This window comes from Phyllopteryx taeniolatus, chromosome 19 (genome assembly GCF_024500385.1).
Source record: "Phyllopteryx taeniolatus isolate TA_2022b chromosome 19, UOR_Ptae_1.2, whole genome shotgun sequence".
NCBI classification, from domain to species: Eukaryota; Metazoa; Chordata; class Actinopteri; order Syngnathiformes; family Syngnathidae; genus Phyllopteryx; species Phyllopteryx taeniolatus.
This window is the reverse complement of record NC_084520.1, coordinates 14,528-302,885: the sequence shown is the minus strand read 5'-3', so window position 1 is coordinate 302,885 and position 288,358 is coordinate 14,528. Positions and strand designations below refer to the sequence as shown.

At 43.5% G+C, this 288,358-nt stretch overlaps 3 protein-coding genes and 2 long non-coding RNA genes across 19 annotated transcripts; 3 read left to right on the top strand and 2 right to left on the bottom strand.

Annotated features, from left to right (window-relative positions):
• Window positions 1–48,958: 48,958 nt before the first annotated feature.
• tmem94 (transmembrane protein 94) lies at window positions 48,959–142,132 on the top strand. 6 transcript variants are annotated; one of them, XM_061756467.1, is made up of 33 exons: window positions 48,959–49,105; window positions 56,000–56,139; window positions 56,197–56,270; window positions 59,058–59,177; window positions 64,019–64,146; window positions 67,055–67,191; window positions 70,403–70,608; window positions 76,139–76,287; window positions 84,771–84,873; window positions 84,983–85,069; window positions 85,316–85,432; window positions 88,334–88,390; window positions 92,915–93,019; window positions 95,051–95,224; window positions 96,016–96,234; window positions 96,430–96,742; window positions 96,865–97,038; window positions 97,408–97,510; window positions 99,614–99,822; window positions 101,523–101,704; window positions 110,597–110,729; window positions 110,831–110,949; window positions 111,146–111,245; window positions 117,010–117,118; window positions 117,453–117,642; window positions 118,300–118,377; window positions 118,457–118,542; window positions 118,628–118,709; window positions 121,447–121,610; window positions 121,971–122,065; window positions 124,688–124,781; window positions 134,067–134,237; window positions 136,227–142,132. In XM_061756467.1, exons 3-33 carry the CDS (start codon window positions 56,247–56,249, stop codon window positions 136,297–136,299), a joined length of 4,101 nt encoding a protein of 1,366 aa, XP_061612451.1. In that variant the 5' UTR covers window positions 48,959–49,105; window positions 56,000–56,139; window positions 56,197–56,246; the 3' UTR covers window positions 136,300–142,132. The 6 variants fall into 6 exon arrangements, with proteins under 6 accessions (XP_061612451.1, XP_061612452.1, XP_061612453.1 ...); XM_061756468.1 differs by having other exon boundaries at window positions 56,000–56,270; window positions 110,834–110,949; XM_061756469.1 differs by lacking the exon at window positions 124,688–124,781 and having other exon boundaries at window positions 56,000–56,270.
• Window positions 142,133–143,273: 1,141 nt separating this feature from the next.
• On the bottom strand, window positions 143,274–235,850 carry myo15b (myosin XVB). 7 transcript variants are annotated; one of them, XM_061756462.1, is made up of 44 exons: window positions 235,707–235,850; window positions 233,334–233,393; window positions 233,196–233,253; window positions 232,999–233,123; window positions 226,070–226,165; window positions 225,760–225,995; window positions 217,249–217,418; window positions 216,355–216,427; window positions 216,059–216,238; window positions 215,859–215,968; window positions 215,575–215,636; window positions 214,597–214,681; window positions 213,495–213,527; window positions 211,303–211,383; window positions 209,229–209,309; window positions 209,046–209,143; window positions 208,776–208,940; window positions 207,010–207,088; window positions 206,748–206,849; window positions 200,229–200,370; window positions 194,272–194,365; window positions 193,957–194,203; window positions 192,003–192,109; window positions 191,516–191,575; window positions 191,307–191,382; window positions 189,705–189,820; window positions 187,722–187,837; window positions 186,991–187,132; window positions 186,759–186,870; window positions 181,429–181,837; window positions 175,670–175,733; window positions 175,522–175,594; window positions 175,374–175,450; window positions 175,227–175,303; window positions 171,740–171,870; window positions 168,348–168,442; window positions 168,161–168,238; window positions 160,845–160,941; window positions 160,214–160,362; window positions 153,648–153,778; window positions 150,802–150,935; window positions 150,591–150,724; window positions 149,507–149,647; window positions 143,274–143,957 (listed from the first exon to the last, which is right to left on the bottom strand). In XM_061756462.1, exons 2-44 carry the CDS (start codon window positions 233,334–233,336, stop codon window positions 143,883–143,885), a joined length of 4,914 nt encoding a protein of 1,637 aa, XP_061612446.1. In that variant the 5' UTR covers window positions 233,337–233,393; window positions 235,707–235,850; the 3' UTR covers window positions 143,274–143,882. The 7 variants fall into 7 exon arrangements, 6 of the variants coding, with proteins under 6 accessions (XP_061612446.1, XP_061612444.1, XP_061612445.1 ...); XM_061756460.1 differs by lacking the exon at window positions 235,707–235,850 and adding an exon at window positions 235,049–235,131; XM_061756461.1 differs by lacking the exon at window positions 235,707–235,850 and adding an exon at window positions 233,484–233,570.
• LOC133469426 (uncharacterized) lies at window positions 187,721–190,992 on the top strand. The gene is made up of 2 exons (XR_009785705.1): window positions 187,721–187,856; window positions 190,801–190,992. It is a non-coding gene; the product is annotated as an uncharacterized LOC133469426 (long non-coding RNA).
• Window positions 235,851–244,172: 8,322 nt separating the features above from the next.
• LOC133469542 (uncharacterized) lies at window positions 244,173–264,418 on the bottom strand. 4 transcript variants are annotated; one of them, XR_009785728.1, is made up of 9 exons: window positions 264,298–264,418; window positions 259,648–259,933; window positions 257,879–258,115; window positions 251,293–251,486; window positions 249,612–251,204; window positions 246,930–247,053; window positions 246,090–246,215; window positions 245,881–245,979; window positions 244,173–244,339 (listed from the first exon to the last, which is right to left on the bottom strand). XR_009785728.1 is itself a non-coding variant. In XM_061756747.1 (4 exons), the coding sequence occupies exons 1-4, from the start codon at window positions 247,131–247,133 to the stop codon at window positions 244,210–244,212; spliced, it is 549 nt and encodes a 182-aa protein (XP_061612731.1). In that variant the 5' UTR covers window positions 247,134–248,042; the 3' UTR covers window positions 244,173–244,209. The 4 variants fall into 4 exon arrangements, 1 of the variants encoding a protein (XP_061612731.1); XR_009785726.1 differs by lacking the exon at window positions 264,298–264,418 and adding an exon at window positions 260,512–260,777; XR_009785727.1 differs by lacking the exons at window positions 244,173–244,339; window positions 245,881–245,979; window positions 246,090–246,215; window positions 246,930–247,053; window positions 264,298–264,418 and adding exons at window positions 248,162–248,557; window positions 260,512–260,777.
• Window positions 264,419–265,368: 950 nt separating this feature from the next.
• On the top strand, window positions 265,369–266,491 carry LOC133469005 (uncharacterized). Its single transcript, XR_009785600.1, has 3 exons — window positions 265,369–265,920; window positions 265,999–266,112; window positions 266,185–266,491. It is a non-coding gene; the product is annotated as an uncharacterized LOC133469005 (long non-coding RNA).
• The last annotated feature ends 21,867 nt before the right edge of the window (window positions 266,492–288,358 follow it).

Sequence of the window (288,358 nt, the reverse complement as noted above, 5' to 3'; positions counted from 1 at the left end):
AAAAGGAAGCACTTTGACAGCTACGAAATAAAACCATGGATACGTGTTTTCGTGAGAATTTCCAGATGGGATATTTTACTCACTCAGCTATCTTTTTTTTTTTCTTCCATCTTCCTGTTACACGCAACAAGTAACTTTCAGCTCAAAGTAGGTCAAGACAGCTTGTTAGACTTTGACTGGCTCTCCTCTGTTCTTCTCCTATGCTGGATCCTGAATCAATTCAGTGCATGAAATTCTGCACAAGAAATGTTCACGATCGGGGCTTGTTTAAACTAAATAATGAAGTGTTCCATCAAGAAGTCGACAGTCTATGTGTATGGCTATGATATACTGCTCAGTGAATGGCAATGTCTTTCTGTCTCCAAAGTGTTCTCGGTCAATTGACTTGTCTGTTGTCGTAGTCGAGCGGCTCCAACTACCGGAGACAAATTCCTTGTGTGTTTTTGGACATACTCGGCAAATAAAGAGGATTCTGATTCTGATACCTACAGCGAAACCCCACATATTTGGGCCATTTTCATACAATTTGATCAATAACGGTAAAGACGGGACACACTCAATTTTTAAAATCAATTCTTTTTTACTGATATGAGTATTTGAATTCTCAGCAGTTGTTGTCCATCGAAAGGGTCACAACCGTTTCTTAAAAAACAAATATTCCTAAGTCCTATTTTTCCAACTGTTAGGTGTTCGAAATGAAATTGGCTGGCTAGCAGTTCAGGGTGTACCCCGCCTCCCGGCCAAAGTCAGCTGGCATAGGCACCAGCAAACCCTGATGAGCCTAATGGGGACAAACAGTTCAGAAAACCGATGGCAGATTTCTTTGTCGCCATCTAAGGAACTATGTTGAACTGAGGGGAGCTGCTTCACTTAGTCAGGCCATAAAAAAGTGCTTCTCCACCATCTTGTGGAATCTGAAGGCAAATCCAAACCTTTTTGGGTGGGTGCCAATGAGCTTTTTTTTGTTCCCTGGCTCAGTTCCGATGTGTGATTCTCTATGATCAAGAACATGCGATTGCTATTTTACATTGCATCAGGGTGCATCCAAAGCTGGCCAAGCCCCCCCCCCAAATGTTCTTTGCTTCATTATTTATGAACATTATTTTTTTTTAATAAAGGGAAGAGTATAAAAGACCACAGATACCCAAAAAACTGTTTTTGCATATTTATTACCTCACTGCAGCGGACATTTTTTTTCTTGGAAAAACAAACCAAAACATGTTGATCAGAGTTTTCACTCATGAAATTTGTAATGTGATGTGAGACTTTGCCATTTCTTTGAGATTTATGGAGGAGTGGAGCAGTAAAAGTGGAGCACAGGTGTGAGCAGGTGGGCTGGAGGTGTTTAAGCGGCCCCTCTCGGGCCTCATTCATCTCTTTATGTCACGTCCAGCTGTGGCGCTCCGATACTCCCTCGTTGTCATTCTGGCGGGATGTCTGGCAGCAGATATGCTCCGCTCTTAGACTGATGATACAACTCCTGCATATGTTTGAATATTTTCATTTGATGCAATTTATGGAGAAACTCAGATACGCATGGCCTCGGTGCTTTCACGGCATGCTGGCTAATCCTCAAGCACGAGTCTGCTCGTGGGAGGCTAACCAGTTGCCGATGGTAACCTGTTGGGCTTGGCAGAAAGCTGCACTTCAGGAGGTCCGGTGCGCTTAAAAACATTTCTTTGTCCTGAGTTATCTTTGTGAGTGTAGCGCAATTCAGGCTTTTTGTCTTTTTTCTTTTGAAGGCCTGACTTGACTTGACAGGATGTCTTGCGCTGATGATGCCCAAGCGAAAGGTTGTGTTGCCTTGAGTTGTGAATAAAAGCTTGCATTGCGGAATGCGCCTTGCCATTAAATTGAACCCCTCCGTACACAATATAACAAGAGTGAAAGCATGGAACTCCAGATACACAATAGCAGCACGAAAGACGAGGGCAAAAGTCGCAAACAAATTCACTGCACTGCACGTAGTTACAAGACAAAAATAGCATGTTTCGGCGTAAGCTGTACTGTATTTTAAAGAAGGTTTTAAGATGTTTGAAATGCCGTTAAAGTCTTTGGGATCATGCTATCAGGTACCGTATATTTCTAGTTTAAACTATTAATACAGGCAATCACAATGCCTTTTATGGGAGCATCAATTGATTGTGGAAATTCACTATTCAAGGTCGGGCTTGTTCCCTTCCCCTGGGAATAGCTGGGATCTATAGTAATCTATTTAAACCGTCACCTTCACAAATCCTTTTCTGATTGGAAGGCGATCTTGTATGTTGTTTAAGTGCAAATAGAAGCCTAACACTGTTCATATTAAGATGTAAAAACAATTCAACTCCTCTCAATCGTTCTCTCAACTACTGTAACTAATGATGACTGTTCTTCAAAAAGGATATGCTTTGACCTCCTGTCCTGCAACCTTTTCAGCAAATGGTTGGGCCAATTCTGAAATGTATCACTTCAGCTTCAGGGCATTCCAGTCCTACTGTTTTTTGTTTGTTAGCTGGCTGCATTTTGCTTCATGAAGGATGATGTATTATGATGATAAACGGAGGAGCCTGCGATTGGCTGGCGACCAGTTCAGGGTGTACCCCGGCACGCCCGCGACCCTAGTGAGGAGAAGCTGCACAGAAAATGGACGGATGGACCGATTATTCTTTCTTTGCCTGTGACCCACCCCTCCATTATGCATAATAATTGTATTTTGTGCTTGCGAGTACACACAAAAAAGGGATCCGTTTGTTGGTGGTGGTTATACAGCGAGGGAGAAGGAGACAGAGTATGAGTGAGTCAAGGAGAGAGGCAAGTACCAAGTGGAGCTCAGTGTCTGCTACACGTTGCACCTAAACAATAGAGAAGCTCGATCCACAGAGAAAACAGCAACTGATTACTGCAGTGGAGGGAAACTGGGCAATTATCCCTGGAGTGCAGGTATCCCTGACTTCAGCCCTCAAGTAGCATACCTCCCCTGTGCTGCCACGACGGTCTCGGAGCTTCACTTGTCAAAGAGCGTGTAGGATTCATACTAAAAGTGTATGGACGCACAAATGTAAAAAATAGACCTATCAAAACATGCGTCAACATACCTCACCTTGGTAAGTCACAGTCCACTTAGAAAAGTGTGCATGTGGATACCGCCCGCCGCACACCTAAATTCAACCAAAGCACCACAAGAATAGAAATGAGCCATGCTGCTGTTCCATGCTATGTGTGAAGGAAACGAGCAAAACAGAAAGAAACAAAAGTATTTGCTCTAACGCCGAAATCGAGGTGTGAATCAGCCAGGTGGAGGCAAGCAAAGGCATATTGTTCGGTGGCCTCGGCAGCGCAGTGGCAACTGATGTAGTGAATATCGAGGTTTCCAGAGGGAGAACAGTAGAGGACACTTTAAAAAAGCGTACAGATGTAGACGAAGAGTTTAGCTTGGCACCTTCAACAATTCACAAGGCTGTGACGTGCAAAACATGCTCTGACACCGCGAGAAACTGCCAGATTTCCCAGAGGAAATTTTCCCAGCTATGCTGCAAAATCAAATTATCAAGCCCAAAACTTAATTCCCTCCTCATCCATGTTTGTTTTTCTCTTATTACGGGGCTGATTATTATTGATGACTTTTTTCCAATCTCTGCTAACGTGGAGATACCATCATGGAGCCACTCGAAGATTTCATCGCCGGATCTTTCGAACGCTTCATCATGCAAGCTAGCGGAGCCCACCACGACGAAAAGACGGAAGGCTAACTCGTCTACTAGCACTGAAGGTTTACAACTTTGCTTTCCCGACGCCCATATTCAAGTCCTCTCCTCCGTTGACAAGAAGCTATCACTTCTAGATGAAGGAGCTCAAAACCATCTTGGAGTTGACGCACCAACAAGTCAGAGAGCTAAAAGAAGCACGCGGGATAACCTCATCTTTTCCGACATTTCCAAAAGTATACCTGATAATCCAGAGGCTCAAGTACAAAACTTCATGTCGACAGCGCTGAAAATCCCCAAGGAGACACTCGCTAGGAGGACAGCGAGCAGGGAGTCTTCCCCGTCCAATCATCGCCAATTTCGAACATTTCCATCAGGAAGTGTTTCTAAAGTCAAAAGGACGGGAGCTGAAGGCTACACAGTTTGGGATGAATCAACGAGCGACGCAAACTCCCTCTAATGAAGAATTACCAGCAACGAGTTGTGGACAAGCTACATGTAGACGGTCAACTGTTCATGGATTCCAAAGGCACCCCTTGGCTCTTCTAAAAGGTGAGTATTCCTTTCAAGTATGCTCTGACATTTGGTATATTGTGTAGAAAACACAATTAGTAGTAATTCTTTTTTGGGGGGGGGAAGGGAATTGCGCACGTCCTATTGCACCCTCCACTCACTGACATGGGCCATTTCCCTTGTTTCCGTTTGACTTCTTTATGGCAACCCCCCACCCCGACCCACCCCACACTCGTCGAATGCTCACTCCCCCCTCCCGGCACACGCCGTCCGCAAATGTATTCGCATGATACTTGTGCTTGTATGTTTAACTCGTGATGTATTCGCTTGTCTTCGCTTCGCTTCCGTGTTTTCTCGGCTGAACTCATGTACAACGCGTTCAATACCTCAATACATAATACCTCCTCACGCAAATTCATATTACCAGCCACACAGTAAGTCAATTCCTATTAGACATATCATATTTCTGAGAGTTCTCTCTCTTTCCCACACACACGTATAGATGATAAATGACCTTCCGGTCCTTTTCAGCTAGCTATGACAGCAGACAGCAAGGAGTCTCAATACTCATTGATAATAGACGACTTTTTACACTAAACGGCACAATAATTGACGCAGAAGGCTGATAAGTAATTGTTCATTCAACTCGATTTAACAAATTATACACATTAGTTAATGTATATGCCTCTAATATTGATGATCCGACTTTTATTCAGTTTTTTCACATCTGACCAATTTGTCAGCTACTTCAACAATGATTATAGGTGGGCGACTTTAATATACAGGGTGATTGAAAAGTAACTCCCTATTTTAAAATACTTGTAATTGATTCATATGTTGTAATATTTCTCTCAATTCTTTTGTGTATGTTCCATAATTAAAGGAGCAAGCCGCCCTTCCCACGGGAGTTCCTTGTGAAATCGGTTCATGCGGTTCCCAGGCGGCTTGAGAAAGCGGTGGCTAATGCTGGCGCCCGTATCCAATTTGAAATAAAACTCCATGCAATGAACTTTCTTCTCACGTCTCATTTCTTGTAAGAATTCGAGTTCGGAAATAAAACAATAAACCTAACAAAGAAAACACACTAATTACATGTGTCCAAGATTCAAATAGCAAATTTACTCAATCGCCACAGGATCAGCTATAAATAAAATGACACTGAAACTTTTGTCAATAACCTAAAGCATCCTCAATTTCGATGCCCCATGAACCCTTGCAGAGTTCCATAAGGCCTAAAACGATATGCCAACAGGTAGCGCTTCAGGCAATCATGGCTTTTCCTCGGAGTTCTAGAAGCATTTCTGGTGTATACCAGAACCACTATTTTTCAGAATGGTGATAGAGATACAAGATAAAGGCCTATTTAGCAGCCATATAAATACAGCCGCAATAAAATTACGACTGAAACCAGTGTTTTGGCAAATCTTTTTCTGACAGAATAAGTGAGGAAGCAATCTCGTGTTTGTGGGTTTTTCTTACAAAAAGAAAGAAAAGTCTTTGCAAAGAGAGGAAAAGGTATTTAGACACTACACAAGCAATTGGTCAAAATCAATACTACTCCCTATAACGACTAACTCATGGAATCCTGCGGACCAAAATCCAAACTTTCCTATTCTGACAGGGAATATCAAATATCTAGGCATTAATATCTCAGCAAAACTTAGAGTTAAATAATTAAAATCACCTACCTCTACTGGAAAATAAAAAAACGTTGGAACAGTCTACCTATCTCACTTTTATGGCGTATAGCTACAGTAAAAATGAAAACGTTACCACAAATGAACTGTTTATTTTCAACAATCCCATTTAAAGCCACATTAAAGTGGTTCCAAATGCTAGACTCGGCCATTTTTAAGTTTTACTCTCAAAATAAGTAAAGTAGAATCAGCCGAGCTACCCTTCAGAAAGGTAAAGCCCAAGGCGGACTTGACGCACCCAACTTCAAACGCTATTACTTAGCTAGCCAAATACAGTACCTCATTAAATGCTTACATCCAAATGTTGAACAACAATCTTGGCTGGAACTAAAACAGATAGACTGCAATAGCAAAAGTCTCAAATGCCACAATTGTTTGAAGAATCCGATGATTGCTGCCAATTTATCATCTTGGTAGAAGAGTCTAGAAACCACGCAATCTCAGTTAGCACCATATCTGGTACAATCCCGATTTTGAAATGAACAAAAAAAAAACTTTACTGCCACACATGGGAACAATGTGGAATTGACCGCCTACATCACTTATTCCAAAATAAAGTATTCTTTTTCCAAGAATTTCAAATCAGATACTATAAAGTTAGAACAACAATCCTAAAAAGATTTTCAACAGACGCAAATACTTTAGAACTACTTGTTTTTAATCAGAAAATAGTAGAACTACTTCCACAAAACAAAACAAAAAACTCCTTTCAAAAATATACAAATGAATCTCAAGTCCAAATTGAATACACTTACCAGTCGCAAAATGGGGGAAAATACCTCTCAGTGTCTACTGACATTGATTACTGGGTCAGTAGAAACACATTTTCAACGACAAAAACAAAACAAAACAAAACAGTAATTTACAGCTACTCCACTTCAAAGTACTCCATAGATCACACGTTACGCAATATAGTATGTACAAAATGGGCTACTTAAAATCAAACATATGCACTCATGGTACTGAAGATGCTTATTTGCATGCTCTTCGGAATTGTATACCCGTACAGCACTTCTGGTCACGAGTTACACAGAAACTTTCCTTAGTTTTGAACTGTAGGATTCCGATTTCTCCTAATCTTTGTCTGTTGGCTGATTTCAAAGGTATAGAGCTTCCAAATAAAAATGCGCAACCAATACCTGTAATTCTACCTTCCGCTAAAAAAACAATACTGCTAAACAGGAAAAATAAACGAGCTAGCAACATTAACCAATGGCAAAATCTTGTCATAGTGTATATAACATAATATATACGGTGTAGGGGGTGGGGGGCGGTGGTCCGGTGCCTGTGCCCCACCCTTTGGGACTGGTCGGGGCGCTTCGGTCGGGTCGATCTCCCTGGGTCCGGGGGGGGGTCCCCCTGGTTGGGATCCCTGCTGGAGGGGCTCGCTGACTCGGTCCCCCCTTGTGTTGGGGGGGCTCACCCTTCCTCGATGTGCCGGCTCAGCAACTCCATACACCAGTTGACTAACATGCAAGTGATATGGTGTTCATTCACTAATAGGTTTGATAGACACGCTATAGGCTTTAATTACTCGTGCTGGGACCACTAACAACAACACAGGTTATACTAACATATCAACTCACAGGTTCTTACAGGCGTTTAGACACTAAAAAAAAGAATCCCACCGCACTACTCGTCAGTAGCACTGCCTTGCTCATTTTCCCACATCCTGTCCTGCCCTTTTCTATCCTCTCTTATCTTGTTCTCTTGGTTAGTTATTGCGTGTCCTTACCGGGAGTGTCTCCCCCCCATCTACAAATTAGTGTTGTAATGTTACTTGTGTTCATATATCTAGACTGTCTCACCATTCTTCTCCTGTGGTTCGCACCCCTAGTCCCCTTGTCCACTCTATCCCTCTGTCTGTCCCCTAAAACCCTTTTCTGTCCAGCGGCAATTTCAATAAACATCAGAATAATATTTTTTATTTTATTTTAAATAAGCAGAGAGTGTATTTCAAACTCCCCTGTTGCACAGCAAAACTGTTCCAACACAAAGGCATAAAGATGCACCATTCTGCAAGGCCATGCAGCTGAACAGGACTACCTTGTTCTGTTAACTTTAACAACTAACTAACTAAATAAATAAAAATAAAAATAATGATAAAAAAGCGGTCTGACTTGAAAGTAGATGCCCAAAAATAAATATGAAATTGCACAGTGCGGGGACGGCGCGGGGCCGTCTCTCAAATGTTCAGCACGTAGATCCAAGCGCAAGACTCTGGGGAATGTAAATTGGCTAATTAGCCAGTCATCATCATGGGCCAGAAAATCTTCATGGTCCCTGAACGCTCGCTCCCTTCTAATTCTTGAAACTCTTCCATGTACGACATCTTGTTGTAATGCCAAGAGAGCCATCGTGTTACATTACGCACAGATGTCAATGCAGCACTCATAAGCTTATACGGCAGTAAGACTGATTGGTTCACACCTTGACATTATGACCACTTCAATCGGATCCATCTCAATCAATCCAGCAATCAATAATTTTTTTTTTATCCCCATGGGCAATATGTATGAGGAGCCGCATCCTTTAAAAGGGGCAGCAAAGACATCTACAAGCTAAAATGGTACACAAAGTGCAAAATCTGTTTCGAATCTATAATTACGTTTGATATGAAGTGGAACTGGACGTGTGAGAGGCATCGTTACAACAGTCAGGCCTCAATTCACCACCTTACCATCTGTGTCATCATCATCATCATTTTTGACATGTACAGACAGGTATTCTACATTGCATATCTGTGTGCCGAGCTGTCAGATGTTTACTGTACTGTATTTTTAAGGGTGCAGCAACGTTTGAAGATGTTTGTAAGCCTTTGAAATGCAATGAAGTGTTTTGTGATCATAGCAGTGATAGCCAGTCAACAGAGAGCGCTAGGGCGTCGCCCCTCCATTGGCGGTGGTCACCATGTTACTTTCCTTGAAGACCAAAATATTGAATAAAATAATGAAATTAAAATGTTTCTAAATGTTTTTACATATCATTTTAGGTGAGCAGGATAAATTGTGTATAGTTAATGATGAGTAAAATTGTTCAGTGTATCTCTGTTGTCTGATTTCAAGATGCACTTCGGGTCTGGGTATATATACACACACAGTACAGTGGTAGTAGTATATACACCGTATATATACATAATAAACATGTATGTGTATACATACATAAATTCATCAACAATTTACACACATATCCATCCATTATCTGAGGCTTGCGGGAGCGCCGGAGCCTATCCCAGCTATCGTCGGGCAGGAGGCGGGGTACACCCTGAACTGGTTGCCAGCCAATCGCAGGGCACATACAAACAAACAACCATTCGCACCTACGGGCAATTTCGAGTTGTCACTTAACCTACCGCGCATGTTTTTGGGATGTGGGAGGACACCGGAGTGCACGGAGAAGACCCACGCAGGCACAGGGAGAACATGCAAACTCCACACAGGCGGGGCCGGGGATTCAACGCCGGACCTCAGAACTGTGAGGCAGACGGTCTAAGCAGTCGTCCACCGCGCCGCTACACACATATCATACACAGAGAAACATACGGCAACACATCTCAAACCGAAATGATAACAGGAAAAACAAGTTTGTCCTGGCCGATATGTCGAACACGTCAGATATGCCAAGTCAGATCACGTCCTTGCCTTCCCCTTCCCGCTTGTTTGACATAACCTTATGGCTGTAATCAGCTAAAAGGTGTCTGTGTCCAGTCAGCACTTTTTCATTGCACATGGGGATTTCCTCTACATCCTGTATATGTTCAGTGCATTCTGCTCATCATAAATACACAACCGCTATTATGGGCCATGAGACTATATAGCTGAGATACCAAATGGAGCGAGGACAGCAGGCATTCCATCATATTTCTCTTGGTTTCCATGCAAGTCATTGTGAGGAAAGAGGACTTTGAATCCGTACACAATGGCTGAATGGGCATGAGCGTTGAGGTTGTTGATTTTTAGCACACAATCAAAAGAAACAAAAATTCTTCTCCCCGTGGGCTTTAGTATGACGAGGGATGACATCCGAGCTCCAGCTGCTTCATGCTGCTCTCAATAGAAACCATCTCTTGCTTTGTGGCGCTGGGACAAGGACTGCAGGCAAGAGTGACTTTTGGGATTATTGGGATTCTTTAAACTTTTACAGGAACTCAGCAAAAAAGTCGAGTTTGCAGTTTGGAGTTGAACACATAACCATTGTAAACTGTTTGTCATACTTCCTTTAAGATTTTGGGGTGTGTTTTGGATTGCATTGCATGAATTCCATTATCAATTATATGACGCAATCATGCCAACCTTTTGTTCATACAAGTCAAGCAAATTGGACTTTAGCTGTCAAGTGTTACCAAGTACCTTTGAAGTTGTTGTGTATGGATGTATCCTAAATGATTTGTTTGGGGTTTTTTTGGCGCTTGTGTATTCTACTGATTGCTGCTGATGCAAAACAATGACATCACTGACATACATCATTATTTAGAGCATAATAAAAGTCACATTTTCCGTGCAATTCGCCTTTGGCCATAATACCTTCTCATTTCTTACATGGTTGTTATGGTTGCTAAATATGGTCTCATCCCTGCTGGACAAGCTACCTGCTTCCGTGCGGTCATCCAGAATACTGCGGCTTTGGTTTCTGAGTGCATATGAAGAAAAGATGGACACAAATGTATTTTGGACGGACACATATTTTTGGAAGTCATTTAAGAGGAGTCTGAAATTGCAGTTGTGCGTTTAATGCTATCGATGAAATTCTGCATGGATCTCCAGTAGAATGTGATTTTTGTTGGCTTTTGTCACACGTATTGGCCTGCTATTGAACACATCTGCTGTAGAGTTTTTAGTTTTTAGCGTATGCCATCTGGATGTGTCAAGGTCACCCGCGGATTACGATTATGGTTGGAAAAACGACTTCCTCTGCCTACACTGGGGGAAATATGCTATTTAGTGTCTGACAAGACGTTGGAAGGGGCTTGTGCCTGCTGTGTTGTATCAAATCAATGGAAGTGATCTGAGATGAGTTGACAAGGGCTTGAAATTCAGGCTACGCACTTGAAGCAATTCCTCTTTGCTACATAGCGTACACTCAACATTTAACCCCCGGTGGTTGATGAGGCAAATAATGCAAGACTACATTTGAGACAAAAGATACATTTTAAACATTTCCCACGTGTCTTAATAACATGTCTGTTAGATGCTTTTGTTGAAATAGAGCATATATGTCAAACTCAAATTTGGCCCACGATGTAATTATATTTGGCCCGCAAGACCATATCAAATGTTGATTAGAGCTGGACCGCCAGTATATAGCACATGCGCCACTAATATTACAAATCCCAGAATGCTTTGCTATCCCATCAGGCCCATCAGTCTAGACCGGCAAGCGCCCCTTCCCTTTCTGTTGCAGTCGTTAGCAACTATGCTACCAGTCTCCTCGAGCAAATTGACACTTCCCCTTCCCAACAATGGCCAAACGAAAGAAAACGGTAAACTTCCAAGACAGGTGGGAGGCAGATTGTCTGTTCACTAAAGTCAAAGACAGACCTGTTTGTCGTGTGCGGAGCAACGTGGCTGTAACAAAGAATATAACATCGTTGAATTCATTATTTTTTTGAATGCCCTTTATCAACTCTTAGGCAGGGACTGTTAATTGTTTGAAGTTTGGATTTTTATTGAAGGACATTCTCATTTTTTGGGGTTGTTTTGTTGTTGGCCTATGAAAAAAGATTTACATTAAAAAAAGGTATGTTTTTGGGGTGTGGGAGGAAACCCACGCAGGCACGGGGAGAACATGCAAACTCCACACAAGATTGAACCCAGGTTCTCAGAACTGTGAGGCAGACGCTCTAACCAGTCACCCACCGTGCCGCCAGAGTAACCTAAGGATCGAGAATTATGGTTTATATACTTTACACACCCTATTTTTGCATTGAGCCTGTTTTTAGGGGCCAGTCCTGCTTCATGCAAATGAGCCAGCCCTCAGCCCTATGTAGACTACCGAGCTAATGGCGTCCGTTAGCAGGACGACTGAGGGCGGAGTCTGACTGTTGCGACGAGAATGGCTTTGTGAGCTTCCTCTCGTCAGTAAGTGCGCGTAAGTGTAATAGCTTATTTCTCCTGTGAGTGGATGCGTTCTTAATTCAATTTGTACAAGCAGAGCCGCACAGTGTGGAAAAGAAGCAAATGCCGGAAAACTTGTGGAGTCACTTCATACACGACACTGTGTCAATGTGGTACATGGACACATTACCACTCATAACCCCCGCCCTTGTTTTTAAGGCTTATTCAAACAACGTATTCAACATTTGCATTATATTACAAAATGCCGATTCATTAAAAACTATGTCTTTGTGGGTAGATATTGTCAAGTAAACATTTGGACATCTAATATATTTTATCAGGTGTTCAAAAGTCAGGCCTCATGTGAAAAGCGAAAATTCTACATTTTCGAAACATCTTCAGTTGCTGCTTGTTTGTGGGTCATTTTTGTCAGTGTGAAAAGAGGCATAACTGTTAGAATTTCTGCATACAAATATTATTGTCGTTAAAAAAAAAATCAATCTACAGCATCTCTCTGTATATTGGCCTTTATTATACAGTTCCAGTTTCCCGAATCGACGCTGGGAAAAGACTCAAAGATGACCTCGATTTAGAATATTAGGGGCATATTGGTTCAAATGTAACTCAAGTCACATCGCTTCAAAAAATATCATTGAAGTCTGATTGAACGCAGCCTGCTTTTCCTAACTGGGCTCTGGTTAGCTACATATCAAAGGGATACAGGGAAGAGTTGAAGAGTGCAAAGTTCCAACACAAGAGTAGTAACTCTGAAGATGACCTTAGTCCATCAATATTAGGCTCATTACGTTAAACTTGCAGGGAACTACTTCTTCTTCTTTAAACGTCAAAAGAAAGGTCATGCTGTGGTGGAAGCGCAACTGAAGTCATCATCACCCCCAAAAAAAGGGACTCGACACGCCTATGGTTTGGAGCTAAACATTTTGGAGGCAATGGGAGGGGGGCTGCTGTAGTTTTTTCTTGCTCAAATATAACATTTCTGTCATGACCCGTGCCCTGCAGTTCCTCCTTGGGGCATGGGTGGCGCGTCTCTCTCTCTCTCTCTCTCTCTCTCTCTCTCTCTCTCTCGCTCTCCCTCGCTCTCTACCAGCAATCAGCATCACCTGCGCCGCACACCTGTCTTCAATCTGCTCTGATTACGACCCGCATTTAACGCCTGTCAAGCCCAGCAAGCTTTCGCCTGAGAATTGACATTTGTCTGTGACTCGCCGGCCGACTCTCGTACTTCCAGGTTTCTTGCGGTATGACGGTAACTTTCCTACGACCCGCTCCTGTACTTACGCGATTGTGTTCTCTCCCGTCTCCAGCGTTCCTCCCGTGTCTTCCTCACCTCTCTGCCTGCTCCAGCCTCGCCACCAAGCCACTCCGCCTGCTCACGTTCTCGCTGCGCGCTCACTCCTTGCCCTGCCGGTCCACATCCCGTCTTGGATATCCTTACCCTGTGCCAACTTGCAATATCCATCCGTCCATTTTCTACCGCTTATCCGAGGTCGGGTCGCGGGGGCAGTAGCTTGAGCAGGGACGCCCAGACTTCCCTCTCCGCAGCCACTTCATCCATCTCTTCCGGAGGGATCCCGAGGCGTTCCCAGGCCAGCCGAAGGACGTAGTCTTGCCAGCGTGTCCTGTGTCGACCCTGGGGTCTCCTCCCGGTGGGACATACCCGGAACACCTCACCAGGGAGGCGTCCGGGAGGCATCCGAATCAGATGCCCCGGCCACCTCATCTGGCTCCTCTTGATGTGGAGGAGCAGCGGCTCTACTCTGAGATCCTCCCGGATAACCGAGCGTCACACCCTATCTCTAAGGGAGAGCCCGGACACCCTGCGGAGGAAACTCATTTCGGTCGCTTGTATCCGGGATCTTGTTCTTTCGGTCACGACCCACGGCTCGTGACCATAGGTGAGGGTAGGAACGTAGATCGACCGGTAAATTGAGAGCTTTGCCTTTCAGCTCTTTCTTTACCACAACGGACCAATACAAAGTCCGCATCACTGCAGAAGCTCCACCGATCCGCCTGTCGATTTCCCGTTCCATTCTTCCCTCACTCGTGAACAAGACCCCAAGATACTTGACCTCCTCCATTTGGGGCAGGATCTCATCCCCGTTCCACGCGGAGTCAACGTCCCCCGCTTCCCCCGAGACGTGGGTGAAGTTCTGCCGGAGGTGGGAGTTGAAACTCCTTCTGACAGGGGATTCTGCCAGACGTTCCCAGACGTTCCCAGCAGACCCTCACAATACGTTTGGGCCTGCCAGGTCGGACTGGCATCTTCCCCCACAATGGGAGCCAACTCACCACCAGGTGGTGATCAGTTGACAGCTCAGCCCCTCTCTTCACCCGAGTGTCCAACACATGCGGCCGCAAGTCAGATGACACGACCATAAAGTCGATCATCGAACTGCGACCTAGGGTGGCCTGGTGCCAAGTGCACGTGTGGACACCATGGTGTTCTTTATGGACAATCCGTGATGAGCACAGAAGTCCAATAACAGAACACCGCTCGGGTTCTGATCAGTGGGGGCCGTTCCTCCCAATCACATCCTTCCAGGTCTCACTGTCATTGCCGAACGATGGAGTCCCCAGCAGGAGCGCTCTCCAGCACCCCCTCCAAGGACTCCAAAAAGGGTGAGTACTCTGAACTGCTGTTTGGTGCATAGGCACAAACAACAGTCAGGACCCGTGCCACCACCCGAAGGTGGAGGGAGGCTACCCTCTCGTCCACAGGCGCCGAGCCGGGGGGCAATAAGTATACCCACACCTCCTCGTCGCCTCTCACCGTGGGCAGCTCCAGAGTGGAAGCGAGTCCAACCCCTCTTGAGAGGACTGGTACCAGAGCCCAAACCGCGTGTGGAGGCGAGCCCGACTATATCTAGTCGGAACTTCTCGACCTCACACACCTGCTCGGGCTCCTTCCCACCCAGAAAGGTGACATTGGCCCATGGGAAGGGGGACCCACGTTACTCTTTCGAGCTGTGCCCCATGGGTGCTTTGTCTGGTCCTTCACCTAGGACCTGTTTGTCATGGGTGAGCCTGCCAGGGGCATAAAGCCCCAGACAACTAAGCTCCTAGGAACCTCTACCACGATATGGTGATGGCTCAGGGAGGGGTTTTAAAATCCATTCCATTTTCAACACCGCTTATCCTGGTCAGGGTCGCGGGGCCCTGGAGCCTATCCCAGCTGACTTCGGGCGAAAGGCGGATACACCCCGAACTGGTCGCCAGTCAGTCGCAGGGCACATAGAGACACGGACAACCATTCGCACTCACATTCACATCGTCACTGAGTGGGAACTGAACCAACGCTGCCTGCACCAAAGTCAGGCGAGTGTACCGCTACACCATCAGTGACGGGTTTTAAAATGTAATCGTCAAATATTTGTTTAAGTAATTTTGAAAAACATCCTTCTACAACTATACTTACCACTTACATTGTAAGTTACGCATTAAAGTTAGAAACGTGGGCAACAGCATATTCCAGCACACAAGTAAGTTATACAAATCTTCCAGTCGAAGCAGACAAAAATATGTTCTTCAATTTCGGTGGCGTGTCTGGCACTAATGCATTGACGTTCACGGTCCCCCCGTAGGTCGGGAACTTTTGACAGGAACATGAATGAGAATAATGTCAACCAATTCCTGTCAGACATGGAAGAAGACACTGCAATAATCCTGGGAGTTCAACAAAGGTTTCTTAAATTACATCATAAAAAAAAAGAAAGAAAGAAATATAGTGCTGTCATTTTGACTTTGACCTTCAGGTGATATGGTGTTGAATGCCTCAGGTGGCAAAAGCAGGGCAACTCCCTTTGGAGAACATGGTTGGTCCGACTGACATGTCACCTGTCACAGCATTGCACTGGCAGTGTGCAGAGATTATAATGTTTATTTTTGGTACCTCTGGAGTAGAATGTGTTCTTGAATTTAGTCTCGATGATACTGTTGCTTCAGGCATGCGTAGGAAAAATATGGATCCCTGTTGTTCAAAGTATGTATTGTGACGCTGGTCAACTTTCAATTACGGTGTGTTCCCATTAGAATCAATTAGAATTGAACTAAGACATCGTACACTTTTAAGTAACAATCCAACATTCTTAACTAATATCATGTAAGTTAGTCACTATTAATAATAAGGCCGTGACTCAATAACGTAGAAGGCTCGTCGCCTTCATATACGCACAGCTCTCCTTGTGGCGTACATTTCCCTCTTCTCTCCTCCTTTGTCTTTAATAGTTACAATGACCTCGTAGTACCTGCTTTGCAAGTGGAAAAGTGAAAATGTTGAGTTAACACACACACACACACACACATACGGGCCAAATTCTAATCACAGTGAGCAAATACCCCATTCTAGGATGTCTCCAAAAGATTATCCTCCTCAATCAGCTCGGAAAACGTTCGAAAGAGACAATCGTAAATATTAAACGTCAAACAATATGTTGGATTGGTCATTTTTTGTACTACGACACGTTTGGTTTGGGGGAGGAGACTCTTGATTGTCGGTGATTGAGATGTGGTGTGCTTTGTTGGTCATCTCAATTACACCCCGCACCATACTCAAGTTTTTGATCGTTTTGCTTGTACACTGTTTTGGAAGTGGAGCTCTGGACGTTAAGCTAGAAGACGACACATGTTTGTTTTCTCTGTGTAACCGCAATCAGCCATTTAAAAATGTTTACAATGTAGTTATATGTGCTGAGTGCTAAGAAGTTAGAAAACAATGAAAAAAGTGACTGTCATAACAACAATCTCTACACACGGAAATGGTCCACTGACATTGAGAAATGGGCAAGTGAGAATAGAGCTCAACATTCTATTTAATTCATGAATTCATTCTGTGACTTGTCCATCCATCCATCCATTTTCCACAAACTTCACACAGGCGAGGCTGGATTTGAACCCCGATCCTCAGAACTGTGAACTGCGACTATAAATTGCTGAATATATAAATGTGTTGACATGGAAAACATTGTCCATGTTAAGATTTGGTGCCCAGTCAACATGCTTCTCGCCACACAAGGGGAAGGGGTTTTTCCCGAACATGGAAACGTTTCGAAACTTAATGAACAGTACTGATATTCAATCGCTGTCTTTTCGTTGACAAATGTTCTGTCTTTTCGCCCTGATTCCAATTTGGCAGCAGTAAATGCTGAAATCAGACTTTGTCCCTCCCACCTGGATTGTTGCAGCCAAACACTGCAAAGTAGTCCACCATTATTTGACGTTGGCTATCAATAAAGGTTCTCTCTGCGCACCCAGAACATAACGTGTCGACCTCCAACATGCCTGACGGAAAAACTAAGGCGCCGTAAGAGCAAACATGCTGATTGTTTTCTTCATCACGTGAGGGATCCCTCACATTTAAAAAAAATAAATCAGTAGGCTATATGCCTGTATGTGTCCCCGCTTTAGCCATATTGCACTCAACAGTCTGGACAGAGAGGTGTGTATTCTATGCAACGGTGACAGAAAACAGAGGAGAAGGAGGACATACTGTATATGGTTTTCATAGGACAGCTACGATAAGCATTTCGACTTGTTCCTGTCCGACCTACTCTTCTGGCACACTATGAACTTCCTGACTTTGTGCCCACTTTAGAATACCGTTGTGACCTTTGGCCTTGTGACCGTGAGAAGTCTGAGGCGGTGATCAGCTGCCGAGGAAATGGCCCCGTGTCAAGGAGACAGAATTTCGGCATCAATGGCTGTTGACAGCTCATTCATCACGACCGAGTTATATGTTCCACTGAATAGAGCACATTCTCCGCCGGCCAAGACCGTGTCTGGCTCACTTCATTAAAAATGGGAACACAGTAAACAACTTCAATGGCTTCTCCCCCTCGTAGTGTTAAGTTCATTTTTGAAATCGACTTCTTCCTTTTGAGGACATGCTTTGATGACTCTTTTTGTTCCAACGATTTGTTTTCATCACAGCAGAGAATGTGAGTGTGGTTGTGTGTGAATGTGATCATGCTTTCTTGTCTGTGGCGAACAAGACGGAAGGTTGAATCTTCAGCTGTCTGTTTTGTTTAGGAAGGTTTCTTCAGCTAAAATTTAGCAAGACATACAGTAGTAGCTCTATTGCGGACGTGAAAAGAATGTCTTATATTCTCATAGAGTATAGAAACGGTGCTTCGGTGCTTGCTTTATAAGCTTCTTAAGTCAATACCTTCATTCCAGTCCCCTCTGTAGCCACCGGTATACTTTCAAATAATCAATTCTTGGATAATCTCCAATCTAGACTTTCCTCGTAGGCTCTTTTAAGCATTTAAAAGGTGTTTTGTTGACTTCAATTTACTCTCTTTCCCGATCATTTTTGACCTTTCTAAATTGTTTGACACAATACATCAGTACATCAGTTCCTTCTTTACTCTGTACCCACCCAATTTGCAGAAAGAAAATAATTGGTATAGTTTTTATTGACACTCGTGTTGTCGAAGGAGTACCACAGCAAACTGTCTCGGGGCCTTTAACTACTGTATTTCCTCAACTAATGGCCGGGGGCATTTACTTATTCAACTGCAGAAAGTACCAGACCTTTATTAGAGGGATTTATTTTTACAGATGCATTTTTGTGATGATATTTAATATAAACTGTATATGTTTACAATGACTAGTCCAGAGTGTATGTGAGAAATGAAAGAAAATATATCAGTGGGTGGATTCCAGCTGTGAGGTGTGTGTGTGTTCATGTGCTGATTGTGTGTCGATTCCAGTCAGTTCTTTAATTTTCTCGAAATACTGCACAATCTTTAGCTTGTCATGATATTTATTATACTGCACTGTTTTCATTTACCCAGTCAGTTTGTTTATGTTGCCGCACTGACTGGTATATTGCTTCACACTGATGTCACACTTGTATATTCACACTCGGCTGCGAACTGCTCCAGTGAGAGTTGGAGGTCACGGCTTGATGAAGCCAACAGAACCACATCATCTGCAAAAAGCAGAGATGCAATACTGAGGCCACCAAACCGGACCCCTGCTACGCCTCGGCTGCACCTAGAAATTCTGTCCATAAAAGTTATGAACAGAATCGGTGACAGAGGCCAGCCTTGGTGGAGTCCAACCCTCGCCGGAAACGAGTCCGACTTACTGCCGGATATGCGGACCAAACTCTGACTCCGGTCGTACAGGGACCGAACAGCCCGTATCAGGGGGTTCGATACCCCACACTCCCGAAGCACCCCCCACAGGACTCCCCGAGGGACACGGTCGAACGCCTTCTCCAAGTCCACAAAAGACATGTAGACTGGTTGGGTGAACTGCCATGCACCCTCGAGGACCCTGTCAAGGGTGTAGAGCTGGTCCACTGTTCCACGGCCAGGATGAAAACCACACTGCTCCTCCAGAATCTGAGATTCGACTTCCCGACGAACCCTCCTCTCCAGCACCCCTGAATAGACCTTACCAGGGAAGCAGAGGAGTGTGATGCCCCTGTAGTTGGAACACACCTCTCCGGTCCCCCTTCTTAAAAAGGGGGACCACCACCCCAGTCTGTCAATCCAGAGGCACTGTCCCCGATGTCCATGCGATGTTGCAGAGGCGTGTCGACCCAGACAACCCTACAACATCCAGAGCCTTGAGGAACTCCGGGCGAATCTCATCCACCCCCGGGGCCTTGCCACCGAGGAGCTTTTTAACCACCTCGGTGACCTCGACCCCAGAGATAGGAGAGCCCGCCTCAGAGAACCCAGACTCTGCTCCCTCATGGGAAGGCGTGTCGGTGGAATTGAGAAGGTCTTCGAAGTATTCTCCCCACTGGCTCACAACGTCCCGAGTCGAGGTCAGCAGCGCCCCATCCCCACGAAACACCGCGTTGATGGTGCACTGCTTCCCCCTCCTGAGACGCCGGATGGTGGACCAGAATTTCCTCGAAGCCGTCCGGAAGTCTTTCTCCATGGCCTCACCGAACTCCTCTCATGCCCGAGTTTTTGCTTCAGCGACCACCAAAGCTGCACCCTCCGCACCCCGGTCACCAGCTTTTCCAGCTCCTTCCCTCAGGTAGGCGCTACCGATCAATGCAAAATAGAACTAGTAGACATTCCAACAGCTTCTTCCCTCTTGCGATCAACTTCTTAAACAGCTAACCTATAATTCCATTACAACATGCTGGCAATTTTTTGACTTGAGTTCGTTGTCACATTTCTGTGGGGCCAATTATACATTACTCGTGCACTCACTGTAGTTGTCTCGCCATGCTGCACTATTTGCATATACTGGCTACTCATGCCAGAGTAGCATCTGCTCCATTGCACACTGTTTGAGGAGTATCTGTAACATTTGCACAACCAACATTGTCCCAGTTGATCGTACTACTCGTCACTTTAAACCGCATCCACTCCTTGAAGTCTCAGCGCCCTTTGCACAATGGTCATTGCACTGGACTATTGCAATATTAGTCATTCGAACTGCTCGAAGTGCTAGAGGACTCTGCATCTTTTTGCACAATTGTCAAAAAAAAAAGAAAAAAAATGTAACGGCCTTACCAGATAACTAGCAACCCTTTACTGCTCAGTGACTGTTTTTTTTTTTTGTCAATGTCTTTCTGTCTGTGTTCTGTAAATTGTGTTCTGTTGTCGTACTAGAGCGGCTCCAACTACCGGAGACAAATTCCTTGTGTGTTTTTGGACACACTTGGCAAATAAAGATGATTCTGATTGTGATTCTGATTCCGGTTGGCCAGCCGGTACCCATCAGCTGCCTCAGGAGTCCCATAGGCCAAAAAGGCCCGAAAGGACTACTCCTTCAGCTTGACGGCATCCCTTTCGGGAATAGCCGCCACGACAGGCACCAACCACCTTATGGCCACAGCTCCGGTCGGCCGCCTCAGCAATGGAGGCGTGGAACATGATCCACTCGGACTCGATGTTCCCCACCGCCCCCAGAACATGAGCAAAGTTCTGTCGGAGGTGGGAGCTGAACTCACCACCAGGTGGTGATCAGTTGACAGCTCCGCCTCGCTCTTTACCCGAGTGTCCAAGACATGCGGCCGTAAGTACGATGACACGACCACAAAGTCGATCATCGAACTGCGACCTAGGGTGTCCTGGTGCCAAGTGCACGTGTGGACACCCTTATGCTTGAACATGGTGTTCTTTATGGAGAATCCGTGGTGAGCACAGAAGTCCAATAACAGAACACCGCTCGGGTTCTGATCGGGGGGGGCGTTCCTCCCAATCACGCCCTTCCAGGTCTCACAGTCATTGCCCACGTGAGCATTGAAGTCCCCCAGCAGAACGATGGAGTCCCCAGCGGGAGCGCTCTCCAGCACCCCCTCCAAGGACTCCAAAAAGGGTGGGTACTCTGAACTGCTGTTTGGTGCATAGGCACAAACGACAGTCAGGACCCGTCCCCCCACCCGAAGGCGGAGGGAGGATACCCTCTCGTCCACCGGAGTGAACCCCAACGTACAGGCGCCGAACCGGGGAGCAATAAGTATACCCACACCTGCTCAGCTCCTCTCACCGTGGGCAACTCCAGAATGGAAGAGAGTCCAACCCCTCTCGAGAGCACTGGTACCAGAGCCCAAGCTGTGCGTGGAGGCGAGTCCGACTATATCTAGTCGGAACTTCTCGACCTCTCAAACCAGCTCGGGCTCCTTCCCTGCCAGAGAGGTGACATTCCACGTCCCTAGAGCCAGCTTCTGTAGCCGGGGATCAGATCGCCAAGGTGCCCGCACAGCTCGCAGTGCACCCGACCCCTATGGCCTCTCCCACAGGTGGTGAGCCCATGGGAAGGGGGACCCATGTTACCCTTTCGGGCTGTGCCCAGCCGTGCCCCATGGGCGCTCACCTTCGAGCCCCACCTTCAGGCCTGGCTCCAGAGGGGGGCCCCGGTGACCCGCGTCCGGGCGAGGGAAACCTGAATCCATTAATTGTATTCGTCATGGGGTTTTTTGTGTAAAATCACTGAAAGAAATTATACAACTAAATGAATGGGGTTAGGAATGTGCTAATAATTTTACAATATAACTGGGAATGAAAAGAAATGATTTTAACTTGAAATCTATAAACTGCTGAATGCTACTATGCATTTATCCAGGTTGACGTTATACAATCATGCTAAAAAATATTGGCATCAGCCATGACTGTATAATAAGACATTTTTGCTGACTGTCTGACACAAAATCATTATTTCTATTTTCTAAATTCCAGAATAGTGAAATAAGGATTTTTTTTTTAGACAAATATATAAAATAGACAATACAGTCATGCTAAAAAAGATTGGCACCCCTGGGGTGCCAATCTTTTCCAGCATATATTGTCTTTTTTTCCAATATCGTACAGCCCTACTATGGTCTGTATAGTCATTTGAAAACTGGGTCAGATGTGGTCTAAAATCAACAGCTTGAGACATGTAAAACCAAAAAGTAGCGTAACCCATGTTCAAATGTCAGGTTTTTGTGAGATTAATACTAGAATAAATAAATATATCATATATAGCAAATCATTTCTAAAACCTTTTCCACCGTTAATGTGACCTACTCTAGAACTTGTACAACTTGATTGAAAGTGAAAAAGAAATCTTTTAGAGCTGGGAAATAAAAGTCAACAGCTGAGTTAACAAGTGTGCACACCCTCTTACTGTATAACTGGGCATGTGGCTGTTTTCAGAATTAACTAATCACATTCAAACTACTGTTAAATGGGGGTCAGCACACACCTGCCACGATTTAAAGTGCCTCTGATTGACCCCAAATAAAGTTCAAATGTTCTAGTAGGCTTTTCCATCACAAGCCATGGTCAGCAGAGAGTTTCCATCGCATCAGCGTGATCAAACTGTTCAAATGAATCAGTAGAAGGGTAGATAAGAATTTCCAAGGCACTAAATATACCATAGTACACAGGGAAGACCGTCATCATAAAAGACAGAAAATATGGCACAAAAGTGACTGTCACGTATGGGGAGTAGCTGGACCCAAGAGCAGGCGGAGGCAGATGTAGAACGATGAACAGTTATGGAGGTGGTCCTGCATGTGTTGGCAGGCGGCTGGCTTGGTGGCAGGAATGGCGTGGGTCAGGAACACACGGGAGCACTGAGAACGAGTAGACACAAGAGTTAACAAGGGAACGAGGAGTTAAGTGGCTCACTTGAGTAAGGCGGGCCGTGGCACCGCTAGGAGAGGCTGCAATACTTTGACGAGGATTTCCGGGAACAGGCAGGCTTATATACACCGGTGGTGATGAGGCTGATTGGAGACACGGTTGTTGAAAACTGAGAGGGGTAGAGAGGGAGGGTGGACCACAAAGCACCCTTCCGGCTCCAATAATGGAACTGCAGGGCAGTATATGACAGTGACATTACCAAGAACTGGACAGCCCGCCACAATTTATGAAAAGATGAGAAGAAAACTGCCAAGAGGCCGACAGAAACACTGAAAGAGTTTTATACGACCAAGAAAAACAAAGTTTCAGCTGAATTTCATTTGGGGTTAACCAGAGGCAATTTAAATGAACCCAGCCGCATCCGTAGATATCGGAGGGTTCGCTGATTTTTACTTCCCCTCTTTATTCAACTTCATTCATTTCAATTGTTGTGTTACAGGTTGACGGTTACGTAAATGGTGGGAAATGATTTGAAATGAATTCATAATACAAAAAGCTGGCATTTGAACAGTGGCGTGTCGATATTTAATATCCACTGTAAATCTGTTTGGACATATCGAGTCTGTTTCAACGCTGTCTGTGATCCTGGCGGTTTCCAGCACAAAATATCCTTTCAGGACACCATTTCAATCAATAATGGGACTATAGCTTCATATGATATACACATAATCCATATTAATACATACAGTATATGTACAGTGTTGACTTATAGCATATTGTTGATTTCTTATTTGGAAACCTATAAAGTGAAATGACTTGTTAAACCTGCTGACTTTGACTTGTTTTGGTTCACTTCCATATTCTGGAAGATGAGCTTGACGATGAAAGCGACCCAAGTAGCGTCCACTGGTTCGACGGTGCAGTTTTCTATGTTATAAATGATAGACTTTAAAAAAAAAACAACAACAACAATTATTACATTTGTGTTTGAAATCATGAATTGTTACATGGTGTGTAATACCAAATATTCCAGTGATATTTGATATGACATATATAAGACAAGGCCTTCTCTGTTACCATTCACTCGTGCTTAAGTATTCTGTTGAGTGTGCTGACGAGGAACAGCTTACAGGTGCTTTTCAAAAGGTGGAAACGTTGTTATCAATACACTTTTCCGATGTGGACGCGTACGAACAACTTTCCATGCAGCACTAAAATAAAAGCTACGAAGGAAATAGATATGGAGTTCCTTCATGAGGGAAAAGGGTTACTTCAGGTGATGGAGGAACAATACAAAACTCAACCACTGTCTTTGACCTACTTATCATGACAAATAACGAAAACAAGCCTCTGGTCGTGGAGAATAAAAGTGTGGAATTTTCAAGTCGACATTTTAGTCACACTTGACAACCATTCCCTGCTGTCTCAATAACACGAGTGTGACAGGCTTTTGTCAACCTACCCCAAGGATGAAGAATTCTCGCGCAATTATTTGCAAGGATTTTCTCTGATTATTGCGGCTTCTTCCCAAATAGCTGGAATGACACAATGTGCATTCTTGTGTCCAAAGTATCCAACGGGTCTCCCCCAGTGCCAGTGTGGAAGTCATACGATGGCCACATTTTGGCAGCCTGTCTTGTTTTCTCTGGGAAATTGAACAAATCAAGCTTTGGCTCGTGCTCCACCATAGCGGTTCCACTGAATCTGGATTCTTCCCCGCGGGGCGTGCGCAATGCCCCGCGCATATGCCTCCCGAAATGTCATTGCATTTAAACATTGGGATTGTTTTGTCATTGTGATGTATGTTGTGGATTCGACATTCAAGAGCCTGAACATTTGAGACCCTGTCAGACTATGCGAGTTCGAGACATGGCTTCAAGGTTTAATAACGATGGAGGATTTTCCTGAATCGTCTTTCTATTTTTCATCTTGCACCTTCTCTTCTGTGTCCGACCTAGCAGTGAGCTTCGAATTGCTTTTGACTATTTCATGGAGAAGAAAGTGCCCTGCAGTGTTGTTTGCCGTCTGACTGACACCGCTCAGTTTTATCCCACCAGACAAAGCAATCTGTCTTTGATTTGTTTCTTTTTGCTTGTCTCATCTTTTCTATGTTTTGTCTGTTCACCAGCTCATCATTGTTGTTTGTGCCCTTTGACAAACTGAGCAGGCTAAGCCATCGTAGCCATCCTAATCTCTGGTAATGGAAGAAAATTGGTTTCATCCCTTCCTTACTCTTCGTCCCCTACTGACCTCCAAGGAAGCTTAACACATTTTAATGAATGCAGAGGTACAAATACATAAAAAGGTCCTTGAAATGCCGTATCAAATTGCCATCTGCTCTCTGCTGGTTTCATGCCTTATAGAATTCAATGAGCTTTCCCTCACCAGATGCAACAACTGTTCTCATTTGGACTAAATCGACCGACATAATTGTTTTTCTCTACACAAGAATCATTTTGTCAAATAAGAAGCCTAAAATAGGGTGGAATTGATCAAGGGGAAAAGAACATAGCAGAATCATGGATCATTACGAGGCAGGGGCATTGAATCATGTCAGAATCATAATTCGATGTAAGGGTAACTGGCTCTTGTATTCACTGCCTTCTTCATGTTTGTTTTGCTATGTCGCTTTAAAAAGAAAACGGCAACCAATTGAGATACCTCCAAATGAGTTTGGTTTGGTTTATGACGCTGTTTCATCAGCGCATGCAAGAGCAGATAGACAATCTCATGATGATTGCAATGCCCAAATCACTGCAAATTGCACTCACGAGGTGGTGGTCAAACAGTGACTGTATAAATGTCGCTGTGTGATCCGGCGCTCGAGATGAGGAGAGTGCGCCCAATGGCGCCGCCAAATTGCAGCCTATCTGGGAGTTGAACGGAACCTCAGCGTCCGGTCCGCCCGACCTTCAAATTCAGCAATTCGCACTCATCAGCCAGCAAACAAATGACCACTGAGCTGCTGCTGCTGCTGTGTGCGTGTTTGTGTTAACTTGCAGTCAGTAAAGACGGTCGTAACATGATCTTCTTTTCGTGAAATAATCGGAATGACTAATCTGAAACGGTTACCAATGAAATAAAAGGTAAATTTACCTTCAAATAAAAAAATATATATATCGTAGGAATTTGTCTTCCAGTCATGTCAGATTTGGAAGGTGTAAGTACATTAGTTGCACATTATAAGAAGGAGGGACTTGTAGGGCTTACTAAGAACAGACTGAGATTTGTGAGGCTTAACTGCAAATCTGTTAGTTTGATCTCATATTCCATTGTTGCGTGAGGACTTCAACACTCAATCTCTGCAAAATCCTTTCTTTTTGATTGGAATCATTAGGAGTCGTGATAAAGGTTTGACTTCAAATAGCCTCGTGTCGTTGTAGTTTTGTGTCTGTGGTGTCGCTTTGCACCGTGAAACATAGAAACATAGTGCCCTGTCATGGAATTCACATCAAAGTAAAACCTTCTCCTCATTCTCACGTACACAGACATTTTCAAAAACGCTATTTATTTTTTTTTTTACCACAGGTCGACTTTTCAAAGACGCTACAGCCGTGGGCTGCAAGGCAATTTTAGCCAATCAGCAGCCACCGAATGAGGGTGGCCTATAACAATGGGCAATGGACAATGAAGACTCATGTGTCTCACTGATAGCGAATTTGAAGTTAAAATTGAGCAATGACAACCGCTGGTTTCAAAAACAGCGATGTTACAGTTATGTCTGCCAGCTCATGATGGTACCACCCCCACCCCTTGCGTTGGCGTGTGTGTGTGGTGGGAGAGAGACAGACTGTGATGGGTTTCCATGAGGACATATATATATATTTATATACGCTCCCTCCGTAGTCCATTGCTGGCTTCTATTCACATTGCACGAGACTCAACTGCGCCTATTCCACTTGAATATGAATACGTTTTGGCCAAATTAACTGTCATATCATTGACGGAGAAATTATTTCTTTTTACAAATTCACAGTTCGGCAAAATTCAGGACGACTCGCTTACAGACACATTTTTGGAAAAAGGGAGCTCACAGAAGATTTACCTGCTTGTTTCATGCCACTTTTTCCATACAGTAATCCCTCGCTATATTGTGGTTCAGTGCATCATTCATAAGTACATTCACAAATACCAACCGAGCCCGACATATGGCTAATGCAAACACTTGGAACAATATGGACAGAAACAAATGCAAGTAAAGAGCAACATTGAGCTTGATTTTCTCCAACTATAGTACGCAAGTTAAAAAGAGCACCACAAAGAATTCTGGGCAGCAGCAGGATCTTCCGGCCCTACTTCCCATGATGCTTTGTGCTGTGGAGCACAGTGGCTAATGCTTTAGCTTTATCATATCATTCAGGCAGAGCACGCTCCCCTATATAGGCACGAGCGTGTGTAGCGTGCGCTGATATCGCCGCCTCTCTGAAGTATCATTGGATGCAAGATCGACATACAGTGCACACGACAGAGCCACATTATATGAGTTGTCTTGCGGAGATTCCGAGACGCTGGATTAGCCTTGGATATACTTTTTCCTCTTTGATTTGAATTGTGACGCCAATCTGCAGTGGGTTCTTGTGTTACTTTGTTCTCGACAACAACAACAACAACAACAACACAATTGAAACCCTTCTCCACATTTTCCAACGTCAACATCTGGGATGTTTATTTTTCTCTCATCTCTTCCGCTCTTCGACATGAGTGACACTTTTCCTCACTATCGATAGCGGGCACCTGACAGGCGCCATGAAAGTCAGCTGGTCGGACACTGTTGAAGAGGGAAGTGAATCGTTTATCCCAGCATCTGTGCCATGTCGCTCATTCGTTCGAAGACCCACTCATCTTCCTCATCTCCCCCCCCCCCCCCCCATCTGCCTTTCACCCTCCACCACCTCACATCCATCAAGAAGAACTTTGGATTAATCGAACATCAGGCTCAATTTCGATCTTTCGTGCTTCAAAGTGTGTGGCACTTTTTGTGAGTTGATATTCAAATTCTTTCTGGTTGAATGTACATTTTGGACAGGTATACAGTTTAGCTCAGGGTCTTCAGCATACGTTCAATGTATTTTCCAACTTTTAAAATGAAAGCTGGATATTTACTCATGTCGATTCTGCAAGCACAAAGCATCAATTATTATTGATTCAATTTCATTTTATTTGGGGTTTCATTATATTATATTACACAGCTCTCTGGCTCAGAGTTTTCTCAATGTTCTTAGCATTAAATAGCCCATCCATCCATTTTCTGAGCCGCTTCTCCTCATTAGGAGCCTATCCCAGCTGTCATCGGGCAGGAGGCGGGGTCCACCCTGAACTGGTTGCTAGCCAATCGCAGGGCACATAGGAACAAACAAACAACCATCCGCACTCACATTCACACCTACGGGCAATTTAGAGTTTTCAATGAACGTGCATGTTTTTTTGGGGGATGTGGGAGGAAACCGGAGTGCCCGGAGAAAACCCACGCAGGCACGGGGAGAACATGCAAACTCCACACAGGCGGGGCCGGGGATTGAACCCGGGTCCTCAGTACTGTGAGGCTGACGCTCTAACCAGTCGGCCACCGTGCCGCCTGCATTAAATAACCTTTTTTCTAAATCGCAATATATACAGTCCCTGTCACTATCTGTGTGGACACTGGCTTGGTTGGATTTACGTGTTTGGTTCTAATTTAGTGTATATGTCCATTTTTTTAAAGGTTTTGGTGGGTGACCGGTCAACCTCTAAACCCAAAGTCAGCTGGGATAGGCTCCAGCTCACCCGCGGCCCTACAGAGGACAAGCGCTATTATACAAAGGTAGAGGGATTTGTGGAAGCTTTTTTTCTTTCTCCCTTTTGCGTGGTTTCATTCGAGTGTGCCGTTATTTGTCACCAATCACTGGTTGACAATAGTGATATGTGTCAGTTTAAGCACATGGGCTTTGTTTTCATTCCGCGGTACGCTGAGATCTGAAGGGGATTATTCACTGTGCGACAGACCAGAAGACAGACCTAAAGCAAAAGACTAACAGTCTGTCACCGGTTGGGAAAGGTTGCGGGAGCACTTAACCCATCCTGACAGTGACTGAGATGGCTGCTGGGAGTCACGGCATGGCCTTGGTGGCCTTAGCTGTTGTGGAGTAAATAGGACATTACCACCAGTCTCCCTCCTTGTGATTCTGACATGATGGTCAGCCTTGGCCCAATGGTTAAGATCATCGCGTGCCACCGTGGGGACCTCAGTTCAAAACCCCAACCGGACCATGCCCCAACATTTCCTGGACTCACGGCTGTGGTGTCCCTGAGACACCGATACCCCAAACTGCTGCCCCCCTGCTCCGGTGTGCTCCACCAGCAAGTGTGTTTGTTCACTGTGATGGATAAAATGCCGAGAACAAATGTTGTGTGCGTGCGTGTTCATGACAATGAAGATGATTGTTCTTCTTCTATCAAGACCTTCCAATGTCATAATTTCAAATGTCAAGGTGCCCTCCGGGCGCTGTAACCCTCTAGTTCCTGCAGAAAGCCCAATACTCCAAACCTCATGATGAGTTCACATGCAATAATATTGTACACATCAAACAGTTCAAGGTTTTATTGCAATGCCTCAGGATAGACAATAGTTTTTGTGATCTTATCCTCTGCCAGTGTACACAAATCGTTAGATCTGCCCAACCCTTGAGCAACCAACAGAAAACTGACCATGAGAAAAACCTGGAGAACGCAAATCCAACCCAGCAACTTTCAAAGACCGACCTTGTGACTTGTTGATACTCATTGCAAAACAAATTGAACTGCTAAATCATTCTAAAATGGTATTCGGGGTAGAAATGCTGTCTCACCTTGAGAAGGACCTGTGATTTTAGGAGCTTCGAGCTCCACGTGAGGCAACATCTTCTACATACTTAAAGATCAAAGATTTTCTCCGCTGTCTGAAGCGAGTTCGACATTACAAATAACAATCTGTTCTCAGTTGACTTCCCTCAATAAATAAAGGTTACATTTTATTTTTTTTTTAATTACATTTGACTCAAGTTTCAGAGATTCACCTAAAACCTTAATGTAGAAATTGTTTCAATTTAGATTGTAATATGCGTGCATAAACTCTTACAAACGTTATACTAAAAGTGAGTATAGTGACTGATAATGGAGGTGAAACTAACGTTCGTCTTTCATCCTCTGGAATGCAACCTTGGATGACTTGAAAGGGGCCTCCAAATCAAATGTATTATTCATATTCTTATTATTATGAGAATCTGGAAAGTACAAATACGGTGATGGACAATCATAACATGCGATATTATGTAATTCATTTATTTAGGTTTTTCTCATCATGTGTGTAATGTTAATGTTTCAAACAACAAACCTTTCAATTGCCTTTTTCAAATGATCTCCAACAGCAGTTTAAAAATATTTGTTGCACGCCTTCACATTACCGTATTAACATTTGATATCCTGTCCATCTTTTTGATGTCATACATTTTTATATTGAATTGCTGTTCTATTTTGTAGTTATCCCAGACCGCATCTTCCCTTAAGGCACTGAAGTTACACTCGTTTTTAAGAAGTCCCTCCTTCTTCTTGTTTTTCTCACAACAACAGGAAAACAAACACACTTTTGAAACCACAATCACTCAATAGCTTTGCCAGCAACTCTTCTGCCTGTCTTTTCGCGACCCTGTTTGCTATCTTCATTTTGTCCAAGCGCTGCTTTTAGTTCTTTTGGAGTTGAATCACTGTGGTCAGGCTCCGTTGACCACTCTCATTGCCACATTTGCCATAACAACATCATTGGAAATGAATACACAATCAGAAGTGAGAGAGCAGCAAAAGTGGTCTGAAGTCACAGTGAAAAGAGATTAGCCCTAAATTCACTGAAAGCGTATATTGTTGTGTGTGAGACATTCTCTATTCTTTGGAGGAAGTTTGCAGCGAAACTTCGAATAAGTTCGAATAATTTCCGGTGCTTTCTGAAATGATGCTGTGAACCATGCTGATCCCTCACAATGAAGCCAATTGTTCCATGAATGTCTCTCAGTTGTTTCCATTTCTCAGCCCGGTGATTAATAGCTAAAGAGCAGCGTCCGTCACGACGGGAGTCGAACTCGGCTTTTCTTCTTGGCTACTCTTGCGGCCGAGGCCTTAATGAGCCTTGTCTACTGGCAGCTTTGGTGCTTCTGTTTACTCATCTTCTGCTACATCCTCGTGCACAAGGGAACTAATCCGCACACCATGTCACCCATGTGTGGGAAAATTAGAACAGTGGGGGGGGGGAAATAACGAATGAGCGCTATCGAGCTCTGTTAATGTGACTGACATTAGGGAAGTGGAGAAGATGCATTTTCAGTTTCTGAGGAGCTCTTGTATGGAGCAGGTCTCTTACTCTGGCTCGAATGAGCTAACCAAAAGGTTACAACATTGGACATTTGCTTTTTCATGTGGATGATATAAAAGCATTGAAGTAGAAATCTCTTGCTTCTGCTCAAAACTGTTCTTTGTTTTTTTTAGTAGCAGATCAGGCAGCACACTGGAATAGTGGTTACTGCCTCATACTCAATAGATTCTGGGTTCAAATCTCAGCTCAGGGAGTTTGCAATTTTCCCAGGGCTTGCGTCGGCTTTCGACAGGTCCTCCAGCTTTGTCCCACATCCCGATTGATTTGAATTAAAGAAGTTCATTGGAAAGTCTAAATTGTCCACAGGTGTCAATGTGAGTGTTTGTCATTGACTCTTGTCTCCATGAAATGGAGACAAGAGTCAATGAGGAAAGGACCTTTCATTTCCAACCTCTCGGGTGATCCCCTCAACTCCTCGATGGAATCACTACTTTGAGGAACTAACATAGACTGAGGATCGAGGACTTGAGAATCAGCCCGAGGGTTTCAAAAGGCAGCATGGTGCTACACGGCACCCGGACTGCCAGAAAATGCGAAGAATAGTCGTAGGAATAGTAGGAGTAGTGGTCATGAAAAATGATGTAGGACATTGGAAACCGCAGTGGAACCTGAGAGATGAGCGTTTTAACGGTTTAGAGTCAACGGCAATAGGAAGATTTGTCATGGCTGCGTTCTTCAATTGTTTTTCTTTGGGTTGCAGTGTCTGGGTGAGCAATAGTGGGCGGCGACATCGGTGATGCACCTGTCGCGAATTTTAAACAGCAGGCTTTTTAGGCGCCGCCGTGACAGGGTGCGGGCGTCGGAACATTCTCTCGTTTATGTCCATGTAGCTCTGTCTGGATACTATACTATACTATACTATACTATACTATGCTATATATTATACTATACCGCCGCCTGGCAGTAAGCTCGTCAAGAGTCGCTTAGGGTGCGCGTTGTTGATTTTTTATTTCGGGAATCTCGTTCGTTTTCGGTGACACCCGCCACCCGGCATCTTAGTTTACTCAACGAGAAATTTTGTTCACCACACGGCCCTTTTGTCGTGTCTCCTTGTGTTATTTGTTTTTTGACACTCTTGGGTCGTGCATGTCTATTTGGTTATGCTTGCGTGCTCCTTTTGTTGAAATAAAATGGTTTTTGGACATCTTGTAACGGGCACGGCGGGCGACTGGTTAGAGCGTCTGCCTCGTGATTCAATCCCCGGCCCCGCCTGTGTGGAGTTTGCATGTTCTCCCCGTGCCTGCGTGGGTTTTCTCCGGGCACTCCGCTTTCCTCCCACATCCCCCAAAAACATGCATGGGAGGTCGGTTGACAACTCTAAATTGCCCGTAGGTGTGAATGTGAGTGCGAATGGTTGTTTGTTTCTATGTGCCCTGCGATTGGCTAGCAACCAGTTCAGGGTGTACCCCCCCTCCTGCCCGATGACAGATGGGATAGGCTGCAGCACGCCCGTGACCCGCGTGAGGAGAAGCGCGACAGAAAATGGATGGATGGATGGATGGATGGATGGACATCTTGTCTAGAGTCTATTTTTGGTATCTGCTATTTATGGCACAGCCATCCGTGACAAGATTGGATGGTGTTCACAAAGGTCTTTAAAAGGATTTTTAACTGGGGAGTGACAGGTAAAAATCCAATGTAGTATGTGGAAACTAGGGAAGAATGACGAATTATATTTAAAAAGGAAGCGGTTGTTGGAGACATGCGGAGCCAGAATGTTGGGGAAACCAGGTAAGATTAACAACATCAATAATGAGGCCTGACATTTATACTTCACAGTCGACTGAACAATCTGAGCCAGAGCTTGCTTTAAGACAGCTGCGTGGGAGCAGGTGTGCAGGTGGAAAACACACACACACGGGGAATAAGGCAAACTGAGGACAAACAAGGGACAGGAAGAAGTAACAAGGGAGGAATTGATCAAATCCGAACAATCGAAGGTTGAAATAAAACTCAATGTGACTAAACATTAAGCTAACCAAACGTTAGACATACCAGATAGAGAGTATTATTTAAAAAAACAGGTCTATATTTATCTTTTTTATTTGCTTTTGAGATTTAGTAAATATTTTTTATCTCTGCATTTTGTTGGTCTTGTCACAGGTACTGCTTTTGTACCCTTGGAATTTAAAGTTTGGGCTATTTCAAATTGCAGCATGCAGGGACTAATTCAAGTAACTCGTCAACACTTTGTAACTAAGCTGCCACCGCTTGCATTTGCCTGACTCGGCTTGGATGCGGGTGGATTAGAAAAATAGATTTTTCCCCCCGGGACAACAAAATGGGAAAACCTCCGTGATTGATTGCAGCAAAATATAGCCACTTTCTGGCTTGAACGGTCTGTCACACACAAATCAAGTCTTTTTTTCAAGCCCGGAATAGGAAAGCCACTCAACAAATATTGGGCCTGGAAAACAACGACGACGACAAATCAACAACATCAAAAGAAAACCGGAGTGGGATACGGTTGTCTGTTCATAAGGGAACTCTGCTGGGGTTGTTATCTTTCCCAGAAAATGCATCTTAAAGATAGCCAACAGAATATGGATACAAACAAACAGTACTGTAAATGTCATGGTGAATAAAAGTGATCAAGTCAAAGAAGCAACATGGGAAATGATGAAAACATTTCTGATGACATTAACACTGACAGGCAGCTAAAACAAGATTTACCGGCAGGAATAATCTGTCATCATCATCTGCTGAGATGATCAAGTACTGTGTAGTGAAGTAATCCAATTTGTCTTCAATAAAAAAGAATGCCCCACTTGTGAGATTACTATAGTATAATATTAAAAAGTGGGGGGGGAAAAAACAAAACAAAAAACTACACCACATGGACAATGTCATAATAATTCAGGAAAGATGAAGGTAGAAAAAAATAATAAACTAACACAACACAAAAAGAAAATCCCTATTTAGTAGGATTCAATTCTTCAATTTTTGTTTTTTGTCAGAGGCTATATATAGAGGGATCTTTCATTTGAGGCATAATAATAATGTTCTTAACTTTCTTCAATTTGAGCTGTCTTTGCTCAAAAGGGTGCTTCTACTAAATACTGAGCAAAGGGTCTGAATACTTATGGCTGTGTAATATTGCAGTTTTTCTCTTTTAATAAATGTGCAAAAATGTCAAAAATTATGTTTTTTTTCTGTGAATATGTATTAAGGGGGTCTGAATACTTTCCGCACCCACTGTATACTACTACTATACTACTACAGTGAGTGCAAGAGTAATGTATAATTGTCCCAACAGAAATGTGACAACAAACTCAAGACAAAAAAAATAAATTTGCAGCATGTTGCAATGGAATTGTAGATTAGCTGTTGAAGAAGTTGATCGCAAGAGGGAAGAAGCTGTCGGAATGTCTGCTAGTTCTAGTTTGCATTGAACGGTAGCGCCTACCTGAGGGAAGGAGCCGGAAGAGCTGGTGACCGGGATGTGGAGTGTCCGAGAGGATTTTGCACACTCTTGTCTTAGTTCTGGCAGCGTGCAAGTCATCAAGGCCGGTTAGGGGGGTACCAACAATTTTTTCTGCAGTTTTGATTGTCCGTTGCAGTCGGAGTTTGTCCTTTTTTGTAGCAGCACCAAACCAGATTGCGATGGAAGAACACAGGACCGATTCGATGACCGCTGTGTAGAACTGCCTCGACAGCTCCTGTGGCAGGCCGTACTTCCTCAGAAGCCGCAGGAAGTACAGCCTCTGCTGGGCCTTTTTGAGAACGGAGTTGATGTTGATCTCCCAGTTCAGGTCCTGAGAGACTGTAATTCCCAGGAACCAGAAGGTCTCAACGGTTGACACAATGCAGCGTGAGGGGCAGCTGTGGCGAGGGATGCCTCGCTCCAGGTTCAGCTCCAGGTTGTGTCGGCCGCACCACACCACATAATTTTATGGCTGCAACACGTTCCAAAAAAGCTGGGACAGGGTCATGTCAGTGGAATTCTTTCCCATTCTTGCTTGATGTTACAGCTTCAGCTGTCCAACAGTCCGGGGTCTCCGTTGCCATATTTTACGCTTCATAACGCGCCACACATTTTCAATGGGAGACAGCTCTGGACTGCAGGCAGGCAAGTCTAGTACGCGCACTTTTTTACTACGAAGCCACGCTGTTGTAACACGTGCAGAATGCGGTTTGGCATTGTCTTTCTGAAATAAGCAGAGGCCTCCATGAAAAAGACGTTGCTTGGATGGCAGCGTATGTTTCTCCGAAACCTGTATGTACCTTTCAGCATTAATGGTGCCTTCACAGATGTGTAAGTTACCCATGCCATTGGCACTAACACAGCCCCATACCATAACAGATGCTGGCGTTTGAACTTTGCGTCCATAACAGTCCGGATGGATCTTTTCCTCTTTGGCCCGGAGGACACGACGTCCACAATTCCCCAAAACAATTTGAAATGTGGACTCGTCGGACCACAGACCACTTTTCCACTTTGCATCGGTCCATCTTAGATGAGCTCGGGCCCAGAGAAGCCGGCGGCGTTTCTAGGTGTTGTTGATAAATGGCTTTTGCTTTGCATAGTCGAGTTTCAAGTTGCACTTCCGGATGTAGCGCCGAACTGTCTTTACTGACATTGGTTTTCTGAAGTGTTCCTGGGCCCATGTGGTGATATGCTTTACACATTGATGTCGGTTTTTGATGCAGTGCCGCCTGAGGGATCGAAGGTCACGGGTATTCGATGTTGGGTTTTCGGCCTTGCCGATTACATGCAATCTCCAGATTCTCTGAACCTTTTGATGATGTTATGGACCGTAGATGATGAAATCGCTAAATTCCTTGCAATTGTACGTTGAGGAACATTGTCTTTAAACTGTTCGACTATTTTCTCACGCACTTGTTCACAAATAGGTGAACCTCGCCCCATCTTTGCTTGTGAATGACTGAGCAATTCAGGGCAGCTCCTTTTCTAGCCAATCATGGCACCCACCTGTTCTCAATGAGCCTGTTCACCTGTGGGATGTTCCAAACAGGTGTTTGATGAGGATTCCTCAACTTTCTCAGTCTTTTTTGCCACCTGTCCCAGCTTTTTTGGAACGTGTTGCAGCCATCAAATTCTAAGTGAATGATTATTTGCTAAAAACAATAAAGTTCATCAGTTTGAACATAAAATATCTTGTCTTTTTAGTGTATTCATTTAAAAATAGGTTGAACATGATTTGCAAATCATTGTATTCTGTTTTTATTTATGTTAAATACAACGTCCCAACTTCATTGGAATTGGGGAGAGAAGACTAAGAGAGACAAAGAGACTTTATTGTGGATAAGACAACCTCAAGGACATTTGAATTGAGTTCCACTATATTGCGTCTGAAAGTCCAATTGGTAATTTGTTGTCAACATAATTAAAGGAGACCCAGATACAGTGTGGCCTCGATAGCCAATTCAAAAACAGGTACTTGAGCAGAAAATAAATACAACAAATAAATTCCTACCACGTATATGTCTGACAAGGATTTTGCATCCAATATTCAAGTTATAGTGTCTAGACATGATTGGGGGAAAAAAAATAAAGGCAGACAAAAGTACGAAAAAGTAGATCCAAACAAATTTCAAACTTGTTTAGTTTCACCCTTGATGACTGGCCATGTACTCCGAAGACCCAACTATGTCTATACGAGGCATTAAAAAGTACATTTTGCATTTTTCCCCTAAAAAGAAAGTCTCTGTGAAAACCTCTTTCACAATGAGCTGTTCCTTTAAATATCATCATTCTGATACACGTTTACATGGTTTCCATCTGTTGAAAGAATCCGATTCTTGCAGGTAGTAGTAGTCGTTTTTGTGACGTTTTCCGGCAAGCATTATTTGTCTTTCCAGTTCCACAGAGTATTTTTGACTTGATCAGTTCTGCAATGGATGGATTCGATATCCATTATTTTCTTCCTCCTCTCTGGAACATGAGCTTACTGCACTGTACAATGCTTGCGATATGGTCGGGGATAACGACAATAAATGGTAACGACATAGGACTGCATTTTTTATACTACTGAGAAGGACGCCATGTATAACAAATTGTAAAAACAAATTACAGTTTGTAACTTAAATTAATAGTCATGTCGTATTGATTCATATCAATGTTAGGACTTTTTATCTTGCAAAGTCGAAAGGGAATACCATTAAAACCGATAGCAGACCATGTGATCATGTCACTTGGTCAACCCAAATCAACAAAACTTGTTTTGTTGGCTGAAACATTTCGATATTATAGCTTTAGTGTAAATAGGGAATACATATACAATACGTTTGATGTATAATAAAGCAGCCTCCGCACATACTGTGATGCACAAACTCCATAAATATTTTCTGTTGTGATGAGCTCTGCAGTACATGCACATCTGTAAGGAAACCTGTTGTGCTTTTCATTGCCACAACACAATATTAATGTTAGTGAAATACTAAGATGGAATAATACACACATAGAAATTGACAAATGTTTGTGCTGAACTCATGCGTCCAAATGTACATTTTCTGTGTCAGTTCATACAAAGGAGAAGTGTCGGTTAATGAATACATTGATTTCTCATCGACATAAGCCGTGACTAACTGGAGTTCACGTGATGAGTTCTCATTACGTTTAATATCGCCATACAGGGACAGGACTCAGAATGAGCCGGTGTTCAGGCACTCAGTAGGTAGTGAGTGCATTGAGAGTCAGTTGAGAGTTTTGGGATTAAAAACAAAACAATGGCAAATGAATGAATGGCCCATTCTGTAGTCGAACCTCTGCAAGCCGCTCTTTGTCTCTCTGCCTCCGGCACAATGTGGACTGATTTCATTTGCCCCATTTATCCTGGTGCGACGTTATTGAAAGGATAATTGAGGAGACACATCCATCCATTCATTTTCTCCTGACCAGGGTCGCGGGTGTGCCGGAGCCGATCCCAGCTATCTTTGGGCGAGAGGCGGGGTACACCCTGAGCTAGTCGCAAGCCAATCGCAGGGCACATAGAAACAAACAACCATTCACACCAACGGGCAATTTCGAGTCTTCAATCAACCTAGCACGCGTGTTTTTGGGATGTGGGAGGAAACCGGAGTGCCCGGAGAAACATGCAAACTCCACACAGGCGGGACCGGGATTTGAACCCGGGTCCTCAGATCTGTCAGGCAGATGTGCTACGAGGAGACACATACTGCATAAAGATAAAACATTCCAAGGACAGGAAATTAATTTATTTTGTATCATCAGAAAGCACAGACCTTATACAGTTTCAACAGACTAGCTGCCAATGTTGAAACAATTTGTTTTCAGTATAGTTTTGTTACATAGAGGAATTTCGGTTTCCCCATTGTATACGACGACAAGGGAGTGAAAACTCCTTACCGACATTTTACTTTCTGGAAGCGTTGCTTGAAACATGTCCCGTACTTTTAAACAAACTTCTTCTGTGTTCGTATCCTGATCCAAACGTTTGCTGGACACGACATTCGAGCAACTCACGCAAAACACCAATTGTCTATTTAGAACGCTGTAGAACACACCTATCGTGCCACTTAAGATAAACGCAAGAAAATAACCCGTGTAGTGGGAGCATTTATTGCTCAATATGTGCAGCCCTTTTTGGCAGTTGAAGATGTGTGGTTTAGTCTCTTAAAGGGAGAGGTGGGAGTAAGTCACAGATGTGCAAGTCTCAAGTCATAACCTTCAAGTCTCAAGCATGTCCCAAGTCGCTGTGGGAAAAAAATCAAGCAAGTCGAGTCAAGCCATTACTTGGATTAAGCAAGTCGCAAGTCAAGTCATACAATCTCGCTGCAGATTTGAAAAGGACACTTTCACACCCCACACCCATCCGGACGCACCTCAAAGTTCATCTTTTGTTCGTGGATGGTAAAGAAGTCAGAGGTGTGATTGTGGTCAGAGGTGTGATTGTGGTCGGGGGTGCGTCCGGATGGGTGTGGGGTGTGAAAAGTGTCCTTTTCAAATCTGCAGTAGAAGGTATTCAAGTCGTTGGCTAGTGTGCTATTGTTCTCAGCTTGGGGGGATCGTCGCTTGTAATTAGTCAGCGATTGGAATGCATGCCAGACTGATTTAGAGTCGTTAGCGCTAAACTGTTTTTCCAACTTTGCTGCATAGTTCCTCTTTGCAATGTTAAGTTCTTTCGTCAGCAGGTTTCTAGCGCGATTATACAGGGCACTGTCCGCTTTCTGATATGCGTCCTCCTTAGCTTGGCGAAGCTGCTTAAGTTTGGCAGTGAACCACGGCTTGTTGTTGTTGAAAGTGCGAAATGATTTTGTTGGTACACAAACCTCTTCACAGAAAACTGATATAGGATGTAACAGTGTCCGTATATTCATCCCGGCTGCCAGCTGAATTTTCAAAGACACTCCAGTCTGTGCAGTCTAAACAGCTTTGAAGTTCCATCTTGGCTTCATTGGTCCACTTTTTCACTGTTTTCACTGTAGGCTTTGCGCTTTTAAGTTCTTGCCTGTATGTCGGTATTAAGTGAATTAAGCAGTGATCAGACGAGCCCAGGGCTGCACGAGGTATACCACGGTATGCGTTTTTTACCGTAGTATAGCAGTGGTCTAAAATGTTATTTTCCCTGGTCGGACAGTCGATGTGCTGTTTGTATTTAGGGAGATCGTGGTTGAGTTTAGCTTTGTTAAAGTCCCCGAGAATAATAAGGGGTGAGTCCGGGTGTTTTTTTTCAATTTCGTTGACTTGTTCGGCGAGCGTTAGTAGTGCGGCGTTCGTGTTAGCTTGAGGCGAAATATAGACGCCAGCGAGAATGAATGATGCGAACTCACGAGGCGAGTAGAATGGCTTACAGTTCAAAAACAGCGACTCCAAATGCGGGCAGCAGTGTGTGCTGAGTTCCGTGACGTCCGTACACCATTTTTTGTTGATAGAGAAGCATATCCCGCCGCCTTTTGTTTTCCCTCGGTGAAGATGGAAACCCGGAAGCATGACGGCGCCATCGGGTACAGCCTCATAAAGCCAAGTCTCCGTAAAGCACATGGCGGCGGAACGTCCGAAGTCTTTACTGGTCTTTAACAGAAGATGAAACTCGTCCATTTTGTTGGGTAGGGAGCGTACATTCGCGAGGTGGATCGACGGGAACACCAAACTGTATCCTCTCTTGCGGAGTTTCACCTGGATACAGATTGGGCTCATTTGCTGTTCGACCAAGGATAAATGTTTGTTTTAATATTTCATGAACTCTGCAGAAATATTCCGGATGCATGCCTTTATGTCTGTTTCAGTGTGTCAACTTTCTGAGCAACTGTGAGATTTTGAGGATTGTGTGTCTTGATGTGACTCCAAACAGCATGAAATGTGATTTCATAAGCAGTTGATTTGAAAAAAAAACCTATAAACATTCTATGTGCTTGACCTGTGAGTAAAGAGATGACCAAATTGAGGTTATTTTATATTAATATATGATTTTAAACCCATTTTATCATATTTGTAGACCAGATTCAAGATGATGGGTGTGGTCTTCTCCGTCCCTCTTCGGCACACCCCTGGGGTACTTAACCCTGGCGCTTGTGTGTTTTGGCTCCTTTCTTGGCTTGGTGGCATCTGGCCAGCCACGGACTGGCTTCGGCCACCCCTCCCCCCTTGCCCTTTCTTTGTTCAGGCACACGGCTCGGTAACAGCGGGCCTTGGATATAGAGACCCGGCTTCCCAGCCCCTCCGTGGGCCACCGCTGGGCAATCAGAGCAGCTGCTACTAAGGTACCAGGTCCACTTCCAGCTAAGGGTGATCGCTCTGAAATTGCCAGCGAGCCACAAGACAGGCAGGATGAGAGACGGACATACTCTCCCAAGGAGGTGGGACGAACAACCATTTTGTTTTGCTTTATTTTTCTACATCTTTTTCTTCTGCAACCAATTCTGTCACCTTGCTTGCTGAGCCACTTCCAGAGAGAGACTACCATCCAAGATCTTGAGCCTGCGGTCGTGAGTAGACACGGCAACTTTTGCCAGACTACAATATTAGCACCTAATAATTTGGGGGAAATTACTAGCTTCAGACAAAATCTCAACTTTGTCCTCTCTCTCTCTCTCCCGTCCGCACTGGGCGCAGTAAACGCTCACGTTTCCAACTTTAGTCCAACACATTATGTTCTAATTCCCTTTTCGTAGGCCTATTTTTCTTTGTTTTACCATTACTAGTGTTATTTTCTTTCTTTAGTTAGACCCCTTACTGTGTTTCCCTCGAGATCCCTTGTAGATGTCATTAAATGTACCATAAAATTCCACTCTTAGTTCTATTTTGTGTGTGTTCTGAGTTTAAGTAAGCCTCTGTCATCTAGAACTCAAAATTTCACAAAGTGTAGCAACCTTCAGATTACAAGACTGATAAAAAGGTTTCTCGTCACTTTCCCTAAATTGTATCCACATAAAAAGTGCTGCCCCTTTGATGGGTAAAATTAGTTTGATTTGAACAATTAAACTTAAAATTACGGTAAACCGGAAGTAACGCAAGCGTCGCTTCTGGATTATTCATTTCTCCTAAATTAATAACATTTTTATTCGACTAATACGCACTACATCACATTCGGTGAAAATTGCAAATTTGCTCTCTCCTGAGTGTGAAGGGACTCCAAAATGGCACACCACGTAAGCGAGTAGATGCAATATTTTAAACATACTGTATATATTTTTAATAAATGCTTTGTAGATTTAAGTAGACCGCAACTGAGAAAGCAGATATGCACATTTAAAATTGGAGTTACTGTATACTGCCGTCCTACAGGTCCACAATTGGGTCTAATGGTGGCCACACCTTTTATACCAACAGCAGCCACAGCTTCAATGGTATTTTCTATAGCTTGGGTTGTTGCGTCTTGCATAAGAATTACTGCTTAAGGAACTGTTCTTATTTGTATACTGTGGCAGGAAATAGTCATTTAGAAGGTCCACATATTCTGCAGAGGGGTAAAGGGGTCCACCATTTCACTACACATTATGGCAGCTCCAAAAATCCCTCTGTTGCAGCCTTTTTGATAAATGGTGGCCACGCACCAACCATCTGAACCATCCAAAGTAGCACGGCATGCAGTCATCCCACAGTCAGGACAAACCCATTTGGTTTGAGTCAAACACAAAGTTTTGAACAGTACTATCATGATATTTCTGCAATTGGTGGTGACTAGTGCTAGGGAAGAATGAGTGGCAATTTGGATTCACTCGAAAATAGTATCCACTTGGAAATAACGAATACCGAGTCATGTTTTTTTATTCAGATCAAAACGAGTCAGCATAAAATATTTCTGACTTTATTCAATGCTGCCCACGGGTGCCGTCATTTTTACTTTGACTTACTTTTACATCACTTCTGCGCATGTACGCATAGTAGCTTCACCAAAATCTCCATAAAATTTGCTTAAAAACAAAAATAAAAAAAAACAAGCTCTCCGCTGAAGGAGGCTTGCTTTTAGCCTCGCTCTCCAATGAGCTGCATGGATACCATGGAAGCGGAAAAGGAACCATCGCTGGAGAAGGCAACCGCAGCTTGGCGGCAGATTTAATGGGAGAAAGTTGATCCAAAACAGCAAGAAGCTCGAGCGGCTTGGTAGCCACCAGGCTAAGTAGTAGCAGGCTCGCCGGAAAGACGGCAGCTTGGTTTGATCCATGAAGAATTACGGAACGGACAACGAGCGCAAGACAAACCCGGCCGGGATTCTAGCTGCGGCCGAGGTGTGGCGAGGGATCCTCGTTAAAGTAAGCCCTATTAAAGTAAAAGAAAAAAAAAAAAAAACTTTCTGTACGGAGACGCAGCAGCTGTAACGCGTCAAGTCAATACGTGCCAGCTCACTCTCTTACCGCTTCAATAGATTGGATTGGAGTTTTCATTTATTAGTCTGTTATTTTGGAATAGCACAAAGAGTAAGAAATCGATTGTGATTCGCTCGTCATTTGTCACTCTCAATATATACGAATAGAGATTGAGGATTTAGCGAGCAGTCCAAGGTATCCTCCCGCCCAAATTGAGCTGGGATACGGTGGGCTCCAGCTCACCCGCAACCCAAATGAGCTTTATTAAAAGCTTTATTCAAAATAATGGGATTTTTTTTTTGTAAATATGCCCAGTGATTCTTTTTATTCTTTCCTTTTTTTCCTTGAAGGCATTGGCATCTATTCAGCCAAAAGACAGCAACAATGTTGCTCCGTTGGTGCCACCAGTCAGAAGGCCTGTTTTCTGGCTAGCATATAGGAGCAAATGTCCAATATCCAGTGTCTAACATGTTATGATCAGCCCGGGGGGGAAAGGCACGCGTGCACATTCGTGCTGACACACCCACGTGCACTGTGCTATCTTTGATACATCATCACTTTCATAGTCCTAGTAGCTATCCAGAGATTAAGTAATTCCACCCCGGGGGGAAATATGCTTATTCATGCTCCCCACCCCCCTTCAGCAAAAACTAACATCATCGTCACTTTCAGTGGCAATCTTTAACCTTTTAGCCACTTTAAGACGCTTACGGAAAGATAATCACGCCTCCTCTTTCAGTGAAAAAGTGAAAAAGTCTTTCATTAAAGTGCACCCCTGTGCTCCTCTCCACCAACTACTGTGTGCATATTTACAGAGTCATTGCATCTATTTGGGGGGGGGGGGGGGGGGGCAATTAAGATGTGTGTTTTGCTTCTAATTGTAATTGCTGCAATTAAAGCCAGAGGCTCTTTGGCTTCAGTAAACTCCCAGTCAGTCTGTCAGTGGCATTCTATTTGTTAACTTTCTCAACAAATTGCTCATTGCTAGGGTGTCTAATTTAGGCATCGTCAAGTATAGGTAATTGAAATGTCAAAATAAAGGGCACGGGGGGAAATTGATATGTATTTACTATTTCTTTTTGCTTATGCTCTGCAGCAATTGCATAGGTTCTTTCAAAGCGGTTTGAATTTCACACAAAAGCCAAGAAGTCCAACACTGCCCCCTCCAGTTCATAGGAGACTTGATTTGTCTGCACGCAACTTGGACTTTCAGTGCATTTCATTTCAGTTGCTTATCTTGCGCAACAAGCGGAAAACAAGAGAAAGAATATACGCATATATATATATATATATATGCACTGATATAACATCAGACATTTCATTTTACAATACAGTTTTTCATAGAGAATGCTCAGACCATATCTGACAGAGCCTGATGACCCTACATGTGAAATATATTCAGATAAAGAGTCAAATCTACAACAAGCACATAGAATGTTCCCAAGTTTACATATGATGATCACCTGAGTCTACCCAATGCTGTGCATGGAGAAATTAGTCTTTTTCAAAGTTAAAAGGTTTTTTAGGGTTGCAACTACTGATTATGTTTACAATCTATGATTCTACCGATTACCCCATCGATTAACTTAAAAAAGATTTTGCATGATTGAACTGCAATAGGAAATGATGCATAATATGCGGATTGACCAATCAATCACTGCACCTCGAGTTAGTTTAGCATGATATACTGTATATTGAGAGTGTTGATATAACTCTTCTTATACCATGTAAATGATCTGCATAACCCTGATGCAGACGTTGCATCTAAATGATACAATTTGATTCATTTGTTGCACATTTCTATATCAACCGGTTAGAGCGTCTGCCTCACAGTTCTGAGGACCGGGGTTCAATCCCCGGCCCCGCCTGTGTGGAGTTTGCATGTTCTCCCCGTGCCTGCGTGGCTTTTCTCCGGGCGCTCCGGTTTCCTCCCACATCCCCAAAACATGCGTGCTAGGTTCATTGAAAACTGAATTGACAACTCTAAATTGCCCGTAGGTGTGAATGTGAGTGCGAAATGGTTGTTTGTTTGTATGTGCCCTGCGATTGGCTGGCAACCAGTTCAGCGTGTAACCCCGCCTCCTGCCCGATGTTAGCCGGGATAGGCTCCAGCGCGCCCGCGACCCTCGTGAGGAGAAGCGGCTCAGAAAATGGATGGATGGATGGATGGATTTCTATATCCTGCAAAAATGTGAAGAATTGAGTCTAAATTTGATGGTAAAGAATACTTCAAATTAGACTTTACACCGATCTGATCGGCCTGATCGGTATCAGCCGATAATTAGCATTTTATGCTGATCGGCTGGCTTTAATGTCATAATTTGCCGATCCGCTCCGCAAAAGACATTTACTCTGCGTCGCCATCGTGCAGAGTATATTTGAAACCAAACGCTTGTTTATTTTGAGCCTTGTCGCGTGTATTTTGTAAATATCTGACCACCAATAAAGTTATTTTTAAAAAAACATGTCAGCGGTGACGGACAGACAACACGTTTGAGACAGACAACACGTAAAGCCTGGATCAAATTTGCTCTTGCGGACGACTCCAATAAAATATTGCATTCCGATACCACCGCTTCCCGTTTTTTACGATCACTGGGCTTCATCTTGTCAACTCAAACGTGACTGAATACACTCGTTATCATGGCGACGACAACAATACTGGATCGTGCTGTGTGTTTATAAGAACAAAATGGGGAAAAACTTGCTGGTGCTCGGGAGAGGACGTTCATTTAAGGCTTGCTTGAGGTACGTTCACGTACTTTGAATACGATAGCGCTTGCAAGCAGGCAACAAACCGAGCAGGCATTGTGTCGAACTATGCTCTAAAGCAGGGCTGTCAAACTCAAATTCACGGTGGGCGAAAATCAAAAATTGGGACAACGACACAGGCCAAACTCAATATTTAATGAAAGATCACTGTGATTTTCTTGTTTCCCTTTTCTGCGGAAATGTAGCGTGAAAGTTTATCATTGACCACAAACTTAAATTTTGCTTAAACACTGAATCTGGAATAAACAGGATGAGAGAAGTAAATCATTACATTATCTACAACAATGAAATATTAAATATGAGTGTTGCATGGGGCTGTAGTGCTACACCCTGTGAGGGAAGGACAGGACAAGATAGAACAGGACAAGGACAGGAGAAGAAACATGCAGGACAAGGGTCGTGGCATTCATTATGTGAATTATAAAAGTCTACAGGACGAGAGGATAAGTGAGGGGATACACAAGCGATTTGCATATTCATGAGTTATTTGTCACAGTAAGTCCGTGACCCCACACCCAAGTGAAAGAGTCCTAGGGGTGTGTGTCTGCGGATACCATTTTACATGCACAACGACTGACAGAGGTGTCCTGTAATTGCTGTGGCCGCACCGCGGCAGCTGGGGACCCCACCCAATCAATCGAGGGGCGGGATCGGTCCCAGGGGTCAACCTGAGAGCAGCCCGGCGGACGGAACACGTCCCACACCGAGGGACCCAGGGCGCCTCGACAACTGGCCACCCAGAGGGGGCCGCAGTGACCCAATGCCACCCCCCCCCAGCCAAACCCCCCACCCCACCCACTGCCCCATACGCCCCACCACCCCCAGGAGACCAAGACTCCCCCAACTCGCAGGGCCCGCAATGCAGCCAGTCCCCGCCCAGCCCGAGGGCGGGAGAGTGTCCCTCGTTTGTTGTAAAGGAGGGGGGCTAGGGGCACCCCACAAGGGAACGATAATGGGATAAGGGGGGGGGGGGGGGTCAGCCCCAACACCAAGCAGTTATCCACCCCGGGGAGCCCGGCCTCAGGAGCACCGCCATCCAAGTAATTGACACCCACCTCCCCCACTGTTACTATGACTGTCAGGTCCCCGACTGGCAGTCATTGGCCCTACCCCGTATCAGTGCCCCCACCCCGAGTGGTGTGGTGCATTAAAATCTGGAGAGGTTTGATTACTTTATTGTTACATTTAAAAGTAATTAAGTAATATTTTTCCCCAACCATTTTAGTCACATTTAAGCCCAGAATATGATCTCTGTGACAAAAGTATTTTGCGACAACAGTAACAGCAACAGCAACAGTATCTTGTGTGTTGTCATTAGCCTCGATGCAGATCAGTTATTATGAATTGAATGTGTTCAATGTATCTTGAAGGGGAAGAATTCACAGTTGTGCAGAAATGTCAATCAAAAAAGACACTTCACTATCTGAGTCACAACAGAGTAATAGACCGATTCGTTGACGCTTACGCCCACCAAGTAGCTAACGATTGCATCTGTTAATTTGATTTTGAATACAGTGTTAACTCCTTGAAGGGAAATTCTTTTGTTCATTGAAAATCATGGGCTTGGCTGACTTTGAGACAACACAGTGACCTTTTTGGATACAGTTTTGCATACACTGAAACATATTTTTTTCTTTTTTGTGGTTAATGATGTAAACATACTTCCCGTGTTTGTGTACTGAATTAAAAAACATACTGAAATAACACTACACGTTGTTTTTTGTCAATGTCTTTATGTCTCCAAAGTGTTCTGTAAATTGACTGTCTGTTGTCGTACTAGAGCGGCTCCAACTACCGGAGACAAATTCCTTGTGTGTTTTGGACATACTTGGCAAATAAAGATGATTCGGATTCGGATTCTGAACAGTGACTTTGAACTTTTACCCAGGATTTTATTTTAAAAAATGTTTATTAAAAAAACCCAAAAACATTTAAAAGCAATTTCTCAGACTTCATGAGCTGTTTGTGAAATTTTGTGCTTGCGCACGACATTCGCTCACATCGTGTACATCTCCTGGGGGCTAAGCCCCACCCATGCATAAAACCTAGTGATGCCCCTGGCATAGGTTTTGTGAATGACGAGGGGATGCGACATGTTCAGCCTTTGCGTAAGGGATAACGTGCATTGTTTGAGAAACAGTTCAAAATCTGATTGGTTAGACCATTTCAACGGTGTGTTTGTGGGTGTGAGTGTGTTTGACTTGGTTGATGCCAGCACTTGGGATTCTGAAGGCTTGAGCAGATTACATTTCGGCTTCTCCTATACATACTCGCGCGGGCGGCGACCGCATATACATATGCAGGGTGACTGAAAAGTAACTCCCTAAGTTTAAGTACTAAAAAAAATTTTTTTTTTTATCGTCGTAGCGTCAACTTGAGCATGTCGTCCTTTAATGGTCCTCCACCATCGTCGCACTTGAACAACAGCTCTCCAAACTTCGTCACGCTAGCTGGGCACGTTCCTGTAGGGTAAGACGTCCAGCCATTTTTGTAGGGCTGAGAGAGATTTTTCTCGATCTGAAAAGAAAACAAGAACACAGATTTAATTCCCATACATCATGGAACATACACAAAAAAAAGGTAGAAAAATATTACAACATATGAATAAATTATAAGTATTTTAAAATAGGCAGTTACTTTCCAATCACCCGGTATATACTTTATATTGTAATATTATAAATAATCCTTTAATTAAGTTGTAATTGCAGGTCAGTGCTTTTGATCATGTTGAGGCCAGCAGAGAAGGCTCTGAAGGCCCTCATGGCGCAGCACTGCAGGAGACATATTTAACATAAAGGGGAATTTGGAGATAAATGAATGAACAGCACGATTAGATGGAAGACTTTTTTGGAATTGAATTTTTATTTGGTTTCATGAAAGAGGAAATGTTTCGATTCAGAATGGAAGCCAAAGCAATAATCAAAACAGATTTGTGGGTTGGGGGAATGAGTGTTATACACTCTTGTACCGTAGACGGCGGTATGCACGTAAACGTTGTTTGCAATCCGCCTAAAAAAGAAAGAGAAGGAGAAGAACAACAAAGTGTCGAAGAAGAAGAAGAAGCATCCAATCAAACGAAAGAGTGCGACGTTATCCAATCAGACACAAGCAGCAGCCGAAAGCTATGCAACATGGCGCACTAAAGATGGCTACTGCACCCTATGTGATGATGGACGCCTGACAAGGAGCTACTTCTAAAATAACATTACTTCGACGGGTAAGCTAAAGAACTGCTATGGTTGATCGAAAACGACGATGCTATTGCTATTAATGCCATCGCGTACTCTTCCGGTAGAACTAATCCAGTCCAGTCCAGTACAGTATAGGCTTGGAATCGTGTCGACACGGTGCGTTGCTTCATGACTTATCTGCTACTTCGGGGGCTAGGGGCAGACTACTGTTATCCATTGCGAACGTAAACAAGGCTGTGTAGTCGCGGAGTGAACGCTGTTCAAATGGGGAGGGGGAATTAAAGGGGAAAACTAGACCACGAAGGCACCGAATGGGCTTCAGTAATACCAACACCTGTACACACGAACCGGCCATGACAGATAATTACCCACATGCACTCTCTTGAACTGGCCCCAGTTACACAGCTTTGCTTGGAGGCTCGGGGAGAGCTAGCCAAGATCCTCAACCTCAGCATCCCACTCTCCCCCAGTATAGCCTTAACTTGGGCTATACTCCTCCCTATAAGCCCCCCAAACATTTTCAAACATAACAATGAATGAAAATATCTTTCTTGGAGTAGTAATTGATGCAAAGCTCTGTTGAAAGTCACACATGGATGATAAATATTGGAAAGTAATAGGGATCCCTCTACCAAACTAAGGATGTCCTGAATAAGTAATCATTCATTCATTCATTTTCCATACCGCTTATCTTCGCTCGGGTGATGTTATCTTTGGGCAAGAGGCGGGGTACACTGAACTGGTCGCCGGCCAATCACAGGGCACATACAAACAAGCAACCATTCCCACTCACATTCATACCCACGGACAATTTAGAGTCCTCAATTAGCCTACCATGCATGTTTTTGGGATGTGGGAGGAAACCGGAGTACCCGGAGAAAACCCACGCAGGCATGGGGTGAACGTGCAAACTCCACACATGCGAACCCCGGTCCCCAAAACTGTGAGGCAGATGTGCTAACCAGTCCTCCATCATTATACATAATATATTGCCCATTGTTACTGCTATACCTGGCCTGAACTGAACTGTGGTGAAGCCAGCCTTCACTCAAAAAGAAAAAGGCAAGCCAGCTGGCACTGTGGAGCACTGGGATGGTTTAGTGTCCTCCAGGACTGGACTGGTCTTGAGATACCGAAAGGATTATTTTTAATTTTTAGTCTTTGAAATCAGTGGTCAAAATATGCCAATTTCAGGGGACTTTTATTTTGAAATACAACACCAGTATTGGATGGGAACTCTTTTGGTGGAAACCTGGGATGGTGTAGTGTCCTCCAAGACTGGACTGGTCTTGAGATACCGAAAGGATTATTTTTAATTTTTAGTCTTTGAAATCAGTGGTCAAAATATGCCAATTTCAGGGGACTTTTATTTTGAAATACAACACCAGTATTGGATGGGAACTCTTTTGGTGGAAACCTGGGATGGTGTAGTGTCCTCCAGGATTGGACTGGTCTTGAGATACCGAAAGGATTATTTTTAATGAGTCTTTGAAATCAGTGGTCAAAATATGCCAATTTCAGGGGACTTTTATTTTGAAATACAACACCAGTATTGGATGGGAACTCTTTTGGTGGAAGACTGGACTGATGTTGCAAAGCAAAGCAGGAGCAAATTTATTTACAGTGGGTACGGAAAGTATTCAGACCCCTTTAAATTTTTCACTCTTTGTTATATGGCAGCCATTTGCTAAAATCATTTAAATTCTTATTTTCCCCTCATTAATGTGCACACAGCACCCCATATTGACAGAAAAAAACTGAATTGTTGAAATTTTTGCAGATTTATTAAAAAAGAAAAAAACACAAGTATTCAGACCCTTTGCTCAGTATTTAGTAGAAGCACCCTTTTGAGCGAATCCAGCCATGAGTCTTTTTGGGAATGTTTTTCACACCTGGGTTTGGGGATCCTCTGCCATTCCTCCTTGCAGATCCTCTCCAGTTCTGTCAGGTTGGATGGTGAACGTTGGTGAGCAGCCATTTTCAGGTCTCTCCAGAGATGCTCAATTGGGTTTTAGTCAGGGCTCTGGCCGGGCCATTCAAGAACAGTCACGGAGTTGTTCTGAAGCCACTCCTTTTGTTATTTTAGCTTTGTGCTTAGGGTAAAAGTATTGTTGGAATTTGAACCTTTGGCCCAGTCTGAGGTCCTGAGCACTGTGGAGAAGGTTTTCATCCAGGATAACCCTGTACTTGCCCGCATTCATCTTTCCTTCGATTGCAACCGGTCGTCCTGTCCCTGCAGCTGAAAAACACCCCCACTACCACCATGGTTCCCTCTTGGGACTGTATTGGACAGGTGATGAGCAGTGCCTGGTTTTCTCCACACATGCCACTTAGAATTAAGGCCAACAATTTCTATCTTGGTCTCATCAGACCCGAGAATCTTATTTCTCACCATCTTGGACTCCTTCAGATGTTTTTTAGCAAACTTCATGCGGGCTTACATATGTCTTGCACTGAGGAGAGGCTTCCTTCCGTCGGGCCACTCTGGCATAAAGCTCCGACTGGTCGAGGGCGGCAGTGATGGTTGACTTTCTAGAACTTTCTCCCATCTCCCGACTGCATCTCTGGAGCGCAGCCGCAGTGATCTTTGGGTTCTTCTTTACCTCCCTCACACCAAGGCTTTTCTTCCCCGATTGCTCAGTTTGGCTGGACGGCCAGCTCTAGGAAGAGTTCTGGTCGTCCCAAACGTCTTCCATTTCAGGATTATGGAGGCCACTGTGCTCTTACGAACCTTAAGTGCAGCAGAAAGTTTTTTGTAACCTTGGCGAGATCTGTGCCTTGCCACAATTCTGTCTCTGAGCTCTTCAGGCAGTTCCTTTGACCATGATTCTCATTTGCTCTGACATGCACTGTGAGCTGTAAGGTCTTCTATAGACAGGTGTGTGGCTTTCCTAATCCAGTCCAATCAGTATCATCAAACACAGCTGGACTCCAATGAAGGCCAGTGTAAAGACTTTAGAATCGGAGTGATATGCTCTGACCCAGGGGTGCTCACACCTTTTCAGCATGCGAGCTACTTATAAAATGACCAAGTCAAAATGATCTACGTATTATAAAAATGCAAAACATGTATTTCTTTAGAAATAAATTGAAGATTCTTTCTATGTACAATATATGTTGGTGTACCTTGCATAACTGAACGAACCCTTGTTGCACAATATAACGCTGTACATTTTTGTCATTCTCTTAATCTGATGAGTTGCACTGAATGGAATCAGCCAGCGATGCATAGTCCGGACAGTAGCTGCTGATAGCCAGCCTCAAGCACAATGATCATCAGTCATGGTGGAACGGTATTTGGACTTAATAATCTTCTTGTGGGAAAAGACTGACTCACATCAATAAGTGAAGCCGAATAATGCAGTCAAGAAGGCAGCACATATCCTCATGTTGTGGTACTTTTCCTCTGTGATTAAGAACTCCCCACGTGCCCTGGACTTAAGTTCAATGTCAGCTTGTAGTGTCAAAATCTCATCCTCCACTCCAGAAGAGTTCAGGTGAAACAATGTTGCAATTTTAGATGTGACTCAATCAACCTCAGCATCTTTCTGGAAAGGGTAACGCATGAATGTAGCGACTGGCTCCAATAAAACAAAGTCTTGAAAACGTTTGTCAAACTCTGACAGAGTTCTCAATCTGCTCTGTGTAGCGCGCACTGGCACGTTGCGCGCACACCTTCCCTTGCGTCTCCATCTCTGACCCCAGGTTCTGGAAGCTTGCCAAATCAGGGTGCTGCAGCTTTGAGAGGAGATCTTGCATTTTTCGTTTGAAAGCATTAACTGAGCTGATCATATTCATCACGGTTTTGTCTTTTCCTTGTAGCTCTACATGTCATGAACGGAACAGAGGATAGGACCCAAAAATGCACGACTCCAAAACAAATGGACAGTTTCCAAAAAGAGAGGTTTAATAGACGGGCATAGGTCAGTACACGGGCAGGCGATCCAAAAAAGGCAACAGTGTCCAAAAACATGAGGCAAAGAGGCGAGGTCGACAATCGGAACAGGGTCAGGTCTTACTGTGAGTCTGTGACGTGGAAACAAGGAACGCTGGAACGCGACGACAAGGTACGACGAACTGGCGACGAGAGGGAACGAGACACGAGGTTAAATACAAGGGGTAATTAGGGTGAACGAGGCACAGGTGGGGAAGATGCTCTCAGGGGCAGGTGTGTGTGAAACAGGGGGGAAGACAAAACCGGAACACACACCCATGACACTACATTAAGGTCATTCAACATGTTGGTCGGGTTGGCTAAAAGTGCCAAGTCCAGCAGCCATTGTTTGTCATTTAGTTGGTTGTATTCTGCATGTTTAGCTTCATGGAAAAACTCACGTCATCTTATGCCATCTCACGTCAGTGTGGGGCAACAACTCAAGAGTGGTCACAGTGCGCATTCTCCAGATGTGCACGGAATAGACATCTTTGCAGAGATCTGGTGCGAAAAGAACAGGTGATCTTTGTTGCTACGACCATTATCTCTTACATGTTTAGCATTTTTACGCATAACGCTTGTTGGTGTATTATGCAATGATAATTGAAAAATTCTGGGAAAGCATTTTGCAATGAATTCATTTGAGCGGCCAAGCTTGGCGGGTGCTCCGTCTGTGGTGATGGACCCCAATTTGCACACGTGGAGCTGGGTTTTGTCAAAGTTTTTAAAAGACTGAAATCTGTCCTGTCCTCGCGTGTGTTCTTTCATCGGCAATAGTTCCTCTTTTGCAGTCATATCTGTAAACACCATCCGAATAAAAATCCACAACTGGGCTGTGTCACTTGCATCTGTAGACTCGTCCAATGAGAAACACTCGCAGTCTGCGAAATCCTTCCAAAGTTACTGGGTCACGTTCTCTCCTATGGCTTCGCTGCGCCGCGGAACTGTACTTCTTGATAGCTGGAAAGCTTTGATTGAAGATAGTATTTCTGGTTTGTTTTTTAAAGTCTCGGAATGACGAATCAGCTGCTTGAAGGAATGCCTCTTTTACCATCTCTCCCTCTTAAAAGGACTTTTTTTTTAACGATGGAGTGACTCACCCGGAACGATGCTTCGGTGGCTGCCTTCGCTTTTGAAGTTAGCTTTGAGAAAAATGACTGCTGTCCGGACAGCTGGGATTTGAATCCCTTCACCTAACTCAGCTCACTTTGTGGAGGGAAATCAGTGTCGTGGTTTTTATGCCCAGTTCTAAAATGCCCCTCCACATTTCCCTTTTTCGGAATAGCAATAATAGACTGGCAGATGAGGCAAACGCACCTGGAATATGACATTGTGGAAAAAAAAGTCCTCCTCCCATTCCATATGGAAATGGTAGGTTTTTGGCTTCCTACTTGGCCAAGCGCTCATAATTATAACCCTTCTTTAGTTGAGAAAAATAAATTGGACGGTAACTCGGTAGCTTGCTGGAGTTTTGCAGCACCTTGCAATGGTTACCAATATGTCAGAAAAGGTGAGATCTCAGACTGGCTGCCCTGTATGTCAATCAAGTGACACATTTTGTAGTGAGGATGAATGATAAGCTGACGTCCATTTTTTTTTTCCTAATTTCATGCGATCTCCCCACACTTCCTTCGCAATCGACGTATTGGGCATCCATGCTCTGACCTCTTTGCTCTGGTCAGAACCCGAGCTGCAGCATTCTGAATGAGCTGCAGTTGTTTAATGCTCTTTTGGGGGAGTCCAGTCAGAAGACCATTAGAATAGTCCAATCTGCTTGAGATAAAGGCATGGATGAGCTTCTCTTGGACTGCTTGGCACATGCAAGCCTTCACTCTGGATATGTTCTTCAGATGGTAGAAGGCAGTTCTAGTAATTGATTTGATATGACTGTTGAAAGTCCGGTCAGAATCTATTAGTACACCAAGGTTTCAGACTTGGTCTTTGGTTTTTAAAGAGAGTGAGTCCAGTTATGCGGGACGGTGGACCGACTGGTTAGAGCGTCTGCCTCACAGTTCTTTGGACCGGGGTTCAATCCCCGGCCCCGCCTGTGTGGAGTTTGCATGTTCTCCCCGTGCCTGCGTGGGTTTTTTCTCCGGGCACTCCGGTTTCCTCCCACATCCCAAAAACATGCGTGGTAGCTCAATTGAAAACTCTAAATTGCCCCTAAGTGTGAATGTGAGTGCGAATGGTTGTTTGTTTCTTTGTGGCCTGCGATTGGCTGGCAACCAGTTCAGGGTGTACCCCGCCCCCTGCCCGATGACAGCTGGGATAGGCTCCAGCACGCCCGCGACCCTCGTGAGGAGAAGCGGCTCAGAAAATGGATGGATGGATGGACTCCAGTTATTTCCGAACAGCAATCCTCTTTTCTTTATTGCCAAAAACAATTCTTTCAGTTTTGTTGTGGTTTAATTGAAGAAAATGTTGCCTTATCCAGTTATCTGTTTTAGACACTGACACAACACCTCAATTGAACTGCAGTCATCTGGAGACACTGCTAGATATAACTGTGTGACGTCTGCAGAGCTGTGATAACATTACATTTCTGAAGAATTTCACCCAAGGGTAGCATATACAGGCTGAACAGGGCGGGCAAACCAAAAATCGAAATATGCAGAGCTACTGCATGCAGCGTAACACTCGAACGGTATTTCAATTACCTTGTTGGGTTGTCATGGTTTAACCAACAAAAGAACACATTTACATTATTACAGTACTGAATTATATAATGTATTGTTGTATTATTTGTTATATTACAGAATTATTAAATAACAACCAATGCTACATCTGCCACAAAATTAAGAATAAAAAAAATTGTAGAAAACCACAAATAGGTGAATTCGCCAACGGTGATCCTCAAATAGGCGCACTATTACTGTGTATACAAAAAGTAAATTGACCATAATATGCCCCCTTTTAAAGACTAGCGAACATGTAACTTCAGTGTTTTCCCTCATCTTATAATTTGTGTAATTTGTCATTTTTCCAGAGGCGGCTCCATGTATATTATGCTGAGCACCACAGGAGGAACAACTGATCCACCCAAAAAATAGCTGGATTGCGTTTGCTGGCTTCTTTCAAGGCTGTCTCATTCTGCCTCCAAATTCATCACGCATCTGCAGGCTGACAGTGAGAGCTCTTATTGTCCAAATTTGGATTTGGCATGCACTGACGGGAATCTGTCAGGTGGTGTTGACTGGTGAAGAAGTAGAGCATGAGGAGTGTTTGCTGTTCCCATGGAATCAAAGGATATGAAACAGGTGAGTTTTTCCCCGAGTTGGGCTGTTGTTCACAGAACCAGAGAGGCCCCTGGAATTTGGTAATGGTTGACTCCCCGAAAGCATTGAGGCATGCAAAAGCAGCCACGCAGACCGTAGGTGGTACACATTGGATTCATGATTGTGAACATCATTTGTGTGGTTTTAACTTTTTGAGCTCCTCACATGGGGCAAAGGTTTTTTCTTATTGCAGCTCTTTGGTCTTTTTTTTCAAAGAAAATTGCTTGTATTCTTTTTTTATTTTATTTTTTTTTAACAGGAATGCCATTTTCTACTAAAAAAGACAAAATAAATTGCATAAACCCCAAAAAATATTTGCTTGTGTGACAAAGGCAGAGTAGAGAACCATGTGGTGGAGATGTGAAAGGAAGTGTGTTGTGCGGCTTTTAGTGAAAACAGGCTCATAGCGGACAGGAGGAGCTTCTAGAAAACTGGACCACAACAGCCAAGGTGATTAGAGAGAGAGACACGGGTACTTGGTGTGTCTTCTTGCAGGAAAGAGAATAAGAAGACTTGGTGGTGAATTACATATCGGGCCAATTATATATTACTCGTGCACTCACTGTCGTTGTCTCGCCACGCTGCACTATTTGCACATCTGTTGTTGACCAATAGTGGCCACTCATGCCAGAGTAGCATCTGCTCCATTTGCGCACTGATTGAGGAGTATCTGCAACATTTGCACAATCAACATTGTCCCAGATGATCGCACTACTCGTCACTTTCAACCGCATACACTCGCTCGAAGTCTCGGCGCCCTTTGCACGATGGTCGTTGCACCGGACTATTGCGAGATTAGTCATTCGAACTGCTCTAGAGTGTGCTAGTGCTAGAGGACTCTGAATCTTTTTGCACAATTGTCAAAAAAAATAATAATAATTTGTACCGGCATTACCAGATAACTAGAAACTCTTTATTGCTCAGTGACTGTTTTTGTCAATGTCTTTAAGTCTCAAACATGTTCTCTGTCAATTGACTTGTCTGTTGTCGAACTAGAGCGGTTCCAACTACCGGAGACAAATTCCTTGTGTGTTTTTTGGACATACTTGGCAAATAAAGAGGATTCTGATTCTAGCACCCTTGGAAGTATATTTAGTGAGAAAAATGGTGACGTTAAATACTTTGAGTTAAGACAGCAGTTTTGTTTTATTGTTTAGAAGTATTTTGATTTTGACAAACTTATGCTTATACCCACACAACATGACGTAACACAGCACGAACAACACAAACAATATCACAGATACGCAGACGCACCTAAACGCTGCACAGTGGAAACTGAAGTCTAAAAGTAAGTTAAACAAACCTTTTATGTCTGTGGGAGCGGGTTGGCATTGATTCTGGTTGAATGGGATATTGTTGGCCTGATTATTTAGGAAGGGAAGGCCAGAACAGTCAACTGTGCTAAATACTGTAAATAAATTTGCTTTGCTTTACACGTTCAGGGTTTTTGGGGCCAATCAGCGAGTTTAAATAAATCAATAACCGATCACCAATCCGATATATATACGTATATACACGTGTGTGTGTGTGTGTGTGTGTGTGTGTGTGTGTGTGTGTACACGTGTGTGTGTGTGTGTGTGTGTGTGTACACGTGTGTGTGTACACGTGTGTGTACACGTGTGTGTACACGTGTGTGTGTACACGTGTGTGTGTACACGTGTGTGTACGTGTGTGTGTACACGTGTGTGTACACGTGTGTGTACACGTGTGTGTGTACACGTGTGTGTACACGTGTGTGTGTACACGTGTGTGTACACGTGTGTGTGTACACGTGTGTGTACACGTGTGTGTGTACACGTGTGTGTACACGTGTGTGTGTACACACGTGTGTGTACACGTGTGTGTGTACACAATCATTATTAAATCATTTTACCAGTCAATATTGCCTAAAATGACGGACTTCTTTTTTATTTTTAAATTTTTTTTTTTTAGAGAGAGTACCTTTAAAATGTTGAATGAAAATTTGGCTGCCCTTGATTTTTTTGCTGGTACACTCAATATAAAAAGTTGTGTGCAACAGTGCAGCCGATGCAAAAGTTAGTTAGGAGTCCTGCTTAAGCACACGAGAGAATATGCCCCTGAGAGTGGTGTGGATTTGGGGTAAGCACAAAAAGCCATTTTCACATGTAGAAATGATCAAAGAATCCATCAGTAAAGGGATTGTACAATGTTTGAAGGCAAAGAAAAAGAAGAAATGAGATCTAAAATTAAGCAAATCCCCTTCTCATATTCCAGAGCAACCAGAAGTTCTAAGGTACTGGCTGGTGATGTAGTTCAGCAACTTTGTGATAGAATAAAAAAAATGTAGACTGCATTTTCCAAGGGTAGATGAGTCCATTGACACCACTGAAATAATAATAATGCTTGTGCAGCATTACGATGCGGCAAAAGGAGTTTGGAAATGACATTTTTAAAGTATTTGTTGTTTTGAATATTACAGTATTATCACGTGGCTTGACCGACTTCAATAAATTGACCTTCTACTCATTTGAAAAAAAATATTTGTGTAGCTGCATTAGGAGAGAAGTAAACAAAACTTCTGTGTGGTGTGTTTAAGAACCATCAATAAAATAGGACACCTAAATTGCAGACAGAAAATATACCATCAATGAGTTGAGCACAATGACAATAAGCATGTAAACTGTGGGCTTTTGAACAAAAAAACTCAAGTTATGGTGGGACACATAAGATGGCGGGCCGGATGTTGGCCGTGGGTTTTGAGTATGGCATATGGGTTTTGTTTTTGTAAAATGATTTGCCATGTTTTAGGAGGACGATCCCGTTGCTTTGGGCTTGTTGACTCACCAGGCTCTGGGGAAGCTTAGGGATCAGCTTAGCAGCCTACTGGACCAGCACCAGAAGATAACATACCGGCGGGCCTCTACACAGGTACAATACATATTTATTTCATTACGCTTCCTATTTGTACATTGAGCAATTGAGTAATCCAAACTGTTGCTATCATAAAACGTGATGTCCAGTGCGATGTGGTTGGTAACATTTACTGTGATGAAAAAGCGCTGGTCCTCGCACCCATCGAACGCCCAAACCAGCAGCCAACTCGCGTCAAAAAAGCGGTGATCCCAGCGGCCATTTAGCGCCCAAGCCAGTGTCGAGGTCGTGTTGAAGCGGCTAACCTCAGGCGAATTACACTGGCTGATCTTCTCAAATCAACAAATAACTCAGAACACGGAAAATGGCTGAAGGATTTGGAGGAGTTGGAAGAAGTCACTCAACTTCATGTCAAACGAGTTGAGTATGTTGGTTCAAAAAGAAGAGTTGAAGGCTTTAGTTGATGAAATTGTGAGACAATTGAAAGAAATAATCAAGGAAAAGGACAAGAAAATAGAATCACAGCAAAGGAAAGTGGATGATTTGGAACAACATCCAAGAATGGAAGCTGTGGTGATAACTGGACTATAAAGGGAGGGAGAAGACGCACCACCAGGTGCGCTGCACTCATTGGAACAAAACGCCATTAACTTCTTTAACAGTAAGAAGATTCCAGTAGATGGCAAATATCTCGCAGAAACCAAACACCATACCAAAGATTTGGAAACCGAAAACACAACATTTTATTGAGAATAAGCGGTTCAGGAGTGTACGTTATTGAACACCACATAAAAAAATGAAATGTCAAGTGAGAGTATTAAAGAAGTAAAAGAGAATTCAAGATTTGGAATTGGAATGCTTATGATCAAACTAAATGGAACCCAAGAGTGACTTGGAGCAATATACTGTAAATAAGACGCACCCAGCTTCTCTTGGAACAAATGAGTGCCGGAAAAAAATCTGCTTGCCACAAAAAGAAACAAAACAAAATGGAAAAACGTACACGCTTTTAAGACTTTTGAATATTAGGATTACAGGCATCATGACTTCAAAAAGCACATGGATCCCTGATGAGAATCTAAACATGGATTGTGGCTACAACATAAATGTTTCGCGCATCCACTTCAAAAGCAGGAGCCTCTGTAAAACGTCTGTCCACAACAGATAATTAGCTAGAATTGAACTGTTGTGGCAATCTTGGAGACATGGCAGTGTGATGACAATGATCTGAAAGATTATGAATTATTTCAACAAAACACAGCAAACAAAAGGGGTCGAGGTGTGCCCCAACCTATTAGTAAGACTATTTGTAAGGCTCTTGAGGAACTGAGGGAATGTGTGTCTATTGAAATACAAAATGAGGGAGGAAAAAAAACCTCTCAAGTTGTATCTACAGATCAGGATCATCTATGAACCAATACAACAAGAGTTGTAATTCAAACAAGGGTGGGTTTAGTGGTATGGGGGGATTTAATGTTGATGTGTTCAAAACAGGTGATCCCCTTAAAACACCAGATTTTGTTCATTTGTTTGAATGTATCCATCCATCCATTTTCCATACCACTTATCTTCACTAGGGTCACGCGTGAGCTGGCGCCTGACCCAGCTGACTCTGGGCAAAAGGCACGGTACACCCTGAACTGGTCGCCAGCCAATCGCAGGGCACTTATAAACAAACAACCATTTGCACCTACGGGCAATTTAGAGTTGTCCATTTCCCTACTATGCATGTTTTTGGGATGTGGGAGGAAACTGGAGTACCTGGAGAAAACCCACGCAAGCATGGGGAGAACACGCAAACTACACACAGCCAAGGCCGGATTTGAGCCCGGGTCCCCAGAACTGTGAGGCAGATGTGCTAACCAGTTGTTCACCGTGCCGACATTTCAATTATATCCGCTAAGATTTAAACCAGCAAGAATTCCCACTTACGGGCAATTTAGAGTTTTCAATGAACCTGGCATGCACGTTTTTGGGATGTGGGAGGAAAGCGGAGTGCCCGGAGAAAACCCACGCAGGCACGGGGAGAACATGCAAACTCCACGCAGGCGGGGCCGGGGATTGAACCCGGGTCCTCAGAACTGTGAGGCAGACGCTCTAACCAGTCGTCCACCGTACCGCCTTAATAGAGCATATTTTTGCTAATTTAACTGATATAAATTTCACAGTGGAATACTATTGGCTGACATAAGGGATCATTTCCTTGTCTTTACTGTATTTGAATTGAAGGTAAAGAGATATACAGATAGAAACGATGAGAACACCTAAAAGGATTCAGGCTTGAAAAGTCACGATTGGAATGAGGCTCTTATTGATGATACCAATGATTCGTACAATGCATTTCTCGATACTTTTGACTTTTGACCAGGAGCTTTGTTGGAACAGCCACAGATAGAAAACATTAGAAAAGAAATGACACAACCAAAAGGTATATTTAGGCCTGTTACGATAATTAAAAAAAAAAAAAACGATAGTGTATGAAAGTTCTTTTTTTTTATGGCTCTGAAATCATGAAACAAAAGGCCCGCTGTTATTTTCATCCATTTTCTGTACCGCTGATCCTCACGCGGGTCGCAGGCATGCCGGAGCCTATCCCAGCTATCTTCGGGCGAGATGCGGGGTACACCCCGAACTGGTCGCCAGCCAATTACAGTGCACTTATAAACCAACAACCATTCGTACTCACATTCACACCTACGGGCAATGTAGTCTTCCATTAATTTACCATGCATGTTTTTGGAATGTGGGATGAAACCAGAGTACCGGGAGAAAACCCATGCAGGCAAGGGGAGAACATGCAAACTCCACACCGGGGAAGCCGGATTTGAACCCGGGTTGTCAGAAGAACTGTGAGGCACATGTGCTAACCAGTTGTCCATCCTGCTGCCCTAATTATTTTTCTTTTTCTTTTCTTTTTTGTTGCTTTTTAAATCAGTATTGTTGTTGTTGTTATTGCTGGTATATTACAATAATTTCCATGATTGTTTCTCTGTTAAATAGTTTTTCTTTACTCTGATATTGATCCCTCTGGGTCTGAAATAAAGAATAAAGAGCTGCAAGACTAGCCTGGTTTATATGGAGCCTTCTGTTCCGAAAATGTGTTTAGAAGCCCAAACCAAATGAAAATTCCCCATATAAGCACCTCAATCAAAATAAACAGGTCCAATCTGAATGGAAATTCATTAGGTTTCACAGGGGGCGATATTCCTTTTGCCAAACCAATCAGTCGTATATTTTCGCCATTGGGAATAGAGCCGGGAAAAGCTCTGTCTGTGCATGCTTTGCCTCGACATAAATGCATGGTGACAGGCACGCCGTGAATATGGCTGCTCCCGACGGAGCTCGTATGCTTGTTTTTAACTACTGTATTTTCACGACCATAGGGCGCAGCGTATTAAAAGGCGCCGTCTCAGTTACGGGGGCGATTTCTGTATCTAACACATACATAAGGCGCACCGTATTATTGGGCGCAGGCATGCTAAAACATACGCTAGCTTAAAACATACAGTAGCATGCGTGCACGCTAAAACAACGTTTTTAAAACGGCAGCGTGAGCAAAACTGAGTTCGGTTGTACTTTATTGACGTATTTAACAATGTACTCATGTTATTTTTTGATCAATCCTCATCCACAAATCCATCAAAGTCCTCATCTTCTGGATCCCAAATGAACAGCCGGGCAAGTTCTCCATCAAACACGCCAGGGTCCAGTCAGTCTCGTTGCCGTGGGAAAGCTCGAACAACAGTGCAAGCAGACACGTTAGCCCAAGCATCCACAATCCATTCACAAATTGTGGCGCTGCCTCCGAGTCTTACTAAAGCTGTGTTCGCCATCAATTAGGACTGCACCTGCTGATATTCATTTGCAATGGCAACGGGCTGGATTGATGTTTGATAGTTATTATTATAAAAACTATCAATTATTATTGATAGTTTTTAGGTGTTGTACCTCCAGCTTCATGTGTACAGTACTTTTCCCCTTTGTCATTTCACATTAAACACAACTTAATTTCTGATCTCATTTGTTCTGCTTTCTTTGTATGTATGGATTACTTGTTATTCCCAACATCTGGTGAAAAGTTCATGTTAATAGCACTTTTGGGAATATATTTCATGAGAAAAATGGTGACGTGTTTAATACTAATTTCAGCCACTGTATACAGTATGTACTATAATCGGGTAATTCTGGTTCCCCCTAACGCTAGAATACAGCACTACAACAAAGCCTTTGTCGCTTCAATATTACCTTGGCTAAATGTTTGTCCGGTCTTCTCCTCCTCCTTCCAACCCCGTATTCTTTCGCCTTTATATGGGCGTGCCCGTTTGTGGGTAAAATACATCATTTCCTCTACGTCATTTTAGAGCGCCATCACGTGATGTATAGGATAGTCACTAAATGTAAAAAAATATTGAAACATTTTGCATGATGAGTCAGAAGCTGATGAGTTTAATCAGCATTTTGTCATCTACTCATGTCGCGGCTTGGGTGAAAATTACTATTTCTTTTTTTTTTACAAAAAATTGTTGTAATGTCGCTTTAAGGGAGCATTAAAACGTGCACTCGTGAAAGGGCGACCACTTGAAATTTTTACTCCTGCACCCTGAAAACAAATATCATATATGCTACCATTTTGGTTGCAGTCTCGAGCCCTGCTGATTCCACTTAAGCCATGCAAATAAAGTTTTATATGGGGAAAAAAATATTATCGTATTTTTACTGTTGTATTGTTTTTGAAGACGTACATTGTTTTATCATGCCTCCCTGGAAAATAACTACATTTTCACCGTCGTTATTCAGTAGGTATTCATTAAAAATCACAAATTAGTCTTCCATTCATGCCCAAGATGTAAACCTCTGACCACAACTATGTTACCTTAAATCATCTTATGTTTTCACAGGAACAGTGGGTGAATAGTTTCCTTTACCATGGTAACCGCCACTCCTGTCTCCACTGGTCGGGAGCTGCTCTCACTGTGCTGGTGGCATTTGGACTCTTGTGTTGCTATGGCAGTCAACCAGAGGGCAGGTAGGGCACTTGTATTTGAACGGTTGTATGCCTGATCTGATTGATTAAAGGTGCGGGCACAATTTGTCTTCTGCAGTAGTTCAAAAAAGTAAGCACAGCCATTGTTGTATAAATTAGACACAAATGAGGACACCTCGGACTGAACATTGCCAAATAAGCCCAAGTGTCAGTATTCATGTACTGTATACGCAGTTCTAATTTGGTTGCAATTGGACAAAATCTGGTCGACAAGTTGCTCTTTGAAAGATCCCTGGAAACAGCCATATTGACATGGCTTCTTGAGACCTTTTGTGCATCCTTTCTTGGTAAACACCCCATATCTGCTGATCTGTAATTCCCCCCCCCTCTTGAAATCTAAAAAAACATCTATCAATCTTCTGTGCCATCGCCACAGTGAGACTTCACTGTGACACAGAAGATTGATAGATGCCAGACCCCCAACTCTCAGGACGAGTGGCACCCCTCATCGATGGAACACGGACACCCCCCAGTGATGACCAAAAACACTGTTAAACACTGTGTTGATTCTGCAGGTTTGGAGATGAATCTGTTTATGAGGACTGTACAGCAGTGTTTTAAGCCAAAAGTATGAAATAACTTTGTGTTGAACAATATAATCTGATATGTCAGAACTAAGATTGAAACAAGCTCGTTTTGTATTCTTAAACTCTGCTTGAGACAGTTTCGAAGTTGGGAATCGTTTTTTGAAAATGTGCAGTCAACCCATAATTAGGGCGTGCCCCCCCCCGTACATCAGAAACTTAGAAAAGAAATCAAAGTCGGGGGCGTGACCTTTTCTCCCGCGACTCAGGATAAAAGCAGCTTCCTTTGAACCTCTCTCTTGTTCCGGCTCTGCTTCTGCGCTTGTTCACCGGACCGTCCCAGCTCCGGCCATCTCCCCTCCCCTTTTCCTTTTTTGGTCTCCGTGGCTGCCCCGGACCCAGAGAAATGCTCGGTCCAGCGCCAACTCTGCGATGCGATGGGATGAGACAAATTCCTTGTGTGTTTTTGGACATACTTGGCAAATAAAGATGATTCTGATGCGACTCTGTTTTCCTAGCCTGAGCTAATGTGGCTGCTACGGAGATAAATCTCTGGTTTTCTCAGTTGGGCTCTCAACCAAGCGTAAAAAGCGTTGCCGCCAGCAAGTCCGACAGCAGGAAAAGTGACGAGCACAAATTCCCCCACCTGCGTGACTATCAATTTTCATTTTCGTAGTCCTTTTCTGTTTTTCTTCTTTTTGTCCATCGTTTTCCCCGTTGCTTTCCTTCCGTCCGAGATGACCGAGAAAAAGAGCCTCCTACTCTGGGACCACATGATCAACGGATAGTGAGTAAACATTGCAGCAACTACCAGTATTAGTACAAATTGGTGCATAGTAACTTGGGGTTAGTTTAACGATCTTACGGGTCTCAACGTTATTGTTTCTCAACACGCGTCAGTTCAGTCACGCTCATCTCACGAGTTCAGCCTTTCACTCTATGATCTGCTATGTATTCTTGTCTTTTATGACGTAGTTAGCTTTGCTTTCATTTGGCCCCAATTTCCCTGTAGTTTCACATTAAATGTTCCACATATCGCGCATCCTATTGTGTACTGTGTGTTTGAGTCAAAGTTTTTGACCTCTGCAATTGTAAACTAATTTTACATGACTGTGGCGATCTTTTCAGAAAGAGATTGATCCACACACATACATGGGTGACTGCTGCCATGCAAGGCGCATGCTTCCAGGCCCCTCTGGAAGCAAATTAGGGTTCAGTGTCTTGCCCAATACTTTTTCACTACACTGTATTCACATTAATAGGTGCTCCCAGTGGAAACGTTCCACTGAGAAGTGCAAATAAAAAAAGACTATGGTTGTTCCATTTGAATCACCACTTGTTTCAGATGTTCTCTGTTCCTTTATCGGTCATTGTCTGATCTTTCTCTGTCGAGCCGTGTTAAAAATATGTGAAAATTACCCCAAGCTCTCCTTGGACGTCCTCCGAAGCACCAGTGGATGACGCCTCATCTCTGGGCCTGCTCTGTGGGTTGTTTGAAGAGTTATAATATAATACTGTAAAGTATAACATCGGTACTAATCTTGTTAGCATGTCAAGCTTTTCTTATCACCGTATGCTAGCACTTAGGTTAGCACAAAATGCATTGTTTTATTGTTTGACAGTAAACAACAACTGGGAGTGACAGCAAGTTGATTTGGAGAATGTTTTGCGAGCACTATTCAAAGTATGATTGTGATTGGTAGACTTGTGCGCAGTGCATGTCTTTTCCCCCTACATCGTCACGATGTGGCTATTGCGGATGCACATCGCGATGACGATGACCAAACAAAATAACGTGCAGCCCTAGTTCCTGTAACAAAAATAGCATGTTCCAGACTCCAGAGACTTGCTTCTTATTCCTCTTAAAGCCAATACCGCCGGCAATGTTCGGCCGTGACTGCCCGTTTTATGTTACGTCGGGGTCAGTTATATCGAGGTTCCACTGTTTAATCATTACTTCCACGTCGGCCATATATCCCAATGCCAAATGGATATTTATTTCTGCTGTTACTTTTGTTTCTGTGCTCAACCAACAATTTTTTTTTTTGTTCAATGTGACCAGCTGTATGTTTAACCATCGGGGAGAAACATATTGATTCAATATTAAGAGCATCAATAATCACATTTCATTTTCATAAAAACAGGATAATGTGTTCCCATAATTTTATTTCAGTTCCCTGACGTGTTTAGTTCCTCTTGCCTTGTTTTTCTTGGTTGTTTAGCTCGTCACTTACATGCAGGTGAATTCAAAGAATGTAGTTTTGTTTAAAAAAAATCATCCAACAGACAGATCTTTAGATGTAATATTAACAACATGAACTTGATACACAAAGTAAGAGATCTTTTTTTTTTTTTTACCTCTGCAGTTCTGGTAATGAGGTGGTGAATGCTGCTGCCCTCCTCATCCTTTTGTTGTTGAATCTGATGCTGGTCAGAAGACAGGAGAAGCTCAAAAGGAATGAGATGGTTCGGCGTCTCAAAGGCATCATCACACAGCTCAGTGGTGAGTTGGGCCTTTTCATTACCCATCCATCAAGTTTCTCTTGCCCTCAATTGGTTGTGGTTGAGCTGGATCCTATCCCATCTGACTTTGGGTGAGAGGTGGGGTATACACTGGCAGTTAATCACAGTAATTCCTCCCTCAAAACACAAACAAATAATCTGCCTAACCATCCTTCCGCCCGCCCGTCCGTCCGTCCGTCCGTCCAACTTCACCCAAGCCACCCATCTTCTTCCGCTTATCCGTGGTTGGGTCGTGGGGTCGGCAGCTTTAGCAAGGAAGCCCAGACTTCCCTCTCCCCACTCACTCCATCCAGCTTTTCTGGACGTAAAGGCAGCACCTTCAAATCTGCTCTGACCTGGACATTGAGCCAGTGAAGGGAGGCCAATACAGTGGTGGCCTTTTTTTTTTTTGGACAACCCAAATATATTTGTTGCCGTTGAAGGACCCATACTTTGGAACCCCTCTACCATGATAAGGTGACAGCTCAGGGAAGGGCTTAGATACACAGATATATATTACAATAAATGGGGTTGAAAATGAAAGGGTACGGGATAATGCATTTCGACGAGTCATATGAGAAAATGATCTGGAAGCCATATATTGAGCATGTTCAATCTAAAATAGCGGAAAATATTGATAAAGTCAATGAAATACTAGACCATAAATCACTCCACACACTTTACTGCTCTCTCGTTACTCCATATTTATATTTACAAAGAACAAAATCACTTTTATTTTTCAATCACATATTAAAACTAATGTACAGGGCCAAAAACAAAGAACTAACAAAACATATTTAAAATATGTTTCAGAATAGGGAAGGGAATTACCTTTTGAGGGCTGAACACAAATAAGCGCAATCAGAAAAGGTTTTTGTCAGTTTTTGGTGTGAAACTGTGGAACAGTATCAGTGAGGAATCTGTCAAACAAAAACCACTTTAAAAATATGCATGAATGTATGTCGCACATAGGATAGCTGCACAGTGTGTGTATGAACAATCGTGTACATAAGCAAAAACAGTCTAGTATGTACAGACCTTTGCCAAAGAATTAGAAGATCATGGAAAAGTTTTTCTTCCCCCCCCCCCCATAATTCCATTCAAAAAGTTAAGCTTTCAGAGATGATAGATTCAGGGCCTAGAATTTAAACAATTTCAAGTATTTATTGTGACAGGAGATGATGTGCCATGCCAGCAAGAGAGATGACCGTGGGCTTCAGCGGATTACCAAACAGAGAAGATTCAAGAATCTATCAGAGATTCAGAAAGAGTTGAATGAGGCGGGATTTAACTGAAAAAAACACCACATTCTGACGCATCAGGGAGATGGGCTACAACAGTCTGGTTCCTCGGGTCAAACCACTTCTGAGCCTTAGCCAATGTAGTAAGCGTCTCAACTGGACCAAGGAGAACAAGGATTGGACTGTTGGCCAGTGGTCCAAGGTCCTCTTTTCCGATGAAAGTAAAGTGTGCCCTTCATTTGGGAATCGAAGTCCAAGGGTTTGGAGGAAGACTGGTGAAGAACAAAACCAAAGCGGCTTGAGGTCCAGTGTGAAATATCTACAGGCAGTAATGATTTGGTGTGCAATATCCAGTGCAGCTGTTGGTAAACACTGCTTTCTTCAATCCAAGGTCACCGCAACAGTCGACCAGACTACGTCACAGATGCCGGCTTTTGAACTTTGCGTCCATAACAGTCCAGATGGTTATTTTCCTCTTTGGCCTCTTTAGACACGACATCCACAATTTCCAAAAACAATTTGAAATGTGGACTCGTCGGACCACAGAACACTTCCACTTTGCATCAGTCCATCTTAGATGAGCTAGGGCCCAGAGAACCCGGTGGCGTTTCTGGGTGTTGTTGATAAATGGCTTTTGATTTGCATAGTAGAGTTTCAAGTTCCACTTCCGGGTGTAGTGCCGAACTGTATTTACTGACATGGGTTTTCTGAAGTGTTTCTGAGCCTATGTGGTGATATCCTTGACACATTGTCGGTTTTTGATGCAGTGCCGCCTGAGGGATTGAAGGTCACAGGCATTCAATGTTGGTTTTCGGCCTTGCCGCTTACATAAAGTGATTTCTCCAGATTCTCTGAATCTTTTGATGATGATATGGACCGTACATGATAAAATCTTTAAATTCCTTGCAATTGTACGTTGAGGAACTTTGTCCTTTAACTGTTCGACTATTTTCTCACGTACTTGTTCACAAAGAGGTGAAATGCATGACATAAATTAATTGGGTTTGCTTCGATCCATCTCCAACCCTTCACCATCGGACCCTTCCTCCACAGACTCAAGCGGGTCGTTGGCGTTTCCTGAACGATATGGTTCAAATAAATAAGGTTGAAGTCCTTTGGAACTACTGTCGTTTTCTTCATCACTCAATTTAGCTTCTTCCTCAAAAGCAATCAATATATCACTCAAATCTTGGCTGAAATCGCTCAGAACATCTCCGCTTCAGTGTGCTCTGTGATCGTTGTTTAGATTTAGGGTTACCCTCATTATGTCACATGGCGCCGGAAAATGATCCCTGCGATCATCTGCACGATGGCGCATATTGTGGTGTGTGGAAAAATCGGCATTTTTCTGTTTCAAAAAAATCAAAGCTAAGTAGTTCAACTTTCTACTAATGTCTTGAGTTAATCATGACAGAGACCCTTTAAGCTTTAAGCTATTGCAATAATTGCACTAGTAATGATTTACCAATTTTCTGACTATGATTTTAAATGGGTAAATTGGTTTGTTCTCGTCGTAAATGGACTAAATAGTCTCAATAATCAATGTGATTTCGCAAAAATAAAAAAAAACTGGTGCAATTCTTTTTAAATTTGTGTCGATAATATGGTTGTGTTAATGCGTAAAATTATCTTCAAGATATTTGTCAAAATATTTGTCGATTAATTTGTTGGATTAGTTGGTGATTAATCGATTAATTGTGACACTTCTACCAGTAAGGTTATCGAGTGGATATTATCTTCATCCTGAAATTTCACGCGACCGCCGAATATGCCTAACTTTTTGTGAGCAGCGAATAAATATCCGTGAACGTTTGTTTAACTGGGGGATTTTTCATCAATAAAATTAAGGAATGCTGGCTAAATTTGTAAGAAAACTTTTCAACTTAGTTCTGGCTCAATGAGTAAAACCTTGTAACTGAAAGAAGTATACTACTGGACATGACTGTTTCATCTGTTATTCATCCACTGCAGATTATCTTTCCGGTTGGCTCGGCGAAGTGCGGTGGCTGCCATGTCTTTACCCCGATCTCTACACGCCCTCCTCCCCGTCGTGGTCCCTTCACTGGACATACCGTGACTCCCAGTTGGTCAATCTGCCTGTCAGTCTGCTTGTGGAAGGAGATATAATTGCTCTCAGACCTGGGCAAGAAGCATTTGCATCTCTCAGAGGAATAAAGGTTAGTGTGTAGGTCCAGTATACACCTTTCTGAAATAGTTGCTTTATTTTTTCTGTACAGTGAAAACTTTTGGTTTTTAAATCAAAAGTCATATATGAGCTGAGAGAGTCACAGTTCAGCTTTTTTTGTCAGGTATTCGCATGAGGCTTAATGTTTTATTTTCTTTGTTTCCTATCACAGCATGAAGCCACTGACATCACCAAATGTTTGCAGTCTTGTTTTGTGATTGCTTTCTAGGTTTCTACTGTAGTCTTATTGCACTTATTGTCTCCTTTTTAGAAGGTAAAATGCATGCCCTTTAGCAGGAATGTCAAACGTTTTTGCTCAGGGGCCCAAAACTCTTAAGCACGTCCAACAGGGTAAACATTTATTGAACAGACCAAAGCTGTTTTCTTTCAATGTGAATCGAAACGCTATTATTCCCAAATCAATTAACCTAATATCTTAAAACATGTTGCTCTTCATAAAAAATGTCCAAATTATACAAATACAAAATATTTGTGAGAGAATGCACGACTGAGTGTTCTGTTTAGATGCTGGAACCTTAATCAGAATCATCTTTATTTGCCAAGTATGTCCAAAAACACACAAGGAATTTGTCTCCAGTAGTTGGAGCCGCTCGAGTACGACAACAGGCAGTCAATTGACAGAAAGACATTGACAAAAAAAACAGTCACTGAGCAGGCTTCCGTTCCAATCTTCCCTCACTCGTGAAGATAACTGAACTCATCCACATGGGGTAGGATCTCATCCCCGACCTGGAGAGGGCACGCCAACCTTTTCCGACTGAGGAGCATGGTCTCAGATTTGGAGGTGCTGATTCTCATCCCAGCCGCTTCACACTCTGCTGCGAACTGCTCCAGTGAGAGTTGGCGGTCACGGCTTGATGAAGCCAACAGAACCACATCATCTGAAAAAAGCAGAGATGCAATACTGAGGCCACCAAACCGGACCCCCTCTGCGCCTCGGCTGCGCCGAGAAATTCTGTCCATAAAAGTTATGAACAGAATCGGTGACAAAGGGCAGTCTTGGCGGAGTCCAACCCTCACCGGAAACGAGTCCGACTTACTGCCTGATATGCGGACCAAACCCTGACTTTGATCGTACAGGGACCGAACAGCCCGTATCAGGGGGTTCGGTACCCCACACTCCCGAAGCACCCACCGAGGGACAGGGTCGAACGCCTTCTCCAAGTCCACAAAACACATGTAGACTGGTTGGGCGAACTCCCATGCACCCTCGAGGACCCTGCCAAGGGTGTAGAGCTGGTCCACAGTTCCACGGCCAGGACGAAAACCACACTGCTCCTCCTGAATCTGAGATTCGACTTCCCGACGGACCCTCCTCTCCAGCACCCCTGAATAGACCTTACCAGGGAGGCTGAGGAGTGTGATCCCCCTGTAGTTGGAACACACTCTCCGGTCCCCCTTCTTAAAAAGGGGGACGATGACCCCAGTCTGCCAATCCAGAGGCACTGTCCCCGATGTCCACGCGATGTTGCAGAGGCGTGTTAACCAGGACAGCCCTACAACATCCAGAGCCTTGAGGAACTCCGTGCGAATCTAATCCACCCCCGGGGCCTTGCCACCGAGGAGCTTTTTAACCACCTCGTTGACCTCAACCCTAGAGATAGGAGAGCCCGCCTCAGAGAACCCAGACTCTGCTCCCTCATGGGAAGGCGTGTCGGTGGAATTGAGGAGGTCTCCCCACCGGCTCACAACGCCCCATGCCCACTATACACAGTGTTTATGGTGGACTGCTTCCTCCTCCTGAGACGCCGGATGGTGGACCAGAATTTCCTCGAAGCTGTCCGGAAGTCTTTCTCCATGGCCTCACCGAACTCCTCACACGCCAGAGTTTTTGCTTCAGTGACCACCAAAGCTGCATTCCGCTTGGCCAGCCGGTACCCATCAGCTGCCTCAGGAGTCCCACAGGCCAAAAAGGCCCGATAGGACTCCTTCTTCAGCTTGACGGCATCCCTCACCGTTGGTGTCCACCAACGGGTTCGGGGATGGCCGCCACGACAGGCACCAACCACCTTACGGCCACAGCTCTGCCCCTCTCTTTACCCGAGTGTCCAAGACATGCGGCCGCAAGTTCGATGACACGACCACAAAGTCGATCATGGTGCCAAGTGCACGTGTGGACACCCTTATGCTTGAACATGGTGTTCGTTATGGACAATCCGTCATGAGCACAGAAGTCCAATAACAGAACACCGCTCGGGTTCTGATCAGGGGGGTCGTTCCTCCCAATCACGCTCTTCTAGGTCTCACTGTCATTGCCCATGTGAGCATTGAAGTCCCCCAGCAGAACGATGGAGTCCCCAGCGGGAGTGCTCTCCAGCACCCCCTCCAAAGACTCCAAAAAGGGTGTGTACTCTGAACTGCTGTTTGGTGCATAGGCACAAACAACAGTCAGGACCCGTCCCCCCACCCGAAAGCGGAGGGAGGCTACCCTCTCGTCCACCGGGGTGAACCCCAACGTACAGGCGCCGTTGTATCCCCACACCTGCTCGGCACCTCTCACCGTGGGCAACTCCAGCGTGGAAGTGAGTCCAACCCCTCTCGAGAGGACTGGTACCAGAGCCCGAGCTGTGCGTGGAGGCGAGTCCGACTATATCTAGTCGGAACCTCTCGACCTCACACACCAGCTCGGGCTCCTTCCTGCCAGAGAGGTGACATTCCACGTCCCTAGAGGCATCTTCTGTAGCCGGGGATCGGATCGCCAAGGTCCACGCTTTCGGCCACCGCCCAGCTTGCACTGCACCCGACCCCAATGGCCCCTCCCACAGGTGGTGAGCCCATGGGAAGGGGGACCCACGTTACCCTTTCGGGCTGTTACCCATGGGTGCCCAGCCACCAGGCGCTCGGCTTCGAGCCCCACCTCCAGGCCTGGCTCCGGACGGGGGCCCCGGTGACCCGCGTCCGGGCAAGGGAAACCTGAATCCATTAATTGTACTCGTCATAGTGGTTTTTGGAGCCGTGCTTTGTCTGGTCTCTCACCTAGGACCTGTTTGCCATGGGGGACCCTGCCAGGAGCATAAAGCCCCAGACAACTTAGCTCCTAGGATCATTGGGTCACACAAACCCCTCCACCACGATAAGGTAATGGCTCAAGGAGGGGACGTCTGTTTAATGTAACTTCAGAAATGAAGTGAGGAAAAAATTAAGTCATAGCATAGCATTTTGTTAGAATACCTGAAAACGTGCTATCGATTGGTTTTGAAGGGGCAAAAACTATGCCCCCCACACCCTCCCCCCTTGACTATTGGCTTTGAAGGTGTAAACATTTTCAGGTTCCGAGATTTCTTATAGAGGTTCAATGCACTTATCAAATTTGTTTTGCTAAATGAAAATGGATTTTAAATATATTAAATGTACAAATATTATACAGTATATAATAAATGCATACGTATTATTTAAATACAAATATATATATTAAATGATTACGTTTTGTTAAAATGACTCGAAAGGTCTTGAAACTAAAAGTGTAGGACTTGACTTGACTCGGGACTTGCTTGTCTCGGCTTGGGACTTGACTCGTTACTTGAGGGTAAAGACTTGAGACTTAACTTGTGACTTGCAAAGTAATGACTTGGTCCCACCTCTGAAAAATTGTCGCCACGGGCAGAATCCCACCACCTGCAAAATGACAACTTTTTGAGGAGAAAAAAACTCCCAACTGGACACACTGCATAGCCAGTGTGGACCAAGGAATGTACAGTGGAACCTCGGGTTACGAACGGCACGGTTTATGAACAATTCAGGTTCCGTCCAAAATCTTCGCAGAAAAATGTCCTCGAGTTACATATTATTTTTGGTTTACGAACGGTCGTGGTATGGACGAACGGAAGGATCTATGTTGTGCTTCTATTCGTGCTGCGTGGCGATCATTGACTCTGTGCAAAAGGCATTGCCAAAAAGTAAAAACTACGCTCCGCAGCGTAAGACGGAAATCTGTTCTTGGCGGAGGTTCCTCCTCCACATCCTCAATCATCCAATCATACATGTAATTGTGAATGTGATTGACGTGGTAAAATAAATCCGGAAATAATTGTGGTGGGAAAAAAAAATCCCCTTTAGAATATGTATTTTAATTATTGAATTGTAGCATCTCTTTATTTAAGACAGCGAACGGTTAATGTCAGTGTAATCGCCTCAAAATAGTTGTCAACATAGATATGAACACTAGATACGCCAGTGCGTTGGAGCAGCCCGGCTAATCAACATGCCAATGTGGCAGCCATCTTTGCAGGGACGAAGTTCCCAGAGAAGACAATGCAAAGACATTGAGATTAACTTGCTCATTTCTCAACCGATTTTCATTACAATTACTGTTTTGTCAATGCCAAAGCGGATGCTATCAATACACATTTACGTTTTTTTTCAAAATGTTTCAAAGAAATGTGCAGCAAATTGGCCAACAGAGCAATTCATATTTTAAATGACAAAGTGGCGTCCCACTTTTTTTTCTAAACAGAAAAAGACAAGTTACCCTGGAACAGTTTGTTGTGCTAAAATCAACCAATTAGAAAAGAAACTGACACCTGAATCAGAATTTCCCCAGCTTATTATGGAAGAAGGCTTTTCTTCAATGAGGAGGTCTTGTAAATATTACAACAAGCTAACGCACAACTATTGTTGAGCTAACATTTAATAGTTGTCGTGTTATAACCCTTTATGCAACTGATATTTGAACGCAAGTGGTGGAGCCACACGGAGACGGACAATATCACTATACTCACAAGCATATATTGTTTATCCTCTGTGAAGAACAATATTAAAGCCGCTGACTGAGTCACAGTAGTTGTTGTGAAGCAATTCTTCATTTGTGCCTGCATGTATGTATTATCCTGCCTCCCAGTGGTCAAGACAGGTACACCAGAAGGAGCAGCACATCTCGCCATCCATTTTCTGTACCGCTTCTCCTCACTAGGGTCGCGGTCGTCGTCCTGGAGCCTATCCCAGCTGTCTTCGGGCGAGAGGCGGGGTACACCCTGAACTGGTTGCTAGCCAATCGCAGGGCACATACAAACAAACAAACAACCATTCAGACCTACGGGCAATTTAGAGTCTTCAATTAACCTACCACGCATGTTTTTGAGATTTGGGAGGAAACCGGAGTACCCGGAGAAAACCCAGGCAGGGACGGGGAGAACATGCAAACTCCACACAGGCTGGGCCTGGATTTAAACCCCGGTCCTCAGAACTGTGAGGCAGTTTTTATAAAGTGCAATACCATTGAGTGCTATTTTCCACATTAAAAATCATATTCCAAAAATATGTGTTGTTTTTTTTTTGTGGGGGCAGGGGGGGTGGCTCAAGCAGATTCATGGCATATCCATTCATTTTAATCGGGAAAGATGATTTGAAATATGAGTGTTTTGAGCTATGAGCGTGGTTACAGAATGAATGAAACTTAACTCTATGCACCTCTCTACTTAAAAATCTGCTTTATTCGCTTGATCTGTCACTCTCACAGCAGTATTCCAAAACCACTCCTTTTGATCAAATGTTTTTCGACTCAGGATGATGAACACATTGTTTTGGAACCAGGAGATTTGTTTCCTCCATCTTCTCCATCTCCTGCACGAGCAAATGAGAAAATAGGACCCCAGAGCCCACAACATCATCGTCTCTTCAGAGTTGTCAGGACTCCGGTTATAGACGTAGTCAGGTAGGAACCTTGATCTCTTGTACATGTCAAAATCTAATTGTATCCCACAATAAATAGTCCATTGTGTCGCGTCGTGTATTACACTTAGCAGTCTCAAACTGCAGGCCAAATTGGATTGCCATTTACTATATTAATACTGATCAGGCTTTAAACACAAATACTTAACTTAAAAGACTGTAAAGCTTCGGACCGAGAGACCTTCGTCACCCAACGTTATGGAAGCCAATCAAAGTGTGTGTCTGTCACATAATGCCACCTGCAGAAATGCCTTGGTCAGCCGTAGGAAGTCTTTTCAAACGTCTGAGAGGCATTTGTGATGCAATCAATACAAAATTGAGCTCACAAAACCCGTTTATATGTGTGGAAATAACTTTTTTTTGTGCATGATGTACAGTAAATACAACAAATTCGAAATGTTAACGTCAAGCAAAGTAAAAATATTGTTACACACACAGAGGAGGATATGTAAATCAAAATAACCAAAATGGGTTGTGTCATCTCAAAACTATATTACTGGAAACTTCTGTCTCCTGAGCATTGTACTGTTAGAGGTTAGAGAACAAAGAAAAGTTGCGGTTCGGGTATAACGGCCGACTGTACAAACCTCTATTGCTCGGTTCTTTTATTCTGGTCGAGGTCATACTTCAATGACTGGGCTGGATGAAAAGTTGAACAATTTATTCAAAAATACAAAGTGAAACAACAAGGTTGGTGAAGGTTCAGCACTGGGCTGTTCCACACAAAGTTCAGAATAACGCCCATGTGAATTAGACCGTCCAGGCTTCAGCCTGCTTGTTTTATGGCCAAAACTGGTTTCCGTCGTGACGTCATCCAGTCTCGGACCAATCCGAGCTTCGCCTCTATGTTTGAGGTCAGTTTGGAAATTCAGTGCGATGCTCCCATCGCGCCCCTTGACCGCGGTACCCAAAGACGGAGCGTGCTCCACTTTCGATAACTTTACTAATGAACGTGTTGGCTATTTGTAGGGCTATGTCAGGATAGCCACCATATTGAACGTGTCAGTTTTACTTGTATTGAGCGGCACGCACACAATCACAACACTCTTGAGTTACCGAAGGTTCTGGGGTGCAGAGAGCGCGCCCGGAGTGAACTTCCTAACGCACCCAATGTTGATATGTTGTGCGTTTGTTGTGTCAGTGCGATTAAGTGTAATGCAATTATATGTTTGTAAGGATATCTGGGTGTGTATATGAAATGGGATGTATGAAACAAAAGTATATGCAGCCAGTAATTTCTATCAATACAGTATTAGTGTAGTACAGCATATAGTATTAGTGTTAGTATTTTTAATCCCAACTTTTTTAACACACGATAAATTACACATACCAATTTAAAAGAAACCTAATTACGAATCTTATTGTAGTAAATAAGCTGAAATAGCATAAAGTATCACAGACCCAGCAAATATACTGCGGCCAGCATCAGTTTGAGAAGCCGATGTTAAGTTGGGCCCCCAGCCCCCAGCTACAGAGCTGCATTGAATCAGACATGGAGTTGGAAATGACGATGGAAAAAGTCCAATGCAGTCAAATATAGGAATACAGCATACTCTGTAAAAGCTTGCAGTGCACCAGGAAAGTATTCACTTTTTCCACGTTTTATTCGTCTCATTCAAAAATGGCATCAATATTATTATTTTTTTCTTTAAAATTCTACACAGATCAGATTTCCGGTAGCACGCTACCCAACATGACAGCATAGTGATTGAGCTCCAGGTATGACTGACTCGCGTAATCCTCTTGCACCTCAGGGCACGTAGAGCCAACTATGGAAACCGGATTTCTCAATCTGGATCTTTCGTGGGCCAGGAGCTGATTTTAGTCTAGGGTCAAATGGCAGGCTTTGAGGTCCTAGGCAGCTAGTGGTTGCAGGGGGTGCTGGGACCATACGATTCCTTCAAGCCTCCTAAGAGCTGTGGAATTGAAACTGTCAAACCTGGCTGTGATGGTGTTGTTCAGCGGCCAGGTCTCAGAGCCATACAGCAGGACATAAAGTACACACTGATCTTGGTCATCCTGGATACTGTGGGTATTGAAAGTATTCAGAGCCCCTTAAAATTTTCACTCTTTGTTATATTGCGAGGTCGGGTCGCGGGGGGAGTAGGTTTCCCTTGCCTGGACGCGGGTTACCGGGGCCCCCTTCTGGAGCCAGCCCCGGAGGTGGGGCTCGAATGCGAGCGCCTGGTGGCCATCCCTGCACCCATGGGGCCCGGCCGGGCACAGCCCGAAAGGTTAACGTGGGTCCCGCTTCCCATGGGCTCACCACCTGTGGGAGGGGGCATAGGGGTCGGGTGCAGTGTGAGCTGGGCGGTGGGTGAAGGCGGGGACCTTGGCGAGCCGATCCCCGGCTACAGAAACTGGCTCTCGGGAGGTGGAATGTCACCTCTCTGGCAGGGAAGTAGCACAAGCTGGTGTGTGAGGTTGAGAAGTTCCAACTAGATATAGTCGGGCTAGCCTCCACACACTGCTTGGGCTGTGGTACCAGTCCTCTTGAGAGGGGTTGGACTCTTTTCAACTCTGGAGTTGCCCACGGTGAGAGGCGCCGAGCAGGTTGTGGGTATACTTATTGCCCCCCGCAGCTCAGCCCCTGTACGTTGGGGTTCACCGCGGTGGACGAGAGGGTAGCCCTCCCTCCGCCTTCGGGTGGGGGGACAGATCCTGACTGTTGTTTGTGCTTATGCACCAAACGGCAGTTAAGAGTACCCACCCTTTTTGGAGTCACGCACTCATTCTAATTGAAGAGTTTTGGTGAAGGAATTGAAGAGTTCTGGGGCAGCAACAGAGCCCTGCCCAACTCTACTGTTTATGGGGAACCATTCTCAGTCTGCAGTTAACACACACCCAGCTTTCAGCAGTGTGGTACAGTAGCTTCGAGAGTGTGATGACCTTGTTTGGGAAGATGGCAGTGGTCCCCAACCTTGAACTTTCAAACCTTCAACGATGTAAGACAAACACATTATCTATTCTATAACATATTCTCTCGGAACATAAATGGGATAAATAACCCAATTAAAAAAAGTAAAATGACAGCTAAAATAAAAAAGAAGAAACATTTCTTTCTGGCAGGAAACTCACCTCTCAGGGTGCAGACGCTGCACCGATCTGCCTTTCGATCTTCCGTTCCAATCTTCCCTCACTCGTGAAGATATCTGAAGTCATTCACATGGGGCAGGATCTCATAACCGACCCGGAGAGGGCACGCCACCCTTTTCCAACTGAGGACCATGGTCTCTGATTTGGAGGTGCTGAGAGTTGGAGGTCACTGCTTGATGAAGCCAACAAAACCACATCATCAGCATAAAGCAGAGATGCAATGCTTAGGCCTCCAGACCGGACCCCCTCTACGCCTCGGCTGCGCCTAGAAATTCTGTCCATAAAAGTTATGAACAGAATCGGTGACAAAGGGCAGCCCTGGCGAAGTCCAACCCTCACCGGAAACGAGTCCGACTTACTGCCGGATATGCGGACCAAACTCCGGTCGTACAGGGACCGAACAGCCCGTATCAGGGGGTTCGGTACCCCATACTCCCGAAGCACCCCCCACAGTGTCCAGCAACGGGTTCGGGGATTGCCTCAGCAATGTAGGCGCGGAACATGGTCCACTCGGACTCGATGTCCCCCACCTCTCCCGGAACATGAGCAAAGTTCTGTCGGAGGTGGGAGTTGAAACTCCTTCTGACACGACCACAAAGTTGATCATCGAACTGCGACCTAGGGTGTCGTGGTGCCAAGTGCACGTGTAGACACCCTTATGCTTGAACATGGTGTTCGTTATGGACAATCCGTGATGAGCACAAAAGTCCAATAACAGAACACCGCTCGGGTTCTGATCGGGGGGGGCCGTTCCTCCCAATGACGCCCTTCCAGGTCTCACTGTCATTGCACACGTGAGGATTGAAATCCCCCAGCAGAACGATGGAGCACCCTCTCCAGGAGTGGCTCCTCAGGGATCGAAGGTCAAGGGAATTCAATGTTGGTTTTTGCCCTTGCCACTTCCGTGCAGAGATTCTCCAGATTCTCTGACTCTTTTGAATAAATGATGATGTACTGTGGATGATTTGAGACTGATGGTGGTGGTACAATTAAAGTGTAGATGTCCTGAGTGAGGCAGATGCCTTTAACTGGTATTCTTTGAAAGGGTGCTGAACAGGTTGAACAGGAGTTGATAATTCATTTGATGATGCATTCTCTTCTAAGTTTGATGTCCTCCGGACAGCCACAAAATCTGCAAATTATACCTGGAAGATCGTGTTAAAATGGCCAAATATAATTCATGGTTTTTCCTTAATCCCATGAATTGTGATTGAGTATAAAAACATCCCCAAGTAGCAAATGAACGAGACATCTTCACAGATCGCTTCAGTTTGGCACATTCAGTACGGCTGTGACATCAATTTACGATTCAGAACTCATGATTACTGTGCTGTAAATATTTTCTATGGTTATATAAATTTAGAACTATAATTTCAAGATAGGGTGGCACGGTGGAAGACTGGTTAGCACGTCTGCGTCACGGTTCTGAGGACCCGGGTTCAAATCCGTCCTCGCCTGGGTGGAGTTTGCATGTTCTCCCCTGCCTGGGTTTTTACACCGGTTCCTCCCACATCCCAAAAACATGCACAGTAGGTTAATTGAAGACTCTAAATTGCCCGTAGGTGTGAATGTGAGTGCGAATGCGAATGGTTGTTTGTTTCTATGTGCCCTGCGATTGGCTGGCGACCGGTTCAGGGTGTACCCAGCCTCTCGCCCAGAGTCAACTGAGATAGACTCCAGCACGCGCGCGACCCTAGTGAGGATAAGCGGTATGCAAAATGAATGAATTTAAAGATCGATTTTAAAGATTTAAGATTTTAAAGACCAATATAAAAATGACTTATTCAATGGACGAATGGCTTGTTTTTCAAACCCACCGAGAGCCACAGCACGGGGTTTAAAGGGCCACATCTGGCTCTGCAACCGCGGTTGCTGACCACTGGTTTAAGACTGGTTTGTCTATTTCATGACTGAAATCATCAGATCACATTGTAAGACCAATTCATGCGAAGCCAGGTAATTCCAAAAGGTTCACATATTTTCTCTTTCAACTCTATATAAGGTGACCTTGAGGGATATATATTATTATTACATTATTGTTGTTACTGTTATAACTTGTGGATAGGGTTGGGCATCGTTTGAATTTGAGCGATTCCGGTTCCGATTCCGGTTCCTGGTTTCGATTCCGGTTCCAAACGATTCTCGTTTCAGATTCTTTTAGGAGTCTGGGTCAAAACAGTTTGCATGGTTTAAATAAAGGGTGTCCAAATTATGAACATCCATTTTCTTAGCAGCCCGCACCATAGACTAAAATGAACATTTGACTCGGGGTTCCCTATAACCAGTATCAAGATCAAACCTATGAACTAAAAGGCAATGCGTGTGGAACTAACCCAATTGACTTGATATTTATGAATTAATCTTCGTTATTTGGGACTGTTTATCACATCAAAATGGTTTATATGTGCACGTTTTAGCTTGACTTCCTTTTTTTTAAGCCTGTAGCCTTTTATTTTGAAGGGTACGCACCGGAACTCAGCATTTTGTCACGATAAGTAACTTCACACGGCACCGGTGATTTAAAAAAAATATTTTTAGGGATCAAACCAAATGCTACAAAATGTTGATTTCTTTCCTTACCCACCACAAGGCGCAAGGTTAGTATTTGTGATACTGTGAGACGACGTTTATGTGACTTTTGTCCCAATTCATTGTGATGTAAAATTGCTATGGTGAAATTTTAGCTCAATGTTAAGCTTTTTTTTTTTTTTTCTGTCATCGGCTCTTAGATTGGTTTGAAGACTAAAATAAATGCTAAAAACCATCAGTACAAAAGTGCAACCAACCGTTTACCTTGTTAGCTGTCTCAATGTTTTTCTCACCCAATTGACTGAGAGTTGACTTCACTGACGCTCCTCCGCGCGGTGCAGGCTGAGGCTCGGAGCGCGTCCGAGCGCGACACATCATGAAAGCCTCCTTTGCACAAAATAATCTTATTCCAAGTGTTGCACTGAGGCTCATTCCCTCCCAATGCCGTCCAAAGACGTCATTTATAATCTAGGTATTCCCTGCCAATGTTGTCTTGTTTTTTGTTTTTTTTACGGTGATGGGTGGGGGAGGGTCTTGTGCAGTTTATGTGTGATCGTCAAGCCTCTGGATAACTGCAAAGAGGAATGGCACCCTGTAGAGGGCAACAATGGTTGAGGTGCGCGTCCCTCCCGCAGATTGAAGAAGAGGAAGAAGAAGGAGGGGGCGGGGTGCAGGAGACGATGAGAAGGTGGAAAAGAGAGAAGACAAAATGAAAAAAAGGCAAGAAAAATATTCCTGCGACCGACAGGAATGGCACCTTAGATCATAGGTGTCAAACGCAAGGCCCGGGGGCCAGATGCGGCCCGCCACATCCTTTTGTCTGGCCCACCAAAGCAAATCATGCTCGTCAACCTCTGATTTTGGCTCAAATCTGTACCCAAATTCCAAATTGTCATAATAATAAACAATAATGTTGAGATATTGCATTTTTGTGTTACCAAACCCTTCTTCTACAGTAACTTCATCAAACTATTATCCTTGTCTTCTGATTTCAAAAGTATGTATCCCTCAATTTGTTGTGTAATGGTAATAATATAATTTGGTGATGAAACATTTATAACAGCCCTCCAAGGAAAATCATAACTACAATGCGGCCCGAGACAAAAATTAGTTTGAGACCCCTGCCTTAGATCATGCAAATGAATAAAGGATGACGCTCCGAGCCGATCAATTTGTTGCAAAGCTATCGCCCAAAATGCCGGGCCATATGGCAAGATGCTCTCGGTCACTTACCGGCTGATCGTCTGCCGACCAGGATTTGAGTCAACGGGATGAGTGAACTCCCTCTGGATCTCCTGGAAGCAGCCGAGCTTCATCCCGAGCTTCCCCCGAATGATGATGGTGACGAAGGTAACTCGTTTTCAGCTAGCGTTAGCTACATTTAGTGAGCAAACACGCTCTTTCAATCCTTGTCACATAAACATAATTTAGTCCCGCTGGTCTGTTGCCAGTACTGATTGGAATTTTCCATCTTGCAGTAATTCAACACCCGCGAGTGGCATGTCTTTCAGTATTGAAAAGTCATGGTTTTTTTTTTAGCCTTGCAAAAAAACTTCATCAATAAAAAGTATTCTCCAGAACCCGTATGTATTTTTGAAAACTTACAGGTTATTCATCCAGCAGATGTTCGACTCCCATTCTAGTACACAGTGCAAACAAAAAAGGCAATTGAAAGCTTGTTTTCCCTCCATGTCCCACTCCAGCAATTTTAACAAGGTATTTTTATAGTGATAGTTATATTTCTAAACTGCACAGGTTGTGCTTCAAGCAGACGTAGGGACTGGTTTCAAGGACAATGACAACCACACAAGATCCCATTCAGCGCCACCAAAGAATAAGATGCAGATGCGGATAAAACTTTGCTCGATTTTATGCGGAAGGTAACAAAAACCTGGACTATTGCGCAAACGGTAGAGGAGGAGAATTAGGAGGAAGAAAGTGCAAGTGCGGGAAGGCATGTAAATTCTGTACATAATTACACTTGTAAATAAATGGATTTTTCTGTCAAAATGACTTTCTCAGTGCTGTTTTATGTTCAGATGTTTGAGATTTTCACAAAAGAAAACAAATATTGGCGTCAAAGTCATTGTTCCGCTTGATCTGTCTTTTCTCTGTTTTTTTTTTCCCCCTTCAGAAACAGATTTGGCTGAAACTAGCCTATGTTTGACTGCTGATTACTAAAGAACGGTATAAGCTAGAGACAAACTTTTGTTCTGATGGAAGAAGGAGAGTCTGATCTTTCTTTTGGTGTTCACGTAGTCATAGTACACAATATTCTGCTTGAAATTGCTGGAAAATGCCTGGCAGTCTGGGGGTTCCCTGCTCAGGAAATGTTGACAAAGTGAAGACACACTTTTGTTCGCCGCCGCCGTCGTCGGGCACAAGCGTTCGTCGTTGGTTTTTACCGCTTCTTCGTTGGGTTTCACCACATCTTTGGGGCCGGCGGACTAGGCATCCAAATTTGAACGATTCCGGGAGAACCGGAACGTTATTCCCGTTTCCAGTGGGTTGTCGATTCTCGATGCCCAAGCCTACTTGTGGAGTTGATCTATTAAAGGCCCAACTGACGTAAAGTCTCATGAGATATGCTAAATGTTAGTCTTGATGATCACGCGAGTGCGAAATTGGGCCCAATAATCCAAAAATATATATATTTTTTAATTCTACTTTTTGTTTGGCTATCAAATTGTACAATTTTTAAGGACACACACACATATATACACAGTATGCAGACACACTTATAGATAAATAGATGGCCATCAGGGGTGGCCGAAGACACAGTGATTTTGATTTGCAAATAATTTCCCCCCCCCCCCCCCCCCCAATTATCCATTGCAACAGGAGTAGTTTGGAGTTTGCAGGATCCCGGCCAATTACAGTGCTGGACAATGAGAGGTTTACGGTGCAGTCCGTCATCACCAAGCTTGTCTGTCCTGTTGTGCTGGTGAGTCAAATCAAAGAATTAGTTAGAAATGTTGAATTGATTTTTCTGAAATGCATTTGAAACCTGTTGCCTCTGTCCCCTTTGTTGTGTTTTTGATCTCTTCCCATAGGTAACGTTCCTGCTGGTAAACTCCATACGCTACTTTTGTGACGCGCCCAACCTCACCCCCAACAGCTACAATTTTTTGCAACTTCAGGTCATTTTTAAAATGTCAATGTTTTGTTTATGTTCCCTTCCCAACCCACTGACTTGATGGAACAAGTTTACTTCCCTAGCAAAACAACTTAAACACCCTCACTCTGTCTTATCTTGGTTTAAAAAAAAAAAAAAAAAAAAAAAACCTGAATGAATAATGTGGGGAAAAGTAAGCAATTCCATCATAGCCTCCATTACATATTCATGTATTTTGTAAACATAATAAGTGAAAATCATGTATTTTCAGTTGATGGGTGTTCTGCCTGTCTTACCACTGCTATTCCCCGTCATGTGGGTTCTGGTCAACGCATTTGGAGAGGCGAGGGTCCTTGCTGAGTTCAGCCATGTATCTCCGGCGGGATTGGTGAGGAATTCACAAACTAAAAAACAAAAACACACACACACACACACACACTAAATCATGCACAGCCACCTTTTGAAGTTGGACTTACTATTTTCTGTCCTTTATTCATTATTCATTCTGTCTTTTATTCATTGGAAGATGAATGCACAATGCAAATACAGTGTGGAACCTGCTCTGCAAACATGACTGCAATGCATTTAAGTGTTCAGGCCCCATTTTGTTGTCATAGCTCTATGCGAAAATAATTTCATACATGCAAGTCTCCATATTGGCAAAGTAAAAATATTTGTTTTTTCTTTTTCAAATTTATTAAGAATGGATATGTCACAAAACAGAAATATCTAATAGGCCCAATAGTTGTTTGTTCCATAAAGCCTACCTTGGTTTCAGCATTCAACATTTATTGTATTTTAAGTTTTGCGGCTACAAGGTAAAGATACAGTTTTCTTGCAAACCGACAGATTTGAAGGTGCTTCTGCAAAAAAGCATGGAAACTGAATTTCAAGATAGTCATGATATGCCAGACTGATTAAAACAACTTTTATAGTGGATACACTCAGCTTATTGTACTTTGTTTTTGTTTGTTATTATGATAGTTCCCCCTCGGGCAGCACGGTGTACAGGTGGTAAGCACATCCACCTCACAGCTCTGAGTTTAGGGCATTGAAGCGGGGTTCCAGCGTTTGTACACACACAAAAAATATCCTTTCAATGTACTTCTACATCGACTGTACATCGTTTGCAAATGATTAAAATGTGTTAAAGTGGTGCATATTATTTCGTCATTTTACCGCATTTTAATCATGTGCAAACAATTTCGAGTGGACCCCTGCTATTCGTGGGGGATAGGGACCAAACTGGGTTACATTGTATTAGGTGTGTTATGGCTACGTTACTCTTGGAGGGGTTTTAGCGAGCCATGCCTTGTTCTGTTGTGCTGAGCACTTGATTTTTAAGAAGAAAAAGAAATCACCTTTCTTGTAACGAAAATGTATGCATGCACACGAAATGTGTTCTCTGCATTGTACCCATCACAGTGAACACACACACTTGTTAGTGGAACACACTGGAGCAGGGGGCAGCTGAAGCGCCCGGGGAGCAGCTGGGGGTCTTTTTTGTTGCCGTCAGCTGTAACTTCTTCCCCCTTACTAATCATTGCCACTTCCTGGTCCACCACACTTGCCTCTTCTACTCTTGTTTTCTCTCTCATTTTCCTCATTCATCAACTCTTGAAAGTATTCTTTCCATCTGTTCAGCACACTACTGGCACCAGTAAACACACTGCTGCACATCCTTCCCAACTCTATCCCTCTGTCTGGCCAACCTGTATACATCTTTTTCTCCTTCTTTAGTGTCCAACCTGGCATACATGTCATCATATGCCTCTTGTTTGGCCTCTAGGTCACAGCCTACCTGTGGGGCATAGCCACTAATCGCATTATACATCCATCCATCCATTTTCTGAGCCGCTTATCCTCACAAAGGTCGCGGGAGTGCCAATCACAGGGCACACATAAACAAACAACCATCCGCACTCACATTCACACCTAGGGGCAATTTAGAGACTTCAATTAACCTACTCTGCATATTTTTGGGATATGGGAGGAAACCGGAGTGCCCGGAGAAAACCCACGCAGGCACGGGGAAAACATGCAAACCCCACACAGGCGGGGCCGGGCATTGAACCCCGCTCCTCAGAACTGTGAGGCAGACGCTCTAACCAGTTGTTCACCGTGCCGCCGCATTATACATAACACCCTCAATTTCAAGTTTCAGCCTCATCACTCAATCTGATACTCTCTTCACCTCCAAGACATTCTTAGCGAACTCTTCTTTTAAAATAAACCCGACTCCATTTCTCTTCCCATCTACACCATGGTAAAATAATTTAAACCCTGGCCCTAAACTTCAAGCCTTACTGCCTTTCCACCTGGTCTCCTGGACACACAATGTATCAGCCTTTCTCCTAATCATCATGTCAACCAACTCCCGAGAATTTCCTGTCCTAGTCCCAACATTCAAAGTCCCCACATTCAATTCTAGGCTCTGTGCTTTCCTTTTCTCTTTCTGCCAAAGAACCTGCTTTCTACCTCTCCTTCGGCTTTGACCCACAGTAGCTGAATTTCCATCGGCGCCCTGCAGGTTAACGGTGTCGGGGGCGGACGTTGTTAACCTGGGCCACGACCGATCCGGTATGGAATTCTTTAGATGAACGCTCATATTTGTTTGGCATAGTTGTAAAGCGGATGCCCTTCCTGACGCAACCCTCTGCATTGGGACCGGCCTACAGTTTGCACTGGCTTGTGCACCCCACAGGTCGACTGTTCATGATCAAAGTCACCCCTCAGTGTGCAGTATGTTCTCCCTGTGCTTGCTTGGGTTTTCTCCAGGTACTCTGGCATCCTCCCACATTTCAAAAACATGTTTCTTAGGTTAAATTACATACCCTAAAATGTCCTTAGGTGCGACTGTGACTGCGAATGGTTGTTTGTCTATACGTACCCCCTGCAATCGGCTTGCTGCCAGTCCAGGGTGTACTTTGCATCCGTGACCCGAGTGAGGATAAGCGGTTCCCTCTTCATGGACCTCCGGAATTGAATGTGCCAACATACCAAAAGTTGGGGAAAATAATAGTGAGCTGTATCCCATGTCAACGTATTGTGTCTTTCTTTTGTTTCTGTACAGGCCCAAGCTTTGCGAGGCAAGATTCATTTTTGAAATGTCACATATTACATTTCTGTTTGGGTCCACTGATCTGTTCCAATTCATGAGGCAGATGAATTTTAATTGTATTTATTTTTGAATGATAAATTCATTGTTAGGGTTACAGGCAAGACGCAGGAATACGTTTTCCTTGGACTATACCGAGGGTTTTAACTCAACTTTTCTTCTTTCCCCTAGCTTGCTAAATTCTCTGAGGACACTCTAAGCAGCTACACTGAAGTGGTTTCCTCGCAGGTATTTAAACTCTCGTTGTCTCAAAACAGCACCACTCACCTGGCTCCATAGCGCAACTAAACCCACTTGTCAGTATGCTCACTGACCTTGCCCACCGCAACTACTCACTGATGTGCTTGCCATCATTTTTAGTGTGTAACAACACCTGTGGTTTGTTTCACTATTCAAATGTATTTTGCTTTAAGTTTTTGACTACTATTTGGATGTGGATCGTCCCCAACGTAATGCCAAAGTTGAAATAGATAGATACAACAGTGAGACCAATGCCTATATTTTTGCTGTAGAGTGAAGCAATTTACATCACAAGGTGAATATGAGATCAATAGTGAGGAGAAGCGGCTCAGAAAATGGATGGATGGATAGTTCAAGTATTTGTGTCTGGGTCATTTTCATATAATTTGATTAATCATGGTAAAGACACTGTTGACAATTACAATTTTTGGCATTCATTGTGAAGGCAATCCTTATTGATGGAGCAAATGGTGGTGCACGCCGAAATACACTTCTTGGATAACGGTAAAGACAAAAGTGCATAATGTTAAGACAAACTGTTTCATAAAATTTGTGTGAGTTCCATAATTATTATGTGTTGCTGTTCAAAGTCTGCAGATACATAAATGATCCGAACTACTCATTAAACCCATGACACTGTTGTCTGTATACCATCGTAATAACGGTAAAGACATGCAATAGTTTCGACACTCACAAATTCATACATATTCATATATCTCAGAAAGAACATTTAATTTGCTGTCTGCTATTGTGTGACTTGAGCTCACAAATCCCTCAGATGTATTTTGCCCCCCCCCCCCCCCCTCCTGATTTGTCACACTTAAATGTTTCCCATAATCAAACACATTTAAATATTAGTCAAAGACGACACAAATAAACACAAAATGCATGAAACCATACTGTTGCTCGCAAATACTCACTTCTGTCCTGAGTCTCGCCTCCGCTACTACACTCAACTTTATTGCTCTAGAATTCCCACAGCGCTGCACATGACCCTTGTTTTTAAAAGTGGGCACCAGCACTCTTCCTCCATTCCTCAGGCATCTTCTCACCCGCTAGAATTCTGTTGAACAAGCTGGTCAAAAACTCCACAGCCACCTCTACTAGATGCTTCCATACTGCCACAGGAATGTCATCAGGACCAACTGCCTTTCCATTTTTCATCCTCTTTAATGCCTTTCTATCTTCCCCCTTCTAATCCCCTTCCCCTTTCTAATCATTGCCACTTCCTGGTCCACCTCTTATACTCTTATCAAGTATTCTTTCCATCTGTCCAGCACGCTACTGGCACCAGTCAACACATTCCCATCTCTATCCTTAATCACCCTAACCTGCTGCACATCCTTCGCCTCTCTATCCCCCTGTCTGGCCCAACCCGTATAGATCCTTTTCTCCTTCATTAGTGTCCAACCTGGCATACATGTCATCATATGCCTCTTGTTTGGCCTTTGCCACCTCTACCTTAGCCTTGTGTCGCATCTCAATGTATTCCTTTCGCCTCTCCTCGGTCCTCTCAGTGTCCCACTTCTTCTTAGCTAACCTTTTTCCTTCTATGATTTCCTGTACTGTGAGGTTCCCCCACCAAGTCTCCTTCTCTCCTTTCCTGCCAGAAGATACACCAAGTACTCTCCTGCCTGCCTCTCTGATCACCTTGGCTGCAGTGGTCCAGTCTTCTGCAAGCTCATCCTGTCCCCACAGAGAGCCCGTCTCACCTCTTCCCGAAAAGCCGCACAACACTCGTCCTGTCTCAGCTTCCACCACATGGTTCGCTTCCCTGCCTTTGTCTTCCTAATCTTCCTCCCCACCACCAGAGTCATCTTCACACCACCATCCTATGCTGTCTTGCCACACTCTCCCGTACCACTACCTTACAGTCGGTAACCTTCTTCAGATTACATCGTCTGCACAAGATGTAATCCACCTGTGTGCTTCGACCTCCGCTCTTGTAGGTTCCTGCCTCTTCTGGAGAAAAAAGTGTTCACTACAGCCATTTGCATCCTTTTTGCAAAGTCTACCACCATCTGTCCCTCCAAGTTCCTTTCCTGGATGCCGTACTTACCCATCACTTCTTCATCACCCCTATTTCCTTCACCAACATGTCCATTACAATCTGCACCAATTACGACTCTCTCTCTGTCTGGGATGCTCAGAACTACTTGGTCTAGCTCCTTCCAGAATTTCATTTCCACCTCTCGGTCTCATCCTACCTGTGGGGCATAGCCACTAATCACATTATACATAAGTTTCAGCCTCATCATTCGATCTGCTACTCTTTTTCACCTCCAAGACATTCCTAGCCAACTCTTCTTTTAAAATAACTCCGACTCCATTTCTCTCCCCATCTACACCATGGTAAAATAATTTAAAGCCTGCCCCTAAACTTCTAGCCTTACTGCCTTTCCACCTGGTCTCCTGGACACACAATATATCAACCTTTCTCCTCATCATCATGTCAACCAACTCCCGAGATTTTTCTGTCATAGTCCCAACATTCAACATTCTAGGCTCTGTGCTTTCCTCTACTCATTCTGCCGAAGAACCCGCTTTCCACCTCTACTTCGACCCACAGTAACTGAATTTCCACCGGCGCCCTGCAGGTTGACGGCGCCGGTGGCGGACGTTGTTAACCCGGGCCACGACCAATCCGGTATGGAATTCTTTGGATGAACGCTCATATTTGTTTGGCAAAGTTTTAAGCCGGATGCCCTTCCTGACGCAACCCTCTGCATTTATCCGGGCTTGGGACCAGTCTAGAGTTTGCACTGGCTTGTGACCCCCATTGGGCTGCATTAACTGTAGGATTCCGATTTTTCCTAATATTTGTCTATTGGGTGTTTTAAAAGGTATAGATCTTCCAAATAAACATGCTCAACCAATGCTTGTAATTCTAGCAGTCGCAAAAAAAACAATTGTTCAACTGGAAAGCTGTCAACATTAACCAATGGCAAAATCTTGGTATAGAGTATATAACACTAGAAAATCTCTCTGCCAAACGTAGTAAGCAAATGGATAACTTTAAGAACCTTTCATTAAAATGGTGAACTTTGAAGGTGGATTCTGTTTACCTGGGAAATAATGTCATACAGAAATGTAATGTAATGTAAATATAATGTAATGTGACCAAATCATATCTTCTCATTTTAGACCCCTGTGCATGCCATAGGGTCAATGGCATGCACTTGAACCCCTATCTTTCTGGATCTGCGATGTGGGCCTCTGGGAATACTGGGCCTGTTTGGCCCTTCTCCTCTCGGGTCTGGTTGTGTCTGTGTAGCCCTCCTGGGGGGTGCCGGTCCCGGGGCTGCTCCCCGTCCCTTAGTGCCGGGGATGTGCCCGCTGGCCCCGCTCCAGGGGACATATGTCTGTCAGTGGAGACGGTCGAGACTTGCACTCCATTTTCTTCAATATTTTTGAGAGCCTCTTTAAATCCACGTAATTCCATTGCATTGGAGTTTGAAACTTGGGTGACACTCATAATTTTTAAGTCCACAACCTGATTGCTCTGTGTGTACAAGAATGTGTAAGTGCAATATTTGCCTGAGTATCCTGGTGAATCACACCAGCCGTCCCCACAGAGCACCACTTCTTTGGATTAGAAGTCATTTAGGACTGCATTGTGTTCGTTGATCCAGGTTTTCTGGTGGGAAACACTTTATTTTTATTTTTTAATCCCCCCAGTGCAGCATATGTGTCTTCACTTATTGATTTCAAGTTCCTATTACTGCAAAAGCTCTTAAACTTAGCAAAATGAATGTCACTGAAAGACACAGTTACACTGTGAGCAAGTTTCCGGCCCCCTCGATCCCACTGAGAGTTGGCTGACACTGCCAGCGGAAAGTGCGGCTGTTGGCACAGTTGATTGTCAGCTTGTATGTCTTCTGGAGCAATGGGAGAACCACACTTTACACAACGCACGAGGAGTTCTTTTATCTGATTTTCAAAAAGATAAAGTCGGCATTGGATTGGATTAGGCCATCCTTTCGACCCTGAGCGCTCTCATGAGCTGGGTGCGATCAAAGGCTTTGAAAGAATCCGGATTGAGGTGACGAGAACACAGCCGTGGATCTTTCGGCAGCGCAACTCTTCTGACCGCATCCTCCCACCATTTCCCCAACTTTCTCTTTTTGGGAAAGCTATGAATGCTTACCTCCTTTTTTGCATTGCGCCCTGATTGGAAATTGCATCCAAAAGCAGCGGTGTATGGCATTTTTAACTCACTTCGCTAACGGTAAAAGTTGTTCGCACATGGCTAGCTTAGCTCCGCAGAGAGCAGCAACGAATGACTTTTACAACAGCCATTGACGTCATCATTCCCAGAATGCTTTGCGCGCACTAATACATGGAAGCGACTGTGTCGCAAATTATGGTTTAAACAAAATCTTTTTTTTTAAACTTAATTTATGAATATATATGCCACTGTATTTCAGTCGTTGTAAAATGAAATGTATGTTGTCATTTCATAACTTGAGATGAGCAGTTATTTGCACGTTATTTCTGTGCTCATGTGTGCAGGAGATGATGCTTTGTGTGTGGAGACACTTCGTTGGTGTCCTGAAGGGAGAGTCTCAGACTCTCTGCTACACCTCCAGCCTCTTACACACACTTGGCTCTGTCACTGTAAGTACTGTTTGACTGAATTGTATTTAATAGTTTTAGAATTGGCAGTATTGGGATTCAAACATTTGTCTAAATAGATGCATTTTAATTAATCACTCACCCATCCATCTTCTTCCACTTATCCGGGTTCGAATTGCGGGCACAGGAGCCTAAGCAGGGAATCCCAGACTCGGGTCTCCCTAGCCACTTCATACAGGACGATCATGAGGCGACTTACTCGGATAAGTCAACTTAAAAAATAGGTTAACACAGATGTATCCACCTCGAAGCTCCAGCGGTACAAGGCACCTGTCAAAACGGAGACATCCACATACTGTGTACCTCCGTTCTACTCTAAACGCCCTTCAGTGTATTAGTGGAATGTCGATACTGCAGGCGTGAACATTCATTCAGCTATAGCGTCTTGCCTTTACTAGAGCGTAAGAATGGTGATATAGCATCTTGCCTTGACTCTCCTGGTTGTTACTGCCCCTGACTGGGGTTTCCTGTGTCCCAATGCCGTGTGGTTGTCTTACCACTGAGCTATCTTATTTCATAGATTATAGATTTAGAGCCCACAATTTAAACCATTTCAAGTATTTATTTGTTGATTTTTACATCATTTGGGCTTCCAGATCATAAAATCCAGCAAATACTGTGAAGAAATCACCATATACTTCTCAGTTTTTGTAGAAACTATATGAAAGACATTAGGGTCACATTAAATCGATCAAAATATGGTACTTTCAAAGCGATAAGTTAATCTTCAATCGTTGGTTAGGAATCCCTTCGCTTTAATCACAGCCGTGGCATCGAGGCAATCAGCCTGTGGCATTGCCTGGGAGTTATGGAAGCCCAGATTTCCTTGATGCTTGCTGTCAGTTCTTCTTTGTTTTTGGGTCTGGTGCCCCTTATTTTCCTCTTCATAATACCCCATAGACTCTCAATGGGGTTTAGATCCGGCGAGTTGGCTGGCCAGTCAAGCACTGTGATTGCATGGGCATCAAACCAGGTTTTGGTGCTTCTGGTGGTATGGGCAGGGGCCAGGTCCTGCTGGAAGATGAAATCTGCATCCCCATACAGATCCTCAACAGAAGGAATCATGAAGTCCTCTAAAACATTCTGGCAGACTGTTGCGGTGACCTTGGATTTAAGAAAGCAGAGTTGACCAACACCTGCACTGGACATTGCACCCCAAATCATGACTGACGGTGGATAGTTCACACTGGACCTCAAGCAGCTTGGGTTGTGTTCTTCACCCGTCTTCCTCCAAACCCTTGGACCTCGATTCCCGAATGAAAGGCACACTTTACTTTCGTCAGAAAAGAAGACCTTGGACCACTGGCCGACAGTCCAGTCCTTCTTCTCCTTGACCCAGTTGAGATGCTTCCTACATTAGCTCACAACTCAGAAGTGGCTCCACCCGAGGAACCCGACAGTTGTAGCCCATCTCCCGTACGCATCTGAATGTGGTGGTTTTTGAAGCTATTACCCCCGCCTCATTCCACTCTGATAATCTGCTGAAGCCCACGGTCATCTCTTTTGCGGGTGCATCTTCTCCTGCCACATATTGTCCTTCCACTAGACTTTCCATTGATATGCTTGGACACAGAACTCTGTGAACAACCAGACTCTTTAGCTATGAACCTTTGTGACTTACCCATCCTATGGAGGGCATCAATGAACTGGTCACCAGCCAATCGCAGAGCACATATCAACAAACAACCATTCACACTTAAAAGAATGAAAATAAAGTGTTAATTCTGTGCCGATAAGAATATCCAGAGAGTACAGGACCAATATGCAGTATCATGAAGAGTAGTAGTATCATTCAAATCTTAGCGATACCCATCCCTAGCACTTAGTGGAACTTTTATTCATATTACTGCCCAAAACAGCATGTCGAAAAATTGCTACACAAATCTAAGCAATTGCTATACAAATACTGTTATACAAATTCTTTTTAGTAATTCGGACCATGCAAAAATACAGGTAATTACTAAGGGTTCACGTACTGTACTTTTTCTTGCAACTGTATGTGTGTGTGTGCAGGTATTGTGTTGTGTGGACAAACAGGGTATCCTGTCCTGGCCTAATCCAAGCCCTGATACAGTGCTGTTCTTCAGCGGAAGAGTCGAACCACCTCACAATAGCCAGGAGGATCTAATAGATGGCCTGTCAGTGAACTCCTACTGCAAAGTGGAGACTGATGAAGACCGGGATGAGGTTTGTATTTTCCGAATGACCAAGTAGTTTTTACCACTTCCTCACAGCAAGGAGCTTTGGGCTGGGTTTGTGTATCATGGCTTGTGCCGTTTTGAGTGGACTTTATAAATACCCAGAGAGAATCCATGCAAGCGGATTCTCTCTGGATACTCGAGCGTCCTCCCACAATCCACAAATATACACACACACACACACACACACACACACACACACACACACTACTTGTTGTCAGAGATTTATCAATACTCATCATCAACGTGATTGTCATATTGTGCTCGGGTCCTAAAAAATATATACCGGGATATAAATAAGGTTCTCACCTCCATGCTTGGGCCCTAGTTAGCACATCTGCCTCACAGTTCTGACGACCGGGGTTCAAGTCAGGGCCCCGCCTGTGTGGAGTTTGCATGTTCTCCCCATGCCTGGCTGGCTTTTCTCCGGGCACTCCGCTTTCCTCCCACATCCCAAAAACATGCGTGCTAGGTTGATTGAAGACTCTAAATTACCCGTAGGTGTGAATTGTTTCTCTGTGCCCTGCGATTGGCTGGCAACATGTTGAGGGTGTACCCCGCCTCTTGCCCGAAGATAGCTGGGACAGGCTCCAGCACGCCCCCGCGACCCTAGTGAGGATACGCGGTAAAGAAAATGAATGACTGGATGGATGGCAAATGAGTTGTTCTGCAAGAAGATAATAGGCAAAAAAAGCAGTGATTAAAAGTGTATATTTGGGTCGGGGTAATATGTAACTGTTGAAAAGGTTCAATTTATTCCTGTGTTTAACTCCTGAACAGACCCAGGAGGTGGAAAGTCTTGTCCCTCTACCAGAGGAGCCCACCACCCAACTTGGAGAAATACCTGAGCCCAGTGAGACATTGCACGATATGGCTCATTCAACAGACACACTAATGCACTGGCGGTCCAGCCAACCTATAAATACTCGCACCAAACACAACTCTGGATCCAGTGTGAGCTTCAGTCGCAATACAGAGGGAGGCGAGGAACAAGCCCAGGTGAAATTTGAACGCAAAAGTCATAGTTGTATCACGTAGCTAACTTGGTGCCTTGAAGTCAAGGGGTGTCGAAGGGTTAAAGTCGGTTAGCTAGAAATTAGGATTCTTTTGGCACGCAATCACCAATGAATTCAACATCTTGCTCTATACTACGTGCTGATACTGTGTATGTGTCTTCTAACTCATCTTCTCCAGGAATTTCCGATGGTTTACCGAGAATCTGAGGCAGACGATTATATGTGCGACCATCAACTGGAAATGTTGAGTCTGTCACAAGACCAGCAAAATCCAGCAAGTATTCAGTTTGATGACCTCTCGTGGCAGTGTCACTTGCCTTCGCTGAAGCCACTGGGCCTCAACATAATGCTGAACCTCTGCAACAACAATGTCACACAGCAGCTCTGCCGCTTCTCTGATCATTTGTCTAACTTGGCACTGCAAGAGAGCCATGGCAGTGTGCAACCTGTTTATGTTCCTTGGGGGCTCGGTGAGCTCTCCAGGCTCATAGGTAAACATTGGCGTTTATTTTCCCCCTTTGATTCTGCTTTGAAAATCTCTCCATCTTAACAGATGCTATAGTAGTCAGATTTTTGTATAATACCTGTATGTACACTGTTTTCTGGGTGTCAGGGTTCACTCCTGGTGCAAGGGAGATGTTTAAACAGGAGAGCCACTTGGCTCTTTACCAACTGCCGACTGGAGATATTGCAAAAGACGTACCGACGCGCCGGTTGCATTACTTCACTAAACGACAGCCCCCTATCTCTCATCTGATCTCCCTGTTTGCACGAGACACTTCCTCAGGTAAATTCCAAGGGAACCTTTTTTTTTTTTACTGTTTACTTTTCGTGTGACAGCTGTCAGTGAATCAGATGATGAATATATGTAGCCATGGCATCATACATAGTGGAGAAAGAGACATGTTAGTTTTTTGGACATAGTTGGCAAAGAAAGATGATTCTGATTCTGATCAGATAAGTAGCATCCGCTTGGTATGTTGCAGCTATAGTTCAAATGCGCCAGTCACTGTTGAAATCCTTTCTCCTCAACCACTCTAAAGGCTGGTCATCAAGTGCCATCACGTTGGTGACTTCATCAGAAATAAGACTTCACTTACTGTATATATATATTTGAAAAAGTACACATTTTTCACTCTTACCTCTTGGTTTGCAGAAAGTGTCCAGATGCTGTCACATGGCTCAGCTGACATTATCTTGGAGGCCTGCACTGACTTTTGGGATGGTGCTGATATTTATCCCCTTTTAGGCTCTGACAGGTACACACGTTTCTTTTTGTCTGTGTATAAGAAACAAAGAAAACGCTCAAAGAACTTCAACTGCTTGTTGTTCTTTGTGTTGGAGTTATGTGTTTGTCTGTGAATCATGAATGTGGTCAACAGGTGCTAGAAATAACCACCATTGTGTTGAAAGAGGTGATCTTAAAGCCGAACTCAGGAGGTCAAAACTTCCTGTTATTATGTAAATGTCCACATCTTCTTTATCCAATGCAGGTTACTTAACTCTACGAAATATTGCTGCTACAGGTGACAGCTGGCCGGTGGCCGTAGCTGCCGAGCTCATGCCGGAAGCCTTGAAGAGCTGCAGAGGCACTTCAAAATGAAAGTCTAACCATTCTCAGGGCATTGAATCGATTGCAAGTGAACTGTTCTGTTTGTCCAATTGGGACCAGTGAGCGTGAAATGATCTGGATGAATGAGAATATTCACATGCAAAAGCCGAAAATGTTTGATGTCCAATGGTAGGGTTTTTGCATCATTGGCATGAATTGCCATTATATCAGCATCACCATACTAGTGGTACATTTTCGTTGCTCAACGACTCTCCTTACTCGTGATTTGTATGTCCTAAATGTACAATTTGTCATAATGGCTGTTTGTTGTCATACTAGAGTGGCTCGAACTGCCAGAGACAAATTTCTCGTGTGTCTTGTAAACATACTTGGTCAATAAAGCTGATTCTGATTCTGACAGTTTCACCATCATGCAGCAGATTTGACTTTGGATCTTGCATTTCATTTAATAAAATAATAAACTGGCTGGAGGGTCCGTCGGGAAGTCGAATCTCCGATTCAGGAGGAACAGTGTGGTTTTCGTCCTGACCGTGGAACAGTGGACCAGCTCTACACCCTCAGTAGGGTCCTCGAGGGTGCATGCGAGTTCGCCCAACTAGTCTACATGTGTTTTGTGGACTTGGCGAAGGCGTTCGACCGTGCCCCTCGGGCAGTCCTGTAGGGGGTGTTTCGGGAGTATGGGGTACCGAACCCACTGACCGGGCTGTTCATTCCTTGTACGACCGGTGTCAGAATTTGGTTCGGATTGCCGGCATTGAGTCGAATTATTTCCAGTGAGGGTTGGACTCCGCCAAGGCTGCCACTTGTCACTGATTCTGTTCATAACCTTTATGGCCAGAATCTCAAGGCACAGCCGAGGTGTAGAGGGGGTCCAGTTTGATGGCCTCAATATTGCATCTCTTCTTTTTGCAGACGATTTGGTTCTGTTGGCTTCATCAAGCTGTGCTCTCCAACTTTTACTGGAGCGGTTTGCAGCCGAGTGTGAAGCGTTTGGGATGAAAATAAGCACCACCAAATCTGAGACCATGGTCCTCAGTCGGAAAAGGGTGGAGTGCCCTCTACGGGTCGGGGATGAGATCCTGCCCCAAGTGGAGGAGTTCAAGTATCTTGGGGTCTTGTTCCTGAGTGGGGGAAGAAACGGATGGGAGTTCGACAGGCGGATCGGTGCAACGTCTGCAGTGATGTGGACTTTGTATCGGTCTGTTGTGGTGAAGAAGGAGTTGAGCCGAAAGGCGAAGCTCTCCATTTACCGGTCGATCTACGTTCCTACCCTCACCTGTGGTCACGAGCTGTGGGTTGTGACCATAAGAACAAGATCCTGGATACAAGCGGCCGAAATGAGCTTCCTCCACAGGATGTCCGGGCTCTCCGGACTCTCCCTTAGAGATCAGGTGAGAAGTTCGGTGATCCGGGAAGGGCTCAGAGTAGAGCCGCTACTCCTCCGCATTGAGAGGAGTCAGATGAGGTGGCTCGGACATCCGATTAGGATGCCTCCTGGACGCCTTTCTGGTCAGGTGTTCTGGGCACGTCCAATCAAGAGGAGACCCCGGGGATGACCCAGGACACGCTGGAGAGACTATGCCTCCCGGCTGGCCTGGGAACGCCTCAGGATCCCCCCAGAAGAGCTGGTTGAAGTGGCTGGGGAGAGGGAAGTCTGGGCTTCCATATTAAAGCTACTGCCCCCGCGACCCGACCTCGGATAAGCGGAAGAAAATGGATGGCTGAATAAACTTTCTTAGTGCATTAAATCCTGTTGTAAATCTAATCATCTCCCTTATCTTGTTTATAGAAAAAAGATTCTGGACTTCTACCAACGTGCCTGTCTGTCGGGTTACTGCTCAGCCTTTGCCTATAAACCCATGCAAGGTCCATTGTCCAGTCAGTTAAATGGCAAGTGTTTGGAGTTGGCATCTGGGCCCTGCCTATTCTCAGGACTGGAGCTGTCCTTAACCACCCCTAACAAGCACCCTTCCTGGAGGAACAGTTGGAGCTCAGACGGTATGTCATGGACACCCCAAAACCAGTGGGGCAAGTAGCCTTCGAAGTGATGAGTTAAGAGTAACGACAGCGTGTGTGTGTGTGTGTGTGTGTGTGTGTGTAAATATATATACAACCGCAATTCCAATGAAGTTGGGACGTCGTGTTGAACATAAATAAAAACAGAATACAATGATTTGCAAATCATCTTCAACCTATATTTAATTGCACTGAGGCGTCCATGAAAAAGACGTTGCTTGGATGGCAGCATAAGTTTTTTTCTGTCAATATGGGGTGCTTTTTGTACATTAATGAGGAAAAAAATTACTTAAATTATTTTAGGAAATGGCTGCAATATAACAAAGAGTGAAAAAATTAAGGGCGTTTGAATACTTTCTGTACCCTCTGTTAATGCGAGAGAGCATCAGGCTTGCCGTTGCGGGAACCAGGACGGAAAGAGAGGCTAAAGTTGAAACGGCTGAGAAAAGGGCCCACCGAGCTTGTCGGGGGTTCAAACGTTTGGCGGAACGGAGATAGGCGAGATTTTTGTGATCGGTCCATATAACAAAAGGAGAAACGGTGCCCTCCAGCCAATGCCTCCATTCTTCCAATGCCCAGACGATGGTCAGCAGCTCACGATTTCCCATGTCGTAATTCCGTTCGGCTGTGGACAGGGAAAAAAAAAGACACAAGGATTTAATTTCTGGGATTCGGGGTAAAGTCGACAAGTTTACTTTTCACCGCGTCCACCGATTGGGAGGTCCTCGTCCAGGAAACCGACCACGTCCCATCATTGCGAAGTTTGAACACTTTAAGCAAAAAGCGTTTGTAAAATCCAAAGGTCGGGAGCTTAAAGGGACTTCGTTTGGAATGAACGACCGGTTCTCCAAGGAGATTAATGAGAGGCGTAGAGTTTTGTACCCGTTGATGAAGAATTTCCGTGACAAAGTCAACCGAGCGTGGCTAGTTGTCGACGAGCTATGTCGTCGGCCAACTGTTTCGTGATGCCTAACTTCGAGCCCTGGCTCTTCTAGATAAGTACTTCTTTTGATCTGTTGTCGTTATGAATTGTCAAAAATGTATTGTATGGGAACCCCCTGTGAATTGAGTTGTACAGTTTATAGGTCATATTAATGCTGGAAAATGTGTTGAAATAATTGATCTTGGTCTCATTTTATTTTACCATAAAAGCCGAGCGTTTTAACAGGGATGCGTAGACTTTTAATCGCCACTGTATTATCTCCCGTCTGTGGGAACAGTGACTATTACTGGAGCTTACAGTAGTTGGGGCCTTCCCTGCCTCTTCTTCTGGCTCGAACTACGCTGCATCTCATCCAGTACACCTCAGTGCTGCCCGACGTGTTGCAGCACATCATGGTACAATGTTGAAGGCGTGCAACTTTATATTCAGACTTGCCTGTATACTGTAAAAATCCATCAATTGCTTAAAAATCTGCAATATAGCAAGGGGGGTTCACTGTAAAGGAAGACAAACTCCATCATCACCTTCCCTCAATTAAATGAGAAGCTGTGGAGCATCCTAAAGAGCAAGATCTGTGTGTGTGAATGGTAGTGTACCCCCAAAGAGCAGCTCTTGAGGCCATTTTTGCATCCCCAAATAAGATAAGGGCAGAAATAATCCATGGACTAGTTCAAAGGATGAGATCATTTTAAAGTGGATTTGGGACTTTGTGTAATGCAACTTTTCCCTTTTCTAATAGAGGGTATAGGTGAAGGAATGGAATGTGACAATGGTGTGCAAGCCCTAAGTGGACAGATCTTCATGGGCATGGTTTCATCCCAGTTCCAGGCCCGACTGGACACAGTCCGACTCATTGATGCACTGATCACGGCATGCATTCGATTTGTTTACTTTTCCATGGAGGACGAACTCCGTAGCAAGGTAAAAAACACTTCAACTCACTTGAAGTCATCACACTTCTGTCATCACAAGGTTACCTCTGTAGCAAAGCATTAGGGATGGGTGGGTCTTTCCATTCCGCCCTCAAAATGTTTGTCTTCAACAGCTCTTGTCTTACTTGGTCTCTACATTCGACATCTCATACTTGTTTTTTCTTCAGGATGTGAAATGGTTGTAATGGCTTTGGACAGTGTATGTGGAAGGACAGGTAATGAAGCCACAAAACCCTCAAAACCACAGTGAGAAAAAGCACCCTGCACTAAATAAAAGCACAAAAAACTTGAACATAAAGGACAGAAACAATTATAACGGCCCTGTGTGAAAAAATAATGGCCCCCTAAATCTAAAAACTGGTTGGGCCATTCTCAGCAGCAACAACTGAAATCAAGCATTTTCTACAACTGGCAATGAGTCTTTCACATCTCTGCAGAGATATTTTGGACCGCTCTTCAGAATCAGAATCCTCTTTATTTGCCAAGTATGTCCAAGGAATTTGTCTCCGCTAGTTGGAGCCGCTCGAGTACGACAACAGCCGGTCAATTGACGGAGAACACTTCCTTGCAGAATAGGTTGAATTCAGCAACACTGGAGGGTTTTCAAGCATGAATGGCCTTTTTAAGGTCATGCCTCTGCATTTCAATGGGATTCAAGCCTGGACTTTGATTAAGTCACTCCAAAACCTTCAGAAGTTGAGTTGCTGGTGTTTTTCGGATCGTTATCCTGCTGCAGAACCCAAGTGCGCTTCAGCTTGAGGTCACAGAGTGAACACTCTTCAGGATTTTCTGTTAAAGCGCAGAATTCACGGTTCCATCAATCACAGCAAGTTGTCCAGGTCTTGAAGGAGAAAAGCAGCCCAAGACCATCACACTACCACCACCATGTTTTACTGTTGCTATGATGTTCTTTTTCTGAAATGCTGTGCTCCATTTCTGCCAGATGTCACGAGACACACCCCTCCCAAAAAGCTTAACTTTCATCGTGTCAGTCCATATATTACCATCCCAAAAGTCTTGGGAATCATTCAGAATGTATTTATTTATTTGCAAAACTAAGACGAGCCTTTGTTCTTTTTGGTCAGCAGTGGTTTTCGCCATGGAACTCTGCCACGGATGCCATTTTTGCCCAGTCTCTTCCTTCTTCTTGTGTCATGAACACTTACATTAACTGAGGCTAAGGAGGCCTGCAGTTCTACAGAAGTTGTCCTGTCTTCCTTCGTGGCCTCCTGGATGAGTCATTGCTGTTCTCTTGGGGCCGGCCAGTCCCGGGAAGGTTCACCACTGTTCCATGTTTTTATCCATTTGAGGATAATAGCTCTCCCTCTGGTTGCTCGAATCCTAAAGCTTTGGAAATGGCTTTTGTGACCCTTTCCAGACTGATAGATGTCAATTCATTGTCGACTGTCCTGGAATTTCTTTGAATCGTGTCATTTTGTTGCAGCTTTTTTAGATCTTTTGTCCGACTTGATTTTGTCGTGACAGATTCTCTTTGTGATTTGTTGATTGAACAGCTCTGGAGGTAATCGGGCTTGGGTGTGATTAGGGAAAATTAACAAAAAACTGTGATGAGCCACAATTAATTCATGATTTATGTTTTTTCCCCTTAATAAATAATATACTACCGTTCTATGAGTCATTTCAAACTGCTCGAATTGCGAGAGGACTCTGCATCTTTTTGCACAATTGTCAAAAAAATACTAATAATAATTTGTACCGGCATTACCACATTACTGGTAACCTTTTATTGCTCAGTGACTGTGTTTTTTTTTTAATGTCTTAATGTCTTAAAAGTATTCTGTCAATTGACCGTCTGTTGTCGCACTCGAGCGGCTCCAACTAGCGGGGACAAATTCCTTGTGTGTTTTTGACATACTTGGCAAATAAAGATGATTCAGATTCTGAAAATTACCATTTAAAAACATAATTTTAAGTTCATTTGGGTTAGATTTTTCTGATATTTACATTTGCTTGATGATCTTCAACATTAAAGTGGGGAAACTATGCAAAAATATAAGAATTTGAGTAAGGGCCCAATACATTTTCACGGCACTGTATGTTGTTTTATTAGGAAAGACACTTCAGTCGTGCAGCAGACTAGCCAGCTCGCTTGCTCGGCCGTAGCGGTTTGGACGACTCAGGCAGCTCACACATTTCTTTTAAAATTTTATTTAAGATACCGTGGGAGTAAAAAGGATACAAGCGGCCGAAATGAGTTTCCTCCGCAGGGTGACCGGGCTCTCCCTTAGAGATAGGGTGAGAAGCTCGGTCATCCGGGAGGATCTCAGAGTAGAGGCGCTGCTCCTTCAAATCGAGAGGAGCCAGATGAGGTGGCCGGGGCATCTGATTCGAATGCCTCCCGGACGCCTCCCCGGTGAGGTGTTCCGGGCACGTCCCGCCGGGAGGAGACCCCGGGGACGACCCAGGACACGCTGGAGAGACTACATCCTTCGGCTGGCCTGGGAACGCCTCGGGATCCCTCCGGAAGAGATGGATGAAGTGGCCGGGGAGAGGGAAGTCTGGGCGTCCCTGCTAAAGCTACTGTCCCTGCGACCCGACCTCGGATAAGCGGTAGAAAATGGATGGATGGGAGTAAAAAGTATGTGAACCCTTTGAAATGTCTTCAATTTCTGCATAAATTGGTCATAAAATGTGCTCTGCTGCTCTAGAAAAGACACACCAGGTTAGAATTGTCTCTGGTCAAAAAGTGTACCTTGTGTGTACCATGCCTCGCTCAAAAGATCTCTCAGGAGACAAATTGGAGAAGTTTTTTAAACTGTAAATTTAAAATGTTTTTGTGAAAAGGGGCGGAAAACATAAGATTTATTCTTCCCTCTCCTCCTTTTCATTTGAATGTTGTGTTTTATGGGAAAATATTTGTTTTTTTCTAATATGTAATGAAATATTTTTTTGTTTTTTAAACAAAAAGACCTACGATTAAGAATTGACTTGTATAAAGCTGGGAAAGATGAAAAAAAGTATCCCTAAAAGTCTCGTTCATCAGTCCACGGTTTGGCAAATTGTTACAAATGGAGAAAGTTCAGCACTGTTGGTGAGCATATTCTTCTTTACTTACAGAAACCCAAGGATTCTCTTCAGACACTCTTCAATCTCATTAAAACATTGTTCACAAATATCAGACGACTCTATTAACTGGGCAAAATCAACAATACTCCCAATAACAGCAAACTCATGGACTCCTGCAGATCAAATCCCAGATTACCCTATTCCTATAGGAAACATGAAGTATTTAAGTATTCATATTTCACCAAAACTCACAGAGCTAACCAATCTAATTTACACACCACTTGTGGGAAAAATCGGATTTAAGAAGCTGGAATAACTTCATTAGTGGGAAGAATAGCTACGATAAAAATGAAACCCTTATCTCAAATAAATTATTTAATTTCAATGATTCCATTTAAGACCACATTTAAATGGTTTCAAACCTGAGAGACTGCTGTAATACATTTTTATTCCAAAAATTAGAAAAAGAGAATCAAGTCGATCCACTCTTCAGAAAAGTAAACAGGAGGGAGGGGCCTAAATGCTCCCGACTTTAAACACTACTATTTAGCGAACCAATTCCAATAGCTCATCAAATGGTTGCATCACAACGAGGAGTGTGATTCTTGGCTAGGATTGGAACAAACAGACTGCAACAACATCAAACTACCAAAACTCCCCCATTTATTTCAACTAGCCTTAAACACCATAAATGTTTCAAGAACCCAATAATCGCATCCACCTTAACGGCTTGGTGGCAAAGTTTAGAATCTACAGGATCTCAATTAGCTCCCAGTATGCTCTCCCCAATCTGGCATAATCCAGATTTTGAAATGAATAACATATCCCTTCATTTTAGTACATAGGAACAACATGGAATTAACCACCTACAACAACTATTTAACAATAATATTTGTAGGACACGTGATGAACTGTTCCAAGAATTCCAAATAACAGCTGGAAACTTTCTTTAATACAATCAATTAAAAGCAGCAATAAAAAAAAGAATACCAACACTCCAGAGCAAATAATGAAGCTTCTCCCGCAAAGTAAAATAAATCTCTCAAAAGTTTATAAATTAATTTCATATCCTAAATTAACGCACTTACCAATCATCAAACGGGAAGAAGCCCTTTCCATGTCCGCTGACCTTAGCTACTGGATACAGATTTGTAACAATACGTTTAGAATGACAAAAAACACAAATCTACAGTTTAGACAATATAAAGTGCTCCATAGAACACACTTTACTCAGTACACAATGCATAAAATGGGCCTTTCTCCATCTAATATATGCACGCAATGCACCAAAAATACCCCAGACACCTATTTTCATGCTCTATGGGAATGCACACCAATTCAATGCTTTTGGTCTTCGGTTATACAAAAACTCGTAATTTTGAACTGCAGGATTCCACTTTGCCCAAGATTGTGCATACTTGGCGATTTAGGCATAATTGACCTCCCTAATAAATAGAGGGGGGGGGGGGGGGGGGTGGCATTGGGTCCCTGCGGCCCCCACTGGGTGGCCAGTTGTCGGGTGCCTCGGTGGGGCCGGCGGACCGCCCTGGGTCCCTCGGTGTGGGACGTGTCCCGTCCGACGGGCTGCTCTCGGGTGGACCCCTGGGCCCGATCCCGTCCCTCGATTGATTGGGTGGGGTCCTCAGCCTCTGCGCTGCGGCCAAAGCAATTACAGGACACTTCTGTGCATGTAAAACGATGTCAATTCACTTGCATGTGTCCGCAGGCACACACCCCTGGGACTCTTTCACTGGGTGTGGGGTCACGCTTTTACCGCGACAAATAACTCATGAATATGCAAATTGCTTGTGTATCCCCATGCAACACTCATATTTAATGTTTCATTGTTGTAGATAATGTAATGATTTACTTCTCTCATCCTGTTTATAATTAGTGCTTTGTCTTTTGTCTTTGTTTCCCTCTCCCCTCTAGAAACTTTGTTCTGTTCGACTGATCGACTGATTCTCAATAAACCTCAATTGTAATACTAATAAAACACAGCGGAAGCTTCAAAACTCCACTGTGACACAGTAAAACTGTTCCGGCATAAAAGGGATACAGATTTTCCATTCTGCTTGAGCTATCAGCCGAACAGGAAACCCACTGTGTTTACTTTAATGCCAAGGGTTAGCTCGCACCCGATCAATCATGTAACAGTGTATGCATACACAAAACATTCCTCATCAAACATCATTAAAACACACACTGTATTCAGTAAATAACATTTCATTGCTACTCCCACTTATACAATGAAAGATCCCGTCACTTCATCAGCTATCTCACATATCACTGTGTGGGCACAGATGACCGTGGGCTCCTAACACTTAGTTACTAAAATATATGTAATAAGCTGTTATCGGTTATGTATGGTTGCAAATATGCATTGAGCAAGCAAATGAGTGTAAGACTGTATTGGCTTTTCTGTGTCTCAAACATTTGCATGACCTTTTAACCTCTACTTTTGGCTCCATCTTATGGACAAATTGTGGTTGTGCATGACTGGTTGACCTTCATTTTTGGCACCATCTGGTGGAAATCTGTAGTACCTCATTTCTGGCGCCATCTGGTGGGACATTTGTAATATCGCTAGCCAAGTGTATTAATAGTTTTCTGAACATTTGTTAGGTATTTTGTGCCATCAATCATACATATTATTTATTACATTATGCACAATTTACGCATATCAGAATCATCTTTATTTGCCAAGTATGTCAAAAACAGGAATATGTCTCCGCTATAGTACAACAACAGAAAAGCCATTTGACAGAAAATCCTTTTGACACGTAAAAACACAGTATGGAGAGTCACTGAGCAATCAAAGGATTGCCAGTCGTTCGGTAATGCCGATAAAGATTTTTTGGGACAATTATGCAAATGATGCACAGTCCTCTAGCAATTTAGACCAGTTTGAAATGACTAATAGAGCAATAGTCTGGTACAGTGACCATTGTGCAAATGGCGCAGAGACAGTTTAGAGTGACTAGCCGTGCGATAATCTGGAACAGTGTCAATTGTGGTATTGGTGCAGATACTTCTCAAGCATGAGTGGCCAGTATTGGTCAACAACAGATATACAAATAGTGCAGAGTTGTGAGACTGCTACAGTGAGTGCACGAATAATGCATAGTTGGCCCGACAGAGATGTGACTATCTCAAGACAAAATTGACAGCATGTTACAATGGAATTGTAAGTTAACTGTTTAAGAAGTTAATGGCAAGAGGAAAGACGCTGTTGGAATGTCTGCAAGTTTTAGTTTGCATTGTTGGATAGCGCCTACCCCCTTCCCATGGGCTCACCATGGTTCAGAGTACCCACCCTTTTTGGAGTCCTTGGAGGGGGTGCTGGAGAGTGCTCCCGCGGTGGACTCCATGGTTCTGCTGGGGGACTTCAATACTCACGTGGGCAAACGTATTGTAAGGTCTGCTGGGAACTTCTGGTGGAATCCCCTGTCAGAAGGAGTTTCAACACCCACCTCCGACACAACTTTGCTCATGTTCCGGGGGAGGCGGGGGACATCAAGTCTGAGTGGACCATGTTCCGCGCCTCCATTGCTGAGGCAGCCGACCGCAGCTGTGGCCCTCAGGTGGTCAGTGCCTGTTGTGGCGGCAATCCCCGAACCCGTTGGTGGACACCAACGGTGAGGGATGCCGTCAAGCTGAAGGAGTCCTATTTTGGCCTGTGGGACTCCTGAGGCAGATGATCGGTACCGGCTAGCCAAGCGGAATGCAGCTTTGGTGGTCGCTGAAGCAAAAACTCGGGCATGGGAGGAGTTCGGTGAGGCCATGCAGAAAGACTTCTGGACGGCTTCGAGAAAATTCTGGTCTACCATCCAGCGTCTCAGGAGGGGGAAGCAGTGCACCCATCAACACTGTGTATAGTGGGGATGGGGCGCTGCTGACCGCGATGTGAGCCGGTGGGGAGAATACTTCGAAGACCTCCTCAATTCCACCGACACGCCTTCCCATGAGGGAGCCCTCTGAGGCGGGCTCTCCTATCTCTGGGGTTGAGGTCACCGAGGTGGTTAAAAAGCTCCTCGGTGGCAAGGCCCCGAGGGTGGATGAGATTCGCCCGGAGTTCCTCAAGGCGCTGGATGTTGTAGGGCTGTCCTGGTTAACACACCTCTGCAACATCGCATGGACATCGGGGACAGTGCCTCTGGATTGGCAGACTGGGGTGGTGGTCCCCCTTTTTAAAAAGGGGGACCGCAGGGTGTGTTCCAACTACAGGGGGATCACACTCCTTAGCCTCCCTGGTAAGGTCTATTCAGGGGTGCTGGAGAGGAGGTTTCCGTCAGGAAGTTGAATCTGATTCAGGAGGAGCAGTGTGGTTTTCGTCCTGGCCGTGGAACAGTGGACCAGCTCTACACTGTTGGCAGGGTGCATGGGAGTTCGCCCAACCAGTCTACATGTGTTTTGTGGACTCGGAGAAGGCATTCAACCGTGTCCATTGTGGGGTCCTGTGGTGGGTGCTTTGGGAGTACGGGGTATCGAACCCCCTGATACGGGCTGTTCGGTCCCTGTACGACCGGAGTCAGAGTTTGGTCTGCAAATCCGTCAGTAAGTCGGACTCGTTTCCGGTGAGGGTTGGACTCCGCCAAAACTGCCCTTTGTCACCAATTCTGTTCATAACTTCTTTGGACAGAATTTCGAAGTGCAGCCGAGGCGTAGAGGGGGTCCGGTTTGGTGGCCTCAGTATTGCATCTCTGCTTTTTGCAGATGATGTGGTTCTGTTGGCTTCATCAAGCCGTGACTTCCAAATCTCACTGGAACAGTTCGCAGCTGAGTGTGAAGCAGCTGGAATGAGAATCAGCACGTCCAAATCTGAGACCATGGTCCTCAGTCCGAAAAGGGTGGCGTGCCCTCGCCAGGTCGGGGATGAGATCCTGTCCCAAGTGGAGGAGTTCAAGTATCTTGGGTCTTGTTCACGAGTGAGGGAAGAATGGAACGGGAGATCGACAGGCGGATCGGTGCAGCGTCTGCAGTGATGCGGACTTTGTATCAATCCGTTGTGGTAAAGAAGGAGTTGAGCCGAAAGGCGAAGCTCTCGATTTCCCGGTCGATCTACGTTCCTATCTTTACCTATGGTCACAAGCTGTGGGTTGTGACCGAAAGAACAAGATCCCGGATACAAGCGGCCAAAATGAGTTTCTTCCGCAGGGAGGATCTCAGAGTAGAGCCGCTGCTCCTCCACATCAAGAGGAGACGGATGAGGTGGCTGGGGCATCTGATTCGGATACCTCCCGGACGTCTCCCCGGTGAGGTGTTTCAGGCACGTCCCACCGGGAGGAGACCCCGGGGACGACCCGGGACACGCCGGAGAGACTACATCCTTCGGCTGGCCTGGGAATGCCTCGGGATCCCCCCGGAAGAGCTGGAGGAAGTGGCTGGGGAGAGGGAAGTCTGGGCGTCCCCGCTAAAGCTACTGCCCCCGCGGCCCGACCTCGGATAAGAGGTAGGAAATGGATGGATGGATGGCGCCTACCTGAGGGTAGGAGCTGGAAGAGGTGGTGACCAGGATGTGGCGGGTCAAAGAGAATTTTTCATGCTCTTGTCTTAGTTCTGGCAGCGTGCAAGTCCTTAAGGGTAGGTAGGGGTGCACCGACAATTTTTTCAGCAGTCCTAATTGTCTGTTGCAGTCGGAGTTTGTCCTTTTTTGTAGCAGCATCAAACCAGACTGTGATGGATGAACACAGGACGGATTCGAGATTGATTGGCCGATTCATATTTTTTGCCACCAGTTCGATGCAATAAATGTTACATTATGCCACGACTCGACAGTATATAATATGTACAGTTTAACCTTTTAGATTTAACATATATAATAGCACAATCTTTACCCATTTTTTGTGTGTAGGTTTTTGCAGAAAAGATGGGTTTAGAGACAGGTTGGAACTGTCATATCTCACTGACTTCAAATGGAGATGGTCCATGTGAAGGAGTTCCCTCCAGCCCCTGTCATGGCTCCGTCCATGAAGACCTGAACCAAGGTGGTAATGTGGTTGTTACACATGTGGAAAATGTCTCATCATCTCAGCTGTTGCCTCAGGGTATTGCTGAGTGTAACCTAAAAGTAGAATTAAATATGAAGCAGATTCTCGAGATGAAGCAGAAGGTCCACTGCTGTCAGAGGAGGAGGTTCATTCAGACTTGGCAAGTTTCCAGCCCACAGACAGTGACGTTCCCAGCTTTCTGGAAGACTGCAACCGGGTAACAGTTATCTTTGATTTGAAAAATAACAAGTAAATGAAGTTTTTTTTTTCATTAACCAGTAATAACTACAGTTTCTGTGACTTAACCAAATAGGTAAAGAAGGTTCCATCTTAGCCATTTTTACAAAATTATTTTGTCAAGGGGCCTTCTTCTTGCCTTGTGATGTCTCTTCTCATTCTTGATTTGTCTTTAGGCAAAGCTTCCGCGTGGCATTCACCAGGTTCGACCTCATTTGACGAACATAGACAACGTGCCTCTGTTGGTGCCACTCTTCACTGACTGCACCCCTGACAGTATGTCCTCTTTTACTGAATGAGCGTAAAAACAAAACGAAACCTCTGTACGTCTTATTTTTCTGTTAAAGTCTTTTACACTGTTGTTTCATGATGTATGTTTCTGCAAAAACAACTTATTTCCAGAAAATTCTATTGAGACCTTCCTTTACTGAATGATTTCGTGTTTGAATGGGTCCCGTTGAGTCATTCTGGGCTTGCACTTGAGTGCTTTGTTCATGTGAAAAAGTTGCATCGTCTTGTACTTGCATGACTGTTACTCAGCTACTTAAAAGGATTTTCTTCATTCCAAATCCATGAAGATTTTGAGATTAAGGCCATGTCTACACAAACGCGAGTTTGAGTGTATCCCCAAAGTTTTTTTGTTTGTTTTTGTTTTTCACGTTTCGTCCAAATGGAACTGGTGTTTTTGGAGCCTGGATACACAATCATTTTTGAAACAATGAGTAAATATGAAAATGCTGCTCTTGCGTTTCTGTGTGTACAACTTATGCAGTGTTGTGAAAAAGCATTTGCCCCCTTCGCAAATGTTGGTTGTTTTCCTACTTTAATGTTCAAGATCATCAAACAAATGGGATTTAAACACTGCATTCAAGATTTCTAAATACAAAGCTACCTGGCCCTGTGTGAAAACGTAATTGCCTCATGAACCTAATAATTGGTTGAGCCACCTTCAGCAGCAACAACTGAAAACAAGCATTTTCCAAAACTGGCAATGAGTCTTTCACATCTCTGTGGCAATATTTTGACCCACTATTCCTTGTAGAATTGTTTTAAGTTAGCAACACTGGAGGGTTTTTGAGCATGAACGGTCTTTTTAAGGTCATGCCACAGCATTTCAAGTCTGGACTTTGTCTCGGCCACGACAAAAAATTTTTTTAAGCCATTCAGGTGTCTTGCTGTTGTGCCTTGGATCGTAGTCCTGCTGCAGCACCAGCTTGAGGTCACAAACTGATGGCCGAACATTCTCTTTCAGGATATTCTGGCAAAGAGCTGAATTCATTGTTCTATCAATCACAGCAAGTCCGACACCCAAAAAAACATCATACCAACGTTCAAACATGAGTATGATGTTTTTTTGGGTGGTTCTTTCCTGAAATGCTGTGTTACATTTAAGGCCGATGTAACGAGACATACATTCCAGAAAGTTTCAACTTTTGTTTTTGTCTGTCACAGTCCACAGAATATTCTCCCAAAATTATTGGGAATCATTCAATTTTGATTTATTTATTTTCCCCCAAAAGTAAGACAAGCCTTCCCCCAAAAAAGTAAGACAAGCCTTTCTGTTCTTTTTGGTCAGCACTGGTTTGCGCCTTGGAATTCCGTCATGGATGCCATTTTTTTGCCCTGTCTCTTCCTTATTGTTGAGTCATGAACACTGACTTTAACTGAGACAAGGCCTGTCCTGAGCTCCTTTGTGACCTCTTGAATGAGTCATCACTGTGCTCTTTGAAAAATGTTTGTAGGCCGACCACTCCTGGGAAGGTTCACCACTGTTCTGCGCTTTTCCATTTTTGGATAATGGCTCTCATCATTAGGCATGGGACTATTACCGTTTTTACGGTATACCGCAGTTTTAAAAAGTCACTACTACAACGACCACTAAAACTGTCCGTTACTGGTAATACCGGTAGCTGTTTTGTTTTTTTTCTTCAAAGAAAGTCCAGGTGACCGCCAATCTGCTGCTGACGTGTTGTTATGACTTCCAGTTGAGTTCTAAGGAGGACATTCCCTGCAGCTATATCATTGGCTACTTACTTGATGCTTGTGCAACTCATAGTGAACACACAGTCACGCAATGCAACTCGCCACCCTCGCTCTTGCTCCTCGTGTGTGGATATATGCATCATCTAAATAATAGAATCAATATCGTTAAATCAATATATGTTAAAAAGGGGAGCTGTTATTTTGTAAGCTACGGTTAGGATTTGCTACCGTCAAATATTGCCTATTAGACAAGCGCCCATCCCCCGCTTCTCCGGCTCGCACATGTCTCCACACTCTCTCTCTCTTTCTTTTTGACACTTGTTTGTGAGCAGCTAGATTTGCCCCGAAGAATTGTGCGTGCACCAAAAGTGAGAACCTCTTTATTACTGTAATGTTCCGTTAATGCTCTTTGGTAAAGTACGCAATGCATGTGTGTACTAATTGTTGCCATATGTTGAAGCACCTTCGTTACGCAGTAGTTGTCTGTTGTGTAGTGCATGGCAGGATTAGCAAATGCTAAGGCTGCTGCGTCCTCAAAGGGGGCGGCAAAAAGCAGGTGAAAATTGTATTTTATTATTATTTTTTTTTATTATTTTTTTTTAAATGTATATTTTATACAGCGGCTGAAGTAAGTATTTAACACGTCACCATTTTTCTCACTATATATATTTCCAAAGGTGCTATTGACATGAAAATTTCACCAGATGTTGGGAACAATGTATTCCATACGTACAAAGTAGAACAAATCTTGGAGGTTCCTTCCTTCAATAATGTGAAGCTTACCAGTACCATTTGTTGAAAAGCAGCCCCACACCATCATGTTCTCACCTCTGAACTTCATTCACTGTTGGTATGGTGTTTTTAGGGTGATGCGCAGTGCCATTTCTCTTCCAAACGTGCTGTGCATTATGGCATCCAAACAGTTCAATTTTGCTCTCATCAGACCAGACTATATTATCCAAGTATTTAACTGGCTTGTCTAAATGTTGTTGAGCAAACATGCCTTTTTTTCCGCAATGGGGTCTTGCATGATGAGCGTGCATACAGGCCATGGCAGCAGAGTGTCTTACTCGCTGTTTTCCTTGTGACAGTACCTGCTAATTCCAGGTCTTTTTGAAGCTCTCCACAGTTGGTCCTTGGCTCTTGGACAACTCTTCTGAGTATTCTTTGCACTCCTCTGTCAGAAATCTTGCAAGGAGCACCTGATCGAGGCGAATTTATGGTGGTATGATTGGCTTTCCACTTACATATTATGGCCCCAACCGTGCTCACGGGAACGTTCAGAAGCTTAGATATGCGCTTGTAACAAATTCCATCGTTATGTTTTGCAACAATTAGTTTGCGATGGTCTTGAGCCACCTTTCTGCTCTCACCCATCATGAGATGTGTCTTGACTCACACCTTGGCAATGAGACTTTTTTGTAGCCCATCAATTAGGACTGGACCAGCTGATATTCATTTATTTATTCATATATATATATATATATATATATATATATATATATATGCCGGCACGGTGGTCGACTGGTTAGCACATCTGCCTCACAGTTCTGGGTACCAGGTTTAAATCCCGGCCCCGCCTGCGTACATGTTCTCCCCGTTTTCTCCGGGCACTCCGGTTTCCTCCCACGTCCCAAAAACATGCATTGTAGGTTGATTGAAGACTCTAAATTGCCCGTAGGTCTGGATGTGAGTGCGAATGGTTGTTTGCTTCTATGTGCCCTGCGATTGGCTGGCGAGGGTTAGGGTTTTGTTGGATCTTAGTGGGGCTTTTGATACGGTAGATCATACTATCCTGCTGAAGAGTTTGGAAACGTGGGTAGGACTAAATAGAACAGTCCTTAAATGATTCAGGTCCTACTTGGTGGAAATGAGTTATTTTGTAACCATTGGAAGTGTTCAATCTCATCGAATGGCAATGACCTATGGGGTCCCTCAAGGGTCAGTGCTCCTGTTCAGCCTGTATATGCTACCCTTGGGTCAAATTCTTCACAACTTTAATTTTGACTTTGATTATATCTATGCAGATGACACACAGTTATATCTAGCAATGTCTCCAGATGACTACAGCTCAATTGAGGTCTTGTGTCACTGTCTAAAACAGAGAAATAACTGGATGAGCCAAAATAGTCTTCATTTAAACCACAACAATACTGAGATCATTGTTTTTGCCAGTAAAGAAAAGAGGATTGCTGTTAGTAAATACCTGGAGTAATTCTCTTCAAAAGCCAAAGACCAAGTCCGAAACCTTGGTGTTCCGATAGCTTCCGACCTGACTTTCAACAGTCATATCAAATCAATTACTAAAACTGCCTTCTACCATCCGAAGAACATATCCAGAGTGAAGACTTGCATGTGCCAAGCAGACCAGGAGAAGCTCATCCATGCTTTTGTCTCAAGAAGATTTGACTATTGTAATGGTCTTCTGACTGGACTCCCCAAAAAGAGCATTAAACAGCTGCACCTTATTCAGAATGCTGCAGCTCGGGTTCTGACCAGAACAAAGAGGTCAGAGCATATTACTCCAAACCTAAAGTCTTTACACTTGCTCCCAGTCAGCTTTAAAATGGATTTTAAAGTTCTGCTACTGGTCTATAAATCACTAAATGGTTTAGGTCCTGAATGCATGAAAGAAATGCTAATGGAATATAAACCCAGTAGGGGTCTGAGAGCTACAGACTATTCTATTCGCTATTATGCTGCACACAAATGGAATAAGTTGCCATAAGAAGTGACATAAGCCCCAAGTGTGAATGTTTTTATGTCGTTTAAAAACTCTTCTTTTTTCTCATGCTTTTTAGAGCATTTCCACTTTTAAATATTTCTTGCACTTTATGTGAGCTACGTTGTGTGTGAAATGTGCTATATAAATATATTTGCTTTGCATCTCGCGCTATCCCCTGTGCAGCTCTGGGCTCGTCCGATCACTGCTTAATTCACTGAATACCAACATATAGGCACCGACTTAAATGTGCGAAGCCTATGGTGAAAACAGTGAAGAAGCCAAGATAGAACTTGAAAGCTGTTTAGACTGCACAGACTGGAGTGTCTTTGAGACTTCAGCTGGTAGCCTGGATGAATATACGGACAGTTTCACATTTTACGTTAGCGTCTGTGAAGATGTGTGTGTACCAACCAAGAAGTTTTGCACGTTCAATAACAAGCCGTGGTTCACTGCCAAACTTCGGCAACTTTGCCAGGCTAAAGAGGATACCTATTGAAGTGGGGACAGAGCCCAATCACACTAGAAAACAGCTGACAAAAATTAACATCGCAAAGAGAAATTATGCAGAAAAGATGGAAAAACAGTTTACTGCTAATGACTCTAAGTCAGTTAGGCGAGGATTAAAATCGCTAGCGAACTACAAGCAACCATGAATTGAATGGGTGGCAACATGGGGAAATTAGATGCCAGTATTTTGAGGGTCAGCAACACAAAGTATTGTGAAAAAAATGAGAACAATGCACGAGTTGAATTTTTTTGGGAACAGTGAACTTAGTTCAAAATCTTGAATTATGAACTGTGAACTGAGCTAGTTCATTTTTGGAATGGTGAACTGAACTTTAAAAACTAGTTTGCGTAGAAAATGAATTTTCCCAAAAGTGGGAAACAGCATGGGAGGACACAGCATGTCACCACTGAGGTGGAGCTACAAGTGGTGTCTCAAGGGGTCTTCCTTCCAAATGTGTGCAGATTTTTACACCTTCCAGGTGGGGTCAGGGTCAACTTCAACATATGGGAGTCGCTCCCTTATATTCAAATGAACCCAAGTGTGACTTCCCTACGGTTTTACTATTGAAGGAACACAACTGAAATAAGTTACTTAAACACAAACATTTCCATTATACTGTTATAGCAAAGTTATTCTAGAACATAAAAATGTACATGACAGTAAAAAAGCAAACAAAGGGAGATTAATGACCACAATATAGGGAGAGGGTTTTGGTGCTGTACAACAGTTTGTATATACAAAACTTCCAAATCATTGTTGAGCCATAATAATTGGCCAACAAAACAATGACTACTGACTGGTTACCATTTGTGATTTATTTTCAGCAATGTGTGAGATGATAAAGATCATGCAGGAGAACAGGGAGGTCACATGCTGTTTGGGAAGTGCCTCCAATTTCCGCAACAGTCGCCTTTTTCTGCAGAGTGACCTCAGGTATACGAACATGATTGGCTTCACAAAAACGCCACAAACAATGATTGTAATGATTGAAATGTGTGTCGATAGATGGACTTAGTCGTCCTTTCAATACCTCGCATAGCACACATATACATTGCACACACCTTAACAACATAGGTTATATCTGACTTTTAAACAAATATTGGGAGACATTTACAATACAATTAAAAACAGGCAACACTTGCACTAATTATTCACAAAAGTGTGTAAAAACTGGATGACTTGAGCCTTGAGCTTAACAGTACGACTTTCTGACATTAACAGTACGATGATCACGTTAACTGGATAATGTGTGCCGCCCCTCCGATAGCATCGCTCTGGATCCGCTTTACCCATCCCAGTGTTCATGGGAGATGTTCAGTTATGCCACCAGAGGTGCGTTCAGCAGGAGCACCGAAGGTCTGTCTCCTCTGAGGCTCTCAGGGCAACTCAATAGTCTTGGCTGCTCTGTGACCTTTCACCAAGGAGAGAGTGTCAGCATGACCAAGCTCATAGAGCAGGTGCAACATACTCACACACACACACACACACATCAGTTCTCAGTAAGGTTATACAAGTACAGTGGAGCCTTGATAGAACGGAATATTGCGGGTGGTCTTTTTTTCTAAGGCCATATGCACCCATATTACTGTACAGTACGAAATTATTGTTTTGTAGGTTTTTTTTCGTGGCCTAGAATGCACAGGGTGGCACAGTAGACGACTGGTTAGCACATTTGCCTCACAGTTCTGAGGATCCGTGTTCATATCCGGCCTCGCCTGTGTGGAGTTTGAATGTTCTTCCCGCCGCAGCCATGCCGCTTCCTCTCTGCCTGCGCTTTACGCACAATCGACAATAGATAGACCGATCATCGCATAGCCGCCATGTCAATGCCGAACATTCAACATGGCTGCCACATACTGTAGGCACGGGAGGCACGTCTTTTGAAATTAGATCTTGTCATATTGCTAATCTGTGACCTGCCTGCATTGTGCCACAGCACCAGTAAACAACAGTGCCGTTTTAAGTGACAAATGGGAACTACTTTTTGGACACATTGTTCAGTCCCAACGTTCCGTTCAACGGACCCTGATATAACAGATATCAGGGTCCGTTTTATCGAGGTTCCACTATACATTAATTTGTACTGCATTCACTTTAGTTTGAGTTCCTTGCAGGCACGTCACACAACATACGGCATTCGCAAGTGCTTCCTTTTTCTGCTGCAGTGCCAACTCAGTCTGGTCATCATACAGGTCAGAGAACAGACTTGACATACTTTTATTTTGCTACACAATAAATGAGTTAACCTTAAATTAGCTGTTTTCTCTGCAGTTTTTAGCCTGTTTAGCTCAGCTCCCTCCTCCAATGAACACCACGGACATCCTCTGGCTCTCATGCTTCAGCTGTCCGCTGCTAAGGTAGAACCCAATATTGTATTTCAGAGTGCTATTTTGAAATGTTTATGAAAAAACCAAAACATGTTATTTGAAATTGTTTTGACAGCTTGTCACTTCTGGGAAAGCCTTCAGATAGTTCAGTAATGACTGTTGCTACCGGGAAGAATCTCGATGCCATTCCAAAGAAGGTAGGATCTCGACGTAGGGGAGACTGGAGAAAAGTGGCGTCGCTATCCTACTTTAGGGGGGCTGAAGCCTTTCAAGACCCCCCCCCCCCCCCCACCCCCCCCCCCAAAAAATATTTAGTACTACGGTGGAACCTTGCTAAAACTGACCCCGATATAGTGGATATCGGATAAAGCGGACCGTCGGGACTGAACAATGTGTCCAAAAGTAGTTTCACTTGAAATTGACAAAGCCTGTTAGTTTCAGAATTGGCCACCGTTTACTGATGCCGTGGCGCAATGCAGGCAGAGAATTGGACTGACTTATTTCCGGGTCACAGATGTACAATATGACGAGATCCAATTCCAAAAGACGTGCCTGTGTGGCGGCCATGTTGAATGTGGGGCATTGACGGGGTGACCATGTGATGATGGTTCTATCTATTGTCAGTTGTACATAGAGCGCCAGAGAGAAAGCGGCATGGCTGCGGTGTTAACTCTGTGGAAAACAAAAGTCTTTGGAGTCTGGAACATGATATTTTTGGTATAGTAAAAATCTTTTCAAACCGTTTCCCTTTTGGAATTCCTCGTGGCTCATGAAAGCGACTCGCCTATGATGAATATTGTACGTCAACAATGTCACCATGACCAAGCACACTAGCGTGGTTAAGTTTGGATAAAATGTGAAACTTCCAAACATTTTCAAGCTTTTTTTATATTTCCATCCATTTTCTTCCGCTTGTCTGAGGTCGGGTTGTGGGGGAAATAGCTTTAGCAGGGATGCCCGGACTTCCCTCTCCCCAGCCATTTCATCCAGCTGTTCCGGAGGGATCCCGTGGCGTTCCCAGGCCAGCCAGGAGACATACAGTAGTCTCGCCACCGTGTCCTGGGTCATCCCAGGGGTCTCCTCCCGATGGGACATGCCCGGAACACCTCACCAGGGAGGCATCTTAATCAAGATGCCCGAGTTTTTGCCTCAGTGACCACCAAAGCTGCATTCCGCTTGGCCGGCCGGTACCCATCAGTTGCCTCTCGAGTCTCACAGGTCAAAAATGCCAGATAGGACTCCTTCAGCTTGACTGCATCCCTCACGGCTGGTCTCCACCAACGGGTTCGGGGGCTGCCTCAGCAATGGAGGTTTAGAAAATGGTCCACTCGGACTCAATGTCGGTTTACAGTTCCCCGCCTCTCTTCACCCAAGTGTCCAAGCCATGCAGCTGCAGTCCAATGACAATAAAGTCAATCATCGAACTGCGGAAAGCTGAAACTCCTTCTGACAGGGGATTCTGCCAGACGTTCCCAGCAGACCCTCACAATACATTTGGGCCTGCCACGTCGGACCGGCATCTTCCCCCACCATCGGAGCCAACTCACCACCAGGTGGTGATCAGTTGGCAGCTCCGCGACCACAAAGTCGATCATCGAAATGCGACCTCGGGTGTCCTGGTGCCAAGTGCACATGTGGACACCCTTATGCTTGAACATGCTGTTCGTTATGGACAATCCGTGATGAGCACAGAAGTCCAACAACAGAACACTACTCGGGATCTGATCGGGTGGGCCGTTCCGCCCAATCATGCCCTTCCAGGTCTCACTGTCATTGCTCACCTGAGCAAAGTCCCCCAGCAGAACGACAGGGTCCCCAGCAGGAGCCCTCTCCAGCACCCCCTCCAACGACCCCAAAAAGGGTGGGTACTCTGAACTGCTGTTTGGTGCATAGGCACAAACAACAGTCGGGACCCGTCCCCCCACCCGAAGGCGGAGGGAGGCTACCCTCTCGTCCACCGGGGTGAACCCCAACGTACGCGTCCGACCGGGCAAGGGAAACCTGAATCCATTTATTGTACTCGTCATAGGGGTTTTTGGAGCCATGCTTTGTCTGGTCCCTCACCTAGGATCTGTTTGCCATGGGTGACCCTGCCAGGGGCATAAAGCCCCAGACAACTTAGCTCCTAGGATCATTGGGACACACAAACCCCTCCACCACGATAAGTTGACGGCTCAAGGATGGGCTAATACAGCCATGAGTCTTTTTAGGAATGTTGCAACAAGTTTTTCACACCTGGATTTGGGGATCCTCTTTCTTCTTCCGGATCCTCTCCAGTTCTTTCAGGTTGGATGGTGAACGTTGGTGGGCAGTAATTTTATGGTTTCTCCACAGATGCTCAATTGGTTTACGTCAGAGCTCTGGCTGGGACATTCAAGAACAGTCTCAGAGTTGTTCTGGAGCCACTCTTTGTTATTTCAGCTGTGTGCTTAGGTTCATTGCCTTGTTGGAAGGTGAACCTTGGGCCCAGTCTGATGTTGTAAATTCACTATTATGCTGTGTTTTGTACATGCATTGCTTGGACGTTGCGGAACATCATTTATTTATTTATTATTTATCAGGCACTTTGTCGGGCAGCTAAGGCGTCCTCGGGAAGATTTATGGGTTTTGGTTATCATGCATATATCATTGAAGCTAATTTAATAATTATTAAAATATGAGTGTTGTTTTGAGTCTTTCTGGCGGCGTGCGGTTGTTTTGGCTGAGACGCAAGCATTCGTGAGAATCCAAATGTTCCTGAGAGGGCATGATAGGGGTTGGCATCTCGGAGCAAATCCCAAACATGTTCTTAAGATACCTCGGAACTATGTTCAATTGTGGCAAAATAGCAGTGTCCCCTTCAAACATGTTTTGCATGAATACAAAAGAGGAAATTGTCAAGAAACCCCAAAACATAGTTGGTCTGACTCTTAATATTTTCTCCTCTTTTCCTAGACTCAAAACTACTTTCTTGGCTGCTTTGTTTTGAAGTTTGGCTTGACAGTGTGTGCCTATTTGTTGGCCTTTGGATTCACACTGCAAGAGGTCTGTCTCAGAAGCACAAACTTAACCACGTTTGAAAACGCGACTGGAAATTGCCTGCATATACTCACAGCCAGGTAAGAATTGTCAAACAACCCGGTTATTAACCAACTATGAATTTCTCAGTGCTCTTGTTTTCAGAGATGGGGGAGTGGGCTGGCAACTCTCATTCTGCACCATCGTAAGAGTGGTCTTTTAAAAGTGTAAAAATACTGTGCATCTTTTTACTGTTGCTACAGGAAGAATATGCCAAGTCCGTACATCTTGAGCAGGCAGATTTAGGCCTGTGTCATCAGTGTGGAAAACATGACACAGTCATCGTTGTGTAAAAAGCATGTAGTGCATTGCAGAAGCATTAATTGACATTGAAAAAAAAGGTAGTGCCTTCTTTTGAATTGCAAATGCATTGAATTAATTGGTTCCTGGGATTACTTTAGCTCTTCAGACCATGCTCCTCGTTGGTTCAGTGAATTGTCTAATGGCCTGCTGCTGACACAGAAGGTCATGACTGGGTTCCTGGTCTTACATACAGGTAGGTCCTCACGCTCCTACAGGTGGCATTAACATGAACATGCATTTACTGTTGGGTTCACGTTCTCAAGGAAAATGGTACCTTAACTTAGGAGTACCCCAATTCACGGGTTTTTGAGTTACAAGTTTGGTTTATTGTATTTTATTTGTAATCATAAATAATAATAAAATCATACATTTTTCATATTTAATTTTGTATGTTTTATTTTTCGTTTGTGTGCGATCCAAAATTGGACTGACTTGCGAGCTTCATATATGCCGCAGCTCGAGGAAAGCAAAGAGAACCACACTCACGGATGCAATTTCAGCCGTTTATTGAATCAGACAAGCAGCCCAACACACACATACAACAGTAGCAATGAGCGTGGCGCCGATGTGGAAAATGGCCAGGAAAAGCTGGAGTCAGAGCTCCTGACGTCACTCACTGCAGCTACCCACGAATAGACTATACAGTGTGTGATTGTGGCTGTGTGGCTTTAAACTTAAAGGTAGAGTTTGCAATTTGAAAAAAAAAAAAAAAAAAAACTTTCTGTGATTCTTAAAACTGTCTGTATGACCTGACAGTATACTATTATTAAAACGATCTTTTGAAAAATCATCCTTCTCTAAATCCATCTTTCAATTTTCCATACCGCTTATCTTATCGTCACTACGGTCGCCGGCGTGCTGGAGCCTATCCCAGAGAACTGAACTGGTCGCCACCCAAGCGCAGGTCACATACATTGGGTACGCAAAGTATTCAAACCCGCTTAAATTTTTCACTCTTTGTATTGCAGCTGTGGCGTATATGGGTTAAATAAAAACGTACTTAATTTACGAGAAAATAATGAGCCGGAAGCGACGCCTGTGTTACTTCCGGTTTAGCGTAAGTTTAAGTTACAGCGTTATAAAAAAAGCTATTTTATCTCGTAAAGGGGACCCACGTCACTTTTTAGATGGATAAAACTTCAGGACAAAGTGATGACACCTTTTTTTTCTTAGTCTCGTAATTTGAAGGTTGCAACATGAATTAGATAGCCAGAGGTCTTTTCTGGAACCCAAACACACACACTCAACTGATGCAGCTAGTGAATTTTTATAGAAAATGTTATGAGATCTAACATGGGAATCTACAAGGGAAACAATGCAGGAAAAAAACAAAGGACAGAGGAACATTGGCAAAGGAGATTGATTTGTGATGCGAGGGTGGAATGAGCGTGTAGTGACGATGCATGTAGTTGGGCGTTCCTGTTCTCGTTCATTTAAACCAGAATATGCACTAATCTGTACTTTTAGTAGACCGCAAATTGGATTTAGGTGCGTTGAACACAATTGAGGCAGGCCGGTCGAGCTTCCGAATGTTTGGCCGCTCCGGTCCGCACGGGGGAACAGGTGGATTTGGCGGAAAGGAGGAAGGGAAAAAAACAGGAGCGGGAAAACAAAAAGCTCCCAGGCAGGACGGCCAGAGCCCGGGTGTCGCCGCTCGCCACACATTCATCAATGTGGCATTTGGGTTGTGTGGGGTGGAACATTTAATCCGGTTCAGTTGACAAACACATTTGACATCAGACATTAGAATTTGCAAAAAGATTAAATGTTTCACCCCACACAACACAAAAATATATAAGGGGTAACGAACACCCTGATATGGGCTGTTCGGTCCCTGTACGACCGGAGTCAGAGTTTGGTCCGCCTTGCCGGCTGTGAGTCGGACTCGTTTCCGGTGAGGGTTGGACTCCGCCAAGGCTGCCCTTGTCACCAATTCTGTTCATAACTTTTTATGGACAGAATAGAGGGGGTCCGGTTTGGTGGCCTCAGTATTGCATCTCGGCTTTTTGCCGATGATGTGGTTCTGTTGGCTTCATCAAGCCGTGACCTCCGACTCTCACTGGAGCAGTTCGCAGCCGAGTGTGAAGCGGCCGGGATGAGAATCGGCACCTCCAAATCTGAGACCGTGGTCCTCAGTCGGAAAAAGGGTGGCGTGCCCTCTCCGGGTCGGGGATGAGATCCTGCCCCAAGTGGAGGAGTTCAAGTATCTCGGGGTCTTGTTCACGAGTGAGGGAAGAATGGAACGGGAGATCGACAGGCGTCTGCAGCGATGCGGACTTTGTATCGGTCCGTTGTGGTAAAGAAGGAGCTAAGCCGAAAGGCGAAGCGCTCGATTTACCGGTCGATCTACGTTCCTACCCTCACTTATGGTCACGAGCTGCGGGTCGTGACCGAAAGAACGAGATCGCGGATACGAGCGGCCGAAATGAGTTTCCTCAGCAGGGTGTCCGGGCTCTCCCTTAGACATAGGGTGAGAAGCTCGGTCATCCGGGAGGAGACTACATCATTCGGCTGGCCTGGGAACGCCTCGGGATCCCCCCGGAAGAGCTGGATGAAGTGGCTGGGGAGAGGTCTGGGCGCCCCTGCTAAAGCTACTGCCCCCTGCGACCAGACCTCGGATAAGCGGTCGAAAATGGATGGATGGATGCACATCACGATCAGTTGACTAGCCGTGGCAGCCCTAACAGGGTCTTTAAATCCCACATAATCCTACATAATTTGCAGCACGTGTTCAGCATAAGACTGTGTGCTTTTTCAGTTGTTTTGGGAAGTGACATGAGCAAACCTTTGGTCTTTTTTCCCCCTCTCCTTTTAGTGGTGATCTCACTCAGCTATGTCCACCGTTCTCAGTCTCTGTGGCGAAAGAGTCCTTTCAGCAATCCCTGGTGGTGTCTCGCTGTGCCTGTGGTGTAAGTCATAGCGTCCTTTGCGGTATTGAAACTTACACTCAATTAGGAAACATGGGTCTAAAAGCTCTTATCCAGAGATAATTTATTTGCTTCTTTTCAATGACTGTAACTGGAGCTCTTCTCACACATCGCATACGTACTGTACATAAGTAGTCCATCACTTAAGCATAGCGTTGTGTCAGCGTTTACAGCAATATGACAGCTGGGAGCTATTCGACTTAAACCGTATTGGATTGTGTGTTTTTGTGCCACTGTGCAGTCAAAGAGTTGTGAGCCCAATTTAATTTTACCTACTACGAATTAGATTTTTTGTTTGTTTTAATCTTCACGGCTTGTCGTTTAAATACATGTTTGAAGCTTTTTTTTTCTTCCAAAAAGGTTCTGTCCTCTTTCCGTCAGCCATTTTGGAAAGGACATTGTTGGCTGCCCATCAGAAGCAGAGAGCTCTGTTTGAATTTCCCGCTTGGAAGGGGATCCACCACTGAACAGTTTCAAAAGGTGGCAAAATGTGTATCGGGAAGCTGCAGTAGGCTTCAGCACAGTCGCTCTTGTCGCTTCACGTTGCATCTTTTGACTGTGCTGTAGCCTATTGCAGCTTGCCCAAACGTGTTTTGTAACCTTTTGAAAATGTCTAGTGGCGGTTCCCTTTCCAAAGCAAGAAATTCAATCACTGCTCCCTGCTTCTGATGTGCATCCATCCATTTTCCGTACCGCTTATCCTCACTAGGTCGGGGGTGTGCTGGAGCCTATCTCAGCTGACTTTACACCCTGAACCGGTCGCCAGCCAATCGCAGGGCCCCATGACACAAACAACTTGCCATGTATGTTTTTGGAGTGCGGGAGGAAACCGGAGTACCCAGAAAAAACCCACGCAGGCCCGAGGAGAACATGCAAACTCAACACAGATTTGAACCCAGGACCTCAGAACTGTGAGGCACATGTTCTCACCAGTCCGCCATGATGATGATGATGGTCATTTGATGTCATTTCTAAAATGCTTGACAGGAAGAAGACAGGCTCAAACTTATTTCAAATCAACCTTCAAACAAGTATTTAAACTACAAACCATGAAAATTCAATTATTAGTAGGCTGAATTAAGTTTTGGACTTGAACATCTGCAAGTTCTCACTCTGGAAGATGTGGCCCGTTAGTTTATATGTAAAAATAAATCCATTTTGTTGAACAACTTGTAGGGTAGCTACAGTGCCGTGAAAAAGTATTTGCCCCTTTCTCAAATTATGTTTTCTTTTTTTGCATAGTTTCCCCACTTTGATGTTTAAGATCATCCCCAAAAAAACAACTATCAGTCAGAAATGCCACAAGTAAAGATAAAATGTAGTTTTTAAATGGTGATTTTATTCATTAACGAAAACAAATATGTAAACCTACCTGGTAAATATAAATGCTCTCCCACAAATCTCTCAAGGATGGTAAGTTACATCCTTGTGGTTATCTCTCCAAAAATTGACCCCAGCTGAGAGAAATTCTGACATTGGTGACCGTGAACTATTGGCAGTCAAGGTGGCTTTGGTAGAGTGGAGGCACTGGCTCGAGGGGGCACATACTCTGTTTTTAGTATGGACAGATCACAAGAACCTGGAATACCTTAAGTCTGCTAAGATATTAAATAGGAGGCAGGCTAGAGATTTCACGAGATTCAATTTCACGTTATCCTACTGAGCTGGTTCTAAAAATGGGAAGCCAGATGCTTTATCACGGATTTTCTGCGCAGAGAATTCTTTGTCCGACCCTAAAACCATTTTGGCCAAGTCATGTTTCGTTTCTGCTTTTGTTTGGGACATTGAGACTGCGGTAAAGGAGGCTCTGGAGAACACTCTTAGCCCAGAAAATTGCCCTGAAAACAGGCTTTATGTGGTTCCGACCTTAAGGGGAAGAGTCATCCACTGGGCTCACACTAATCTGTTGGACTGGGAGGGCCACGGGCCTGAGGAACGTTCATGGGTGCCGTCTGCGTTTATCGTGGATGACTCGCTCATTCGGGACTTCCACGTTGCGCATCCAGGGGCTCCGGGGCCATCTGGGGCCGGCCGTTAAGGAGGGGGTCCTGTCATGGGTGTGTGTTCCGGTTTTTGTCTTCCCTGTTTCATACACACCTGCTCCTGAGCGCATCTTCGCCACCTGTGCCTCGTTCACCCTAATTACCCCTTGCATTTAACCTCGTGTCTCATTCTTTCTCGTCGCCAGTTCGTTGTAGCTTGTACTTTGCGGACGTGACTGAGGACAGCATGCGAACGTAAAGGGGGAAGGGTGCGCTTGACAGAGGAGGCTAAAGACACGCCCCCAGTAGGTATATAGCGCCGGTATGTGCATTGTGCAAAGCAACATCGGTTTGGCTAAGGACCCCCGAAAATGGCACCTACAAAGAGACGCGCTTACGAAGTACAGTTTAAACTGCAAACTGTCAGTTACGCAGAGGAACATCGAATCGTGCAGCTGCGAGAGAATTCAAGATCAACGAATCCATGGTTTGCAAGTGGAGCAAGCAGGAAAAAGAAGTTCGCAAGTCAAGAAGACGAAGCTTGAGTTTCCGCGGAAACAAGACGTGGTGGCCCGAGTTGGAAGACCAACTCTAGCAATGGATTAATGAGCAAAGAACAGCCGGGAGAAGCGTCTCTACAGTCACCATTCGACTTGACGGCAATAACTCGGAGCTTACCATCATTCCGGGAGGCTTGACGAACCGCTGGACATCGGTGTAAACGGGGCGTTCAAAGTTGCGAGCGGCGTGGAAGCGATGGATGACAGCTGGCGAACACAGCTTTACTAAGACTAGGAGCCAGCGCCGGGCGAGTTACGCCACAATTTGCGAATGGATTGTGGATGCTTGGGCTAACGTGTCTGCTTGCACTGTTGTTCGAGCTTTCGTAAAAGCCGGCATCATTTCTGAGGAGCCGCACGGCAACGAGACTGACTCCGACAATGACGAGAGGGAACCTGGCGTGTTTGATGGAGAACTTGCCCATCTGTTCATTTCGGATACAGAAGATGAGGACTTTGATGGATTTGTGGATGAGGATTGATTATTGTTCAATACTTCAATAAAGTACAACCGAACTCAGTTTTGCTCCCGCTGCCTCTTTAAAAACATTGTTTTAGCGCGTGCATGCATGCTACCATGTGTTTTAAGCTAGTGTATGTTTTACCATGCCTGCGCCCAATAGGGTTAGGGTTAGAGCGTCCGCCTCACAGTTCTGAGGACCGGGGTTCAATCCCCGTCCCCGCCTGTGTGGAGTTTGCATGTTCTCCCCGTGCGTGCGTGGGTTTTCTCCGGGCACTCCGCTTTCCTCGCACATCCCAAAAACATGCATGAATTGGAGGCTCTAAATTGCCCGTAGGTGTGAATGTGAGTGCGGATGGGTGTTTGTTTGTATGTGCCCTGCGATTGGCTGGCAACCAGTTCAGGGCGTACCCCGCCTCCTGCCCGATGACAGCTGGGATAGGCTCCAGCACGCCCGCGACCCGCGTGAGAAGCGGCTCAGAAAATGGATGGATGGATGGAACTGAGACGGCGCCTTTAACACGGTGCGCCTTATGGTCGTGAAAATACGGTAATCGCCTGAAAGCCAAGACATGAGAAAAACCTTGCTCAAGTGTGGGACGTTGAGCTTTGAGCCAATGCTTCGTCATCATTTTTCTCGCCACTAACAATCAAATTTGTATCAATTTGACATATTCTTTTTTTAAACCCCCAATATACAATGTACCGTTTCTAATGACACATTGCATTTGAGCATGATTTGGATTTCTCCCACAACTCCCCGCCAAAATGAGAATCAGAATGGGACAGTCCCAAAAAATATGTGAGTTGTCTCCTCCATAATTGAAATTTCTACAGCACAAATGAGATTTATTTTTGTCAAAATTAAATGTGATAGATGGAGTTCTAAAAAATCTCATTACTTTCCAACCAAATTCTTTCCAAATAGGACTATTTGTGGTTTTGACAAGCCCGTATCCATTTTCCGTCTTCAATTGTAATGTTTGCTTCCGATTCCCACCTACCCTTTATATCAAGGGAGTTGTGTTTGTAAGAAAGCATACATCTTTGATGCAACCTTCGCCTTCTTTTTTTCTTTGATCATTTTAATTAGATAGGCTTCAACAGTAGTGGGCATTCGTTTCAACGTGTTCAATTCCTCCTTGGATCTTATGTAATCCCTTATCTGTAAATATCGGTAAAAATCTTTAGAGCAGAGCCCATATTGGTCTTGTAATTGTTTGAAAGATTTGAGAACTTCCCCGTCGAACAATTCATGTACAGTTATTAACCCTTTTTCTGTCCAAATCAAAAAGCTTGAATCCATTTTATTTGGACAGAAGTCGCTTAATTTAGCAATTTGAAGAGCACGGGAAGTTGTGAAAGCCATTCCCATTTTTTTCCTCACAATTGACCATAAGGGAAGTGTGCAGGCAATCCGTTCATTTTCTATTTTAAGATGTTTCCATTTCTTTTGTTCGAAGAATATTGCGTTCTCGAAGGGAATCAGTGGGCTTGAATTGTTCTCCAGTTCTATCCAATTTGTTTCCCCGTCTTGCCCCACCCATTCTACGAATCCTCGTAACTGAGCTGCCCAATAATACAATTTAAAAGGAGGTAAACTTAGGCCACCTTCCCTCCAAAAACCGCAAAGTAGTTTCTTCCGGATCCTAGGTTTCTCCCCCTCCCGTATAAATGTTGAAATCATTTTATCCAATTTTTGAAACATACAACTCCAATTCTAATGAAGTTGGAACATGGTGTTAAACATAAATAAAAACAGAATACAATGATTTGAAAATCTTGTTCAACCTATATTTCATTGAAGACACTCCAAAGACAAGATATTTAATGTTCTAACTGATAAACTTTATTGTTTTGAGCAAATAATCATGAACTTGGAATTTTATGGCTGCAACACATTGCAAAAAAGACTGAGAAAGTTGAGGAATGCTCATGAAACACGTGTTTGGAACATCCCACAGGTGAACAGGCTCATTGGGAACAGCTGGGTGCCATGATTGGCTAGAAAAGGAGCTTCCCTGAATTGCTCAGTCATTGACAAGCAAAGATGGGGCGAGGTTCACATTTGTGAGCAAGTTCGTTAGAAAATAGTCGAACAGTTTAAGACAATGTCCCTCTACGTACATGGGCCCACATGGGCTTAGGAACACTTCAGAAAACCAATGTTCGGCGCTACGTTCGTAAGTGCAACTTGAAACTCTGCTATGCAAAGCAAAAGCCGGCTTCTCATCTAAGATGGACTGATGCAAAGTGGAAAAGTGTTCTGTGGTCCGACGAGTCGACATTTCAAATTGTTTTTGGAAATTGTGGACGTCGCGTCCACAATTATGCAGAAAGGTACATACAGGTTTTGGAGAAACATATGCTGCCATCCAAGCAACGTCTTTTTCATGGACGGCCATGCTTATTTCAGCAAGACAATGCCAAACCACGTTCTCCACGTGTTACAACAGCATGGCTTTGTAGTAAAAGAGTGCGGAAAAGAGTCCCATTGAAAATGTGTGGCCCGTTATGAAGCGTAAAATACGACAATGGAGACCCCGGACTTTTGAACGGCTGAAATTGTACATCGAGCAAGAATGGGAAAGAATTCCACCTCCAAAGCTTCAACAATTCGTGTCCTCAGTTCCCAAATGTTTCTTGAATGTTTGTTAAAAGAAAAGGTGATGTGTAACACAGTGGTAAACATGACCCCGTCCCAGCTTTTTTGGAACATGCGGCAGCCATAAAATTCTAAGTTATGATTATTTGCTAAAAACAATAGTTTATCAGTTTGAACATTAAATATCATGTCTTTGAAGTGTATTCAATGAAATATAGGTTGAACATGATTTGCAAATCATTGTATTCTGTTTTGATTTATGTTTAACACAACGTCCCAACTTCATTGGAATTGGGGTTGTGGATGGAGGAATCCATATTGGCAATGCTTGAAAAAGGTACAAGAGACAGGGGAGAATATTCATCTTGATTGATTCTATTCTGCCAAGTGAAGACAGGGGAAGAATGTTCCAGCACCCGACTTCCGCCTTTAACTTAGTCATCAATCTGTCAAAATTGTCCCTGAACAATTGGAAGGAGTAAGATTTAATAGTTACACCTAAATATTGGAATCCCTGTGTAGGCCTCTTAAAGGATACAACTCTGTCCAGTTGTATTGGTTTTTCCCCTACTAACATCAACGCTTGTTCATGTTCCATTCTTCCCTCAATCGTGAACAAGACCCCAAGATACTTCAACTCCTCCACTTGGAGCAGGATCTCATCCCCGACCTGGAGAGGGCACGCCACCCTTTTCCGACTGAAGACCATGGTCTCAGATTTGGAGGTGCTGATTCTCATCCCAGCCACTTCACACTCGGCTGCGAACCACTCCAGTGAGAGTTGGAGATCACAGCTTGATGAAGCCAACAGAACCACATCATCTGCAAAAAGCAGAGATGCAATACTGAGCCCACCAAACCGGACCCAATCTACTTCTCGGCTGCGCCTTGAAATTCTGTCCATTAAAGTTATGAACAGAATCTGTGACAAAGGGCAGCCAAGGCGGAGTCCAACCGTCACCGGGAACGAGTCCGACTCACTGCCGGATATGCGGACCAAACTTTGACAGCCCGTATCAGGGGGTTCGGTACCCCATACTCCTGAAGCACCCTCCACAGGACTCCCCGAGGGACACGGTCGAACGCCTTCTCCAACTCCACAAAACACATGTAGACTGGTTGGGCGAACTCCCCTGCACCCTCGAGGACCCTGCCGAGGGTGTAGAGCTGGTCCACTGTTCCACGGCCAGGACAAAACCACACTGCTCCTCCTGAATCTGAGATTCGCCTTCCCGACGGACCCTCCTCTCCAGCACCCCTGAATAGACCTTACCAGGGAGGCTGAGGAGTGTGATCCCCCCGTAGTTGGAACACAGCCTCCGGCCCCCCTTCTTAAAAAGGGGGACCACCACCCCAGTCTGCCAATCCAGAGGCACTGTCCCCGATGTCCACACGATGTTGCGGAGGCGTGTCAACCAAGACAGCCCCACAACATCCAGAGCCTTGAGGAACTCCGGGCGAGGAGCTTCTTAACCACCCCGGTGACCTCAAACCCAGAGATAGGAGAGCCCGCCTCAGAGAACCCAGACTCTGCTTCCTCATGGGAAGGCGTGACTATGATTTTAAATAGGTAAATTGGTTTGTTTTGCTCGTAAATAATTTGCAAAATAGTGTGAATAATCATAAACGATACTTTTATATGGTGCTGGTAGACTTATGCAATAATCTTTAATGTAAGTCAATCGTATTGTTGTGGTAATGCTCAAAATTCAGCGGTTTTCCCAGGGGAAGAGGGTTAAGAGCCCTCACTATACAAACTGGCCCCTCTGAGTCGAACAAGTGATCAAATACAAGTCAAGGCTGTTTTTACTGATTGATTGATGTCATCTGTTTTGTCTGCTACTGCTTGTTACAGACAAACTTCTTGCTCACTGTAACGTGTTTTGCAAATCTAATCTCTCGGGTCACTGTCAATCGAAGCTGTGGTATGCCACGGTCATGTTGTACCTCCGCGAAAAATGGTTTGATGAAATCATGCGCTCGTGCAACCAACTGAAAAAGTTGGTCCCACCAGTGATACTAGTGCAAAGGTTAGTGTCGAACCCTGTAGCAGCACATTGGGGAAAATATTGGTGCCGCTGCTTGGCACCAAATTCAAGCATATTAGCGTGATGTACGTTTGAAGTGTTGATGGTCAGTGTGTCCTACATCGAGCAGCGATATAGCTGCCTTCTTTATCGATGCATGGGGGCCGCCAATCACGGCTTGGTTGTCGTGCTGAGCGGCGGCGGCGGCGCTGTCTCGGCTCAGGGCCTTTGGGAGCCATGGGAACTCCCTCCACCTCCACATCCACATGAACTGAATTATTGGACTTGAGTTCAATTTTGATAGAAGGTGATCTTTGAAATTTAGACCACTTTTCTCTACTTTTGAATTTGCTACAATTATTTGACATCTTAAGTTAATCTACTAATATTTACCACCAAAGATTTAGAATATTCATTTTTATCTTCAAGTAAAAAGTTTGAATTGGAGAAAATGATCCAATTTCCTGAGCGAGCTAAAGTCCTTAAGATCATTCTTAAGGATTATTATATAACAAGTGAATCGTCTCAACACTTTTACTGTAATTGATAACATGAATCACCTTTTCATATCATTTCCCATTGTAACGGCTTTTATACTCACATCTTGGTGATGGAAAGCATCACTTGTGTCACCGTCCACTTTATTTGTATACTCGGCTGACACTATTGGCAAGAGCATCATTATATTACGTGTTTACAAGGCATGACATTTGAAAAAATGAGTCAATATTTTACTGTGATGCAAGGTTTTTCTTTTTACAATTAAATATTCAAATAAATATTTGTTATTGACATGAATTCATCACACTATTTAGACCTGCCCTACAGGAAAGAGTTATTTTCTATTGCGGCTGTATGCAATGTCGTGTTGGTCAAACATACCATAGAATGATTTATTTGTTGTAATGTAATGTTGAAGATAACCTTAACCCCCCAAATCACATGCTAAATCGCAATATTTGTAAAAATGAATAACTAAATCAATCGCAATTGGAGTATTTTCCCAAGCCTGATTGATGACTCGGGAGTTTTAATTGGGCCCACATTGTTGAAAGCTTATTGGCTCCCTCTGACGACGACTGGTTAAGTAACTCACATGATTTTGTGGCTAACTACAAACGTGCGGCTTGGAGATTTTTATACTGTTTCGCCACATTGGCTAAAAGGTTCATGAGCCACCTGTTCAACAGCCGACCTGTTTTTTCACTAACCCTTAATTCCTATAGAACGAGTATCTTCAAATGGCCGTTTTTGTCACGTTTGAGCATTAACAGAATATTTCAAACGCATTTATTTCACTGGGCAAGTAAATGTTTGAAATCTCCTTTTTAACTTTATTTAAAGAGTACAAATAAATGCTCAGCTTTGATTTAAGCCTGCCTGTTTTAATGTTTGTTACGTCCATTGTTGATCCCAGAAAAAGCATGCCAAGCATCTGGAGCGATACAAAAATCTCCCTCAGTGTATTTTATTATTGGGCTGGAAAAGATTTATCACTGTGTACTTTTACTGCAGAGGTGGCTTCAGTAATTGAACTTTTACTCGAGTTGGTTTATTTGCATAAAGTCATGACACCTCTGACAACCGTGCATTTCAAGTTTCATCGTGTGACTGATGTAACTCTCTCCTTCAGTCTGCTCAGTGAGATTGTGCAGGCCACTGTGGATTACCAGTTGTGGCGTGACCAGCACAGCCTCCTGGACTTCGGTCTGGCTGACATACCTCTGCTCAGCTGGCTCCTGGTCTCTCTGTCCCTCCTGCTGGTGGTGGCGGTCAATGAGGTGGTAAAGCTACATGAGATAAGGTAAGAATTATACACTGCGTTCCAAATTGTTATGCACAGATTATTGAAACTAAAATGTTTTGACATATGCATATTTTTGTATACAACTGTTTTTGCCCATTTTGTTTCTCCTGTGGATTTTAGTCACTGATCTCTGATCTGATTTTCAAATCTCCAACCGGTTTGAGAATTAGCTTCCGAGCTGAGCCTCTTTGGAGGAAAATCGCTTAGGGCGGTTGTTGCACATTGTTGCATTTCGGATGCCGCATGGGGGAAAGAAAGAAAAGATCTTTCTGCTGATCGGGGATGAACTCGGCCAATGTCTTGTGAAAGGAACAAAAACAATGTTAAATCATTTATGTGACTTGGAGCAAACGGGTTTGTTAAAATAAAGGCGTAATGGAAGGTTTCTGTCTAGCAAATATATCGGATTAAGGGAGCAGCTGTTAAACTGCTACTCAGGAGCAACAAGAAGGTATTTGAAGCTGCTTTTGCCTCCGGAGTGCCAAGCATTAAAGCTGTGTTTCAGCCACTTCAACAACAGAATCAGCGGTTGGCTTAGAATTGCGCAAAAACTAAAGTTTTCGTGCCTCGAGATACAAATTGAGTTAGCGCTGTGACAATGCTCGTAACTCAAAAGTCATGTCTCAAATCATCTTTGCCTATTGAAATGAATGGAAATGCCATGCATCAGTTCCAGCCTTCCCCCAAATATTGTGGCGTTGCGTTCACTGCCACCATACGGTGTTTGTATTTCAAGTTCGAACTCGCAAGTCAAGGCAAAAAATTGCCCGGCTCCTATCTCGAAAATTTCATATGTCTGGTTACTCGTATCTCAAGGCACCACTGTACCTGTATTCACTGATGGATGCAGCGCTACTTAGGGTGGTCCCGATAGATGCCGTTCTTGATGATTTGGTGCTCATGCAAGACACTGCACCATCTCATCCATCTCATCCATCCATTTTCTTTGCCGCTTATCCTCACTGGGTCGGCTATCTTCGGGCGGGAGGCGGGGTACACCCTGGACCGGTCGCCAGCCAATCACAGGGCACATATAAACAAATAACCATTTGCACTCATATTCACACCTACGGGCAATTTAGAGTCTTCAATCAACCTACCACGCATGTTTTTGGGATGTGGGGGGAAACTGGAGTGCCTGGAGAAAACCCACCCAGGCACGGGGAGAACATGCAAACTCCACACAGGCGAGGCCGGGATTTGAACCCCGGTCCTCAGAACTGTGAGGCAGATGTGCTAACCATGCCGTACCTACACCATCTCATGCAACAACAAAAAAATTACCATTCAAGTTTTAGCTGCTATGTGTATAACGGGAGGGGACACTCATGGTGTGGACACACCCATCCACTGACCTCAACCCTATTGAGAACCTCTAGGGCATTCTTAAAAGGAGGCTTTATGAGGGTGAATGGCAGTACACCTCCTAAGAGCAGCTCTGTGAGGCTATTCTTGTGTCCTCAAATGAAACAGAAACGAGCCATGCAATTAGAAAAGAAAAATGCCACCAATGTTATATGGATTTTCAAACACACGTTTTACACTCATGTCGCTGCTAAATCGAATTACTTTCACCAGCAGTGATGGTCAAATAAACAAAACAATCATGCCAGCACTATTAACAGTATCTATGTTCTTTTTTTTCTTTTTTTTTTTGTATAATAAAGTATTTTATCGTGACCAATAAACTTTGTCCCAATTCTGTCCTGGGTTTCAAGTAAGACAAGCTCACAAAATCACTTGAATGGCGTCAAAATTAATTGAGATTTAGGAATTTGATAATGTATCTACCTTAGTTATTAAAAAGTAACTGTATCAGTATCGGCGACACTGGCCCTGTATTTACCCTGGTATTGGATCCATACCAAAATATGCAGTATCGCACATCACTACAACAAGATCCTCTTAACGTGAAGGTGACAATGTTACATGTTGAATGTCTAAGGCTTTTTTGTGTTTGTTTGTTTGTCTTTTTGTCCATTTTAGGGTGCGGGTTCGCTATCAGAAGAGACAGAAGCTGCAGTTTGAAACAAAGCTCGGAATGAACTCTCCATTCTGACGAATGACTTTTAAGAATTGGACCACTGGTTCTACTCAAATCCGTGAATAGCCAAAGAAGGGAATTTACCACTTGTTAGTAATATAGTCACGCAAACTATGTCGCTGCAGACATCGAAAAGTGTGCTTTTAGGCTTCAAATCAAAATGTTTAAACGGGGGTGTTTTTTCTATTTTGCTCAGAATCCCGGCAGCATATTCGAACAATATGTGAGGGGATAAAGGTTTGTCGTCTGATTTGAATTGTTTTTAAAAACATAGACACTTTGTCTTTTGTGGTAGACGTGAATTCCACTGCGAACTCTTTTGTCCTTCGGAATTCTGAGATGACGCTGTGCTATTATTGATAGCCAGTCAAAGTGTTGCACATCAGCTGATCAATTCGAGACAGCATTTGTGATAGTCAGCCACACAAACTATCGTGAGTATGACATGCAATGATAATTAAATCTACAATCGGCAATGAACAGGCCCTGGCAACCGTTGTTTATATCGCATGCTCTAAATCAGGGATGGGCAACTGGTGGGCCGCATGTGGCCAGCACCCACACTCAAGGTGGCCCACAATTCTAAGTCGTCCACCATACCTGATCAATTTTGACTTGTAATAAGTCGGGTGGAACGGTATATGTCCCAAACCGTTATCACAGTGCTGTGCATGCAGTCACGCGCCGAATAGGCCTGAGTTCATTGCAGTACCGCGCTCCAAATCAGGTGGCGGTAATGCACCTTCAACTGTTTGCCAACCGCCGTTAAACAAAGCACAAGGAGAAGAAAAGTTGCCGTCACACCCATAGATATCATAGAACACTCGATGGACTTTGACAGCGATTTGGAGCGACGTGCAGAGTGGCCGCCATCTTGAACCGGGCCCCTCAAACCAAAACAAGACACAAATATTTAGAATGAGTATTACAAGGTATATTTCCATGCTGCTGCTTACATAGCTTGTGTTTGTTGAAACTGACCACACTATGTTATGAACACACACACACACACACACACTGCAGACATGCTGATAACATTCAGGCTAGGAACAGACAACAACTGTTGGCAATTGGTGTCGGAGAGGAGGATGCAGGAGATAGGCTCACATGGAAAAGGATGACACGCTGTGGCGACCCCCTAACGGAAAAAGCCGAAAGGAAAAAGAGAAGATTTTATTGATTTTGTCATAGCTCTATTTAGGGACAAGATCACCAACCAAACATTAAAAGAACCGCTGAGAAGGAATTCCTCCCAGGACGGTTTTTTCCCTTCTCGAGGCCGGCTGGGCAGCTCCCAGGCCTCGTTTATGAATTACAGTATCAACAACAGCAGGTTACAAATTTACAATGTAAGATCAGTGATCAAAATCCAGATAGTTACAACCCTAATACTTAGAACAGAGACATCCACTTTCAGATACTCTTCAGCTTTCATGAAGCCTGACTCAAATAGCAATAAGAATGAAATGAGATTGAAATTAAATGTTGATTTCCATTAGGATCATATGCATCTAAAAATGCACATTGTATGCATATTATAGTAATACACCTACTCTTGGTGGAGATGAGCCAGGAGGCTGAAAGCAGAGTGTACGGCTCCAGTTTTAAGTTGGACGGTTTGGACGGTCAAAATGTTCACTGCACACCACTGAGTGGTCACTGGTTACAAAGTTTTTCTCTTCTGAGGGCAATTTTCAATTTCTCTTGGAAATCTAGTTGAAAACATTTTAAAAGTAGGCAGCCATTAAATGTTTACTATATAATACCATATTTCACGGACCAGAAGTGGCTCCGGACTACAAAATCCGCAGGGCCGGCCCAACCATGGAAAAAGTGCGACTGGGCACATGCGAGCTCCGCGAACGAAGACGAGACGTATTTCAACAGCGGCTGTGCAACCCCCTAAATCATTGGAGAAATCCATTCATTGAACGCATTATCATCATCATCATCATCATCATCATTCTTATTTAATACTGTGTCGCATTTTAACCCCACTTTATTCAGCCGTCTTGCTATTTTTTTTTTGTTTTTGTTTTTGAGGACCCCATCGTAACTGCCTTTAACCCCTGATACGTTCGCCTCATCAGAATCGATATCACTCCGTCAATACAATTCCATTATAATAGATCCATACAAACAGGCATCAATGTCAAAATAAATCTTCTTAAAGTAAATTTCCCAAACTCTCGATCTCACTCCAAATCACTAAATCCATTGAACTTCTTTCTCCTCTGGGTCACTTGTGAGCAAATCTGCCAACTGCGGAAGTAGACGGTACTCCCTCTTCTGCACGCCTGTCGTCAACTTTCTTTCTGCTGCTCGATTATCGTTTTCAGCTGCATATTTCACGACTTACAGTTTGTAATCTCCAGATTATGATTTTCTTTATGGGGGCATTTATAGTCAGTCTTTTTTAGTTGTCTTTTTTTTGTTGTTTTTTTTTTCATCTTTATAAGTTGTTACAAAGTCCGCATCACTGCAGACGCTGCACCGATCCGCCTGTCGATCTCCGTTCCATTCTGCCCTCACTCGTGAATAAGACCCCGAGATATTTGAACTCCTCCACTTGGAGAGGGCACTCCACCCTTTTCCGACTTAGGACCACGGTCTCAGATTTGGAGGTGCTGATTCTCATCCCAGCCGACACCCTTATGCTTGAACATGGTGTTCGGTATGGACAATCCATGGTAAACACAGAAGTCCAATAACAGAACACCCCTCGGGTTCTGATCGGGGGGGGGGGGGGGGGGCATTCCTCCCAATCACAGCCTTCCAGGTCTCACTGTCATTGCCCACGTGAGCATCGAAGTCCCCCAACAGAACGATGCAGTCCCCAGCGGGAGCGCTCCCTCCAAGGACTCCAAAAAGGGTACTCTGAACTGCTGTTTGGTGCATAGGCACAAACAACAGTCAGGACCCGTCCCCCCACCCGAAGGCGGAGGGAGGCTACCCTCTCGTCCACCGGGGTGAACCCCAATATATAGGCGCCGAGCCGAGGGGCAATAAATATACCCACACCTGCACGGCGCCTCTCACCGTGGGCAACTCCGGAGTGGAAGAGAGTCCAACCCCTCTCGAGAGGACTGGTACCAGAGCCCAAGCGGTGTGTGGAGGCGAGTCCGACTATATCTAGTCAGAACCTCTCAACCTCACACACCGGCTCGGGCTCCTTCCCTGCCAGAGAGGTGACGTTCCACGTCCCTAGAGCCAGCTTCTGTAGCCGGGGATCGTATCACCAAGGTCCCTGTCTTCGGTCACCACCCAGCTCACAATGCACCCAACCCCTATGGTGGTGAGCCCATGGGAAGGGGGACCCACGTTACCCTTTCAGGCTGTGCCCGGCCGGGCCGGTCACCAGGCACTTGCCTTCGAGCCCCACCTCCAGGCCTGGCTCCAGGGCGGGGCACCAGTGACCAGGCAAGGGAAAACGCGATCCAATAATTTTTCTCATCATATGGGTTTTTTGGAGCCATGCTTTTTCTCGTCCCTCACCTAGGACCTGTTTGTCATGGGTGACCCTGCCAGGGGCATAAAACCCCAGACAACTAAGCTCCTAGGATCATTGGGACACACTAACCACGATAAGGTGACGGCTCAAGGAGGGTTTACATTTTCAGTGGGAGGAGTAATCGGAGTAGTATACTGGCACACAAGCCTACAGTGCCCTCTCACGGCTGTCATTGTGAAAATAAGGAATGTGAAAATGCGGGAATCACCGCAGATACTCGAACTGGCTGTAAGAAACCTATAATTAAAAGCATAAACCCCGGAAACACTGCGTTGAGGAGACCTCCAAAACCGATACCAACCGCGCGGCTGGTTGTGACAACTCTGACTGTGATGAAAAGGCTACCGGAGCTGACCTAACACCAGAGGTTGACGCTGAGAACTTGGTCAACAATAACGTTGAGCTGGGTGAGACTTACTTTACTTCTCCGGAACACCGCGGCATGCGAGAAGACAACCATCAGCCTGCAGCCTCGCAACACAACTGGCCTGTCTACAACCGCATCCTCACACGATGTTGATGAAAGAGTGGACGACTTAAGTTGGACAGACCCCCCCCGGACAATTGGTTGTCTTCAGATGTGGTACTTCATATTAAGATAACCATCTTATATCTCCTCAGACACTTCTTGAGAAATTACAGTAAAGGTGACTGTTTCGTATGTAGAGTAAATGAGCCTAATCAAAGACGAAAATGTCGAGAACTGGGGGAGGATTATTACTTAAGTAAACACTTCTATCACATCATACCGTGAAATCTGCACCGAGCACTTTCTACCAAGTATTCATTAAATGTATATCACCTGATGAAGAAATCTATATCACCTGATGAAGATAGAGAGACCGTCAAACACGCGGTGGAGACTTTACTGTTGTAGCTCGAACCCTTGAAGAATATACTGAGCAGATTCGAGGAGTTGGAAGATTACAGACACAAGCTGGTGGTTGACGACGAAAAGCTGAGTCTGGTGGAGAATTACCTCAGTCATGGGGAATGTGTTTAGAAAACTTAGGACTCGCCGACGCTGTACGTGGATCGACATTTTGGACAGAACCATCAGATACACACCTACCTCCGATAAAGACGCAGAAGTTTCAAAAATGTTACCGTATTTTCACGACCGTAAGGCGCACTTGAAAGTCTTAAATTTTCCCCAAAATGGACGGGGCGCCTTATGATGCGGCTCGCCTTATGTGTGCACCGAGTTCCAACATCTATAAATGTTGTGTGATGAGCGCTCCGCTGGACTGGTTTTTTATGTATTTATTCGTTTTTGGGTGACTTTGTATTGACCGCTTGACTGACTGACGGACGGAGCATTTCCTGCCGACACGCTGCTTATAGAGAGGAAAAGCGGACAGCATGCGGACGTAAAGGGGGAAGGGTGCGTGAAGGAGGATGCTAAAGCCACGCCCCCAGTAGGTATATAGCGCCGGGGTGTGCATTGTGCAAAACAACACCGCTTTCGCTAACGACCCCCGAAAATGGCACCTCCGAAGAGACACGCTTACGAAGCACAGTTTAAACTGCAAGCTGTCAGTTACGCGGAGGACCATGGGGATCGAGCAGCCGCGAGAGAATCCAAGATCAACGAATCCATGGTTCGCAAGTGGAGCAAGCAGGAAAACGAGTATGAGTTTCCGCGGATTTGTGGATGAGGATTGATTAAAAACAATAACGTGAGTACATGGTTAAATACTTCAATAAAGTACAACCGAACTCAGTTTTGCTCCCGCTGCCTTTTTAAAACCATTGTTTTAGCATGCATGCTACTGTATGTTTTAAGATAATACGGTGCGCCTTATGTATGTGTTAAATACAGAAATAGACCCTGTAACTGAGCTGGCGCCTTTTAATACGGTGCGCCCTATGGTCGTGAAAATACGGTGATTACACAAAAAGTCAGGTGTCAACGTCATCATTCCAACAACCCTGGGAATCGTTTGTAAGCCAAGTCATATCCGAGGGTGATTCATGTTTGAGACATTGAAAAACATTTTGGAAAGATGGGAGGGTGATATCGGAGTAGGTCACCTGTTGGCTCTTTTCAGTTTGTCCATCGATATCATAAAACAACCACCCGGTGGAGATACCCTATGAACTGAAAGCTGCTTTAGAGTTAAAAGTCCAACCTACGGTCCGAACTGAGGCATTTATTTTTATCAGGTCTTAGAACATGTTTTTCAACACAGTCGTTATTTTATTATTTGTTGAACTATGACGCACGTTTCATTATTCTTATGTATCTTCTTTAAAACCTATACAGGCTCAAACCTCTTTCGAACTTGTTTTGTACACTTCATTTTGTGTGAGAACCAATAAACAAAGCTGTGTCTATGTGTGGAAATGAATACTTTTACACAACCTTGTTCTACATCATATGCTACCATGAGCGAGAAGAGGTACATGAAGAAGAAATATTACAACCTCGGCCACTCAGCAAGTGCAGGAGGCGTAGAACGCCTTCACACAGCTGTGCAGGAGAAAATAAATGTCATTTATTGCCTCCCTAACCTTGCTAAAAGAGTTTTTAGCAAGCCAAGATGCCTTGCATAAACCAGCCAGAATTAATTTCCCTAGAAATAGTTTTTGTTTCCAGACCTCGAAATCAATACTAAGCTGATCTCTGTGACATGCAAGCTCTAGCAGAGTACAATGATAGATTTCAGTATCTACTAACCGTCGTCATGTTTTCTTCTAAAAGGGCCTTTGTTCGCCTCTTGAAGGATAAGACTGCTTCGGAAGTCGTAAATGCTTTTGAATCTATTTTATTAACTTAAAAAGCTACAAACTGATGGGAGGAAAGAATTCTTTCACAGACGTTTTCAGAATTTCATGAAAAAAAAACAGTATTATTCATTTTGCTACAGCGAGTGATCTGAAAGCCTCTGTGGTAGAAAGGTTCAACAGAACTCTGAAAAATAGAATGTGGAGATATTTCACAGTGTTCTATCGATATTGTACAGGCTCTAGTCAATAGTGTAGCGTACATGCTCCCCGCACACCGTGATAAACTGCGTTCTTTGAAGCCGCCCTGCTGCGAGACGCCCACAACAAGACGCTTTAGACCCTAAAGGAATTAGCTGGTCCCCTCGAAATCTTGTTTTAAAGTCATCAACGAGTCCTTTATTCGTTTTAACTCACACACAACAGCTGAAAAGGGACCGATTGACGATGGGATGCAAATACAGCAACAAACTATTTGCTAAATATCCAAAGGTGCATGCAAGGCGCAACCCACTGGCGTTTGATAGTAGTGCAACATGAACTGTCATTAAAACTACTATAAAATTCCACTCTTGGTTGTATTTTGTGTGTGTTCTGAGTTTAAGTAAACCTCTGTCATCTAGAACTCAAAATTTCACAAAGTGTAGCAACCTTCAGACTAGGAGACTGATAAAAAGGTTTCTCGTCACGTTCCCTAAATTTTATCCACATATATGTATAATTATATATATATAATTTAAAATTACGCTAAACCGGAAATAACACAGGCGTCACTTCCAGTGTATTCTTTTCTCCTAAATTAATTCCATTTTTATTTAACCCATATAGGCTACAATAGTTATAACGATAGCTATCATAAAAGTATCCAAATGAAACCCGATCAAGTGAATTTGGCGAATACTTAAGCATTTCAATACTTGTATGGTAGCTTAGGTGTTAGTGAGAGATTAAAAATTAAATTTAAAAAAGGGGATATTGTTAAAATATCCAAATTGAGAGGTGTTTTTTTTTTTTTTTTTTTTTTTTTTTTATACAAGAAACATGAGCAGAGCTTTACAGATGAATTATTTACAATAGCGGATTGCAGACCTCCTGTCACATTTTTTTCTCCCTCAGGAACAGGAATGTCAATTCGACCAGTGGCATGTTTCATTATCCAAATGTGTGAGAAATGGGTAAACATCTCAATAAACAGCGGTTTTCACACTGAAAAACTACTTTTTATTCTTTTTTTAGAATTGTATTTCTTCAACTTCAGGGTCAATTTTACCCACAGCATAACAGGAGGATTATCATAAAAGAATGAAACAAAACAGATGCATGAACTTAAAAAGACAGTAAAGTGTGTCAACTGGCGATTTCAGATGGAGCTGTTCACTGATGGATGGATCAACTCTTCCATTATCGTAGCAAGGATGTGGCATAGCTCCTTGGCCTAAAAGAGACAATCAAGGCGATGAACAAATAATTACACACCACACATATTTACCTTGTGTACTGCACATGCTGCATGACAAATACAAATTACAAACATCACACCAATGTTCAATTTCTACCAGAATTTAGAGTAAGTGTTGAAGTTACTTGGTTAAATTCCCCGTTACATCCCCAGAGTCTCTCTTTTTCAAAACAAGCAACTTATTGATATACAGCACAGCAGAATGCCGTTCGATACAGGTGAGGTCAAAGACACATGGGCGAAAATGTTGGTATCTACGGTGTTCACTGAAATTACTGGAAACTGACCGGAGAAAGTTAGTGATCCATCCCTTCATTTTCCATAGCGCTTTCTTCTTTAGGGTCGCGGTTGAGCTGGCGCTAATTGCAGGTGAATTTGGGTGAGGTGAAAAGGTCCCCAGCAAATATACTGGAGACAAACACCTATTCACATACTCTGTGAGCAATTTAGGCCTGCCGGCCAACTATCTACGGCCCCTGCTAAGATGAGATGGGGCGTTGCTACAATAGTACAATGGCCATAAGCCACAGTAGAGTGCACAGTCGACCAATCCATTCCGTGTGTATGTGACGCTGGCAGTGTACAAGGTGGGGGCCCTGCCATATAACAGGCACGCAGAATTGAAAAGTATTTTCTTTTACGATATGTTTTGGTTGGGTCACCATATGTACAGACCCTTTCCTAAAAATTGGAATATCATGGAAACGTTTATTGATTTCCAGAATTCCATTCAAAAAGTTAAACTTTCATAGATTATAGATTCAGGGCCCCCAATTTAAACAATTTCAAGTATTTATTTATTTTTACATAATTTGGGCTTCTAGCTCCCACGAACCCACGAAATCAGGAATTTAAAAAATTTGAATACTGTGAAGAAATCAGCCCAAATTTTGCAGGCCATAAATGTTTTAAACTGAGTGTCACACACTAATCATCTACTAAACTCAAAGCACCTGCACAGGTTTCCCCAGGTGTCATTCAATTGCTCCAGTTGTCTCAGTTGTGTTCAATATGGGGAAGACTGCAGACTTGACAACTGGCCAGAAGACCATCATTGATACCCTCCATACGATGGGTAAGCCACAAACGTTCACAGCTAAGGAGGCTGGCTGTTCACAGACTGCTGTGACCTAGCATATCAATGGAAAGTCAAGTGGAAGGTCAAAATGTGACAGGAGAAAATGCACCTGCAAAAGAGATGACCGTGGGCTTCAGTGGATTAGCAAACAGAGAAGATTCAAGAATCTAGCAGAGATCCAGAAAGAGTGGAATGAAGCAGGAGTCACAGCTTCAAAAACCACCATATTCAGACGCATCCGTGAGATGGGCTACAACTGTCAGGTTCCTCGGGTCAAGCCACTTCTGAGCCTGAGCCAACGTCAGAAGTGTCTCAACTGGGCCAAGGAGAAGAAGGACTGTTGGCCAGTGGTCCAAAAGGGCCTGTGACAAAGGGCAGCCTTGACGGAGTCTAACCCTCACCGGAAACAAGTCCAACTTACTGCCAGTAATGTGGACCAAAATCTGACCAATCCAAAGGCACTGTCCCCGATGTCCACGCGATGTTGCAGAGGCGTGTCAACTAGGACAGGCCCGCAACATCCAGAGCCTTCAGGAACTATGGGCGAATCTCATCCACCCCCGGGGCCCTGCCACTGAGGAGCTCCCTAACGACCTCAGAGACCTCAACCCCAGAGATAAATGAGCCCGCCTCAGAGAACCCGGGCAAGGGAAACCTCAATCCGTTCATTTTTTTCCATCATAGGGGACTTTTAGCCGTGCTTTGTCTGGTCAGCCACCTAGGACATGTTTGCCATGGGTGACCCTACCAAGGGCGTGAAACCCCAGACAACTTAGCTCCTAGGATCATTGGCACACACAAACCCCTCCACCACGATAAGGTGACGGCTTCCAGGAGGGGTGAAATCATTCCATTTGAAGATGTAAGGTCAGATGTTTACATTTCTTCTTCTTCTTTTCCTTTCGGCTTTTTCCGTTAGGGGTCGCCACAGCGCGTCCTTTTTTTCCATGTAAGCCTATCTCCTGCATCCTCCTCTCAAACACCAACTGCCCTCATGTCTTCCCTCACGACATCCATCAACCTTCTCTCTGGTCTTCTTCTAGCTCTCTTGCCTGGCAGCTCCATCCTCATCATCCTTCTACCAATATACTCACTCACTCTCCTCTGGATGTGTCCAAACCGTCCAAGTCTGCTCTCTCTAACTTTGTCTCCAAAAAATCTAATCTCGGCCGTCCCTCTGATGAGCTCCTTTCTAATTTGATCCAACCTGGTCACTCTGAGAGCGAACCTCAACATCTTCATTTCCGCCACCTCCAGCTCTGCTTCCTGTTGTCTCTTCAGTGCCACTGTCTCTAATCCGTACATCATGGCTGGCCAAGATAAGATAACTTTCTCAGGAATGTAGACATTTATGCACTGTAAACAGATGATTGAAATAAAGGTACAACCCAGTGTCAGTAACATCGAAGTACGGCATAAGGTACAGGGTGGGGTCGTTACTTGTAACTAAATGCTCACTGAAATGGAATTTCTTCTGACTCTATGACCCCCACAACCCATGCCATGTGGTGAGCTCTCTGGATCAGGAGGAATTTTAGAAAAAAAACAAATTTGCTTTGCTAAATACTCTGATTTTCTTTTCATTTAGATGTATGAATGTTCATCAAATGATACAACATGCCTGGACATGTTCTCGACAAGAGCCTCGGAAACGCCCGGTTGGAATGTAAAACTGATATGTTTACGGTTTAGATATATGAATGATCACCAAATGGTACAACATGCCTGGACATGTTCTCAATAAGATCTCGAGAATGTACTCTTTGCACAAAAAGGCTCATTAGTAGGGTTTATTTTTTTTTTTAGACTGATGGACCGCTCAGCATTTCGCACAACCCATGCCCTGTGGTGAGTTGGAGGAAAAAACATTTGATTTGCTTCATACTCCTTTATAGGGATTTTTTTCCCCAGATCTTCCAACATCTCAGACACTCAATGTCACGTGCACAAGCCATCTGAGCACCCAACTCTTTGCAGGTGTTGGGGTTGTGACCTTAGGAAGACATGGACATGACCTGGGAAATATGGGTAGGCATGAAACCTTTGCAGCTGCCTTGGGAAAGTCCACCGGGCACGGTCAGACACACCATAGATGCGAGGCATGTTTCACAGGTATGAAACATAATCATAAATGACATTTTTTTGTTGCCGGTAAGACCGTGAGTGACACCCATTGTAATTCTTTGTTCCTCGAGGCGGTCCGATGCTCAAATATGCTGTAATGCGCCATAAATGCCGGGGAGATGATAACATGACGGTTGTGACGTCATTTTGTTTCCAAATGCCGTCAATGGGCGCGAGTGTCCCTCGAGGTGACGTCATCGGCCACGTGTGCTGGCAGCGTGCCAGGAGGTGACGTCATAGGCAATCAATTTGACTAGAACCCCATTATCTTCCTCTCTTACAGGTTTTTACTGTTTGTACGATATTTTTGTGTTATCCATTGCGCGTGTTCTCTCTCTGTATATTATATGTTTAGGGGAGGACATGATAGCAAATTATTTAGGACGATATATTTTCCCAAAAACTATCACAACAAACGATAGTATCGATGTTTTTTAGGCCACTGATATTAAGCTATTAGGACAAAACAATTCAATGACATCCCTTTTAAAGAACAATCCACTTTTAATTCAAATTCTAATAGTGAACATTGACATTGTAATGTAGAACAATAAATAAAATATCTTGGGTAAAAAAATATAAATAAAACAGAATAAATCTTTCCCAAAAAATGCACTTCAACAAATATTACAATTTGACACAGAGGTATCATTTATGCCTTCAAAGGCAATATACTGCAATCAAGTAAAAACGTGTTGAATAGCAACATCTCAATACAATAGCAACGCTATACTGTATGTAATATTCGCCATATTCACGTTTGTATTTGCATTGTTGGGCAATCCATAATTGGAACCTGGCGGGAAACGAGATAGACCACACCGTTGTTTTTCTCCCAGCTGAAGAAACTGGGTGGGAGGGTTGTGTTTAAAATGGATTTTGTCACTTTGAGGTTTGAAGTTGTTGTCTTTGTTGCGACTTCATACAAATTCGACATACCAGCTCGTTAGAGTTAGCAAGATGGCAGCGTTCATCTGGCTTGAATCCAAACTCTTCCCACATTGTTACGGTGGCATTCGGCTTTGGAACTAATTCCATTTATGAGATCACGATGAAACCCCGGTTTCAAGTCGCGAACCTTGGACCACTGGCCGACTGTCCAGTCCTTTTTCTCCTTGAGACGTTTCCTCTGTTGGCTAAGGCTCAGAAGTGGCTTGACCCGAGGACCCCCATAATTGTAGACCATCTCGCGGGTGCGTCAGAATGTGGTGTTTTTTGAAGCTGTGACTCCTGCTTCATTTCACTCTTTGTGAATCTCTGCTATATTCTTCAATCTTCTCTGTTTGCTAATCCGCTGAAGCCCACGGTCATCTCTTTTGCAGGTGCATCTTCTCTGACACATTTTGTCCTTCCGCTAGACTTTCCATTGATATGCTCGGTCACAGCAGTCTGTGAACAGCCAGCGTGCTTAGCTATGAACATTTGTGGCTTACCCATCCTATGGAAGGGATCAATGTTGGTCTTCTGGCCAGCTGTCAAGTCTGCAGTCTTCCCCAACTGAGACAATTGAACCAAACTGAAGCAATTGAATGACACCTGGTCAAACCTGTGCAGGTGCGTTGAGATTAGTCGATGATTAGTGTGTGACACTCAGTTTAAAGCATTTATGGCCTGCAATATTTGGTTGATTCTTCACAGTATTCAAATTTTTTGAATTCCTGATTTCGTGGGTTTTATGAGCTGGAAGACAAAATTATGTAAAAATAAACAAATAACTGTTGGCCCGGAATCTGTAATCTATGAAAGTTTAACATTTTGAATGGAGTTATGGACATCAATAAACCTTTCCATGATATTGTAATTTTTTTGGAAAGGGTCTGGATATATAGTGGGTACGGAAAGTATTCAGACCCCCTTAAATTTTTCACTCTTTGTTATATTTCACCCATTTGCTAAGCTGCTCTTAGGAAATCTGTAAAAATTTCAACAATTCCATTTTTTTCTGTCAATATGTACAGCAATGAGGAAAATAATTTACTTCAATGATTTTAGCAAATGGCTGCAATATAACAAAGAGTGAAAAATGTCACTTTCCGTACCCACTGTATATATTTACGTCCGGAAGGCTAACTTGCTGAGCACAGATCAATCCAGTTAGATCGTAGGAATATAAATTGATTCATCGATATCATGAATGAATTACAGCAGCAGTATATAAAATATTGTACAAATTAGTGCTAAAGAAGAATATTTTATAAGACATCATTTCTAACCAGTCTTTGGACTTTCAGTTCTTGCCAGAAACTTATTTTACTTGATGATAAGTGTGCGAAAGGCAAAAGGCAGTGTCAGCTAAAAAAAAGAAAGTAGCAAGAGTCATCACCTGTTTGATATGAATTGTTATCTTTTGAGGCTGACTCAGTTTGCCATAACTGATGTCCACCGATGGCAGCTTTCGTGCATTTTTGGGTCGCACAGTGCGCATGGACTGAACATCTATGAGAGGAATTTGAAACACTTTCTCCTGCAAAGGAAAGAGATACATATTTGCACCTTTGATCTGACTGCAACAACACTTGAATCTCTAAAAAGCAAACACTAGAATTATATCTAGATTCGTCTGTCAAGAAACTGTTTTTTTTGTTGACTGTTCGAGGGTGGGCGGCACAGTGAACGACCGGTTAGCACCTCTGCCTCACAGTTCTGAGGACCCGGGTGCAAGTCCGGCCTCGCCTGTGTGGAGTTTGCATGTTCTCCCCATCCCTGCGTGGGTTTTCTCCGGGTACTCCGGTTTTCCCCCACACTCTAATTTGCCCCCAGGTTTGAATGTGAGTGTGAATGGTTGTTTGTTTATATATGCCCTGCGATTGGCTGGCGACCAGTTCAGGGTATTCTCCGCCTCTCGCCCAGAGTCAGCTGGGATAGGCTCCAGCACGCCCGCGACCCTACTGAGGATGAGCGGTTCGGAAGATGAATGAATGAATGTTCGAGGGTGTTCCAAATGGCGGGGGCAGGGCCAACATTTGGTATAAGGGGTAGCTTGTCAATCCAACCAAATTTATTTTGAAATCAAAGCATTCCCACACCCCACGGGGGCCAAGAACGTCTGGCTTTGCAGCGAATGGAGGACTTTTTGCAAACCTCCACTTTGATCAAGATCTGACCTTTTACAGCTGCATTATTAGAGTTTTGAGGTTGAAGTTATCAACATTTTTCAAAATCCTCAGACCACTCGGTACAACAAAGTATTTGCCCTGAAATTTAGATTTGTCCTTCTGTCTAGTACGTGGTTCAAATTTGGTAGCAATCGGACAAAATCTGTTGGATGAGTTGGCCTTGCACTCCAAATTTTGGGACTTTTTGAGTATGGGGAAAACCGTCCAAAAGGTGATTTAAGAATAGACCCCTCGGGGCCTAACAAAACAATGCTGTTCAAAATGCTAATATAAATTATTGACATTCTGTACCTGTGTTTTAGGATGAAGAAATAGCACTCCATCATGGTTGACACTGATCATGCAGGGGGAAGGACATCCACGCTGGCTGACTTTCTGGGCCAAGTAATTGTTGGAGCCAAACAGATGTTGGCCACTCAGCAACACTATACGATAGCCGATGCAGACAAACAAGACTTGAAATAATTCAAGGATATGGGGGTGGGGGGAACTTTTTACAAACCAATGAATTGTATTTTGGCATCGAGGGGGTTGAGAGACTTCATGGCTGCAATCTTGCTCAAACAGAGAGAGTGGATCTCATCCAGATTAGTGTTCTTCCCCTCCTGAGCAGGCAAGTATTTCTTTATTTCCACCCTGACAGAGGAATACATAAAAAGAAACCATAAGTCAAATGCATACAGCAAAATCTGAGTCTCTCAGCTCTAGTTCCAGCATTGTGCTTGGCATAACTCTGTGAGGAGGTGGGCTAGACCCGTTTTTGGTCATTTTGTGGACCGGCGTATTCCCAGTGCATTTAAAGGTGAAATGTCTGCGCTGGTGTGTGGGTCGTCACAGTTTACCGCAATCCTGTCCAATCGAAGCCGATAATTTAGTTTCCTTTAAAAGGGACGATATAGTCTCATATGGAGACGTCTCTATATGAGGAAGAACATGCAGTGATCTGTGTGTGACTCTAGCACTGAACATTAGCAGGTATCCTTATTAAATAGAGAACGAGCTGGTGAAAACCGCTGGCGACTTAATTATGTCCGCGGACCTCAAATATCGACATCCAACCATTGTTCATTTCCACACCCCACCCCCAATCCCTCTTAGTTGGGTGTCGGCCAGTACGTGGGATTATTTAAAAAAAATAAAAATAATATTAATGCGTTCAATAAAGAGATTTTTACAGTGATTCAGAGTTTTCCATGTCTGCTGTTCACATATTTATGAATGAAATACGTCTGAGCCACCAGACTTGTCTGCGGAGCTCACTTTTGTTTGCTAGAACCTTGATCAAATTCACCATCGCGTTCGACCAGCAGCGCACAAAGTTAGACGTGGTCTGAGGAGGTGTAAGTGTACACCGACTTTCACCCACCAAATTGTCACATGGATGTGGATGTCAAAGGACACACCTGCATGGTGTCAGTACGCCCATCTTGGCGCAGACTGGTTCTTCCAAAGTGGCAAACACGCCAGCAAGCCTTGTGCTTGCATGAAAATCGAGATACGCCACCATTTGTGCTCCAGCGCAGTCTACGAAAATAGAGCCCTCTGTATCAATTTTATCCACCAAGCACAGGCATTCGTTGCAGGATTTTCGTGTCGCTCCTCTACTGGTGTCATTGAATAGCAGTTTACTTAACGAGGGGTGAGAATAACGAACGTGGTACAAACTCGGTCTTGGTTGACCGAAAGGGGAACACACATGGGCATGCAACAAATGGTAAATGGACAGCAGTTATATAGGGCTCAGTGCCTCTGGATTGCCAGACTGGGGTGGTGGTCCAGAGGGTGTGTTCCAACTTCAGGGGGATCACACTCTTCAACCTCCCTGGTCAGGTGCTGGAGTGGAGGGTTCGTTGAGAAGTCGAATCTCAGATTCAGGAGGAGCAGTGTTGTTTTTGTCCTTGCCGTGGAAGCATGGGCGAGCTTTACACCCTCGGCAGGGTCCTCGAGGGTAGATGGAAGTTTGCCCAACCAGTCAACATGTGTATTGTGGACTTGGAGAAGGCGTTCGATCGTGTTCCTCGGAGAGTCCTGGGGGGGGGGGGGGGGGGGGGGGGTACTTTGGGAGTATGGGGTACCCGACCCCCTTTATACGGGCTGTTTGGTCGTAGATGGCGTAGCTGGGGTCCAGTTTGGTGACCTCAGTATTGCATCTCTGCTTTGTGCAGATGATGTGGTTCTGTTGGCTTCATCAAGCCATGATCTCCAACTCTCACTGGAGCGGTTCGCAGCAGAGTGTGAAGCAGTTGGGATTTGAGAAACAGCACCTCCAAATTTGAGACCATGGTCCTCAGTCGGAAAAGGGTGGCGTGCCCTCTCCAGGTCGGGGATGAGCTCCTGCCCCATGTGGATGAGTTCAGATATCTTCACGAGTGAGGGAAGATCGAAAGGCAGATCGGTGCAGCGTCTGCAGTGATGTATCGGTCCGTTGTGAAGCGGAAAGGCGAAGCTCTGAATTTACCGGTCAATCTACGTTCCTACCCTCACCTACGGTCACGAGCTGTGGGTCATGACCGAAAGAACAGGATCCCGGATACAAGCGGCCGAAATGAGTTTCCTCCGCAGGGTGTCTGGGCTCTCCGTTAGAGATAGGGTGAGAAGCTCGGTCATCCGGGAGGGGCTCAGAGTAGAGCCGCTGCTCCTCCACATTGAGAGGAGCCAGATGAGGTGGCTTGGGCATCTGATTAGGATGCCTCCATGGTGAGGTGTTCTGGGCATGTCCCAACGGGAGGAGACCCCGGGGACGACCCAGGACACGCTGGAGGGACTATGTCTCCCGGCTGACCTGGGAACGCTTTGAGGTCTCCCCGGAAGAGCTGGATGAAGTGCCCGGGGAGATGGAAGTCTGGGCTTCCCTGCTAAAGCTACTGCCCCTGCGACCTGACCATGGATAAGTGGAAGAAAATTGATGGATGGACGATACAAATTTTGAGAAGTCAATTACAAAAGAGCATAATGACCAGCAGTTTGGGTTTTGGATTTGCCAACAAAGTCTCCTCCTCCCCTGGCAGATTCTCAAGGAGTTTTAGAGTTAGTGTGACTGAGAAGAGTGTTGTAGATTAATTTAGACTAACAATTTAATCTTGATTTAGCTAGTTTTCAGCCAAAGATAAGAATCAGTGTGTTCACCAGGACTGTTTTAATTGAAAGGGATCGGATTTTTTTCAAGTCGACTATTTAATTTAAAAACTTTAATACACGGATGATTTACTGTTTTAGTTTTATTAAATTTCTGAGACAGTCTAGATGTATTGAATTGAGTAGTTTAGTGGGGAAGGCGGTTGTGGAACAGACACAAAACAGTATCTCCAGCTCATCCCGCGTATCTATATCAAATTGATGAACACTCACAGTGAGAGCTGTTTTTTGTGTTCCTGGGACAGGTGCTGCAGGACTGACAGCTCTGCAATCTGGTGGATTGATGATGACCCATTTGCAGCTCCAGTGAGCTGGATCAGCCCATTCAAGTAGTCACCCTGGATCTGCAGTGATAGAGTGAGAGAGACAGACTTCATAATACTTCATTTCCCGTGTTGTACCTGAACTAGTTCATATTTTGGACGAATGTAAACGTGAACTTCACTTGAGTTACTTAACTTTACGTTATTGAGAACACGCTCATTCTGGCGTCAAAGAACGGCTTTCCATTCAAGAGTGCCAGGTTTTGCTAAAGACTTCCAGAACAAAAGCCATCTGCACAAACAATATACAAACCCTAATATGTCGGGGATGAACGCAGCACTTGGCAACCGCCATTCATGTTTAAATTCGACAGGCACATCTCAGCGGCCTGCCTACAGGGACACTGCGTAAATGTTCTTTGGTTGTTTTGTAATGTAGTATATCATTGTCAAAAATGATTGCTAGGAAATGAATTATTTGTCTCAGAATGCTTTAGTTAAAATACTGTGATTCATATGGAATTTATTTTGTTTTGTAATATAAAATAAATGAGATAAATGATCAGCGTGAAAATATATTTTATCCTTATACTTCAGTAGAATACTCGATTAATTGCAGCACTACTGGATGCAAATGATTATTTGTGACATTTGGTCTGTTTCATGTCACTTCAGAAATAAAGTGAGAAAAAGTAAGTCATAGCACAGCATTTTGACAGAATAACTGAAAACGTACTATCGATCAGTTTTGAAGGCGCAAAAGAGTAAGGAGGGGGGTTCCTTACTCTTTTGCCTTGACGACTGGCTTTGAAGGTGCACAAATGTTGATCAGCCCTCTCGTTTTCCTATCAAGGTCAAATTTGTTTTTAAAATATATGAAATATATTAACACAGTATATAATATACACATATTAATTCAAACAATTAGATTATTATACTAAAATATATTTTAGTCTTCCCCCAGAAAACTAGGCAATTATGTCTCAAAAGTGTTCTCTGTCAAGTGTTCAATCTGTTTTCGTACTAGAGCGGCTCCAACTACAGGAGACAAATTCCATGTGTGTTTTTGGACATACTTGGCAAATACAGATGATTCTGATTCTGAACCAAGACTGGTCTACCATTGTAGCTCGAGATGCAAGGATGCCCACATACTGTACATCATCTTATTGTGTTATTAAACATGGTTTTGGTAAATATCACGCTATTTTTAAAATAAAAATACGTCTGTTTGGTACTGGTATCAGTACTTGGTGCACCACGAGTACATACAGTATGTACAGGCTGTTGCCCAGCTGTGAACTGACTACATTCACATCCGACGCGAAACAAACTTTTGCCTCGCGTCCCACACACGAGTGTGATAACAGGAGTATTTTATACACACTGAACACACATTCGCTTCATTTGCCCAACATTTAATGCTACTCCCTTCCTTGGATTACTATTTTTATTTTTTTTTCCTCCTCCTTCCGGCTCTTCCAGCCTGCGACTCTCATGGACGGCAGCGAAGGACTGTGCACGGCCACTATGAATTTATAAATATTTGCCAACAGGAACTCAATCTGAATCATTTACATTTGAATTTGAATTGCTAAACTTGAATAATTGTTTTAAAAAGCTGAATTTCAAGAACATTATCAGAAGTTGTATTGTTTATTTGAAACATTGAATTTAAAAACGGAATCTGAATAGTATACTTTGAAATTGAAGTTTGGAACTGAAGTGCAATAAACTTGAAATTCTCCCGGCAATGAAAATTCTAATTATATATTTTCCCATTCAGTTTGATCATTTCAGATTCAGTACAACAAATTCAATTTCAAATTAGCTGTGACAGACATCCATGTAAAAAGACCTAAAAGGAAAAAAAAACAACTTGTAAGGTAATAAAAAAAAAAAAAAGTATTCCTATATTTGTACAGAAAATAAGTCAGTAACGACTATATACACAGTGGGTACTGTATTCAGACCCCCTTACATTTTTCACACTTTGTTATATTGCAGCCATTTGCTAAAATCATTGTTCATTTTTTCCCTCATTAATGTACACACACCACCCCTTATTGACTGAAAAAAATAAAATTGTTGAAATGTTTGCAGATTTATTAAAAAAGAAAAACTGAAATATCACACAGCCATAAGTATTCAGACCCTTTGCTCAGTATTTAGTAGAAGCACCCTTCTGAGATAATACAGCCATGAGTCTGCCATGGTCTGCCAATCCAGAGGTACACTCCCCGATGTCTGCGCAATGTAGAGGCGTGTCACCCAGGACAGCCCTACAACAGCCCGAGCCTTCAGGAACTTTGGCCGAATCTCATCCACCACTGGGGCCTTGCCACCGAGGAGCTTTTTAACTACCTTGGTGACTTCAACCCCAAAGATAGAGGAACCCACCTCAGAGTCCCCAGATTCTGCTTCCCCCTGGGAAGGCGTGTCTGTAGAATTGAGGAGGTCTTCGAAGTATTCGGCCCAATGACTCACAACATCCCGAGTTGAGGTTGGCAGCGCCACACCCCCACTATACACAGTACTGATGGTGCACTGCTTCCCCCTCCTGAGACATCAGATTGTGGACCAGGATTTCCTCGAAGCTGTTCAGAAGTTGTTTCCGATGGCCTCACCGAATTCCATCCATGCTCGGATTTTTGCCTCAGCGATCTCCAAAGCTGCGTTCTGCTTGGCCAACCGGTACCCATCAGCTGCCTCCGGAGTACCACAGGCCAAAAAGGACTGACAGGGCTCTTTCTTCAGCTTGACGGCATCCCTTACCGCTGGTGTCCACCAATGGGTTCAGGGATTGCCACCATGAGAGACACCTTCCACTTTACGGCCACAGCCTCAACAATGGAGGGGTGAACCCCTTGGCCCCTCCCAGGTGGTAAGCCCATGTGATATTTTATATATATATATGTATGCATCCATTTTCTTCCGCTTATCTGAGGTCGGGTCGCGGGGGCAGTAGCTTTAATAGGGAAGCCCAGGCTTCCCTCTCCCCATCTACTTCAACCAGCTCTTCCGGGTCGTCCCCGGGTCTCCTCCCGAGGGGACATGCCCGGAACACCTCACCAGGGAGGTGTGCAGGAGGCATCCTAATCAGATGGCCAAGTCACCTCATCTGGCTCCACTCAATGCGGAGGAGTGTTCTACTCTGAGCCCCTCCCGGATGACCAAGCTTCTCACCCTATCTCTAAGGGAGAGCCCGGACACCCTGCGGAGGAAACTCATTTCGGCCGCTTGTATCCGGGATCTTGTTCTTTCGGACACGTCCCACAGCTCGTGACCACAGGTGAGGGTAGAAACGTAGATCGACCTGTAAATTGAGAGCCTTGCCTTTCGGCTTAGCTCCTTCTTCACCACAACAGACTGATACAAAGTCTGCATCACTGCAGACGCTGCACCGATCCGCCTGTCGATCTCTCGTTTTATTCTTCCCTCATTCGTGAACAAGACCCCAAGATACTTGAACTCCTCCATTTGGGGTAAGATCTCATCCCCGACCTGGAGTGGGCACTCCACCCTTTTCCGACTGAGGACCCTGGCCTCAGATTTGGAGGTGCAGATTTTCATCCAGGCTGCTTCAAACCGCTCCAGCATGAGTTGAACATCGCAGTCTGAACCAACAGAACCCCATCGTCTGCAAAAAGCAGAGACGCAATGCTGAGGTCACCATACTGGACCCCCTCAATGCCTCGGCAGCGCCTAGAAATTCTGCCCGTAAAGGTTATGAACTGAACCGGTGACAATGGCCAGCATTGGTGGAGGCCAACCCTCACTGGAACCCAATTCAACTTACTGCAGGCAATGTGGACCAAACTCTGACAACGGTCGTACAGGAACTGTGCTGATTTTCATCCCAACCGCTTCATACTCGGCTGCGAACTGCTCCAGTGAGAGTTGGAGATTACGGCTTGATAAAACCAACATAACCACATCATCTGCAAACAGTAACGATGCAATACTGATGCCACCAAACTGTGCCCCCTCTACGCCTCGGCTGCGCCTAGATATTCTGTCCATAAAAGTTATAAACAGAATCAGTGACAAAGGGCAGCCTTGGCGGAGTCCAACCCTCACTGGAAAGGAATCCGACTGACACTGGTCGTACAAGGACTGAACAGTCCGCATCAGTGGGTTCGGTACTCTCGGCACCCTACACAGGACTCTCCGAGGGACACAGTCGAACGCCTTCTCCAAGTCTTCAAAACAGATGTAGACTGGTTGGGCGAACTCCTATCCACCCTTGAGGACCCTACTGAGGGTGTAGAGCTGGTCCACTGTTCCACGGCCAGGATGAAAAACACACTGCTCCTCCTGAATCCGAGATTCAACATTCCGATGGACCCTCCTCTCCAGCACCCCTGAATAAACCCTACAAGGGAGGCTGAGGAGTGTGAGCCCCCTGTAGTTGGAACACACCCTTCTTGAGGAGGTCTTCAAAGTATTCTCTCCACCGACTCAACGTCTCGACTCAAGGTCAGCAGCGCCCCATCCCCACTATACACAATGTTGATGGTGCACTGCTTCCCCCTCCTGAGACGCCGGATGGTAGACCAGAATTTCCTCGTCAGGAAGTATTTCTCCATGGCCTCACTGAACTCCTTTTTGCCTCAGTGACCACCAAAGCTGCATTCCGCTGAGCCAGCTGGTACCCATCAGCTTCCACAGTAGATCCACAGGCCAAAAAGCCCCAATAGGAGTCTTTCTTCAGCTTGACGGCATCCTTCACCGCCGGTGTCCACCAACAGGTACGGGGGTTGCCGCCACGACAGGCACCGACCACCTTACGGTCACAGCTCCGGTCGGCCGCCTCAGCAATAGAGGCGCCGAACATGGTCCACTCGGACTTAATGTCCCCCACCTCCCCTGGAATGTGGGTGAAGTTCTGCCGGAGGTGGAATTAAAACTCCTTCTTACAGGGGATTCTGCCAGACGTTCCCAGCAGACCCTCACAATATGTTTGGGCCTGCCAGGTCGGACCAGCATCTTCCCCCACCATCGGTGCCAACACACCACCAGGTGGTGATCAGTTGACAGCTCAGCCCCTCTCTTCACCCGAGTGTCCTAGACATGCGGCCGCAAGTCCAATGACACGACCAAAAAGTCGATAATTGAACTGCGGCCTAGGGTGTCCTGCTGCCAAGTGCACATATGAACACCGTTATGCTTGAACATGGTGTTCCTTATGGACAATCCGTGATGAGCATAGAACTCCAATAACAGAACACCACTCAGGTTCTGATCGCCCAATCACGCCCTACCAGGTCTCACTGTCATTGCCCACGTGAGCATTGAAGTCCCCCACCAGAACGATGGAGTCCCCAGCGGGAGCCCTCTCCAGCACCCCCTCCACTCCAAGGACTCCAAAAAGGGTGGGTACTCTGAACTGCCTTTTAGTGCATAGAAGGAGGACCCTTCCCCCCACCCAAAGGGGGAGGGAGGCTACCAGGGTGAACCCCAATGTACAGGCGCTGAGCCGGGGGGCAACAAGTATATCCACACCTGCTCAGCGCCTCTCACCGTGGGCAACTCCAGAGTGGAAGTGAGTCCAATCCCTCTCAAGAGGACTGGTACCAAAGTCCAACCTGTTTGTGGAGGCGACTATATCTAGTCGGAACTTCTCAACCTTGCACACCCGCTCCGGCTCCTTCCCTGCCAGAGAGGTGAAGTTCCACGTCCCTCGAGCCAGCTTCTGTAGCTGGGGATCGGCTCGCCAAGGTTCCTGCCTTCGGTCACTGTCCAGCTCACATTGTACCCGACTCCTATGGCCCCTCCCACAGGTGGTGAGCCCATGGGAAGAGGGACCCACGTTACCCTTTCGGGCCCCCATGGGTGGAGGCCCAGCCACCAGGCGCTTGCTTTCGAGCTCCACCTCCAGGCCTGGCTCCAGAGGGGGGCCCCGGTGCATCCGGGCGAGGGAAAATGAGATCCAATATTTTCCATCATCATAAGGGGTTCTTGAGCCGTACTTTGTCTGGTCCCTCACCTAGGACCTCTTTGCCATGGGTTATCCTGCTAGGGGCATAAAGCCCCAGACAACTTAGCTCCTCGGTTCATTGGGACACACAAACTCCTCCACCACAATAAGGTGATGGCTCAAGGAGATCGATCTATCTGTCTGTCCGTCTGGCCGTCCGTCCACTCACACATATGTATACATTTTGCATACCGCTCATCCTCACTAAGGTCACGGGCGTGCTAGAGTCTATTCTAGCTAACTTTGGGCGAGAGGCAGGGTACACCCTGAACTGGTCACCAGCCAATCGCAGGGTACACATAGAGAAACAACCATTCGCACTTACATTCAGACATACAGGCAATTTAGAGTCTTCAATTAACCCACCATGCATGTTTTGGGAATGTGTGAGGAACCCGGAGAAAACCCATTCAAACACGGGGAGAATATACAAACTCCACCGGGGTCCCTCAGTCGTCCACCGTGCTGATATATATATCAGCTGATATGTATATCAGCACGGTGGGGAGGGAGGGAGACAGGAACTAGTAACTTACCTGTTGATAGTGAAACTCCACGTATAAATCATTGTTGAAACACAGAGGGTTTCGCCACATCACTCTTCTTAACGACAAGAAAATGGAGCCATCATCCAGCAGAAAGTCCATCAGGTACTCATTGGAATGAATATGGCGCACCATTCCATCTGAAATTAAGCAGTTCATACTCATTTATTCAATAACAGTAACATTTTCACCAGTTTTATAACTGCCTTTATAGATGCCAAAGAGTTAAAAAAAAGAAGAAAAAAATGCCCCCAACACCACATTCACCAATTGAGTCACTTACATAAACACTTTCCCCTGGGATCAATCAAGTATTAGGATTCTAGTGAACTCAAATACAAGTATGTAAAGGTCCAGCAAGATAAAAAAAAAACATGGCTATTATTCATCACAACTTCTTTGTGGGATAGTTGCCCTAATTGTATATTATGATTCAATGTCCAATCATCACTGAACTGATGACTTTCTTGCTGTGAGGCAGCAGAGGTCAGTTATTCCTGATACACATTTTTTTGTCAGGCAGTCTGTTCATGCAGAGTAGAGCCTGTATGTAATTGGCAGGCAGTATGAATGATAAACAGTAGCATGCCAAAGGAAAATGTCAAGCACGTCTCAATTGTACCTTGCTGTCTGTTGGCGAAGATAGAGAATTCTCGCATTTCGGAGAGATTTGAGATACTCATTTCTTTGCAGAGATTGTTTACCACATCAGCAGCAATCTTGAGGAGGACAAACAATACAAATAAGTGCTGTTAGTTCAAAAATAGATGCTTTTCTTCACAGACTCATGAAACTAGAACTGTGTGGTCATGGACGATTACAGTGTGTCCCACCAAACATACTCCATTTTTTTAGGACATACAGTACTGTGTGTTCAGCAGCATAATATTTATGCAGTCATCAGCGGATGGTGTACTTGTACAATAAACGGTTGTTTTTTTTACGATTGTAGTGACTCTGACCCAGTTGCCAGAACCCCCCAGCCCCACCGCACCGCCACCTTGATAAACTGCATTCTTCCAAGCGGCCCTCTATGAGACTACCACAAGAAGATGCCTACTGGACCCTAAATTAATTAGCAGGTCCCCTCGAAAATCTTGGTTTACAGTCATCAAAGAGTCCTTTTCTTCGTTTGAACTGGCAGCAGCAAAAATGGATGTATCGACAAATGTGCGCACAAGGCAACACCCGCTGACGTTGAGAGGAACTGCAAAGCCGAGCCGTGGACTCTCATTGGATGTTTAACCAAAGGAAAACTTCTGTTTTGATATTTTACGAACTCTGCCAAATTATTCCAAATGTATGATTTCTGTGTCAGTGTGTCAACTTTACAAGCGCAGCCGTGAGATTTCGAAAACTATTTGTTTTGATTTGAGCCCAAGCAGCATGAAATGTGATTTGAACCATAAGCAGTTGATTTGCCAAGACTAAAGTAAACAGTCACTCTATATGCTTGACCTGTGAGTGAAGAGTACAAAGTTTGGGTTATTTTATATTAATATATGATTTTTAAACACATTTTATGGGTCAAAATTATACACTAGATTCAAGCTGATGGGTGTGGCCGTCTGTCTTGCACCTCCCCCCGGGGTATTTAACTCTTGACTCCCTCCTTCTCTCTCTTTTTCTTTTTCTTTTTTTTGCTCTTCCCTCTTGGTTCCTTGCCTGGCTCTTGCTAGCAGCTCCCCAGCCACGGGGCGGCTTTGGGCCACCCCTCCCCTTCTTTTTTTCCGGACACGCAGTTCGGCCAACGCGACGGCCGGGATGAGAACAGACTCTGCTTCCCAGCCTCTACGAGCCACCGCTAGGCAATCAGACCAGCTGCTACTAAACTACCAGGTAAGCTTCCAGCCAAGCGTGATTGCTAAAGTTTCTCCTCACTTTCTCTAAATTTTATACATATAAAAAGTGACGTGGTGTCCCTTTAGTTTGATTTTTAACGATTAAACCGTAAATCGGACTAACCCGGAAGTGAACGCAGGCGTTTACCTTCCTTCGTATCTTTTCCAAATTAATTACATTTTCATTTCAACCAATATACGCTACACCATATTACAAGCCGCATTGAGATCCAAAAAGACCAGAATTGACACCTTTCGCGAGTCAGTATTCAACCTTATATCATTTAGTACTTTTATGAGCGCTGATTCAGTACTGTGATGAGTTTGGAAACCTGATTGAAATTTGTCAAAAAGTCAATTAATGTTCAAGAAATTGCTGAGTTGATCAAAACTAACTTTCTCGACAATCTTGGCTATGAAGGGGAGATTTGAGATGGGTCTATAGCTTGCTAACATGGAAGCGTCTAGCGTTCTATTTTTTTAGAAGAGGTTCCATGGCAGCCACTTTAAGAGCTTTAGGAAACTCGCCTGACTGAAGTGAGCAAATAATTATTTGCTGCAAATCAGTTAACACAGACTTCCCAATCATTTTGAACATGTCAGATGGTATTGAGTCAAGCCAGCTCGTTGATGGTTGTAGCTGCTGAACTGTTTTCTCTATTTTTTTGGCCAACTGTATCAAATTCTGACATACTCAGAGTTTTTCCTGGGTGCCTTCAGACAGAGCATCATTGTATCATTTTGCTGATTTGTGCTGATATGTAAGCCGATTGACTGCATTTTTCACAAAAATAAGCAAATTCATTGGATTTATCTGCTGTGAGGAGTTCTGGCGCTATGTGATAAGGGGGGTTTGTGAGCTTCTCAACCACAGAAAACAGAGTGCGATTATTATTGAGGTTCTTACTGATGATTTCAGAAAAGTGTTGCTGACCAACTCATGGTTCAAATTTCAAAGACTGTCTGTTGAGGTCATAGTCAAGTTGGAGTTTAGTTTTTCCCCACTTACGTTCTGTTTTCCTACACTTTGATTGAGAGGTCTTTACCATCATAGTGATCCTCCACTGTGTTTTAGGTTAGGGTTAGGGTTATTTCTTGCACTGTATGCTGTTTTAATTGTATTTTTATTTTATTTTGTTTCTCTTTGTTTTAAATGTTTATACGCTGTTTTTTTCTTTGTTTTTAAATGCTTTTAATCATGTGAATTACCTTGTGTATGAAATGCGCTATATAAAAAATTTGCTTTGCTTTGCTTTCTAGAAACATAGATTACTGTTTGAGCTTTCCATGACAGTCCACACGAGAGCAAGCCAGGAAACAGGTGATTAGTGAGCCTGTTAGAACTGGTGTGGAGTCTGTAAGGTTAAGGCTAACTAGCGCTAAGATGAACTGTACCAACACACATAGTGCTATCAGTAGATTAAAGCGACATACTACACATTCTGATCCACGACCCACTAATGTATTACAGCCTGTTATGCTTTCTACTGAGGTAGTACTGTGTGATGAAATTAAGCACTCTCTTTCTTCTGATGATAAGTCAAGAAATAACTACCAGATTCCCGCAGTATTAATCTCTTGCCGGGCCCACAGCAACACAAAATATATTACGGGTTCTAGACAACGTAATCCTATTAATATTACTACAATGAATACTTGCATTGGCTCCCGGTCTGCTTGAGATGCAATTTTAAGGTCCTGTTACTTACTCTTAATAAAATATTACACTGGTTAGCACCCTCTTATTTTGCTGACCTCGTTATATCGTATGTTCTATCCCAAAACCTGCACTCGCAAAACGCTGGTCTTTTGGTGACATCCGAGAGCCAGAAAGAAGTTAGCAGGCTCTCGAGCATTTTCTATTACCATATATAGTATCCAATACTTGGATATTACAGCTGCTACCTCAGTACAAATGTTTAAATCCCTACTTAAAGCACATTCACAACTTTTTTTGTTTAAAAAAAAAAAAAAAAAAAAAGTAATTTTCACCCAAGCCACAACTAAAGGTGGTTAGGGTTAGGTAACCCTAACCCTAACCACCTTTAGTTGTGGCTTGGGTGAAAATTACTTTTTTTTTTTTTTTTGCTGATTAAGTCATTCAGCTCCTCTAACATCTTGCTGTATTTGTCAGTATCTTATTTTTTAATATTTAGTGAATGCCCTATTAATTTCCTGCGTTGGCCCAGTTGCTGGCACACTGCAAATGACGGCACGGAAATGACAGCAGGGAACTGACCCATGTCCTTCAAAACATAGTAAAAATGTTGTAGAATCATATATACGGGGCATAGCGTGCATTGCCTATATCATATTGAAGCGACGGCTCTGTTCTTTTGTTGTAATGCAGAATTTGAGCTTAGGGGTGGGGGGCAAAAGTTACATACCATAGCCTTAAGACTTTTTTCCCATTCTTTCGTGTTTATTTAAAGTACATGTTGGCCTGTTTTAATGCCGCTTGTCCTATGTCCTCCCCCCTCGTCTCCTGCTCGGAGAGAGGGCCAGGTAATACTGTGTTTGGGTTCTGCATCGACCAAACCGACAAGATCTGAGGTGGACCACTTCCCCCGGAGTCATTGCAATGGAGGATTCTGCTGCCACCAAACCTAGCCAGGTACTGAGGCAGAACCACAGAAGCCATCTACACTGTGGTGCCTTTTCTCTTTAAATCTCTCATGCCATCTTATTGAACATTGTACAGCAGCAGACTATGTGATAAATGTTGCCCACTCGACATCCATTGCATCCTGGTCATCCTGGAAGGGGGATCCCCCCCATCTGCCGTCCCTTCTAAAGGTTTCTTTTTTCCCCCAAATGTGGTGTGGAGGTTTTCCTTGACTGATTGGGGGGTTTATATTCGGGAATGTCATCAAACATTCTGTGGGCCTGTGAAGCCCTTTGAGCCTCTTTTTTGATTAAGGGCTGTACAAATAAATGACTTGAATTAAAGATTTTAGGACTCCTGCGAAGCACAGTGAAAGTCATTATCCTGAAATGCAGAAAACATGGAAAAGTGGTGAACCTTCCCAGGAGTGGCCAGCCAGCAAAAGTACAGCTACGACTCATCCAGGAACCCAGGACAACGTTTAAAGAACTGCAGGCGTCCCTCGCTTCAGTTAAGGTCAATGTTAATGACTCAACAATAAGGAAGAGACTGGGCAAAAATGGCATCCATCTGATTATTGACCTTGCCTCTTTGCCTCACGTTTTTTGGATACTGTGGCCTTTTCGGATTGTCTGCCTGTGTACCGACCTCTGCCCGTTTATTAAACCTCTCTTTTTGAAACTGTCCATTTGAATTGGAGTCGTGCATTTGGGTTCTGTCCTTTGTTCCGTTCATGACAGAACGAACTGGCCATAACATGGACCCAGCAGACTCAGACCCGGTACGCAAAGCCCTTCAAGCGCAGGGTCAACGCATCTTGAAGCAGGATGAGCAGCTTGCTGCCCTCCACCTTCATCTAAAGGAACTGTCAGAGCATCAGGACACTATAAGACAGGTGGCCTCACAGTTTGAAATTCTAATGAATATTGTTCAGAACAAGGAACCAGCTGGCACAGCACCCGATGCCACCAATGTACCACCGTTTCCATGTGAATCAGTCACCATGTCGCCACCTGCCACCTCTGCTGCTGTCTGCCCACAGCTCTCTCGACCGGAGAGGTCCTCTGGAGATTCTGGGAATATGAAGCCGTTCATCACTCAGTGCGAACGCCACTTTGAGCTGCAGGCAGCTGCCTTCCCCACCGAGTGGGCAAAGATCGCTTTTGTCATTTCCCACCTGACTGGTCGTGCGGAGGCGTGGGCTACTGCTGAATAGAGCCGCAATTCCGCCCCGTGTCATTCTTGGGCTTCTTTCGTAAAGACTATGGAGCAAGTTTTTCAGTATTCCACACCAGATCGTGAGGCAGCTCGCTCCCTTGTCACCTTACAACAAGGCAAGCGCAGGGTCTCAGATTACGCGATTGTGTTTCACATTCTAGCAGCTGAGAGTCAGTGGAACAACAGAGCACTACTCGATCCATTTTTTTCAAGGACTATCCCCTGCCGTCAAAGATCATTTGGTCCCACTAGACCTGCCAAATGACTTGGACAATCTCATCGCTCTCGCTATAAAGATTGACAAAAGGCTTTTGGATCGCAAGCTGGACGGAGATCGGCGGATGGATGCGCCACCGCGCACTTGGAGGACGAGCCTCGGTGACCAGCCAAACCAAGGCAGATCCCCTGTTGCCAGTCTCAATCCACTGGCTAGGGTCACCACGGATGAACCGATGCAACTGGGCAGGTTCCGTCTCTCCCCTGAGGAACATCAACGCCGGCTGAGGGAAGGCCACCTGTGCCTCGTTTAGTCCTGTAGTGATGGGGCGCGGCGATGCAGCAAGTGTGGATACACCGGAAGCTGTAGCTGATAACCTGCGCACAGGCAGCTCAGGTCATAAGGTCGGTCTTCTCTGACTCGGAGCAGCAGGAAATTCAGCAGCCGCCTGAAACATCCCTCTTTAGGAATGCTCTGCTCCAACGCTTCCGTGAGACCTCTTCGATGCTCGTTCCTCGCACCTCGATGTTCATTTAAGACAACTGAGATGCTCCTCCATATGGCACAGTGACAGCATCCAGGCGTGAGGAGCCAGGAACGTTGCAATCAAGAGACATAAGATCCACCCACAGTTTTCAAAGTGACTCATTCACGCTAAGCATGGCAGAAAGAAGAAGATGCAGAACACCCCTAGCCTCACATTCCATCTTTTTACCCTACACACTACTAAAATGAACGGCTATATTATGGCATCTCTGACACCCAAGCCTATTTCGATGTTTCACGAGTGTAAAAAAAAAAGAAACTTAATTTAAGACAATTTCTTGTAGTAAAATTGTCTTGAATGTATGTTATTTTATGTTTAATTCATTATTGTTTTAATTAAATATTAAATATGTGAAGTTGCAAATCCCTGCTCTTCTTTTTTTTTTTCTATTTGACATTCATGCTCTTATTAAGAAAATGATAAATCAGAAGTTACTCACCACTTACTCAGCACTAGAGTATTTTTTTTATTGAGTACATATTTACTCTTAAGGCCTTTTCACACTGCAATATGTTTTCTTGGTGCAGGGCGCATATTGCCAATATTTGGAAGTTTCTGCTTAGCGGCCTACCAGAAAGTAGCATGGATGCTTTTCCCGCAGGTTTGTCTATGGCTATTAGCACTCTGAAATCACTCTGCCAACCCTTTTCCTATTAAATGCCCCGTGTGACGTCACAGCGACGCCGCTGTCGAGTTGAACATTTTTCAGCTCGGGGCATGCTGCAACGTGACATAGTGTGGTCTTTGCGCCCTCACAGCACATACACGATGAATGGGTCTGTTGATGGCGCGCTGCGCCCTGCAAAGTGCAGTGTGAATAAGTTTACTTTTTAAATTGTTTGGAGGACTACTTTTTACTTTTGAGTCGTATTTTTCTAAAATTATAGTACTCCTTCTTGAGTGCGATTTTTGGCTACCCAACTGCTTACATGTTGGAAAACTCAAACCAAAGATTTCATTATTAATCATAAAATGTTGGTACAATGCACAATGAAGTAAATGTTCTGTAAATGGTTTAGTATATAATATAATACCATCACCCCCATATAGTAGGGTTCAAATTTGAAAGTGATGTCAAAAATCCTTAAAGTATGACTCATGGAAATGATACATGGACTGCACTTATATCGCGCTTTATCTGGAGTATCACAGTGCCCAAAGCGCTTTACAAAGCCTCACATCCATGCACTAATGGGAGGCTGCTGCCGTGCAAGGCACTGCAAGGCCCACTGGGAGCAAAAAAAATTAACCAGATATTACCATTATTTTTTTTTTTGGCATTACATTTTGAGACATTTACATGTGTATTCTCATAATAGATGTGCCTATTGGATTTTGTTGTTTGGCCAAGCTGGCTCTTTTTATTTGTAGTTTGAGGGATCAAAATACTCTTTTTGGCCATTTTGAGTTACTGAAGTACTGTACTGTTATAAACACAGACAACGTGACCATGCTTCAAATGAAACTATTACTACACTATCATCCGTCGGTGGGAGAAAGCAATACCTACAATGAAGCTATGTATCTTGATAGGGAATTCCACCTGTCCTGGCAGCTGGATGGAAATGAGTTGTGAGGATTTGCCAGCCTGAAGAAATGCAAGACGTAAAATTACAGATTCAAACAATGCTAGAGTAGTAAGTTTTCCCACCTTTTTGAGCAATTTCTGTACTGTATAAGACAATAGCTTAACTTGCCAGGATGGACTCCAGCTCAACATGTGAAGGGATGTTACGGCGACCACCAAAACTGAGGGATCGCTGAAGGTTATCCTGACACACAGATGCCAGCTCTGAGGGTACATAAAATTGTAGGAATCAAAAGAGACATGACATTTCATTATTTTAATCATTTATCATAAACGAATCTCGAATCAGTAAATTTGAACATAAAAATTTCAAAATTACTGCCATTTACAATATTGACGTTGAAGACCTCTGTAATGTTTTACCACTTTCAGACACACATCTGCATTAAAGAAGACATATAATGCATGTTTTGAATAATTTACTGTAAAACAGTTCCCAGGTGTCTTAATAATATCTTTGTGACGTTTCATTTATATTTTTGGTTGATTGATAAGCCAAATATGACGCCACATCCAACCACACAATTTGGTGATTAACAATCCTGTTATGTTTGTTTCTTTGTTACATCAAAAATGTTCATGGGTCAATGAAACACATTGCATTTTTAAAAAAAAAGTTTAAATCAATGAGTTGTATAATAACTAATAATAAAAAAATTACTGAGGAAAAAAAAAAAGTATGCACATTAGACATTTTAGCCTCTTGTTTCACTGCCGGATCAATATATTTACTACAACATTTATAACCTATATAACCTAACCCATTTATGCTGTATACTGTATAATACTTGTATAATAAAAAGAAGAACACAACAAGACCGTTCTGAAATTTTTACAATATTATCTCTGAGTTTTAAACATCAAAATGGGTCAATATGACCCATGACCTAACGGGGGGGGGGGGTTACATTTTTACCTGCACTGATAGATGGATTGAGTTGGTCAGGAAAAGCAAGTTTTTATTATTATACAATATGGGCCCTATTCTCCCATGTGTGCTACAGGGAAAGGTTCGCTGTTGCGCACTTTTCTGGCTGTGTAGATGCTCCTGTCCACCTAAGTCTGTAATTTATGCACCTTCATGCCAGATACACACTCAAAGGTGTGTAAGATGTAGTAAGTCAAGCACCCTGTCAAGGTGCATCATCGTATTGCACTTGAAGTTTGGCTGCAATTACAACATACGCCACACGTACTAATAATATTGTAAAAGAAACTTCCAGAACGCTATTGGAGTGACTCTGACCCAAATGTGATTGAACCATAAGCAGTTGATTTGGCAAGACTAAAGTTTAAACAGTCATACTATATGCTTGATCTATGAGTAAGAGTACAAGGTTTTGAGTATTTTATATTAAGATATGATTTTTACACCACTTTTATGGCTTAACTAGATTAAAATTCAAGTCGATGGGTGTGGTCTTAGGTTTCCTCTGTCCTCTTGGACACGCCTCCTGGTTATTTAACCTGTGGCTCCTGCCTTTTCTCACTCTTGTTTTTATTCCTCGTGTCCTGTTCCTCTGCCGTCCTGGCTGGATAATCTCGCCAGCCACGGGATGGCCTAGGCCAACCCCCTTCCTTTTCCGTGTCCTCCGGCGTCACCACGTGCACGAGCGCCTGCCGCAACCAAGTCGGCGGCACTTTCGATCGACGAAGCCGACCATGCGGCTTCGGTCACTTTCCCGAGCTGTGATCGGTAGGCGGAGCCTCAGCATGCAACTACTGGCATCCTATACCAGTCACACATGAACATGCTTGGCAAATCATTGTATTCTGTTCTTATTTGTTTAACACAACGTCCCAACTTCATTGGAATAGGGGTTGTATTTTCTTCCTGGAGTTAGACTCTGTTTCCCTATAGATCCCTTGTAGATGTCATTAAATATTCTATAAAATTCCACTCCTTGTGTTTTGTGTATTTTGCGTTTAATAATGAACCCTCTGTAATCTAGGACTTGTATTTCATAAAATGTACCAACCTTCAAATTATGAGACGGGGGTTTTTTTCATCCCTTTTTTTACACACCTAAAAAGAGATGTGGTGCCCCTTTTCGAGATAAAATAGTCTGATTTTAACGTTAAAACCTAAATCGGACTAACCCGGAATTGAACGCAAGCGTTCAACTTCGACAAATTCATTTCTCATATAAATTGTCTCTTTATGCCAGTGAGATAAAGTGACAGACAGAACAAATAAATGCTCTTCTATGAGATGGCAGGAAGTACATATAGTAATTAATGTATCTACTTTTTGTGACATTTTTGTTTGTTGGTGTGCTGTGAGATTTTTCAAAAATATGTGCCTTGGCTCCATAAAGGTTGGAAATCACTCATTTAAATGACATTCACAAGTCAGAGGAAAAGTACATTTATGTGTGGGGTGTGGCGCAAAGGGTAAGTGTACGCCCTGCAAACTGGCCAAGACACTTAACCTAAATTACCCTTGAATGAATTTGGTAGGTTTGTTGGTCGTTGGAGGGGCCATAGGTGCAGAATGGCAGCTTCCATAAGACTGTCACAAGGCAGCTTTGGCTATACAAGTAGCTTACCACCTCTAGGGTATAAACATGTAATGAATGAATAGTGCATCCAATTGTAAAGCGCTTTGAGCTCCTTAAAAAAAGTGCTATATAAGTGTAATGCATAATGCATTCATTATGTTTAAGGATTTCCACTCAGCCAACAATGTCAATGACTCACACCTCCACATTCATTCCCAATTTACACGCAGTCTGGATGAGAGATTACACATGAATGAAAATTGCAGGCACTAAAAAAGGATTTAGACCCCTATCTCACTGGCAGAGACGTCACCGAAACTGCTGTGGCGATTCCGAGACCTGGGAGACCAAAATATTGCTTGTGCTGTCACCAGGACAATGTCTGGGAGAGATCGCCAGACAAGGTGACAACCAATTAACTTTTATATTATGTGTGTGAGTTTGAAAAAGTTTATATTGATCGGTTCCCTACAGAGAGGAAACCGGTTTCCCTGTGTAATTTATTCATGCATGCTTAATAACAGCTCTCAATACAGATGAAACCATTTTAACTTAATCTCAGATCTCTTTCAACTCTCAAATTGACGTCACCAAAGTTTCATTGGCGGCCGTCCGCGCTCACCAGAGAGGAAAACATTTAATGTCCATAAAATCCTAAATATCAGGGCGATATTTCTGATATTTACAGAGGTTGAAGTGGGCACATAAAATATGGTGATGATTGATTGCAGTTTTGTGACTTTTTAAACTTTTTCTGTTTAGTGAGCGTGAAGAGGACTCTCCAAAAGGTCTCCAATTAAATTGAACATGTTCTATTTCACCGGGACTCCCTGGGAACTCCAGGAGACGTCGAGGATATGTGTCTGCAACCAGCGGCGACTCGAGTCGCCATCAGGTCGCCAACTAGCCTCCAGGCCAGTGAGATAGGGGTCTTAGGCACGAATGGGAGAATATAAAAAGCAAAAGTGATGTCATATGACATAAATGAAAACTGTTGTACCTCGGTAAAGGTGTTTTTGGTCCGTTGCGATGTCATGGAGGTGACGTGTAACATAGGGCTTTAGATGACCAGAACAGGGGAAGAACCCAGCAATCAGTTTGAATAGATGCCAGCCTAGATTGCAGCTGGATCTGTGTAGATGCACATAAACAGGAGTTGTTTTTTTTCACAATTGAAAAGGTGTTAAATAAATGTTGTCTGCCATTCTGTCAATACACAAAGGATCAACAATTACAGCCCATTTATAATCCACTTCTCAAGCTAGTTGAAATCACTCGGTTTTTTCGAAGTACGGTGACTCAGTGTTGTCAACTTTTCGCTCTGTTTAGCAACCTAAATCTAGTGACCCCCTCCTGGAGCTGTCACCTTATCGTGGTGGAGGGGTTTGTGGGTCCCAATGATCCGAGGAGCTAAGTTGTCTGGGGCTTCACACCCTTGGTAGGGTCACCCATGGCAAACAGGTCCTAGGTGAGGGACCAGGCAAAGCACGGCTCCAAAAATCCCCATGACGAATAAAATTAATGGATTTCGGTCTCCCTTGAGGTGGGGCTCAAAGGCAAGCGCCGGGCACAGCCTGAAAGGGTAACATGGGTCCCCCTTCCCATGGGCTCATCACCTGTGGGAGGGGCCATAGGGGTTGAGTGCAGTGTGAGCTGGGCGGTGGCCAAAGGCAGAGACCTTGGTGATCTGATCCCCGGCTACAGATCCTAGCTCTCTGGACGTGGAATGTTACCACTCTGGCAGGGAACTAGTCCGAGCTGGTGTGTGAGGTCAAGAAGTTCCGACTAGATATAGTTGGGCTCGCCTCCACACATGGCTTGGGCTCAGGTACCAGTCCTCTTGAGAGGGGTTGGAGTATCTTCCACTCTGGAGTTGCCCACGGTAAGAAGCGCAGAGCAGGTGTGGGTATACTTATTGTCCCACCGGCGCAGCGCCTGTATGTTGGGGCTCACCCTGGTGGACGAGAGGGTAGCCTCGCGCCACCTTCGGGTGGGGGGGACGGGTCCTGACTCTTGTCTGTGCCTATGCACCTAACAGCAGTTCAGAATACCCACCCTTTGTGGAGTCCTTGGATGGGGTGCTGGAGAGCGCTCCCTCTGGGGACTCCATCATTCTGCTGGGGGACTTCAATGCTCACATGGGCAATGACAGTGAGACCTGGAAGGGCATGATTGGGAGGAACAGCCCCCGATCAGAACCTGAGCGGTGTTCTGTTATTGGACTTCTGTGCTCATCACGGATTGTCCATAACTAACACCATGTTCAAGCAATAAGGGTGTCCACACGTGCACTTTGCACCAGGACACCCTAGGTCGCAGTTCGATAATCGACTTTGTGGTTGTATCATCGGACTTGCGGCCGCATGTCTTGGACACTCGAGTGAAGAGGGAAAGAGTTGTCAACTGATCACCACCTGGTGGTGAGTAGTCTCCAATGGTGGTAGAAGGTGCCGGTCCGACCTGGAAGGCCCAAACGTATTGTGAGGGTCTTCTTGGGACGTCTGGCAAAATCCTCTGTCAGAAGGAGTTTCAACTCCCACCTCTGACAGAACTTTGGTCATGTTCCGGGAGAGGCGGGGGACATTGAGTCCGAGTGGACCATGTTTCGCGCCTCCATTGCCGAGACAGCCGACTGGAGCGGTGGCCATAAGGTGGTCGATGCCTGTTGTCGGTGCCTGTCGTGGCGGTAATCTGTTGGTGGACACCAACAGTGAGGGATGCCGTCAAGCTGAATCGTATCGGGCCTTCTTGGCCTGTGGGACTCCTGAGACAGCTAGTGGGTACCGGCTGGCCAAGCAGAATGCAGCTTTGTTGGTTGCTGAAGCAAAAACTCGGGTGTGGGAGGAGTTCTGTGAGGCCAAAGAGAAAGACTTCCGGACGGCTTCGAGGAAATTCTGGTCCACCATCTGGCATCTCAGGAGGGGGATGCAGTGCACCATCAGCACTGTGTATTGTGGGGCTGGGGCGCTGCTGACCTCGACTCAGGATGTTGTGAGTCTGTGGAGAGAATACTTCAAAGGCCTCCTCAATTCCACTGACACGCCTTCCCATGAGCAAGCAGAGTCTGGGGTCTCTGAGGTTCGGTAAGGGGTCTCTCCTATGTCTGGGGTTGAGGTCACCGAGGTGGTTAAAAAGCTCCTCGGTGGCAAAGCCTCGGGAGTGGATGAGCCCGGAGTTCCTAAAGGCTCTGGATGTTGTTGGGCTGTCCTGGTGGACATGCCTGTGCAACATTGCGTGGACATCGGGGACAGTGCCTCTGGATTGGCAGACTGGGGTGGTGGTCCCCCTTTTTAAGAAGGGGGACCAGAGGGTGTGTTCCAACTACAGGGGGATCATAGTCCTCACCCTCCCTGGTAAAGTCTATTCAGGGGTGCTGGAGAGGAGGCTGTTAGCTAAGACTGCAGCTCATCTTACCGGCCATTTTCGCTCAGCCCAGATTGCAAGTCATTTGTATACAGACAATTAAAAATTCTATTTTCCATAACAGGTCCCCTTTAGAGTTCTTTGTGGATTGTTTGTTGTGGTTCATTTCTGTTCATCCATCCATCCATCCATTATCTGAGCCGCTTCTCCTCACTAGGGTCGCGGGCGTGCTGGAGCCTATCCCAGCTGTCATCGGGCAGGAGGCGGGGTACACCCTGAAATGGTTGCCAGCCAATCGCAGGGCACATTGAAACAAACAACCATTCGCACTCACAGTCATGCCTACGGGCAATTTAGAGTCTCCAATTAATGCATGTTTTGGGGATGTGGGAGGAAACCGGAGTGCCCGGAGAAAACCCACGCAGGCACGGGGAGAACATGCAAACTCCACACAGGCGGGGACGGGGATTGAACCCCGCACCTCAGAACTGTGAGGCTGACGCTCTAACCAGTCGGCCACCGTGCCGCCCCATTTCTGTTCATGTTGATGCTTAATCCATGTTTCGAAATCTAGACTGATACTGTATAAATAAAACCAGCTTCTGTAAAAAGATTGTTGTGCTTCAGAGGTGGTGCTGTATTTGCTTTAAATTCCCAAATTGTTATGTACCAGGCGGCACAGCGGACGACTGGTTAGCACATCTGTCTCACAGTTCTGAGGACCGGGGTTCAAATCCCGGCCCCGCCTGTGTGGAGTTTGCATGTTCTCCCCGTGCCTGCGTGGCTTTTCTCCGGGCACTCCGGTTTCCTCCCACATCCCAAAAATATGCGTGGTAGGTTGATTGAAGACTCTAAATTGCCCGTAGGTGTGAATGGTTGTTTGTTTCTATGTGCCCTGCGATTGGCTGGTGACCAGTTAAGGGTGTACCCCGCCTCTCGCCTGAACATAGCTGGGATAGGCTCCAGCATGCCCGCGACCCTCGTGAGGAGAAGCGGTTCAGAAAATGGATGGATGCTTACGTACCAGTACTTATCTTGACCAATTTTAATTGCGACTATACACTGTGAAAAAGTGTTACTAGAAAATTCTGCAAATTGTTTCAAATGTTACCAAACACACTTACTTAGTATGGTTGTTCGTGGTTTGCTTGATAACCTGACAGTAGATTTCGTCTCTCAGCAGTTCCTTTTCCTTCCCTAGCTGAAAAGAGTATGTAAAGAACATTTTATTTCCATTTTGTGTCAGATACACTATTTATGTGAGAACTGACCAGCAAGATGTGGTTCAGACAGTCTGTTTGGGTGGTATGCTTTTTCATCGCCGTATCACCCATAATCTGCATCACGTCTTTGAAGAAACAATGACTATTAGGAAAAAAACTGGTTTATTTCGAATAAATTTAGCATGATTATACTTACTTCGAAAGCACTGGATTGATAAATCATTGCTGCTGGGATCATTGTAGAGAATTAGGGACTCTTTAATGGGAACCTGCAAATTAATCAGATGTGTATTTGAAAATGCTTCATGATTTGTAAAAAAATGTTAGTGATGGCTTTGCTTTACCTCTGTAAATTGAACTGCCTCAGAAAAGGTCCTGACACTTGATTTGCAGCCTTCATTTTCCAGTCTTTGATAAAGAGATGATAGCCAGATATTATTTATTAATAATAAAATACATACAATATATATAACTATTATTCCATGAGTCTTAACTCTCTAAAAATATTAAGCACATACTTTACATATATATATATATACTGTACATATATACATATACTATATATAAAGTACATATACACATATACTGTATTTACAGTGTACATAGAGGCCATATGCACACATGCGTATAACACAGTAATATAAATAAATATACACATGCAGTTGCAAGAATAAGTAGATGAACCCTTTGGAATTACATGGAAGTTTGCATAAATTGGTCTTAAAATGTCATCTGCAGAAGTTACAACAGCAGTTGTATCTTCAACTGATATCATTCAATTACATACGTTTTTATGTTTTTATTAGACAAAGTATGTACAAATTCACATTGCAACGGTGGAAAAAGTATGCAAACCCCGAGGTTAGCGACTGAATTAATATCCAAGAGCTACCATAATTGTCGTCAGGAGTCAGCCAACTTGGTGTCCAATTAACGTGACAAGATTGAAGGTGTTGGTTAAAGCGCTCCACATTTTTACCGAAAGAAAACATTTCTTTGTTGTCATAGGGCTGGGCGAAAAATTCAACATCAATACAGATCGCAATAGACAGGTGATCAATATCAATAGAAAATACATTCGATAGACAAAAACAAAACATGCCGGTGACGCTGCAAGGCATTCTGCTACAACAGAGGCTTCAGGGCTCATCTCATTTCTCTTTTTGCCGGGTTGCTGTCAATGTATATTGAGGAGGTAGACGCTTGGAAGAGAATTGAGATCTGCTCTTAGGCCTTCCGACCGATCACGGTCCAGCTAAGCAAAATTGGTTTTATCATCAAACTTATTCACCCTTTTCTAATAACCCGTTGAGTAACATGGACAGTAGCGATTTAATATTTCCCCATCGTGTCTTAGAACAAAAAGAACACTGTGCACTCAGTATAAATTGTTGACTTGAGTATGTAATGTCACAAGTTTGGCAATGGTTATGGATATTTTAAGTCTGGCAAGAGTGAGACGACCGACGCCGTCTGTAAACTATGCAGGTATATCGTCACCTACAAAGCCTAGCGATAGGACTCATTTATTTTACAATCTCAGCTGCTGTCATCCATTAGAGTACACCAGCGTCAAGCCACAGGCGTCAACATTCGACCAGTGTCAAGCCAGCCGCCACAACGATTGTTCATACTGTAATGTCTTTGCAAGTGGTGAGGAATGAACGGAGGTGCCAGTGAACCTCACAATTCATGCCATTTGCGTCTTTAGACTCTCTTTTCTGTGGCTCCCGTCAAACTACTCACCCTCGCCAGCCCCCTTAAATGCGTACACTCATAATCGCAGATATTACAATACTATACTTCTTCTTCTTTTCCTTTCGGCTTGTCCCTTTAGGGGTCGCCACAGTGCGTCATCCTTTTCCATATAAGCCTATCTCCTGCATCCTCCTCTCGAACACCAACTGCCCTCATGTCTTCCCTCACGACATCCATCAACCTTCTCTTTGGTCTTCCTCTCGCTCTCTTGCCTGGCAGCTCCATCCTCATCATCCTTCTACCAATATACTCACTATTTCTCCTCTGGACGTGTCCAAACCATCGAAGCCTGCTCTCTCTAACTTTGTCTCCAAAACATCAAACATCGGCTGTTCCTCTGATGAGCTCATTTTAAATTTTATCCAACCTGGTCACTCTGAGAGCGAACCTCAAAATGTTCATTTCCACCACCTCCAGCTCTGCTTCCTGTTGTCTCCTCAGTGCCACTGTCTCTAATCTGTACATCATGGCTGGCCTCACCACTGTTTTATAAACTTTGCCCTTCATCCTAGCAGAGACTCTTCTGTTACATAACACACCTGACACCTTCCTTCCACCCGTTCCAACCTGCTTGGACCCGTTTCTTCACTTCCTGACCACACTCACCATTGCTCTGGACGGTTGACCCCAAGTATTTAAAGTCCTCCACCCTTGCTATCTCTTCTCCCTGTAGCCTCACTCTTCCCCCACCACCCCTCTCATTCATACACATATATTCTGTCTTACTTCGGCTAATCTTCATTCCTCTGCATTCCAGTGCATGCCTCCATCTTTCTAACTGTTCCTCCACCTGCTCCCTGCTTTCCCTGCAGATCACAATGTCATCTGCAAACATCATGGTCCACTGGGATTCCAGTCTAACCTCATCTGTCAGCCTATCTATCACCACTGCAAACAGGAAGGGGCTCAGGGCTGATCCCTGATGCAGTACCACCTCCACCTTAATCAGAATCAGAATCATCTTTATTTGCCAAGTATGTCCAAAAACACACAAGGAATTTGTCTCCGGTAGTTGGAGCCGCTCTAGTACGACAACAGACAGTCAATTGACAGAGAACGCTTTGAAGACATAAAGACATTGACAAAAAAAAACAGTCACTGAGCAGTAAAGGGTTGCTAGTTATCTGGTAATGCCGGTACATTTTATTTTATTTTTTGGACAATTGTGCAAAAAGATGCAGAGTCCTCTAGCACTTACAGCAGTTCGAATGACTAATATTGCAATAGTCCGATGCAATGACCATTGTGCAAAGGGCGCCGAGACTTCAAGGAGTGTATGCGGTTTACAGTGACGAGTAGTGCGATAATCTGGGACAATGTTGGTTGTGCAAATGTTGCAGATATCCCTCAATCAGTATGCAAATGGAACAGATGCTACTCTGGCATGAGTGGCCAGTATATGCAAATAGTGCAGCATGGCGAGACAACTACAGAGAGTGCACGAGTAATGTGTAATTGGCCCCACAGAAATGTGACAAACTCAAGTAAAAAAACTGTCCTTTTCAAATCTGCAGTAGAAGGTATTCAAGTCGTTGGCTAGTGTGCTAATGTTCTCAGGGGGGATCGTCGCTTGTAATTAGTCAGCGATTGGAATGCATGGCAGACTGATTTAGAGTTGTTAGCGCTAAACAGTTTTTCCAACTTTGCTGCATAGTTCCTCTTTGCAATGTTAATTTCTTTCGTCAGCTGGTTTCTAGCTCGATTATACAGGGCCCTGTCCCCGATCTGATATGCGTCCTCCTTAGCTTGGCGAAGCTGCTTAAGTTTAGCAGTGAACCACGACTTGTTGTTGTTGAATGTGCGAAATGATTTTGTTGGTACACACACATCTTCACAGAAACTGATATAGGATGTAACAGTGTCCGTATATTCATCCAGGCTGCCAGCTGAATTTTCAAAGACACTCCAGTCTGTGCAGTCTAAACAGCTTTGAAGTTCCATCTTTGCTTCATTGGTCCACTTTTTCACTGTAGGCTTCGCACATTTAAGTTCTTGCCTGTACGTCGGTATTAAGTGAATTAAGCAGTGATCAGACGAGCCCAGGGCAGCACGAGGTATAACACGGTATGCGTTTTTTAGCGTAGTGTAGCAGTGGTCTAAAATTATATTTTCTCTGGTAGGACAGTCGATGTGCTGTTTGTATTTAGGGAGTTCGTGGTTGAGTTTAGCTTTGTTAAAGTCCCCGAGAATAATGAGGGGTGAGTCCGGGTGTTTTTTTTCAATTTCGTTGACTTGTTCGGCGAGCGTTAGCAGTGCGCCGTTCATGTTAGCTTGAGGCGGAATATAGGCGCCAGCGAGAATGAATGATACGAACTCACGCGGCGAGTAGAATGGCTTACAGTTAAAAAACTGCAACTCCAAATGCGGGCTGCAGTGTGTGCTGAGCTCCGTGACGTCCGTACACCATTTTGCATTGATATAGAAGCATATCCCCCCGCCCTTTGTTTTCCCAGATGATTCCATGTTGCGGTCCGCTCGATGAATATGGAAGCCGGGAAGCATGATGGCGCCATCTGGTACAGCGTCGCAAAGCCAGGTCTCCGTGAAGCACATGGCGGCGGAACGGCCGAAGTCTTTACTGGTCTTTAACAGAAGATGAAGCTCGTCCATTTTGTTGGGTACGGAGCATACATTCGCGAGGTGGATCGACGGGAACGCCAATCTGTGTCCTCTCTTGCGGAGTTTCACCTGAATGCCGGCTCGCTTCCCTCTGTGGCGCCGTCTCCGTCTCCATGCGCCGAAAACCGCGGACGCCGCCCCGGTAAGTAACTCGGGGGGGGGGGGGGGGGGGAACTGAGTGGATTGCGAAAGTTGGTGACAGAAAGTCCGGAGTAGCCTCCTTGATGGTTAGAAAGTCTCCCCTTGTGTCAGTAAGTCGTGTAAGGTCTCCAAAGACGAACGAAAAACACAAAAACAATACTAGAGAGCGTGTTACCGAGGCGACCACACTGGTAGGCGCCATCTTGGTATATTGTAAATTTGTCTGTCACACCTACAGCACATCTCACCGCTTTCCTGCTGCCCTTGTTACATGTCCTGTATTATTCTAACATACTTCTCTGCCACTCCAGACTTCCGCATGCAGTACCACAGTTCCTCTCTGTGTACTCTGTCATAGGCTTTCTCTAGATCTACAAAGACACAATGTAGCTCCTTCTGACCTTGTCTGTACTTTTCCATCAACATCCTCAAGGCAAATAATGGATCTGTGGTATTCTTTCTAGGCATGAAACCATACTGTTGCTCACAAATACTCACTTCTGTCCTGAGTCTAGAATTCGACCCACAGTAGCTGAATTTCCAACAGCGCCCTGCAGGTTGACGGCGCCGGTGGCGGACGTTGTTAACCCGGGCCACGATCGATCCGGTATGGAATTCTTTGGATGAACGCTCATGTTTGGCAAAGTTTTAAGCCGGATGTCCTGCATTTATCCGGGCTTGGGACTGGCCTACAGTTTGCACTGGCTTGTGGCCCCCATAGGGCTGCATTATATAACAAGTCCTGGGCTGATCTAGTGTCACTCAGAACTGGGCTGGTCTTGAGATAACAAATAGATTATTAAAAAAAAAATCAATTAATTAATTTAAAAAAGAATCTGGGATGATAGTTGTGTTCTCCTCTTTTTATAGGTTAAAGATTACATTTTACTCTGTGGCTCAGTAGGTAGAGCAGATCGTCCAGTGACCGAAGTGTCCCTGGTTCGAATCCCGGCTCCGACTGTCCACATGTCGAAGTGTCCTTGGGCAAGACACTGAACCCTAATTTGCTCCCAGTGGGCCTGGCAGAGCCTTGCATGGCAGCAGTTGCCCATTGGTGTATAAACGTGTGCGTGAGTAGGTGAATGTGAGGCTTTGTAAAGCGCTTTGGGCACTGTGATTGTGTAGATAAAGCGCTATATACGTGCAGTCCATTTACAATTTTAAAATAAAATTATCTCACTTCACCATTTTTTTCCTCTGGGTAATTATTTTGAATAGGTATAAATAAAACAAATCTGGTTAGTAATAGACTAATATGAAATATTTCTATAGTGAGACATTTTTCAGCCATATCACCCAGCCCTATGCTATACATATGTCCTGTAGATTAAAACAAATCAAGAAGAGGAAGAATGCATTTCCTGTCTGTGAACTACAAATTTCAATGGTGAAAAACACACATAACAAACCAATGTGCTTCTCTTTTCATAATCTTAATGTCTTCTCCTTTCACCAAGTTACTCAGACAAACAACTCACCGTACTCCTACTAGAACAAAAGACGCTAGCGGTAGCTTTGAAATCCGTGCTCGCAGCAACATTAGGCATTAGGTGGCAGTGAGTGTAAATGTTATCTCATACAGTACCTAAAGAATTTCATGGCAAATTCAGCCATTGCTGACATCTGGAGCTCTCCATCTTGAATCGACCCCTGGATGGACATCTGCACTGATCTCCGTGATGAGACATTTCTTTGCCTGTCTGAATCACTGTTTGGCCTCTGTAATTCTTCAAGTGAACCCTGGATGGATGTATGTGCTGTTCTTTGGGATGAGACATCTGTAGTTGTCCACTCGGAATCAATCTTGTCAATTTGCTTGCCGGTGGGAACCAGCATCTCATTTTGTTTACTGGAAGTTCTTGCACCTCTAGTGCTTTTCCACCGATCATCTCTTCGATCCAACTGGAGATAATGGTAGTCCAAAGCAGCAGATGGCTGGGTAAGATCCTCTGGGAAAAGACCAGAGCGTCCTCCCATTGTGCCAAAACACCAACCTGCACAAAATAATTTGAGAAGTTACTGTACCTTGTACTACCTTATGATTTGCCTTTTGTAGTTCAGTGGTTCAATGATGTGGCAGATTTTGTTAATGCTGGAATGGAGCACATCAAATGTTACTCGTAAAACCATTTTGGGTCTCAGACTCAATTTGGGGACACAAATACTCATTCACAGTGTCTTTTCAGGGGCATCAATATCCCCGAAAACAAATCTTTGCAAACGTGTGTATCCTAGTGAAAATGTATTTTTGCACTTTCTTTCACCCTCTTTTTAAAAAAAAAAAAAATAAATCATTTTCATTTGTCCTTGGTGACCTTACGCCACTTACCTACACAAGGGAGGACTTGCTAAGAATTAGGCAGTCTTCGACTTTTTCAAAAAAATTTTGCCAACTTCAAGTCAGTTCTGTGTCACTGTGGCAAGGCCTGCAAGCCAGCACTAACTACAAGATACCACCTCTCCAAATAGAGTAAAACAACAACAACAATAATAATAATAGATTTATTTTATCGAGCACTTTTAAACGGTACTCGAGGCAAATGATGTTGTGGGGCTGTCCTGGCTGACATGCCTCTGCAACATTGCATGGACACTGGAGACACTGCCTCTGGATTGGCAGAACGGGGTGGTGGTGGTCCCTTTTTTTTTTAAAAGAAGGGGGTCTGTTCCAACTACAGGGGGATCACACTTCTCAGCCTCCCTGGTAAGGTCTATTCAGGGGTTCTGGAAAGGAGGGTCCATCGGGAAGTCACAATCTCAGATTCAGCAGGAACAGTGTGGTTTTCATCCTCGCTGTGAAGCAGTGAACCAGCTCTACACCCTCACCAGGGTCCTCGAGGGTGCATGTAAGTTAGCACAACCAGTATACATGAGCTTTGTGGACTTGGAGAAGTCTACCACCATCTGTCCCTCCAACTTCCTTTCCTGGATGCCGTACTTACCCATCACTTCTTCATCACCCCTATTACCTTCACCAACATGTCCCTTACAATCTGCACCAATTATGACTCTCTCTCTGTCTGGGATTCTCAGAACTACTTCGTCTAGCTCCTTCCAGAATTTCTCTTTCACCTCTTGGTCACATCCTACCTGTGGGGCATAGCCACTAATCACATTACACATAACACCCTCATTTTCAAGTTTCAGCCTCATCACTCGATTTGATACTCTTTTCACCTCCAAGACATTTTTAGCCAACTCTTCTTTTAAAATTTGCTTTTAGCTGAAACAATAATGAATGAATATTAATTGGGTTAGTGCCACTCACATAGCCTTTTAGTTTATAGGTTTGATATTGATACTGGTTATACAGAACGTTGAGTCAAATGTTCATTTTAGTTTATGTTGCAGGCTGCTAAGAAAATGGATCTTCATAATTTGGACACCCTTTATTTAAACCATGCAAACTTTTTTGACCCAGCCCACTAAAAGAATTGGAATCGAGAATCGTTTGGAACCGGAATCGGGACTGGAATCGCTCAAATTCAAACGATGGCCAAGCCTCGGCATTAACACAGTTCATCTCAACTTTTGGAATTCCACGCCTGATCAGGGTTCTAACTTCACCTGTCATATATTTCAACAGGTTCTAAAGCAGTTGGGGGAGAAGCAAAATTGCACATCAGTGTACCATGTGCAAAGCCAGGTTGTGCTGGAGCATTTCCATCAGAAATTGTGGAGCTGGGTGGAGACTGGGAAGAGGGACTGCCGTGGCTTATGTTTGCTGCGAGGGAGGTTGTTCAAGTGAGTACTGGGTTTTGCCTCAATGAACTGGGTTTTGGACATTGTGTGTGAGGCCTGTTAGGTATGTTGCATGATGGCTTAGCTGAGAGTGAGCCACCAAAGAAATTGGAACCGTCTGTAAATGTATTTCATTACAGATTGTATATGGCTGTTGAAACGGCATGAAAAAAAACTCAAAGGTGCTCAGGTCCACATGAAAAAACTTTATGATCGTCACAGTTTAGTCCAGGCAACCAGGTGACGGCTCTATTGCCCATTGTTGCATCACCTTTCCAGCCAAAGTATGCTGGAACATATATTGTGCTGAAGCAAGTTTCATATCTGAATTATGCAATTGCAACAACAAGTCGGAGGAAGTCATCTCAGTTGTGGTATGTAAATCTTTTGAAGCCATATTATCCTAGAAATTCCTTTGGAAATGATTTTCTGACCAATAAAGGTGACTTTTCTCCAAACATTAACTGCTCAATCTGTGCTTCCAGAGTCTGAGGTCCAGATTCAGAGGATGTTAAAGCACCAGGTGATCCAGTTATCTGTGGTAAAAAGTGTGTGGGTAACTTGGACTGACCAGTCACTGAAATATGAACTGAAACAAATATTTCTGATATTTCCCGTTTTGCTTGGTGACATTCCAACACCTACAAAATTACTAGAACATGATATTGATGGGCGCCACGGTGGACGACTGGTTAGCACATCTGCCTCACAGTTCTGAGGGTTGGGGTTCAAATCCCGGCCCCGCCTGTGTGGAGTTTGCATGTTCTCCCCGTGCCTGTGTGGGTTTTCTCCGGGTACTCCGGTTTCCTCCCATATCCCAAAAACATGGGTAGTAGGTTGATTGAAGACTCTAAATTGCCCGTTGGTGTGAATGGTTGTTTGTTTCTATGTGCCCTGCGATTGGCTGGCGACCAGTTCAGGGTGTACCCTGCCTATCGCCCGAAGAAAGCTGGGATAGGCTCCAGCATGCCACCGAAGAGCTTTTTAACCACCTCTCTAACTTCAACCCCAGAGATAGGAGAGCCCGCCTCAGAGAACAGAGACTCTGCTTTCTCATGGGATTAAAAAATATCTCGATACTAAAATGACAAACAATAGTTTGGGACCATTACACATAATTTGGGCTTCCAGCTCATAAAATCCACAAAATCAGGAATAAAAAAAATTTGAATACTCTGAAGAAATCACTATTTTCTTCTCGGTTTTTGTAGAAAAAAAAGACACAAATTAGGGTCACATTAATCAAATCAGATCAATCAAAATATGGTACTTTCAGAATTATATGTTAATCTTCAATACTCGGTTGGGAATCCCTTTGCTTTAATCACTGTCTCGATGCGCCGTGGCATTGAGGCAATCAGCCTGTGGCATTGCCTGAGAGTTATGGAAGCCCAGATTTCCTTGATGCTTGCTGTCGGTTCTTCTTTGTTTTTGGGTCTGGTGCCCCTCATTTTCCTCTTGATAATACCCCATAGACTGTCAATGGGGTTTAGATCCGGCAAGTTGGCTGGCTTGTCAAGCATTGTGATGGCATGGGGATCAAACCAGGTTTTGGTGCTTCTGGCGTTATGGGCAGGGGCCAGGTCCTGGTGGAAGATGAAATCTGCATCTCCAAATAGATCATCAGCAGAACGAATCATGAAGTCCTCTAAAATATTCTGGTAGACTGTTGCGGTAACCTTGGATTTAAGAAAGCAGAGTTTACCAACACCTGCACTGGACATTGCACCCCAAATCATGACTGACTATGGATATTTCATACTGGACCTCAAGCAGAGCTTGGGTTGTGTTCTTCACCCATCTTCATCCAAACCCCTGGGACCTTGATTCCCAAATGAAAGACACACTTTACTTTCATCGCAAAAAAGGACCTTGGACCACTGGCCAACAGTCCAGTCCTTCTTCTCCTTGGCCCAGTTGAGATGCTTCCTACGTTGGCTCAGGCTTCGTGGCTTGACCAGAGGAACCCGACCGTTGTAGCCTATCTCCCGGATGGGTGTGAATGGGGTGTTCTTTGAAGCTGTGACTCCCACCTCATTCCACTCTTTCTGGATCTCAGCTCGATTCTTGAATCTACTCTGATAATCCACTGAAGCCTACGGTCATCTCTTTTGCAGGTGCATCTTCTCCTGTCACACTTTGTCCTTCCATTGATATGCTTGGACACAGCACTCTGTGAACAGCCAGTCTCCTCAGCTGTGAACTTTTGTGGCTTACCCATCCTATGGAGGGTATCAATGATGGTCTTCTGGCCAGTTGTCAAGTGTGCAGTCTTCCCCGTATTGAACCCAACTGAGACAATTGTACTAAACTGAAGCAATTTAATGACACCTTGGGAAACCTGTGAAGGTGCTTTGAGTCTCGTAGATGATTAGTGTGTGACACTCAGTTGAAAACATTTAGGGCCTTCATTTTTTAATTCCTGATTTTGTGGGTTTTATGAGCTGGAAGCCCAAATTATGTAAAAATATACACATAAATGCTTGAAATTGTTTAAATTGTGGGACCTGAACCTATAATCTATGAAAGTTTAACTATGAATGGAATTATGAAAATGAATAAACCTTTCCATGATATATTTTTTTTTTGGAAAGGGTCTGTATATGGTGTGTCTCCTTTTTGTTCCACCATTTTAGCCTAGGTCGTAACACTGACCACATATTACTAATGACTCTTTGTACTTTTTTTTTTATGTCCTAAGTGTATATTTTGTTATAGAAGCTTGTTTGCTTTTGTACGAGAGTGCCTCCTACTACTGGAGACACATTTCTTGTGTGTTTAACATACTTGGCCAATAAAGATGATTCTGATCCTGTTTGAACACTACTCCCTCGTTACAGACCCCTGAGATGATCCCCGTACAACAGTTTCACCAATTGACATGAAATTCAGTACATGTATTTCCCATGATGTGACGCACAAAATATTCTCAAGGACCCTTGCCCGAAATTGAATAGAAAGTGGGCCATTGTTGATATTTGGTTTGAAGCAACCATTTTGAGCTTGTACTTTGACAAACTCCGACTAGGAAATCATCAGGATCTGCATGAACTTAAATTCTCTCTAAACATAACTTCTTTTTTGTTATAAATATGAGCTTTTTACACATTTGAGGTGGCCACCACACCCAAACCTAACAAGGACCAACCCCTAGTAGGTTTCAGCAATGCTTACCTGTTTGGAGTCCCTCCATTGGTAGCAATTTGATAACATCACCTTTGCTGAAGCTGAGCAGGCTCTTGTCATCTGTTACAAAACTCTTCAGGGCAACCATGTGGCCAGAGTTCTGGAAAACAAAAGAGCAGACCATTCAAAACAAAGGTATAAAGCACATCTAACGGACAGGGGTGAAAGATACCTTTATGACTATGAATACAATGCTTTGAAAAGTGAGAGCACTCAGTACCTTCACGAGCTCTTTGAGGAAGAACTGAACCATGGCAATTATTTGAGGCGCTCTGGATGAGTGCAGCTGTAGGTTTTCATTCATCAGCTCCAGTTGCACTTGGTTTGTACCGCAGAGTTGAACTGACAGCAACTCTGCAAAACTTTTTAGATGCAGGACCAAAGCAAGTTACTGTGCTGGAAAATTCCAGTTAAAATGACAAACAAACCACACAAAATTTAGCAAAACCTTGTGTAGCACCTAGCAACTCAATAATTTTATCTTTTAAAAACTTTAACTGTTATTTTGATCTGATTTCAACCTGTAAATTTGACCAGACTTTAAATAACATTTCAAGTAAATGGTGACATCAAATGTCCATCATTCTATCCATTCATCCATCATTTTCTTTCTTGCACTTCTTTTCAGGGTCATTGGGGTAGTTGGAGCCTATCCCAGCTGACCTTTGGTGAGAGGCCAGCCCTGGACAGCCAATTGTGGGGAGCATTAAAAGTATTTTTCCCAGACAAAACCAATGCATGCATGGGGAGAACATGCAAACTCCACAGAGACAGATTGAAATGACCTGGATGAATTGGAATATTCACAGACATCCACACAGACAGCAAACATGATGTCCCGATTTGCCTTTTTACTGAACTACCAAAGTTCATGTGAAGCTATGTGCCCCTCTGTTGATCCTTTTCAATCTGTGATATGATGCTGTTTCATTATGTTGAATAGATGTTTACCTGTAACTTCGAAGTTGACGGAGATGTTTTGGATCAATGCCCGATGCAGCAACCATCCTCAGGAGACGAATTCCACGATGACACACACCCAAAATTTGAGCATCACCACTGTCTGACTGCAATTAGTGGATACAGGTATTAACAAATGGGATGGGTGGCAGTGAGGATGTGGCATATGTGGCAATAATCAAAGTTGCTCATCCCTGGTCTAGATGTTCTGGCAATACTATTTACTAAGTGTTTTTCTGAGGTAGAGCTTACGTTTCTATTGCAGTTCTTCAGCTGAGAATGTTTGGGAAACCCTACTGTAAAGCATTGATACGCAACCAACAGGAATATTTCTTGAATCTCATTGTGTAAATACAACACTGTGCTTCAGGTGACATTCAGGTATGCCAACCATTTAACCAGAGTTTCTGGAACACAAGTTTGTTGTCTTGTTCTCAAGGACCTGGTTTACCCAACAGTGGTGTCTCAGTCTGAACACTAGGGGGCACTACATAAAAGAAGTATGTAGATGAGAGATGAAAAAGAATGTAGCGCTGTGTGGATGGACCGCGTGCACAAACACTAGTAGCCGGCTACGGAGTGGGAGAATAGACAAACGAAAAACACAAGTGCTTGAACTGCCAGAATTTTTGGGTTTTTTTTACATTAAGAGGGATACAAAACGGTAAATAGCGCAATCCTCTCTTTACATGTAATGTCGCGAGGTGCGAATTAATAAACCAGCTGTGTTTTCATAGCTTCGCAGAGTAAGCAGCCTAGTGTGAAGCCTTAAGAAAAAATACTTTTTCAAAGAGCAACACAAACAATTCCATGTACATTGGTTTGTTCCCCGTAATCCATTGCAGGGCCCATTGATCATCAAACTCGGAACGCACTTCACGACCCTAGTCCGTCCCCCGCGGTTCAGCCAGTCGCTTTACCAGCTGAGGCCACTAGTGTTCCTGTTGTACCTGAATGAGTCCAATGAATGAAAGTTCATGAACTAGTTCATATTTCGGCCGAACGTGAACTGAACTTTGTTCATTTCTGTGTGATGAACATTATTGAGAACACGCTCATTCTGGCGTCTGTTAATGGTTTTTGAACGTGTTCATTTTCATTCAAAAGTGCCAGGTTTTGTTAGGGACTCTCAGGACAGAACCCACCTGAACACACTATACAATATACTAGCCCTCATATGTCGGGGGATAAAGCCCGTATTTGGCAACTGCCATTCATGTTTACATTAGGCAGGCACGTCGCGGCTGTGTGAGTGAGCGAGGTTCGTTCAGGGAGAGTGCGTAAATGGGAGTGAATGTGCTCTTTGGTTATTTTGAACCTGGGTCCTCAGAACTGTGAGGCTGACTGGTTAGAGCGTCGGCCGACTGGTTAGAGCGTCGGCCACCGTGCCGCCTGAACTTAGTTCACAATTTTTAATTATGAACGAAGAACTAAACTGGTTCATTTTTGGAACGGTGAACTGAACTTTGAACTACAGGTACTTTGCATGCATGAAAATTAACTTTGCCAACATTGCCAGTGTTACAGAAAAATCTGCGACCAGAATAAATTGCGACCAGATGGAAACCAGAAGGCTATCCAGGAGGCGATCTCGGCCAATGTTGGCCATGGCCTGCGTTAGAGAGTTGGACAGCAAAGGAAAAGAAGAATACTTTTGTCCATACTTTCGGATGCCACATGCCAACCCTCGGATAGCCTCCTTGTTGCAATTTTTTCTGGTCGCAGATTTGTCTGTAACACCTGTTGACCATTGCCGTTTCTACGCAGTCCGCGGCAGACGGCAGTGGGGGGGCCCTGTAAGCATTTTACTAAGCGGAGGAAAAGAAACTACAGGATTCCCTGACTAGCGGCGAGGGAAATCGAAAATATATAAGATTCAAAAAAACAACAAAGGGTTATATTGTACGATAGATTGTATATCGTTATATCACACAACTTTACCTCAAATAAGATATATAAATATTATATCTTTACCTTAATGGGAAATAGGCGTGAAAAGTAGTTTTCCCAGTTGTCCCGAGCAGCGATGACAATCCTTTTTTTCATGTTGTCATCCGGGATGGTGCTCATCGTTCCCAGTTTAAGATTAGCTATAAAGGATAAATGGCAAAAATTCCATGTACTGCAGAAGTAATATAATGCTCAGTGGTCTTAAAAAAAAAAAAAAGGTTGTTGTAACATAAATCCCAGTCATTCAAATTGGGCGTACTCCAACGGGCTAATCTCCCAAGTGACTGCTGATAGCCTGCATTGTTGAATTTATCATTTTTTAAAATTGCTACAAATTAAGTAGAAAACATATGCAAACTTTTCTGAAGATGTGTGGTTTCGATTGACAAACGTGAATTGCTGATATTATAGTGAATATAAATAAAATTCTCAAAAGACAACAGATTTGAATATGACTGATGACTGAACAGGGATTATCACATTTTCTTAATTGCTGCTTTGTTCAATGATTGTGCTTTTCTGAAATACCTTATAGTTTTATTTGAATCCAACCCCCAAAATGCTTATTATTATTATTGCCGGTATATCCCCACTTATTCAATAATTCTTTGGGTTAAAGGGGAAAAAAACAACTTTTTTTTTCAATGCAACGTTCACGGTCGTCAATTATTCACGTTTTTCCGCTATTCGTAGTCTTTATCCCCCATGAATAGCAGAAATGACTCTGTCCATTCCATTTTCATTCATTTTCTTTCCATTTGTTTTGTATTTTCGCTCCCTTTAGCCATCATTTTCTGAATATTTTCCAGCACAGTAATCTCCATTTCTCCCTTTCTCCGTCTTTCACTCAACTTTGTTCAGCGTAGTATTCTTTATCTCTCTCCCCTGCTCCATCTGTCAGTCTTTCTCTGTCTGGTTTGCACTGTAAAGTCACTGCCTGAAATGCGGACTTGGTTGGCTGAGTAAGGTCATGTAGGATTGTCATGGGTGTGTGTTCCGGTTGTTGTTTTCCCCCTGTCTCGTACACACCTGCTCCTGAGAGCATCTTCCCCACCTGTGCCTCGTTCACCCTAATTACCCCTTGCATTGAACCTCGTGTCTCGTTCTTTCTCGTCGCCAGTTCGTCGTACCTTGTCGTCGCGTTCCAGCATTCCTTGTTTCCACGTCACAGACTCACAGTAAGACCAGACCCTGTTCCGATTATCGACCTCGCCTTTTTGCCTCACGTTTTTGGATACTGTTGCCGTTTTTGGATCGCCTGCCTGTGTACCGACCTCTGCCCGTATATTAAACCTCTCTTTTTGAAACTGTCCATTTGTTTTGGAGTCGTGCATTTTTGGGTCTTATCCTCTGTTCCGTTCATGACAAGGATGGCTTACAGTCACTCTCATGTAATTGGTCTGAGCGTTTCGTCATCCACTAAATCACTACCGTAAGGCCTCCAATGGCTGTGGCGCTTAAATGGAAGCGCCCCGTCAGGTTTTGAATCATAACTGAATTGTAACCCTTATATTTTGGCTGTAGCTCTGGGTCCATATGGGACAGCTTCGGGATCCAGACCAGGACCGCAGTCCGCCAATTAGTGACCTCTGTAACTAGATGATTGACAAGCATCAAAATTCTCACCTAGCAGATCTTTCATCTTCCTTCTTTCCTCTCTGGTTATTCTCACACAGTTTTCAGAGTAAGTGTCGCTCATGATCTTAAAAAAAACAAAACATACTGAATTAGGAACAAGTCAGACACCTGCCTTATCACAAAACAGCTATAAATCTACAGCTATAACTAGAACAAGAAAGACACAAAATTGAATACAATTAGATATATGTACTAACCTGTTCATATAAAAGATTGAGGATGTAGGGTTGGTTGAACATGTCTTTGGGGTAAAACACCTGAACACAAACATTTGAAATACGAACATACTGTAGTTGTTGAAAGGGTGGGGAAAAAAGACCTCCGTTTGTAGACTGTTTTACATTTTGTGATTGAACTGATTCATCTACAATACCGATCTAGAACATCACCCTCCTGTTATGTTCATTCCTCAGGAACAGAAATAATGTCCCCGAGTCAATTTGACCTGGGGTGTGTTAAATCATCTCAGTCTCAGAAAATGAACAAATCCCAATGAACATTTCTTAGGGCTATTTTTCATTGAATATGGTAATTACACATATTAAGCCAAGCAGAAGACGTTTCATACCAAAAACTACTTAACTGCTTGTTCTTGTTTCACATGGCTGAATTTAACCCACAACATAACAGAGAGTGTCAGATGAAGCTCCTCTATGAATGTTTGTGCCTCTGTGTGCGTTTTACCTCTTTGCGCAGGAACAGTTTTCCTGGCATTACGTTGTAAGAGAAGTAAACACCAGGGGAATAATGAGAAAGTTGAGAGTGACGGCTCTCATCCTCTGGCATCATACCTATGAAATGGAGTGCAGCCATGAAGGAAGCAACAATACCCTTTCACCCTCCTGCTATGCTTCTTCATTTGCAACACTAGAAATGTTCATGTGTCAATGTAACCCACTGCAAAACATACAAACAAACTAACTAAACCATAACTCACTGTTTAGTCAATATTAAGGGCAACTCGATTTTTAATGTTTTATGTCGATATTGACTTAGCCTTTCCCCTTTTTAGTCCCTCGTGTCACTGTCTGGCCAACCTTTAGTGCACAGTAATCCCTCACTATATTGCGGCATATTAATTCCGGATTCAGTGTAGTGCAATTAATTACTCACCTGCACATCTCTCATACAGTTGGCTTTATTAGCTATATGATTTTAATGTGGCAGCAATGACTTACATAAGGTAAATTGGGCTCTTATTCTTTGCAGATAAAGAAACCCTACTGAGTAATCTCAATTTATACATCTGCTAAATTGCTTAAGGATACAAAAACATGACTGGAAAGCCACTGTTTCAAACACAAGCCACAGTTAGAGTTTTATGAAATAAAGAGAAAAATGCAATACAAAATACAAACCTTAGCCTGACAAATAGCTAACGCACACACTCATAACAATACCAACAGGAACCAATGCAAGTAAAGAGCAATTTTTAACTTGATTTTCTACAGCTACAGTATGTAGTTGAAAACATCACCGCAATGAATTATTTCTGGGTTCCCATAATACTTTGCGTTGACTACATTGCCAGGACCGTCAGTGAGGAACGGTGCCATTGCTCAAGGCAGGAAATGTCTGCATGTGCTATTCACATCATTCAAGTAGAGCCTACCCGTCTTCAATAGGCATGTGCTTGTGTAGAATGGGTGGATGGTGACGTCAAGTGGACAAATAAAATACCTGCACCTCTCAAAAGTATCACATATCGGCATTGAATTGCATATATGAAACTGACACATTTATATAATAATTAATAGGTTGCTAATTTGCAGATTTCATCGTTTTCGGGCATGAAACCCCCATGATAAACGAGGGTTTACTGGCTTCCTCCAATATTCCAAAAGCGCTCGTTAGTTTAATTGAAAACTCTCTATTACCCATGAATGGCTGAGTAAGGTCATGTAGGATTGTCATGGGTGTGTGTTCCGGTTGTTGTTTTCCCCCTGTCTCGTACACACCTGCTCCTGAGAGCATTTTCCCCACCTGTGCCTCGTTCACCCTAATTACCCCGTGCATTTAACCTCGTGTCTCGTTCTTTCTCGTCGCCAGTTCGTCGTACCTTGTCGTCGCGTTCCAGCATTCCTTGTTTCCACGTCACAGACTCACAGTAAGACCAGACCCTGTTCCGATTATCGACCTCGCCTTTTTGCCTCACGTTTTTTGGATACTTTTGCCGTTTTTGGATCGCCTGCCTGTGTACCGACCTCTGCCCGTATATTAAACCTCTCTTTTTGAAACTGTCTATTTATATATACATGAATGGCTGTTTGTTTTTTTATTTGATTATTGCCATTGACTGCTGACCACGCGAGGGTGGACCCCACCTCTCACATGTAAGGCTATGGTTAAGCTGTACTCAAACCTCAGGTTGAGTTCGTTTCTTACCAATGTTCATCTGTCGATGTGACATGCTCTATGTTGAATCATCCAAAAATATAATAACACAATCATAACAGATGTGCTATTAAACAAAAAAAACATTCTTTAGGTTGCTTCTTTATAACTGTCTATTATTAAATCGGGTCTTCTGGTTCTCCTTTGGAGAGTATAGTACTGATAACAGAAACTTTTCACTTCGTGTTTCTGATAGAAAATACATGCTTTGTGACTAAAAGATACAATATTTTGGTAGACTCACTCAGAGATGGTGCAACCATAGTTGGTGGGTCAGGGATGTGAAGTGCAGGAGGTGGGGGGGACTCAGGGGGAGACGTTAAAATGTGTCGATAGCACTGTGAGCCAAACAAATCTTCCAGGGAGCGCTGCTTCTGCCTCATGTTATTGGAGATGAGACGAGGGCCCATGGTGGCGGGAGGAGAAGATTGTGGGGATGGAGTGTGTGGAGGAGATTGCTTTTCCACTGGAGGACATGCCACCAACTCTTTCTGCAATCAGTGAGGAGTGAGCATTCAATATTTATACTTTTCCTTGATGTCACACTAAATTATCTTACCTTTATGTGTTGTGGCACTGGTGCTTTGTGTCTGAGCTTGGCGAGAGCTTCCTGTTTGGGATCTACCTTCTTCAGAAACTGCCTTGCAGGAGCTCTACGAAGGGATTAATAATAGATTAAACCTACCGGGAATGTTCGTTTTTTTGTTTTTTGTTTTATTAAATGAAAAACACTATCGAATCGTAACCATCACATCTGGTTATTTCATCGTTGGGTTTAGGTCTTCATCAGTGCAGCAGTGGTAAGATTAACTCCAAATCTTATACAGAAAGTTAGAATCGGGGTCGGAACCCAACTGTGGTGGTCCTGGACGAGGCCCATGACCTGCTTGTGTAATGGGAATTGTATTGTCTAAAATATTACTATATTCATTATTCCATTCATTGCATTAATTTTTATCTTACATTTTAATATTAGAGTTGTTCCATCCCCAAGGTTCACAAGGTTACATAGACGCCACTGTCCTGTGTTCTAGCCTTGAGAGTCCAGGGAAGTGATCAAGTCACAAGTAAGTCTCAAATCTTAACATTCGAGTCTCAAGTCTTAACATTCGAGTCTCTTAACATCTCGAGTTCCTCAAGTGACAACCTACAAAATATACAAAGTGAATGCCCTTAAGTAGCATAATTTCAATCCTATGTATGTGCTACACATATTGTAGACTTGACAATAAAAGTACCTTGTACCTCTTATTTAGCCATTCACACAAAATAATATATTTGGGGAAACAGCAGGCACCAAAAAACCCTACAGTATATCATTTTTAATACTGATCATTACATTTGTTTACTCGCATACAGGATATTTCAATAACCCTAACCCACACTAACAATGTTAATCCTGTAAATTGGGAGCTGCAAATGCTAGGGGGAAAAAAACAGCATACAGTAGAACCTTGTTTTAACGAACCCCCATTTCATGAATATAAGAAGCAACGGACTGGGGCCGTCAGCCAAATGACTAATGGACATCCATCCATCCATCCAGGGTCGCGGGCTGCTGGAGCCTATCTTAGCTATCTTCGGGCAAGAGGCGGGGTACACCCTGAACCGGTCGCCAGCCAATTGCAGGGCAGATAGAAACAAACAAACATTCACACCCACATTCACACCTACGGACAATTTAGAGTCTTCAATCAACCTACCATGCATGTTTTTGGGATGTGGGAGGAAACCAGTGTGGCCTGAGAAAACCCACCCAGGCACGGGGAGAATATGCAAACTCCACACAGGCGGTGCTGGGATTTGAGCTTCGCTGCGTAAATAGGTGTTCGAAAACGTTCCCTAAACCACGTAACTTGATTCAGCCCTGCAATACGTTAATAATAAACACAATTACTTTACGGATTTACTCACGAGTGGAGTTTATTGATTAATTGCTTGTTTTAATCACTTGAGTTTTTATATTTTTTTTCTAACTTGGTTTGATTTTAGGTTAGGCTTTTTCTCCTCTGCCTAAGTCAACATCGTTATAAGTCATACAAGCAATTAATTAATTCACACGCCTAATTGTGAGTATATTTAACTTCTTTACTCAAGTTAAATAAAACTTCTTTGACTTAACCAAAGCTTCAAATTGATTTCACAAATTGAATTTACTTGCTCAGAGATAGTCATCACAAACAGTCAAATCAATTTGTTAACCTAATCATAGCAAAATATAATTATATTTATTAAAGCTAAATAAATTAATTTGTTGAATTAGGCAATTAGGCAAGTAGGCGGCACGGTGTACGACTGGTTAGAGCGTCTGCCTCACAGTTCTGACGACTGGGGTTCAATCCCCGGCCCCGCCTGTGTGGAGTTTGCATGTTCTCCCCGTGCCTGCGTGGCTTTTCTCCGGGCACTCCGGTTTCCTCCCGCATCTCAAAAACATGCACGTTAATTGAAAACTCTAAATTGCCCGTAGGTGTGACTGTGAGTGTGAATGTTGTTTGTTTATGTGTGCCCTGCGATTGTCTGGCAACCAGTTCAGGGTGTACCCCGCCTCCTGCCCGATGACAGCTGGGATAGGCTCCAGCACACCCGCAACCCTTGTGAGGAGAAGCGGCTCAGAAAATGGATGGATGGATAGGCAATTAGTTTCAAATTTAGTTAATAAGCTGATTCGATTTACTCCACCAAGGTGCCCTTCACAATTGTTTAAAAGAACGATTAAATTGCCAACCCTCACGCATCAATTTTTAATTTGATCAATTAGATTTTGTGCGAAAAAAATGTCAACAATTTTGTTCTACTCGAGCACTGCTTCTACGCACGTTCTCGAACACATTTATGCTTACATGATAAACTCCCACACCATAATTTGCGAACGCTACTTACTTGTTTAACAATCAAGTACCCTGCTTATATTGTTCATCTATCCCAAATTAGACGCACCACTTAAACAAGCTTATGAACAATCCAATTGCGTACAATGTACAGCTACTGCACATGCAACGTAATTATGGTGGAACTTTCAGAAAGCCCCAGTCAATATGACAATCTTGACACGTTAGAAGAGCTCGTGAGCAATCTAACCAAAGACCTCGTCCGAGGTTATGCAGAATCTGTCAAAAATGGTAGCGTTGAAGTCCTTAATAACATCGCACAACTCATGAGTCACACCGAACACAAAACATTGAAAGATAAAAATCTTGCTCAAACGCTCGGTTGCATGGTGTTGAACTTAGTGTCCCAATTTAAGTCGAGAAACCTAGAGGACACCCGGGTGAAGCGCAGGCTGGAAGCTGAACAGCACAAACTAGTCCAGTTAACTGCACAATTGACAGAAACCATCGCGCGTTTAAACTTGGCTGAAGCCCGCCTCCTCGATGTTGAAATGCAGCGCAATGATGCGGAGGCTCGGATAGCCGACCACACTGCTGCAGCTGAGGCTGCACAGTTGACGTCTAAAGACGGTGGCGAATTAAACTGTGACGATGATAAATTAACACAGGCCCCTACCTCTACCAAAGTAACCTCCGGAGATCAACAAAAACAGCTACACGCCGCTTTTGCAGAGATTGCTCAATTAAAACCTAAATTGATAGAATTAGCCAACCAACCGTCTCATGACAAAATGCTTGAATTACGGGCCGAACACCAGCGCGCAACTCTGCTGCGTCAAGCTTCCGGTGACATTCAGCATCTCACCGAATGCACCAAAACACTCAAGCAGAATGCTCCAAAGAGATGGAACAGTCCTACGAGCTCAAGAAACGGATGGCCGTCTTGGAGACAGCGCTGTCCCGCCTCCGGCAACAGCGCCGCAACCAAGAGAATGAGTTGGCCCATGCCAGGCATGAACTACAATTAGCTGGACAACTGTCCTCCGACTCTCTAACTCATCCCATCGCTCCGGCCGCTGCTACAGACAGCCGGGGGACCTCCCTCGCCAGAAGTGTCACAGAGCCCTACAAAACATCTCCAACTTTTGGGTCAGAACCCACCTTCGGGTGACTTTTGGGCGAACTAACTGCTAAAGGTACTTCCCGGAAATTCTATTTGACCGTTACACTTGAACATGAACTTATCCGAGAAGCTCTGATTGACCCTGTGGCAGAAATCAGTGTTATGTCCCACATGGTGTTCAACCAGCTTCTGACACTGTTACAAGCCAGTGGCAGGGACCTCCAACTGCAACGCTGCGCACCAACTAGCCGTACGTTCTCAGTGATGAACACTGAAGTAAACACCTTGACTCTGCTACACTCGACAATTGGCCCCATGACATTAGTCCATCCGGTCTACATGTCTCCGATGTAATCAGTCCCCCTGCTCATCGGCCAATACCTGCTTTGCCGCTTCAAGCCACTAATTGACTATAAAAATCTTCAGCTGTGGGCGCAGGTGGAACAGGCTTTACCACCAACAACTGTCCTCAGACCGGTGCCTGGTGTTGTACTACTTGAGTGACTGCGACCTGTCAGACCGGACTCCTTCAAGTGACGACACCCCAATTGATTACACCGCCAAGTCCCCTGTAGCCACCTCACCCCGCTGAACCGACTCAAGAGAACTTGACAGGTTCCTCTGCCATCTCGTCCAACCACCGCACGAATAGCGCTACTGCCCCAATGGTGCTGGTGGAATTAATTTGCATGACTGCCCTACAGACGCCGCCGTCCTGGCTTTGTAGGCAGAAAAATAGTCAATTTTAAGCTTCCTGACCTTCAACTAACGACAAAAACCTTTCACTTTTCCTTTAATACCGCGCCGCCTCGACTACAACTGCAACCAGTTGACGATTTTACGAAAGGGGGGACCGCATCGGTGATGCCGGACATGTCCATCAGGGGTCGCTTTTATGACACTGGACCTTCCCTCAACCTTTTGAGTCCACTCGACCCCCTAGTAAATTGCAAAGTTGAGCCTTTCGAAACGCATGTTATGGACTCCGTCCCTAACCTAATTTTCATCATGGCCATGCAGTGAAGACGTCTTAAAACATTTTCAACTCCACTAGTGTAATTTGAATGTCCATGGATGTTATCATAAATTATAAAGAGTTAAATATTATTCATTAGATTAATTTTGTTTTCATGATGTGTTGATATCCTGTAAGTGTTTCAACCTCAAGGTTCACAATGTTACAAAGACACGCTTTGAGACCCATAAGGCCACACACCCAGGTGTCTTAACTCATAGCTTTAAGAAGCATTGTTTTGACTCACATACACTCAATATGCTCCACATGGCATTAACATAGTACATGGAACATTATTATGTCACAAATAGCTTTGAAATAGCATAAATGGATAACAGGAATGTAATACTGTATAAATTGTCCCCTATTAACTAGAACTGGGTCACGCACTGGTAAGCCACTTTGTGTAACCAAGTTACCGTATTTTCACGACCATAAGGCGCACTTAAAAGTCTTAAATTTTATTTAAATGGACGGGGTGCCCTATAATGTGGCGCGCCTTATGTGTGCACTGAGTTCCATCCATCCATTCGTTTTCTGAGCCGCTTCTCCTCACGCGGGTCGCGGGCGTGCTGGAGCCTATCCCAGCTGGGAATATGGGAATCGAGCAGCCGCAAAAGAATTCAAGATCAACGAATCCATGGTTCGCAAGTGGAGGAAGCAGGAAAACGAGCTTCGCCAAGTCAAGAAGAAGAAGCTGAGTTTCCGTGGAAAAAAAAGAAAAAGAAAACGCGGAAACAAGGCGAGGAAGACCAACTTGAGCAATGGCTTAATGAGCAAAGAACAGCCGGGAGAAGCGTCTCTACAGTCACCATTCGACTGAGTGCAATAACTCGGGGCTTGCCATCATTCCGGGAGGCTTGACGAACCGCTGGACATCCGTGTATACAGGGTGTTCAAAGTGAAGTGAGCGGCGTGGGAGCCATGGATGACAGATGGTGAACACAACTTTACTAAGACTCGGAGGCAGCGCCACAATTTGTGAATGGATTGTGGATGCTTGGGCTAACGTGTCTGCTTGCACTGTTGTTCGAGCTTTCCCACGGCAACGAGACTGACTCGACCCTGGCGTGTTTGATGGAGAACTTGCCCAGCTGTTCATTTCGGATCCAGAAGATGAGGACTTTGATGGATTTGTGGATGAGGATTGATCAAAAAATAACGTGAGTACATTGATAAATACTTCAATAAAGTACAACCGAACTCAGTTTTGCTCCCCCTGCCTTTTTAAAAACATTGTTTTAGCGTACATGCATGCTACCATATGTTTTAAGCTAGCGTATGTTTTAGCATGCCTGCGCCCAATAATACGGTGCGCCTTATGTATGTGTTAGATACAGAAATAGCCCCCGTAACTGAGACGGCGCCTTTTAATACGCTGCGCCCTATGGTCGTGAAAATACGGTATATTTTTTTTTATTATTATTTTTTTTTTACTTTGCTCATAGAATAAAGACAATGAATGAAACTCTTTTCTAAAGGTATTGTTTCTCTATTTCATAAATTCCATTACAGCTTGTAAATATCTTTTTTTTTAATGTTGTCCAAACCTGACAGGTTCAAAGTGTTTGGGTTCTGGTGGAGGTCGACTGTTGAACATTTTGATGATTTCCCGAATGTTGGAGGTTGGTTCAGAGAGTGGAGCTGTGGTTGGACTTTCTGTTTTGCTAGCAGGAACAGGGATCCCCTTTTCTAAGGCAGGTGAGAGAGACACAATTTAAATTAAAACATAATCCTTTGTATTCTTTCAAAATAATTACACCAATGCATACTACATACATGAATAGCAAACTTTAATCCACAGCAGGAATAAAAGACATAACAGTTGTTTGATAAAACAGTGGACTGTTTTATCAAACAATTAAATTGGGGATTTGCTGTCTTTAGCCTCACTTAACTAGCCCTCCTCCCTTACATGCACAAGCACGATTCACAGACAGGGCCTCCTCCAGTGTTAATTTTGTTTAAAAAAAAAAAAGAAAAAAAATTGTCACAGTCAACCTTTTTCTGACTAAAAGGAGACGATGACCATAAAAATTCATTTCTTGGGACAAAGGCAATGGCAAAATGTATTGATATGTTCAGGGTTGGGAGGGTTACATTAAAAATGTATTCTGATACAGTTACTAGTTAGTTGTTAAAAGACGTATTTAGTAATGTAATCCAAGTACCATAAAATTAAAGTGATGTAACTTGATTACTTTTGGATTACTCTAATACCAAATATGTTAAAAAAAGACAAATCAATGAAATGTCAATACAATGTATAGTATATCTATTGTCTTTTCGGTCTTATGCGTGTTTAATATGGATGGTTTTTGAATGCCGGAGCAAGCCGTAGCACCTGGAATTCAAAGCAGACTTGTTGACCACCATCCATTTTTTGGAAGCGTTTATCCTCACTAGGGTTGCGGCTGTGCTGGCGCCTATCTCAGCTGACTTCGGCCAAGAGGCGGTGTTCACACTGAACTGGTCGCCAGTACTGTTAATTTTGACAGCAAGTTTTAATTTCATTTTAGTCAGTCTTTTGACTAACATTTTATTTAGTTTTAGCTAACCATAACCATACATACTTTTCTTATTTTGGAGTATGGAATGTTAGAAAAGGCATGATCAAGTGATATTACTCAAACCGAGAACAATAATCAGCAACAGCAGGTATAAGAAAACCTGACACATTTATTATTAACCAATGGCTTACATAAAGTAACTATTTGAGTACAACTAAAAAAATAAGAATGTTCTACAATTGAATAAAATAAATACAAATTAGAAAATCTTGAAAAATTAAAATGAATAAGTAAAATACTACCAATAATAGAAACAAAATATATTTAAATTGCAACATAACCACTGCTTAACTTACACATAAGCAGATTCTACATTTGAATAGATTAAACAAAAAATAAAATAGAAAACCATGAAAATTGTATTTCTAAACAAATACAAAGAGTAGAAGTCTGTGATGTATCTGAACATTCAATAGGTGTGATTTTGTTTTGTGAGTTTAACCTCAACTAGAGTGTGAATAAATGGCATTATGTAAGCAACATTTACTCTTACTGCTTGTTACTATGTTAGCACCTGAGCAGCCTGTTGTTGTGATCACGTCGGCTCTGTATGTCATCCTGGCGCTGCTGGATAGAAGTGCTGGAGTGACATATGGAATGGACTGCTTGTACAAGAGTGGTAAAATCGAAGATTTTGGATCCAGTCCTCTTCGATACTCGTTTTTTGGCTGACATCGGACCGATTTGCGATCTCAAAGATCGGATATGAAAACCCCTACTTTTAGCCATAAATTTGTTATCCAAATTGTTTTAGTTTTTGTCTAGTTTTACGTGACAAAATACTATAAGATTATAGTCAACGAAAACTCCAGTAGATTTAGTCGACTAAAAAAAAAAAATCTGTAAAGGGTAATACAGTATGTAAATATTCCCTTCACCCTTTTAAAGTAATACTTTCGCCCACATGTTTCCAAAGTGTGGTAAAACAGTACATTTGTAAAATAAGCATAGCTATATTTAACTTAAATTAAAAAAAATTATTGAATCATGTAAGTACCTTTTATTTTCCTACATTCAAATGTCACACCATGTAAAATGTTACAATGGTTTACAATATTAAATACAGCTTTCAAGAATGACAAACATTTTTTATGAACACTTGGGCATAGTATACTTCTGTATTTTAATGTTGGTCATAATGGTGGTACTTGGATAGCCAAGTATTTTCCTTGGTGGTACTGACTGAGATTAATTGAAAATCATGTTCAGCTATGACTATGCAATACACACAGACTGGCTCCACCTTGTTATATTTGGACCCAACATTTATTTAGTCATAAAAGTCCAAAATCATCATTGCCATGAGTGCCAAATATTTGGGCCTCATTCACTAATAAATGCATGGAAATGTCCTATTCTGTGCACAAGTTCGGCATATACGCAAAGTTACCTTGAGATTCATGACACTTGCGTTTTCTAAGCACCTCCTTTGCATACGTTAATGAATCAGAATTCATTCTAAATGGCGGGCTTGTGCTCGTGGCACTTCAATCTGCATAGACCGCACCCCTATTTCCCTGTAAAAAGACGTCTGTGGATGCATCTCAGCAAATGCGGACTCCCATGGAGTTTGAATTCACAAGAGGTGGCTGATCCAAAACCTTTTTAATCTTTATCTGATATTCAAAAGGTTGGTATCATCAGAAACAGTCCCCTCCAAAAGTATTGAAACAGCAAGATCAATTCCTTTGTTTTTGTTGGATACTAAAGATATTTGGGTTGCAGATCAAAAGACGAATGTCAGACAAAGGTTCAGAATTCCAGCTTTTATTTCATGGTATTTACATCTAGATGTGTTAAAAAACTCATGACAGTTTGTTTGAACCCAGCCACTTTTCAAGTCAGCAAATGTATTGGAACATGTGACTGATGGGTGTTTTATAGTTGCTCAGGTGTTGCCTTTTAGATTGATTGCTTAGAGATTTGATGGGGTTTGGGTTTCACCTGTGAAAACTATATTTGATGGAAAGGAAACATGAAGACCAGAGAGCTGTCTATGAGAGAAAAGCAAACCATTTTGAAGCTGAGAGAAGAAGGAAAATCGATCAGAGCTTTTGCACAAACATTGGGCATAGCCAATACAACAATTTGGAATGTCCTGAAAAGGAAAGAAACAACTGGTGTACTTAGCAACAGACATCGAACAGTTCGGCCAAGGGTATCAACAGCAGTGGATGACAGAAACATCGTGAGAGCTGTGAAGAAACACCCAAAGACAACAGTCAGTGACATCACTGCCAACCTCCAAAGGGCAGGGGCAAAGGTGTCACAATCCACTGTTCGAAGAAGACTTCGAGAGAAGAAATATACAGGCCATACCACAAGATGCAAACCATTCATCGGCAAAAAGAATCGGAAGGCCAGATTGGATTTAGCAAAGAATTACAGAGATGAGCCACAAAAGTTTTGGAACAAAGTTTTATGGACCGATGAGACCAAGATTAAGCTCTACCGAAGTGATGGAAAGGCCAAAGCATGGAGAAAAGAAAATATGATCCAAAACACACAAAGTAAGGAGGTAATGTCATGGCTTGGGCTTGCATGCCTGCTCACTAGTCTTTATTGAGTATGATGGAAGAGGCAGAATGAATTCTGAAGTCTACAAAACCATTTTGTCTGGCAGTTTACAGAAAAATGCATCCAAACTAATCGGGAGAAGCTTCATTATGCAACAAGTCAATGACCCCAAACACATTGGCAACACAACAAAGGATTTCATCAGTGGGGAAAAAGTGGAAGGTCTTAGACTGGCCAACTCAATCACCAGACCTTCACCCAATAGAGCATGAATTTTACCTCCTGAAGAGGAGACTGAAGGGAGAATCTGCAGAAACAACAAAAAAAACAAGAACTGAAAGAGGATGCAGTAAAAGCATTTCAAATGAGGAATGTCAGTCCGGTGAAGTCAGTGTGTTGCAGGCTTGATGCAGTAATTGCAAGTTAGGGGTATGCCACCAAATATTAAATCAGAATCATCTTTATTTGCCAAGTATGTAAAAAACACACAGGGAATTTGTCTCCGGTAGCCACTCCAGTATGACAACAGACAGTGAATTGACAGAGAATACTTTTGAGATATAAAGACATTTAAAAAAAAAAAAAAAAAACTGTCACTGAGCAATAAAAGGTTGCCAGTAATGTGGTAATGCCCGTACATTTTTTTTTTTTTTGACAATTGTGCAAAAAGTATTCAACAGATCTCTGGAACTGTGCGAAGTACCATCCTGTTTCAAACACTCCACCATCATTCGATTCCCCAAGAAACCTGCAATCTCTCCAGGCCTGTCGCCTTGACATCTGTGGTCATGAAGTCCTTTGAACGTCTCATGCTGGACCACCTCAAGAGTGTCACAGGCCCCCTGCTGGACCCCCTGCAGTTTGCCTACCAAGCAAACAGGTCTGCGGATGATGCAGTCAACATGGGACTGCAATTCATCCAAGAACACCTCGACAGTGCAGGGACCTACGCGAGGATCCTGTTTGTGGACTTCAGCTCAGCGTTCAACACCCTCATCCTTGAACTCCTTTCCTCCGAGCTTCTCCAGCTCAGCATCTCGCCTGCCATCTGCCAGTGGATTTACAGCTTCCTGAGGGGCAGGATACAGCAGGTGAGGCTGGGAGAGACCACCTCATCCACATGCAGCATCAGCACTGGGGCGCCCCAAGGTTGTGTCCTCTCTCCGCTGCTCTTCTCTCTCTACACGAACGACTGCACCTCAACGCACCCGGCTGTCAAACTCCTGACGTTTGCAGATGACACCAGTGTCATCGGCCTCATCAAGGACGGTGACGAGTCTGCATATCGACAGGAAGTGGAGCGGCTGGAGCTGTGGTGCGGCCGACACAACCTGGAGCTGAACACGCTCAAGACTGTAGAGATGATCGTAGACTTCAGGAGGCATCTTTCGCCAGCTGCCTTGTGTCAACCGTCGAGACCTTCAGGTTCCTGGGAATTACAGTATCTCAGGACCTGAAGTAAGCGATCAAAATCAACTCCGTCCTCAAAAAGGCCCAGCAGAGGATGTACTTCCTGCGGCTTCTGAGAAAGCACGGCCTGCCACGGGAGCTGCTGAGGCAGTTCTACACAGCGGTCATCGAATCGGTCCTGTGTTCTTCCATCACAGTCTGGTTTGGTGCTGCTACAAAAAAGGACAAACTCTGACTGCAATGGACAATCAAAACTGCTGAAAGGATTGTCGGTACCCCCCTACCCACCCTTGAGGACTTGCACGCTGCCAGAACTAAGACAAGAGCGTGCAAAATCCTCTCGGACCCTCCACATCCCGGTCACCAGCTCTTCCAGCTCCTTCCCTCAGGTAGGCGCTACCGATCAATGCAAACTAGAACTAGTAGACATTCCAACAGCTTCTTCCCTCTTGCAATCAACTTATTGACTTGTTGTCACATTTCTGTGGGGCCAATATTACATTACTCGTGCACTCTCTGTAGTAGTCTCACCACGCTGCAATATTTGCATATCTGTTGTTGAACAATACTGGCCACTCATGACAGAGTAGCATCTGCTCCATTTGCACACTGACTGAGGAGTATCTGCAACATTTGCACAATCAACATTGTCCCAGACTATCGTACTACTCGCTTGAAGTCTCGGCGCCCTTTGCACAATGGTCATTGCACCGGACTATTGTAATATTAGTCATTTTAACTGCTCTAAGTGCTAGAGGACTCTGCATCTTTTTGCACAATTGTCAAAGAAAAACAAATCAAATGTACCGGCATTACCAGATAACTAGCAACCCTTTATTGCTCAGTGACTGTTTTTCTCAATGTCTTTATGTCTCAAAAGTGTTCTCTGTCAATGGACTGTTGTCGTACTAGAGCGGCTCCAATTACCGGAGACAAATTCCTTGTGTGTTGGACATACTTGGCAAATAAAGATGATTCTGATTCTGTGCATTAAAAAGGCCAAAAGGGAGTACAAGCAGTGCATCAAGGAACAATTTAAGAGCGGTAACACCAGGAACATGTGGCAGGGGGTTAAAGACTGACTGGCTACAACGACAGGAGCATGACTCCTGACCCAACAATTAGTTTGCAATGGTCTTGAGACAGCTCTTTGCATCATGAGATGTGTCTTGACTCACACCTTGGCAATGAGACCTTTTTGTAGGCCATCAATTAGGACTGAACCAGCTGCTATTCATTTGCACTGACAAGGGGCTGTATTGCTGTTTGATTATTGATAGATTTTAGGTGTTGTCTTGGCTTTCCATGCCTTTTTGCACCTCTCTATTTTTATGTGTTCAATACTTTTGCCCTGTGTCATTTCACATTATTACACACAACTTCATTTCTGATCTTATTTGTTGTACTTTCTTTGTATGTATGGATTACTTGGGTTGTTCCCAACATCTGGTGAACATTTCATGTCAGTAGCACCTTTGGAAATATATTTAGTGAGAAAAATGGTGGCGTGTTAAATATTTATTTCAGCCTTTGTTTATGGATCTATTTATTTAATTTGATTAATGTTCTTACCCTTTGGTTTAGGTGCTGTAGGAGGAGCGGATGGACGTTCTGATGGTGCAGGGTGTTGCTGTTTGAATGGGGTAGAGGGAGGAACCTGGGTATGGGACTCACCTTGAGGTTGAGAGTGATATGTCAGGAAACCAGGGTTAAATTGGAAATTTACTTTGAGCATGCTCAAATTACATCAATTTGGCAAAAGAAATCCTGACTGTTTACAAATATTGCTTGTATACTTATAACCAGTTGGGAAACATACGTTGGTTCTACTCACCAATTTTGTGGAAGTACTGCCTTTTATCTCTAAAAGACTGCAGGTCCTCTTGATTACGTGAATTCACTTCTCGTTGTGGCTGTTGAAGTTACAAACAGAACATATTATATATTATTGTTAATATATTCATTCATCCATTTTGTACAGTGTATCCTTTTCAGGAGCTGGTCCCAAGTGCCTTTGGGCGAGACACCCACCCTCACTCAATTGCAGAGCCTTGACCCCAAACTCCTGGGACGAGTTGTTCAAAAGGTTTAATCTGGATCAAAATTATCCAGATTTCGAAATCCCTTTTTGTGCTATGCATGATCACGTAATCCGTCTTACTTTTATCCCAGTTTCTCAAAGGAAAATTGGATTGGATCAGTCTGATCCAGATCCAAATGAAATGAAAGGAAGCTCTTTACAACAGATGCTCTATTTCTCAGTCGGCTTTGCCAAGTAGCAGCCACAAGAACACCACCGATAATGACCAACTTGAGCTTGTTTACATCCATCATCTTCATTCTCATCTTCATTTTCATTGCTAGTATCTTACTTGCTGTCCTCATGTCTCTGATCACAGTCTGGCTCAAACTGAAAAGGCAGAAAGTTCAGCGCTGCCACCAGCTGCTACTGTAGCTACTGCTAAAAACTGGTGAAGTTGGGCACACCCCACTACCCAGAATGCACTGCGATGCAAACAACAATGGGGACCTAAGTAGAAATAAAGTTTCAGAAAAATATATAAATCTGGAAATTATTTTTAAAAGAGGATTGTTTGATTTCTACTCTAACAGTTTGCAGTGTGGTTTATAATTTCAACTGTAGTTTGAAAATCCATCCATCCATCCATTTTCCGTACCGCTTCTCCTCACTAGGGTCGTGGGCGTGCTGGAGCCTATCACAGCTATCGTCGGCCGAGAGGCGGGGTACACCCTGAACTGGTCGCCAGCCAATCGCAGGGCACATATAAACAAAACAACCATTCACACTTACATTCATACCTATGGGCAATTTAGAGTCTCCAATCAACGTACCATGCATGTTTAGTGACGTGGGAGGAAACCGGAGCACCCGGAGAAAACCCACACAGGCACGGGGAGAACATGAAAACTCCACACAGGCGGGGCCGGCATTTGAACCCCAGTCCTCAGAACAGTGTTTATACTTCGGAATTGGTTACCTCAGTAGGGCTATATTTACAGTATGTAATAGAGTGGTGCCTTAAAATACGACTTTAATTCTTTCCGTGACCATGCTCTTATCTCAAGCACAAGTATCTCAAAACATATTTCCCCAATAAAATGAATGGAAATGCAATTAATCCATTCCAGTCTCCCCCGAAAAAACACCACAATTTCTTTAAACATGCTTTTAAAGAAGTCCAGTAGCAGTATATTGTACCTGCCCGATGATAGCTGGCATAGGCTCCAGCACTCCCGCGACCCTTGTGAGGATAAGCGAGAATGGATGGATGGATGGATGGATGGATGGATGGATGGATGGATATCCCAATTTTCTTAGGATCAGGACCACATATCCTGATTTGAAATACTAAATTTTGAGACTTAATCCGAGACCAATCTGATCCGGAAAGCACAGATCCGAGGATAACTCAGGCAATCAAGACCTTCATCGTGCATAGTCATGATTCACACCTTTGATGTTCTTGCTAAAAATTAAATACAACTAATAAACCATAACAATAACACAGTGTCCCCCTCCTGTTGCTATACCACAGAATTAACGTGTACAGTTATTAGCAGTCATGTACTCCAATTTACCGTTGGCAAAATTTCTTTACGATTGTCTGCAGGTTGAGATTGAGGTGAAGAAGTGAGTGTGCGTCTCTGCCGCTCTTCCTGCCTCCTCTCCTGTTTCCTCAACCTCTGCTGATCTTCTGTCTGCTGCTGGGACAGAGTCATTGCCTGCATAGTCATCTGCTGGGCCTACAGAGAGAAACCAGGAAAAGGTGGGACATACTAGATTGGAAGAGATAATGATGAAAAAAAATTAATGATATAGTAAAAGACTAAAAGTGTGCTAATCCAAACCATAAACAGAGCATGCTGGTTGATGAGGGCTTGCTGTGTTGCTGCCAGCTGCATGGGGTCAGGGATTGAGGGACCAGGAGCCTGAGGCATCATCATGGCTTTGTGGAGATTGTGATAGGCAGGGGAAGATTAACAATCAATTGCCAAACAGTGAAGTCCAGAATAGAAATGCTGAGTCGGTACCTGGCACGGTGGGCATGGCTGTCATCGGTGGGATCATGGGGGTTGTACCATAGCTTTGCATTGATGGGCTGACTGACAGTCCTAAACATGAATCACATTGAGGCATTAGGATGAATAATGAATACTGACACATCTGTAGTACCCCTCTAGACCGTGATTTAAATCAGGCTATGCATTAAGGCAGGGGTGTCAAGCTTGTTTTTATCATGGGCCACATTAAAGTACATGCCTTGGTTTTAAAATTCATGGCTCGGTTCACATTCAGTACAGTAAGGGAACAAAATCCCTTACCAAATGTATGTTATGTGTAAGATCCCTTAACATCCCATCATAATGTGGATAACTACAGTAGTTATAATAAGGAAAAATGATGGCAAGCTGGCAGCACAGTAAACGACTGGTCAGCACATCCGCCTCACAGTTCTGAGGACCCGGATTCAAATCCGGTCTCACCCATGTAGCGAGGATACCCTGATGGAAAAAGGTGCCAACAGCCACCAAATAAGGTTGAAACACTCATTGCATAGATTAACCAGGGTGTGGGCGTGACAATGCAAAAGCTGGGAACCAATTTCTTTATCTTAGATCCAATAATTAATTTTCCTGTTCCACTGGTGTTAAAACCACAGGAAAATTATTTAATGAATTGAAAAAAATCCTAGGCGTGGTGTCTCCTCCCGCGCGAAACCGTCGAAGCCCTCTTTGCTCCTTGGTATAAAAAGCCAGAGCTTTTGTTCTTCTGGGCTCCTTCTTTATTTCCCCTGCCTGCCGAAATCACTGGCGCCCTGCCAGGGAGCCCCACCTCTTACCACAAGGTGGCGGCGATGCACTAAACCTTCCTCGCCGCGCCGACGAGCGCGGACTCCAGAAGCACGCTGCCTGCGCCCCGAAACTACACTTTTTTGTGTGGCAGCTTACGGATAAAAGATCCATCAGGAAGGAATTTTCTCTGAGCCCGTGACGAACACCGCCACCAAGGCGCTTCGGCCACCCTACCCTTCCTTTTTCTATCTTTTTCCTTTTCTCCTTTTTCTTCCAATTTCCCTGCTCGCCGACCCTGCCCATCCATCGGGAAGATCGACCAGCCTGCCTAAATTGTGTTCTACGTAACGTGAGTGCAATGTATTGTTTCCTAAATACAAATTGGTGAATAATTGGGTTATAATAACGGTCACAGAAGTTCGCAACACTCGCATTGTCACCGCACATGCTCATTCCACCCTCACATCACGAGTTATGTCATTCACCTTACATTTTGTTCTTTACTTAAGTTTGCTTTTAATCTGAGTAGTCCAGTCCCCCTCTGCATTGTTTCCCTGTAGTTTTCCCCCCTTAGATATAATTAGATTTTCTATAACATTCCACTTACTGTGTCGTTTTTGTGTGTTTGAGTGCAACAATAAATTGCTGTAATCTAGAACTCTTATTTCGTCCATGTAGCAAACCTTCCAGACTAGAGATTGATTAGAGGTTTTTCGTCACTTTACCTAACGTTTATGAATATAAAAATGGTAAATGGTAAAATGGACTGGAATTATATAGTGCTTTATCTACATCATCACAGTGCCCAAAGCGCTTTCCAAAGCCTCACATTCACCCACTCACACACACATTCATCCACCAATGGGCGACTGCTGCTATGCAAGGCGCTGGCAGGCCCACTGAGAAGAAATTAGGGTTCAAGGACACATCGACATGCGGACAGTCATAGGCGGGATTCTAACCTGTGACCCTTCGGTCACTGCACAATCTGCTCTACCTACTGAGCCACAGCCACCCTCCCATTCACCATTTTACACCTGTGTGGAGTTTGCATGTTCTCCCCGTGCCTGCGTGGATTTTCTCCGGGTGCTCCGCCTTCCTCCCACATTTCAAAAACATGCATGGTAGGTTGATGGAAGACTCTAAATTGCCCATAGGTGTGAATGTGAGTTTTTTTATGTGCCCTGCGATTGGCTGAGGGACCAGGAGCCTGAGGCATCATCATGGCTTTGTGGAGATTGTGATAGGCAGGGGAAGATTAACAATCAATTGCCAAACAGTGAAGTCCAGAATAGAAATGCTGAGTCGGTACCTGGCACGGTGGGCATGGCTGTCATCGGTGGGATCATGGGGGTTGTACCATAGCTTTGCATTGATGGGCTGACTGACAGTCCTAAACATGAATCACATTGAGGCATTAGGATGAATAATGAATACTGACACATCTGTAGTACCCCTCTAGACCGTGATTTAAATCAGGCTATGCATTAAGGCAGGGGTGTCAAGCTTGTTTTTATCATGGGCCACATTAAAGTACATGCCTTGGTTTTAAAATTCATGGCTCGGTTCACATTCAGTACAGTAAGGGAACAAAATCCCTTACCAAATGTATGTTATGTGTAAGATCCCTTAACATCCCATCATAATGTGGATAACTACAGTAGTTATAATAAGGAAAAGTGATGGCAAGCTGGCAGCACAGTAAACGACTGGTCAGCACATCCGCCTCACAGTTCTGAGGACCCGGATTCAAATCCGGTCTCACCTGTGTAGCGAGGATACCCTGACGGAAAAAGGTGCCAACAGCCACCAAATAAGGTTGAAACACTCATTGCATAGATTAACCAGGGTGTGGGCGTGACAATGCAAAAGCTGGGAACCAATTTCTTTATCTTAGATCCAATAATTAATTTCCTGTTCCACTGGTGTTAAAACCACAGGAAAATTATTTAATGAATTGAAAAAAATCCTAGGCGTGGTGTCTCCTCCCGCGCGAAACCGTCGAGGGCAGCCCTCTTTGCTCCTTGATATAAAAAGCCAGAGCTTTTGTTCTTCTGGGCTCCTTCTTTATTTCCCCTGCCTGCCGAAATCACTGGCGCCCTGCCAGGGAGCCCCACCTCTTACCACGAGGTGGCGGCGATGGACTAAACCTTCCTCGCCGCGCCTACGAGCGCGGACTCCAGAAGCACTCTGCCTGCGCCCCGAAACTACACTTTTTTGTGTGGCAGCTTACGGATAAAAGATCCATCAGGAAGGAATTTTCTCTGAGCCCGTGACGAACACCGCCACCAAGGCGCTTCGGCCACCCTACCCTTCCTTTTTCTATCTTTTTCCTTTTCTCCTTTTTCTTCCAATTTCCCTGCTCGCCGACCCTGCCCATCCATCGGGAAGATCGACCAGCCTGCCTAAATTGTGTTCTACGTAACGTGAGTGCAATGTATTGTTTCCTAAGTACAAATTGGTGAATAATTGGGTTATAACGGTCACAGAAGTTCGCAACACTCGCATTGTCACCGCACATGCTCATTCCACCCTCACATCACGAGTTATGTCATTCACCTTACATTTTGTTCTTTACTTAGGTTTGCTTTTAATCTGTGTAGTCCAGTCCCTCTGGACTAACCCTGGACTACACAGATTGTTTCCCTGTATTTTTCCCCCCTTAGATATAATTAAATTTTCTATAAAATTCCACTTACTGTGTCGTTTTTGTGTGTTTGAGTGCAACAATAAATTGCTGTAATCTAGAACTCTTATTTCGTCCATGGAGCAAACCTCCCAGACTAGAGATTGATTAGAGGTTTTTCGTCACTTTACCTAACGTTTATGAATATAAAAATGGTAAATGGTAAAATGGACTGGACTTATAGAGTGCTTTATCTACATCATCACAGTGCCCAAAGCGCTATCCAAAGCCTCACATTCACCCACTCACACACACATTCATCCACCAATGGGCGACTGCTGCCATGCAAGGCGCTGGCAGGCCCACTGAGAAGAAATTAGGGTTCAAGGACACGTCGACATGCGGACAGTCGACATGCGGACAGTCATAGCCGGGACTCTAACCTGTGACCCTTCGGTCACTGCACAACCTGCTCTCCCCACTGATCCCACAGCCACCCTCCCATTCACCATTTTACACCTGTGTGGAGTTTGCATGTTCTCCCCGTGCCTGCGTGGATTTTCTCCGGGTGCTCCGCTTTCCTCCCACATTCCAAAAACATGCATGGTAGGTTGATCGAAGACTCTAAATTGCCCAAAGTGTGAATGTGAGTTTTTTTATGTGCCCTGCGATTGGCTGGCGACCAGTTCAGGGTGTACCCTGCCTCTCGCCCAAAGATAGCTGGAATAGGCTCCAGCACGCCCGCGACCCTAGTGAGGAGAAGTGGTACGGAAAATGGATGCATTATGGCAAGCTATCACAGCCTATGGAAAATGATGTGGATCTGGCCCACGGGTCTTGAGTTTGACAACTGTGCTTTAAGGGTGTCAGTCACTTACCCATAGGATAGCCTGACATTAATGTAGGCATACCTAGAAAACAGAATAATGAGCTCTCATTACATAGAATCAATGGATTACAACAGGAGAATGAAAGTAATGACATTTTATAAAATGAAAAAAATATGCTTGTGTATAAATGTTTAGATGGTACATGAGCAATTCAGTTTATTTTCTATCTTTAAGGTACTCAAAGTGCTTTAATTTACAAATGATGCAGCGTTGGAACAACCTTTCAAATTATTTCTTGTTGTTCTTTCAGTACCTAAAGTATGTTTCTTATTATTCTTAAGGCAAATAAACCATAAAACACGACTTTCCAAAGCAAAACAAAAAACTCACCATATTTGGCAGGCATTTTCATTCTGGTTAATTTTTTTATTTAATTTTTTTATTTTTTGTAGGCTGGGCTTGGGTTAGGGTTACAGTTGGGAATTTTTGGGACTTTGAAGCCCCAAAGATAGATTCCTTTAGCAACATGACATATACAGTATGTATAGCATGACTAGAGCTACAAAAACCTATGCCTGAAAAGACACAGGAAGTCAGCCATTTTGGTTTGAACTGGCCATTTTAAGGTTATTTTAGCCATTTCTACGGGGTCCTTGAGATTTGAGTCCTTGAGACTCTCAACTTGTCCTTGTCCAGATTGCTACCAAATGAGTATATTAGACAGATCGACGACGTTAAAATTCAAAACATTGGAGTTTTCGTCTTTGCGTGTACGCAGAGCAGGGCAAGTGAAGATTTATGCTTCTATTAAACACAAAACTCTGACAAGTCATATCCACAAGGTCAGATCCAGACCACACATTTTGCGTTAGCTTACTTAAAATACTAATTGCCCATATGGTGTAAATGTGAGAGTGAAGTGTTGTCTTATTTTGGGCCTTTGCCAAAAGGCAGCTGGCACAGGGTCTAGCTCAAGCCTATAAACATTTATTGAATTCAGGAAAATGATTCAAGATCAAAATTGGGAATTTGAAGCTGATTAACTTAAAAGTAAATATTAATGAATTTGGATTTGCTCATAATTAGCATTTTTCAGGCAATAACTGATGGTCTGCAGATCAATCTTGTGTAGATGGAGTTTTGCACCTACCAGAAATATATGAACCAGGCTGCATGGGTCTAATGCCTCCTGCACCTCTCATCCTGCGGTTCAGCACAGCTACTCTTTCCATGTCCTTCACAAAAGAAATTTGTTGGTCATATTTCTTCCAAAAATTGTTAAGGCATTTTTTTGAGAGTAAAGATTATATTTATATTTAATATAAGTGCATAACTAAATGATGCACTGATGGCATTAACAATTATATTCACCAAAATTAGAAACCTTTAAGAAAAGTGTTGGTGGTTAAATATATAATATAATAAATAATAAGTTTCTCTCCATGAACCTGCATATCGTCAGTATCGGAAATGCATATAAATTGATTTGTGGAACAATCTGGTGTGTCAGTTGTTAGTTGTTTTTGCTACCTAATGTGTAATTAAACTCACAAATATAACTTACACAATAGTTTATTTAAAACACTACTGTGTTTTGGTATAAAGAAATTATTAGTAATGAAATAGAGAGAAATTAACAACCCTTCCTTTTGAGATACATCTAGAGTTTGTAAACCAAGAAACAGAAGAATTGCTGCATGTACTGTACTTTAAAATTAACGAAAACACCTAACAAGTCAAACAAACATGGCACTCTTTTATTCAACTAGCTTAACCTATCAGATTGTCATATTCCTAAATTTAAAACCAAATATTTTTTTCTGTGGGGAAAAAAAGTTCCAATCTGTAGTTAAAATACAAACGTGTGTAGTAATATGGAGGCATTTAAAATTTGAAAAATAAGAATCACCTACATATAATGATCAGGACTACCAAATGACTTGGACCATCATCATTTTTCCTACTGCCATGTAGGGACTGTGTTAATCGGTTCTACAATCAATTCTGCCATCAGAAGATCTTTTGTCATAGAATTCAAGGCTTTGTACTCTTAATTTAAAGTTCAGGCTTTTTAGGAACAGGTAAATATATAAAACAAATGAAATGTTTTCATTCTGTTAACACTAACCAATCGTCGTTGGTCCAGGTCAAACAAGTCATCAACATATGCATCCATCTGCCGATGACGGCCTACAGACAAGAAAAAAGGATGACAAACTAAAATTGGTTCTTGAATAGGTACCCAGGGTGAAAAACATCAGTGTGCACTGTATGTATGCATGATCGGAGAAGACCATAAGGTACCCCACCAAATATCCATCACTTTGTTTGTTGTTCAGGTTTTTTTGGGGGGGTTTTAATCATTAGTGGAGGAATCATCTTGATATATTTGATTGAATAATACTGCCATACCTTCCTGTGGAGAGTCTCTTTCCCAGCGGTTTCCCGGAAGATGAGGTACTCCTGGAGCTTCAATGGTAGGTGCTGGCGGAATAAAGTCATCAAGATCCGTAACTGGTGTCCTTTGAAATGACAAAATGTGAGAAGCAATAGATATGTTCTTTGTTATATAAAATTCTTAATGGGCACCATAAAAAAAGTGTATCTTATACCGATCATCCAGTCCACTGAATAGGTAATCAGAATTGGTTGACGAGGGTGTGCCTGGTGGCAGTACTTCTGCCTCAGCGCCAGCCAGCAGATCCATGACAAAGTCTGATCCAGCCAAATCAGACCACCCGTCGTCAGTCAGAAGAGACACAGACCATCCCTCTGTTGCCTCTATCACACCTCTATGAATGTCATTAAATGTTTGTTTGAATACATGTATACTACTACTACTTTACCTGTATACTATATTTGTGCACATGCAGGGACCATGATCTGTCAATATACTCATTTGAAGCACCTGGCATGGAGAAGCCATGAGGCGAGCTTTTCTCCTGTGGTCCAGGACTCCACTTCAGTTGTGAGCTTCTCTTCTAGGAAGTCAGATATTATGGGTTTCCACTGGCGATGCCAAAAACAACTGACTTTCATGTGAAATTATGATTGAATATACATTTTTAAAAATCCTTAATACATTTGGTGAGATGGCTTATAAACACATAATGAAAAATATACATTACTATATGGCAACATTGAGACCTTTTTCATTTCTGCCATGAGCAAGAAAATCAATCATGCTCCGGGGTCAATTTGACCCATCATCAAAAAGTGTCAGAAATGTGCTTCTTGTACAAATGTCAAATTTCCCCATTGCGGGATGAGTAAACGTTATCTTCAATGAAATATCCCAATAAACATTGCCGACTCAATATCTCCATTACTCATCATTTCAATCAATATTTATAACTGATTACACTTAAAGTATAAAGCCACAAAACTATTTTAATTTCAAATAGGTCAGTTTGATCCGCAACCTAACAGGAAAGTTCATGTTATAACCTTGCAATCTTATTCAACAAATGTTTTGTTATGTATGTTCATATTCAATGGCCTTTACTAGAAGACTATACTACTACTACAACGACAAACCCAATTCAGAAAACAATTATAATTAAAGCTTAGAGCAGCTATGGACGGCCCCTCGTACCCCCTTTTCATTGCCAGTCCTGGAATTCACCCAAAACGGCTGCTTTAAACCAAAATGGTGAGCTTTTTTTCTTTGCCTACGCCAAGCATAGTGTCAATGTTTGATGATCATTTCAAGGGTAAAACATGAAAAATGGGGGCAAGGGAAGTTCATCGCTGCTTGCAATTGGTAGTTTGGAGGAGAGTCTAACAAAGGCACTTGTCTTACCGTTGAATGTACATACATCCACGAGCATTCTGCCTTTCCTTTTGTTGGTGATCCATTCCAGCTGAGTTGGGGGATAAATACGGGAAGTGGGGGCTGGGAGCTGCATAGATATGAGCTGTTTGTGTTGGCACAGTGAACGGTACTCCATGGGTCCGTGGTCAGATACATACCTGAATGGGAAGTATGACATTTTTTTTCAGATTTTGTTTGAAGCTCAACTGCACTATATACACTGCAAAAATATCCATCCATCCATGAATCCATTTTCTGAGCCGCTTCTCCTTACACGGGTCGCGGGCGTGCTGGAGCCTATCCCAGCTATCATCGGGCAGGAGGCGGGGTACATCCTGAACTGGTTGCCAGCCAATCGTGCTAAACTGTTTTTCCAACTTTGCTGCATAGTTCCTCTTTGCAATGTTAATTTCTTTAGTCAGCTGGTTTCTAGCTCGATTATACAGGGCCCTGTCCCCGCTCTGATATGCGTCCTCCTTAGCTTGGCGAAGCTGCTTAAGTTTGGCAGTGAACCACGGCTTGTTGTTGTTGAATGTGCGAAATGACTTTGTTGGTACACACACATCTTCACAGAAACTGATATAGGATGAGACACTCCAGTCTGTGCAGTCTAAACAGCTTTGAAGTTCCATCTTGGCTTCATTTGTCCACTTTTTGACTGTTTTCACTGTAGGCTTCGCACATTTAAGTTCTTGCCTGTACGTCGGTATTAAGTGAATTAAGCAGTGATCAGACGAGCCCAGGGCGGCACGAGGTATAGCACGGTATGCGATTTTTTTTTTTTGTAGTATAGCAGTGGTCTAAAATTTTATTTTCCCTGGTAGGACAGTCGATGTGCTGCTTAGGGAGTTCGTGGTTGAGTTTAGCTTTGTTAAAGTCCCCGAGAATAATGAGGGGTGAGTCCGGGTGTTTTTTTTTTTATTTCGTTGACTTTTTCGGCGAGCGTTAGCAGTGCGGCGTTCGTGTTAGCTTGAGGCGAAATATAGACGCCAGCGAGAATGAATTATGCGAACTCACGAGGCGAGTTTTACAGTTCAAAAACAGCGACTCCAAATGCGGGCTGCAGTGTGTGCTGAGCTCCGTGACGTCCGTACACCATTTTTCGTTGATATAGAAGCATATCCCGCCGCCTTTTGTTTTCCCCGATAACTCCGGGATACTGATCTGCTCGGTAGAGATGAAAACCCGGAAGCATGACGGCGCCGTCGGGTACAGCGTCGCAAAGCCAGGTCTCCGTAAAGCACATGGCGGCGGAACGTCCGAAGTCTTTACTGGTTTTTATCAGAAGATGAAGCTCGTACATTTTGTTGGGTAGGGAGCATACATTCGCGAGGTGGATCGACGGGAACGCCAATCTGTATCCTCTCTTGCGGAGTTTCACCTGGATGCCGGCTCGCTTCCCTCTGTGGCGTCCCCTTCGCCTCCATGTGCCGAAAACCGCGGACACCGCTGCGGTGAGTAACTCGGGGAAAAAACTGAGCGGATTTGCGAAAGTTGGTGAAAGAAAGTCCGGAGTAGCCTCCTTGATGGTTAGGAAGTCTCCCCTTGTGTAAGTAAGTCGTGTAATGTTTCCAAAGACGAACAAAAAACACACAAAAAAAAACAATACTAGAGAGCGCGTAACCGAGGCGACCACACTTGTAGGCGCCATCTTGGTAATTGTCCATTATTTAAACAGCAGCTCCCCCCTCTCTCCACGCCATGCAGTTTGGTTTCAGTTTCCAAGCATTCCACTGAAATGGCTACATGCCTCTTCATTGAGAAACTAAAATCTTCTCTCGACAAGGGTGGAGTTGTAGGGGCGGTGTTCTTGGACCTCAGGAAGGCTTTCGATACAGTAAATCACTCTGTTCTTCTTACCAAGCCCTCAAAATTTTACTTCTCTCGCAAAGCTGTGAGCTGGATTGAATCACAGCTGCATGATCGAACACAATCTGTATCAGTTAACAACTGCAGATCTGAGTCTCTTAGGCTAACCTCTGGAGTCCCTCAGGGATCAATATTAGGTCCCCTTTAATTTTGTCTTTAATCAACGATTTGCACATTGTTTGTTCTGAAGCTCAGTGCGTAATGTATGCAGACGACACGGTTTTCTTTGTTCATGGTCGCTCCAAAGATACTGTTGCTGCTAAACTCACTAATACAATGTCCTGTGTCACAACTTGGTTGCAGGAGTGCTGTCTACAGCTAAACGTTTCTAAAACTGTAGGCATGTATTTCACTAAAACAGAGTATCACCTGACCCCGACATACTTGTTAATGGAGAAAAAATGCAAATATCTTGGGTTAATAATAGATTCGCATTTTTCCTTTACAGCCCATATTGACAAATTGTGTAAAAACATCAAATTAAACCTCGCAAATTTTTGTGCAATTCGAAATTAAATGTCAACTGAAGCTGCAAAAATGTACTTGCATTCAATGATTCTTAGTCACTTTAACTTTATACTACGATGTTTTCATGTATGATCAAATGATTTTTGATTTTATTCTCTCCTAATAGTATAGTAAGTCTTTGCTTATGTATCCTGTATTATATTGTCTTGTAGATGTATTTTACTGCTTTTTTACATCATGGCCAGGGGACGACAGATGAAAACTAGCCTTCTAGCTTATTCTGGCTTTTTTAACCATGTGTAGGCGGTACGGAATACCATGGAATTGATATATACATCTGTGTTATGTACTTGGGGTGGCCCACCCCAATAGGCCACATGTACTTTGGGCCAGGGGAGAGCTAGGTAGTTGGGTCCACGGGAAAATTAATCTGAACAACGTATTTAGTATTGGGAATAACATTACCCTGGCGTGGGGGTCACCTGGCATACCCCCACCGTGTTTGATTGAGAACTTGCCCAGCTGTTCATTTCAGATACAGAAGATGAGGAATTTGATGGATTTGTGGATGAGGATTGATAAAAAAAATAACGTGAGTACATGGTTAAATACTTTAATAAAGTACAACCGAACTCAGTTTTGCTCCCGCTGCCTTTTTAAAAACATTGTTTTAGCATGCATGCATGCTCCCGTATGTTTTAAGATAGCATATGTTTTACCATGCCTGCGCCCAATAATGCGGTGCACCTTATGTATGTGTTAAATACAGAAATAGACCCCGTAACTGAGACTGCGCCTTTTAATACGGTGCGCCCTATGGTCGTGAAAATACGGTACACCTCAACTGGGGTGGAACGTGCGGCTTGGGTTCCCTCTTGTCTCCCATACAGGTGTTTGACGTGGATCAGTTCCTTGGGGGTGGACACGCGCCATCACCCCTCTCGACAACGTAGACACGGTCCAGCGAACGAGAGCACGGTGTATGTCGACGCCATTGGAGTACCCCGCGGGGTACCAGATGAGTATAAATTAGTAGACCAAGTGGCTGCAGGATTTGAGTCAATCTTCATTTGGATAACTCTGAATAAGAATGTCGATAGAATGTCCATTACAACGGCCATTGTTATTTTTTGCAACAATTACTTTGTGATAGGGCGGCATGGTGGACAACTGGTTAGAGCGTCTGCCTCACAGTTCTGAGGTCCGGGGTTCAATCCCCGACCCCACCTGTGTGGAGTTTGGATGTTCTCCCTGTGCCTGCGTGGGTTTTCATGCTTTCACCCGACCGAGCTTTGTAAATTTGTGTAATTGAATTTGTTGTATTGAATACTCAAAAGACAAGTTTAATGTATCAGGATTCTTATTTAGAAACAAGATCCCCGCCAAACATTAAAAGAACCGAGGAGCAGGAATTCCATCAAGGACTTTTTACATGCGAGGCAGGCTTGGCAACTCCCGGGTGTTGCTGGGAATTCCTAACAGTAGTATGACATCGCAATCCAGTCAACATACTGTGTATGAATCACTGAAGCCAAATTTGTGAAGTACTGCAAAAAGAAAAGACCAGTTAACTTTGACAAAAGCTTTTTCTGCATCTAGCGATGAAGACAATTGTTTTTAGATTATTACGCTGAGACATACTTATGAGGTTTATCAGTCACCTGACATTGTTGGTGGAGCGCCGACCTTTAATAAAACTTTTTTGGTGACAACGTCTTATCGATTATTATTATTATATTTTATTATTATTATTATTTTCTGCTCTGTTGGTTAAAGCCTAGTGACAGCGGTCAGTAATTAGCTGGATGAGTGGGGTCTTTTCCCCACTCATATGGCTTCTAATTAAGCCTTTATCTTTTGTCTCTGTCACCGTTCTGTAAAATAGTGGTTGTACAACCCCAATTCCAATGAAGTTGGGATGTTGTGTTAAACATAAATAAAAACAGAATACAATGATTTGCAAATCATGTTTAACCTATATTTAATTTAATACACAACAAAGAAAAGATATTTAATGTTAAAACTGATAAACTTAATTTTTTTTTAGCAAATAATCATGAACTTAGAATTTTATGGCTGCAACACGTTCCAAAAAAGCTGGGACGGGGTCATGTTTACCACTGTGTTACATCACCTTTTCTTTTAACAACATTCAATAAATGTTTGGGATCTGAGGACACTAATTGTTGAAGCTTTGTAGGTGGAATTCTTTCCCATTACATAGCTTCAGCTGTTCAACAGTCCGGGGTCTCTGTTGTTGTATTTTACGCTTCATAATGCGCCACACATTTTCAATGGAAGACAGGTCTGGACTGCAGGCAGGCCAGTCTAGTACCAGTACCCTTTTACTACGAAGCCACGCTGTTGTAACAAGTGCAGAATGTGGTTTGGCATTGTCTTGCTGAAATAAACAGGGGCGTCCATGAAAAAGACGTTGCCTGGATGGCAGCGTATGTTTCTCCAAAACCTGTATGTACCTTTCAGCATCAATGTTGCCTTCACAGATGTGTAAGTTACCCATGCCATTGGCACTAACACAACCCCATACCATCACAGATGCTGGCTTTGGAACTTTGCGTCCATAGCAGTCCGGATGGTTCTTTTCCTCTTTGGCCCGGAGGACATGACGTCGACAATTTCCCAAAACAATTTGAGATGTGGACTCATCGGACCACTGAACACTTTTCCACTTTGCATCAGTCCATCTTAGATGAGGTTGGGCCCAGAGAAGCCGCCGGCGTTTCTGGGTGTTGTTGATAAATGGGTTTTGCTTTGCATAGTAGAGTTTCAAGTTGCACTTACGGATGTAGCGCCGAACTGTATTTACTGACATTGGTTTTCTGAAGTGTTCCTGAGCCCATGCGTTGAAATCCTTTACACATTGATGTCGGTTTTTGATGCAGTGCCGCCTGAGGGATCGAAGGTCACTGGACTTCATTATACGTACTGCCATGTGATTTGTGATTCGCCAGCGTTGTCACTCACTTCGACGAATGACCAATGAGCAGCCAGCATCAGGCAGCCCCATGCAAGCGGGGGAGGGACTTAAGTGAACTAAGTGATTCGTTCACTGAACTGGTGTACTGAGGAACTGAATAACTGAAGAGTGATTCGTTCAGGGGAGGGGATTAAGTGAACTGAGTGATTTGTTCAGTGTACTGGTGTACTGAGGAACTGAAGAGTGATTCGTTCAGTGAACTGGTGTACTGAGGAACTGAATAACTGAAGATTGATTCGTTCAGGGCGGGACGGTTAGAGCGTCTGCCTCACAGTTCTGAGGTCCGTGGTTCAATCCCCGACCCCACCTGTGTGGAGTTTGGATGTTCTCCCCGTGCCTGCGTGGGTTTTCTCCGGGCACTCCGGTTTCCTCCCACATCCCCAAAACATGTATGGTAGGTTAATTGAATACTCTAAATTGCCCGTAGGTGTGAATGTGAGTGCATATGGTTGTTTGTTTATATATGCCCTGCGATTGGCTGGCAACCAGTTCAGGGTGTACCCCGCCTCCTGCCCGATGATAGCTGGGATTGGCTCCAGCACTCCCGCGACCCTTGTGAGGATAAGCGGCTCAGAAAATGGATGGATCGATGATTCGTTCAGGGGAGGGACTTAAGTGAACTGGTGTACTGAGGAACTGAAGAACTGCAGAGTGATTCGTTCGTTGAACTTCTTCGTTTGTGATCCGCTAAGGAGCGATGTACTAGTATGAGGAGTGATTCGTTTGCGCAAGGAACGACGTACTACGCAGTGAACGAACTCATGAGGGATTTTAACCGCAAGTCCTTTCACTAGCAGTTTCAAGCTTACAGCTAAGTTTTGAGTCAGTCAAGCACACATATTTAAAATAAATGTAAATTAATAATAAATGTATATACGTACACATATACATATAATTCCCTCTGTGTCTCTCGTGATTATTAAAGCTTTGTATTTCATAATATTAATAACAACACATTAAACTGGTGTCAGCGACGCTGTCCACCACGGTGGAATGCAGAAAAGTCATGCCGGCTCGCGAGAGCCTAGCTGGACATCAGGGGATGTGAAAGGATGGTCGGTAGCTGAGCTCGCTGCACGCATGTTCACGACTCACAACCGAAGTCCGGGTGTTCGAGAGCTTGCTGGGAGAGACATAGGTAGATGATAATTTATCACTATTGGCATATTGTTTTCAGGCCTGCGATGGTTTATGGGGCGTCCAAAAACTCTTTCTGAAGTTAATTGAGGGATGTTTAGGTTATTGATAAAAAAGTGTTGTTTTTATTCGGTTTATTGGGGGATGAAAATAAGCTACTGTAGTAGTTGTAGAATATATCATGAATATCCACTGGTGATTGAGTAAGTTTGCCATTTGAATCTTGTATGGTTGTAATTAGTGTTTTTTCTTCACTTTGAAGTTGGCTTGCGAGAAACTTTCCGGATTTATTATTGTGCTCAATGATGTTATTATCCTGTAAGCTAAGTATCTGTAGTGAAGTGTACTTGAGACTGCTGTGCATATTTACATCCAGTTTATGTTTAAGGACTTATTTAGAATGTCACATCTGCATTAAGTTTGGCCATGCATGTTCCATGTGCGATGCCATTGCACAATATCTGCAGCTGTGGTCTGATGTGGCTGTGCTGTGTGAAGTTCAGCCTGAAATGAGGAGGCTAACCAAGACAGTAATCAGACTTTAGCAAGCTATGTCACATGCAGTGAGCCATTGTGACCCCCATCCTGTCCACATTGAGGATGAAGAGGATTGGCCTGACACTCCAAAATGGCAAGAAAAACCAGACTGTGAGGAGTTACCAGCTCAATGGATCAATTATACACTACAGTATAAGAGCTGACAGCAGAGCTACAGCTGATGAAGAGCCAAGCTATGTCAGCTATCCGCCATGACGCATCACAGTCAACTTCCGCACCACCAACCCCGGCAGATAATTATTCTGATGTTTATTGAAAATGCAGCCAGACAGAAAAGGGTTTTGGGGACAGACAGAGGGACAGAGTGCACAACGGGAATACGGGAGACAACCACAGCAGAACAATAGTGAGACAGTCTTGATATTTGAACACAAGTAACATTACAACAGTCAAATCGTGCTATTGTTTGTGATTGGGGTGGGGGAACCCTGTGAGGACATTCAATAACTAACCAAGAGAACAAGATGAGAGAGGACAGAAAAGGGCAGGAAGGATGTAGGAAATGAGCAAGGCAGTGCTACTGATGAGTGGTGTGGTGGGATTCTTTTTTAGTGTCTAAACACCTGTAAGAACCTGTATGTTTATATGTTAGTATAACCTGTGTTGTTTTTAGTGGTCCCAGCACAAGCAATTAAAAACCTATAGCGTGTCTATTGAACTTATGAGGGAATGAACACCATATCACATGCATGTTAGTCAACTGGTGTACGGAGTTGCTGAGCCAGCACATTGAGGAAGGGTGGCCCGGCCCCCTCCACCCACAAGTGGGGGCCAAGCCAGCGAGCCCGTCCAGCAGGGCATCCAACCAGGGGGAGGCCACCGGCCCCACAGGAACTAGGGAAGTACCAAGCCCAACCGAAGCACCCCGACCAGTCCCAAAAGGGAGGGGCACGGGCAGCGGACCACCGATGTGTTTTTTTTTTTTAATTCAACCATTGTACATCACAGTATCTTTATATATTTCACAAAGACATTGGGCACTGATGGTGATGTGAAACTTTGCTATGAGTCCCATGTGATGACACTGCTAAGCTAACGACCTCCAGAGCAACAAGCAAACTTCCATCAATGCACCTTACGTGAGCCAAGGACTGTTCCCACTCTGCTTGATCCGGTCCAACTGCTCTAATATAAATCCTGGTGTCAAGACTTTGATCGGCATAATCTGTTACTGTCCTCCACAGATGAAAGGGCCCTGAGGAGGACCTATGGGAGGCTTCAAGGCAAAGAAGGGGGAGAGCCAAGCCTACTGCCCTTCTCTAAAAATGAGGAGCACTTCCAATGCTGGTATGCAGAAGTCACAAAACTGACCAAAGTAAATCTCACAGATTGGATGAACCCAACAAGAGGTGCTGGCTAAATGCAAGGCCTCACCAAGCAACACAGTGTGACATAAAGAAACCCTGCGGCCTGTGCCAAGGAAACATCTACAGGTCCTTTATGAAGGTCAACAGAAATATTCCACCTACTTTAGCAGGGGTTTTTCCAGTACTGGTGATGGAGTGAAGGCACAGAGGCAGCAGGCCAGAAGCAACCAGCCTTGCAGGCTACGCTGCTCTTCACTCAGACCCCATGTGTGGTAAACCAACTGGGCCAGGATCTCATCCCTTAAGGCAGATTGGTTCTGGCCTTTCTCAATTATGTAGTTTCCCAACATCTGCTCCTGCGAGTCACTGAGGTCTGTCTCACCTGTGAACCGCATGATCTAAGAAAAAAGTGGATTAAAAATTGTGAATGACAGGAACAACAGATTGTAATATGTTGCCATCTTTCCAATACCAGTTTATAAACTTCCAGTGCAGTGCGGGCATCGTCTGGTTCAAGAGGGGTGAGTGCTCTTTGGATGGGGGTTCCCTGAGGTTGGGACCATGTATCCTGTGGGTGGAAATGTTTTAATTAAATCTATTATACTCATTATAATTACTCAAGGGGAAATGTAAACTCACACTGCAGTTTATTTTTGTGCTGCACAGTGCTTTCCAATAAACACTGTACTGTACAATAACCTTTATAAATCACATTTAATACCATCCTCAGAACTTGGCCCAAAATGTAATTTTTCTGACAGTGACGTTAAAAGATGACCGTCAAACAGATATTGTAAACAACAAGAGGTTTCAGGTATCAGAAGAACTATATGTAGTGTAGTGTAGTGTGTGTGTGTGTGTGTGTGTGTGTGCGCGCGTGTGTGTGCGCGAATTTGTACCACTGGAGTATGAGGACATTTCATCTGAATACATACTTATACTATGAGGACATGGGTTACTTGTGAGGACAAACACCATGTCCTCACAAGTCAAGTAGTGTCGAACCACACCTGAGCATGGTACAGACTCCCGACCGCCTTTTCTCAAATTGTCCCTGAATTCTAGTGTGTCGCAGTGTGTGCTCAGAATGTATAATCGCGACCAACGGTACCTTGCAGTATTGCAGTCCCATACACATTTCTTCAGTCTTTATACACAAAATGAGGGCCATTCATTGGCTGACATTCCTGGTCACTGATTGGCTGCAGTTGAGGTCAATCACGCAGACGCTTTACCATCCTGGTCAACGGTTGACTGTTGAGGTCGCAGTGACGCTCAAGCTAAGAGGTGTGAATCATTTGGAGTCTAATGGCTGCCTGGACTCGTATGGATTCCCAGTTGCCGAATAGGTAAGTGATAGTTATATTGTGATGTATAAACTAGAAAAAGTATGGGGGTGGTTTTATTCAAGAAATCACGGATTTAGCACTTCAAACTCCTCTAAAATGTTCTGACAAATACGTTAATGAAAGAAATGATTAAAGAGCATGACCTATTCGACTACTCTTCTCACAAATAACGTTCTATTTGCGCTATTTTTTTAGGGCAAGTTACGAAGTTAACATAACGTAATTAGTAGGGGGTCGACTTGAACACCAAATTTCTGCCCGTACAAGCTTTTTTTTTTTTTTTTTTTTTTCTTTTGCTGAAACTTGTCATGAAGTCGATGAAAGGTTTCCCTTATTAGCAGACAAACGGGAATGATCGAGTGTGACTGTCGACGATGCTAACCCAGCGAAATTGTCAGAAAATAGAGCATTTCCAAGAGAGTATTGACATTCTCGCCGTTTAATGTATTTCTTAAAACCACATAGCAACTGTTGATATATTAAAAAAAAAAGTCACGAATCATTGGTTTTCTGCCGTAGTAACATATATATACACGTGTATATATATATATACATATATATACACGTGTATATATATATATATATATATATATATATATATATACACGTATATATATATATATATATATATACACACGTATATATATACATATATATATATATATATATATATATACATATACATACACGTATATATATACATATATATATACATGTATATATATCTATGTACATATACATATATCCATCCATCCATCCATTTTCTGAGCCGCTTCTCCTCACTAGGGTCGCGGGCGTGCTGGAGCCTATCCCAGCTGTCATCGGGCAGGAGGCGGGGTACACCCTGAACTGGTTACCAGCCAATCGCAGGGCACATAGAAACTAACAACCATTCGCACTCACAGTCATGCCTACGGGCAATTTAGAGTCTCCAATTAATGCATGTTTTTGGGATGTGGGAGGAAACCGGAGTGCCCGGAGAAAACCCACGCAGGCACGGGGAGAACATGCAAACTCCACACAGGCGGGGACGGGGATTGAACCCCGCACCTCAGAACTGTGAGGCTAACGCTCTAACCAGTCGGCCACCGTGCCGCCCATATACATATATATATATATATATGTATGTATATACATATATATATGTATATACATATATATATGTATATACATATATATATGTATGTATATACATATATATATATATATAGATATATATGTATGTATATACATATATATATATATATATAGATATATATGTATGTATGTATATATGTGTATATATATATATATATATATATATATATATATATATATATATGTAAACGGATAAACTCACCTGTGTGAGTCATTGGAGTGTGGTGGTATTTTATGCATTTGTAATCTGGGTTCTTGGGCCATGCATAGGGTATCACAACCACCACCCCAACAAGTGCTGGACATTTTATTTACAGAGGGAATTCACTGCCATACTGCTTGTGGCAGTCTATAATCCTCTAAACTTCAGCAATAACAGGAGTGAGGCACTAAATGAGGTATACTATCTTATTAGTGAACAGCTGACGGCCCACCCAGATAGTTTCCTCATCCTAGCCGGGGGACTTTCACAATGCTGACCCCAAGGCTGTGTTTCCGAGGGTTAGGGTTAGGTACTCAAACATTGACGTTCCAACAAGGGGAAATAACACTCTGGAGAATGTCTTTATCCCCCTGAGAGGGGCCTACAAGGCCCTTCCCCTCCCCCACCTCGGCGCCTCAGACACTGTTATGCTAATGCAAGCTTACAGACCACTGGTTAAAGTCCCCCAACCAGTTAGAAAACAGGTACGAGTGTGGCCAGAACGGTCCCTTGAGGCACTGAAGGACTGTTTTGCCACCGCAAACAGGACCATGTTCAAACGGGCTGTAACCTACAACTCCATCACAGACCTCCAGGAGTACACAGAGACTGTTACCGCCTACATCAGCATCACTGTCCATGGGAATCAGAAGCCATGGCTTTCAGGGGAGGTCTACAGACGACTGAAGGTCTGGGGATGAGGAGGGCCTGAGGACAGCCAGGGCCATTCTGTCCCGTGGCATCAGGGAGGCCAAGAGGGGGTAGTCCAGGAAGATCGCCCACCGCTTCAGTGACAGCAGTGACACCAGGAGTCTGTGGCGAGGTATTCAGACCATTACGGACTATAAACCCTCACCACAGAAATGCGACAGCTCCAGCTCACTGCTAAATGAGCTGAATGACTTATTTGCTCCCTTTGAGGCACACAACAGCACCCCTGCACACAAGACTCCACCCCCTCCTGGTGACCAAGTGCTGACACTGACCAGGGACAGCGTGAAAAGGACTCTCAACAGGATCAACACACAAAAAGCCCTGGGCCCAGATAACATACCTGGTCGTGTTCTGAGGGACTGTGCGGTTGAACTCACAGATGTCTTCACAGACATCTTCAACACCTGCTTAAGTCAGGGTGTAGTCCCCATGTGCTTCAAAGCCACAACCATCATCCCGGTCCTGAAGAAGTCATCTCCCTCCTGCCTCAATGACTACCGTCCGGTAGCGCTCACTGCCATCCTGATGAAGTGCTTCTAGCGGCTAGTCATGCACCAGGTCAAGTCCTCCCTCCCCCCTCTCCTTGGACCCCTTCCAGTTTGCATATCAGTCCAACCGGTCAATCGATGGCGCCGTCTCCACCACCCACCACTCTGTTCTCACACACCTGGACTTTAAGGACTCATATGTCAGAATGCTGTTCATAGACTTCAGCCTAGCATTCAATACCATCATGCCTAAACAACTGATCTATAAACTGGACCAGCTGGGGCTCAACACTTGGATGTAGAACTGGCTGCTGGACTTTCTGACAGGGAGACCGCAGGCAGTACAGGTCGGCAGCAACACATCCAGCACCATCACTCTGAACACGGGGGACCCTCATGGTTGTGTGTTAAGCCTCCTCCTCTTCACCCTGCTGACCTATGACTGCACACCGGAGTGAGGGGAACCGCCTGGCCGGGTGGTGCATGGACGACAATCTCTCCCTGAACGTGGAAAAAAGCAAGGAGATTGTTGTGGATTTCAGGAGACCGCACTCCCAGCATGCTCCCCTGAACATCAACGGTGCTGCGGTGGAGAGAGTGCACAGCACCAAGTTCCTGGGAGTGCACATCACCGATGACCTCTCCTGGACCAGCAACACCTCATCATTGGCCAAGAAAGCTCACCAGTGACTCTACTTCCTTCGCAAGCTGAGAAGAGCCAGAGCCCCAACCCCCATCATGTGCTTGTTCTACAGAGGGACCATAGAGAGGGTTACCCAGAGGGCACCCTGCCAGTGCCCCGAGCTACCCTTTCGTGTGCCTAGGCAGCTGACGGACAAAAACTAATCACGCTAAACCGGAAGTAATGCAGGTATCGTTTCAGGCTTATTCTTTTCTCCTAAATTAATTACGTTTTTTATCCAAACCAATATACGCTCCATCCCTAAAAAGAACCAAATAAATGTTTTCTATTTTATGTTTGAGCTGTATTTTAGTTTCGCCATTCGGCTATAAAGATTGTTTAGCTGCCAAGAAGGTTACTGATGTTTGCTCTATTGCCTTAATCCCGTATGGAATGGTAATGCTTGAAAATTCTGCTTTCAACGATTTGAGGTATAGTTGAAAACATAAATTTATAAACTTGGGAGGTTTTTCATGTACATTTTAGGCAGTGATATGTTTAATGAAATGCTTGAAACTGATCAAATTTGTCAGACGGACAGATTTCTTTTGTATTTTAGGGTATGTTGAAGGTGATATTTGACAGCAAAAGGGAGCAATCCCCAGAATCATTTTATGTTAGTTTCCACTATGTGTCAGGATGCAACATGGAAAATTACAGTATATGACCATTTAAAAGCTTCAAGTTGCTGGGAATTAAACTCTGTCAGGGCCTGAAGTGGGAGACCAACATCAACTCTATCCTCAAAAATGGTTTGTGTGTTTTTTTCATACTCGGCAAATAAATGATTCTGATTATTTCTCAACCTAGTCAGCCAGCCACCAGGGGGCGAACGGATGGCTCAGGCTTCATTAAACTGCCTAAAGAAGAAGGAGTGGCGCCCAGCACTCCCTGCAGCGTGAGCCTCTCAGTCACTCTTGGTGGAATTATGCGCGTCAGTCATGCCTAGAGAAGCATGTACAGCAAAATTAGGCACTAGCGCCTGAGAAAGGGATAAACATTCGTTCTCTGGACACGTTTTGATTCAAGGAAAGTGACGTTAAACAAGAAGCCGCATGTTAAGAGTGCAGCAGACTTGTTTGCCCAGTAAGGTAACACAACTAATCTGTTGATCTGTTATCAGTTGCCGGAAAAAAAAAACAGCAGATAAATGTCGAAACACTGGACAAGAAATGTGATCCATCCATTTTCTGAGCCGCTTCTCCTCACTAGGGTAACACTCATTTTAAATATCTGTATATATTATTGATTTGTCTGTCAGTATAATCTACTTTGTATTACACTGTATGTATTTTTTTTTTTTTAAAGCCTTCTGTGGACAGGTGTTGACAATTCGCACCTGTGCTAAAACACTGAAAGCAGTGCATTTGGTTTGTCCAATGTTCTTGTGATGTCCATATCAAATAAACTAATATGGCAGAGTGGATCTGGCCCCCAGGCCTTGAGTTTGACACCTGTTGTGTAGTGACTCTTGACATCCCCTTAAGATTGTCTCATTCCTCAGGAAGGTTGGCTGCTTTGCCACCAGGCAGATGAATGACCGGTTCGTATGCAGGTTGGTCCTTCACCAGTCACCGGGCAACAAGAACAAAAACTCTGTTATAACCACCCCCCAGGGGACATCCCTCCAGAGGCATACCTGTATATACATATAGGGAGACTCGACACTTAAGATTTGGAACTGAAGAAGCCTTTTGTGTATAAGATAAAATGTCTTCGACCAGTTACCTCAATTCAACCTTTGTGAATTAAGCATTATAAACAGGCATGCCAAGCAGGCAAAATAAATTAAACACATGGTTTAGCTTGAGTAGAGTTGTAAGTGGCGACTTTGGTCATGTTTCTATATGTGACAGTGTCCTTCAACTCAGTTGTGCATTTTGAGGCTACATCCCTTTCCAACACTAGCTAGACCAATAGGACCTTTAATTTTATGAAGCATTGTGCACCAATGGCCTTAAAACACATTTCTCAGAGTGGTAAATAAATTCTTGCGAATTGCCATGGAGGCGGCAAAGGTTAGGCAGTTTTGAAAGCACTTAGTTCACTAGGCATCACTATCAGATGAGTGTGCTACTTTGAAAGGATGTGACATGACCATTACGGGCAAATAATCAACATTATTTTTCTCTATTAATTAGTTTTTCCTTTTTCTTTAGCTTACTGCTAGTGATGTAAATAAATAAATGTATACATGCTGTGGAAAAAATATTTAAAAAATTAAGTTTGGCACAAAACAGTTCACAAGAGGGAGCAGGGGGACACAGGAATTCATTTAGGGGGGCATTTCCCATGACACCAACACTGGTTGCTTTGCAGTACTTCTGTCCATATATCATCGGAACAGAAGTCTATTAACATTTACAAAGAAGCCACATTTTCCTTAAGCTTGAGAAATTTTCTGCTGCAGTTAGCAGTGGCACAACCCTAAACTTTTCAGTGGGTTTGTCAACGTTGACTGGGATTGGGGTGGCGTAGGAATGGAATTTTTACCATTATTCCTTGGTGTGTTGTGGTCCTTTTTGAAACAAAACATTGCCAACACACGTGGGGGGTGGCCGACTTTTATTCCAGGGTGGCCACGGCCACCCCTCGCCACCCCCTGGATCCGCCCCTGGCAAACAGCTCGAGTAACGAAGGGCCAAACCAATAACAAAGCAAGAACAAATAAAATACCAGAACAAGTAAATTATTAATTCACAAAGAGGAAGATATGATTACGAAACACTTTGCAAACAAAAATGCAAGCAAGGCCAAGAAGAATGAAAGATGTCCGATATTAAAAATTAAATAGTGTGTGCGCGTGTGAGAGAGAATCTTCTTACTGACCTTCAGTATGGACTTGGCATAGTGAGAGAATGGGAATCTGTCTACATCTTGAGGCAGAGTGAGGTTGTGTGTTGCCTTTACTTGCGGAGGTGCAACCTCTGTCACTATTGCTGCATGTCGATGCCCTGATTTAAGGAAGTAAAATTGAAATTACAACCTGTCAAAACATTTTCTTTAGTGTTTTTCTTTACGATCACCTGCTGCCCTGCGAAACCTTGCTGACAGCTCGGCAGGGATTTCCAACAACCCCACATCCTACCAGGAAATGATCACAGATAGTATGGGCGATACATTAGAATTGTATTTTAGAGCAGAAAGTGTGTTTTTTGCCTTACCATCGTAAGGAAGATTGAAGCCTTTTGCACCGTCTTGTCTTTCTTCCGGTCCTGAATTAGCTTAATAAGAATACAACAAACAAGCACACTATTAGTAATCAGTTTTAGTCCATTCCGATGGCTCCCATTCAAGCATGCATGCCAATTCACCGGATAACATATCAGTTGTTATGACCGCGTATTCTGCGTGTGTGTATTCACTCAGAGCTCCTCTGAGATCTTGTTTTACTCCTGACACACCCACATACGTGGCTAGCCTTTATACTATAAGATATGTGAGTCCAAAGGTCCAAATAGTCAGGGAGTTTCCATTTCAAGATACACGTATGGTTTATCGGTTTGTTACATGATTACAAAATAGTCATCTGAAAGCAGCAGCTGTGTCTGATGAGAGGAGACAAGCAGGTGACTGTATGTTGGGCTTCACCCCAGTGGACGAGAGGGTAGCCTACCACCACCTTCGGGTGAGGGGATGGGTGCTGATGTTGTTTGTGCTTATGCACCAAACAGCAGCTCAGAGTACCCACCCTTTTTGGAGTACTTGGAGAGGGTGCTGTTACTTAGACGACTATAAAACACTATTATTATTGCAAAAATAGTACTTGAATTTTACTATTTTACCCTCCTGTTGGGTTTGTTTCTTTACAACACACAACATTTTTTGGATCCTTGTGTTACAGTCATGGCCATAAGATTTGATGTACAATGTAAATTAAAAAATATATTATAATAATGTTTGAAAAGACGTTTAATATAGATAGATGTTTTCCTTTTTGTATCTAATTACCAACAAAATAAAACATAGAGGAAAACTAATGACTTCTTTGGTGGTTGTGTGGGGTATGCCATTCAGACTAAAATCAAGTATGTCAGGATGTTTTTCCCCACCAATTTACTTCATTGGTTTTGTCAAATCTAACTGAAGTATCAGGTGAGTCTACACAGTGACATGAAGTATCAATCCAGTCTCCTTCCCCCCCCCCCCGTGTCATTGTGTGGATTATAAAGTATACTGTGTAATGCATGCAACACAAATACAGCAGTATAAAAGGAATTTCCTTTAAATAATTTAAAATATACAACATAAATGCAATAAATAGCCTTTCATAACATTCAATTCACAGACTTTCAAATAAATCGTGGACTATTGGTAGCAAATTACTGTAATTTTAAGCATCTTCAAATGACCCATTGATAATTTTTTTAAATGAGAAGTGAATTTTCCTCATTGAAGTATGATCTTTGAGAGGTAATGCACTAAATATTTAGTGAAATGGTTCGTAATTTGTTTAATAATGAGATAAAAATAATGGTTATTGGGATTTTTTTTCCCCCAGTTTTTGACAGTTCGAGATTAAACAATCCAGGGGTCAAATTGAGCCGGGAACCTTTGTGCTGTTACAGAGAAACAAACGTTACGTGAGGATTAACATGAAATTTGATTTGCTCAATAGCTTGTTTGATGACAAATGTGATCAATTTCAGATCCTTGCATTGCGTCGGTCTTCCCATTGTAATAGTTTTTAAAATAAATATTACAAAAAGATTTACAGTGTCTCATCCAAAGGTTTTTTGTGTATATATACAGTATGATATACTCTGTTCTAATGAGCTAAATTCCTTCATAATATAAAAATGTTTTTTATAACAACTTTCCACCAACAATTTTGAATCAGGGAAAAACAACAACAATCAAAACAAAGACATGTACGAACCTGTTCGAGCCGTGGGGCTACAAGTCTATGATGAGGTTGCTTCAAATTTCACAGTATAAAAGGTTGAAGTCCAAAAGTGGAATATGGCTAAAGGAGAGGCAGGGTGTGCAAAAGGGTGTACACGTAGGTGACGCATCTTGATAAGTAAGGTAGTTAAAGAAAGGGATATGGTTTTATAATAGGTTGTCAAGGCAACATAGCAAATATACTGTATGACAGCATTCAGTATATTTTATGTGGTTCGCCAGAGAATGAAAATGCACATTTAAAATATTTTAACTCATCAACAAGACACTTTTGGAAAACAAAACATTGCGGGTCAAATTGACCCAGGAAAAATATTGCTGTTGCTAAGAAACAAATGTCCCTTGTTTTAAGAGATTCTAGGGCTACCTGTATTTGTGTGATAAAACATTTTCAAGCCATGTTGTTTGTGTTTAATGAATCTAGGTAAAATTTGCTTGGGAATATAAAAAAAAATACAAATATTTCCGAAATGTTGATGTTGCCTTTGTTAATTTTTTTTCACAACAAAAATGCCGCACATCAAACACTAGTAGGGTTGAAACGAGTCCTTGCCATGATCCATGCCCCGCAGTTGCTACTTTGGAGCTTGGGTGGCGCCTTGCGCCTTCTCTCTCTCCCCTCGCTCTCTCACCAGCAATCAGCTTCCTCGTCTCGATGACTACACCAGCCACACCGCCAAGCTACTCCACCTGCTCCCGTTCCCGCTTCCTGCTCGCTCCTTGTTCCCGACGGTCCACCACCTCGCCCTGGATATCCTTATGCTGAGCCAACCTGCAATAAACCATTCTAAATCTACTCCTTCCGCGTCAGTCTGCTCTTCGGTCCAGTCCAACTCACATCCGACTTCCCACCGTGACACCTTGAGTAATTTGAAACTTCGCACCGTGACACCTTGAGTAATTTGAGTACTGCGATTAAAAAAACAATGCTACAGGTTTTATCTTCCTCAGGGAACTGTTTATTTAATTCTAAAGCTCAAGGGACACAAGAGCTACTTTTAATTAGGGATGCACGGTAACTGTTTTTTGGTACTGATACCAATAACCAGTAACTTCCTGCTTCTTCATGCCGTTACCAATACCGATAGTCGATATAGTTGTTTAATGGATTATTACAGGAGTCTTCAACGATGTCCAGGCCAAGGACCCCATAAATGATGGAAAGCTGGAGCCAGGACCCCCTACATGTGTATATTGTATATAATTGTTTTATATCAAACTGGTTCCCTTCCCATGGGCTCACCACCTGTGGGAGGGGCCATTGGGGTCGGGTGCAGTGTGAGCTGGGCGGTGGCCGAAGGCGGGGCCCTTGGCGATCCGATCCCCGGCTACAGAAGCTGGCTCTAGGGACGTGGAATGCCACCTCTCTGGCAGGGAAGGAGCCCGAACTGGTGTGTGAGGTCGAGAAGTTCCGACTAGATATAGTCGGACTCGCCTCCACACACAGCTTGGGCTCTGGTACCAGTCCTCTCGAGAGGGGTTGGACTCTCTTCCACTCTGGAGTTGCCCACGGTGAGAGGCGCCGAGCAGGTGTGGGTATACTTATTGTCCCCCGATTTGGCACCTGTATGTTGGGGTTCACCCCGGTGGACAAGAGGGTAGCCTCCCTCCGCCTTCGGGTGGGGGGTCGGATCCTGACTGTCGTTTGTGCCGATGCACCAAACAGCAGTTCAGAGTACCCACCCTTTTTCAAGTCCTTGGAGGGGGTGCTGGAGAGCGCTCCCGCTGGGGACTCCATCGTTCTGCTGGAGGACTTCAATGCTCACGTGGGCAATGACAGTGAGACCTGGAATGGTGTGATTGGGAGGAACGGCCCCCCCGATCAGAACCTGAGCGGTGTTCTGTTATTGGACTTCTGTGCTGAAGAAGGAGTCCTATCGGGTTTTTTTCGCCACAGCCTCCGACCAACCCCGCCTCTCACGCTCCTCCTCCGGGGATCTAGGTGCATGTAGCCAATTTTTCTTAAACTGCATTTTAGTATTCGACCTCCAACTGCTGAGCTATCCAACCGACAAATATAAGATTGCGTTTGTCATTAACCTCATGCGCGAAAGAGCTGCCAAATGGGCTACTGCGCTTTGGGATAATTCCTCCCCAGTACTGACCTCACTAGACTCCTTTATGGCAGAACTCAAAAACGTTTTCGATCACCCTGTTAAGGATAGGGAAGCCACTCGGCGTCTCCTCGCTCTCACCCAAGGTTGGAGTTCCATGGTGTCCTACTCCATCGATTTCCGGATACTCGCGAGTGAATGCAGGTGGGACGATGCAGCCCTAAGGGGAATTATATTAAAAGGGCTATCAGAACAACTGAAGGACGAGCTCTCGACCAGTGACGAACCCACCTCCCTCGAGAACCTTATTTCATTAGCTATTAAACTAGACAACCGCCTCCGAGAGAGGGCTTGTGAGCGGGACGTTTAGATGCGTGGTTTCGCTCCACCCACCATGGCTGCGCCCCCAACGACTCCGCCGCACACTGAACCCTCTGTTGCCTCCTATTCACCCCCCACTTGACCAGAAGAACCTATGCAACTAGGCAGGACCTGGTTAGACCCCCCAGGAACGACCGCGCCGCTTCACTCAGCGACTATGCATCTATTGTGGACAACCTGGGCACTTAATTTCCACCTGCTCTCTCAAACCAAAAGACCAGGCTCGCTCACCGCGACCTGAGAGCATTGTGGTGAGCCAAACCAACACCTCCTTTAGCTCTCCCTCCCGTATAACTGTTACCGCATGTATTGGCTCCGTCCGCAAAACACACCAGTCTCACCCCTCATCGACTCCGGTGCTGATGACAATTTCATCCATGCGGGCTTGGCGCGTCAGCTCCAGCTTCCCCTCAACCCCATCCCATGCTCTAAGAAGGTCACGGCCCTGGACGGGCGACTCATCTGCCCTGTCACCCACCAAACCGCACCATTCAACCTGCTCATTTCTGGGAATCACTGCAAAACACTCAAGTTATTTATCATCCATTCCCCAGAGACGCCACTAATCCTCGGAAAAACACAAACCTGCCATAGATTGGACCCACCTGTTTATCACTTGTTGGAGTCACTTCTGTCATTCCCATTGTCTCCTTTCGGTCGTCCCGTCCTCCAACACAGCTCAGCCACCTGTTACACCTACTGATCTCTCCCGAGTCCCAGACGATTATCATGATCTATCTCCCGTGTTCAGCAAGGACCTTGCCATCTCTCTTCCCCCCCACCGCCCCTATGACTGCGCCATTGATCTTTTGCCAGGAGCCCCTCTTCCCTTCAGCCGCCTCTTTAATCTTACCCGTCCCGAAAAAAGAGGCTATGGAAAGTTATATCCACGACGCCCTGGCTTCTGGACTCATCCGGCCCTCTTCGTCCCCCGTGGGGGCTGGCCTCTCTCCGCCCCTGCGTTGACTTTCGAGGCCTCAACGACATCATTGTAAAAAGCAAAGCTCCACTGCCCCTTACTGACCCCTCCTTTGAACCCCTCTGCGACGGCCACATAATCCCGAAATTGGATTTACACGACGCATTCCATCTCATCCGCATCAGAGAAGGGGACAAATGGAAAACGGCTTTCAATACCCCCCTTGGACCTGGTCATGCCGTTTGTATTATAACCAATGCCCCTGCCGTTTTTCAAACCTTCATCAATGACGTCCTCCGCGACATGCTGAACCGGTTCGTTCTCCTCTATCTTGACGACATACTCATCTTCTCCCGCTCCCCCGAAGAACATCGCCAGCATGTCTTTCAAGTCCTCCAACGCCTTCTTGAGAACCGTCTTTTCGTGAAACCTGAAAAATGTAAATTCCACCTCTTCCACTTGTTGGGCTACATCATCGCCAAAGGAAAGTTACAACCAGACCCAGCAAAGATCCAAGCAGTCATAAACAGCCCCATTCCCTCCAACCGCAAGGAGCTTAGTTTCCTGGGTTTTGCCAACTTCTATCGACGTTTCATCCATGACTACAGCAAGGTTGCCGTACCTCTTACCAGTCTCACCTCCACCAGCTCACCTTTGCATTGGACCCCTGCCAGATCGCAAGCATTCAAACGCCTCAAAGGACAGTTCATCAGTGCTCCCATCCTGCGACACCCTGACCCCTCCCTCCAGTTCGTGGTAGAGGTTGATGCCTCTGACATGGGAGCAGGAGCTGTCCTCTCCCAGCGGGACCTTGTTTTTTCTACCGTCACCTGTCTACATCCGAGTGTAACTATGACGTCGGGAACCGTGAGCTGCTAGCCATGGTTTGGGCCCTAGAGGAGTGGAGGTGCTGGTTGGGGGACCGTTACACCCTTTATTATATGGACTGACCACAAAAACCTAGCCAAACTCCGTTCCGCCAGGTGGCTTAATCCCCGGCAAACTCACTGGGCTTTATTTCTCAGCCGGTTCAATTTCTGCCTCTCCTTCCGCCCTAGTTCACGCAATGGTAACCCTGATACCCTCTCCCTTATGTTTGCACCCCCTTCCAGTCCAACTGAACCAGAACCCATCCTCCCTTCCTCATGCTTCGTGGGAGCAGCCATTTGTAAAATCGAACAGGTGGTTAAAGACGCTAAGAAGAATCACCCGGATCCCAAGACCGGACCTCCTAAAGGCACGCCGCATTATAAGGCGCCCCCTCCATTTTGGAGAAAATTTAAGACTTTTAATTGCGCCTTATGGTTGTGAAAATACGGTAAATTGTTCAATCCAAATTCATACAGATTGACTTCAACAAAATATTAAATAGCCTTAAATATACAAAAAGCACTTTTCATTCACATGAATTAATTTTTCATTATAAAACAAGCACTATATTTAATTTTTCAAAAAGGCATTGCATTTCCTCCTCCAAATTCTGGGTACTATGTCTACATGAAATATACGAAACCTTTTGGCCCTATTCTCCATAATATAATTCCAAAGGACATCTCATTAATATTTCTCGTTAAGTCCATTAGGGTCAATGGTGCCCTACTTTTGGATCCAACTTCGTTCAACCTTATATCTTTGATCCCGAGTCCAGTTCATCTTATTCTCCAAGCCCCTATAGCAGAAATTTTATATTCCACACACCTGAAAGTGACAATAAAGCACCGTAGTGCGACTCTGTTCCCGAATATAATATTGACGTTCTGAAATTCAAAGTTGTTCCTGTTTCGCCGATATAAATTTTATTGCGATTTTGACATTGACTGGCATATACCACGTTCATGGTTACAGGACCCAGCTGTTGGCGTATTGGTTGGCCCTGACCCGTGATCTGTTACAAATAAAGGTTGAAGGCCCCAAAAAGACTGCATCCCTGTATTTCTTCCCATTTCTATGCTGATTTAAAGCCGTATGGAACAACAAATCTCCCAAATTTCGATTTCTCCTAAAAGCCGTTATCGTTTTAAATCTTTTCAACGGTTCACATCTTTCTGTGTGCCGTGGATGATGACTAGTAACAGAGCATGTCTGTCTGTTTCTTTAAAATACACCTTATAGGCTAAAGTTTTGTATTTGCACTCGTATTTGTTTTCTACAAAAAACACAGTCGTGTCAAAAAATTCTATATTTTCCCGTTCTATGTGGTGCTTCGATTTAATTTTTGGATGATGAGAATTGAGCGTTTGCAAAAAATCTTGAAAGTCAGCTACCGAGCTCCCCCAGAGGCCAAAAATGTCATCCAAATAACGTCGATATAAAAGGGGCTGTTGGCGACACTTAAAAAAAGCTCACAATCAGCTAAGTATATATCAGCATAAGAAGGAGAATACTTTCTTCCCATCATGCAACCACAAACTTGGAGATGTTTACCATTAAATTCAAAGTCATTCCCAGTCAACGTGATTTCAAGAAATTGTAGCAGGTCTTCATCCAGGTATCGTGCTTGAGGGGAATTTTGAAATGGCTTTTTATCGGCCTGTTGTCCCAATTCAGTGTCGATGTGAGTGTATAAGGAGTCTATGTCGATTGAAAACCGAAAAGTATCCTTCGGCACAGTTAAATGTATAAATTTTTCCACAAACTCATTCGTATCCTTGACGTAACTAGGATATAATTGCGCTAAAGGGTTGATGTATTGATAGCTCGATATATTCTGCGATTCGATATGATTCAGATCCACAATCACTAACTATAGGGCGACCGGTTGGTATTTTAAAGGGAACTGTCCAAGAAGTCGGAATACTGTAAGTATTTGGGCAATAAATAAAATTATCTGGCGGCACGGTGGGCGACTGGTTAGAGCGTCAGCCTCACAGTTCTGAGGACCCATGTTCAATCCCCGGCCTGTGTGGAGCTTGAATGTTCTCCCCGTGCCTGCGTGGATTTTCTCCGGGCACTCCGATTTCCTCCCACATCCCCAAAACATGCATGAATTGGAGACTCTAAATTGCCCGTAGGCATGACTGTGAGTGCGAATGATTGTTTGTTCCTATGTGCCCTGCGATTGGCTGGCAACCAGTTCAGGGTGTACCCCGCCTCCTGCCCGATGACAGCTGGGATAGGCTCCAGCACGCCCGCGATCCTAGTGAGGAGAAGCGGCTCAGAAAATGGATGGATGGATGGATAAAATAATCTGCATCGCGGTTCATCAGGGCCTAATAAATAAAGCATTTGTTTAGCAGTCAAATACTTTTTTCGTTTTAAGTCGATAATAATATCCCTCAGCATTCTCTGGGTTCTAGGTTGTATGGAACGTGGTAATGGTACATAATAAGTTGTATTGGTAAATTGTCTAGTAGCTTCCATTATATATTTGTTTATCCTGCAATACAATCTGTCCTCCTTTGTCTGCTGGTTTTATAATATGTCCTTTAGGCCACGCAGAGTCTTTAAAGCCCGTTTTTTATCTTTTGTAGTATTACTTTGATATTTTATACCTGGATGATACTGTGATAGAGAGAGATTTCATTTGTTTCTAATTCATTGACGAATCGTATCAGAGGTTAGAGTTAGGTTAGGTTAACCCTAATCCTGCACTGCGATTAGGTTTCCAATTTGAGGGGCCCGTAAACGGCGTGTACACACAGTCATTTTTGATAACCAAAATAATCCAATAATTTTATTTTCCTCTAATAATTATAGATATGGCGGCACGGTGGACGACTGGTTAGAGCATCAGCCTCACAGTTCTGAGGAGCGGGGTTCAATCCCCGGCCCTGCCTGTGTGGAGTTTGCATGTTCTCCCCGTGCCTGCGTGGCTTTTCTCCGGGCACTCCGGTTTCCTCCCACATCCCAAAAACATGCATGGCAGGTTAATTGACAACTCTAAATTGCCCGTAGGTGTGAATGTGAGTGTGAATGGTTGTTTGTTTATATGTGCCCTGCGATTGGCTGGCAACCAGTTCAGGGTGTACCCCGCCTCCTGCCCGATGATAGCTGGGTTAGGCTCCAGCACGCCCGCGACCCTAGTGTGGAGAAGCGGCTCAGAAAATTGATGGAGGGAATTATAGATATCACAATTTAATTCGAATAATTTATGTGGATCTGGTGTAGGGATGAAAGTAAGTCCCCTCTCAAATAACTATTTTTGAGCCATATCTAATTTAAACAATGAACATGATTTGTGGGGGTCTGAATAATTCAGTTGCTCCTTCACATGTTTAACTGGTCCAACCAATGTTCAAAGATCCTCTGGGCTGTCTGGATTGTCCAGTGGATCCCATATGTCCACTTGGAATCTGAGATAGGCCATATTACTTTACTATTGTTTGATTAAAAATTTCAGTTCTTGTTTATCCCTCTCGAGTAATTAATGATAGGTACAAAAATTTCTGTATTAGGAAAAGTATTTTTTGCGGTTCTGATCAAATGCTGAAGTTGTCTGTTGTAGATGGTAATAAGCCTTTAAGACAATTGTTTAACACTACAGATAAGATAAATTTTCTAACTTCATGATCGGGTTGCAATTTTGCAAATATTGGTTGGATATGATACAGTTGAGCCCCAGGGAAGCTGTCCATCTGTATCTCCAAATCTTCCAATGGAGGGATGCGAGCCAAATTCGAATCCCCCACAATTAGTATTGGTTTACAGACTTTCAGATTCCAATCTTTTACTTTTCTATCTGTATTACAGTGTCGAAAAGGTTCCTTTTGAGAGAACTGGGCCCGATCTTCATCTAAAATTGGAGGGTTAGGCTCAGATTGGGAGATGTTTAAGTCCAAAAGACTTTGCAACTTATCACCCTTCATCACATCTGCCTCGCCCTTTCGACTGACCCCCAGAGGTGATCTTTTCTGGAGATTTTTTGGTTGTTTTTGTTCTTTTTCAATCTCACGAAGGACACTTGGAGAATACGGCCCCGTCTCACGTCTGTCGCGCTGGATGTAAATTTTGAAGGTAAAATGTCATCTATATGTAAGACTGATACAATATTCATTGTTTTTTTAGGGGACAACTGTTCCCCTTTTTTCTCTGAAGGTGTTCAATTTTTTTGTCTTTTGTCCAACTTAATCTATTCATTTTTGCTATTGAAATGAACGGTTCTTGACTAAGATTGGGGTTAGAAACCGAAGTCACTTGAATATTATTAGGTTTATTAATTTTTTCTTTCGGGGAGCTCGGTAGCGATGGTATTTCCCCCTCAAACGGGGGTAGTATAGTCTTAACTCATGTTTTGTTCCAACTTCACATTCTCTGACGTCATTTTAACCCTAGGTAAGCTCTGCGGCTTTGGACTTCCAGGTGACCTATCTAACGACGGATGGCAAGTATCTGGTGTAGATAATTCAAAATTTACAGGTATGTTTTCACTGCTTCAACTATCGTTTTAGCTGACGCCAATTCCAACGCTTGGGGAGCTGCCGGTAATGAATTTTGTATTTCTTGATTAGTAGTCTATGTATGTTTCAAGTCAAGATTGGCCGAAAAGTCCTCAATTCCCAATATCGGTGTTTATTCTTTCTTTTCTAGAACCAGGGTATTTTTTGTCTGTGATCCTCTCTTTGGTCAGGGAGGAAAACATGGCTTTTTACCAGCCATATCTTGTTCTTTTTGACCCCAGAGAGGTGACATACTGCGAGACACTGGAGGGAGAGCTGTAAAGTCCCCCATTTTAAGGACAATATCTGTCACGATCGGTGATCGTGTGATATTGAATGGGACCCAAAAGCAGGCGGAAGCGGAGGAAGTAAATGAGAATAGTTTTATTCAATGATATCTCGGAGGCTAGATGTTCGAGGCGTGAGGGTGGTTGGCCGAAGCAGGGAACATGCAGGAAGCGGGGAGGCTCTGGCAGGAGGAAGTGCTTGGCGGTGTGGCTGCGACAGACGGCGAGGCAGGTGACACAGAAGGAGCACTGGAGGAGGAGAAGAACACAATGGGGTAAGCACAATCGTGGGGAGTCGAGTAACTTACAAAAATTGTCATGAGAGTTGGCCGATGTACCACGTGTGTACGTCAATACTCTGGTATCGAACTCTTGGCGCTGGCAGGCTTAAATAACGGCATTGAGTGCTGATGAGGAACAGGTGCGCATGTGAGAGGGTGGAGGTGACCGGAAAGAGGGGGAGAGGGGAGTAAGGTGAGGCACAAAGCGCCACCCAAATTCCAAAAAAGGAACTGCAGGTGACAGACTATGACAAGTATCATTACCAATGTTAACTTCCCTTTCCAACATTCCTCTAAATGTAGTTAATGAAGATTCGGTAAGTTTTTGACTGAATCTTATTTTAGTCCAACTCAGGGCTCTTTTACAAGCCTCCACTTGGAAGGTTGAAAGTGACTCCAAATTATTTGAAATGACCGCATCATTATGATTTCTCATAATAATAAAATTATTTCTCATCCACTGATTTGTGTTGTTTTTAATGGGCGAGAGAGTGTCGGAGTTGGGAGAAGCTGGTTTGATAAACGCTGCTAGTTTATTCTCCTTATTCAACATGCCTCTTGGAAAGACCTCATTCTCAAGTGACGTAGTTACAATCTCAGAATGATTAACTGCCTGCAATATTTTGAAATATTTTTTAGTAAAATTTTGATCATTTTGCTTTGTATTCAAGGTTGCAGAGAAAGCTTTAGCCAGTCCTGCAATGGGACCACAGGAGGGAGGAACCCCCCCCCCCCCCCCCCCCCCACCCATACTGCCCCCTCGTGGGATATACCTAGTCTACAATATCAATAAAAAGGTCACTTTTGTTGCTCTTATCGTATTATTATTTTCTCTATTTATCCTATTAATTACTTTCCTTTTACAGGAACCAATAAAAGCCATCAAATAGCGGATATATTGTAAAGAGTGAGAAAAAGGGTTAGGGGTGAAGCGTATAAAGGTTAAATAAAAATTTTATTAATTTAGGAGAAAAGAGTAAGCCTGAAGCAACGCTTGCATTACTTCCGGTTTACCGTAATATAAAGTTTTATTGTTAAAATCAAACTCTCGTAAAGGGGCACCACCTCACTTTTTATAGGTATAAATTTTAGGGAAAGTGACGAGAAACCTTTTTATCAGTCTCCTAGTCTGAAGGTTGCTACACTTTATGAAATTTTTAGTTCTAGATGACAGAGATTTACTTAAACTCAGAATACACACAAAATACAACCAAGAGTGGAATTTTATGGTATATTTAATGAAGGGATCAAGAGAGAAACACACAAAGGGGCCTAACTAAAGAAAGAAAATAACACTAATAATGATAAAAAGAAGGAAGATAGGCGCACGAAAAGGGAGATAGAACATCGTGTGTTGGAGTAAAGTTGGGAACGTGAGCCTTTGCTGCGTCCAGTGCGGACGAGAGAGAGAGAGAGGAAAAAATTTAGATTTTGCCTGAAGCTAGTAATTCCCCGAAATTATTAGCCACTAATCTTTTAGTCTGGCAAAAGTTTGCCGTTTCTACTCACGACCGTAGCTGCTGGTGGGTGGTAATCGCTCTCGGCCCGCTTCCCAGGAGCAAGGAGGCAGATTTGGTTGAAGCCGGGAAAAAATTTTGCAAAATATAACTAGAAACAAAAGAGGCAGAAGACAGGGGGGGGAATAATTGTTTATCTTCCTGCCTTTTTTTGTAGCTCGTTGGCAATTTCAGAGCGATCACGCTTGGCTGGAGGCGTACCTGGTATTACCTGCTCTGATCGCCTAGCGGTGGCCCACGGTTAGGCTGGGAAGCCAAGTCTCCATTCCCAAGGTGTGCCAGAACAAAGAGAGGGCAGGGGAAAGGGGTGGCCGAAGGCCAGCCCAGCTGGTGAGGTGCCAGCGAGACAAGAGGAGAGGAAAAAATCACAAGCACGCAAGAATCAGAATCATCTTTATTTGCCAAGTATGTCCAAAAAACACACAAGGAATTTGTCTCCGGTAGTTGGAGCCGCTCTAGTACGACAACAGACAGTCAATTGACAGAGAACGCTTTGAAGACATAAAGACATTGACAAAAAACAGTCACTGAGCAATAAAGGGTTAATAGTTATCTGGTAATGCCAGTACAATTTTTTTTTTGACAATTGTGCAAAAGATGTAGAGTCCTCTCGCACTTAGAGCAGTTCGAATGACTAATATTGCGATAGTCCGGTGCAATGACCATCGTGCAAAGGGCGCCGAGACTTCACGGAGTGTATGCAGTTTAAAGTGAGTAGCGCGATAATGTGGGACAATGTTGGTTGTGCAAATGTTGCAGATATCCTCAATCAGTGTGCAAATGGAGCAGATGCTACTCTGGCATGAGTGGCCAGTATCGGTCGACAACAGATATGCAAATAATGCAGCGTGGCGAGACTACTACGAGTGCACGAGTAATGTATAATTGGCCCCACAGAAATGTGACAACAAACTCAAGTCAAAAAATTGCCAGTATGTTGTAATGGAATTATAGGTTAGGTGTTTAAGAAGTTGATCGCAAGAGGGAAGAAGCTCTTGTAATGTCTTCTAGTTCTAGTTTGCATTGATCGGTAGCGCCTACCTGAGGGAAGGAGCTGGAAGAGCCGGTGACCGGGATGTGGCGGGTCCGAGAGGATTTTGCACGCTCTTCTCTTAGTTCTGGCAGCGTGCAAGTCCTCAAGGGTGGTACAATGGTACAAAATGTACTGTAAAAAATGAATGTTGCAATAAGTGAGTGGCCCCACACCCAGTGAAAGAGTCCCAGGGTGTGTGCCTGCGGAGACATGCAAGTGAATTGACACCATTTTACATGTACAAAACTTGCAGAAGTGTCCTGTAATTGCTGTGCCCGCACCGCGGAGGCTGAGGACCCCGACCATTCAATCGATGAGCGGGATCGGGCCCAGGGGTCCACCCAAAAGCAGCCTGGTGGACGGGACACGTCCCACACCGAGGGTCCCAGGGCGATCCACCGGACCCACCGAGGCACACCGACAAATGGCCACCCGGTGGGGGCCGCAGAGATCCAATGCCACCCCCCCACCACCAACCCACACACCCCGACAACACCCCTCCACCCCCAGGAGAGCAAGACGCCCCTCCCCCCAACCTGCGGGGACCGTAATGCAGCCAGTCCCCGCCCAGCCTGAGGGCAGGAGAGTGTCCCTTGTTTGTTGGAAAGGTGGGCAGATAGGGGCACCCGACAAGGGAACGATAGGAAGGGGGGGACCCAGGAAGTATCAGTGCCCCCCACGAGTGGTGCGGTCCCTTAAAATCTGGAGCGGCCAGTGAGACGGGAGGGGGTGGGGGGTGCCAGGCACTGCTGCCTAACAGCCCAACCCCCCCCCCCCACCCGTCACCCACGACCCACTGTCCCACAGAGATGAGTGTATGTTGTGCATTACAACATGGGGATGAGTGTGTGTGATGATCCAGGGGGGCAGGCAGGGCGGCGGGCCAGGGCGCACGGACCAGGAAACACCACAGACGTGCTGAAACCCGGTCTAACACCCACACCCTCCCGACCCCATACCAGTCCCCCAGGAACCCTTTCATACGTATACGTGCCCAATTGTGATTAGTGAGAAAAATATATCCAGTGAGTGGTGGGAGCGTGTGCTAAGTGAGTGATTAAGGCATGGCTCCTGCAGGTCGGGCCCATCAGGCCGGACAACCACCGACGAAGAGGGATGCTACCCCCAGACCCACAGCACCACCCCCCCACCCACCCACCCGCATTCCCACCAGCACCCACTACCCGCCCCAGAGTGTGGGACCCCCCACCCCACCTCCGCCCCCCCCAAACCAGGCACTAAAACCCCACAGCAGGCCCCAGAGCCCGTAGGGGACCACCCGGCTCCCCCACGGGAAGAGGTAGATGTGACCGCAGCAGGACACAAGGAACGGAGAGAAGAGGAGGAAGCAGGCCCAAGGAGCGACAGGGGGGGCCCCATCGCCCCCATCAGCAGCCAGAGCGGGGGACACAGGCGGGTACCAGCTGGCACCACTCCAGTGCCCACGGAACATGGGTGAGTCACCCTCACACCACCAATACTCCCCGGGAGGTCACCCCAGTGGTTCCCCCCCACATCCCGAGATCTGGAAGGTGTGAAGAAAGTCCCGCCCCCAGAAACGCCGGAACCGCAAACACAGGGAGAAGAGAAGAAGCTCCCCACTCCATGCATGTGTCCTCTCACCATGCTAACCGATCTAAAATGTGTGAGGAGAAAAAAAAATAAAAATAAATAGAATAACAATAAAACAACAACAACCTCGACAAAAAACAATATACAATTCAAAAGTTTACTTTCACACTGAGGAAAATGGTCTTATTGTTAAATGGCACCCTACCCAGGCAAAGGAATCAAGAGTCTAGATTGAGCATGTTTTGGAAAGGTGACCAGCTATACGTATATATGTGATAGATTTTTTTTTGTTCTGCTGATATATATATTAATATAATATATTCTATGATGAGATTTAGCCACTGATTGATGTTAATAGCTTGTTTGTTTTTACTGCGCTCTAAACAGTGGCTTCTGCGTTCCTTTGTCTCGGTTATGGTAATGGAGGATGCTCATACACAACTACAGGCACGCTTTAGTGGAAGTGCACCACACCAAGATGGAGGATACCCTGTGTAAAGTTGATGAATAATATTGTGAATTCTGTGTGTCTGAGTCAAGGCACGACTTGTATATCACCTCACACAAGCTGCACCAATCTGTAGCGTATATTCGTGTTAAAGCAAAACGTAAGTAATGTGCAAAGGGATCGGAAGATTACGCAAGATTTCAAGTGAAACGGGAGGATGTTGCCACGAAAGATGTTGACTTAGCATTAAAATGGGGAACCACGTCGTTGATTAGTTAACAGCTGGACAAAATGATGAAAAACCTCGTGATCAATCTTTTTTCTGAAAGGGTTGCCACAGTTATGTAAATTAGTTCTCAATTGCGGAGGTCAGTATCTTTGACTCATATACACACAGTACACAATAGGATGCTTAATATGGAGAAAATTTAATGTGAAACTACAGGGAAATTTGGGGACACATGCCAAAGGAATTTACTACGTAATAAAAGACAAGAATACATAACACAGCAGAATAGAGAGTGAACAGCTGAACTCGTGACATGAGCGTGAATTAATTGATGCGTGTTGAAAGAGAATAAAGTTGTGACTCGTAAGATCGTTAAACCAACCCCAAGCTACTATGCACCAATTTGTACTTATTCTGGTAGTTGCTCCAATGTTTACTCACTATTCGTGGATCGGGTGGTCAGAGAGTTGGAGGCCCTTTTTCTCTGTTGTCTCAGACAGAAATAAGGCAGATGAAATGGGGAAGAAGATGGACAAAAGGAAGAAAAACGGAAAAGGACTACAAAAATTAAAGTTGATGGTCAGGCCGGTGTGGGAAGTTCCAATCGTAACTTTTGCTGCAGTTTTGACTTGTTGGCGGGCCACGCTTTTACGGTTGGTTAAGACCGTGACTTGCGGGAATACTAGAGATTCCTCTAGTCGCCTGACAAATTAGAAAGCCTGGGAAAACAAAAGCAGCACCCCAGACTTGGCGCCGGATCGAGTCTTTCTCTGTGTCCGGGTAGCCGTGTAGCGACCACAAGGGAAAAAGGGGGTGGGGGGAAGGAATGGCTGGAGCCGAGAGGATCAGGGAGGCTAGCGCAGAAGCAGAATCAATAAAGCAAGAGCAGTAAGTGGAGAGTCTGCCTTCATATCTTCGCAGGCGAAAGAAATCACGCCTCGTTCTCAAATACACGGGTCACGCCCTAATCACGGGTGAACTCCACACATTTTCAAAACGATTCCCAACTTTGAAACTGTCTCAAGCAGACATTAAGTATACAAAACGAGCTTGTTTCAATCTTGTTCTGGCATTATATTGCTCAACCCAGTCATTTCCTACTTTTGGCTTGAAACAAAGTCCTTGTGAGCAGACTTATTGCCATAACTGCAGAATCAACACTTCAATGACACAGAACCCAAGGTGCACCTTCCGGGTAATCATGCATGGCTGTACAAGACATGGTATTTCCTTAAATGTTTTTGTTCACTCTTGACACATAATGTAGGATCACTAAAGGAGGTCCATCTTACAGTGTTTTCAGTCACCACCGGGGGGTGATCGTGTTTCATTAATGAGGAGTGACTCCTTGTTCCCACCGGATGTCTGTTATTTGTGAATCTGCTGACAGGCATTTTGAGGGCCTATAAGAGAAGCACTGTTCCATTGTTCAAAGTGTCATCGATCACTTCCTTTCCCCCCAGTCGTGCTGTGGGCGTCATGAGGAGACATGCAGAACTTCTGGGCCATTCTGCATGTCTCCACAGTGAAGTCCTTGTTCTTTTTAGATTTTATGAGGGGGAAAGAACTAACTTTATCTGGTTAAATGTCCATTTGATTTTAGTCAGACATCTTGCCAGTATGTTGGGTCCCCTCCAAGGAATAATGGGGTATTGTGGAGTGGAGTTTGCAAAACAGAATAGGCGAGTCGAGCCAATGTCCATTACACCAGCGTGCGCTATACTGTCATCTCTAACTTGAAGGCTGCATTGGTTACATTAAACGTAGGTCTGAAAACATGTCGGATGAATCATTGCATTTCCTTTGACAAACACAAGATGTTATCCACTGCATCTTCCATTCTATCTTAGCGCCTCCTGTGCATTTGAAGTTGATCATGATCATTCTTGACTTGTTGGGGAAACAGCAGCGCTTGTCAGCACAGAAACCACAGTATGTGGGTTTGAACCTTTTGGTACTTGTACAGCCTGAGAGCACAAACCTTTCTCCCCTTTTTGCCTGGAACTGGGGTTGGCATGTTTTTCCTTTTGGCACCTAGGTGTGAAAATTCCAAGTCATTTTATTTCTATTCATGTAAATGATACATTTTCATGTGAATACTTCGAAAACATTTTGTAACCACCTGAGTGCTGTTGATTACATTGTTCTTACAGGGGCGCAGCAGACACAGACGCATGTACTTCCTCATCTCACATTTGTGGTTGTCATTGTTGACACGCACAGAGATGCCCAAGCCACAGGACTTGGAACAGGGGCTCCAGAATGTAGTTTGGATCAGACAGTTTTTTTTCCAGGCCAAAGGAGGATCCCTGTAAGCTTCAGTAATAATTAGATAGATAGATACATAGACAGACAGATAGATAGCTAGATTGAAGATCATCAAACAAATGTACTGTAAATATAAGACAATGGTAACACAAATAAACATGAAATGCAGTTTGTAAATAGTCCATCCATCCATCCATTTTCTACCGCTTATCCGAGGTCGGGTCGCGGGGGCAGTAGCTTTAGCAGGGACGCCCAGACTTCCCTCTCCCCAGCCACTTCATCCAGCTCTTCCGGGGGGATCCCGAGGCGTTCCCAGGCCAGCCGAAGGATGTAGTCTCTCCAGCGTGTCCTGGGTCGTCCCCGTGTCTGGTCCTGGGTCGTCCCCAGGGTCTCCTCCCGGTGGGACGTGCCCGGAACACCTCACCAGGGAGGCGTCCGGGAGGCATCCGAATCAGATGCCCCAGCCACCTCATCTGGCTCCTCTCGATGTGAAGGAGCAACATTGTTGTTTTTTTTCCATCACGGTAAAAAACAAAGTGGTAGTGCCCCTTATTTACTCCTTTTTTGAACTCTGCAGCGCCCAGATTTTCACAAAATTGGATCTACGCAATGCATATCATCTCATCCACATTAGGGAGTGGGGTGAATGGAAAACAGCTTTCAATACCCCCCTTGGACACTTCGAGTACCTGGTCATGCCATTTGCATTAACCAATGCCCCCGCCGTTTTTCAAACCTTCATCGATGACGTCCTCCGTGACATGCTGAACAGGTTCGTTTTCGTCTATCTTGACGACATACTCATCTTCTCCCGGACCCTCGAAGAACATTGCCAGCATGTCCGTCAAGTCGTCCAACGCCCTCTTGAGAACCACCTTTTTATGAAACGTGAAAAATGCGAATTCCACCTCTTCCCCGTTCACTTCTTGGGATACATCATCGCCAAACGACAGTTACAACCAGACCCAGCAAAGATCCAAGCAGTCGTCAACTGGCCCATTCCCTCCACCCGCAAGGAGCTTCGTTTCCTATGTTTCGCCAACTTCTATCGACGTTTCATCTGTGACTACAGCAAGGTTGCCATACCTCTCACCTCCACCAGCTCACCTTTCTATTGGACCCCTGCCGCATCGCAAACATTCAAACGCCTCAAAGAACTGTTCACCAGCTCACTGGGCTTTATTTCTCAGTCGGTTCAATTTCTGCCTCTCCTTCCGCTGTGGTTTGCGCAATGGTAAACCTGATGCCCTCTCCTGGATGTACGAACCCCCCTCCAGTCCAACAGAACCAGAATCCATCCTCCCTTCCTCGTGTTTCGTGGGAGCAGCCACTTGGAAGATCGAACAGGTGGTTAAAGAGGCTCAGAAGACTCACACGGATCCCAAGAGCGGACCTCCTAATCGGTTGCTCGTACCCGATTCGCACATTAACCTTGACCTCCTTCACTGGGCACACAACTCCAAGCTCACCTGTCATCCCGGCATCACGCGCACCATCCATTTCATTCAGCAACACTTCTGGTGGCCCAGCCTAGTCAAAGACACCCGAGAGTTTGTTCTAGCCTGCTCAGTCTGTGCCCGAGGTAAAGTGTCGCATCAACCCCCAGCTGGTCTGCTGCACCCCTTACCCATTCCGAGCCACCCTTAGTCCCACATCTCCCTGGACTTCGTCACCTGCCTACCCCCATCTGAAGGTAACATGTTATCCTCACCATTATTGACCGGTTCTCCAATTGTGTTCCTTATGTACCTCTTCCCAGTTTGCCCTGTGCTTTTGAGACCGCCAACCTTCTTGTCCTCCACGTGTTCAGACTTCATGGTATCCCTGTTGACATTGTATCGGACCGGGGTCCTCAGTTCTCATCCCATGTCTAGAATGAGTTCTGCAAGGCGGTGGGAGCAGCAGCCAGTTTGTCTTCTGGCTACCACCCCTAAACCAACGGCCAGGCGGAGCAGACAAATCAAAACCTGGAATCCGCTCTCCGCTACGTCGCTACTCGCCATCCTGCCACCTGGTGCACCATCCTCCCGTGGGTGGAATATGCCCATAACTCCCTCTCCAGCTCCGCCACAGGTATGACTCCCTTTATGGCATGTTACGGTTTCCAAACTCTGGTGTTTAAAGATCAAGAGCATAAAGTGGCGGTTCCGGTGATGAGGGAGCATCTTCGATGGGTCCAGTCTGTGTGGAAGGACGTCAGGGCTGCTATAACTCGGTCGTAGGAGGAAAAATAAGCAGCTGCCAGATCTCTATCACACCCCTACACCTGTAAACAAGGTGGGTCAGATGGTGTGGCTCTCGTCCCGTGACCTCCCTTTTCAAACTGAGTCACGTAAGCTCACACCGTGCTTCATTGGACCTTTCCCGGTCACCAAAGTCATCAATCCCATCTCTTCATCTACAGTTGAAGCTGCCCCAGTCTCTCAAGATCCATCCCACATTTCATGTGTCTCTGCTCAAGCCTGTCTCCACCAGTGTTCCACAGCCACACCACCTGCTCACGTTCCCTCTTCCTGCTCGCTCCTTGTCCCCGACGGCCCACTACCTCGCCTTGGATATCCTTACCCTGTGCCAAACTGCAATAAACCATTCTAAATCTACTCCCTCACCTAAGTCTGCTCTTGGGTTCAATCCAACTCACAGCCGACTTCGCACCGTGACAATTTTGTTGCTTTCGGTCCGGCTTCGTAGTATGATTTTCTTAAAAAATTTCTTTTCCAACTCCGTGTTGTATATTTTATCCAAATTTGTTCTTTGCTCCTGAATTTTAGGTAAAGGCTCAGGGTACTGAGTGTTTTTATGAAACTGTCCCGTTTCAAGTAGTTTTTCTTTCCTTTTTGTATTCTCTTCTTTCAGTTTTTTTAAGGCTGCCGTTTTAGCAATAAATTTTCCTGTCATGACTGCTTTAAGAGCATCCTATATAATGTTAGGATTGACCTGTATATAGCAATGTCCCTCTTGGCTCCCACCACAAATAATGTATTGTTTGGTAATCCTACCTTTAGTCTTCATTGTTTTTTTCTCATCCGATTTTAAATCAACTACAGGATGCATTTCACAGTGATCCGACACATCTGCTACTGTATCAATTTCACATTACTGTATTCTATGCAAATCCTTTTTTAGATTGAAGAAATAGTAAATTCTAGCACAGCTTCTGTTGGGTGCCGAATAGTGGGTGTAATCTTTTCTAGAAGGATGTAATTTCCTCCATGTATCAACGATACCCAATTCTTTTAGCATAGTCTTTAAATGTTTGGCTATATGGTTGGCTTTTCTCTTTTGGTTTTTTGTATCTAGTTTAGGGTTAGGTTTCTTATTCATTACCATGTTCAAATCACACCCACATATTAGTATTACGTCCTTCTCCAAAACAATCTAATCAAACAATGACTTAAATAGTCCAATGTCAGCCATTGGGGGAGCATACTGTATATATATATATATATATATATATATATATATATATGAACCAGTGTCACAGTTTTATTTTCAAACTTCCCAGTCACAATAATATATCGTCTCTCTATATCACTGGTTACTTTGGTGCATTCAAATCTCATAGAGTTAACGATGAGTATGGTCACAACCCTCATACAACTTTCTTGGAAGACACTGGAGGAAGCATGTTGTTAGCCATTTTTTGTTTTTAGTTTTTCATTTTCCTGCTTCGAAAGGTGGGTTTCTGAAGTGCCGACTGTTTTATTTACCGAGGGAATTCACTGCCATACTGCTTGTGGCAGTCTATATTCCTACAAACTCCAGCAATAACAGGAGTGAGGCGATACAGTCATATCAGCGAACAGCTGTTGGCCCACCCAGATGCTTTCCTCATCCTAGCTGGGGACTTTAACAATGCTGAACCCAAGGCTGTGTTTTCTCAACTCTACTCAATCATTGACTTTCCAAAACGGGGAAATAACACTCTGGACAATGCTTTTACCATCCTGAGAGGGGCCTACAAGGTCCTTCTCCCCTACCTCGGCGCCTCAGACCATCTCACTGTTATTCTAATGCCAGCTTACAGACAACTGGTTAAAGTTAGGAAACAGGTACGAGTGTGACCAGAAGGGTCCCTTGAGGCACTTCAAGACTGTTTCGCCACCACCGACTGGACCATGTTCAAACAGGCTGCCGCTTACAACTCCATCTTGGACTTTCTGACAGGGAGACCGCAGGCAGTATGGGTTGTCAGCAACACATCCAGCACCATAACTCTGAACACGGGGGCCCCTTAAGGTTATGTGTTGAGTTCCCTCCTCTTCACCCTGCTGACCTATGACTGCACACCGACATACAGCTCCAACCTCTTCATCAAGTTTGCAGACGACACAACTGTGGTGGGTCTCATCAGCAACATGGACGAGACAGACTACAGGAATGACGTGAACCGTCTGGCCGGGTGGTACACGGACAATGATCTCTCCCTAAATGTGGGGAAGAAACAAGGAGATTGTTGTGGTCTTCAGGAGACCGCACTCCCAGCATGCTCCTCTGAACATCAACGGTGCTGCGGTGGAGAGAGTGTACAGCATCAAATTCCTGGGAGTGCACATCACAGAGGACCTCTCCTGGATCAGCAACAGCTCATCACTGGTCAAGAAAGCGAAACAGCGTCTCTACTTCCTTTGCAAGCCGAGAAGAGCCAGAGCCCTGACCACCATCATGTGCTCATTCTACAGAGGGACCATAGAGAGCATCCTGACCAACTGCATCACTATGTGGTACGGAGCCTGCACCGCATCCTGCCACAAAACTCTCCACCGCATAGTGAGGGCAGCTGAGAAGATCATTGGAACCTCTCTTCCATCCCCGCAGGACATTTATAGCACCCGCCTCACCTGCAAAGCCCTACGCATAGCGGGGGATGCCACCCATCCATCACACAGCCTCTTCAGTCCGCTGCCATCAGGGAGGAGACTGCGTAGTCTGCGGGCCAGGACTAGCCGACTCAAAGACAGTTTTATTCATCAGGCTGTCAGCAATCTGAACTCTCTGCCCGCTCTGCCCCCTCTACCTCTTCTGTCCTCTGCCCCTCCTGAAGTCTGACACCCCACAAACAGGCACACACACACACACACACACACACATGCACACCAGACTCAGGGTCGCACCAGCCACTTTAGCAGCATTGGGGTTTGGTCATCTGATTTGTATCTTATTTGCCTTGGTTCTCTGACCTTAGCTATGTTGTCCATGTCACGTGATCTTTGATATTTGCACATTCAATTAATACTTTTTGTACGGTATATACCATAGTTTTATTTAGCTTTACTGTCTTTTGTAGCAACACGGGCCCTTGAGTACCGTAATTTCAATCCTCTGTATGTGTTACGCATATTGAAGAATTGACAATAAAAGCACCTTGAACCTATCATTGTTTTATGCAGAGCATGTTTATTACCCCAAAAAGAAATGTGTTTTAGGGCAGAAAATGGAATGTTAAAAAAAAAAACAACAACTCGCAAGCTATTTAGCTATTAGCTAACACTATCAAATCATCCTCATGTCCATCACAGTCAACATTTATAAAAAGGGCTATTTTTTTTCTAAACAAAAAGTTCAACTGAAGTGTGACTCGAAATTATGACTCAAAACATGTTCATAAACAAGAAATATTGCCTTGGCTGAAAAAACATTATCTTAATAATATCAATTTACCTTTTCTCTTTTCCTGGCATTTCTGTTTTGCTGGAATCTCCATTTTGTCTCAGGAAGAAAGCACAGTTACTTAGAACTCACCCAAACACACAAGATATCATTGGAAAGGCCCAGGATGTCCTCTGCTGCGCACAGTACTTGGGTTAGGGTTAGGTAATTAAAATTTGTCAAAAGTTATAGACCAAAACAAAATGTCTAGTACAGTGGACACAAATGAATAGCCTGGGTGTCAGGAAGATTTATATGGGAAGAACGAAACAATTTTTTTTGTTTGTTTTGTTGTGGAATATAATGTGCAGTGTTCTCAATGAAATTTTATATATGGAATTATTAGAAATTAGGAGAAGTAATTTAAGCTTTACTCACTTTTTAAACACACTGCTATTATAAGTGTACAGCAGGGAGAGAATTTTTTTTTTATTTTGTCTGGGGCGCCACGGTGGAAAACTGGTGAGCACATCTGCCTCACAGTTCTGACGACCCGGCCTCCCCTGTGTAAAGTTTGCATGTTCTCCCTGTGCCTGTGTGGGTTTTCTCCGGGTATTCCGGTTTCCTCCCACATCCCAAAAACATGCATGGTTGGTTAATTGAAGACTCTCAATGGCCCGTAGGTGTGAATGGTTGTCAGAGGCAGCTGGGATAGGCTACAGCACGGCAGCGACCCTCGGATAGCCGGTACGGACGATGGATGGATGGATGGATGATTTTGTCTGTTTACCAATGACTGCATGATGAATGTCTCTGGCAGCTTTCTCTACAGATACTCCCCCAATACACACCTGACATGTAGATTGTATCCTGTGCATGTTTCTTTGAAATCTTGCTGCTATGAAGGCTTGCTGGCAGGTTTCCCATCAGCGGGGTGGGGTCCAAAAGACCTGCAGGCTTCTGCAAGAATGCAGGAGTACAGCCAATGGCGCCTGCAATGCATGTGCACTTGTAAAGGGGGCTCGGCTGGAACGCTTCTCCGTTCTCATAGTGGGCCCCGTTAAGATCACAGCCAACTGCCATTAAGTCTAGAAATAAAAGAATACAAACAATATATATATATATATATATAATCTCACAACACAATTTTCAATTTCATCCCATGGGATGAATCTGTCTGTTTACAAAGATGGTAGTAAGTGATGCGATTGTGGCAAAAATCAAGTCCCCACAAAATTTCAGGGGATTAGGCAGAGGCGGAGCCAGAGGGGGACCAGTGTAGCACTGGGACAGGTGGCAAAAAAGACTGAGAAAGTTGAGGAATGCTCATCAAACACCTGTTTGGAACATCCCACAGCTGAACAGGCTCATTGGGAACAGGTGGGTGCCATGATTGGGGAGAAAAGGAGCTTCCCTGAATTGCTCAGTCATTCACAAGCAAAGATGGGGCGAGGTTCAAAAGAACCATCCGGACTGTTATGGATGCAAAGTTCAAAAGCCAGTATCTGTGATGGTATGGGATTGTTAGTGCCAAAAGCATGGTTAACTTACACATCTGTGAAGGCAGCATTCATGCTGAAAGGTGCATACAGGATTTGGAGAAACATGTGCCGCCATCCAAGCAATGTCTTTTTCATGGACGCCCCTGCTTATTTCAGCAAAACAATGCCAAAGCACATTCTGCACGTGTTACAACAGCGTGGCTTCTTAGTAAAAGAGTGCGGGTACTAGACTGGCCTGCCTGCAGTCCAGACCTGTCTCCCATTGAAAATGTGTGGCGCATTATGAAGCGTAAAATACAACAACGGAGACCCCGGACTGTTGAACAGCTGAAGCTATGTAATGGAAAAGAATTCCACCTACAAAGCTTCAACAATTAGTGTCCTCAGTTCCCAAACGTTTATTGAATGTTGTTAAAAGAAAAGGTGATGTAACACAGTGGTAAACATGACCCCGTCCCAGCTTTTTTGGAACGTGTTGCAGCCATAAAATTGTAATTTAATGATTATTTGCTAAAAACAATCACGTTTATCAGTTTGAACATGAAATATCTTGTCTTTGTAGTGTATTCAATTAAATATAGGTCGAACATGATTTGCAAATCATTGTATTCTGTTTTTATTTGTTTAACACAACGTCCCAACTTCATTGGAATTAGGGTTGTAAATAAACCATTCTCATCTACTCCCTCCGCTCCAGTCTGCTTTTGGGTCAAGTCCAGTTAGATACGTTTACCTATCGTGACAACTTTTACTGGGAGGGCTGGCACTGAATGAGTTAACCATGTTGGTGAGCCCCCCCGTTAATAACTGATATACAAGTGTGTCCTTACTCCATGTCTTATGGTACTAAATGTCCTGTTGATCTTCATGTGATGTGATGTGATGTGATGTCACCTTGCTCAAGCATAGAACTGAGCGGTGTTGATGTGAATGCACAACAAATATACTGGTTTGAAGCTAAAAAGAGAATCACACTGTTCTACTTATTCTCCACCATGCAAGGACGAGTTGGGAAGAAGGATGGTTGCTGGTCCACGAGATAGATATACTAGCATGAACATCTACAACTGCATCTTATGTGTACAATATACAATGTGATTAATGCAAATGATACTCACAGGCACATACTCCAATTTCATATCTTGGATGGTCAGCTGAGAAGTCACAGTACATTCCCTTGTGAATATCACAGATGTCCCTTTCGTTGCAGGGATCTCCAATTTGCTGAGCACAACTCTTGCAGCAGCCACACCCATCAAGCACACAACTCACTCCTGGTGTACACTGAGGCATTTGCCCACACTTGCAGGGCCAGTGACAGAACTGCTGCCTCCTAGCCATAACGTGGTCACTTCCATGACGATGAACCAGATGCTGCCCATTGACCAGAACCCTCCTAAGGCACTAAATAAAAAGCCAAAATAAATTACACAATTAATTTCAGGATGCCCACATATTGATATACTGTAGAGTTTGTACACTGAAAAAAATAAACCTGAGCCTTTGTAATAGTATCATAGTCTAAACATGTGATGTCAACAATAACAATAATTTGGAGTTTTATATGGACATAATTTTAGAGTTAATTTTCCTTTGTTCAACATTGTGTGAGGTGGATTTTCTCCTTAACACGAGTTATTTACATAATCACAGAGACTCATAAATATTAGAAATTTGAAGCTTGCTGTATTTACTCACCTTTGAAGTGAAAGGGGCCACAGATTATCACCGCAATGCACAGTGGGATTTTTAATGTTACTTATCTCAACATGTCTTTATGTGCACAGTCCTATACCTTTGGCTGTTCTCAGTGCACCTGATTTATTTCAACAGAGTGACTATTTTTGTTCTGATAATGCACCCAGAAGAGTTCAATTTCATCCCTTCATGACCACCAGTGATGTTGCCTGTAAGCACTAGATAGCTCCACTTGTTTAAGCATGTGTTGAGTACTATAACGTCATTTGTGAGCCTTGCATCACCTCTCCAGTGGGTATATCTTCAATACATCTGTTGTCAGCAGGCTTTGGGTTCTTCATTCTTCTCATGATCGCATAAAGAGTACAAGGAAAACAAGTACAAGTGGCGAATCTTTCAGCCCTGTCCAGTCTCGTCCCTGAGAGGGATGTGTAATGTCAGTAATGAAACGTGAATTTTGGAATGTTTTGTAGCGAAGGAACATCATATAGTATGGCAAAATGAAAATGATTTAAACAACGTTTAATGTCCCAGGTCTGGAGATGCTACACACCAAGTTTAAGTCAATTGGATGAAAGCTGTATGACAAGTTGGCAAAGGTATGAGGCCTGTAAATGTGGGGAAAAAATGGTCTAAAAATGTCCAGAATTGGATTTAAAAAAACTAATAGCTCACTTGCTGTGCTTTTAGGAAATGGCTTCTGCTGACTTTTTTGGACGTCTTGGGGGGCTACATGTGCCTCCCAATTGTCATAGCGGTAGGTGACACGTAGTGCAATTGCCATTGATTTTTAGATTTGATGGTGCATCCTGAACTGGTCGCCAACCAATCGCACCCTGCCTCTCCCCCAAAGATAGCTGGTATAGGCTCCAGCACTCCCTCGACTCTAGTGAGGATAAGCGGTACGGAAAATGAATGAATCAACAACACAACAGTGCGGCGAACAGCATGCTTCCATGGCAACAGCGTGAGACAATATGAAAAGCTTTTTATAACTTTTCCTCCTAACCTAACCCCCTCGGGTTCTAGTCGGCAGGTCATTCCTCCCAATCTAGCCCCTCCAGGTCTCACTCCACTTACTCACTCCAAAAAGGGCAGGTAGTCTGAACTGCTGTTTGGTACAATGGCACAAACAACAGTCAGAACCCGTCCCCCCACCTGAAGGCGGAGGGAGGCTATCTGCTTGTCCACCAGGGTAAATCCCAATTTAGAGGCACTGAGTCGAGGGGGCAATAAGTATGCCCACACCTGCTCGGTGCCTCTCATTGTGGGCAACTCCAGAGTGAAAGAGAGTCCAACCCCTCTCGAGAGGACTGGTGCTCCTCATCTTAACGAAGAATTATTCCGCAAACCCGTTCACGGTCTCGGATCCTTCTGAAGAGTGGTTGCTCTCAACCACTAGCAGCAAATCCTCATCCCAGGGTGGTCCTAAAAACCACGAAAAGCTAACTTGCTAACCTTAAGCGATTTTCTCAATACTTCTGTAAATGTACTTATGTCTGTATGTATAAATGTACACTAACAAACAGTGGGTACGTAAAGTATTCAGAACCCCTTAGATTTTTCACTCTGTTATATTGCAGCCATTTGGTAAAATCATTTAAATTATTTTTTTCCTCATTAATGTACACACAGCACCCCATATTGACAGAAAAAATGGAATTGTTGAGATTTTTGCAGATTTATTAAAAAAGAAAAACTGAAATATCACACAGCCATAAGTATTCAGACCCTTTGCTCAGTATTTAGTAGAAGCACACTTTTGAGTTAATCCAGCCATGAGTCTTTTGGGGAATGATCACACCTGGATTTGGGGATCCTCTCCAGTTCTGTCAGGTTGGATGGTGAACGTTGGTGGACAGCCATTTTCAGGTCTTTCCAGAGATTGTTCAATTGGGTTTAAGTCAGGGCTGTGGCTGGGCCATTCAGCAACAGTCACTGAATTGTTCTGAAGCCACTCCTTTGTTATTTTTGCTGTGATCTTAGGGTCATTGTCTTATTGAAAGGTGAAACTTCGGGCCAGTCTGAGGTCCGGAGCACTCTGGAGAAGGTTGTACTTGGCCGCATTCATCTTTCCTTCGATTGCAACCAGTCGTCCTGTCCCTTCAGCTGAAAAACACCCCTGCCACCATCATGTTTCACTGTTGGGACTGTATTGGACAGGGGATGAGCAGTGCCTGCTTTTCTCTACACATAGTGCTTAGAATTAAGGCCAAAAAATTCTATCTTGGTCTCATTAGACCATAGAATCTTATTTCTCACTATCTTTGAGTCCTTCAGGTCTTTTTTAGCAAACTCCATGCAGGCTTTCATGTGTCTTGCACTGAGGAGAGGCTTCCGTCGGGTCACTCTACTATAAAGCCCCGACTGGTGGAGGGCTGCAGTGATGGTTGACTTTCTAGAACCTTCTCCCATCTCCCGACTGCATCTCTGGAGCTCAGCCACAAGTGATCTTTGGATTCTCCTTTACCTCTCTCACCAAGGCTCTTCTCCCCAATTGCTCAGTTAGGCCAGACGGCCAGCTCTAGGAAGGGTTCCGGTCGTCCGAAACGTCTTCCATTTCAGCATTATGGAGGCCACTGTGCTCTTAGGAACCTTAAGTTCACCAGAAATTGTTTTTGTAACCTTGGCCAGATCTGTGCCTTGCCACAATTCTGTCTCTGAGCTCTTCAGGCAGTTCCTTTCACCTATATTCTCATTTGCTCTGACATGCACTGTGAGCTGTAAAGTATTATATAAACAGGCGTGACTTTCCTCATCAAGTCCAATCAGTATAATCAAACACAGCTGGACTCCAATGAAGGTGTAGAACCATCTCAAGGGTGATCAGAAGAAATAGATAGCAACCGACTTAAATATGAGTGTCACAGCAAAGGGTCTGAAAACTTATGTCTGTGTGGTATTTCAGTTTTTCTTTTTAAATAAATCTGCAAAAATTTCAACAACTCTGTTTTTTCCTGTCAATATGGGGTGCTGTTTGAACATTGAGGGCAAAAATGAACTAAAATGATTTTAGCAAATGGCTGCAATTTAAAAAAAGAGTGCAAATTTTAAGGGGGTCTGAAAACTTTTGTTACTCACTGTAAATGTGCATTGTAAAGAGAAATGTTTTAGCTTTCTAGTTGAAGCTTGAAGATTTTGTGCCTTCTGGAATTATATCCAAACTGTTTGAACGTGGTTTCATTGGGAGGTAACAAAATGTGTTGTGGTCTGATGAAACCAAAGATTAATTTTTTGGCCATAATTACAAGTTATGTCTGATGGCAACAAAACCCAAAAAGAACACCATAACTACTGTGAACCATGGTGGTGTCAGCATTATACTTCTGGGGTTGTTTTTATTCAGCTGTAGCTGTGGCCTTAGATAAGGTGGCGGTAATTATGAACTGTTCAAAATTCTACTTAATGTTAGCGGAAAACCTGGCTTCTGCTTGAAAGATTTATAAAAATGTCAGGAAAAGACAACTACAATTTATTTGGGGTTAGTCAGAGGCATTTGAACTGGTTGCAGGTCTGTGCTGATTCTCATTTAACATAAGTTTGAATGAGATTGATTCATTTGAAATAAAGCCGCTTCCCAGTTGTACGAGGGTGTGCAAACTTGTTCAACCAAATGATTTCTACTATTGTTACTTCCCCTCTTAAAAAGAAATTAAATCGTTTTGGAATGAGGCTGTAACATCAAAATATGGGAAAATTGAAGCACCATGAATGAATGTAAATTGTAACCAAAAAAAAAAAAAAGAGAACTCACTGTGGGCTATTTGATTACTAGAAAAGCATTCAACAATCAAACTGTTAGCATTCAGCTGAATCAGCTTTTTATAAGCAGATGTGCATTAACTTTTTCAAATGCAGAAGTGAGGTCAGCACACAAGACCTTGGAATAAGCGTTGGGGTCTTTGATATGCTTAGTTATTTATGCTGGGTACACACAAAGATATTTAAAATTGTTCAACTGTCAGTATTGTGACTGAAAAAAATAGTGACCAGACAACAATTTTTATTTTGCCACTATGCTATTTTATGTCTTTTTTTGTGTTATAATAAAAAGTCAAAGCATGTCTTACCTGTTGAGTAAGGATGAGCAATAGCACGCGGCAGTGAGGAGCCAGCATGTCTTTGGTTCAAGTTAGTTTTGGGAATACAAGGAATGAGGCAAAGGAGAAGTAGGACGAAGCATTTGTGAGACTTGAGTGAGGAATGGTGTGCAAAACTTTGAGGTGGGAAGAAGGAGACAAAGCATCTCTCTGTCTCCTCTTCCAGCATGTTTCTCTGCCTTCACTGACCAGAGGGGAACTATTCATGTTTGAAAATGCTGGAATGCTCAATGCCCTGCCTACTTGTTTACTCTACAAACCTTACTTCAGTGGGTACCATGGTTGCATAGGTTAGTTCCATAAAGTCAATAAAGTCAGAGTCATCCAATCACAGCTTTTATACAATGTTTGTTTGAAATAAACTTGAATGTCCATCTTTTTTGTCTTCCTTGAATCCAGGTCCTTTATAAGTGGTTGTGTCCAAAAACAAAATTTTCTGTTATGGGTTAGGCGTGGGGAACCGAGCCCTCCCTCTCCTGGACACAGGGATATAATCCCCCTTCCACGATCGGGAGGGAGGTGCACGGTCCTTCTCCCAACGCTCCCCTCTGTCCTCCTGTTCCCGTTCCTGGTGACGCGCCTGTTGGCGTCGTCGTACATAGTAGACTTGGGTCCACTTGGGTCCACTGTGTGTATATTTATATTTTATCCAGTATTATTTATTTATGTATTTATTTATTAATTGTAATGGATTCGTCTTTGCTATATAAATAATGTTTTTTTCAATTGTGCTATTTATTAGGTTAGATCTGAATTGCTAATGTATATATATATATATATATATATATATATATATATATATATTAACAAACCCCCCAAAAAGTTAAAGAAAAAAACTAAAATAAATGGCCAAATCTGAAATAGGCTGTGACTTGCGGTCCAATTCTGTGTGCCTAGATAAGGTTTCGGCTCCTTGAGCCTTCCTCAGGTCTAATGGCACACAGTCAGAGCACAGCAGGTTCGCGATGTTCGCACTCCGGTGAACCAACTCGAACTGAGCCAAACTGAGTGCACATCCTAATATAACCTCTGCTGTCATTGTATTTACTTTTCTTTTTACACCAGGTAGGGACACCAGGTGTAGGTAGATGGGTCCAGACGGGACTACAGATGGCCCGTTGGACCCACTCAGTGCACATTTGTACATGAGATGTGCGGGGACGCTGATACGTGTCAACCTCAAACCATCCCAGAGTGCATCAATGTGAAGTACCCGTGATACAGTTTTTACAGCGCTGTGTGTTGTGTGAATGTCATACAATTCTTGTACCATATTCTGATGTACGCGGATAAAGTGAGTGAAGGGCTCGACTAATGTTACAGGACTACTTTACTGTAGTCCAGAGAACATGTGGCCTGACATGTCATGGATTTAAAAAGAAAAGTGTGCCACAACTGTGCTATTGATGTAGCACTAACCCCAAATGTTTGACTTTATTTCCCAAAAATACATGTTTTGTAGGTTTTGGATAAATCACTCAAACCAGTGTTGTTAATTTTCAGTTTTTGAGTCGCAGCACAGCTGTGGAAATTGTCAACAGCAGCAAAGTTCTCCAGGCGGAGACAACCCTGCTTCTGGATGGAAAACATCCGGTAACCTCTCTCGCCACTAGCTGCTGCCACTTTTTGGCCATCTGATCCCTCACGCACCCTTATTCTTATCCTCCTCAGTCCAAGTTCCCTGAGGAAGAGGGGCTCTGCTTAACCATGAACAGCATGAGTGCTGAGCTCTACAAGCTGGATGACATTCACTGGATCTGTCCACTAATGCACTGTGCTGAGGAGGTAAGGATTGCGAGACACCCTGGTGTGCGTGCTTGTGTGCGTTGTGCCACGTGTGATTGTGTGTGCATCCAGGGGTTGGTGCGTCCCAGTAGTAAAAGCAGCATAAAGCTTAAGATCATGCCCAAGGTGAAGAGGGAGAAGGAAAAGCTCCACAAGCAGAAGTCAAACCGCTCGCTCTCAGGTTGGAACAGCCGATAAAACACACCCAAAGTCATCGAGCAGACAAATCGGAATGTGGAGCGTTGTTTTGAGCAGGTTACTTTGCTTCCCTCTAGTGGCCCGGTGAGGTAAAATTTGCAGCCGCATGGCCAGCTACTTGAAGCTGCTTTCACACAGCATTCCATATTGTCCACAAATGTATTCTCCTTTCCTTTTTGAGAGCCTCACCCACCGAAATAGCCTTTGTCTTGAGAACATGCGTGCTTGCACACTGCCGATGTAAGTTGCAACATTAACATAATTAGATGTCAGCGTGCCAGCTCCGATTGTTTTCAACACTAAGTAGCATGCGTAGTGAGTTTTTTATTAATGAATACCTCTCTGACATTTTCAATCCAGAAAGTATTTTATAAATGATAATTGGTCCTAAAGTTGTGGCCAGTTGTTAAAGATGTACTGTTTTTAGAAGAACTTTTGTAAATAATTTTTGCGCGCACGTGAATATAGAGTACATATTGTGGGCATCGGGCCAAAATATTCCATGTCCAAATTTAGTCTGTCCATCCATCCATTTTCAACACCGCTTATCCCGGTAAAGGTCGCGGGGCGCTGCCTATCCCAGCTGACTTGGGGCGAAAGGCGGACTACGCCCTGAACTGGTTGCCAGGGCACATATAGACAGGGACAACCATTCACACCGTCACTGAGTGGGAACTGAACCCACGCTGCCCGCACCAAAGTCAGGCGAGTGTACCACTACACCATCAGTTACTTACCCAAATCTGTTCAATTTCCTATTTTTTCATCAATTGATACTGTTGTTCAGTCCACACATGGGACTGTTATTCTTCCAAATGACTGAGCGTTGTAAATTGCTTGCTCTTTGATGATGCAGCATTAATAAAGACCTAGTTATTTTGTTTTCCTGAAAAGTAATGGTTTTGGACATGCAAGTATTTCACCCAACGCCAATGATATCCAACCTATAGGATACAGCATGGTTTTTGTACGAGTGCGCATTTGGAGTTTGTAATCGCTTGCGGTCGTGCCACTTTAGGAACACGGGATGTCAAGCGTACGACTCCTGAAGCAGAATCGCCAGGCAACTGATGAGCTTTTCCGGCCCCTAACCTTGACCGCCGCGAGTGAGGAGATGCCGTCCTCTTATCTGCCGGCACCCGCTGTTCTGACTGCGGCTTAGGCGGCAAGGATTAGCTGTTTTGCGTTTCCTTACTGTGCTTTTTTTTTTTCGAAGCGGTGTCACTCGCATTGCTCCTCCACTGGCTTGCTGTGCTAGTGAAAGAGCCTACAATTCTGTCATTTTGTCATAAACAGTGTCTACACGTTGCTTGCATGCAGCAGAGTGCAGCCATCTTTTAGAAACGACACGATGGAAACCGCCTTCAGACTGAAATGAGACTTTTTGGAGACACCTTGTTTCTACATCACGCAACCTTCAATGACACCAGACGCCGATGTGCAGAAATCTTGGACGTTGAACAGAAAAGGAAAACATTGACTGTATTTGTGTGTTGAGCTGTTAATAATACTACTGATAATAATACTGATAATGATGTGCACATGCAAGGTGCTCAAGTGGTTTTGACTTTGTTTGGCTTGTCGTGACCTCAACTAAAGAGGTCATGGTTGGTGGTTCATGATCAGCTGACTCTAGATGTAATGCACCAATGTGAATGTTTGCTTTGCCAGTAGCTCGCAATTGTTCTTATCGTCTTGCTCTCGTGGGTTTGCTGTCCAATCCCCCACCACCCCCAGGTCCACCAAACCATCCCTCTCGTGCGTTCATAAACACGATAGGATCAATGAAGAACTCAAGTCGGCCAAATGGGCAAATCGGTCGTTTGCATAAGCATGTTTAGTCTAAGCCGACGCTTGCTGTGAGGGGCATACTAAACGATAGCGCGTGCAGGAACATGCTCGTTTCCGCTCACGGTCGAGCATCGCCAAGCTCCACTGTCGTCGGGTGCTGTTTCTGCATTTGGTGTGCGCCGATGCCTTTTTGCCTTCAAGGCTTTTGTGGTGTTGTGCCAAGTAGAGCGACACACTACAGTCGTGTGTGCAATGTGGCGCTCATTTCAAGTTTACTGTGTCTGTGCTCGCACTTTACAAACTCCTTGATGGGGGAAATGTGCGTGTACACGCGTTTACGGGAAATTAGGTGAAGAATATACATTTGTATTTGTGATGAACTATTAAATATGTAATGTAAAAATGCACGCCCATCGATGTGATCCATGGCTGTGGCGTTCCTGCTCCCGTGTCCACTGACGCGCCTGGCCAACGTGTTACCATGGTAACCACGTTATCCATTTGAAGCATAAAGCCAAAGCTTAAGTCGACTCATGAATCACTTATTGATAAAATGTTTGTGTACAATGTGTAACTTTTTCAAATTGTATCATCAACTTGTTCTGAACATATGATTGCAACGTGTATATTGTTTTTAAAAAGAAAGCTCGTATATTTAATTTTATCAATGATTGTTTGAATGTAATTTAATGGGGTTAACAATGGTTCCGCAATGCAGGGTGTTTGCACGAGTGTGTGCGTGTTGCCAGTTGTTCCGTCATGTATCAAAGATAAGCTTTGGAAATTAAAATGACTTGATGGTGTGATAAATGTGCGTCTGCAGCTGCTTCCAACGTGTCTGACTTAAAAGTAAGGTTTATTAATACCCGCATGTAAGTTTGTTCGGTTTGTATGAAAATGCTTGCCGCAGCTTCTCCCTACATACATTGTGACCAACGAAGCTGACACAATATGAAGTTGTCATTTCTCTTAATTGTCGATTCATGAAATGTTTAGAGTGAGGAGCTATAAAGGTGTTCTGTCATAAACTGACTTTGCCTCTTTTCCCAACACAACTCTGCTTTCAGCTGGACTATCGCATGACAGGCGTGCGTGTCAAATGCCTCAGTGTGTTCTGTATGTTGTTTGTGAATTCATACAGTAAGGAATAAACCGTATTGGAAAAATAAGTGATTGTTGTAGTGCATTGTGCAAATAAAGTGAAAAATACCTCCACTTCTAAATAGAAAAGTAATGCACTCATACCCCAATTGTGGCCTCATGAGAATCAATGTAAAGTAATTCAACAACTATGTAAAAATTGTACTACATTTATGGCAAACGCTGCAGAATCCAAACTTTTTGGGGAATATTTGTTTTCAAAAATTTTTTGAAAATATAACATTCGAATGAAAGACTTCCATTGTGTGTAGTGACCCTGAACCATTCAGTTATTTCAAAAATAATAACTGTGATGCAACTGAAACACATTTGACAACCTTTCCTCCGAGCAGACTTGGGCATCACGTGAATGACTTCAATCAAGCACGAGAACTGGACCGTTCTCGGAAATAATTAGGAATTAGTCATCTGATTGGTCGCATTTGGCGCCAAAAGGTACGCAAACTAAGCTGATTGGTTAATGCAGTAAACCAATTTCCATTTGGATCGCTTAAACGCCTGAGGCGAGTGGCGTGACTTCCTCTTTCCTTTGTTCCAGTCAAGGTGAGGGTGCTGCTTTACGCTCTCTAGCAATTAATGTTGTTTTTGCTGTATCTTGACTTATTTGAGCGCGTTCTTGACATGTTTGACTCGGGCACCCACCCGGAGTCTGATAGTGTCTTGTGAGTGGTTAGGGTTTGTTTGTGCTTATACAGCTCAGTGTATTTGCGGGGTCGCCATTTTGTAGCGCAAAGTTTGAACTTTACTTAACGACCAAATGCACAATAGGCTTCCTGGCGTGGCATTTTACACATTGCCCGAGTGGTGCGAATGCGTTTCGAGTGTTTTATCGGTGTTGTAACGCACAATTGCCGTCGTCCACGCGGCGGGGCTGTCGCTTAAATGTGACGTCTGCGGCAGCGTTGCTGCTCCGCGGTCGCAATTGTTTAGTAATCTTTGAGCTTTATTCGACCCCCAAATGTATAATTGGCGTCGCTGGCTCGGTGTCTTACACTTCGCGTGAGTGGTGCGAAGGCGTTTCCAACGTTTTAGCGGTGTTGTAATGCACAATTGTCTTCGTACTCACGGCGGGAGTGTCTCTTGAATATGACGTTGCCATTTTGAGCTAAGTTTGAACTTTACTCGACGCCCAAATGAATAATTGACTCGGTGGCGTCGCTGGCTTGTGGTTTTACACCGTTCGCGTGCGGTGTGAAGCATTTTGAGTGTTTTAGCTGTTTTAATGCCCAATTTCCCTCGTCCTCGTGGCGGGAGTGTCGCTTGAATATGACGCCGCTGCTGCGCGTGGCTGTTTTGTTGAGCAAAGTTTGAACTTTACTCGACGCCCAAAAGAGTAGACTCGGCGGCGTCGCTGGTTTGTAGTTTTACATTTTGCGCGTGTGATGTGAAGCATTTTCGAGTTTTAGCGGTGTTATGCACAATTGTCTCCGTCCTCATGGCGGAAGTGTCGCTTGAATGTGACGTCACCGCTTCTTCTCAGCGGTCGCCATTTTGAGCGAAGTTCGATCTTTACTCGACGCCCAAATGAATAATGGACCCGGTCGCGTCGTCGGCTTTGCGTTTTACACTTTGCATGCGGTGTGCAGCATTTGAGTGTTTTAGCGGTGTTGTAATGCCTAATTTCCGTCGTCGTCGTGGCGGGAGTGTCGCTCGAATATGAGCGACACTAGTTTTCATCTGTAGTCCCCTGGACATGATGTAAAAAAAAAAAAAAAAAAAAAGAGGAAAGGAGGGCAGAACCCTTCCTCCCTGAAGGTGATAGGCCTCCGCCTGACCCCCGGTTGTTGAGCAAACTGTGTGAATTTGGGCTCTACAGAGCCTTCCTTGGGTCTAGGCACACCTAATTAAAGTATAAATAGGCGATGTTTACTGTCCAAACTCCCAAACCAAATTGAGTCATTGAAAAGTTCTTCCTTTTTTATACCCGCTGTTCTCTTGGCCTATTTAAATTTATTTTGAAAGAATGTCTATTTGCACTGTTCAAACTACGACGTGTTGAGCTCACTCAAACCAAGCTGTGAACAAGTCCCGCTCCGCAAATTTAATGAAATTTCAAAATAAAAGCGTAAAATTCCAAATTTTGCTGTAATTTCCTTATTTTTCCACTGATTCTAACTTGCTACTTCGGCGTGTTGAGGTCGTTTAAACCAAGCTGTTAATGACTCCTGTTCCCCAAATTTGATTAAATTTCAAAATAAAAGGCCGAAATGCAAAATGTTGCCGTAACTTCCTTATTTTTCAACGGATAACTGTTGCTACTTCTGCGTGTTGAGGTCGTTTTAACCAAGCTGTGCCGTAACTGCATTTCGGCCTTTTATTTTGAAATTTAATGAAATTTGGGGAACAGGAGTCAACAGCTTGGTTTAAACGACCTCAACACGCAGAAGTAGCAACAGTTATCCGTTGAAAAATAAGGAAGTTACGGCAACATTTTGCATTTGGGCCTTTTATTTAGAAATTTAATGAAATTTGCGGAAAAGGAGTCATTAACAGCTTGGTTTAAACGACCTCAACACGCAGAAGTAGCAACAGTTATCTGTTGAAAAAAAATAAGGAAGTTACGGCAACATTTTGCATTTCTGCCTTTTATTTTGAAATTTAATCAAATTTGCGGAACAGGAGTCACTAACAGCTTGGTTTAAACGACCTCAACACGCAGAAGTAGCAACAGTTATAATCGTTAAAAAATAAGGAAGTTACAGCAACATTTTGCATTACGGCCTTTTATTTAGAAATGTAATCAAATTTGGGGAACAGGAGTCATTAACAGCTTGGTTAAAACGACCTCAACACGCAGAAGTAGCAACAGTTATCCGTTGAAAAATAAGGAAGTTACGGCAATATTTTTCATTTCGGCCTTTTTAGCAATTTAATCCAATTTGGGCAACAGGAGTCATTAACAGCTTGGTTAAAAAAACCTCAACACGCAGAAGTAGTAACAGTTATCTGTGTTAATGACTCCTGTTCCCCAAATTTAATAAAATTTGAAAATAAAAGGCCGAAATGCAACATGTTGCCGTCACTTCCTTATTTTTGAACGGATTATAACTGTTGCTCCTTCTGCGTGTTGAGGTCGTTTTAACCAAGCTGTTAATGACTCCTGTTCCCCAAATTGGATTAAATTTCAAAATAAAAGGCAAATGCAAAACGTTGCCGTAACTTCCTTATTTTTCAACGCATTATAACTGTTGCTACTTCTGCTCTTGAGGTTGTTTTAACCAAGCTGTGCCGTAACTGCATTTCGGCCTTTTATTTTGAAATGTAATGAAATTTGGGGAACGGAGTCATTAACAGCTTGGTTTAAACGACCTCAACACGCAGAAGTAGCAACAGTTATCCGTTGAAAAAAATAAGGAAGTCACAGCAACATTTTTGTATTTCAGCCTTTAATTTTTAGTTTTTTTTTTTTAATTTCATAAAATTTGGAGAGCAGGAGTCATTTACAGCTTGGTTTAAACGACCTCAACACGCAGAAGTAGCAAAAGTTATCCGTTGAGAAAAAAATAAGGAAGTTACGGCAACATTTTGCATTTCGGCCTTTTATTTTGAAATTTAATCAAATTTGCGGAACAGGAGTCATTAACAGCTTGGTTAAAACGACCTCAACACGCAGAAGTAGCAACAGTTATAATCGTTGAAAAATAAGGATGTTATGGCAACATTTTGCATTTCGGCCTTTTATTTTGAAATGTAATCAAATTTGGGGAACAGGAGTCATTAACAGCTTGGTTAAAACGACCTCAACACGCAGAAGTAGCAACAGTTATCCATTGAAAAATAAGGAAGTTACGGCAATATTTTTAATTTCGGCCTTTTTAGAAATGTAATCAAATTTGGGCAACAGGAGTCATTAACAGCTTGGTTAAAAAAACCTCAACACGCAGAAGTAGTAACAGTTATCCGTGTTAATGACTCCTGTTCCCCAAATTTGATAAATTTAAAAATAAATGGCCGAAATGCAAAATGTTGCTGTAACTGCCTTATTTGTCAACGATTATAACTGTTGCTCCTTCTGCGTGTTGAGGTCGTTCTAACCAAGCTGTTAATGACTCCTGTTTCCCAAATTTGATAAAATGTGAAAAAAAAGGCCGCAATGCAAAATGTTGCTGTAACTGCCTTATTTGTCAACGATTATAACTGTTGCTACTTGTGAGTGTTGAGGTCATTTAAATCAAGCTGTAAATGACTCCTGTTCCCCAAATTTCCAAAAAGGGCAAAATGTTGATTTAACTGCCTTATTTGTCAATGATTATAACTGTTGCTACTTCTGCATGTTGAGGTCGTTTTAACCAAGCTGTGCCATAACTGCATTTGGGCCTTTTATTTTGAAATTTTATAAAATTTGGGGAAAAGGAGTCATTAACAGCTTGTTTAAAACAACCTCAACACGCAGAAGTAGCAACAGTTATCCGTTGACAAATAAGGAAGTTATGGCAACATTTAGCATTTCGGCCCTTTATTTTGAAATGTAATCAAATTTGGGGAACAGGAGTCATTAAAAGCTTGGTTTAAAGGACCTCAACACGCAGAAGTAGCAACAGTTATCCGTTGAAAAATAAGGAAGTTACGGCAACATTTAGCATTTCGGCCCTTTTATTTAGAAATTGAATAAAATTTAGGGAACAGGAGTCATTAACAGCTTGGTTTAAACGACCTCAACACGCAGAAGTAGCAACAGTTATCCGTTGAAAAATAAGGAAGTTACGGCAACATTTAGCATTTCGGCCCTTTTATTTAGAAATTGAATAAAATTTGGGGAACAGGAGTCATTAACAGCTTGGTTTAAACGACCTCAACACGCAGAAGTAGCAACAGTTATCCGTTGAAAAATAAGGAAGTTACGGCAACATTTAGCATTTCGGCCCTTTTATTTAGAAATTGAATAAAATTTGGGGAACAGGAGTCATTAACAGCTTGGTTTAAACGACCTCAACACGCAGAAGTAGCAACAGTTATCCGTTGAAAAATAAGGAAGTTACGGCAACATTTTGCATTTCGGCCCTTTTATTTAGAAATTGAATAAAATTTGGGGAACAGGAGTCATTAACAGCTTGGTTTAAACGACAACACGCAGAAGTAGCAACAGTTATCCGTTGAAAAATAAGGAAGTTACGGCAACATTTTGCATTTCGGCCTTTTATTTAGAAATTGAATAAAATTTGGGGAACAGGAATCATTTACAGCTTGGTTTAAACGACCTCAACACGCAGAAGTAGCAACAGTTATCCGTTGAAAAAATAAGGAAGTTACGGCAACATTTTTGCATTTCAGCCTTTATTTTTTTGGAAATTAAATTTGGAGAGCAGGAGTCATTTACAGCTTGGTTTAAACAACCTCAACACGCAGAAGTAGCAACAGTTATAATCCGTGTAAATGACTCCTGTTCCCCAAATTTGATTAAATTGAAAAATAAATGTCCAAAATGCAAAATGTTGCTGTAACTGCCTTATTTGTCAACGATTATAACTGTTGCTACTTCTGAGTGTTGAGGTCGTTTAAATCAAGCTGTAAATGACTCCTGTTCCCCAAATTTAAAAAAAAGGGCAGAATGTTGCTTTAACTGCCTTATTTGTCAACGATTATAACTGTTGCTACTTCTGCGTGTTGAGGTTGTTTAAACCAAGCTGTTAAAGACTCCTTTTCCCCAAATTTGATTTAAATTTCAAAATATAAGGCCGGAATGCAAAATGTTGACTTAGATTGTCCATTATTTAAACAGCAGCTCCCCCTCTCTCCAAGCCATGCAGTTTGGTTTCAGATCCAAGCATTCCACTGAAATGGCTACATGCCTCTTCATTGAGAAAATAAAATCTTCTCTCGACAAGGGTGTAGATGTAGGGGCGGTGTTCTTGGACCTCAGGAAAGCTTTCGATACAGTAAAAAACTGTTCTTCTTAACAAGCTCTCAAAATGTAACTTCTCTCGCAAAGCTGTGAGCTGGATTGAATCATATCTGCATGACCGAACACAATCTGTATCAGTTAACTGCAGATCAGAGTCTCTTTGGCTAACCTCTGGAGTCCCTAAGGGATCTATATTAGGCCCCCTTTTATTTAGTCTTTATATCAACGATTTGCCCACTGTTTGTTCTGAAACTGTGTGTGTAATGTATGCAGACGACAGTTTTCTTTGTTCATGGTCGGTCCAAAGATACTGTTGCTGCTAAAGTCACTCATACAATGTCCTGTGTCACAACTTGGTTGCAGGAGAGCTGTCTACAGCTAAACGTTTGTAAAACTGTAGGCATGTATTTTATTTAAAAAAAGATTATCACCTGACCCCAACATACTTGTTAATGGAGAAAAAAATTCAAATTGTCAGCCAATACAAATACCTTAGGTTAATAATACAGTCACAGCTTTCCTTTAAAGCCCATATTGCCAAATTGTGTAAAAATATCAAATAAAACCTGGCAAATTTTCATGCAATTCGAAATGAAATGTCAACTGAAGCGGCAAAAATGTAGTTGCATTCAATGATTCTTAGTCACTTTAACTATTGCATAACCAGTTGGTCCCAGGCTGGTGAGAATGGAAAAAAAACCATTGGAAGTTTTGTACAAACAAGTCATTAAAGTGATGGATAAAAACCAAGGCACTATCACTGTGCAATAAAAAAAAAAACAGTATTAAACTGGGAACGTCTTCACATATTTGCAGATTTAAGTTCGATTTATAAAGTACTGCAGGATTTGGCCTCAGTTGCTCTGGCTGAGTTCATCAGCCAAAGAAACAGCTCTGACCGTGTCACTCGAGGGTCTGTCAGAGGTGACGGTCTTATTCCGCAGCAGGAGCACTTTCAGTAAGTCACCCTGGTCAGTGAGGAGCGCTGGTGAGTGGAACTCAGTACCTGAGGAGGTGAAACTGCTTACAACATACAAGGCCTTCACCAAAAAACTGAAAATGTGGCTCGTTAACACCTATAGCTGCCAACAGTAAAAGACAAGTATGTTTTTATTATTTTATTTTTATTATTTTCTCATCAAATGATTTGTAGTTTTATTCTCTCAATAGTATAGTAATTGTTATGTATCCTGTATTATATTGTGTTGTAGATGTATTTTACTGCTTTTTTTCCACCATGGCCAGGGGAGTACAGATGAAAACTAGCCTTCTGGCTTTTTTTTAACCATGTGCTTTATGAAATTGCATTGTCCCCTTTCAAAAACTGAATAAACTAACCCTAACCCTGATTTAAAAAAAACAAAACAAAACACACACACTTAACGGATTATAACTGTTGCTACTTCTGCGTGTTGGTCGTTTTAACCAAGCTGTTAATGACTCCTGTTCCCCAAATTCGATTAAATTTGCAAATAAAAGGTAGAAATGCAAAATTTTGCTGTAACTTCATTTTTCAACCGATTATAACTGTTGCTTCTTCTGCGTGTTGAGGTTGTTTTAACCAAGCTGTTAATGACTCCTGTTCCCCAAATTTGATTAAAATTTCAAAATAAAAGGCCGAAATGCAGTTACGGCACAGCTTGGTTAAAACGACTTAAACACGCAGAAGTAGCAACAGTTATCAGTTTAAAAATAAGGAAGTTACGGCAACATTTTGCATTACGGCCCTTTATTTAGGAATTTAATCAAATTTGGGGAACAGGAGTCATTAACATGGATTATAACTGTTGCTCCTTCTGCGTGTTGAGGTTGTTTAAACCAAGCTGTTGATGACTCTTGTTCCCCAAATTTGATAAAATTTACAAATAAAAGGTTGAAATGCAAAATGTTGCCGTAACTTCATTTTTCAACCGATTAACTTGCTCCTTCTGCGTGTTGAGGTCGTTTTAACCAAGCTGTTAATGACTCCTGTTCCCCAAATTTGATTAAAATTTCAAAATAAAAGGCCGAAATGCAGTTACGGCACAGCTTGGTTAAAACGACTTAAACACACAGAAGTAGCAACAGTTATCAGTTGAAAAATAAGGAAGTTACAGCAACATTTAGCATTACGGCCCTTTTATTTCAAAATGTAATCAAATTTGGGGAACAGGAGTCATTAACACGGATTCTAACTGTTGCTCCTTCTGCGTGTTGAGGTTGTTTAAACCAAGCTGTTAATGACTCCTGTTCACCAAATTTACTAAAATAAAAAAAAGGCCGAAATGCAAAATGTTGCCGTAACTTCCTTATTTTTCAACGATTATAAGTGTTGCTACTTCTGTGTGTTGAGGTTGTTTAAACAAGCTGTTAATGACTCCTGTTACCCAAATTTGATATTTAAAAATAAAAGGCCGAAATGCAGTTACGGCACAGCTTGGTTAAAATGAATAACACGCAGAAGTAGCAACAGTAATCCGTTGCCAAATGAGGCAGTTACGGCAACATTTCGGCCTTTTATTTAGAAATGTAATGAAATTAGGGGAACAGGAGTCATTAACACGGATTATAACTCTTGCTACTTCTGTGTGTTGAGGTCGTTTATACCAAGCTCTAAATGACTCCTGCTCTCCAAATGTAATTAAAAAAAAAACCCCCCCAAAAAAAAGGCTGAAATGCAAAATGTTGCCGTAACTTCCTTATTTTTCAAAGGATTATAACTGTTGCTACTTGTGCGTGTTGGGGTCTTTGAAACCAAGCTGTTAATGACTCCTGCTCTCCAAATTTAATAAAAAAAAAGGCAGAAATGCAAAATGTTGCCGTAGCTTCCTTATTTTGCAACGATTATAATTGTTGCTACTTCTGTGTGTTGAGGTTGTTTAAACCAAGCTGCTAATGACTCCTGTTCCCCAAATAGGATATTTAAAAATAAAAGGCTGAAATGCAGTTACGGCACAGCTTGGTTAAAATGAATAACACGCAGAAGTAGCACCAGTAATCCGTTGCCAAATGAGGCATTTACGGCAACATTTCGGCCTTTTATTTAGAAATGTAATGAAATTTGGGGAACAGGAGTCATTAACACGGATTATAACTCTTGCTACTTCTGCGTGTTGAGGTCGTTTATACCAAGCTCTAAATGACTCCTGCTCTCCAAATTTAATAAAAAAAAAAAAAAAAAAAAGGCTGCAACTTTTTCAACGGATTATAACTGTTGCTACTTCTGTGTGTTGGTCATTGAAACCAAGCTGTAAATGACTCCTGCGCTCGAAATTTTATAAAAAAATAAAAATGCGCAAATGCAAAATGTTGCCGTAACTTCCTTATTTTTCAACGATTATAACTTGCTATTTTGTGTGTTGAGGTGGTTGAAACCAAGCTGTTAATGACTCCTGTTCCCCAAATTTGATTAAATTTCAAAATGAAATGCAGTTACGGCACTTCTTGGTTAAAACGACCTCGACATGCAGAAGTAGCAACAGTTATCCGTTGAAAAATGAAGTTACAGTGACATTTTTGCATTTAAGGCTTTTTTTTAATTGAAATGTTATTAAATTTGGAGAGCAGGAGTCATTAACAGCTTTGTTTAAACGACAACACGCAGAAGTAGCAAGTTATCCGTTGAAAAATAAGTAACGGCAACATTTTGCATTTCGGCTTTTTATTTTTAAATTTAATGAAATTTGGGGAACAGGAGTCATTAACACGGATTCTAACTGTTGCTACTTCTGCGTGTTGAGGTCGTTTAAACCAAGCTGTAAATGACTCCTGCGCTTGAAATTTGATAAAAAAAAAAAATTAAAAAAAAAGGAGCAAATGCAAAATGTTGCCGTAACTTCCTTATTTTTCAACGATTATAACTGTTGCTACTTTTGCGTGTTGAGGTCCTTTAAACCAAGCTGTAAATGACTCCTGCTCTCCAAATTTAATGAAATAAAAAAAATAATAATAATAAGGCTGAAATTCAAAATGTTGCTGTAACTTCCTTATTTTTCAACGATTATAACTGTTGCTACTTCTGTGTGTTGAGGTCATTGAAACCAAGCTGTTAATGACTCCTGTTCCCCAAATTTGATTAAATTTCAAAATGAAATGCAGTTACGGCACTGCTTGGTTAAAATGACCTTGACACGCAGAAGTAGCAACAGTTATCCGTTGAAAAATAAGGCAGTTACAGCGACATTTTTGCATGTAAGGCTTTTTTTTTTTAATTCAAATTTTATTCAATTTGGAGAGCAGGAATCATTGACAGCTTGGTTTAAACGACATGAACACGCAGAAGTAGCAACAGTTATCCGTTGAAAAAAAAAGTTACGCCAACATTTAGCATTTCGGCTTTTTATTTAGAAATTTAATCAAATTTGGGGAACAGGAGTCATTAACATGGATTATAACTGTTGCTACTTCTGCGTGTTGAGGTCGTTGAAAGCAAGCTGTAAATGACTCCTGCTCTCCAAATTTAATAATTTCAAAAAAATAAAGGCTGAAATGCAAAAATGTTGCCGTAACTGCCTTATTTGTGAACGATAACTGTTGCTACTTCTGCGTGTTGAAGTCGTTTAAAACAAGCTGTGCCGTAACTGCATTTCGGCCTTTTAGAAATTTTATCAAATTTGGGGAACAGGAGTCATTAACAGCTTGGTTTAAAACGACCTCAACACGCCGAAGTAGCAACAGTTATCTGTTCAAAAATAAGGAAGTTACGGCAACATTTTGCATTGCGGCCTTTTATTTTGAAATTTAATCAAATTTGGGGGAACAGGAGTCATTTACAGCTTGGTTTAAACGAACTCAACACGCAGAAGCAGCAAGTTATCGTTGACAAATAAGGCAGTTATGGCAACATTTTGCATTTCTGCCTTTTATTTTGAAATTTAATCAAATTTGGGGAACAGGAGTCATTAACGGATTATAATCGTTGCTACTTCTGCGTGTTGAGGTCGTGTTAACCAAGCTGTTAATGACTCCTTTTCCCCAAATTTAATGAAATTTAACCAAAAACAAAAAAAATAAAGCCAAAATGCAAACTGTTGCCATAACTTATTTTTCAACAGATAACTGTTGCTACTTCTGCGTGGTGAGGTTGTTTAAACCAAGCTGTTAATGACTCCTTTTCCCCAAATTTGATTAAATTTCAAAATAAAAGGCCGAGATGCAAAATGTTGCTGTAACTTCCTTATTTTTCAACGATAACTGTTGCTACTTCTGCGTGTTGAGGTTGTTTAAACCAAGCTGTAAATGACTGCTGCTCTCCAAATTTAATAAAATTTAAATAAAAAAAGGCTTAAATGCAATGTTGCTGTAACTTCCTTATTTTTGAATGGATAACTGTTGCTACTTCTGCGTGTTGAGGTTGTTTAAACCAAGCTGTAAATGACTGCTGCTCTCCAAATTTAATAAAATTTAAATAAAAAAAGGCTTAAATGCAATAATGTTGCTGTAACTTCCTTATTTTTGAATGGATAACTGTTGCTACTTCTGCGTGTTGGTCGTTTTTACCAAGCTGTGACGTAGCTGCGTTTCGGCCTTTTATTTAGAAATTTAATCACATTTGGGGAACAGGAGTCATTAACAGCTTGGTTTAAACGACCTCAACACGCAGAAGTAGCAACAGTTATAATCGTTGAAAAATAAGCAAGTTACGGCAACATTTTGTATTTCGGCCTTTTTTTTTTTTCTTTTTTTTTTTTTTTTTTTTAAATTAACTTTGGAGAGCAGGAGTTATTTAGAGCTTGGTTTCAACAACCTCAACACGCAGAAGTAGCAACAGTTGTAATCTGTGTTCATGACTCCTGTTCCCCAAATTTGATTACATTTCAAAATAAAAAGCCGAAATGCAAAATGTTGCCGTAACATCCTTATTTTTCAACGATTATAACTGTTGCTACTCCTGCTTGTTGAGGTCGTTTAAACCAAGCTGTTAATGACTCCTGTTCCCCAAACTTGATTAAATTTCTAAATAAAAGGCCGAAATGCAGTTCTGGCACTGCTTGGTTAAAATGACCTCGACACGCAGAAGTAGCAACAGTTATCCGTTGAAAAATAAGGCAGTTACAGCAACATTTTTTCATTTAAGGTATTTTTAATTTAAATTTTATTAAATTTGGAGAGCAGCAGTCATTTACAGTTTGGTTTAAAATACCTCAACATGCAGAAGTAGAAAGTTATCCGTTGAAAAATAAGGAAGTTACGGCAACATTTTGCATTGCGGCCTTTTATTTAGAAATTTTATCAAATTTGGGGAATAGGAGTCATTAACAGCTTGGTTTAAACAACCTCAACACGCAGAAGTAGCAGCAGTTATAATCCGTGTTAATGACTCCTGTTCCCCAAATTTGATTTCAAAATACAAGGCCGAAATGCAAAATGTTGCCGTAACTGCCTTATTTGTTAACGATAACTGTTGCTACTTCTGTGTGTTGAGGTCGTTTAAACCAAGCTGTAAATGACTCCTGTTCTCCAAATTTAATAAAATTTAACCAAGAAATGGCCGAAATGCAAACTGTTGCTACTTCTGCGTGTTGGTCGTTTTAACCAAGCTGTGCCGTAACTGCATTTCGGCCTTTTATTTTGAAATCTAATCAAATTTGGGGGAACAGGAGTCATTTACAGCTTGGTTTCAACGACCCCAACACTCAGAAGTAGCAACAGTTATAATCCGTTCAAAAATAAGGAAGTTACGGCAACATTTTGCATTTCGGCCTTTTATTCAACTGCTTGGTTTAAACTACCTCAACACGCAGAAGTAGCAACAGTTATAATCGTTGAAAAATAAGGAAGTTACAGCAACAATTTGCATTTCAGTAATATTTTTTGGGGAAATTTTACTAAATTTGGAGAGCAGGAGTCATTTACAGCTTGGTTTAAATGACCTCAACACGCAGAAGTAGCAACAGTTATAATCGTTGACAAATGAGGCAGTTATGGTAACATTAGCATTTCGGCCTTTTGAAATTTAATGAAATTTGGGGAACAGGAGTGATTAACACGGATAACTGTTGCTACTTCTGCGTGTTGAGGTTGTTTTAACCAAGCTGTTAATGAGTCCTTTTCCCCAAATTTGATTACATTTCAAAATAAAAGGCCGAAATGCAGTTACGGCACAGCTTGGTTAAAACTACCTCAACGTGCAGAAGTAGCAACAGTTACCTGTTGAAAAATAAGGAAGTCACAGCCACATTTTTGCATTTCAGCTTTTTTTTTAATGAAAATTTAATTAAATTTGGGGAACAGGAGTCATTTACAGCTTGGTTTAAACGACTTCAACACGCAGAAGTCGCAACAGTTATAAAATAAGGCAGTTCCGGCAACATTATGGCCTTTCATTTTGAAATTTGGGGAACAGGAGTCATTTACAGATTGTTTTAAACAACCTCAACACACAGAAGTAGCAAGTTATCGTTGACCAATAAGGCAGTTATGGCAACATTTTGCATCTTGGCCTTTTATTTAGAAATGTAATCAAATTTGGGGAACAGGAGTCATTAACACGGATTATCACCGTTGCTACTTGTTTGTGTTGAGGTTGTTGAAACCAAGCTGTAAATGACTCCTGCTTTCCAAATTTAATGAAATTAAAAAAGAGACGAATACAAAATGTTGCCGTATCTTCCTTATTTTTCAACGGTTATAACTGTTGCTACTTCTTTGTGTTGAGGTCGTTTCAACCAAGATGTTAATGACTCCTGTTTCCCAAATTTGATGAAATTTAAAAATTAAAGGCTGAAATGCCAAATGTTGCTGTAACTTAGATTGTCGATTATTTAAACAGCAGCTCCCCCTCTCTCCAGGCCATGCAGTTTGGTTTCAGATGTAAGCATTCCATGGAATGGCTACATGCCTCTTCATTGAGAAAATAAAATCTTCTCTCGACAAGGGTGGAGATGTAGGGGCGGTGTTCTTGGACCTCAGGAAAGCTTTCGATACAGTAAAAAACTGTTCTTCTTACCAAGCTCTCAAAATGTAACTTCTCTCGCAAAGCTGTGAGCTGGATTGAATCATATCTGCATGGCCGAACACAATCTGTATCAGTTAACTGCAGATCAGAGTCTCTTTGGCTAACCTCTGGAGTCCCTAAGGGATCTATATTAGGCCCCCTTTTATTTAGTCTTTATATCAACGATTTGCCCACTGCTTGTTCTGAAACTGTGTGTGTAATGTATGCAGACGACAGTTTTCTTTGTTCATGGTCGGTCCAAAGATACTGTTGCTGCTAAAGTCACTCATACAATGTCCTGTGTCACAACTTGGTTGCAGGAGAGCTGTCTACAGCTAAACGTTTGTAAAACTGTAGGCATGTATTTTATTTAAAAAAAGATTATCACCTGACCCCAACATACTTGTTAATGGAGAAAAAAATTCAAATTGTCAGCCAATACAAATACCTTAGGTTAATAATACAGTCACAGCTTTCCTTTAAAGCCCATATTGCCAAATTGTGTAAAAATATCAAATAAAACCTGGCAAATTTTCATGCAATTCGAAATGAAATGTCAACTGAAGCGGCAAAAATGTAGTTGCATTCAATGATTCTTAGTCACTTTAACTATTGCATAACCAGTTGGTCCCAGGCTGGTGAGAATGGAAAAAAAACCATTGGAAGTTTTGTACAAACAAGTCATTAAAGTGATGGATAAAAACCAAGGCACTATCACTGTGCAATAAAAAAAAAACAGTATTTTAAACTGGGAACGTCTTCACATTTGCAGATTTAAGTTCGATTTATAAAGTACTGCAGGATTTGGCCTCAGTTGCTCTGGCTGAGTTCATCAGCCAAAGAAACAGCTCTGACCGTGTCACTCGAGGGTCTGTCAGAGGTGACGGTCTTATTCCGCAGCAGGAGCACTTTCAGTAAGTCACCCTGGTCAGTGAGGAGCGCTGGTGAGTGGAACTCTGTACCTGAGGAGGTTAAACAGCTTACAACATACAAGGCCTTCACAAAAAAACTGAAAATGTGGCTAGTTAACACCTATAGCTGCCAACAGTAAAAGAAAAGTATGTTTTAATTTGTTTATTTATATTTTTTTCTGATAAAATGATTTGTAGTTTTATTCTCTCAATAGTATAGTAAGTCTTTTATGTATCCTGGATTATATTGTGTTGATGTATTTTACTGCTTTTTTTCCACCATGGCCAGGGGAGTACAGATGAAAACTAGCCTTCTGTTTTTTTTTTAACCATGTGCTTTATGAAATTGCATTGTCCCCTTTCAAATAAACTGAATAAACTAACCCTAACCCTGATTTAAAAAAAAAAAAAAAAAAAAAAAAAAAAAAAAAACACACACAACGGATTATAACTGTTGCTCCTTGTGTGTGTTGAGGTCGTTTAAACCAAGCTGTTAATGACTCCTGTTCCCCCAAATTTTATAAAATTTCAAAATAAAAGGTCAGAATGCAAAATGTCGCTGTAACTTCCTTATTTTTCAACAGATTATAAATGTTGCTACTTCTGTGTGTTGTGGTCATTTACAGGAGTCAGGAGTCATTTACAGCTTGGTTAAAACGACTTAAACACACAGAAGTAGCAACAGCTATCAGTTGAAAAATAAGGAAGTTATGGCAACATTTAGCATTACGGCCCTTTATTTAGAAATGTAATCAAATTTGTGGAACAGGAGTCATTAACACGGATTATAACTGTTGCTCCTTCTGCGTGTTGAGGTTGTTTAAACCAAGCTGTTAATGACTCCTGTTCCCCAAATTTGATTAAATTTCCTAATAAAAGGTTGAAATGCAAAATGTTGCTGTAACTTCATTTTTCAACCGATTAACTGTTGCTACTTCTGCGTGTTGAGGTCGTTTTAACCAAGCTGTTAATGACTCCTGTTTCCCAAATGTGATTAAATTTCAAAATAAAAGGCCGAAATGCAGTTACGGCACAGCTTGGTTAAAACGATTTAAACACGCAGAAGTAGCAACAGTTATCAGTTGAAAAATAAGGAAGTTATGGCAACATTTTGCATAATGGCCCTTTATTTAGAAATCTAATCAAATTTGGGGAACAGGAGTCATTAACACGGATTATAACTGTTGCTCCTTCTGCGTGTTGAGGTTGTTTAAACCAAGCTGTTAATGACTCCTGTTCACCAAATTTAGTAAAATAAAAAAAAAAGGCTGAAATGCACAATGTTGCCGTAATTTCCTTATTTTTCAATGGATTATAACTGTTGCTACTTCTGCGTGTTGGGGTCTTTGAAACAAGCTGTTAATGACTCCTGCTCTCCAAATTTAATTAAAAAAAAAAAAGGCAGAAATTCAAAATGTTGCCGTAACTTCCTTATTTTTCAACGATTATAACTGTTGCTACTTCTGTGTGTTGAGGTCGTTTAAACCAAGCTGTTAATGACTCCTGTTCCCCAAATTAGATATTTCAAAATAAAAGGCCGAAATGCAGTTACGGCACAGCTTGGTTAAAACGATTTAAACACGCAGAAGTAGCAACAGTTATCAGTTGAAAAATAAGGAAGTTATGGCAACATTTTGCATAATGGCCCTTTATTTAGAAATCTAATCAAATTTGGGGAACAGGAGTCATTAACACGGATTATAACTGTTGCTCCTTCTGCGTGTTGAGGTTGTTTAAACCAAGCTGTTAATGACTCCTGTTCACCAAATTTAGTAAAATAAAAAAAAAAAGGCTGAAATGCACAATGTTGCCGTAATTTCCTTATTTTTCAATGGATTATAACTGTTGCTACTTCTGCGTGTTGGGGTCTTTGAAACAAGCTGTTAATGACTCCTGCTCTCCAAATTTAATTAAAAAAAAAAAAGGCAGAAATTCAAAATGTTGCCGTAACTTCCTTATTTTTCAACGATTATAACTGTTGCTACTTCTGTGTGTTGAGGTCGTTTAAACCAAGCTGTTAATGACTCCTGTTCCCCAAATTAGATATTTCAAAATAAAAGGCCGAAATGCAGTTACGGTACAGCTTGGTTAAAATGAATAACACGCAGAAGTAGCAACAGTAATCCGTTGACGAATGAGGCAGTTACGGCAACATTTCGGCCTTTTATTTAGAAATGTAATCAAATTAGGGGAACAGGAGTCATTAACACGGATTATAACTCTTGCTATTTCTGCGTGTTGAGGTCGTTTAAACCAAGCTGTAAATGACTCCTGCGCTGGAAATTTTATTTAAAAAAAAAGCGCAAATGCAAAATGTTGCCGTAACTTCCTTATTTTTCAACGATTATAACTGTTGCTATTTTGTGTGTTGAGGTTGTTGAAACAAAGCTGTTAATGACTACTGTTCCCCAAATTTGATTACATTTCAAAATGAAATGCAGTTACGGCACTGCTTGATTAAAACGACCTCGACACGCAGAAGTAGCAACAGTTATCCGTAGAAAAAATAAGGAAGTTACAGCGACTTTTGCATTTAAGGGTTTTTTTTTTAAATTTAAATTTGGAGAGCAGGAGTCATTAACAGCTTGGTTTAAACGACCTCAACACGCAGAAGTAGCAACAGTTATCTGTTGAAAAATAAGGAAGTTACGGCAATATTTGTCATTTCGGCCTTTTTAGCAATTTAATCAAATTTGGGGAACAGGAGTCATTAACACGGATTATAAGTGTTGCTACTTCTGTGTGTTGAGGTCGTTTAAACCAAGCTGTAAATGACTCCTGCGCTTGAAATTTTATAAAAAAAAAAAAAAAGGTGCAAATGCAAAATGTTGCCGTAACTTCCTTATTTTTCAACGATTATAACTGTTGCTACTTCTGCGTGTTGAGGTCGTTGAAACCAAGCTGTAAATGACTCCTGCTCTCCAAATTTAATAAAATAAAAAAAAAAACAGACGAATACAAAATGTTGCCATAATTTCCTTATTTTTCAAAGGTTATAACTGTTGCTACTTCTGCGTGTTGAGGTCGTTTCAACCAAGATGTTAATGACTCCTGTTCCCCAAATTTGATTAAATTTCAAAATAAAAGGCTGAAATGGCAAATGTTGCTGTAACTTAGATTGTCCATTATTTAAACAGCAGCTCCCCCTCTCTCCAGGCCATGCAGTTTGGTTTCAGATCTAAGCATTCCATGGAATGGCTACATGCCTCTTCATTGAGAAAATAAAATATTCTCTTGACAAGGGTGGAGTTGTAGGGGAGGTGTTCTTGGACCTCAGGAAAGCTTTTTGATACAGTAAATCACTGTTCTTACCAAGCTCTCAAAATGTAACTTCTCTCGCAAAGCTGGGAGTTGGATTGAATCATATCTGCCTGACCGAACACAATCTGTATCAGTTAACAACTGCGGAGCAGTCTTTTAGGCTTACCTCCGGAGTCCCTCAGGGATCAATATTAGGCCCCCTTTCATTTAGTCTTTATATGAATGATTTGGCCACTGTTTGATCTGAAGCAGAGTGATAATGTATGCAGATGACAGTTTTATTTGTTCATGGTTGCTCCAAAGATACTGTTGCTGCTAAACTCACTAATACAATGTCCTGTGTCACAACTTGGTTGCAGGAGTGCTGTCTACAGCTAAATGTTTCCAAAACTGTAGGCATCTATTTCACTAAAACAAATAGAGTATCACCTGACCCCGACATACTTGTTAATGGAGAAAAAATGCAAATTGTCAGCCAATACAAGTATCTTGGGTTAATAATACAGTCACAGCTTTCCTTTAAAGCCCATATTGACAAATTGTGTAAAAGTTAAACCTCGCAAATTTGTCCAATTCAAAATGAAATGTCAAAGCGGCAAAAATTTACATGCATTCAATGATTCTTAGTCAGTGTAACTATTGCATAACCAGTTGGTCCCAGGCTGGTGAGAATACAAAAAAAAAAACATTGGAAGTTCTGTACAAAGTAATTAAAGAAATGGATAAAAAACCAAGGCACTATATCTGTCCAATTTAAAAAAAAAAAAAAAAAAAAAAAAAAAAAAAAAAAAAAAAAAAAAAAAAAAAAAAAAAAAGGTTTTTTAACTGGCACAGTCATCACATATTTGCTGATTTAAATTTGATTTATAAAGTACTGCATGATTTGGCTCCAGTTCCTCTGGCTGATTTAATCAGCCCAAGGAACATCTGAACATCACTTTAGGCTCTGTCAGAGGTGACTGTCTTATTCCGCTGCAGGAGCACTTTCAGTAAGTCAGCCTTGTCAGTGAGGAGCGCTGGTGAGTGGAACTCAGTACCTGAGGAGGTTAAACAGCTTACAACATACAAGGCCTTCACAAAAATACTGAATGTGGCTAGTTAACACCTATAGCTGCCAACAGTAAAAGACAAGTATGTTTTTTTTTTTTTTATTTGTTTTTCTGATCA

Excerpts from the sequence above, each read along its gene's own strand:
- LOC133469542 (XM_061756747.1), bottom strand. The coding sequence starts at position 247,133 with ATGTCTCCGCAGGCACACACCCTGGGACTCTTTCACTGGGTGTGGGGC. Across the intron at positions 246,216-246,929 it reads CTTCCAGCTCCTTCCCTCAG|CTGGGCTGGCCTTCGGCCAC; the intron begins GTAGGCGCTACC and ends GCACCTCACCAG. Across the intron at positions 245,980-246,099 it reads CCGCTAGGCGATCAGAGCAG|TTATATTTTGCAAAATTTTT; the intron begins GTAATACCAGGT and ends TTTTGTTTCTAG.
- tmem94 (XM_061756467.1), top strand. The coding sequence starts at position 56,247 with ATGGAATCAAAGGATATGAAACAG. Across the intron at positions 118,543-118,627 it reads TTCAGCTGTCCGCTGCTAAG|CTTGTCACTTCTGGGAAAGC; the intron begins GTAGAACCCAAT and ends TTGTTTTGACAG. Across the intron at positions 134,238-136,226 it reads GTAAAGCTACATGAGATAAG|GGTGCGGGTTCGCTATCAGA; the intron begins GTAAGAATTATA and ends TGTCCATTTTAG.
- myo15b (XM_061756462.1), bottom strand. Across the intron at positions 209,144-209,228 it reads AGCCATGCCCACCGTGCCAG|CCATGATGATGCCTCAGGCT; the intron begins GTACCGACTCAG and ends ATCTCCACAAAG. Across the intron at positions 168,443-171,739 it reads CCAAAAACACCTTTACCGAG|AGCTGGCATCTGTGTGTCAG; the intron begins GTACAACAGTTT and ends ATGTACCCTCAG.